The 235,391-nt window shown below is 36.6% G+C and overlaps 13 protein-coding genes and 1 long non-coding RNA gene across 28 annotated transcripts; 7 read left to right on the top strand and 7 right to left on the bottom strand.

The window, feature by feature from the left end:
- Nucleotides 1–3,443: 3,443 nt before the first annotated feature.
- On the top strand, nt 3,444–12,732 carry selenoo1 (selenoprotein O1). 4 transcript variants are annotated; one of them, XM_058752330.1, is made up of 11 exons: nt 3,446–3,611; nt 3,814–3,884; nt 4,025–4,513; nt 4,672–4,875; nt 5,402–5,579; nt 6,336–6,466; nt 8,276–8,553; nt 8,664–8,832; nt 10,688–10,873; nt 11,082–11,238; nt 11,782–12,732. In XM_058752330.1, exons 3-11 carry the CDS (start codon nt 4,044–4,046, stop codon nt 11,998–12,000), a joined length of 1,992 nt encoding a protein of 663 aa, XP_058608313.1. In that variant the 5' UTR covers nt 3,446–3,611; nt 3,814–3,884; nt 4,025–4,043; the 3' UTR covers nt 12,001–12,732. The 4 variants fall into 4 exon arrangements, 3 of the variants coding, with proteins under 3 accessions (XP_058608313.1, XP_058608312.1, XP_058608311.1); XM_058752329.1 differs by having other exon boundaries at nt 3,814–3,889; XR_009267102.1 differs by having other exon boundaries at nt 3,444–3,611; nt 3,814–4,513; nt 11,086–11,238; nt 11,782–11,920.
- Nucleotides 12,733–14,001: 1,269 nt separating this feature from the next.
- On the top strand, nt 14,002–19,604 carry mapk12a (mitogen-activated protein kinase 12a). 2 transcript variants are annotated; one of them, XM_058752166.1, is made up of 12 exons: nt 14,002–14,466; nt 15,732–15,861; nt 15,982–16,040; nt 16,119–16,230; nt 16,309–16,338; nt 16,427–16,474; nt 16,567–16,681; nt 16,904–16,975; nt 17,120–17,199; nt 17,294–17,372; nt 17,963–18,136; nt 18,918–19,604. In XM_058752166.1, the coding sequence occupies exons 1-12, from the start codon at nt 14,348–14,350 to the stop codon at nt 18,989–18,991; spliced, it is 1,092 nt and encodes a 363-aa protein (XP_058608149.1). In that variant the 5' UTR covers nt 14,002–14,347; the 3' UTR covers nt 18,992–19,604. The 2 variants fall into 2 exon arrangements, with proteins under 2 accessions (XP_058608149.1, XP_058608150.1); XM_058752167.1 differs by having other exon boundaries at nt 14,004–14,437.
- Nucleotides 19,605–25,248: 5,644 nt separating this feature from the next.
- On the top strand, nt 25,249–54,322 carry mtss1la (MTSS I-BAR domain containing 2a). Of its 2 annotated transcripts, XM_058751815.1 has the most exons (15): nt 25,249–25,789; nt 30,217–30,278; nt 30,692–30,765; nt 45,923–46,007; nt 47,163–47,254; nt 47,350–47,424; nt 48,973–49,130; nt 49,362–49,469; nt 49,561–49,658; nt 49,821–49,953; nt 50,056–50,130; nt 50,553–50,702; nt 50,971–51,132; nt 51,770–51,938; nt 53,000–54,322. In XM_058751815.1, exons 1-15 carry the CDS (start codon nt 25,718–25,720, stop codon nt 53,776–53,778), a joined length of 2,292 nt encoding a protein of 763 aa, XP_058607798.1. In that variant the 5' UTR covers nt 25,249–25,717; the 3' UTR covers nt 53,779–54,322. The 2 variants fall into 2 exon arrangements, with proteins under 2 accessions (XP_058607798.1, XP_058607799.1); XM_058751816.1 differs by lacking the exon at nt 50,553–50,702.
- A 4,224-nt stretch (nt 54,323–58,546) lies between these two features.
- LOC131523997 (uncharacterized) lies at nt 58,547–61,792 on the top strand. Its single transcript, XR_009266900.1, has 3 exons — nt 58,547–58,680; nt 59,296–59,601; nt 61,675–61,792. It is a non-coding gene; the product is annotated as an uncharacterized LOC131523997 (long non-coding RNA).
- A 2,730-nt stretch (nt 61,793–64,522) lies between these two features.
- On the top strand, nt 64,523–76,735 carry tshz3a (teashirt zinc finger homeobox 3a). Its single transcript, XM_058752279.1, has 2 exons — nt 64,523–65,195; nt 72,656–76,735. Exons 1-2 carry the CDS (start codon nt 65,156–65,158, stop codon nt 75,685–75,687), a joined length of 3,072 nt encoding a protein of 1,023 aa, XP_058608262.1. The 5' UTR covers nt 64,523–65,155; the 3' UTR covers nt 75,688–76,735.
- A 12,304-nt stretch (nt 76,736–89,039) lies between these two features.
- uri1 (URI1 prefoldin like chaperone) lies at nt 89,040–101,392 on the bottom strand. 3 transcript variants are annotated; one of them, XM_058752018.1, is made up of 11 exons: nt 100,842–101,392; nt 99,635–99,669; nt 99,212–99,290; nt 98,588–98,723; nt 98,414–98,505; nt 98,241–98,301; nt 97,968–98,154; nt 97,122–97,374; nt 96,434–96,585; nt 96,090–96,333; nt 89,040–90,105 (listed from the first exon to the last, which is right to left on the bottom strand). In XM_058752018.1, exons 1-11 carry the CDS (start codon nt 100,938–100,940, stop codon nt 89,923–89,925), a joined length of 1,521 nt encoding a protein of 506 aa, XP_058608001.1. In that variant the 5' UTR covers nt 100,941–101,392; the 3' UTR covers nt 89,040–89,922. The 3 variants fall into 3 exon arrangements, with proteins under 3 accessions (XP_058608001.1, XP_058608003.1, XP_058608002.1); XM_058752020.1 differs by having other exon boundaries at nt 100,117–101,391; XM_058752019.1 differs by having other exon boundaries at nt 100,121–101,391.
- Nucleotides 101,393–101,743: 351 nt separating this feature from the next.
- On the top strand, nt 101,744–103,328 carry pdf (peptide deformylase, mitochondrial). 2 transcript variants are annotated; one of them, XM_058751808.1, is made up of 3 exons: nt 101,744–102,002; nt 102,271–102,883; nt 103,039–103,328. In XM_058751808.1, the coding sequence occupies exons 2-3, from the start codon at nt 102,298–102,300 to the stop codon at nt 103,194–103,196; spliced, it is 744 nt and encodes a 247-aa protein (XP_058607791.1). In that variant the 5' UTR covers nt 101,744–102,002; nt 102,271–102,297; the 3' UTR covers nt 103,197–103,328. The 2 variants fall into 2 exon arrangements, with proteins under 2 accessions (XP_058607791.1, XP_058607790.1); XM_058751807.1 differs by having other exon boundaries at nt 101,745–101,956.
- Nucleotides 103,329–103,750: 422 nt separating this feature from the next.
- On the bottom strand, nt 103,751–106,716 carry spata2l (spermatogenesis associated 2-like). Its single transcript, XM_058751517.1, has 3 exons — nt 106,625–106,716; nt 105,669–106,005; nt 103,751–105,562 (listed from the first exon to the last, which is right to left on the bottom strand). The coding sequence occupies exons 2-3, from the start codon at nt 106,002–106,004 to the stop codon at nt 104,240–104,242; spliced, it is 1,659 nt and encodes a 552-aa protein (XP_058607500.1). The 5' UTR covers nt 106,005; nt 106,625–106,716; the 3' UTR covers nt 103,751–104,239.
- Nucleotides 106,717–107,345: 629 nt separating this feature from the next.
- Nucleotides 107,346–111,947, top strand: si:dkey-238o13.4 (uncharacterized protein LOC560780 homolog). Its single transcript, XM_058751835.1, has 6 exons — nt 107,346–107,492; nt 107,915–108,022; nt 108,137–108,276; nt 108,480–108,576; nt 110,556–110,680; nt 110,821–111,947. Exons 1-6 carry the CDS (start codon nt 107,408–107,410, stop codon nt 110,995–110,997), a joined length of 732 nt encoding a protein of 243 aa, XP_058607818.1. The 5' UTR covers nt 107,346–107,407; the 3' UTR covers nt 110,998–111,947.
- Nucleotides 111,948–112,971: 1,024 nt separating this feature from the next.
- Nucleotides 112,972–133,464, bottom strand: vps9d1 (VPS9 domain containing 1). Of its 2 annotated transcripts, none has more exons than XM_058751833.1 (16): nt 133,338–133,464; nt 132,718–132,790; nt 132,060–132,251; nt 131,040–131,199; nt 129,599–129,710; nt 128,122–128,184; nt 127,365–127,417; nt 127,051–127,138; nt 126,501–126,586; nt 125,885–126,414; nt 125,491–125,620; nt 123,262–123,467; nt 121,468–121,552; nt 118,244–118,348; nt 115,496–115,612; nt 112,972–114,192 (listed from the first exon to the last, which is right to left on the bottom strand). In XM_058751833.1, exons 1-15 carry the CDS (start codon nt 133,434–133,436, stop codon nt 115,501–115,503), a joined length of 2,094 nt encoding a protein of 697 aa, XP_058607816.1. In that variant the 5' UTR covers nt 133,437–133,464; the 3' UTR covers nt 112,972–114,192; nt 115,496–115,500. The 2 variants fall into 2 exon arrangements, with proteins under 2 accessions (XP_058607816.1, XP_058607817.1); XM_058751834.1 differs by having other exon boundaries at nt 115,500–115,612.
- An 892-nt stretch (nt 133,465–134,356) lies between these two features.
- Nucleotides 134,357–143,385, bottom strand: utp4 (UTP4 small subunit processome component). The gene is made up of 17 exons (XM_058752436.1): nt 143,258–143,385; nt 142,759–142,931; nt 142,428–142,616; nt 141,877–141,961; nt 141,693–141,782; nt 141,375–141,586; nt 140,550–140,721; nt 140,350–140,441; nt 140,174–140,270; nt 136,636–136,700; nt 136,350–136,472; nt 136,036–136,192; nt 135,540–135,646; nt 135,357–135,452; nt 135,070–135,255; nt 134,844–134,954; nt 134,357–134,756 (listed from the first exon to the last, which is right to left on the bottom strand). Exons 2-17 carry the CDS (start codon nt 142,915–142,917, stop codon nt 134,640–134,642), a joined length of 2,058 nt encoding a protein of 685 aa, XP_058608419.1. The 5' UTR covers nt 142,918–142,931; nt 143,258–143,385; the 3' UTR covers nt 134,357–134,639.
- Nucleotides 143,386–144,049: 664 nt separating this feature from the next.
- On the bottom strand, nt 144,050–155,240 carry wfdc1 (WAP four-disulfide core domain 1). 3 transcript variants are annotated; one of them, XM_058751596.1, is made up of 7 exons: nt 154,827–155,240; nt 147,859–148,054; nt 147,565–147,648; nt 145,363–145,503; nt 145,098–145,148; nt 144,929–144,992; nt 144,050–144,852 (listed from the first exon to the last, which is right to left on the bottom strand). In XM_058751596.1, exons 1-6 carry the CDS (start codon nt 154,944–154,946, stop codon nt 144,934–144,936), a joined length of 651 nt encoding a protein of 216 aa, XP_058607579.1. In that variant the 5' UTR covers nt 154,947–155,240; the 3' UTR covers nt 144,050–144,852; nt 144,929–144,933. The 3 variants fall into 3 exon arrangements, with proteins under 3 accessions (XP_058607579.1, XP_058607580.1, XP_058607581.1); XM_058751597.1 differs by lacking the exon at nt 145,098–145,148; XM_058751598.1 differs by lacking the exon at nt 147,565–147,648.
- Nucleotides 155,241–162,072: 6,832 nt separating this feature from the next.
- si:dkey-246g23.4 (uncharacterized protein LOC559426 homolog) lies at nt 162,073–180,457 on the bottom strand. Of its 4 annotated transcripts, none has more exons than XM_058750596.1 (6): nt 180,112–180,457; nt 171,903–171,993; nt 169,519–169,780; nt 168,209–168,352; nt 166,334–167,179; nt 162,073–163,445 (listed from the first exon to the last, which is right to left on the bottom strand). In XM_058750596.1, the coding sequence occupies exons 3-6, from the start codon at nt 169,739–169,741 to the stop codon at nt 163,249–163,251; spliced, it is 1,410 nt and encodes a 469-aa protein (XP_058606579.1). In that variant the 5' UTR covers nt 169,742–169,780; nt 171,903–171,993; nt 180,112–180,457; the 3' UTR covers nt 162,073–163,248. The 4 variants fall into 4 exon arrangements, with proteins under 4 accessions (XP_058606579.1, XP_058606580.1, XP_058606581.1 ...); XM_058750597.1 differs by lacking the exon at nt 180,112–180,457 and adding an exon at nt 172,162–172,282; XM_058750598.1 differs by lacking the exon at nt 180,112–180,457 and adding an exon at nt 172,234–172,252.
- Nucleotides 180,458–187,894: 7,437 nt separating this feature from the next.
- Nucleotides 187,895–216,110, bottom strand: kcng4a (potassium voltage-gated channel, subfamily G, member 4a). Its single transcript, XM_058751699.1, has 3 exons — nt 215,605–216,110; nt 212,994–213,916; nt 187,895–189,345 (listed from the first exon to the last, which is right to left on the bottom strand). The coding sequence occupies exons 2-3, from the start codon at nt 213,741–213,743 to the stop codon at nt 188,479–188,481; spliced, it is 1,617 nt and encodes a 538-aa protein (XP_058607682.1). The 5' UTR covers nt 213,744–213,916; nt 215,605–216,110; the 3' UTR covers nt 187,895–188,478.
- Nucleotides 216,111–235,391: the final 19,281 nt, after the last annotated feature.

Genomic DNA, 235,391 nt, shown 5'->3' with positions numbered 1-235,391 from the left:
TTCTGTGATAATTATATGTAGGCCTAACGTGTTATTTAAAAATATTTAAGAAAGTGCAAAATGAAGAATTACTATATTAACCCATACTGCACATACCATGCAGGCCAATATAGCCTAATATTCTTCCTTTCTTTATTATTATTAGTAGTAGTGTTAGTATTATCATAGCCTATATCCAAAATAAAATTAAGGCAGCAGCTATTTGCAGCGATAGATGCTATTTACACTACGTGAATCCGTAACACTCAGTGAGCATATCAAAGCTTGGCATGGGTCTAATACGGTAGGCTATAGGCAGTGTAGCCTAACTGTAAACTTTTAATTCGATTAAACCAGGGGTGGCCAAAGTCAGTCCTGGAGAGCCACAGTAACTTCAGCTCCATCCCTAATCAAACACACTTGAACAAGCCAATCAAGATCTAGGGTTAAAGCCAGGCAGGTGAGTTTTTAATGTTGGAGCTAAACTCTACAGGACTGTGGGCTCTCCAGGACCGGTTAAATGGTTTAAAAAGTCATTGGTTATTTTTAAGGAATAGCCTAAGTCAGTGGTTCTCAAACCTCTCCATGAAGTACCCCCAGCACTGCACATTTTTTATGTCTCCCTAAAAAAAAAAAACAATAGAAGCCCAATAGAAACCATCACAGAAATTCCAGTGGTTTCCATTAAAATACCATTATGAACCATTAGCTTTTTCCAGTAAATCCATTACAAAATTCCTTTTTGTAGTGTGTTTTGGGCATTTTTCCAATAGGATTTAACATCCCACCAATAGAATCCATCACATACCAGTAGACACCATTATAGTTTCCATTAAAACAATACAATTCCCATTATAACCATTAAATCCATTACATTTTCTATTGTGTTTTGGGCAGGGTTCTATTGCTTTTTTCAGCAGGGTTTTGTTTGACCTAATTCTGGATATTTCCAGCCTAAAACGTGTGATTAATCCGTATCTAAAGCCGTGTCCACACCAAGAGAATCCATTATAATCAGTTGATTCGGTGACTGTCCACACAGGAAGTCGCGCGAGGCGACAAATCTTCTACAGTAACTGATGCCTCCTTCTATTCCCAATCTTGGAAACATGCGTTGTATGCTTTCAAAGTGAAACCTAAAAAAACCTGCTCGCATAAGGAAGCGATTGCACGCTTTCTCGAGCTTCAGCAAATGGCTGATCACAGATCGCATGCTTCCCAGCCGAAACAACCCCCCACGTGAAACTGAAATAATAACCTGTGATGTAAGATTTTGGTCATATTGCCCATCTAAGTTAGTGGTTTTCAATCCTGTTCCTCGGGACCCACTGCTCTGCACATTTTGCATTTTGTCTCCCTTATCTGACACACTCATTTGAGTTCATGGAGCTCTTTCCTAATGAGCTGATGATCTGAATCAGGTGTGTAAATGTGCAGAGCTGTGGGTCCCCAGGAACAAGTCTGAAGACAACTGATTTTAGTCATTTCACTTCGTGTACTTCGTTTGGGCACCACAAGGTGTCACTGTGGCCTCAAAGCTTACCCCTCGACTACTCTGGCTCGATTGCTATTCCTGAGGTAAAACACGCCCTCCTCATTACCCTACGCACAAAGAAATGTATAAATAAATAAATGTGAAAATAAATAAATGTATAAATAAATAAATGTGGAAATAAGTAAAGAAAGAAATACGTAAATAAATACATAAATGTAAAAATAAATAAAAGTGGAAATAAATAAATGTATAAATAAAATAAACAAAAAATACATAAGGAAATAAAATTATAAATAATTATTTATTTTTGCTTTTTTAATTTTCTTTTTATATTTATTTATTTATTTGTGCTTTTTTACCTTTCTTTGTACATTTATTTATTTATTTATAATTATGGCAGGATTGGCATTCCATAGGCAGTACTAGCATAAATTATTTTTCAAGATAACAGATTCTTAAACACAAGAATCAGATTAAAAGTTGCAATGAATGATCCACGCTACAAACTGGAAATAGAGAAGATATCGTTTGTTTATGTTTATGAATTTAATAAACTCAAGTTATAATTATCCTGGCAGCCTTCAGTAAAATCAAGTGTCTAAAATGATTAAACATGAATATTATTTTTTTATATTTTTAATTCACACTGACAGAAATCTTTTCCAATAAGTTTAAACTGATTTTTATATTTTATGGGCATTTTTATGTTTATAAAGCCATTTTTTCTAAAATTGTCCATTATCTTTTGAGTCAAATTCTTACATTTTACAGTCTATGATTTAATCAGTGAATTAGAATAATAAGACATTTGGGCTGTTACCAAGCAAAGCAAATCAAATAATGAGTGTATGAGCTTAGATTTTTAAGTGTTTTTATACCTATAAATTCTATCAACTCTATAAACTAACTTTACAACATTTACTTGCACTTATATGGTAAGATGTTTTCTTTAAGTTTTCCTCTTTCATGGATAGATCGTTTCATGATCGTGCTGTGTAAATGTGTTTAAATTCTTCATATTGTTCAATCTTTTAATCTCCGCACTGACTCTCTCATAAGAAGTGAATCATAGTTTTAAGGCATGTGATTGGCTGCTCATTACTGATGTCACACTTTCATGTGCACACGCTCCATTAACTCAGGACCAAGCCTGAGTTGACAGAGAAAGTTGATGAGCTTCATGGTACCAATAAAGCCGGATTGGACTGGTTTGGTTTTGTCAACTCAAAACTAATCCTGTAACCCTGAGTTTGTTCAACCACCATCATGGTACAGGCCCCTACTCGGGAGCAGGTTTATTTCATGTAAACAGGATTAGATTGCATCTATTTAAGCAGAACTGATACTTAAAATATGTCCCAGCCACCGCTACTTTATTATAAGAGTACCCTACTGATCCAGGGACAATCATTTAAAATAATAATAATTTAAAAATAAATTTGAAAATAATATAACAATGTTGTGTAGTCTATAATACTATAGACACAGCCAGTTTTACTCATTGAAAGATTTATTAGTGATGAAATAATTACTTTATAATTGTATTGGAGTCTACACACATGCTATACAGTTAATCTGAGCCGTGCATTAATTGGGAGTGGCTTGATGGAGCGCAGGAGATGCAGATAATTTAAGAAAATAATTAATGCTGTCACGTAACAAATCTGTTTCAAAGATAAAATTAAATGAATTGCTAATTACAACATTGAAATAAAATGTAAAGCCTGTACAAATACTAGAAATCGTGAATATAAATAATTGGAAATCATGCAATAAAATAAAATAAAAACAGTGCACATTTCATTTATCTATTATAACATTTGTGTAGTTTTATTCGTTCGTCTGTTTCCTTATAAAAGTCCACAAGTTTTTCGTCAGGTGTCTTTTTTTAATTATATGATGTCATTACGTTGCTGTCTTGCCGCCAGCCAATCACTGCATTGCTGATCGTGGTTTCGAGGATCGATACATCTGCCCTCTTCGGGGAACACGGGAACGCGCAGTAATCTTAGACAACTTAATCCAGATATTTTAATCAAATCCACAAATTCGTTTGAAGAACCAAATTAGCCAGAGATCAGTTATCAGGATTAGAAGATCTGGCATATTTCAAATCATCTCAGATGTATTAAGCGAGGTACGAAAAAGTTAGTTGCTTGAGAAGTGTTTTCCCCCAAAATTCAGAAGCATGGTTTGCAAATTTATTTAAATGACATCTACATGACCATTCTATTTTGTGAATATATTCAAAGCTAAATGCTATATATATATTCACTTTTCGGTGAAAGTAAATGGGGACTGAGTAAACGTCTGTTCGAATCCTGTGTGTTTGTTTCTAGGGGGAACAAAAACAACGACGGACCAGATTTCCGTGGTCAGATGAGAACAGCTTGGTGGTTCTTTCTTTGCAGTTACGTAAGGATGACTGTCACTTTTTCCTAGTCGCCTTAACTAACAAGCTTTGTTAGACATCAGTACGATGTGAATGGCTTCTGCTGGAGCGCGTTTAGCGCGGCTTTATATATCATGTTCTGGTGTTATTTTGCGTAGATCGCTATCTCATGCTGGGATGGACGACATGGGCATAAACACAAGCCGCTCTTGTCTTGAGCGACTGGAGTTTGACAATGTTGCTCTTAAAAAGCTTCCACTGGACCCATCCACCGAACCAGGGGTCCGACAAGTCCGGGGGGCCTGCTTCTCTAGAGTCCAACCCACCCCTCTGAAGAACCCAAAGTTTGTGGCTGTCTCAGGTCCAGCTCTGGCACTGCTGGGTCTTGATGCTGATGAGGTTCTGGAAGATCCACTGGGCCCAGAGTATCTCAGTGGTTCTAAAGTGATGCCAGGATCAGAGGCTGCTGCCCATTGCTACTGTGGACACCAGTTTGGACAGTTTGCAGGACAGCTTGGGGATGGAGCTGCGTGTTATCTGGGAGAAGTGAAAGCCCCGGTGGATCAGAGCCCTGAGTTACTGCATGAGAATCCCACTGGACGCTGGGAGATCCAGGTGAAGGGTGCTGGACTGACACCATACTCTAGGTAGACCTGCTACTGCATTTCCACTGCTACATTTTATGTGCCACATCATGTGATATTCTCATTGACTGCTCACATTTAAAATGATCATTCTGGAGATGCCAATCCACTTTTCTTTCCTTAAGATCGTTGTCCAATTTTTATCCTTTGTGTTTTTTTAGGCAGGCAGATGGGCGAAAGGTTTTGCGGTCCAGCATACGTGAGTTCCTCTGCAGCGAAGCAGTTTTTGCCTTGGGAGTCCCGACCACGAGAGCTGGATTGGTAGTGACGTCAGATTCACGAGTCATGAGGGATATCTACTATGATGGCAATCCACGCATGGAAAGATGCTCTGTGGTCTTGCGCATTGCTCCCAGCTTTATAAGGTAGCCTTATGTTGTTTTTTGTTCCTAAATGCTTTCTCAAGTAAGTGTTAGTTTAGTATTATTTATGTACTATTATAGTTTCTATTAATATTTTGAATTGCATTTATTTAGTTTAATTTTTATTATTTGAAGGTTTTAGTAATTTTATGTGCTTTTGTTATTTTCGTTTAAAAAAAATGAAATTTAAAATTTCTATTTAGCTTTTTTTTTATTTTAGTTTTAGTAATTTTAGTTCTTCGACTTATTTTTAGTTAGTATTAAAGGAAAATTTTCTAACTTTCATTTAAGGTTTTTAATAAAATATTCATGTTTTAGTTCATTTCAGCTTGCTTTTCAGTTTTACTTTTTTAATTAAATGACTGAAAAAAAAAAAGTTTTAGCTAACATTAACAAGTCTCAACTATCTCTTTTTGACCTTGATTTGTACTTCAGTATTTATATCTATCAGTGAAATAATGTTACTTGTAAAGGTCTTTTAGGTCTTGCTGTTCTAGATGTTAATATGTTGACCTGATTCTTGATGTAGGTTTGGATCATTTGAGATCTTCAAACGAGCTGATGAGTTCACTGGCCGCCAAGGTCCCAGCTATGGCCACGATGAGATCAGAACCCAAATGCTGGATTATGTCATTGAGACCTTCTACCCAGAGATCCATCAGAATCACTCCGACCGCATTGAGAGGAATACTGCTTTCTTCAGAGAGGTAGACTGAGATCTATTCATTGCTTTTAACAATACCAGTGCTGCGGCTGTGGTATTGATCCATTGAAACACCAGACCATTTTTTTTTTATTTTTAGTTCCTGCAGTTGCTTGTTGGTCTTCAATCATCATCTTATCCTCAATGACCTTATTTACCAGAGTGACTTTCGCAGGCTACCATCATCAGATTTAGCTTCTTATCCACTGAGACTATATTAGAGCACGTTAGCGCTGTGCAGTGATTAAATTAGCTAATATAAATAAAAAAAATACATTTTCTTTAAATAGAACTATTCTACATTTACATTTATTTGTGACTTACTAATGAGGATAAATACTAACACAATATTTAAATTCTTATTGCATTTTCTACTAAAATATTTATTTATTTATTGCAGTTTTGACAGGATATAATGGGAACAGATGTGTGCCCTTGTTCTGACTAATTGTTTGATTGGTAATATTCCTTACCAATGCATCTTAATTCTGCTTTTCTATATGTACTTGAATGTCATTTTTTGGTTACACTTTATTTTATGGTGTCCTTGTTACAGTGTAATTATACATTTAAGTACTGAATAATATTAATTAACTACTTCTACTTACTATATGGTTAGGGTTAGAGTTGGGGTTTGATTTGGGGTTACTTGCATGTAATTATGCATAATTTATTGTTATTATAATAATAAGTACATGTAAGGTGTAACAAGGACACCTTAAAATAAAATGTTACCCCCTTTTTTTTTTATTATTACTAGGTGACACTACGAACAGCGAGGCTGGTGGCTCAGTGGCAGTGTGTGGGTTTCTGTCATGGAGTCCTCAATACTGACAACATGAGCATCTTGGGCCTGACTTTGGACTATGGGCCTTTCGGCTTCATGGACCGGTAAAGTCTGACACAAACCTCAAATGTTATTCCGACTGTTCAGTAGTCATTTGCATTAACAGGGATTAAAGTTCTCCGTCGCTAGACGGATTTCCGTTAATTGCAGCGAGTCTACGACGGATTTCCGTCAATTGGAAAAAAATGAGGGGAAAAGAAACATGTAGCGCGTTGTTGTTGTTGTTCTGCCGGCACACCAAAAATCATCCCCGCCACGGCTGCTGCTTCTCACTGACAACATAGTAACGCCGCTCCCATCATTCACAGTCGGGTTATTATCAGAGAACAGAGCAGAACTTGATTTCGGCGCGAGATTGCGGCTATTATCTACTCATTCCCGCAGGTTCCGACGGAATGTATCACATTTGCACCTGCTTTTAAGTCTTGAGAACTCACTCGCGCGCTCTCATTATCTGTGCGCATATAGATCGCGATAAGGAGAGTGACAGCTTTTAATTATTATTAAGGGAGTTTGCAAATGTGATACTGATTTAATACAACAGATCAACAAACAAGTACTGCATGATTTTGCTCTATATCATCAACGAGAATAGTTCTAAATAAAGTAACAACACAGCGGTGTTTCATTCATGAATGAAAGTGCGTTTTTGAAGGAATCTAGTGAGTCAGTGATTCATGATTAACCATTCATAAAGACAGTCACTTGCTTCGTTTCTGAATGAATCAGCAGTTCGAACGAATCAATTGAATAAATGATTCAGTGCTAAAATCAGTGACTTGCCGCCACCTGCTGGCGGTTTCAGTTTCATTTTTAGCGTATAATTTCAGTTATTTAAATAATTTAATATTTCTGTATTCAAAATTATATATATAAAACATTAATGTCCACATGAATCTATGAATTTAATTGCACTCATGCCACCTCTGAGCCTCATTAAACGTCTGAAAATGAAAGCCACTTTTGTTAATTAATTTTTGTATTAATACTAATTTCATATGATTGGTAAATTTTAAAAAGCTTAACCATACATTTTTGAATTTGACAAAGATGAAAATGATGCCATTGCAAAGGTAAAAGGAAAATACGACGTAAGTAAGTCACTTTAAGGAATGAAATGTCTCATATTAGGAAGGCTAATTTTTGATCAGAATTTTTGATTATTGATCAGAAGGTGCTCCTAAATTTTTTACATTTGGAGGACAAGTGCTCCTAAAAAGAAAAGGAAGCATAGAGCCATGTGTAACATATTAGATCCATGCATGAGGTCTTGAAGAGACAGCAGCCTAATGCTGTCTTTCATTATACAGTGAAGACTATCCAGTGTTATTTTACAGTTGAATTATAATTAGACCTAACTGAAAAGAATGGTTGGTTGGTTGGTTGTGGGGGTGAAAGAATGGATGAAACGCATTTGTCTGTGACTCCATCTCGACTCGCGCTCACAGAAAGCGCTCAAGAAACATTATCTCTTCCGCTGCTCGATACGCTCGCTTTTTTTTTTTTTTTTGTCTCGAGCAAGTGACTGTACATGATTTGACTGATTTTTATGTAGAGAGGGTGACAGCGCACCGCATTAAAAGAAATGATCATTCATGTTTTCATAACCGCTGGCCAAACTCAAAAACGAAACTAAAATTAAAACATCTTTGATAGCAAGGGCCCCCTGGTGTTTTGGGGGCCCTACGCAGCTTGCATATTCTGCATATAGGGAGGATCGGCTCTGGACAGGTATGGCTGTGGAATAGGGTTTGGCCAAGGAAAAATGTTCAGTCAAACGTTTTTTTTGCTTTAACCCCTGTATTAATGAACAATCGTTCATTAGCATTCATTTCCTTTTTTTTTCTTTCTAGTTTTGACCCAGATTTCATCTGTAATGCCTCCGATACTTCAGGGCGGTATTCTTACCAAGCCCAGCCAGCCATCTGCCGCTGGAATTTAGCTCGGCTCGCTGAAGCCCTGGTACCTGATCTACCTCCGGACAGGGCCGAGCAGGTGCTGGATGAGTATCTGCCTCTTTACAATGGCTTCTATCTGAGCAACATGAGGAAGAAACTGGGTCTGCTGAGGATGGAGGAACCAGAGGACGAGATGCTCATCACAGAACTTATGCAGACCATGCATAACACTGGTATGAAGATAGTGTAGAAAAGGGGGATAATTGCAGGACAGTAGATGCTTATTCTCTCAGATGATAGATGATTATACCTCTGATTTCTCTTTATCTTTTCCTTCTCCTAGGCGCAGATTTTACCAACACTTTCCGCAGCTTGAGTCAGATTTCCTGCCCAACACAGCAGGAGGGGGAAGATGAAAGTGAGGCTATAAAACAAGCCGCAGAGCTTCTCCTGCAGCAGTGTGCCTCTCTAGAGGAGCTCAAAGCTGCAAACAGACCCACCATGGATCCACGGTAACACCTCAGTGTATATTCTCATGTACACTACCATTCAAAATTTTGTGGTCAGAAAGAATTGTAAATGCATGGCTTAAAGTAGTCCGGCCGGGGGACGGATTTCCGGCTTGAGGGCAGGTCCGGCCTCCGGCGCAGACAAAATGTATTTATCAGGCTGCAAATTACAGTCGGAGGCACTTTCGGTGCAGACGCGCTTGGAAAAAACGAGCGCGTTGCTTCCATTATGAGCGCGCATACCGCGCGGCTACATTTGAAATAACGAACTTGAGCGCGCAAATGACGCAATATGTCAACAGGCACTAATCTGACTTGAATAACATACCGGTCCCCTTCAACCTATCACCTTGATTCAAGAGTCAGCGCGCACAGCTGTCACAGCCAATGGGAGCATGATATTAGGTTGTCTTAGCCAATTGCTAGAGAGGAGGGCGGGTTTTATGCTCTCTAACTAATACAAATTTCTATTTAAGTTGGCAAAGTTTTCTGTTTTGGTAAAAGCACCTAAGAATGTTTGCTTATTTCAGAGTGAGCAATGTTGAGTGCACTTTATGCTGTTTGCACATTACAAAGAAACCAATGGTAAATGCACTTTATGTCATTAACATGTTTCAAAGCTAGCAATTCAATAAATTTTGGCACAAACATTCATGTTATGTTATTTTCTTGACACAGTAAGCCTAGTACTGCAAAAGTTTCAATTATTTTGGCACAATAGTTGTTAATGCGTTGAAAATATGACTGTGCTGTTGCTCATAGAATTGGTTAATAGAAAAAACTGGCTTGGTAAAAGTCCTGGTTGAGCCACAGAAAGTTCAGGCTCAGGATTTTTTTTCACTTTAAGCCCTGTAAATGTTTTTAAAACGCATCTCTAATGCTCTCCAAGGCTGCATTTATTTGATCAAAAATACAATAAGAGCAGTTATATTGTGAAATGTATTACAATGTAAAATTATATTTTAAAATGTAATTTATTCCTGTGATGGCAAAGCTGGATTTTAATCATTACTCCAGTCCTCAGTGTCGCATGATCCTTCAGAAATCATTGTAATATGCAGATTTGGTGCTCAAGAAACATTTATTATGATCATTAATGCTGAATGCTGAAAACACTGTCACTTTTGATCAGTTTAATGCATCCTTGCTGAAAAATAGTATTCATTTTGTTTAAATAAAAATAACTGACCCCAGACCTTTGAATAGTAGTCTATATGTTTAGAAATGTATAACATTGACAGCAAAAATGTATTAATGGTGTATGATGATCAAAGTTGTGCATAGTTTACTATGTAGAAAGCCCAGATGAACTATTTCCTCTAGCTCTTAAAAAAATCAATTTACCACCCACTGACTAAATATCACACAGTTTCCACTGTCTACTTTGAGATGGGAATAGATTTTTGGACTGCTGCTGAGAGCAAGAAGTATTGGGCAGGCTTTCAAATTTGCCAGTGAAATAATCAGTGTTGTTATTATTAACTAAAAGTATTTCATTCTTTTACAGTTTCTTTTTAAAGTATTTGTTAATTGAAATTAAGCTCAAATAAAATATAAGTATTGAATATTTGACTTGTCAAATGTAGCCTTGACAACTAAATGAAATACAAAAATGAAAAAACTAGAAATAGAAATAATTTAAAAGAATAAAAACTAAATCACTAAGTAACAAAAGCACATAAAATTAGCAAAACGTAAACTAAAATTAAAGTGAAGACTGAAAAAAAACAACTAAAAGTGAATTTGAAAATATGAATAAATACTGTTATAGTATAACTAAAATAATATGAAAAATAAATGGTTAAATATGTTTATTTGCATATTTCTGTTCAGTGATGTTTTCTTTCCTTCAATATAGTGAACTTGCAATGCTACTGTCCATGGCTCAGAGTAACCCTGCACTGTTCCAGATGATTTCGGACAGGAAGACGGTCGCCCGGCAGCTGGAAAGGCTCTCAAGGTTGAAGGAGCTGATGGACACCACTGCAGAACAACTGAGCGCCAAACAGACTGAAGACTGGTCCCGCTGGATCAAAAAATACAGGTACAGAAAGGACACTTTGAATTCTTTTGATTGAATTGCATTCATTTCCTGTTGGCAGTGAAAAATATATTGTAAAGCATTGTTATTTGAAACCAAAAAACCTAAAGAGGACGTGGAGAAGTAGTTGTTTTAATAATTTAAGATCTGTGTAAATGATTTTTTTTAGCTACTATGTACTTTTGCATATATTGTCAATCCAATTCCCAAGGCAGCGGCTTGCTCGTGAGTCTGAGTCAGGGGTTGATGTGACAGATCTGCAGAAGGAGAGAGTACATGTGATGAACAACAACAACCCATATGTGGTACTCAGAAACTACATCGCCCAGAATGCAATAGAGGCAGCTGAAAATGGTGACTTCTCAGAGGTGGGGCTATTACTAGCTTTGTTATATCTTTTTGACATACACTATCATTTAAAAGTTTGGAGTCAGTAAGTTTTTTTTATTATTATTTTTTTTTTAATTCAGCAAGGACACATTCAGTTGATCAACAGTGACAGTTTTACAAGACTTTTACCAAAAAATCTATTTTAAATAAATATTTTTATATTCATCAGAGAAAAATAAAAAAAAATATATACCACAGTTTTTACAAAAATATTGAGCAGCACAACCTTTTGAAAATAAGAGATAAGCATATTTGAATGAAACGATCATGTGACACTGAAGACTGGAGTAATGGCTGCTGATGTAAAATGTAAAAGTTGTTTTAAATTGTAATTTTTTTTTACTTATTTAAAAAAAAACAATTATAGACCCCAAACTTTTGAAAAGTTATGTTATTATTGAACAGTTGTTATAAATGTTATGATGTTCTTAATAGTTCATGTTTTTTTTATTTATGATCTTTATAATTTCTCTTTATAAAAATCTGCATTTAAGACTTTGTCGTCTTCTCAAATCCATCAGGTCCAGAGAGTTCTGAAAGTGTTGGAAAAGCCGTTCTCTGTGCAGGAAGGTCTTGAAAAGCCAGGCTGGGTGGGAAGAGGAGGAGTGGCGGATTCAGGAGAAAGAGATGAGACCGGAGAAGAAGGGAATACTTCAGGAGCAGAGGCTCGAGTACTTGTCCCATATGACAGCAAGCCCCCCATATGGGCCAATGAGATCTGTGTCACCTGATCATCATAAAACCTTCATGACAACTAACCTGCTCATTTAAGTGGAATAATCCTGCAGAAGCTGGTTAGGTGTCAGTGAAGGTATTAAATGAGGCATTAAACTCCTGTCCACCAGTTAAAAACATGCAGTAAGATAATGTGTTGTGGGCTAAATGAAAATCCAGCAGGTTTATCGCTGTATATTTGACTGGTTGCAAATGATGACTTAGACCACCAGTCTAACCATGACCGGTCTCAAGTCTGAAAGATGGAAGTTATGCCTTTATATAAAATGACTGTTACTTTCAAGTGAAACGCACAAGCCCTTGATCAACCAAGCTCCAAAGCCTAAACGCACAAACAGATGTAATCGTTTACCTAAAGGTTCTCACTTTAAATCATGTAGTTATAAGTACGTAGAATTGATTTAACACATAATCCATGTGTAGCTGAAATAGTCTATTAATCAGCAACTACATTTACTTGTAAATAGTAACTTGACTGAACGTATTTTATTTTCAGTTAAGTGCTTTAAGTTTCCTTACCACACCGCTTCACCCAATTCATTTTTAAAGTGTAATTGGAACATGCATAAATCATTTTACATTTAACACTTGAAATGCCATTTTGATTTTGTTCAAAATGTAATTAACAGAATTTTAATGTCTTTCAGCATAGTTTCAACAACTGTGAAGAAATTTTCAGACATTATTTATAAAATTTTTAAGATAAAGTACTAATTTAATAAACATAACAAATAGCATGTCTGTGTTCTAATTTTGTACACTAGGATTATGTCTGTGAAAATGAGGTTTTGCATTTGTAAAAGACATTTAGGACCTTTTCAGTGAGAGTGTGTGGGGAAGCGGCTTCCATTGTTTTCATTTAGGGAGGAATGTCTGTGCCTGGGGCCTAATACTTTGGTAACATGTTAACACAGGTTCAGATGTGCACCTAAAAATATTAAGGCAGATTTCAACAGTGTCAAGTACTTGCAGACAGAAAAAAATATCCCTGTAATGTATTGCATATAACAGGGGAACACGCATTCTTCTTCTTTGTTCATATTGTAAAAGACCAAAATCCATGGGACTCCCAAAGCTCTCGTTTTAATGCTTTTCAAGGCTGTAGAAGAACAAACATGCACATTCTCACATTCATTGAAGGACGATCATGTTCTTGGGCAACTAATGTATGGAAAGCTGTTTTGACATTTATTAAACCAACTAGTTGTAACACTGTGTATATTTATGTATACATAAATATACACACATACAGTATATATTTTGAAAATATTTACATGTATATAATCATATAATTTATATATAAATATATTTAATACATAAACAGAACAAAAAGGTTTAAATTAGATTATATTCCAGTTTTAAATGTGCATCTGATTACAGATACGTGGGATTACACAAGTTTTGTATTTTAAAGAGAACCAGTTCTAAGGAAGAATAATTTGCTTTTTGGGTTAAAAGAATTTCTTTATATGAAATTAGAGTGGTATGACAATTAGAGATTAGACTGTACAGAAACTGAAATCTACATGTAATGCTACATACATGTAGTCACGCAATTCTGATATTGCTAACATGAACAATTTGAGAAAGTATAAAACAAGTATAACTAATAATAATTTGCACGGTTTGATGTAATATGAGATAAACGGTCGTTAGATTTAATCACCATTGTAGCACGATTTATTGTAATGCTTTTTTCCTCAGTTGATCAGAACAAAAGTGGCAGACTTGTTGCTTACTGAGCGTATGACAGTATCTGGTGAACATTCTTATTTGGGTCATATATTCCTAGACGTAGGCTAGAATCTGTGATTCCTAAGTAGGCTGCAGTACCCACACCGGTGCAGTGACTGACAGCCACACATACTCCTCAAAACATTAGATTCATCTGTGCTGGAGTCATGCCAGTGCACAACCCAACCCACGCAAGGAAGATAATTCCGCTTATAACTGCAATTGCAGGTTTCAAACAGAGATGGGGACAAAGAGGTGAAACTGCCGCTTTGTGAATAGACAGTTTTCTGGGATAGACTGAATACTACTTGAATCATAGTTACGTAGTTAGAATAGTTACTAGTGGAATTGGAAAAGATAGGTCACTATTTGGTTACTTGCTAACATATTTTGAAAGTATTAGTAACATTACAATAGGTATTACTACTTAGGTTTACACAACAGCTTTATGTTAAAGCGGCTTGCCATACACACGGCCACGGTGGAGAGGGAGCGGCTACGCGGGCACACACAGTCTATGAACGCGCACAGGTAGATTTCTATGATCAGTGTTCAGGTAAACCTGAAAATCACGGCCGCTCGACTCGAGGTGGCACATTTAAAGGGGTATTCACCAACATGTCAGCCCGATCAAGACCTGGCTATCATCGCCTGGAGGTGAATAAAACCGTTTGGGAGGTGCCGGAGAGATACAGAGATCTGAAACAGGTGGGGACGGGGGCATATGGTACAGTATGGTGAGTGTACTCTCATTTTCTGTACTTCCTGGAAAGAATCATGCTTTACATTTTAAGAACACGTAATGCATTGTCATTGTAGCAGATCCATGTATCCGGCGTCTATTCAAAACAAAAGATGTGGACGGAGTTAGTCAAGCACAAGTGAAAGATTACTTTATGATTAGATGCCTAGGAGTGGGTTGATAGAAATTCAGTTATATAGTGTGTTTGAGAGTAAGACTATATGTTTTCTCATTGCGTCTTTATAGAGATAATTAAGATAAACAAAAACAGAAAATGAGAGTTCCAAATGAGAAATCCAGTGCCTGCAGAACTACGTTGCCCACAACTCATTGCATTACTATGAGGTTAATAATTGTAAGATGGCAGCTGTTGACGAACACTGCCTGGGGTCAGGTGGTGATGGTTTATTGCATGTCCTTAACTTTCTAGACTTGGTTTTAAAGGCCCAGAGTAATATACCACTATTGAGACACATCCCACACCTTAATATGTCATTAGAAAATCCACTTTGAAATTATACTGTGGGTTATTACCATTTACTATCCCTAAACCACTCGTCCTCAGGCCAATCCTTCATATAATTAAAATACATCACTTAAGAAAAACAGAAATATTATGTATCTTTAAAAAAGACATTACTTCTTTTAAAAATAATTATTTGAGCTTAGAATTTTCTTTTGAGATGGCAAGCTTTTGTTGTAAATTCTACTGTATTTATGTACACTAGTTTGCAATTTGTGTACATAATAGTATTTACTTCTTTGGTACTAGTCACTATTCCAATAGTCAGTGACAAGTACTTTCAATTTTACTGGTAACACATTTTATTGCCATCTAATTCTATGGAACCTGTTTCAGATATCAACTATTCATTATTGAATGTTGTATGTTTTCCAGTCGTTGCTTTTACCTATTGCAGTTTTACTTGTAACCTTTGAAATAGTTACTATCTATTCTAGTTGTCCTAGTACTTAAGTGTAGTTGAAGGAGAGATTGAATAAATATTACTTAGTAATGGAATCATTACTAGTATCTAAAGCATAGTTACAGTGACTTTGAAAAATATTATTTTATTAGTTATTATTTGATTGCTTCCTAGGTTAAAAAAGCATTAGTAACATTAAAATAGATATTAGTGTGGCTTATACAATAGCTGTTAAAATGGCCCATAGAACTCAATGGCAATAAAATTTATATTTATGTACTCTAGTTTTAAATGCATGCATGCTTGCATTTACAACTGGTGATTTATTCCTCAGCTATGCATTTGACCGGAGGGCAGGGGCAAAGGTGGCCATCAAGAAACTCCATCGTCCCTTCCAGTCTGACCTGTTTGCCAAAAGAGCTTATCGGGAGCTCAGGCTACTCAAACACATGAAACATGATAATGTAAGACATCAAAAATTGACACTCCATGATGAGAGTTTATCATCTGCCCTGTCATAAATGAATGGATTTGCAGGCTTCATGCTGTGCTGTATTTAAAAATCACTGGTTGAACCATTACAGGTTATTGGACTCTTGGATGTTTTCACTGCAGACCTTTCTCTAGACCGATTCCATGACTTGTGAGTATTTTTTTATTTTTTGATATAGGGATTCTTGAATTCATGATCATCATCTAATTCTCCCTGTCTTTTGCACAGTTACTTGGTCATGCCTTTCATGGATACTGATCTAGGAAAGTTAATGAAAATGGAGAGACTTTCAGAGGACAGGGTCCAGTATCTGGTCTACCAGATGTTGAGCGGACTCAAAGTGAGTATTGTAAGTTCTTAGTAGCCTAATGCTTACTTGCTCTCAAATATATTGCCATAAATCTCTTTGTGTTCACAGTATATCCATGCTGCTGGAATCATTCACAGGGTGAGTAAGGTGGTTTTAGTCTTAAACACATATATACACATGTATTTCTCACTTCAAAACCACTGACTTCATCTGTTAAAATCTGCAGGATCTTAAACCAGGCAATCTGGCGATAAATGAGGAGTGTGAGCTTAAGGTATGTCACCATGTGTGCATGTATGAAGTGGTATTTGCATATTCATGCTGTATGCCTCTTGTCAATATAAAGCCTGGTGTCTTATATTAAAGATCCTGGATTTTGGTCTAGCACGACAAGCAGACAGTGAAATGACCGGCTATGTTGTGACACGTTGGTACAGAGCACCTGAGGTCATTCTTAGCTGGATGCATTACACACAGACTGGTTAGTACAATGTTGCATGCAATAATCTTAATATATTTATCCATACTATCTATACTGTGATTAAAAGCATATGTTAATACTAAATAAAGATCAGTGTTAGTCTATTTTATTGCTTTCATAAAGGTAATAGAAATTCCTGATTAATGAGATATAACACAATTGCTATTTAAACTGATGATTATACAGAGACATGTTTGTGTTTGATTAAATATTTCCCATCAGTGGACATCTGGTCAGTCGGATGCATCATGGCAGAGATGCTGCTAGGGAAACCACTGTTCAAAGGAAATGACCGTATCCTTCCTCGCAGAAAAGCTGTGGTTTTTATGTACAAATTTAGGAGAATTTCTGTCATTGTATTTTTGATGTGGTGATTACTTCCCACATGTGGTGAGTCTCATCCCCAGTATATTTGAAACCTTGACCATTTTCCACCAGACCTGGATCAGCTGATGGAGATCATGAAGATTACAGGGACGCCCACAAAAGAGTTCACGGCCAAACTACAGTCTGAAGATGTGTGTTTCAGTTATATTTTCATACTAAGACTAGTTTGCAGACCTCTCACCTGATATATTATGAGATGTGAAAATCTAAACCACTTTTTTCTAGGCTAGACACTACGTAGCAAAGTTACCAAAACTTAAAAAGAAAGATCTTCGGACATTGTTACCATATGCTAACCCACAAGGTAAGAGTGTGTCTGTCTTGCTCAATGCAAAAAGGGGATGAATGTGTATTTTTCATATATTATATAGTGGACATATCATAATTATGACTACTCCATGTAAAAGTATTTTATAAAGCATTTTGCTTATTGTTTTATTATTTCTATGCATTTATTTTCATTCAATATGCATTCAGTTTTAATTACATCATATTAATTGAGATTGCACTGAATATTTGTTCTTTTAAAAATCCATTTAACCACCATAACCACATAACTTGTGAAGTAAAGAAGTGAAAAATCATGTTATCAACTATAAAGAAAAACATACATACACATACATAAAAATTTTAACCTAAAATTTTGATGTCATAAATAAAATGTCCATAGCTTTTTATCAACTTCATTTACATTTACGAATTTGACAGATGTTTTATTCAAATCAACTTTTATTGCATTCAAGGTATACCATGACCAAACTGTATAACAAACCAGTTTGTTGCAAGGAATGCATGAACTACTATTTAATCTAAGCACATCTTTCATGAATGCATTTGATGAAGACAAGTTTGAATGTCACGTAATTGTTTGTCACTGACTGATTTCCCTGTCAGCGATTCATGTGTTAGACAGCATGCTGCTCCTGGACCCTGAAAGTAGAATAACGGCGGCAGAGGGACTGCTTCTTCCTTTCTTCTATGATTTGCGTGAACCGCAGGAGGAGCCCGAGGCCCCACCGTATGATCATTCTCTGGATGAGGCAGAGCAGTCAGTGGAGCAGTGGAAAAGTAGGTTTAAATGACTTTAAATTCACAGCAATGGTGTAATGGATTAGGCAACCAATTATATCATGTATCGTGATATAAACAAGCAATCACGGAATAAGTCACTCCAAAATGAATATCTGCTGAGAATTTACTCACCCCCAGACCATTGAAGATGAGTTTGTTTCTTCATTGGAACAGATTTGGAGAAACTTAGCATTACATCACTTGCTCACCAATGTATCCTCTTCAGTGAATGGGTGCCGTCAGAATGAAAGTTCAAACAGTTGATTAAAAACACAATAAACCACAAGTAATACACATGACTTTAGTCCAACAATTAACATCTTGTGAAAAGCTGTGTTTGTTTTGTTGAATTACTCTGAATCAGGAGAGAAATATGCACAGATCAAGCATGGTTTACAAGTGAAAACAGTTCTTGATAAATATGTTGGTGGATTTTGATGTGAGAGGACAGCAGGGGATGGACTTTTTCCACTGGTGTTATGGATTATGGACTCTAATAAAGTTGATTAAAGTTGAAACACCTTAATGATGGATTTGTTTTTTACAAAAACGCAGCTGTTCACTTTACGAGACGTTAATAGTGAATTACTTGTGGATTATTATGATGTTTTTATCAGCTGTTTGAGCTCTTATTCTGATGGCATCATTTTTGGATGAACCATTCCATTAATTAGTTAGTATTTTACTCATACATGTGGTATAGTTTATTCTGAAGAGTTAAGAAATAACCAGTTTTTTTTTCTCTGTTCTGTTCCTTCTATTCCCTCTTTGACCCCAGAACTCACCTTCACTGAAATTCTGACCTTCCATCCAGCACCAGCGGTGGCAGAATCGAAAGAGACCGCTCTCTGAGAGTGCTTATTTTTACATCATCAAGGCTTTACATTTTCTTTGTACCATGTCATATATAGACCTTGAACTATTTTTGTGAGTGAGTGTACGGTTTAGTTTTAGCTAATCAGCCTGTTGTGTGCTAATGTTTGGCACTATTGGCAGACCAGCACCATTCTGCAATATATTGACTTGAAAATTTGAGTATAAATCTTTGCAACTATGTGATTTTTTTTCAAGCAAAGCACATCACTAGCCAGCATTAATGCTGACACATAATTACACTGGAGATAATTTCACTGACATACTGCTGTATAAATATCTGTGTGTTTTATATGGTTTACATTTAATCCTGAAATAGAAAAAAAACAAAAAAACTCTTTTCAGGTTTTTGCCAAACTCCACAGCCAAATACTTCAGTATCTGCAAGAGTATTAATTTTACCTTTTAATACAGTTTTCTAACCTGGCCACAGTCATAAAAAAGAGTCCAGAAAAATCATGTTTTTATGCAAAGGAAAATAATGTACAATATGCATGTTTTTAATTAATTACATTACATTTTTGTTGTATATTTTTAATTCAGGTTTACAACAGAAGAAAAAAAGTAGGATTAAAAGGATTAATTTTTCTGATTTTGAGGTTTCTTTCTAATTCTTATCCTCTCTCTCTGTGTGTGTGTGTGTGTGTGTGTGTGTGTGTGTGTGTTTTAAGTATTCCAAGGTGTTTCCATGACACTTGAACTTGTTTGGAAGTCAGCTGAACTGAATTTCTCATGATATCCAATAGAGGGCGACATGTACACTTTCTTTGCTAACATTTCACAGTTATACTTTTTAGCTGCATTATTACACTAGAAGCTCCATTTAGACTTTAGGTCCCATGCCCAGTCTCTGTTTTTATATATTTTATTAAAGGTTTTCTAATGCAGTTGATTAAGTAGTGAGCATTGCTGTTAAATGCCAATACTGTGCTGTAGTTTCCTATGAAGATTTATAGTCATTTTAGCTTTAAGTGCTCAGTTGACCTTTGAACTTCTAGTTTAGGGACACAATTCCCTTTCCCACGAGAGTCCTTCTCTGTTCCTGTAGCCTGTCTTTGATACCTGCCCTTTTTTGGCCTCCGTTTAGAGTCGTTGTGTGGTTCATGTGGTCAGAGAGTGTTCTGCCCGAAGGAAAACAGAGGAGGGGGAAAATACATTTTTCATCCTGCTTACTTCTTGGCAGCCAGATGTAATGACACAGATTGAAAGAGGAAGATAGCAAGCAAAGCCAGCAAATTTTCTTTTCTCACTGCTTTATTTAAAGAACTTCTCTGATTCGTTGACGCAAATACCTTTCTGTGTTTCTTAGAAATAGCGGTTGCACCACAAAGGTGTCTGTAAAAAGTCACTTAAGTTTAAAGCTGGTTCAAGATGTATGTACTGTTAAATCTAACACCAAATTTTGTGCAAAAGCTTTTAAAGGACTAGTTCTCCCAAAATTTTTCATTTGCTGAAAATTTTCTCAGTGTCAGGCCATCCAACATGTAGATGAGTTTGTTTCTTCATTGAAACAGATGTAAAGAAATTTAGCATTGCATCACTTGCTCATCAATTGGTCCTCTGAAGTGAATGGGTGCCGTCAGAATGAGAGTCCAAATAGCTGATAAAAACATCACAATAATCGATTAACGTTTTGTGAAGCAAAAAACCTGCATGTTTGTAAGAAACAAATCCATCATTAAGGTGTATTAACTTTAAACCTTCGCTTCTGGCCAAAATACCTGTCCATAATTCATTATAACACTTCCTCCAGTGAAAAAGTCCATCCCCTGTTGTCTTCTCACATGAAAATTCACCAACATTTTTATTTAGAACTGACGCCACTCATTCGCTACAGAGGATCCATTGGTGAGTAAATGATGTAATGTTAAATTTCTCCAAATCTTTAAACATTTTAAGTGACTAAAGTGTTCCAAATACTTACTGAGGCTACTGTATGTTTATATATACAGTATGTTTATATATACAGTATGCAATTTCACAGATAACTCTTTAAACTGAGAACACTGTGTCCTGTGAATAAACGATGGTGCACTGTCCCTGTCAAACATCCTGTCTTGTGCAACACTCTTGAATTGGGATAAACATAATATTTAATCGTTTGCTTATGTTTGCATAGTTTAGAACTATTGCATAAGTGACTTTAGCTTGGTTTTCTCAGCATATACTTAAAGTTTCTAATACTCACCAAGGCTGCATTTATTTGATCAAAAATATAGTGATAAAAATATCACAATTAAAAACAACTCCAGTCTTAAGAGTCACATGATCCTTCAGAAATCTAATCTAATATGCTGATTTGGTGCAAAAGAAACATTTATGTTTATTATTATTATTATAAATTCTGAAAAGAGTTGTGCTGCCTAATATTTTTTGTGAACCATGCATAATACATTTTTTTTTTCAGGATTCATAATGAACGGAAAGATTAACAGCATTTATTTGAAATAGAAATCTCTTCTATCATTATAAATGTTTTTACTGTCAATTTTGCTCAACTTATTGTATCCTTGCTGAATACAAGTATTAATTTCTTTAAAAAACTAAAAATTATACTAAACCGTTTCAAATTTGAACCGTTTTAACGGAAGTGTATCTCAAACTGCCTGAAAATATTAAATATAAACACCAATATATGTATTTGCTCTTGGAAAGTAGATTCATGCAAGAACTACAGTCAAAATAAAATAATTAAGGCATGTTTTCAGTAAATTAAAAAATTAAGAATGATATGCAGTTTTTTTTTTTCATTTAAATACATTTATATTCTTAACAGCTATATTCATCAATTTATAGAGTTTAAAATCTAAAATCTTTTGTAACATTATGAATGTCTTTCCTGTCACTTTTAAGAAATGTAATGTATCTAAATAAAAGTCTTAGTTTTAAAATCTGACTGATCCCAAACCTTTGAATAGTCAAGTAGATTTTTTAATATTTCTGCATTTAATAATCTTCCTCTCATAAGCAGTCTTGGTTGCACTGGGAAACACTGTCTATCTTACTGTCCTGCTTCATGCTCTCTGCATGTTTTACTGTTTACTTTCTCCCTCTGTCTCTTTCACAAGCACAGGGAGATGCACGTGCCTCCTCACTGTTTAGCTGATCCTGAGGAATCCTTTGGCTTAGCGGGCTGCGCAAGAGGAAATTCCACCGGCTCAAATGTTCTCAGTAAAGGCCCCAGCATGGATCAAGGACCCGGAATCCCTGCAACCCATTGACTCTGCAGGGACAGCGAGGGGCCTGGAGGAATGAACGTGACGGTACCACAGATGGTTCTCCTCCAGTCAGCAGACAGACTATGGTTAGAATGGTATTTTAAATATCACCATGCTCATAAAAATAACTGCTACCCAAAACATATGTGCGTGATCTTAAGAAGTTTGTACTTGTTTTCATTCCACATCATAATTCTGTTGATGAAGGATAATAAAGAAAGGGTGAGAGCACTCATATCGCAGATTATAATGCATCAAGACTGTTTTCAGAAAAGATTTAGTGTAGAATGAGCTATCTTTTTCATCTGTGAGTGTTCTCTGATGGTCTTTATGTGTGGTATCATCCAAAAGGCCCTAGAGAGCCATCATGACTGAAAAATATCCAGCTCCCATTCTGGCGCAACCAAACCTGTCAAATTTATAAGTTTTACAGCTGCCTAAATACTGTGAAAGTCAGAGGTGGTTCCCTGACTTTATCTTTTTGGAGGAATTCAGCCGTTTTAAAGAACAGAATGTTCCTGGTTGTAAGTGATGTAAGAAGAACACAGCAACATCCTCCTCCGTTGGAAAAGTTCTGGGGGGCTTTTAGATTTCTTTAGCAGTACTCCAGGAAATTGTGGTTGCGGTTTCATTGTGGTCAGTTATATGCAGTTGGCTCATATATTAAGTGTATATCAAAACAGCTTTTCAATGGTTCACTATTTGTTCATTTGTCAGGAGAGTACTTTGTTATTGCTGACATTCAGTTTTAGATTACATAAATGTGACCCTGGACGACAAAACCAGTCTTAAGTGTCAATAATATTTCTCTAAATCTGTTCCAAAGAAGAAAAGCTGAATAAATAAGCTTTCCATTGATGTATGGTTTGTTAGGATCGGACAATATTTGGGCGAGATACAACTATTTGAAAATCTGGAATCTGAGGGTGCAAAAAAATCTAAATATTGAGGAAATCGCCTTTAAAGTTGTCCAAATGAAGTTTACAAAATATCTTCATGGAACATGATCTTTACTTAATATGCTAATGATTTTTGGCATAAAAGAAAAATGTATAATTTTGACCCATACAATGTATTTTTGGCTATTGCTACAAATATACCCCAGTGACTTAAGACTGGTTTTGTGGTCCAGGGTCACAAATGCTGCTACTTGCTATTATTATTATTTTGTATTTTTGTATTTGTGGATTGTTGAACTAAAATCAAAAGCCAAAAGATCAATATACAAACATGAATGAGTATAAAAATGAACACTAAACTGTTAATATTTTATAATATTTATTTAATTTATAATATTTTATTTAAACTCAGCCTTTACACACCCAATACTGTTTTAAGGTTTGGGGTCAGTAAGGTTGTTTTAAATAAATACTTTATGCAAGTTTCAGTTAAATTGATCATAAGTGACAGCAAATTACAAAAGACTTCTTTTCCAAATAAATTCTGCTCTTTGGAACTTTGTATTCATCAAAGATTCCTAAATATGTAAATATTCTGATAATAATAATAAAAAAATGTTTCTTCAATGTCTATCTATCTATCTATCTATCTATCTATCTATCTATCTATCTATCTTGAACTTTAATGCTAAAGAAAGATGATATAAACAATATAATATAACATTATACAAACAACATAACCAGTCGCTTGCTAGTTATGAATAGTACATTAAAAATAGACAGGAGAATCTTATCATATTTTAAATGAAAGTTACATTTTGGAAATGTACTTTTGAAATTTTTATAAACCAATCATGCCGCAATCATATCCCGCTGCATTCTGTGGTCATGCTAATTGTAAACTATCTGGTTTGTGTATCCTGCATTAAGTGCTTTTGTAGAAGCTGTGATGGAAAACAGTGGCTCAAAGTCAGAAAGTGTTTATTTGATATGGGACCTCTCCTATTTCTCAACCTCAAGGTTATATAACTATAAGTACTTACATAACATCCTTTCCAGAATTTCGGGAGTGAAGGTACATTAGAATTTTATGGTCAAATAGCCATGTACCTGCATATGGTAACAGTATGTAGATATGCTTGTGCAGATGACAGGGCAAAAGCAGATGGATATATGATATGCTGTGCAAAAGAGGGATGTAATGAATCATTGTAGTCTCTTTGCTCATTTAGCTCTTGAGGGATAGTGTCCGGCAGCAAGGTCAAGGTTTAGGACACACACTTTGCTCAATACACATAGATCACAGTGCCCTGTTTAGGAATTCCATTAGAATTGCAAATTGTGCTGCTTTCTCTGCTTAGAACATTTTTTAAACCATTTGAAATTGAGTGCATTTAGCTGATTTGCTGTTTTCATGTTGCTGTTTTAGTTCCAAACGTTCCCACACCCGTCATAATTTCTCTCGGAATTACATCAGTGCATATTAAATGAAAGTTTAATGTGCAAGTTATGACTTCAAAAAGGTTTAGCAATATCTGGGACAACAGACTAGCGTTCATATATCTATATTATATTATTATATATTTAAAACTCTAATATTGTATAATTATTATACATGCAGTTTTTGTGACCTCACATTAATTGAGAGACCATTTAAATAAAACACTGATTAAAATGGTATAAAATGGATTTTAAAAAGTGTTTAAAAAAAGTGTCAATTTATATTTATGCATTTAACAGACACTTTTAACCACTTTTAAGTGACTTGCAAAAGCAGATGAACTTTTATTATTATTATTGTTGTTGTTACTGTTATTATTTTCATAATTATTAAAAGTTAGAATTGTTCAGAGTACTGTTATTTCACTAAGTAAAAACAGTTATTTGTTTTATATTTTTAAAATATATTTCTTGTCATGACCGTTAAAGGGTTAAAAAAGTGCACTGTCCATTTAATGGCCTGCAGTGGCAGCTGTGCTGTTAACTTTGTCCCTGCCACACAAAGACACGTTAATGCTACTTTAAAGGCCCACCATTCAATTGTCCTCTCCCTATATATACACACACACACACACAACACACCAACATGCCATATGTCTACCCGTAAGCCCCGCCCCCAGTCCCTAAGATCCCGCCCACCAACCTGGTGGATCGAATATCACGTACGTCTTTCGCCGCATCACTCGACTCCTTATTTCATCCAAAATCTCTGTTACAGCGGCACTGTTTAAGCTGAAACCTCTCGTCCACGCGGATTTGACAGCACAGATCGTTAGTATGATACCCAAACCGTCTTCTGTATCCTAAACCGGGGGTTGCGAGGGGAGAATCAGGTCTTTTGACCCCAGCCATCATTCCCTGGATAACGGGCACAGAGCCACCCGACAGCCTCAATTGTTGTTTCTTTTTGCCGACATCTGCTGCGTGTTGCTCACATTTGCATCCGAAACAACTAGAGGTCTGTATTAGGATGTAATGGACCACTTTCATCTCAATTCCTGAAGACGAAATCAGCTTATTTGGATCAGAACATTTCATCTGTTTTGTTTATTCATTGAGAGCATAATAACAATCAAGGGCTTGGTGACATGATGGAGAGTGTGGAGAAGGAGTGCGGCGCTCTGGGTGGATTGTTTCAGGCGATCGTCAACGATATGAAGGTACCACGACTGTTTTATTGATGCAGATATTTCGCAAAAAAAGATGGTTGTGTTTTACTGCCTTTGTTTTCATCAGGGGTCCAGCTGCCTGCACCACTGATGCTGTGATTAATGGCATGAGGGTCTCAGCATGGAGGGCTTTGTTGTGAAATGAGAATTGGACCCTTTTGTAGATGTTAGTAAAACGTGTTATATGTTAAAGCATTTTTCTGTGCATTTTATTTGCGGTAAACATAAGACTAATACAGTAGAAGACAGAGTAAAATGAGAGAAAATATTTTTTTTCCCACTGAATATAGTGCATATTAGTGGTTTAGAAATGTTCAAAATTATTTTTATCCAATTCGTTTTAGTTTTTATATGAAGCATGGGCACCACCCACTTTTCCAGGCTTAAATAGAAATATAAAATTATGTTTTGATAGTCAAATACATTCACTACCCCTACCGTCTGTCTGTCATTGCATGTTTAGAGAGGCTCATGTGCAGTTTGATTTTTACAAAAACCATATAATCCCATTTTAACCCAATTAATTTTACTTGAAATTTGAAAATGGTGCACTAAAAGTCTGCCTAGCTATTAGATGTCCAATGAGCAAAATACATCTACCTCTATTTTAGACTCCAGTCAGAATATCTCTCAGGCTGACCCTCTATCATATTGATGATTTTGAAAGCAATGTTAATGTGCAGGGATTAGGCATGGCTCATAAAGAGATAGAAATGCATCAGATTGAGCTTAAATGTGGAGCTTAACTAAACTCTCACTTGCTCAAAGCCTTGTTGTGATTTTAGTGAAGTAAAAAGAATCAAATACAGCTTTTAAATAGCTGTTTGTATAGAATACAGTATGTAAAATATTGGTATCCATGCATTTAGGAAAGCATAAGTAACGTTTATTTTTGACAGAAGAGAAAGTTTGTTTATTTGATAGTGAAACTCATTCTAACTATGGCAAATCTGGGGATTGATTGATTTAAATATCACAGTGGCTATTTTGTACAGTATAGCCTTACTAAAATATTATATAGGTATATTATTAACTGGCATGTAAATATTTCATATCTTTATTTGCACCATTTATTCTTATTTATTTATTTGCATTTTCTTTACCCACATATATTTAAGAAGAAATATTTGTAGTTAAATTCCTTACTAAAAAAAGCCAGAATCCAGAATGATATTGTGTAATGTCATCAAAAACACTCTTCTTAAAAATACTTTGTTAAATATTCATGATGAAGGATGTTGTTGTTGATGAATGATCCAAGGTCTTTGCACATTTGTGTCGATAAGTTGAATTCAATCTGTTCTCCTGTAACATTTAAAACTCTCATGGCCATCTCTCAGATATGATCTGCTTTTCCTACAGCTATTTGCAAATTTTTTAATTTTTTTTTTGGAGCGCTTTCCAGCCTGTTGCGTTGCTGGAGCAGAACCCTGTGGTTGCACGTACTGTTCCATAAATGGTTTCCATGTTCTCATGCGGCTCCAGTAGTGAATGTTATTGCTGAAAGTTGGCGTTTGAGTGAAGTTCAGTGGCCAGATGCCAGATCTGGAGTTCATATATTGTGAACGGCTCCAGACTTGGCTCGGGACCAACCCTGGCAACGTTCAGCTTGTTTGACATGCAGTATATCAACACTCGTAAAGAGGGTGAAGCCAGAGAGTGTCGTAATGTCAGAGATGATGTGCGTAGGTAGGGCAAACTCCTCTTCAAAAATTAGCATATTGTAGAATTTCTCTACTCTGTGATTTCACTTGGCAGACCAAGATCTATAAAAGAGTTTACAGCTGTGGCCAAAGGTTTAGGACAGCTATTTTTGCTAGAATAATATGAAATAAAACACACAAACATAGGCTGCTTTCACGTCAAAAATAAAATAGAATTCAACTAATAGCCTATTAAATTATATAAGAAATGATAATTATACTCATCTGTTTAAAACAGTTAATTTAATACTTTTATGTGCATATATTTTTTAAAATCCTTTGGTATAAAAAATTCTGTCTGTACAAAAACTTGAATAGCATTTTGAATTTCTTTTTCAGCAATGATGTTGCAAGCTTTTAACTGTGATAGCCTTAATGACTACAGATAAACTCAAGGGCTAATATGACAAACATCTTTAAGGTCGCAGTTTCATTCTTGAGTTGAAATGTTATGACTTTTTGTTATTTTGTTTAATGTGTTTATTGGACACAAGGACCGCACTACTGCCACAAACTAACATGGAGCCTAGGAAATAACCACAAAATTGGGCTTTTCTTCAAAGTCTTATCTGGGCTTTGTTGCCGATTCCAATCATAATACCAGAAAGGTTTGTTTTTTAAACAAAAATCAAGACATTTTAATGATATTTTAATGTTTTGCAGGAAAGACCTGTTTTTATCCTAGTTTCTACCTAACTAATTTCGATACGATCTGATTTGATATGTTTTATATTTATATTTTAAAGAAGATCAGATATATTAAATGTTTAAAACTGAGATGATGGAACAATACGGCCAATAAGTGAATTGATCTCAGCATCTGCAGACTGTTCTTAACCTGCAACAACCTTCTTTGTTCATCTGTTTCAGTCTCAATCTCCTCGTGTCCTTCTCATCCTTGTAACTTGAAAGCTAATTAACCACCTGTGGGTTTTAAATATACCAGGCTTTGACTGTTTAGAAGAGCTTCGTTTTTCTTATTGTATGATTTGTGTACAGTACCCATCATAAGTTTGGAGTCAGTAAGATTTATTTATTTATTTAAATTTTTTTAAAATAAATTTATACTTTTATCCAACAAGGACACTTTAAATTGATCAAGACTTTTACATTGTTAAGTAAATGACGTTGTTGTTTTTGTTTTCAATGTTTTTTCTGGTGTTTAACAGTTTGCATAAAAACATTAAGCAGCACAACTTTTTTCAACATTGATAATAATAAATAATAAAAATGTTTCTTGATGATGTCTGATGGATCATGTGACACTGAAGACAGGCTGTTGAAAATTCAGCATGGGATTAAATGACTTTGTAAAATATATTAAATAAAAACAGTTATTTAAATTTTTTTTAATTGTTTTTATTTTTGCTCAAATAAATGCAGCCTTGATGAGCATAAGGGACTTGTAGACCCTAAACTTTTGAATGGTAATATATTTCTGTGTGGACCTATGTTTTTTGTTTTGTTTTGATACTCTAGTGATATGTTTATGCTTTATACTGCATATACCACACAGACCTCTTAACAGAGTAAAGAGAGATTGTGTGTAAATAAAGGGTAGAATTTTAGCTGCACAGTGAGCTGCGGAGCTAAGCTGAGTTTTCTTCCAAAACAAAAGAAAACCTAGACTCCAACATCAACAAACAAAATAATCAGACACCCTTGCATTTATTTATTTATTTATGAAATAATAAGAAACAACTGTTTACTGTAGATATCTTAGGTTTTCTACCATATGCCTTGTGCCTCACTATTTAGTGGTTGTGTCAGCAAATTCGATGTCAGAATGCACTTAATAAGTGGTTTTTGACCAATTTTTTAACACAAATGTGTATAGAGATAAAGGATTTCCAAACAGATAAATGTCTTAACCTCTGAATGAAAGATCATTTGCTCATGGTCATCAGAGACCCATGCAATAACAACCTTATCCCAACCTCTCCAGTTTCTTAACAAGAGCTGTCAGCACAATTTAAAAAAGATTCTTCTCTCCTGTCCCTGGAAATTTCACTTTATCAAAGACAGACTTTCTCTTGAATTGATCCAATGTTTTGTATTTGATGCATCTTGGGGTGTGATAATAAATAATGAAAATTCTTAATGTTGTTTACAAAGGTTCTTCTTGACCAAAGAAGTGTTTCTGGTTAAGCTTGTTAAAGTGATAGTACAGCCAAAAATGAAACGTTTGTCATCATTTACCCATCCTCATGTCGTTCCAAACCTGTATGACTTAGGTATTCTGAAGAATGTTGGTAACCAAACAGTTTTGGAGCCCATTGACTGATGCTGATTATATGGACAAAAAACACTGAGACAAAATGTCTACAATTATGTTTCAAAGAAGAAAGTAAGCCATGCAGGTTTGGAACGATGTTTAAGAAGCCTATTGTGAAGACACCAGCATGCTATGTTGGCGAACAACATATGCTGGTCATTTCAACAGCATATAATGTCACGATGACAGACAGGGTCAGCACACCTGGACAAAATTTTGCTGGTGTTCCTGTAGAGAATGTTCTTCCAAAACAGATGGAAGTGTGTCATGACCGTTTGTATTTAGCGAGACATCTGGTCCTCATCTGAAGTGCTTTGCTCTCTTTGTGGTACATGGAGTTCTGAATGTGTCTGTGTTTTGGAGTACCTGTATGTGTGCAGTTTAGTGTTGATGTTTATGTCCTTACTAACTCTCTCATATGTCTCTCTTCATTCCTGTAGTACTCGTACCCAGTGTGGGAAGACTTCGTTGCAAAGGCCACGAAACTACACTCCCAGCTAAGGTAATTTAACACTTCAGACGTCTTTTATCAGTTATTTCTTTCATCTTTTCGGAGATATTGATATTCACCTTAGGCCCTGTTCCAAATGGCACCCTCAACCCATGCGGTCCACCTGTGCAGTCTACATTTTTCTGCATGGGCTGTTGGGTAATAGTCTGCTCCAGTGTGGGATTGACAAAATGGCAAATAAGCACTCTTCTGAATCATAAAATGACAAATGAGACACCCTCAGGTCTCATGGACTTCACAGCATCAAATTTACTTCAAGTTCAGATCAAGCGCTTCATTCGGGACAGGGCCTTAATCTGCATTCTCAAGATGTGAATCAGATTGATTTTCAGCAGTCATGTCGCTGTTCCTAATCAGCACTGGCGCTGATGACTATAAATGTTTTGCTGTTTACTCCCTCACAGAACCACAGTGTTGGCGGTCGCAGCGTTTCTTGATGCTTTTCAGAAGGTGGCAGACATGGCAACCAACACGAGAGGTACATTTAAAATGTTGAGATCGCAATGATCAACAGTTGTTGAGTTGCAGGTTGTTGACTGTTTTGGGTGGCTATAATAAATTTGTGCATATAGTCAAATTTTTTCATCCCTATATATGACATTGGACGGATGCATGATTTGGGGAAGAAAATGTGATTTTTCTGCTAAATTGCAATTGTGATTTAAAATGTGATAAAAAAATAAAAAATTCCAGGTTTGCTGCTTGTTTGAAGGGCTGCATGTTTTGGCCAAATTTTTGTGATTATAAATCAATATGGCTGTAACATAATAAAAATAATAATAATTATTATTATTACTACTGCTCACTAAAAAAATAAAAAATATTAAAATGTTAAATAAAAAATGAGTATTTAAGAAAAATAATATAATAATAATTTCAACTGTAAAATTATAATACAAATATAAAATGATTACACATATAATAGAAAAATTATATTTATCTTATTTTTTTCATTTTCAAACATTTCATTTTTTAAAACCGCAGGGAGCCCGGCTTCTCTTTTGATAAGTGCTTCTTATTACAAGTATGGAAAGATGGTTGGCACATGTTGCATTTCCAAACGCATGTTAAATCGACCCAAACTTGAGATGGAGTTTGTGTGGAGCAGCATTTACTGCAAACTGAGACGCTCTGAGATGCTTCAAACACTGGCAGATGATGAGTTGCTCACGTGAAAACACACAGTGTCGCGCTTTACTCTAAAACACAAAGCACATATATTTATTTAATTAAATCACAGCCTTTGTGACTTCGAAAAGCAAGCCGTGTTGTGATTTCAATTTTGTCTAGTTTTCTTTCATATGAATACATCAGAAAGGTCACTTTGAGTTTGTTCTGATAACTAGGATATGGCTTGAGAGTCATATTTCATCATAGTTCAATTCTGCTTCTAGCTGGCTGCTATTGAATCTCTGAAACCAAATCCTTCCTGTGCCATTAAAATCCTCTAGTTACTGCCTGCAGGGACCAGACAAGGCCAAACAAATCTAGTCTTCATCAAAACGGTTAAAGGATGTGGGTCAGGCATAGCTGTCGGCCTAGAGCTGAATTACTCATTTGTATCTGTCTTTTAAATTGCACCATATGTACACAAGCGCTGAATGCACTGGATCTTTATATCCCATGTAGTGTGCGTGGGTTTGTATGTATAAGCGCCGACCAGCCGCAGTAGACAAAGGGACCGGTTGCTATTGGCTACCAAAATCTGCAAGGTTACAGCACTTGCACAGGAACTACAGATACCTCAAAGAGACCAGACAGACATAAAAAGCTCTAGTTTTAAATATCTGCGTAGTGTGGGAGAGAAATTATGATGGAATAGTTTATTTGACACATCAGTTTATGAACTTTGATACTGGTTTGTGCTTGTTAGACAGGCTTAATCAGGGCTGTGATTCTCTCCAGTATCTATTTTTTAGATATATTTAAAAAAATCAATGATATTATTTTTTCAATATGTTTGTAATAACTTTTTTATTCAACAATTTAAATTTATGCCACCTACCCCCATTCTGGCGATACATATATATTGCTAGAATGTTTGCTGACACTACTAAAATATGTTGCCTAAAATAAAATTTTTATAAAAATACAATAATGTATTTTCTTACCCTTTTAAAGTACAAATTTTGCATTCAAAAGTGTTTAATTATTTTAACTTAGTTTCCGCCACATATTTAGCTTTTTATTATTATTATTATTTTTTTTTTTTAAGTTTGGCCAGAATAACATTATAGAATAGTGCATAACTTTTTTATCCTGCATAACTTTTAGCAGCTGGTTATATCAGCCAGTGTTGTTGGGGAAGGTTACTTTCAAAAGTAATGCATTACAAAATTGCGTTACTCCATAAAAAGTAACTAATTGCATTACTTAGTTGCTTTTTTATGTAAAGTATACAGTACGTTACTTTTGCATTTTACTTTTTGTCACATGGGCTGGGCTTGGCTTGCTTATTTGTTTTTTTCTTATAACAAAAAAGCCCAAAAGTTATATTCTTGGCAACTGTAAAGGCCCTTTCAGACCAAAAGTAAACTAATAAGCCTCAGGCTGAAGGAAGTGCCTCTGCCTCCGCACCTCACTCCCAATTTCTCACAACACGGGGACAGGAGAGATGTCAGTGAATAAAGGGGAAACTTGAGTTACTTATTTGAAAAAGTATCTCAGATATTTCATTGTAATTGCAAAAGTAATGCATTGCTTTACCGGTTACTTGGGGAAAGTAATCTGATTATGTACCTTGCGTTACTTATAATGCGTTACCCCCAACACTAATATCAGCACACTTGCAGTGATAAGAAATTTAGAGATAGATACAATATGGAGTAGAGTCTATAGAGACAGACTATATCACGTTTCATTTAGTATCAGTCCAGTAAAGGCTAATGCAAAGTCTTTACCCGAAACACAGCCACCTATCCACCTTCACCCTTCTGCCCAGTTCAGAATCATTACCAGATGCCAGTGAACCAGATTGATTCCATTTGTCCTGCGGGAGCGCTTTGTTCTGCTCCGGACTCCAAACATACAGCACTGCCATAAATTAGTTCAGTGAACTGTCAATACTTTTAGTGGATGGCTGTCACTGGAGCATTTTGACCTCTGACCCTGTCTGGCGGTTGCTTACGACTTTACGTCGATATGAAAGTTTCAAGTAATTACAATATACAAACTTTGGGTAATGTCCTATTTTTAAGAACAGAATTCATTACCAGAAACTTTATATATTTATTTTTTGTGATGCCCTTGTTTTTTGGTTTCCAGTAGCGCCACACTGAAATGATATCTACTCTACTCCAATGAGAGGGCAGCATATAATCCCTGGTATTAAGTGTCAGCAACAGTAGGCATGCGTTCTCTTTGAATTAGGGACAGGCTGGGGGCACTGGCACAGCTGGACATCTCACTAAAACATTGACATCAGACGGATTCTCGTCTCACCAGCTTCCAGTGACATACATTCTTCCCCCATCACCCCAGTCAACAGGCCCATAATCGCACACAGTCCAGACAGTCACATTAACTAACAAACACAGCCTTTCAGTGGCCTAAGCATTTAAAGTATTTGAATATAAGTGAATCGCAATCACTTTACAATAAGATTTACTTTGTTTGTAAATCTTCAGGTGTTCTGAAAAAAACAATCAACAACAATTGGTTCATGTTAATTAAAAAATATAAATTTCTATATTATATAATATATAACAAATCACATTGATAATTTTATAGTTAATTTAATAATATTGATAATATAAATCATGTTAGATTAAATTATAATAGAAATATTAATATACTGTTGTTCATTGTTAATTCATATTTTTCACAATACTTTAGTGTTTGTTAATTTATACAATTTAAAATATAAGTGAAAAGTTAACACTTTAGAGTAAAGTTATACAATGAAAATGCATTAGGAATCCTGAACTAACAAATACCAAGAATGTTTTTCATGTTCATAAAAATTATAGCATTTTAAAATAAATTATTATATAATATAATAATTACAGCATTTTAAAATCTAGAGTAATGCTATTTTAGTATATATTATGTATTATATTATATTATGTTTTAATATATTATTTTATATAAGTGTTATAATATATAAATGCTATAATAATAATATTAATAATACATTAAATTAGAATATATAATTCTAAATAAAATATTGTTCATTGTTACTTCATGTTTATTCATAATTAGTGCTGTCAAAATTAGCGCGTTAAAACAGGCGATTAATTTTTTCAGTTTAAAGGGGACCTATTATGCCCCTTTTTACAAGATGTAAAATAAGTCTCTGATGTCCCCAGAGTGGATATGTGAAGTTTTAGCTCAATATACCCCACTGATAAATTTTGATAGTTTGTTAAAATGGCCACTTTTAGGCCAAAACGTGCTGAATTTGAGTATTTTGCTTTAAATGCGAATGAGCTGTTGCTCCCGGAGAAGAGGGCGGAGCTTCAAGAGCTCAAGCTCTGGCATTAGCAGTACTAGCCTTTGCAAATCAACATTCCACTATTAGTACAAGCCTGTTATCTTTACAGAAAACGTACTCGGTTTTAAAGTCAGTCATCTGATTATACTGTGCATAATAAATTCGCGTTTATGAATTTCACAGACGGGGAGCATGGCGGGATAAAAATAACAATATAGCTGGTCTCATGCTATCACAAACTTTATAAGTCCCACTTCTGATTATGAGCTCGACAACTTCAACTCATATTGCTTTCATATGCAACTTTTAACTACCACATTCCTATTTACGATCATTCTGGTAGCACGTGAAGGCAGCAGCAGTGAAGTGCCAAGAAGCTCTTTCAGAAAGGCAATTTGGAAAACAAACGTGTAATACTAACTTTGTCTGGAGCTGACGTTCGCACACAAAGTGTTGGTATTGATTCCTAAACATATAGGGGATGTTACCGATTTTTTCCGGGATATTTCCTTCAAAAATGAAATTTAACCACAGTGTCCTTGGCTCATATGAGGGGAGATTATGGCGACTCCCATGTTCATTAGTGCATCCCAAAACACAACACTTTGAAAGCCTCTTTGGTGCTGACATTGTATATATCTCCAGTAATGGCGGACCGCAGCTTCTCACTCAGGGCTGTGTTTATGCTAATAGGGCAGAGAGCGTCACAAATGGGCGGGACTTTTTCCCCTCGGTGACGTGAACAGAGGGAGAATCTGAAACAGCTTGTTTGGAGAGACTGTTCATGATTTATTGGTTTTATAAAAAAAAATGAGTTGGTGGATTTTTAAGATTATAGGCTGGTTGTTTTCACACACTGCAGCCACACAACTGTGTTCAAACACCTTATAAAAGTGATTTTTGCATAATAGGTCCCCTTCAACACGTAAAAATTATTTAACACCGTGAACGGAGCAGAGCCTAGGGTTGGCCACCGCCCTCATAACTGCTGTATCTGTCTGTTTTTTGCTGACGGAAAGCACGGAAACCGGCGCACGCTATAGCCTATGTCAATTCTAATCAAAGCGCAAAATAAACTACATGCATGCAATGTCGTGGTTAGTTAAGGCATGAAGTTACCAAAAAGGCAATTAAAGCTGCCTTAAAACTGTGTGTGCATGTAATATGTTATATATGAGTTACATTAAGAACATGTCTCTGAAATGGTTTTCAAAAATGTCCTGGAGCATCCCTGCGCTGTCTCCCTCATCTAACACACCCGATTCAACTCGTCAGCTCATTAGTAGAGACTGAAATGGGTCAGAAAAGGTGATGAGAGTTGAGAGAAAATACGATGCATGTCAGATAGCTCAGCAGCAACATCTCTTAAAGAAATAGCAGCCAAAAACAACCTAATAACCAGCTGCTGTGATGTCTGTTCATCAAGAATAAAAGAAAAAAGAGGAAATCAGTGACTTTTATATAGCTGTAAGTATTTATCTGTATTTAGTTTAGAATTTAGTGTTTGATAACTTTATTCAATTTCTGTATATTTCTGCTGAGGGGCACAGGTAGCTAAATATAACATTTATTATAATGGGTTTATGTGAAGATTGTTTTAAGTTCACTTAAATTAGAAGTTATTTTTAAAGTCTAATAAATGTTAAAATTGATAGCTCTTAATTATAATGTAATGTTTAATGGCTATAGTCAATGGTTAAATATTAGGGGGAATTTTTTTTTATAGGGAAATCAGTATTACTTAGTATCAGTGATACTGGCCTCCAGTCATAAAAAAGATGACATTAAACAAATATTAAAAATATGTTGTTTGTCCATTCATTTGAAGATTGTATGTGAAATTATTGCAATATAAAAGTATATTTAAAACTTTAATGTTAGGTGGGATTAATCGCGATTCATTTCAGAAAAAAATGTTTTTTTTTTAATCGATTGACAGCACTATTCATAATATATTAGTTAATTTATACACCTTTAAATGACAGTACATGTATCACTATAGAAATTACCATTAATTAAGATTAATCAATGCTTTGATTGAACATTATGAACGTTAACCACTTCATGATTCATCTTGATGATTGCCTGAATGTCACAGTTTTGATCACTATTAAGGTTTCATCAAGTTTCATCTCAGTGGAGAAACTTATTTTTGAAGTATTTGTCAAGGAAAGGTCAGTTTAAGTTAAGTGTTAGTAGGCTTGAGAATATCAATACAGGGAACGTCAATATGAAAGGACATTATATAGCGTCTCTCTCTCTCTTTCTCTCCCTCTTTCTTATACCTTTCCCTTCTATTACGACTCCCTGCCTTTGATAGCAAAGGAGTCCAGCAGTCTGGCTTGTTTGTGATCTTTATAGTCATGGCGTCATGGTCAGTGTTTTTTATAGAGCAGATGTGGGCAGTCTATTAGTGCACGTGTTAGACAGGCGTGGAAGTGTTTGATGTCTGTGTTTGACTTGCATTTGGACGTCTGGCCTCTAAAAATAACAGCATTTGCTTACATTCACTTCCAGTGATGAATGCTAGAGGAGGGATGTTTACTGGAACACAAGTCAAATGTAATGATACATGCTTTGTTCATCTAGATCTTTATTAACACATCTAAGTCAATGTGTTCTTATGATGTCAGCCTTGCACTATGCATTGCACCACCCCATGGTGATTTAGTTGTGTAAGTGTATAGTTAGTCCCGCGGGTGATTTCTTATGTTGTGAGAGATGTGCCATGGGAGATGGACACAAACCTCTCTGTCATGGGATCGGGGTGAGGTGTGTTTTAATGATGGCTCTTGGGTCTGTATGTGTGTGTTTTCCATCCACGCTGATGACAGGCTCTTCTCAGCGTATGTATACTGTATGAGTGCTTATGTCTATACATGGAAGGAGCTTGGAAGCGATTTCGCCTGGCTTGCAGTGGCGAGGCAGAGATGTGTAATCCTCTTTACCTTGTTCTGACACACAGACTGAGTTTGTGCATGTTAGTGCGAGTGTGTGTCAGTGGGACGCAGTGGGCTGCTAATCTTCCCTGCCGCTCTGGACTGGCAGATGGCATGCATCCGTGCCAGCCATCTGGAGTGTGGGGCATGGGCAGGAATTGGCCTTACTTGGCACTAGAGATTATACCGTCAGATTCACACTTGCTACATTTCACCCTTTTCTGTTAACTTACCTTTTTATCAGGTCTGTGGGTCAACAAACAACTCCCAACTGATTTATTAACCACTTAGGAAGGTTATATGTGGCCATTACCTTTGCTTAAATTAGAGTTGCTACATTTATGTTGTATACTGGTGTAGATTTATTCTATGGCTATATATATATATATATATATATATATATATATAGTGTATAGTAAAATAATGCTGTGTACATATTAACAGTAAGTATAAAGATGGATTCTGAACCTTAGGTTTGCATAATTCGGTAACAATACGTACTGTGGATTTTGGACATGAAACTGACATGTTTTTGAACATGCACCATGGCAACATCAGGTTTTTTGGATATTTATCAATGGCTTAGCATGGATTTTTGTTTTTGGACATGTAACGTGCCAGTACTATGGTTTTGCAACATGGTGTCATGGTATTTGGTTATCTGAGACTGTAATACCATGGTTTTATGGAAATGATGATTCAGTAATATACCATGACAATGTTATTTTTGACAATATTATTTATCCATGATGGTATTATTTTTCATTACTGTGAAAAGGGGAAAGAGTAAAGCTATACAAAAATGTATCTTTAGTTAAAGCAAGCACTCATTATTATTTATAATTATTTAAAGATTTTAATTATATTTATTTAAATCATTTGATTATTAAGCAGTTACATTTATTTATTAATTATTTAATGTGTTTTGACATGACAATGGATATATTGTGCCAGTATGGTTTTGTTAACATGATGCTGTGGTACAACCATGGTTTTTGATGTCTGAGATGGTAATACTACGATTTTATTGACATGCATCATGGTCTATAAAAAGGTATTGGTAATGATTCAGTATACCATTAATGATGGTATTGTTTTTCAATTCTGCTGTGAGGGGAAGCTTTAAAGGGATAGTTAACCCAAAAATTTTGTATTTCCTCACCCTCATGTCGTTCCAAACCAATAGTTTCTTTCTTATGTTGAGCATAAAAGAAGATATTTTGAAGAACTGACTTCCATAGTATTTCTTTCCCAACTATAGAAGTCAATGGCGACGAACAACTGTTTGGTTCTTCAAAATTCTTCAGAATATCTTCTTTTGTGTTCAATATAAGAAAAAAACTTAGATGGGTTTGGAACAACATGAGGATGAGTAAATGATTACAAAATTTTGGGTGAACTATTCCTTTAAATTTATACAAATTGAATAACCAACAGCTGTTAAGCTAACCTCTGTCTTTCATTATTTGTCTTTAGTAAAAGCAAGCACACATTTTATATCCTTGAGTGCCTCTTGTAACAGTCTTTACCACAAATATTATTCACAATAGAGAGGAAACCTGGAGTGCATTTAGAATCTTCCAGAATCAACACATTTAGTGTGGAATCAGTTACGTTCAGCTGTTGAAGCCAAGCGCAGATGCTTGAAAACAATATAAAGTATTAAAAGAACAGAACACTATGTTCTACATCCTAATGAAAAGAGAATTGACACTAAAAAAGGAAAAATATCAAATACATAAAAAAAAATAAAAATAAGAAGAAGAAGAAGTGTTTCTTGAGCACCAAATCAGCATATTAGAATGATTTCTGATGCTCATTACCGTTAGGTTCAAAATCAAATTGTGTTCCAGTACCCTCAGACGTACCTCAGGAACACAACTCTGGCTGGGAATCAATGGTGTAAAGGAAAAGATGATGACGAACAGCAGACAGGGAAAAGTGATGATGTTATCTTGAACTCACGCCTGACTGAAATACTGTCACCCTTAATACAGAGACAGACAGAGAAGAGGGGTCACTATTATGTCTGTTTTAGTCAAATGTGTGAGTGTGTTTTTGCTGAAGCTATAATGTGAAGCACATCTGGTGAGGAGGACTGCGGAGTATTTTTAGCAGCAGTGCTCTATCCCCCAGACAGGAAGTCTTAGAGGCTGTAAACACACATGCACACACTCACACTAAGCCGTACACACATGGGCATCCTTAATGTCCCCTCCTCATGCCAGAGAGAGTCCTGGGAAGTCTGGAGTAATTGAGAACAGATAGAGGGAAGGCAGGGGGCCAAACGCAGCTTTGCTGTCACTGGTCTTCCTGTATCTGTCTCTGTCTGTCGTTTCATGTAACTCGTGCTAGACACTGAACGTGTGAGAGCGTCTTTGACATTGAGTCCTTCTGTTTATTAGTCTGCTGGTTTATTAGATCGTTATGTAACCCTCAGAAATGTTCTTCAGGCAGGCTTTCTTCAACAAAAACGTGATTTGTAGCTACAAACGTGAGAAGAGGGAAAGAGCAGTGGATGTTTTTGTTTTTACTCATGTGCATTTATGTTTGAGGTTGCGTGGAAGTGTTTACATGAAGAATTGAGTTGAATTGATTAAATATTTTAAATTAAAAAGCCAACCGAATAAACATTAATGCCTTTCACACTTTAAGTAAGTAAACTAAATTAATTAAACACTAAACAGACTAACAAATGTTTTAGTGTCATTTTAAGTAAAAAAAAAAAAAAAATTTGTATGGTGAAGGTAAGTTATATAAAATGACACTGACTTGCAATAAGTAATATTTTGGCTTACACTATAAAAAGTGAAAGTTGACTTAACTTGAAAAAATTGAGGAAATCCGTTGCCTTAAAATGTACATAATAATAAAAAAAAAAAAGTTAAGTGAACTTGACAATTCAAATAACTTATTTTTTTTAATTATCATTTACTTAAAAATGTTAAGGCAACGGGTTTCCTCAATTTTTTTAAGTTAAGTCAGCTTATCACTTTTTTCAGTGTATGTCTAAAGAAAATATGATTGAGTTTGGTCTTTATAATAAATCTTTTTATTTTTGTATGCATGTTTTTGTCTTTGGGAAAATAAATATTTTTTATAATATATATAAACCATAAATATAATTTTAGAAAAACAAATAAAATTGGCTGTAACAAATTACAGTATTTTTTAAGTTGGTCCAAAGTATCATTTTTTCAGAGTAAATAGCATTATTAGCACTGCTCAAGTGACATTAGTGGAAAATAAAAGTCTTTTCAGAGAAAAATCTAACTGTTGCAGTGCCAGCCATTCACAGGCTCTGTTAAGAGTGTCTGCCAACTACTTCTGCACCTGCACACATATTTATTCAGAAAGTGAAAGGGCACATCTGAGAGTCAGAGACCCATGGAAACTGCTTCTCCCTTCAGATGGATGCGAAGACTGTTCCCTCATCAGATGTTTTGACTGAAATAATGTTAAGGTCACGTTTAGTTTCTTTGTCAAGGTGACTAGAACCAAATATTTTATCACTTTTAATCACAAAACGATTACAGTAATGCAGTGAGCTTTTATTTTTAAAGTGAACATGGATTCAAATTCGACTCTATTCCCTTTCATAATGCACATTCTTGGTGTTATTGTGAACAATTAACATTTTAGTTGTGCTACAAGTTGCTCAACCTCATCTAGAACAATTTTTATTCTTAACTGAGGTCACCAAGATCAGGTTCAAAGTGAAAGTTTTGTTGTCATTTACTTCCATTGTATGGATGAAAATCTCTTCTTTTGTGTTCCATAGAAAGAAAGTCATACAGGTTTGGAACAACATCAGGTTGAGTAAATGGCAATGATAAAATGATCATATTTAGGTGCACTGTCCCTTTAAACAGCAGTTGATCACATGAGCTGTTCCTCAAGGGTTCACAGATCTGCTAAATAGCTTCTCAGTCGTGGGCAGGTGTTGGAGGCAGTGAGAGTTTGGCTGAATGGAGCATCTGAAGCCTCTGCGTCACGTGATGTGAAGGAAGGCTGTGGGAGTCGCGAGTGTCCGGTCAGGGTGGGAGGCCAGGGGACTCCTGGATACAGGAAGTCTGTGAACGCTTTCAGGATGGAGCTGTCAGCTGATCCCTCAAGGGAAGGGAAGAGGATGCTGGCAGGTGTGTGAGTGTGTTTGTGTAGCGTATCATCTCAAGTGTAGCAATGACGTCGAGAAGGTCTGTTTTTGAGATAGAAAAGCCTTCGCTTTTGAGCGAAAGTGCAGCTGTGAACTTTGCACTGAGCCATGCAAATGGATTGTGTGTGTGCACAGATCAACTCAGGAACAGCTCTGTTATGTCTCAACGCCAGTAGCGTTGAACTTGATTTGCCTTGCCAAAGACCTTTGAGAATAGGTTGTGAGACGTGCATGCTTTTGGACAAGCACGCTGTGTACTGAGAGTGGGCCTTTCTCTCAGACAGACACTATGGGATGGACCTGTGGGTCTGAGCCAAATGGTACACAGGGAATTTTCTTTTTGCCTTTTTTTTTTTTTTGCAATATCATTTCCTGACTACAGCCCTTTAGACCGAGGATTCAGATGGCTGATCTTTAACCTTCCTTTCCTCTAACTGTCACCTGGTTTGGCCACTGTTCAGTCTGTTAGTGTCCCACCCAATGAGACAAACTGTGAAAACTCCACTTTGAAAGAAGTAAAACAACTTGTCATTTGGGCACTGGTGCTTTGTATAGTGCTGATTTGATTGAAAATGCATAAATAAATATGACATATATCAAATAGAATTTAATTTAAAGCAGGGTTATTATCGTTACATAACTACAACTAAAAATAAAATCATATATATATATATATATATATATATATATATATATACAGTGAGGAAAATAAGTATTTGAACACCCTGCTATTTTGCAAGTTCTCCCACTTAGAAATCATGGAGGGTCTGAAATTGTCATCGTAGGTGCATGTCCACTGTGAGAGACATAATCTAAAAAAAATCCAGAAATCACAATGTATGATTTTTAACTATTTATTTGTATGATACAGCTGCAAATAAGTATTTGAACACCTGAGAAAATCAATGTTAATATTTGGTACAGTAGCCTTTGTTTGCAATTACAGAGGTCAAACGTTTCCTGTAGTTTTTCACCAGGTTTGCACACACTGCAGGAGGGATTTTGGCCCTCCTCCACACAGATCTTCTCTAGATCAGTCAGGTTTCTGGCCTGTCGCTGAGAAACACGGAGTTTGAGCTCCCTCAAAGATTCTCTATTGGGTTTAGGTCTGGAGACTGGCTAGGCCACGCCAGAACCTTGATATGCTTCTTACAGAGCCACTCCTTGGTTATCCTGGCTGTGTGCTTGGTCATTGTCATGTTGGAAGACCCAGCCTCGACCCATCTTCAATGCTCTAACTGAGGGAAGGAGGTTGTTCCCCAAAATCTCACAATACATGGCCCCGGTCATCCTCTCCTTAATACAGTGCAGTCGCCCTGTCCCATGTGCAGAAAAACACCCCAAAGCATGATGCTACCACCCCATGCTTCACAGTAGGGATGGTGTTCTTGGGATGGTACTCATCATTCTTCTTCCTCCAAACACGTTTAGTGGAATTATGACCAAAAGTTCTATTTTGGTCTCATCTGACCACATGACTTTCTCCCATGACTCCTCTGGATCATCCAAATGGTCATTGGCAAACTTAAGTCGGACCTGGACATGTGCTGGTTTAAGCAGGGGAACCTTCCGTGCCATGCATGATTTCAAACCATGACGTCTTAGTGTATTACCAACAGTAACCTTGGAAGCGGTGGTCCCAGCTCTTTTCAGGTCATTGACCAGCTCCTCCCGTGTAGTTCTGGGCTGATTTCTCACCTTTCTTAGGATCATTGAGACCCCACGGTGAGATCTTGCATGGAGCCCCAGTCCGAGGGAGATTGACAGTCATGTTTAGCTTCTTCCATTTTCTAATGATTGCTCCAACAGTGGACCTTTTTCACCAAGCTGCTTGGCAATTTCCCGTAGCCCTTTCCAGCCTTGTGGAGGTGTACAATTTTGTCTCTAGTGTCTTTGGACAGCTCTTTGGTCTTGGCCATGTTAGTAGTTGGATTCTTACTGATTGTATGGGGTGGACAGGTGTCTTTATGCAGCTAACGACCTCAAACAGGTGCATCTAATTTAGGATAATAAATGGAGTGGAGGTGGACATTTTAAAGGCAGACTAACAGGTCTTTGAGGGTCAGAATTCTAGCTGATAGACAGGTGTTCAAATACTTATTTGCAGCTGTATCATACAAATAAATAGTTAAAAATCATACATTGTGATTTCTGGATTTTTTTTAGATTATGTCTCTCACAGTGGACATGCACCTACGATGACAATTTCAGACCCTCCATGATTTCTAAGTGGGAGAACTTGCAAAATAGCAGGGTGTTCAAATACTTATTTTCCTCACTGTATATATATATATATATATATATATATATATATATATATATTATTTGAAATAAACATTTAGCCTACTAAAAAAACAACTTTATTTTATTTCAGCTAGTTACCAGGGAATATTTCTCATTTTTATTTAAAGCTGAAGTACATTTTTTTTAAGAAAGCTAATAATTTTTTTTTTTTAAATGCAACAAAATTACTAAAAAATTTACTGAAATCAAAATATAAAAAATATCATCTAATTCAAAATATTAACACAATTTATAATAGTGATACTAAAATAACAACACTGGTTTGAAGAACTTAAAAATCTTCAAATCTTTGTATTTGACTCATATTTGAAGTCTCAAAAGAACTGACGTGCCTCTTTGCTCATGTAGGAGGCTGCATGTTTTGAAGGTTTTCAGGTCTGGTGCTTCAGTAGCCATGTGTGTGTGTGTGTGTTTGTGTGGTTATAGGAGGGCAGGTTATTGCCGGCCTCTCCCATTCTCTCCTGTAATAATGGTGTTTAGGAAACATGAGCAGACAGGAAAGGCAGATACAGAGTGGAAGAATGGAGGGATATCCCTTTACCGGGTTCCCTCCTTTTCCCTTTGGACCTGGCTGGATGGAGAGATGGAGTGCTGTTCTTCTGGGCTGCTCCTATTTCTTATTGCACACACACAAATTTATATTTGATGTACAAAAACAGTAGGCCTATGACATAATTCATCTCTTTTAAAAGCTTGTGTAATTGACAGACAGTTTTCATATGTTTAGTTTTTTTAAAGATATTTGATGTTTGGTTCCATTAATGGTTCTCGCATTCTTCGACCATTGCGAATGAAATACTGCACTAAAATACTCTGATGGAGTTTGCTGCAATGCTTATTCAAAGTTACCACAAGTCTGTAGTCCAGTTCCCTAACAAATTACCCTAATGAGACTGTTCTTTTCTTGAATCAAAAACATAAAAATGTTTTTATATAGGCTATGTATAGTCACATTATGTATTTTGTCAGTAGTATTTTACAAATATTAATGAATGAAACATTTTTGTTTGTTTAGTATTGTTGTTCATGCAAACAGATCTTATTTAGATCTTATTTAAATAGATTTAAAAAAAAATGTATTTCATATCGAAATCATCTCATTATTTGGCAATGAATATGCATTGAAAGGATCATTAGAGGAACAGTTAAGGAAACAGAATCATTAAGTGGAACACTGTAAATACCAGAATTGTTTAGTTCTTTACATTTCCCATCCCTGGTTATTATAATCAGTCAGATGTTCCCTTATATCCACTGGCCCCTTGAACTCTGTAAGTGGAGACTTTGGCCCTTCTAGCCTGTGTAACCTACTGGCCCTCATACCAACAGAGTTAAATCTCATCAGATCTGGCTGTGAGATTGGGGGAAATCTTGGCTGAGCTGGCTGTGTTAAGGCCCAAGCAGGCTGGGTTTTATAGCTTAAGACCCCTTTTTAATTACACTTGGCTGGAGAGGAAAGTTAACACCGCTAAGTAATTGTGTTCAAGGTCATCCAGCGAGTGAGCACTTCTTGATGGATCAGAGCCATTCAGTTTGGGAAGTATTCTATTTGTGGTCTTTGAAGTTCTGTCTCCTGTGAATATGGTGCAATTATTTAGCATTTTCACTGAGTAAGCACATACTTTTCCTTTAATGGGCCTGCTTTTGTGTTTCTGATTAGTTTGCCCCCTTGTGGCCATTTTTATATGTGCGATCAAAATCTATACGTGGACAAATTTGTCTAACGTTTTCGAAAATATTGACTATCGACACTCAAAATGTTCTTATTTCATATTTATTTAACATTCATTTGTCTTGTTGTCAGGTGCCACCAGGGATATCGGCTCAGCTTTGACCCGGATGTGCATGCGACACCGCAGCATCGAGGCCAAACTACGCCACTTCACCAAGTGAGTGATCGACCCATCCATGGCGTGATTAGTTTCATGCCTTGCTCCCCGCCAGTCAGACGGCACAGACAGGATTTTATGTCTGTGCCAGGCATTGATTTTCCACTGCGGAGATAAGCAAACATTCATGGATCAATCAGCCTGCTCTAAGGCTTTAATGTGTTGTCTTCAGAGAGACCAAATTAGCTCACTGCTCACAGATTTCAAATGCTGACCTTAAAGGAATAGTTTCTCATCTCATACTCACCCTCATTTCATTCCAAACTACTCATATGATTTTCTTTATTCTGTGGAACACAAAAGGAGAAAATCTTCACACTGCTCATTTCCATATTTTGCATTCATACAGGAACCATATAATTATGTTTCATTTTTATTTATTTTTTTGTACATACTGTATATGTGTGTATACACCACGGGTCAAATTTTTCAGTAACAGACATATTTTATGTTTTTGAAATAAGTCTCTTATGCTCATCAAGGCTGCATTTATTTAATAATAAAATGCACTAAAACAGTAATGTTTTCTGTTTTAATTACTCTAGTCTTCAGTGTTATTCATCATTTTAATATGCTGATTTGATGCTCAAGAGACATTTTTTATTACCAATGTTGAAAACAGTTTTTGCTTGATACAGTACCATTCAAATGTTGGGTTGAGTTATTTCTATTTCAAATAAATGCTGTTCTTTTGAACTTTCAATTCATCAAAGAATCCTGAAAAAAATGTTTCATGGTTTCTGCAAAAATATTAAGCAGTAAAAACTATTTTCAGCACTGAAAATAAATATGAACCATTATTAATAATTGAGCACCAAATTATGCTTTGCCATAACAGAAATAAATTATATTTTAAACTATTAAACCATCATTCTAAATTGTTATATTATTTCACAATATTACATTTTTTTTGCTGGATTTATGATCAAATAAATGCATCACTGAGCATAAGAGCATTAAAAAAATGAATTATTCCAAAATTTGACCTATAGTATAATCATAATTCATATATATTTCCAATATAATCATAGAGTTCTGCCTGTTTCATTTTTTTTTTTTTCTTTAAATGACACTTGGATGATGTTGATGTTGGATGACCATTTTAAATACTGTATTATCTATATTGTTTAATCTACATTTTTAATTTATACTCAGTGCTCTAATGGAAAAAATGATCGCCCCACTTCAAGACAAGATAGAAGAGTGGAAGAAAACAGCTGCCCTGCTTGATAAAGACCATGCCAAAGGTGGGACTGACTCATCACAGTTGTTGATAAGCAAACCTGGTTATACTTAGTACACTATAACGTCTGTGAATTTACACCTTCCTTCTGTTCACTAGAGTACAAGCGCTCTAGGCAGGAGATCAAGAAGAAATCATCTGACACAATAAAGCTGCAGAAGAAAGCCAGAAAAGGTTGGTCTTTTTATTCTCTCTGTCAGGACAATGATTTCCGCTCTCGCTCACACTCTCTCTGTGCATTATTTTCAGAGTATTACTACATTTGGTATGTTAAATTATTTGTGAAATTGTCGTGCTGGGATATTTTCTAACTCAACCCACTCTCTTGCATGCTTACTTTTTTTCCGATGCCAAGATTAATTAGGTCAAAGACAGATTATAGAGTTCAAGAGTTGGGTCAAAAGTAACCCTATTAAATCAGATGATGGTGATCAGTAAACTGTACCTCCATCTAGCGGAGGAATGCTTCCATTGTGTTTGATTTTAAAGGGACAGTTCATCCAAAAATGAATATTCTGTAATTATTTACTCACTCTCATGTTGTTTCAAACCTGTATTACTTCCTTTCCTCTGTGGAACATAAGAGAAGGTATTTTGAAGAAAGTTGAGGGGGAAAATGTATAATTACGTCAGTGCAATGTATCATAAATGTTGTGAGGCAACAGACTCGCTTGCGATTGCATTCCTTTGCATTTTCTTCATGGCAATGCTATTTTTCTCTCTGTCTTTCATACTGTGATTGGCTTGGCTTCTGCTTATAAACTGTAGAACTACCAGGTATGTATTCAGGCAGTTCCATCATAGTTCATCACATTAAGCATGACTAACATTGATTTCATTTCATCCGAGGCATTTTGCGTGTGTTTTAATGAGAATGTTTTAGTGTCCTTTTCAAACACTAAATTCCATTGTTCGCAAAGCGTGCTCATCTCATTGTCACTGTTTCCATCAGACATAATAAGCATCTGTGTTGTGAAATCACAATGCACAATCATTTATTATTTTCATTATACGGTCATGAAGGTTTCCTTGCATGAAGCCTGACAATGCCTGGTTGCTGTGTTGACATTATCCACCCTAATCTGTCTTTGCTTGTGCTGACCCATGGGACATTTGTGTTGACATCTACATCAAACATTTCATGTGTTAAAAATCCTAAAATATGCATTTTCAGTGCATCTCAGCATACACTAAATGTTCAAAAGTTTGGGGTCTGTAAGATATGATCATGTTTTTAAAAGAATGATCTAATGCTCACCAAGGCTTTATTTGATCAAAAATACAGTAAAAACAGCAAAATTGCTATTTAAAATACTGTTTCTTATTTAATATATTTTAAAATGTAATTTATTCCTGTGATGGCAAGATTGTCGTTACTCCAGTCTTCAGTGTCACATGATCCTTCAGAAATCATTCTAACATGATGATTTGGTGCTCTAGAAACATTATTATCGATGCTGAAAACAGTTATGGTGTTTAATGTTTTATGGAAATCATGATACATTTTTTTTCAGGGTTTTATGATGAATAGAAAGTTCAAAAGAACAGCCTTTATTTTTGGTAACAAAAAAGTCTTTACTGTCACTTTTGATCAATTTACCCCAAATTAATTACCTTACTTACCCCAAATTTTGAAGAGTAGTGTAATTTTCCTTTCGTGGATTGTTTATCCACACACTGCTTTATTGCCTCTCACGGTATCTCTCTTTCTCTTCGTCTCAGGTCGAGGAGGACTGCAGCCACAGCTGGACAGTGCCATGCAGGATGTGAGTGACATGTACCTTCTGATGGAGGAGACTGAGAAGCAGGCCGTGCGCCGAGCCCTCCTGGAGGAAAGGGGGCGCTACTGCACCTTCATCAGCTTCCTGCAGCCTGTAGTGGTGAGAATGAAAGGCCCTGGGTCTGAAGTTACTTCAAGATAATATATAATAAAAATGTATTTACTTGTATAATTTATTGAATTAAAAACATCCATTTTATGTACTTATGAAAAAAAAAAAAAAACACATCAAGTGACAACATGCCCCGCTCTCCCCTATGTATGTATTTGAATGAAAGAGAGGAGTGCTTGCTGCTATTTACAATAAAGTGGCATTAACCTCTTTCCTCAGATCGGTGAAATCGCCATGCTGGGAGAGGCCACTCACCTCCAGGCCATTATTGAAGACCTCACTGTGTTGACCACTGACCCACATAAACTGCCAGAGGCCAGTGAACAGGTGCTTAAACACATATATGAAAATCATTTAATAAACATACACGCACATAAAATAATAATAATAAAAATATATTATTTTTGATTTCCACTAGGTGATTTTGGATCTTAAGGGGTCTGACTATAACTGGTCCTACCAGACCCCACCTTCTTCTCCTAGTAGTGTTGGATCTAGGAAGAGCAGCCTTTGCAGGTGCAATTAAGATTTTGCTTCATTTATAAGTTACTACTATTTTATAATGATATTAATAAGCCATATGTAGTCTCAATAATTCTCGGCTGCATTTGGATATCCTCATTTGGTTATTTGCTAGTTTTGAGAGTAACACTAATGATCTCCTTGTGTTCCTCTCAGTTTGGTGCATCTGCCACCAGGTGGCGCCCATCGCCTGAGCAGCGTCTCCTCCCATGATTCTGGATTTGTCTCTCAAGATGCCAATGTGCACTCCAAACCTCCCTCCCCCATGCCGTCTGACATCACTAGCCAGGTCTTTACCAGTTCATCTGCTGTTTTGTTTTTGTCTGTTTCGTTTAATGCTTATTTCCACATCTATTTCACTGACCTATCTTTAACTATCTTTGGTAAACAGAAGTCATCCAGTTCTGCATCCTCAGAGGCTTCAGAAACCTGTCAGTCAGTCAGTGAGTGCGGCTCTCCCACAATAGTAAGTATTAATTTCAATCAGGAAATGTCATTAATAAATCTTAAACTTTCATGATTGAGCTCTGTTACATTTTTTGTTAAATTGACAGAATTCTGTTGTCATCTTTTTTTTCTTTTTCATAATTTGCACTTAAGATATATATATATAGTATTTCTTTGATTTAACACTTAAGCACAATGTCCATATATTTGAGCTCAATAAAATTACATTAGAATTTAGTTCCTAATGCATAATTTTTTTCCCCATTACTAAGTAGAATTCCAAGGGTAATCCTTTATATATAAATATATATTGTGCATAAAAGGGTTAATTTAAATGATTTTAGTATATTATAACACTGTTATTTGGTGTGGGGTATTCACTGAAGCTTTTGTGATGTTTTCTGTATTTGATTGGGCCATCCTGTCATTCCGTTTCCACAGTTCGGCTCATCCTTTGCTACCTTTCGCCCTGCTCACTGTTTTAATGAATCCATCAGGCCTCACTCTTACATACTTCCTGCGTCCCCTTCCTATAATCAATCCCCAGGATCAAACTCCCCTTCACCCACATCAAAGATTTCTTACTGGAAGGTTTGTTTTTCATTTTGACCATTCGGTCAGCCTTTATTTGCTTTATTATCTTCTGTTACATAGTTTTAATTTGTATGTTTTTATCTCATCCCATTTTATTTTTTTATCATCCGCTTTTCACTATTAACCAACATCCTCAAAATTGCTGGTTATTGTTATTTTTTTAATTAAAATAAACATCTACTAAATAAACAGGTCCTGTCCTACTCTAGCAAAATTTCTATGACCTTTAAAAAACCCCCCCATAAAAAACAATTTCCTCTTGCAGCAGGACTGGTCAAAGGCAGGTCACTATGAGCAGACGGCTGTAACCGGGCAGCGCAGGACTGAGGCTGCAGAGCCCTCTAGTGGATTGGGAGGAAATGGAATTATTCACCCTGAGGATCCTTATAGGCTAGCTAGGATGAATTCTAAAGACCTCACTGCAAAGGTATTGAGAATTAATTTTTTAACATAAAATTTAAAATTTTAATAATTTTATTTGATTTTAATCATTAAGATTGTAAACACTACCAGTCAAAGGTTTGGAATAATTCAGTTTTTTTTTTTTTAATGGTTTTAAAACCAGGGCAACATTAATTTAATTAAAAATACAGGAAGAACTGTAATATTGTAAAATATTATTACAATTTAAAATAACTGTTTTCAATTTTAATATAATTTATTCCTGTGATGTTAAAGCTGAATTTTCTGCAGCCATTGCTCCAACCATAAGTGTCACATGATTCTTCAGAAATCATACTAGTATGCTGATTTGGTGCTTAGTTATGATCAATTTATTAAAAAAATAATTAAAAATACTTATTTTATGTATTAGAAATATTGTTAAAAATATTAAGCAATTGTTTTCAATGTAGACTGGAGTAATGATGCTGAACAATTAGTATTACCATCACAGGAATATATTACATCTTACAATGTATTAAAAAAGAAAACAGTTATCTTAAATGGTACTAAACTTTTACAGTATACAGTATTTTTGCAGAGCATGAGAAAAAAATTATTAAACCAGATTTTTGACAGGTAGTGTACATACATATCTATTATTTTCTCTCTTTTTCTCTTAGCATGGCAAGCCAATGTCATCCGCTGCTAGTGAGCTGGCTATGGTTCTGACTCGTGGGCTTAGTATAGAACCGCAGCAGAAGAGCAGCTGTGACTCTCTGCAGTACTCCAGTGGATACAGCACACAGAACACGACGCCTTCGTGTTCAGAGGACACTATCCCTTCACAGGGTAATATACACACACAAACATAAACACTTTAAATACAGGTGCACATTACGTACAGCATTTACAACACTTGTCCATTTCATATACGGTACATATTCACACACACAAAGATTGCCAACAGGCTCTTTTCCAAAAACTAAACAACAAAAGTGATTGGATTGCTATACAAACTCCATACAGCTTACAAATAATACCCCTCACTGGATACGAATGGTGGACTCAACACTAAACGATGCTCTAATAAACATAAAATGCATAACACACAAATAAAGTTATCATTAAAAATAAAATAACTATTTAAATACAGTACGTTTAACAGGTTCTGTTTATATTTTTCAGTATGAATGAACTATAACTACACTACCTTTTGAAAGTTTGGGATCAGTATGAATATTTATTATTATTATTATTTGAAAGAATTCATACTTTTATTCAGCAAGGATCAAAAGTAACAGCAAAGAAATGTATAATCTTACAAAATATTTCCATAACATTATAAATGCTGTTATTTTGAGCTTCATTTTGAAGAAAAGATTATTAGAATGATTTCTGAAGAATCATGTGATACTGAAGACTGGAGTAATGGCTGCTCAGTATTCAGCTTTGCCAACATTGGAATAAATTACATTTTAAAATAATAAAATGGAAAACAGCTTTTTTATTATTGTAAAATTTTACTGTATTTTACCATTTTACTGTATTTTGATCAGATAAATGCAGCCTTGATGAGAATAAGAGACTTCTTTTAAAAACATTATCGGTAGTGTATACAGCAACATTTCTGTTGCTTAATTTGCCAAGATTATTTTAATGCATTATGGGATAGATAGATGAACTGCTGCCTTAGAATTTCTTATCTTATCTTCTGGAACAGTTGCTGGGTTGGGAGTGTGATTGTGATTCCTTAAAATGCTGCCTAAATAGGAATCTCACTGTTTTTAAACAGCCACGTTTATTAAAACTGCTATCATTTTAATAAGAGACCTAAAACACACACAAATACAATCCACTGCATGAAGGCCGAGAGAATTGAGAATCTTCTCTTCCCATGTTTTTCTTTGCAGGATCTGAATACGATTGTTATTCCATGAATGGCGATGCTGATAACGACGCACAGACAGACTTCGACAAGTCCTGCACCGTCCCTCGCCATAGCAATCTGGCTCAGAACTACCGCCGTATGATCCAGACCAAGCGGCCCGCCAGCACCGCAGGGCTGCATGGAGCACTGGCTGCCCAGGGAGCCCCAACAACCAATGGCAAAGGAGGAGGAAGTAGTGTCATAGCCTCAGGAACAGCCACCATTCGTAGAACCCCTTCATCTAAAACAAACGTGAGGCGCACTCCATCCAGTGTGGGTCCGATCCCTATACGGCCACCTATTGTTCCTGTAAAGACCCCGACCGTCCCAGACTCACCTGGATTCCCCAGCCCTCCTCCTGAGCACAATGGAAGTGAAGAAAACCTGTACAATGACGAATCGTTAGAAATTCTGGACTACAAAGCTTCTCCCAAGCGAATGAGTCTGCCAACGTGGGGAGCTGGTGGTGGAAGTGTCTATGCCCAGCAAACTGGAGCTGCGGGATTCACTTCAGAAGAAGAGCAGATGCTTGCCGCCAATCGCCATAGTCTGGTGGAGAAGATTGGAGAGCTGGTCGCTAATGCTCACGCTCTCGGTGAAGGTCAGTTCCCATTTCCCACGGACCCTCAGGCCAGCCAGGGCCACCAGCAAGATCAAGGGCATGAGCTGGATGGAGAAGACATGTTGAAGACCATCCGTAGAGGAGTGCGTCTTAGAAAAGCGGCCTGCAATGACAGATCAGCACCGAAGATTTTGCGATAGTTTAGTGCTGCTTCTCCTGCCAAGTCTATTGCTACAGACTCTCCAAATGAAGAGGAACAATATATTATGTGAAAATATAAGAAAAAAAAAATTCAGTGTTAAAATTTCAAATCTGGCATCGAGTGTCAATGTTACATGTTTAGTGCGTATGGACACTATACTCATCTGGACTATTATTGTTGTAGTTATATTCGCCAGATTTGGACTAATATCTCTTTGACAGGCATATTATGATGGACAAATTGTGGCCTGAAGGATGAGAATGTAATTTTAAAATGTGTATTAACATACTAGATATGCCGGTTGTTCCTTTTTGGAGTTGCAATTTGTAATGACTATGTTCTTCATGTTACTTTTATGTAACTGTGATGTTTTTGAGACATTTCTGTTCCCACGTGTAACTATTGTAAAAAGCCAAAGTCTTGTTCTCAACTGAAAAGCTGCATAAAACTGCTTATACCGCAGCTCAGTCTCAGATGGACCACACGATCGAATCACTGCACATGCTGTAAACGGCCAAATAAAGCACATCAGTTGTACTAGACCAGAGAATTTTTTTGTTCTTGCTGAATGAATACTTGTGGATGAATTTAGAGGTGTCATAGAGTATATTTACGGTTCTATTTTAGAAATGTCCAGCAGGTGGTGTAAGTTGCTTAATTTATGCTGCATATGAATATGTCAGTCACACAATACTTTGGTATATATCAAAGTAACATTCTATTACCATGTTTTTTTATATGCAGTATCATGGTAATACTATGGTTTCCTGTCATGGAGCATCATGTTATGGAATACAATGTAAATACAACTGAATATCTCTATGACAATCAGATAGAGCTGCTATATCATTTAAATAAATAAAAAACAACAACACATAGTACCATAGTCCCATACAAAAATTAACCGTTGTTTTACTGTAGTAAAAGTGTAGTAACCATGGTTTTTGGCTTATTGATTACCATTTTTATAACCATAGTTTTACTACAAATACCATGGTTAAATTATAGTTAGTGTAGGAAAATCATGGTTAATGTGGATACCATGGGTTAAATAGTAACCATGTTTTTTTTTTTTGTTGTAAAAACCATGATTAAGTTTTAATAAGAGGTATTGAATATATCATAAAAATATACATACAGTACCATAGTATATATATTATAAAGGAAATACCATTTTGATAAGAATACCATGGTATTCGTTTTGGAATTCCATGTAATATCATTTGATATGAGTCTGTGGTTACACTTTATTTTACAGTGCCCTTGTTAGATACTAACAGATACTGCTAATATAAATTAAGATGTACTAGCCTATAAGGTTAGATTAGGGTTTGGTTTTGGGTTACTGCATCTAATTATGAATATTATTTTGTTATTACTACAGTAAGAACATGTAACAAAGACGCTGTAAAATAAAGTGTTAACAAATAGCTATGCTAAGCATATGCTGTAGCACATATTAATTAAAGTAGCCTACTATCTGAGACATACTTTACTATGATACTCCAGTATTTTGTTGTCAGGGTAGTGTATACTTAATAGCAATGCACTTTTTATGTTCAGAACTGCCCCAAGTATGGTAGGTGTGTGTTCTCATTTACTCTTTTACAGATCCTGATGGCTCTTTTGATGTTTTGTAGCCTACTTTTGTTCAGCAGGGCCCGAGATTACCCGCATGTGGGGTTTATGTGACCCATCCTTGCGATTAAATCTAATTGATGGGATAAAGAGCCGGACGTGGGCTGAAGGAGGCGTTTGATGTGGCAGCTGGAGATCGTGAGAATGAGGAGAGGCAAATGCCTCGGCTCCAGTCACTCATTCACTCACTCACTCATCACATCCCCGTCTCCGTCATCCCCCCCTTTCTGATGGACGGGACCCCCACACTCCGCTCCGGGCTACACATACAGGGATGTGACACTGGTGCGCATCCCGCCGTCAGTCGCGCAGCAAAGTGGCACGCGTGTCATTTTCACTGACAGACGCGCTCGTCTGCCTATCCACGCTCCTCCGCTGCAAATGCGAGACATGACTGTATACTGATGGAGCCATGTCGCAAACAAGACAGCGCAGCAGAAATAAACACATCTTGAGCAATGCGATCTGATCTGGAGGATAGGGGGGTGTTTAGAGAGGGACAGAGAGCACTTATGCACGGGGACACTTGGGTAACAGCTTGGTTTTTTCCCCCTTATCTGCAATACTGGACTTTTAGGATGAGATTTTATCTTTAGCTAGCCTATATGATTAACTAAATGGGAAAATGAGGGTTTTAGAAAAGTGCTGTGATTATCCAGGATGCCAATTATGGGGGATTTTTTTTTTAATAAAGTTAAATGTAGGCTACTTTTCAACCGCCCCACAACATGTCAGAGTGCGCTAAAATTTATAGATAAGATTTGGAAAATTATTCTTCATTAGCAAAACAGAAGTATTATCCTTTTAGTTATGTTATTATTGATTTGTACATTACAAATGTATGGCAAAGAAAAAAAAAAGTATTTTGTCGAAAACAAATGTTGAAAGTTAGCTAACTGCTCTTTTGGCGCCAAAAGATGCAGCTGAGATGCCAAACTGCACGTAGAAGAACCTCAAGAACGTTAATGTGTTTATATTTGGTTTTATATTTTTAGAGCTGGAATAACAGTACATGGAATGTCATATCAGTACACTATAAAAGTAATCCGTAAAATTTCCGGTAAAAAACTAGCAGCTGTGGTTGCCAAAATTTTACCATAAAAAATATGGTAGCAACATTTTAGGTTTTATGGATATTAAATTTACATGTAAAAACCATAATTTCATCAACTGATATAATGTTAATATACCAACCTATTGAAGTACTGAAATCTATTTTGTACCATTGTAATACACTGATAACCACCAAAAGCAGGTGGTGATGAGAGTCACATGACATACCAAGGCTCATCACAAGCAACATTTAAATACTAACATATATAGAAGGTGCACAGTGTCATTCACACACATGAAACTAAAATAATGCAATAAACATTAATATAACGACATTAGATGTAACATACAAACCTAATGTACACAACTGATGAGAAAAACTAAAAAGAAACTGTTATTTCAATGAAAAAATAAAACATCAAATGTGAAATGTAGCGCAGGCAATTCTGGGAATGTCAATTTACGGTTATTCACCGTAAATTATATGTTCTTTTTCACTTCCGAAAACTTTATATACTGTAAAACTACATGTAATGTCCAATACAGTTTTCACCGTATATAGTACAGGAACTTACCGTTAAACAATTCATAGGTTTTTACTGTAGTATTTTAACAGTCTTTTACCAATAAAATCAGTGTCATTGTGCCAGTAGCCTATATAAATTTTGTGATTTTTAAAATGATTTTAGAGCAGATATATTTGTCATTTCTATATAATCCTATTAAAACATGCATTTTAGATCTTAGAATATTAGTGTAATAATATGTTTATATTTATAATTGATTATTAGGGTTTTAGATCACGTATGGTTTTTTGTTGTCATTTTTATAGTGTGAGTAAGTAGTGTATTTAATACCCCAACTGGACATTGGCATCAGTGTATATATTTCTATAAATCTTTGATTATTAATAGGGGTTTAGAGCAGATCTGTTGTAGCATTTTTATGCTACACTGGACATAGACTACAATCTCATTCCATGGTTTTGCTACAGTTTGGCTATTGATTATTTTTCTAATTATTTTGTCAATATTGTGATCTTACAGGCCATTAGGTATGGATTTTTTTCTCCATTGCAGTTGGGGATATTTTTGGAGACACATAACACAGGCTATTTAAAAATAAGTGCTCTACTGATGAGAAATAATTCTTTTGTTCTTTTAAAAACACAGCCATTGACATAAGCTTGCTGACGGATGCTGATGCTTTCAATACCTCAGAGACCAATGATGAATTACTGCAGACACACAGCGCTGAGCATGCAAATATGTCCAGCTACTCTGATATTGCAGCAGGGGAGGACAATGTGCTTACATCTTAAAAAAAAGACACCCTGTTTGACTATCTCACTCTGCATTAATTTTGCTCATGATGATTAAAAATTTGTCTCATTAATGTTTAATTAATCATGTATATATATATATATATCTATCTATATATATATATATATATATATTATTTTCCTGTTTCTCGTTATCTTTCTTAAACCGTTTGCTTTTCTGTCTCTCGCCAGTGAATATAGTCTAGAACATAGTTTAAAAAGCACTTCATTTGAGAGACAGATTACATCTAACGAAGAGCACTTCCTCTATGTTTTTTCATTGCTGTTGCTCTAGGGCCATATGCAAAGCAAAACGGATCTACGTTTTTTCTCTAAAATGATTAATTCCATTTCAGAAGCATTTAGCAATAATTCTTTTGCAACAAACAGCTTAATGTTATTCCTTTACTTTTAACTTTCAACTAGAGTTAAAAAGTGGGATGAAGATTTATCTATATGCAGTATTATGTGTGTGTGTGTGTATCTATATATATATATATATATATATATTAATAGTAAAATTAAGCATCAGCATTTTGTTGTTTAGTATTGGGTTTGAGGATTTGTTAGACTAAGTTAGATGACAGTGAAAGAGAGATCAGAGTTTAGCTTATGCAACACCTCAAGGGATGAAAATGTTCTTTAGCCTCATGGTCTGTGTTTGTATGTGTCTATGTGGCTTCCAGATGGCAGGGAAGAAAACAGACTGTAGCTGCGGTGGATGGAATCCCTGATGATCTGGAGAGCTCTTTGCCGGCAGCGATGGTTGTTCAGGTCTTCGATGGCCAGTAGCCGAGTTCAGTGACGCGCTGGGCAGTTTTGACTACCCGCTGAAGGGCTTTCCGGTTTGAGGATGTGCAGCTGTCATAGCAGACTGTGATGCAGCAGGTCAGAAAGCTCTCAGGAAGTTCTCAAGAGCTGGGCGGGTAGATTGAGTTTGAGATGGGTATTATTTGAAGATGTGCAGTAAACGGTAACTTGAATCTTGCCTGTACTTTATTATATTATATTATACTGACAGACCCAATACACGAGTATCTAATGTATGATTGTGTACATTACACATAATCATATAATATGAGGTGCGTGCATGTCCTTGAATATGTTTTTTTAGGATTTACTAAACAGTGTGTGAGAAAATTATGTTTGTGATGTATTTGTTATTGAAGAATTGATACACATTTTGTCCTGTCCAGTAGCCACAAATCAAGTTAAATTACTCCATCAGCAAGGACACTTAATTGCAAAAATGCATTTATGTCACCGATGATCGATTTTTGTTAAAAAAAAAAAACAAATCCTCCAAATCTTAATAAGCACATCTTTCACCTCAATCAAAACACTCAACCTTGAGCCTTCACTCAATCTTCAGACTGGTTTGAAAGACACGCAATACCTTTCAGTATGCAAATTTCTAAAGCATAATGCCATAGCTCTTTTATAGTTACAGGAAGAATGAGACACACTTTCTCTCATTTTCTCTCCCTCCCTGAACTATCACAGAAAACGCAGGACAGGCCTACCTGAAGATGGAGTCGATGTGTCTCGGACGTCATGTCTCCTGTCAGATGTGTAAGCTGAGAGACAGGAATGGCATGGCCGGTGAAGCCCCAGTGAGCAGGAGGGGTCATCCTTCAGCTCAAAGACAGGCTGAGAGACAGCCACATGGCACACATCTCCAAATGACAGCCTGTCACTGGCAGGAGATCCACCATACGGCCCTGTCACCTCTCACCTGACTGAACTCGGCCCACTGTATTCTCGCACTGAGGGGAAACTGCGTCACTGTCAAACTAATGGTGGTTAAAGGTGAAAAATTTCCATTTTTGCCATAAGCCCCATCTGTACATTTATATTTTAAGATCAAGACTTAATTATCTATTCAGAGCGGCCTATGACCGTGCCTCTGCTGTCATCCTGGAGAGGAAGTTGGATTAGTGGAAATGTGAATATGGTGTGGTTATATTAATGAAACATTTCTCAGTGAAAACTGCATAAATGAAACGTCTTTTAACAGTGGAGACTGGGGCAAGTTGTCACAGTTATATAGAATATTTCATGCTGAATATTTAGTGAATATTTCTCAGGCTAGGTTTATTTAATTCACCATGGATGAAAATGATATAGTTTTTAAAATCTTACAAATTTATAGCACAGTTAACATTACAAAACATTGACAATCTGTCAGCATCCATCTTTTAAACTAAAGCGACAAACAAAACTGCAACGCTGTTTGGAATGTTATCGTGTTAATGCCAATGGTTATTGTTGTGAACGGACCTTAAATTATTGCCTTCCAAAAAGGTCCAAAAGAGCATTTTCATTGTTATTGCCTGAAAAAAACAAAAAAGTTCCAATATTTGGTCGAACAGTTCCCATTGGGAAACCATGCCGTTCCGTGTCGATCGAGGGCTTCTCCCAATGTGGTGCTAGAATGAGAATGTACGTAAATTCAGTGATGCACGGGTTTGTGACGGCGTGATACTGTAGGTGAACATTGGAGGGAGCACGGCACGCTATGTTGAAAAATAACATCATATAAAAAGGTAAAAGTTCCCCAACTAGCAACAAACTATTTTTATTGACATTTTAGCACGGTTTACTGTAGCTAACCATGTCGAGAAATACAGGCCAAGAATGCTTTGTAACCGTACCGTTCCAACCATGTTTAAGTGATGCAACTAGAATAAAGCAATAAGCCCCAAGAAGCCGTGGTTTACAGTGAATTTACAACAGTTAAGGGGCGTTGTTAGGCAAACCCCGTTAGCTAATATAAATTCACTGTAAACCACGGCTTCATGGGGCTTATTGCTTTTATAAAACAGTTAATCCATATACGTACCAAGGTTACACAAAATAAAACAAAGCAAATAAAATGTAATGATATTAATAAAAATATGTTTCTATATTATTCTAAAAATATTATCTGCCAAACAATGTAGTTCCTCGGAAATGGTTGTGGTTGCAACAAAGTGGTTGCTGAGCAACACACAGATGCAAAGAGGTGTATGTTTGTTTACCATAATTTACAGCTACAGCTTCGAACGTAGCTCAGCCAATCAGAATCAAGGACCGGAACTATCTGTTTTATAAGTGTTCTTTTACCGTGTTCAGTATGGTTCGCCCAGATGGTGGAAAAGCATTTAGTTGTCACATTATGGGGTAAGTTGTCACAAAGAGAACTGGCTACTTATCTAATTATTGGGCATTTAATGAGTTTTCAGCAAAATATAAACACTAAAATGATATAAAAGGCCAAAACAACATATTACGTACAAAACAATTGAACACATGTGACAACTTGCCCTAATATATATGCAATATGACCTGTTGGATAAAATCTGCAATCATGGTAAAAAAAAACAGTGTATCTGTTTTTTTTTATTTTTTATATAGGCTAGTGTGATTTTTTCACGTTTATTTTTCCCCCCGGCATGAGCTATAGCAAAAACATTATATTTTAATATAGAATTACCCAAACATTATTCAAATGCAGGGAAGGGATTTATGAACTATGTTATAAAACCAACAAAAATTTGTGACTTTGTGACAACTAGCCCAGTCTTCCCTGCTGCATAAATTGGCCACACAATTATGTTCCTAATGAAATGCAGGTTGTTGTATTGGAGGCAATACTTATTTCATTTTACAGCCTACTTCAATTACACTGAATTATTGCAGGGTTAAGAATAAACATCCTGATTGTGTCATTGATTAAGGAGTGATCAACACTTCCTAGAGGAAAGTCTTGTAATCTCTCTGCCTGATCAATACTGAGTCAGAATGAATTGCTAAAAGCAGTATTTGCAGATACTTTCTCCGGTTTGTTTTAATCAACATCATCGCCTTCTCTCTGTTTTTTAACATTTATAATACACCCAGGTGCTGCCATCCCCAACGCATTCACCTCACCATAGATCTCTTCAAAACAGATTTGTGAGTCTATCCGAGACAAATAACCGGAGTTGGAGAAGGTGAGCCATGCTGTTTTGACACACTGTTAGAACATGATGTTACAGAGTCAGACACCTGACTTGGGAAAAAGGTCATCTGTTCATCATAGATCAAAGTGGAGGACAGCACCTCTCAAAACAGTGGCGGAAAGCGGGCAGGAGGAGATAAAATGAAATCTTCACAACAGGACTGATGGACATGTGGCTCAAATACACCCTCCTGTGAGCTGTAGGGAGGGTGGGTGTCCTGCTGGCAGATGTCCCTTTTAGTTTCAGATGCTGCTTGACAAGATTGCTCTGAGGTGGGGAAGACCAAAGCGGTCTGGGTAATGAGACAGTTGCTTCCTTAATGTTTGCCCTGACATCGTTGCACAAGCACAAAAACGAGAAGACATATTTGACTAGTTACGGCCTTTTGAGTATTTTAAAGTGCTAAACAGAATAAACTTAACAAAGTAACAGACGTATTTCCAGAAATCAAACAATGAGCAATGAAATAACGTTTGCTGCATTTTAAAATGTACAACAACCATTACGTTTCATAATAACACCATTTTCTTTTTTGCTCGTTTGAAACTGTGTTGTGTTTAGTACACTGTAAAAAATGACTGTGATTTTAACGGTAAAAAACTGTGAATATGCTACAGTAAAAACCTGTTAAATGGTTAATGGTAAGTTCCTGTAAAATTTACAGGGAAAAACCGTAAACTGACGTTTTTTCTTATCAGTTATGTTTAATAGAGTTGTATGTTACATCTAATGTTGTTAAATAAATGTTTATCGCATATTTCAGTTTAATGAGTCTCACCATGATGGTGTTTAGTGTTTGTGTGAATGTCACTGTGCACCTTATGTATATATTATTATTTAAAAGCTGCTTGTGATGGGCTTTGGTTAATCATGTGACTTTCTCATCACCACCTGCATTTGGTGGTTATCAGTGTATTTCAAAGGTACAAAACAGATTTCAGTACTTTAATAGGTTGGTATATTAACATTATATCAGTTAATGAAATAACGGTATTTAACTGTAAATTTAAGTTAAAACCATACAAACTAAAATGTTGTTACCGTATTTTTTTACGGTAGAATTCCGGCAACCACAGCTGCTAGTTTTTTACCGTAAATTTTACGGATATTTTTTTACAGTGTATAACATATCCGTTTGCTCCAGACCTCAGTCAACAATCCCTCTCCATCCCATTCAGTGAGGACCAATACAAGGATGTCACTGGCAGACCTTGCCTTGCATTTGATTTATGTTGCTCTAAAAGTAAAAATCAAAGATCCTCTCTAATGCAGCTCTGTGGCAGTGGGATGATATATGATGCAGCCGAGCAGTTAAATGAGAGCACTATGTCTCTGCCTGCGTTTTAATGGCACGGTCAGAACTCTGACCCCACATCTGAATGACTTTACAGTACTTAAAAAGACATCCTCAGACAGTGCTGATTTGTAAAAGAAAATCCTCAGGGCAAGCTTGTTTGGCCATGCAGTTTTGATTACTCAAGAGACTGTTTGCAGGAAATACAACAGCACAACATACTTCTTATATTAGTTTTCAGTAGAAATTGTCATTAAGTTGCTTAGAATAGCAAAACATTGAGAAAGAAACGTACATTTTTAATTCCTGTAGGAAATGCTATTTTGTCGCTCATTGTTTGATTTCTGCAAACAAGTCTGTTACTGTTTAATACATTAAAATATTCAAAAGGCAGTAATGATTCAGATTTGTCTTTTCATTTTTTTCAAAACATTGAAAGAAATGTGTGATAAGCACTATTATATAAGGAATAATACAGATAATTATGTATCACTCTTACGAAAGTATAGTAGTATTTAGTAATATTAACCTTATACACAAAGTCTCAATCACAATTTTCGTTAACACTTTATAATAACTTTCAAGTCCTAAATGTAGGACTATAGGTCAGTTAATATACATTTAAATACACACCTCAGTTTTGTGACCTTTATAAATATGAATGAACATCACAGATACATTACTGTACGCAATTATTATTGAATAACGCATTTTTTACATGATCTTTTAGGAACTGACAAAAGGAGAAAAATAGTTCAATTACAGCTGAAAGTATAATCAGGAAAGGTTAATTAATCCTTTAACCACTTTTATAAAGTGTTAAGAGTTATGAAATCCAATTGAAAACTGTAGGCTCTGTAAAGCACAGACTGACTATCAGTGCAGCTTTGAAAAATATACTGTTTTCAAAAGCATCAAGATGTTAGCATATACTCGGACAGCATATAGAAGGAAAGCATTCTGATGTAATTTAGTTTCAGAGGGTTTGCTGAGCGGGATCCTTAACTACATAGCAAAAGCAAGAGGTTTTCTTCTGTTTTATGTTTTTAGTAAACATGCTTAACTAACATTTCAGATATCCATGGTAAAAGTGCACTTTCAAATCTGTAATATATAAGTGATTTCAACTGATATATATATTTTTAAGAATGTCATTTACATTCAGTCATTTCAATCTCTTACATATATATATATATATATACATATATATATATATATATATATATATATTACAGTGGTTTCAAATAGTGAGTAATAGTTTTAGTGTAATGATGAAGTCAATGCATAATAATAAAAAATGAACCATTAATTGAAATATCAACCATTTGATATATGCTTAAAGGATGTTATTGTCCCCCCCCCCAAAAAAAAACCTCTATTGTTTTTTTTTGAGGGGGTGTGTCCATTAAAGGGTTAAGTTACATCCTTCCTTCCTGTCAGTGTAAGCAGTCTTGTTAATGCGCTCTTAAGTGACATATTGGCAGTGTCTCAAAACCTTATGAGCAGCCTACCTAGACTGGATTTTGGCCATTATATGTGCGTGGGAGTGACCGATAGGAGCACAGCACCGTTTCGTCTGCTATTGTTGAATTTTTTTTTTCTCAATCCCCACTTTAATCGCTGCGTCGCGTCTCTCTGATGTTTCACCGTTTTGCGCCATCAGCGTTAAACGGCGTGTAACTTCTATTAACTTCTAATTTCGATTTAAAACCCTCACGTTCAGTGCCAATCCGTTGCTTTATATCTAGCTGTTTTGAACACCGCCAGACGTGTGAACGCCCCCTTACTTTCTGCGCTCTGAAGAATCAGTTGCCGCGGACTTTTGAGTGACGTGACGAACTCGTAGCGAGCGGCTAGGCGTTCCTGTCCTGCCGCGCAGTGTTCCTCATCTCTCCGGCAGACTGGCTTTAAACAAAGACTACCGCTGAACACGGAGCACCTGGCTTTCTCCTATGCCTAATGCGAAGTGTCGTAGCTTTTGTGACTGCGCCGTGCTGTTGTTAAATGGTGACACGTCAGGTTGGGAGCATATATTGTTGAATATCGTTTCAGGTTGCGTTTATAGTCACACAATCTGCGCGCAAGTATGCCGAGGAGAAAACAGCAGGCGCCCAAACGAGCGGCAGGTAAGTTTATTCGAACTGATTTCATTAGATGGGCTACTCCTGTACATCTGTCCTCTTGAGTTTTTTTTTTTTTTTTCTGTTAAAACCATTATAGGCTACATTTGGTTTACTGCCTTACATTTACAATCTACCATAAAGAACAATATCTGTGTATAATAGCGTTTAATTGTATGGATTTTTATTTTCGCGTATAACTCATATTCCCTATTTTGATTTAAGTCGTACATTTTGTCATGTTACTGGATACTTTTTTTCCAGTCCAATTCTATTCGTACAAAGATACTTGAATAGCTTTTGAATAACGATCATGCATTTAATATTTAATTAAAAGTCATTTTGAAGGAATTTATGTGGCTTCAAGATAATTCAAAATGGTCTAAGTGGTGTAACTGTCTGAATATTGTAAAAACAAACAAACAAACAAATAAACAAAAAAATTTAAAAAAAAAAAAGAAAGAAAAGAAAAAATATCTTTAAAAGGCAGAAATTCGTTAAGAGAGTGGTCTTGTTATAAGTAAATTGACATAATCATGTTTTTGATTACTATTCTTTCTTTCTTCCTTTTTTTTTTTTTTTTTTTTAAGGGGCGAAGCAGTTTTTAAGTATTAATATTTGAAAAACTTTGTGGCATAACAAATAGTCAGGAAGCCATTTTGTTGTCATGTGACAAGAAAACCATAAACTAGAAAGGACCCATTTAGACCCTCATCTGTATATCAAGGTCATTAAGTTGTTGTTGTTTGGATATTTTTTATGAAAAGGCTTGTTGTTTGTACAACAGGACAAATAGACCAACCCTAATGAAACTTGACATTTGTAACTCAAAATGCATGAAATGAACTTAGGCTAAATATAACAAATATAAATAAATATAGATTTTTTTAATTTTTTTTTTTATAATAGATATTATTTTTTCAAATAATAAATTAAATATGTACATTATATTCAGGGTGCAAGCAAAGTGTTTTAGTAAAAATTGGTATAAGTGTTTGTTTTTCAAAACTGTGTGAAACCATTAGTTGGCATTTTGAACCAGATTTCTTTTTTTATGTGTTACTTAAATGTGTGTTTTTATCAGCTCAGACCTTATGTCCTTATGAAACATTGACACATACATGGGATACACAAAATCATTTCATCCTATTTTAACTTCTCTGAAGAGGTGGGAACCACCGAAACCGCCTTAATGTAAACTAAAACATTATCTGTCTGCTTAATAGAATAGATCCTATCCTATTATTTAAAAGAGGAGGAGTTCTGGGGCATTTTTTATATTTATAGCTGAGCTCTTTGAAACAGAGATACAAAGCCATTATTATATAGCCTTCACTGTTTGTGTGTGTGTGTTTGAGGCAGAGATGATGTGGAGTTTAATGGAGGGGTATGGCTTGCTCTGTTAGACTGGCCTGTCAGAACAGCTTTGTCTCATGTTGGATTTAATTGTTATCCTTGTGACAGCCTCATCCATCAAAGGCTTTAATGGTCAATCAGAGCAAGGCCATGTGAGTGCTCTCCTTCTTTTTCCCATAAGCTTGCCTGGGCTTTTATTTCATCAGTATGCTCCTCCAAACTTCACTCATAGGCGCTGTGCAGAGTGGTGACCGTGTGGTTTACAAGTGTGAGTTTATGGTTTACAGGTATGAACACATTTAGTCACATACTGGGACACTGGAAGTACGACAGTTACCTTTAACTTATTGATTCTGATGCCTTGTTTTCTCTGTAGGTGATGTAATGCTCAATAGCAATCTTAATGAGAGTTTATAGAGAAATATACTCTTTCCCAATCACTCTCTCCCTCCTGCCCTAAAGGTTTGCATAGCTCTGTAAAAAGAAACATTTTGCTTTGCTTAATTTGAGCACACCTAATTAGCTGTAAACTTGATGGATTCCTGACAGGTGCGATGATTGGAGTTGACAAGCTATGCGTCTGTCACCAAGTCATATTAGGTTTGTGCTCCCTTGATGTAATCAAGTTGATATTAGCCACTCCTGCTGGCCTTTCCTATTGCCATAACCCAATTTAGCACCTTTATGTGACAAATGAGCTTTTTGGTGCCAGTCTGGAATCTAGACGATTCCGAACTGTTATGAGAAGACAAACATGTGGAAACACCTACAGTCCCTCTGAAATGAATGTTTTCATCTGTCTTTGAGCCTTATTTGGAATGACAGATTAGACATCAAATCTATTTTGAGAGTCGTACTTTGCTTCAACTCTGTTAGTTAGATCTCTCTCCGTCTGTGTGTGGGTTGATAATGTGAGTTAATCGGACACGCCTCCGCAAATCCCACGGGCCACCCTGGCCAAAAAGCTTCTCAGTTCTCAGGCTCTTTTGGGCGCGACTCCAGGCCCTGCCTTCTCCCTCTTTCTAAGGGTAAAATCAGTTGCTGTCAGATCTAAGGTGCAAGGCAGGTCATCCGGACAAGCAGCCATCAGTCATGCGTGGATGTGACGCAGGAGCTGGGCTTGATGGTGGCGGTGATGAAAGGGCAGGAAACCATAGAGGCCCACCATTCCCTAATCCCAACCAGTGTCAACATACCTCTCCAGCCAGGCATGCCTGTAATCACTGCCAACAGCTTCAAAACTGCTAGAACCCCATTGATTTATACAGCGGCTGAGACAAAAGATTAAAGTAATCTTACACATTCCTGGGTACACATTTCAGACATGCACACAGACGGTGTGTTCATAGGTTTAATGTGTTCATAACTGGTATTGATGCTTTAGTTGTGATGGACAGTTTACATTTTTCAGTTTAAAAGGATCATCACCAACCCACACTTTGGAAGTCATAGATAACTAGTAGATGTAGATGTAGATGTCTTTTACTAGTCAATGGTTTAAGAGCGTCCATGCTTTGTCATAAAAATATATGTAATTGTGATCTCCAGAGACTAATTGACCTTGACACAAAGTTGTGAAAGTCTGATGTTATAATTTTTAAACTGCAAAGGTTTCACAGATAAAAGTTTTTTTTGAATAAAATTTTTTTATTTTTCTAAGAAATAATAGTAAAATACACCACAATTGTTTTTAATGAGATTTTTTCATAATTGTGATATCATGACAGTTGTATCGCTCATTATTTCACTATATGCCCCCCACAAAAACATCACATTGACCTACTGTCCGAACTTTCATTTGAACTAGCAGTCTATTGTGGTTGTAAACTTATATGAATGTTACTTTGCTGTGTTGACAATGAAGACATCAATCTTCTGTTAAGAAGACAAGAATCCATCTCTTTTCTCATGGGAGGTGGCTTTTAGCTTGCGGTCCATTTTAGAAAAATGAGTCAGTCTGGTCCTCAGGGGTCCAGAAACCAAACCCTGGTGGAGAAGATCAGCACAATGCCAAACCGTCAATTACCCTTTCAACAGAGCCGTTAATCACGCTGCCACCCTTTACTTCTGGCATCCTGACACATGTCATCTATCACGCAGGCTTTCCGAGACGCCGAGGGAGGGAAGAAAGAAGAAATATTGTTGAGAATTAGACCGAAAAGGCTGGGGAGAAAGTCGGGAAGCCAGAGATACAGGTTAAATGTTTAAAAGCGAAACGGAGGCAGTGCTGTATAGGGTTTGTCATTAGACTAAAAGAAAGTGACACAGGTGAGAAAATTGAATAAATTGTCGCACTGCCGAGTTAAGCTGTTAAGTCATTAAGTCATTGAAAGGCCTGTTTGGGTAGAGACCTCAGCCGATGACAGACTGAGATATATTACGTGTTGAGCAAGTGAAACAACAAATGAGTTCTAATTTAGCTTAATGCATGATAATTTCTACTTTAACGAAAGGTGGGAAAGTCTTGCATTACACATTTCAAAATTTTCTCCTACCAAACCACATTTTAAATTAGTCAATCAGTCTGTCAATCATTGGCTTTGTCTGTCAAGAATGCACGTCTATGCGTGCATCCGTCTTAGTGTGTGGGTATTCACGTATCCGGACATTTGTACGTGTTCACGTCTGCGCATTCCCGTCCGAGCTTAAAATGACATGCATCACTCAAGCTCAGCTGGCCTGTAAATGAACTCTAGCGTTCTCTCCCACAGCTCTAGCCCTGCTCCATGATGGATGCTCCTTTAAAGAAAGAGATTAATGAGAGGTAGGCGGCTTAGAGGACCATTTATCACAGTGAATATTATTTGGACGGCTGTGTAAGCCTGTAACCTGAGAGTTAGAGAGGCATAGACAGAGCACAGGGTCTTAGATGTCCTCTCTATGATGGATAGCTTTGCTTTCTCTCTGTGTTTGTTACGAGACACCAGCTGTCCACCGGGTGGTCATTGCCGGATAAGATTGGGAGTTCGGTATTGCATTCCCAACGAACACTTCCAGTATTCTCAGTGAACTCAATTCCTAGTTATCGGAAGCTTATTAAAGGAGGGTAACTCGGGGACAAAGCCTTGCTTGAAAGGTTGGGGGTGGGTGGGTGATAGTCTGGGGGATTTTTTTTTTATGTTGGTTTTTGCCCCCAACCTCCCCCACCTTGTCCCTGCAGAGTAGAATTATGAGTGCCATCCATCTCACTGAGTTCTTTGATGCTGGGCCATCATCTCAGCAGCTGCTGGCTTAGATACACATAGAATTGTTGCCAATCACTCTTGGCAGCTGAGGCACATCAGACACACTGTTGTCAAGGGGGAAAAGGAATCAAAGGCACACAGAGTGATAATTAGAGAGATATCTCCCCTGAAAGGACGTTTGTGGTCGGTGGAATTCCAGTCAAGAGAGACTGTTTGCCTTCCTGCATTTACTGTAAATGGTCAGTTTTAAGTTTCTCCAGCAGAGAAAGAGAAACACTACAGAAAGGGCAAGACCCAGGACAACATTATGTGCCCACAATTCTTTTTCTGTCTTGATTTGACTTCCCACTTTGACTGACTAAAAAATTCACACATTTCTTTGCTTCATTTGTAGCACAGAACACGCTATTTTTGGCATGGGGGCATCTCAGCATGGTGCCTGAACGCTGCTTTATTTTGATCAAAGTGTCATGTGTTGCACATTAGCATGGCCTCAAGCATGTTACACAGTTAGCCTCAATCTGTATCTCACTATGAGGCTGTGAGTGAGTCATGTGAGCTCTGAGGATGAAAAGCTACAGTATTTACGGACAGAAAGCTTTGTTTAAATTGAGCAATCATCTTATTGGGTGTTATTGCAGAGTTGCCTAACAAGACCTGTGTACGGCATTAAATACAATGACGTCAAGATGAATGACCTCTGATGTACAAATTAGATGATCTTGACAGTTTAGGGGATCACATTAGATAGGATTAACAAAATATGCCTACTTTTAACAGTAATTATGTACAGTTTTAGAGTAAGCAATTATGCACTCACATTAACCAAAGGTTATTACGTATAGAACTTGATGTTCCAATTCAAATGTCATTGGTGCTGTTTTTGTCTGTAAGGTGGAGGGAAATAATGACTGATCATATGGAGACAAATGTAATAGTTACATAAATCAAACAAGGTGAGTGCCACTAAAGTCTCCTGGATTTTTGATCTGCTAGAACTCATTGCACACATCACATTTTATTAGCTTAATAAATCACCAGGCTGTCAATCAAGCCTTTTGAGAATAATTGGTTATCGTAGGTGCCTCCTGAGATGGATTATAAATCATTCAAGGTTAAAAATTGTGTTCAAATTTAGTGGGCTTGGGTCTTGATGCACACATACACATTTGTGAGAGTATATGTTTTCTTAGGTTATGTTAAGAGTATCTTCTGAACTTTTCCAGCCACTAAGTTTTGTATGAGGGCAGGTTTGTGTTTTGTACAGTAACAAAGTCAGTGGGTTAAAGCCAACTTATTCTGATTCACCTCAGGGTTATGGTATCTGTTTTATATTTTACTTGGTTTAAAATCCTTCCAAAAAAAAGTTACACTCTTGTAGTCTTTGGTATTTGTGAAAGAAAAAAGCAATTTGCCATTGTGGACCCTCAGTGTGTCACCGTAATTGTCTCAGGGATATGAGAGGGCAGGAAAATGATCATGTCATTGTAGTTACACCTGGTTCACCCTCTTTTCGAGCTGCTTTGGAGTTCATGCCAAATCAGGCTGTTCAAATGACATCTTTTGATCAAGGCTGTCGGGCACGATCAGAGGAGATTGGCAAGTAATGGATACCTAGTGACAATCCAAATCTACAGAGGGGATAAGACTGGCCTGCACCTGCCAGTTATCCTTTAGAGCCCCCATCCTGCGGGCCGCTTGGCTGACAGCCAGTGAGAGGCTAAATGAGAGAAGCGCAGGCTTGTGAGATTGTGTATTATCATTTGAAATGAGAGCTATTTGTGCTTTAACACTCTTGTCAGGACTGTGGTGGATCTTGTAAGAGAGAGAAAGAAGGAGAGACTGTTAGCGTGCCACAGTGCACTTGAATCACACATGTGGCAGCACACCATGTTAGCTTGTAATTCAAGGCCTGCTGTATTTCCAAACGTCTAACATGTCAAGCGTTTTCCTTTGACATGAGCAACATAATCACAAATGCACACAAACAAGAGTGAGTAGAGTGGAACAGAGACGGGGGGTTGGTATGGCTTTCAAGGGGGCATTTGTTCCACTTACGGAGTCAGAGTGACAGTGTCAAACTAGCAGGGGACAGGCTGTCAGGAGACGGGATCGTCAGTCCCAGAGGACGGTGGTGGATGGGCTCTTTTGAGGGTGTGAGGGCAGCTGGCAGAGAGAAGGGCGACCGTGTCCCCTTGGATCTGTCATCTGGAGGTGCTCGAGCAGACACCTTTCTCACAACACGTCACCTGTCCAAGGTGAACAGTCGTCAGGTGGGATTCAAAGTGACAGGTGGCTTATGTGCCGCCATCTTATGTCATTCCCCTTAACCTCTCAATCTATCTGTTCACCTTTTTCCTCTATCTATTTGTCTCTTCATATGTGCACAGGTGGGTCGAAATGTGGACATGTGGAGAGGTGGGCCGAATGGCAGCAGGTGCAGCCTCTTGTAAATAGCCTGATTATGTGCTTAACAGCAAACAATTATATAAAAATATTTGATGTTCACTTGACTAGACTATACCAGACTAGTTTAAAATCTCAGTTCTAGAAGAAATAAAGGTTATTTTTGGTCCTCTGTTATTTGTTTGTGGATGCTCCAGAGCTTATGTGCCATTCAGAATTTAATTAATACCTTTCAGATACTAATTCAATTCTTGAATTTGATTTGCATTTGAACTGAGGCAGACAACAGGATACAGAATTGCAATTCAAATTTGCACTTTGACTTTTGTTGGCCAGGGTGGAGGAATACTTTTCCCAGGATGATTTGCCTGTATTGCAGTTCAACATCTTGTGGGATGTTGCCCATTCATTTTAATTTCTAGAAGAATATGATTGATTAAATTATTGTTATGTTTACTTCATTCATTTAAACTTATATGGCATTAATTTAATTTTTTTTCTCTCTTTTTCTCCCACTAGCTTATGATTCAGAGAATGTTAAGGAGAACACCATACAGACCGAAGGCACTGGAAGTGATTGCTCAGTGACCAAGAAGAAACAACAGGGTGAAAGTGATTTGGGAGAAGACTTCAATAACCCAGAGGATGAACAAGATTCCCCTACTGCTGAGCTGTCAGGTCATGATGTTGACAGTGAATCTCACATAAGTGAATCTAGTGATCCCACGTCAGATGCAGACAGCACCCCAATCAAAAATAAGGAGGAGGCCACAACAGACTTTCTGAAAGACCGTTCTGAGGATTCAGTATGCATTACAGACAGTCTAGAACAGATGAAGGCTATTTACAAAAGCTTCCTTAATAACCCCTACTGGTCCTTTTTGAGCTTGAATTCCTCTCAGCCGCATGCAGATGAACAGCCTGCAAGTAGCAGCGGTAGCAGTAGTAGCAACAGCAGTCCTGGACGCAACAGCTATGACTGGCATCAGTCTGCTATCGCAAAGACACTCCAACAGGTCTCTCAGAAACAACCTGCTGCACTTGAACCAAGTATTTTCTCCACTGTCCAGCTCTACCGCCAAAGTACTAAACTCTATGGATCCATCTTTACTGGTGCTAGCAAGTTCCACTGCAAAAGCTGTAGCGCATCATATGACACGCTGCTTGATCTCACAGTTCACATGAATGAAACAGACCACTACCGTGATGATAACCTTGAAAGCGCTAGTAAGGGTGCCAAGTCTTGGTCCAAGCCCCGTAAGCGCTCTCTTTTGGAGATGGAGGGAAAGGAAGATGCCCAGAAAGTCCTGCGCTGTATGTACTGTGGACACTCTTTTGAATCCCTACAAGACCTCAGCGTGCACATGATAAAGACTAAGCATTACCAGAAGGTTCCTCTGAGAGAGCCAAGAACAGCAATTGCTGCTAAAGTTGTGTCTTCGTTCAGGAAGAGGGTTCCAGTGGAGCTGGATGTTGCAAAATCTTTGCACACCACAGAACAGACAAGAAGTCCCAACGGAGGCCAGGCCAGTGATATTTTTCAGATGTATTCTGAACAAACCAACAAAGAGGACTTGATAGATCAGAAGACAAGCCGTGGTGTGCAGTTCAAGTCTCAGAACCTCAAATGTATGGAGTGTGGGATTTCACATGACTCTTTGCAGCAGTTGAGTGCTCATATGATGTTGACCGGCCACTTTATCAAAGTCACCCAAACATTGCAAAAGACAGACAAGCCTCCTCACCCCAAAAGTAAGTCTGAGAAGTCTCAGTCAGGTACACCATGTTCTTCCCCTCTCTTAGCCACAGGAATCTTGGAGTCATCGTCCCTCCCATCTGTGGCAACTGGGGACAAAAACAAGACACAAGAAATGACTTCTCAGAAAGACAGTGATTGCAAGGAGTCTGCAAATATAAATGATGCTAAGCAGAAATTCAACGCATCACCTAAATCTGATTACCTAACTGAAGATGATCTAAAAGAGAGTCCTAAAATGGATTTTGATATTCTAAAATCACTGGAGAATACAGTTACATCGGCCATTAACAAAGCACAGAGGGGTTCCCCGAGTTGGGGCGGTTACCAGAGCATTCATGCAGCTTATCAGTTACGAAACCAACTGAAACCTGGTCTGAACAACTCAGGCTATATTTCTTCTTTAAAACAGTCAACCAGTAGTCAGGAAGGCCAGTCCATAGACAAAAGTCATTTGATCCCTCCAAGCACTCCACCAAGAGCTTCCTCTACCACAGTTAATGTCCAGGAGGTGGACAAACTGGAAAAGAAAGTAACAGAAAAGGCTGCTGAAGTTGACCGACAATTTAATGACTTGAATGGGCAAGGATCCCCGCATCGGCAATTGCTGAATTCTAAAGGGAAACTGCTAATGTGTAAATCTCCAAGTCATGAGAGCGCGTTTACACCTACAAGCAATGTCTCTGAGGGTAAGACAAACGAAAGGGAAATTCAGAAGCACACACAAGATTACAGAACTCACCCCACTTCAGATCTGTATGATGATGCTGGTCTACTCTCTGCCCACCCTGAGCCAAAACAACCCTCTGTCAGTCCTCTAAGTGCCCTTCAGTCTGTTATGAACCTTCATCTGGGTAAAGCTGCCAAACCGATCAGGCCTGTCCAGGACCCTATGAGCATGCTTCTCAGGATGAGCAACAGCATGGCTGAAAGGGCCGCTCTTGCCGGTCCATCTGGACACTCGGCGAAACTTAGCCAGTTGCATTCTGACTGCCATGAAATTTGCGGAGACCAACCGATAGACTTGTCCAAAGGCAAAAGTGAACAGTGTCTCAGAGCTGCTGCTCTACCAGGCAAAGCTTTGAGTTCCTCTGTGTCTGGTGTATCTGTGAGTGAATCAACTAGTTCCAAAGTCTTAACACCAGCGAGTCCTTTGTGTGAAAATGCCCTCTCTGACATATCAGACATGCTGCGCAATCTCTCAGATTCTCGAGTTTTGAAGTCCCCAACGCTTTTATGTAAACCGGAGCAGTCAGAAATCGAGGGTTCTCATACTTCAGATGAGGCAGAAGATACTTCCATGGTGCATAAACGTAAAGGTAGGCAATCGCACTGGAAACCCCAGCACTTGCTGATTTTGCAGGCTCAGTTTGCATCCTGCCTCAGGCAGACAACTGATGGAAAGTATGTGATATCAGACTTGAGTTCCCAGGAAAGGATGGTCATATCACATATAACAGGTCTATCTATGACAACCATCAGCCACTGGCTGGCCAATGTGAAATATCAGCTCAGACGAACAGGCAGAACGAAGTTCATAAAGAACGTTGACTCGGGACACCCGCTTTTCTACTGTAGTGAATGTGCAACACAGTTCCAAGTTCGTTCTACATACATCTGTCACCTTGAGTCACACCTTGGGTTTAAAATGAAAGACTTGGCAAAACTTACGTCTAAGGATGTGAACCAGAGGATTACAAAGCATTCTAAGAGCCCTCCCATAAAACCTGTGATTCCTGCTGTACTGCCAGCTAGAGGATGTCAAGAGCAATTGCCACCGGTGCCAGCGCTGTAATATACAAAAAACTTGTAAAACAATACAGTTAACACAGTATGCCAGGATATTTATTGTACTCTAATTTGAGAAAAGACAGTAAGATCATAATGTAAAGATTCATACACAGTTACTCGTATATAGTTGCATTAACAGTTGGCCTTGTAGGCTAAGCTTTTGTGTTCATGAATAATGAACTAATAATGGTAATTTAACTTTTTAAAACCTGTTTAAAGTTAAGGTAGCTAGCTACCACCAGTTTTACCAAGTAGAGTACCAAGTTTAAATGTCTTAAAGTTATGAACAGTCTTGAATGCTCATGATGACCAGCTTTTTGAGGGAAATTTCTGTTCTGATGGGAGAAGAATGTACATTTGTACATAGATGTTATGTTATGCATATTTTCCAAAATATGGCTCGATTTTTTTTTTTTTTTTTTTCTTTCGTTTTTGCCTGGGCTAATACTTTGTTTGTTTGTGCATAAGGAATCTGATTTATTTATAGATGTATAACTAAAGAACTGTATATAATACTTAAGTCTTTAACATTGTTGATATAAATTGCCTTGACTTGCTTTTTTACAGATGTTTTTGTTTTCTCCAAATATTTGTATCATCTGTTCATTTTTATTCTTGCCAGATTTGTTAATCAGAATATTTAACCAGACATTTTTGACTGTTTTTATTTACATAATTTTTGTTGAATGTTAATACATTGAATGGGGCATGCCATCTATATATGTAAATGTAAAAAAAAAAATCAGTAATCTTTTTAAAGAAAAAAGCAATTAGAAAAAACAAAGCCTTTTTGTCTTTTTTTCAAACACTTGACTTCACGTTTAATGTTTTTAAACTGCATAATTTCAAACTAATATCAGATTTCTAATTAGACATTCAAAGACCATTGTTTTTATTAGTCATTCTAAAGAGTCCAAAAAGCACTTTTTTCCCCAATAGAGCATCCTTATGCCTGACCGGTCATAGTTGGATGAAGGCTTTCTTTAAATTAAAAGATTGTATTGTATTTTTATTTTATTTTTTTTAATAAATAATCTCCCCGTTGTGCTGCAGTTACTTCCTCTTTAGTGCATATCTTTTAACTCTTACCATGCCAAGTCTTTGTCATCTTAGCTTGTTTCCCATCAAGTATTGGCAGAATTAAATTGACATTGTTGTGTCTTTTTGTTTTGTTCCTTTGGTACGGTGAATTCAGTGGGGGTAGTCACGCCTCAGTGGTAATAAAATAAGAGAGAGAAAGAGAGAGAAGTGCTCCCTGTCAGAGTCACATCAGCCTATGTCATCGCTCTAATGAATATCATCTAAATTGCTTTGTATATCTGAACAGTTTGGATGTCAATCTAATTTGAGCGCATGCACTGATGGGAAGGGGCCCAGACTAATGAGAAGAGAGCTACGTTTGACAGTGCAATAAGCTTCAACCTGATCAGACAAGTTTGAACAGGAATTCTGACACATGTGCCAATCCAAAAAAAAGTTGACGTGAAAACAGTAGTTTGGATTTGATGTGAAACGCTGTACAGACTGTACTGGCGTCATCCTTATTTCTTGTCTGACATCTTGTCTGAAGAAACTATAGCATATAGGCCAGTACCTGAAAAAAAATGATATCAAACATATGTTTTCATAAACATCTCAACATGTAACTTAAGCTCTGTTCTGGTTTGCAGTGTTGCTCCGAACATATTCATGCTTAACCTGAAAATAAATTGATCACTGAGCTAGCACAATCTTCATCTCATCATGGCCTCTTGGAAATCATGTTCACCCGCTACTTGTGTGTCAGTTCATATTGTGACCAGACCTGAGTTGACGTGACAGTTTATGACAGCTCCAGAGCACTCATGGGACAGAATCGAGGCAGCTGCCCACAGAGTCCACACATACTGAATTATTCTCAGCACAAGGGTACGGGTTAAGGTCATTTTCCTTTTCTTAAAGAATGGGAAAATTGTCATACTGCTGAAGTACAGTCAGTTTAAATCAAGTTGGACGATGTTTATGCTTAAATGTTTTAAATATTATTTAAACCTGATATTGATTTAGTCGTAGAAGGTTGAGTTCAAAAGTAAGCAGTATGAAGAACTATGGTGCATTACATCCACTTACATTGGCCCAATAAACTAACTCAAGAAAGTTGTGTGTAAGTCCAAAATATTTAACAGCTGGTCAGGGAATATTTTGAGCAGCTGAATTTCTATTCACTAGTATTTCCCCAGACAGCTGTCAAGAGTATTTTGGCATGATATCTGACAGATTTGCAAAAGACACTCGTTTCAGGGCATTACACCATACATTGTTAATTTAATGCATGATGACACGACCAATTATAGTGAGCTACATGCTCAAATAGCATGTCAAAAGCTGTGTATCAATCCGTTTGATCCTGTTTTCCAACACCTTAAGTGATACCTTAAGCAACATTTCTGACTGGGAGAGAAGTGCTGACCAAGAAAAACGCTTGAGAGGAACACACTGGCTGATCTAGCTACATTTGCAAGAAAAGGAAGGTCTAAAACAAGATCTGTTGGGGTATAAATAAGAGCATATATTTCATTTTTATACACTAGAGTGTACCAAACAACCCCCAAGAGAACTGAGCTGGATCTCTCACTGAGAACTAGTTTTAGTTTTGTCCAGTTTCTTTTTTTATTCCCTACCTCTCTTGACAGAATTTAGAAACAAGAATCTTTCTATTAATATGTTACACTTGGATGTGCCACCCTACAGAATCTTACTGAAATATGCCAAAAAAAAAAAAAAAAATTAATAATAATATAAAATATTACGAATGAAAAACTCCATATAAACATATAAAAATTCCTTATGTGTGTCCTGCGCCCAGTATTTCTGGTCAAATTTACTTTGTCAGATTATGTAAGGATGCATAATGGGGACAAAATAAAAATGTGGAATTAAAATAAATAAATAATGAAAATAAGAAATATTTATTTCATTACATGATTTGCAATGAAAACAATTAAAATAGGCTAATTGAAAATATAAGCAATTTCACTAGTAGACTTTTTGGTTCTCAAAATATTTTTATTATCTTTCAGCATATCAGATTTTGGTTAGATTTACTTGTTTTTTCATTGTCCATGTATGTATGGATTTGTATTTTTAAAAATACATTATTTTAATGTGGAAATAATGTAAAATAGAAGCATTAGTACTAGTAGTCTCAAACAAATGCTTTTTTGTCTATCTTGTTTCACTTGAAATGACCTCGTTTTGAGCAGAAATCTCAGACATGTCAAGATTTCAGAAAGAAGACGAACATTGTTGCATGCTAGCTCTCTACCACCGCCAGAGTTGTCTGACATGGTGGCATGACTTCTGACATTGTGTATTCAGAATGATCTGACAAGGCATCCACTCATGTTCTGTCAGGGCTCATTCGAAATGTGGTAATGGTCTCGTCCCTGTCCATCGTCCCTCTCTGCACGTCTCAGCCGTATGCATAGGTGCCGTTTAGATGCGACGTCCCAGAAATGCATGAGCTGAGCGCTTCACGCGACCTCCTGGGCCGCGCTAGCCATCAGGAGATGGCAGGGGACACGATTCAGTGTGACACTCCTGGTTGGAGCTGCCAAACTGCCACTTCCTGTCCTCTTTATTCACACATTGAGGGAGTTGAAATACAGTGTTTTGAAAATCACTGATCAGACATCTGTCTGCTTGTCTGGCCTTTCTGTTTGACTGTCATGATCATGTTTGGCCACCTCTCATTCAACGTCAGTGCCAACTCTGATCTGCATTACAGATCAGCAGATACCAGCCATGTGCTATTGCATTTAATGGCCAACTAAGCCATTTTCTATCCTATAAGAAAGTAATGGATAAAAATAAATTAATAAAATGAAAAGAACAAATAAACACATTAAGTTCCCTGCTGAAAAAACCAATAGAACCCTGCCCAAAACACAATAGAAAATGTAATGGTTTTAATGGTTATAATGGGAACTGTATTGGTTTTAATGGAAACTATAATGGTGTCTACTGGTATGTGATGGATTGTATTGGTGGGATGTTAAATCCTATTGTAAAAATGCCCAAAACACACTACAAAAAGGAATTTTGTAATGGGTTTTACTGGAAAAAGCTAATGGTTTATAATGGCATTTTAATGGAAACCATTAGAATTTCTGTGATGGTTTCTATTGGGCTTCTATTGTTTTGTTTTTTAGCAGGGTTCATTTCCCAGAGTCAAGGATTGTTGATTTATCTCTGAAAATCGGATGTAACATCAAGGTCTAATCTCGTAAAATAATTATTTAACACTATATAGTTTAGCTTCACACTATTTGTGCTGTTTAAATCTGTCTGAACCAGAACAACCTTGCTCTGAGTCAGGTAACAGGTTAGACGCCATATTGAGGGATGGATTTATAGGGCCGTTCACAGAGAATGTTTTTTCAAGCTGAAGTAAATTCAGCTTTTAAAAAACATAGCCTATGTTGAGGCGTTTTTCCTCATTTCACGTTTTTATCAACCCAAAAACGTGTTCTGTGTGACGTGTTTTTTTTTTTTCCTTTTTCAAAATTGAACTTATTGGTTGAAAGTTGAGAACAGCATTTTTAGAACGCCTTCCCAGAACGTGATAAGTCGCGCGCGAACGCAACGTTTCTTTACATAGATAAAACAATGGAAAAGTAGCGAAATGGAATGGAAAAACATGTTCTATGTGAACTCTTAAGTCTTTACAATGACACGCACTATATAAACGTCCTAGATCACAATTTTCAGAAAGACATTTCGTCATTTGAAAAATCGGTAAATTGTTAAAAAAAGAGTAGGCTATAATATGAATGCACAAATTCATTGTGTTCGTTCCTGTCAAAAAAATAAATGTGGCATCCTGACAAAGGTGTGACCAGAGCTGGGTAGTAACTGATTACATGTAATCTGGATTAGCCTACTTAATCAGATTCCAAAAATTAAGTAGGCCTACTTGTAGTTAGAGCAAGTTACATTTTAAAATACTCGTTACTTTTTTACTGATTGCATGATTATATGTTATTCATACAATAGCAATAAAATATTCATCATTTATTGATTCTCTCTAATTTCTCTTTTTTAGTTTTTAAATTTTCCTTTGTAAAATAGTCTACCGCTTATATACACTCAGAAAGTCTTCCAGTTTTGTGGATGAATATTCACACATAGACTAATCATTAGTCAGGTGCAACACAGCATTTGACCAATGGATTTACAAAAATCATTTCAGGTTTAAGAAGTGTTTCAACATTGCATCAACTACTGATGAACACATTCATTTTTATTTGAATTATCACTCACTAGGTTATTTAACCATGTATTATTATGTATTATTGAAAGGTTTTTGTCTTTCAAACTCATTAAAATGCACAAATTCTCGTTATTTCTTATTTGCAGACATTCTCAAACGTCTTTCACCTAATATATTTAGCCTACTTTAAAGGAGTGGTCAGTCAGCAATTCTGTAAAAGACAAGCTCTCCCTTTGCATTGAACTTTGAGCATCGTAACTTTGCAGATGTTGTTTTTGCTCAAACGAAAAGTGAAATCATAATCAATGACCCCTTTAAGTACCCCTGAGATTTTAAAATAAATATTTTAATAATTAAGTATCACATTTGCATGTTCACAGTTCTCTGACATTGGTTAATGGTCATATGGCGTGCAGGTACACAAAAAAATATTTCTTCTTTTTTAGTAAGTGAATTATTTTGATTGTTATTTTAAAATGATTTATTTTAATTTTAAGATTATCCTGTTTAAATCAATGTGATAAACGAGTTAGGTCAAAAGTAATCTAAAAGTAATCTGATTATATTACCTAAAATGTGTAATGTAATGGATTACGTTACTGACTACAATTTTTGTCATGTAATTTGGAATCAGTAACGGATTACAATTTGTGAGTAATCTACCCAGCTCTGGGTGTGACTGATAATTACTTCATCCAATCAATCATAAGTTATATTTTAGTTGTAGCTTTCTAATATGATTCAGACAGCATAAACATGAACACAAACCCACCCACAGTCTCTCAAGCTGCTGTCCCATACCTTCAACATGTCAGTCGAGTACAGAAGAATGACAGAGATGTGATAACGTGTTGGAGAACACACGCACGTACATCTTCGCATACAGACATCAAAGAGGTGCAGAATCTTGTCAAAGCTGTGAACATCAGCCTGTGTACTTGGCAGGGTGAGTCCTTCCCTCATGAAGAAATGCCCCAATAATAACATGAGCTGTAAGAAAGAGGTGTCGACTCTGTCCATCAACTTGGTTTCAGGATATTATGTTTTACCTAAGAAAGAATTCACAAAGGAAAACATCTGTGGTTATTTTTATAGATAATAACTAATTGTGCATTTACAAATGGCTAGAATGCTGTACAAATGAACCCTTCACTGTGCTGAAAATCCTTTATTTGGTGTTCCGGTCATTATCACCAAATCTAAGATTCATTCTGAATGATAACATTAACTAGCATTTTCAAGAAAAAGAAAATCCTCTCTGGGTCAAAATGACCAGAACACATTATTTTGATTAAATAGCATTTACGTCCATATATAAAACAGTATTGCAAATCTGAATAAAATTATTTCTCAGATATGCGTGTGCATGGATATTACATAAATGTGGAAAATGCATGAAATTTGTTACCTTTCATAAAAATGCACAAGAAGAATCTCACCTGGCCTTTGGTACCATAATATGACAGAACAGCTTATTTCAACTTTTGCCTTAAAATAGAGTAAAATCTTATTAAAAACTATTGGATAAAAATAATGTATATAATGATGTGAGTCTTACCATTTTCTGTTATTGTCTATTTTCCACAGAATTCATACTTTGATGTATTCACTAATATACCTATTTCAAAAACACAAACTCAAAAACAGTCTATTTAGTACAACATTCCAATATTTATAAATTTAATAATTTGTAATTTGATTTGTGATAAAAATACAAAAATGTAGACAGAGAAATATAGGCTTGTATAAAAACTAGATGGACAACATAATTGCAGAAAATTCTGTCTACTGTAGTTGCTAGTGTGAATTACCATGTACATATATAAAGTAAGATTAAATGTTGCTATGCAAATGGACATAGTAAAATTCCTCTCATCACTTTACATTTTCTGTTTATTATAAAGTATATGGTATAGTGTAACTATCTGAAAATGCATTTTACCTTTGTTGTTGCTTTACAAGCCAGCTAGTTACTACAACAAATGTATCCTGAAATAAACAAACACAAGCAGCAAGCGCAACATGCTTGACTCTGCCAATGTGATCTGACTTGACCCTGTGACAGGTGTACTTGTCAAGGACGAGCCTGTCCCTTCCGATTTCACGTCATGTAAATGCACAGGAGACATTTCTATTCACTGGACTTTTGCGTGGCAGGAATCAAATTTTTTTTTTTTTTTTTTTTTAAGTCAAACCTGTCTAAAGATTTGGGGGAGGGAAAGTGTAAACGTAAACTCTTTGGATGATTAGACAACAATTTGACAGCAAATATCATAGATCATGATTAATAATCCACTGCAGAGGAAACATGAAATGCAGACATCATTAACATTGACTCTAACTGTTGCAAAACCCATTGTGACAGTCTTCTGATTAATGTGAGCTGGCAGACATCAGCGTCAGCTTTAATCTGAAGGCGATGATAGGCTTTGAAATATGGCCAGGATATTGTAAACTCTTTAAACCTGCGAATGCCTCATCCAGACAGATTTAATAGAACCTTCCTCTCCTGCTCTGACCCAATCATGGGATTTCAAATGCGATATATAACAAAACGGAAGACAGTCATTAAATTGCATATGTCAATTTTCTGAGCATACTTTAATAGGCTGTTTGATTTCATCCTCAAGTTCTGTTGAGATTAACTTTCTTGTTGTCATGTTTAGAGTACAAGTGTAAAAACAATAATAACAAAATTTGATTTAACGTCTTATTTTCCTGTCAAGTTCCGCAAAAGCCAGCACAGGTCACATTATTGAAGCTTCTTAATGAATAGACATGCACTTTTTAGAAATGGGATTGGCATCCATTAAACTGACTTTGCTTCTATTTGAGATCAATTTGACTGGGTGCATAATCACACTTAAAAAAAAAAAATAAATAAATAAAAATAATAATAATAATAAAGAAATCTCAAAAGTAAGTCAAGCAGCAGTTCTCAACCAAGGGGCCGGGGCGCATTAGGGGGCCTAAACACTCTTCCGAGAGGGCCTTAAGATGACTTAAAATGTTTAAAATAAGACAGATATATTTTTTTATTTTAATTCAAACCCTTTATCAACTGTTTATCTTGAAAATCATAGATATATGAGGAAATCCAATTTTAAAAGTGTGATTTCTAAACCTGGAAAGTTATGTAAATTGCTAAACATTTCCATAGGAATTTCTATAATGAATATACTTTTTCTAATTATGTCAAGCTGTAAAGTATTTTATCAGGTGGAAACTATAGGCCTATATCTAATGTTAAGTATAATAGTGTCCACACCAATGCATAATAACATTCTGCTTCTAATATGCAAGTGCTGCAGTTTTGCCATCTGCCACTTTAAATGCTCAAGCTCTTCAAATCAGGATGGAGTCAGATGGTGTGGAGTCAAAATGGTTGAGAACCACTGCTGTACATTAGGCTTAGACTATATAGGTTTGAGAATTTTAGCATGTGAAAAGTCATTGCATTTATTTACATAGTATCTGGGGTGTCTGTGAACGCAAACATTATGTAACATTTTTTTTAGTTTTGTCAAAAGATCTGGAACATGCTGAAATTTTGAGGCTGACTAGCCTATATTTTGAGCTATTAAAAACCCCAAACAAAAGCATAAGTTGTATACTGTATTGAACCAATTACCACTTAAAGTTGAAGGTTTTACAAAAAGAGTGAATACATAAAACGTCTATCATTGTTCTAACTGAAGAAAAGTCTTATAAAATGTACATTGTTAACGGACAGCTATAAGTTATGAAACCTGGAGAACATACCCCACGTTTCATCTGGAGGTGGGGGTGACTGTTTATGCAAAGCTAGCCCCCAAACCACCACCTCTCACATCATCATTCAGAAGAAGTGTTGCTATGACAGCGGGATATTGACAGGTGTGACAGAACTTTGATTGCAGCGTCAGCCTCCGAGCTGCGGCTTGTCATCTGTCAGGTGTGAGCAAAGCTCTGCTGGGCTGATGACACTTACAAACATGGACGGAAGAAAGAGGGAATGTTTTAAAAAACCTATAATGCCTTAACTGTTGGTCCTGTTTCAGCCATCTACACCAAAGACTTCAAAAACGAGATTTGAGATTTCAAAAACGTGTAGGAAATTGACACAGCCTATAAACTTCAGTAAACCCACACAGTAAGCAACCAACAAATTATTCAAGTGCAAGAAATCACTTACCAATTATTATTTGGAGTAAAAACTGTTCAACAAATTCTTATAAACTCCCTCGCAATCTTCTCTCTAATTATGAACATTATTGAATGCGTGATTGTGTGAAGGCCTCCACAGGACAACGGCCACCAGGTAACAAATACAACATTTGATTGGCTGATAAATCTGTGGTAGGGTTGGAGCTCAGACTCAAAGACTATAGAATATGCACTTTATAGTAAGCAATTATATACATATTTTAATATTGTGTGTACAATGGTTCTCTGTTCCAAAACCGCTCAGGCTAGTTCAGTGCAATTCGTAAACGAACTATTAACCCATGCATCTCCATTCTAACATTACTGAAAATGAGCATTCAAACAACACTGAAAAGCAAATACAAGTAGCAATAACAAATAACGGAGTTTGAATGTTCTCCATTATTAAGTCCCCCAAAAACCCCACCTGTGTGCCAGGCATATAAATATGAATGTAAATGTAAATCTAAGAGGATATGACTCTGCCCAAATCTGACTTTTAAGAAGGCAGCAAGAGAAGACAATGTGAATGGAGGAAAAAGATGTTTCCCTGCCACCACAAGTGTTTGGAAGCTTTGACAGGCACATCTCACACAGGCTGACAGCTCTGTCAATAGCCCCAGGATGGCAGATCTGATTGACAGCTAGCAGGTGGTGGCTGAATGGAGTTGTCAGGGCAACTGTCAATCAGCAACATTGCCATGGAAACAAGGGAGGTAACACAGCTGCCCGTGGTGATCTATTGTTTTACCAGTCAAACACATGCATAGTGGAACACTTTCATTGCATATGTCCAAAATGAATGTAATTGCTTAACAATTTCCTCGCAGAGATTTGAAATAGGCTGTAAAATTAGACCAAGATAGAAAACATGCTTAGTAATACAAGGAACAAGGATCCATCGCAAGCATAAAATAAAAAAACAAAAAAACATCTCCCTCTTTTCAGCTTCATGCATACTGCTGCTAATTGCACCCAAGCAAAATCCAGGGCAGGTTTGTCATTTGAGTTTAAATTGATACTCCCCATCTGGCACCATTAGATGTGTTAACTACACAACTAATTGGTGTGTAATTGCCTTTAATAACTGTTGCTTTGAGATGAGTATCAGATGTTTCAATTATGGGGTGAAATGGCCACTCTGAGGCACTATGGTTTGGTATAGCTGAGTCTAATGATGACACATCCAGACTGAACTCAGTGGCTTCGGAGAGACTCTGACCCATAAATCAGTGGATCAGCATGAAAGACCAGCTGGACGTTATAGAGCCTATGGGCCCAGAAGCGATTATTAGTGCGATCCTTATCAGTGACAGTTTCAGTAACACAGATACCCCAAGCCCTTGAGACAGTGGCATAAAATAGAAGGCACCACAGTGACTCTACATTTATTATTTACTGACACACAAAATAATCTGAAAACACTGGCTCATGAATGAGAATTAAAGTAGTTCTTCCTAAAATGAACATTTTATCATCATTTACTCAACCTAATGTTGATCCAAACTTGTTCGACTGCATATCCTCTGTGGAACACAAAATGAGATGAGTAGTTGAATGTTCATGTTTCTCTTTTCAGTAAAATGGATGTGAATGGTGAACAGCAGTTGTTAAAAATGATTAGTGACAAGCTTTGTGTCCGACAGAAGAAAAAAAATCATACAGGCTAGGAACATCATGAGGGTGAGTAAATAGGTCTTGGTCAAGAGTAGCACCTCAAGGTCTATGGTGAGAGACCTTAAAGGGATAGTTTACTCAAAAATGAAAATTCTGTCATTAATTACTCACCCTCATGTAGTTCCAAATCTGTAAGACCTCACTCATCTTTGTAATGCAAATTAAGCTAATTTTTGATGAAATCCGAGAGTTTTCTGACCTTGCACAGACAGCAACGTAACTGGTTCAATCTTAATTTTACGATGCTGTGAGAATACTTTTTGTGCGCAAAGAAAACAAAAATAATGACTTTATTCAACAATTCTTTAGTCATTTAAGACTAATATTGATACAAGATGTTCATTTTGCCAATTTCACACAGAAACAGTCTTTCATTTATTCTGGACTTGTCATTATACTGAACAACTCTGGAAAAATATTAGCTCATTTATTAATGATAATATCCAGCAAGAAGTATCCATAACTTTCAGACATTATTTTAGGACATTATGAATCTGACTCCACTAAAAGCAATGCTTGTTTCATTGTAAATTTAGCAAAAAAGTTGAAATATTAAGAGAATTGCCTTTAAAGTTGTCCAAATGAAGTCCTTAGCAATGCATATTACTAATCAAAATTTAAGTTTTATATATTTACAGTAGGAAATTTACTAAATATCTTCATGGAACATGATCTTTACTTAATGTCCTAATGATTTTTGGCATAAAAGAAAAATGGATCATTTTGAGCCATACAATGTATTTTTGGCTATTGCTACAAATATACCCCAGCGACTTAAGACTGGTTTTGTGGTCCTGGGTCACATTTTATTGTAAACAAATAAGAAAGCAAGTAGAACGATTTAAATTTGCAATTACTTTAATTTTCATACTGTAATTGATGGTTAAATGACATATGTCAACTCTGTATTCTTTTCTTGCATTAATAAAAAAACAATAAAAAATGCTGCTGGTGTAGAACAAGCATGCACTGCGCCATATTTACGTGCAGAGGAATGTACACTCATGCTTCATAGTACTCTTATGATATTGGTGGAACACGTGATTTGGAGGAGAAGAATTGTTGAATAAAGTCATTATTTTTATTTTCTTTGAGCACAAAAAGTATTCTCGTAGCTTTGTAATATTTCAGTTGAACCACTGATGTCATGGACCTGGGAACATTTCAATAACATTGCTGTCTATGCACGGTCAGAAAGCTCTCGGATTTCATCAAATATATCTTAATTTATGTTGCGAAGATGAACAGGTCTTACGGGTTTGGAATGACATGAGGGTGAGTAATTAATAACAGAATTTTCATTTTAGGGTGAACTATCCCTTTAATACCAGCTATTTCTGTGTGAAAATCTCTTATGACTTTCACAGCAGCCCTGGTAAATAACATAAGAAATCAACTCCTAGCCATTTGAAGCATGAAGATCATGCTTGAAAAAAATTTGATTTGAGTTGATCATTCAGTCGTTCTAGACAGAAATTAATTGAATGGACTAAGCTGCGTTCAGCCCAGCTGCTGACTCAGAACCTGTCCACATCCAAATGTCAATGTGCTGATGGATAATTCTGCAGTCAAATACAAGTGACTGATACCGGTGCAAACAAAGGCACTGATGGAGGCAGTCCTCCTCAGAAGTACTCAATTCTTGCCTTTAAATGCCAGAAGTAATAATGGAGCACTCTGAGTCATCTTGTTTTTGGATTATTCTTACCCACTGTTTCCAAGAAGGCTGAACTGCTTTTACTGACTGCCACATTGCAAATAACTGTAGATATGTGCCTGGGATTAATGTGACATATCGCATCATTCAACACAAATATATAATCTAACATGGCCTTCAATTAAGTTAACAACTCAAAGGCACCCTGCAATATGTATGTAGGCCCAAAAATTATATTGAAAATAATTTAATCATTCAAAATTTTATAAACCTATTTTATTACATTACATGCTTATGTAAAAACACCAAATCTGACAAGCCTAAAAATAATAACATTTGCTTAACATTTGGAGCCCTAGATTCTGCTTTTTTTTTTATAGGCAGCAGCTGGTTTTTGCATTGGTTTGTAAAAAAAGTAAAAGGCTTTAGCGCCCTCTAATGGCTCTGATTGAACAACACCACGATGACAAAGGAATCGCCTCATCGCTAGAACCATGACTTGTTTCCTGCTCAGAAATTAATGCACAAATTTACATCCTGTGTAGAACTGAACCCAAACGACAAAAGTCATAACCATTTAAAACACTTGTACAGTCAAAATCATTTATTCTTTTTTTCCTTTTCAGTTACATCAACATTTTCCCAGATTTCACAAAAAAAGCTGATGTACAAAGCCAAAACTCTGTAAACAATACAAAACAAGATACAAAACGAGATAAGGGAGAGTCAGAGACGAAGTGCAGAAGGGATAAAAATTTTTTTTTTTTAAGCTGACAGAAATTGGCAGCTATTTCATGACCAACATAGGTCAAAGTTGCACATAAATGTCTTGAATTAACAAATTGATAAAGCATTTTCCAAAGACCAGATCACAACAATGACAGTAGTCATGATGTCGCTAACACTACTATTTTGTTTGTTTTGAAAACATTTTAGCATTTAAATTTTTCCATTCTATTTTTAACTATTATTTATCTAAACTAATACACACAAAAGTTACCAACATGTGCAACTTCTTCATAATTTAAAGGGATAGCTCACACAAAAGAGAAAATTCTGTCATCATTTAATCAACCTCATGACAATTCAAACCTGTATGTCTTTCTTCTGTGTGACAACAATTTCTAACTTCCTTCAAAATAGCTTCCTTTGTGTTCCAAAAAAGAAAAGAGACGAAAAGCGGTGAGGTGAGTAAATGACAGTTTTTTACATTTTCTGGTGAACTATCCTTTTAAACAAACCATCTGGCATTTTAAAAAAGCATACTTTAGGGAAATAATTTATAATCTCTATTAATTACTTAAAGAGGAAATAAAATGTTGAGGGTGCATGGCATGTCCCCCCAAAAAAAGGAAAGACAGACAGATGACAGTATAGCATGGAGGACAGAGGAAGAAGACAGCTAGTGAGAAAGTCAGTCAATAAGTGTTACTGTTAATTCAGAAGTTGTGTGCTGATGAGATGAACTCTCATTTCTGATGTAACCGTGTAGCTTTAAACTTGGACATCCTCTTGGGTGGCTCTTGAGGAGCTTCGGGGCCCACCTCCTCCAGCTTCCTCTCAGGAATTGTGGGTAAGGCAGGAGCAGCGATGGTCAGGTGTGGGATGGAGCAAGGCAGGGGATCCTTTTCAATCACTGTGCCTGTAAAAGCCTAAAACACAAAAGAAATTTAAATATTTACATTTAGTCACTTAGCAGATGGATTTATCCAAAGCGACTTACAAGTGAGGATATTTAATGAGAATATTGTTATAATATTGACAAAAAATATTACATTTAATATAAATTCTGGACTGAGAAGGAAATAAAAATACTTTCGGTCCCACTTTATACAGGTGCATCTCAAATTAGAATGTTGTATTTATTTCAGTAATTCAACTCAAATTGTGAAACTTGTGTATTAAATAAATTCAATGCACACAGACTGAAGTAGTTTAAGCCTTTGGTTCTTTTAATTGTGATGATTTAGGCTCACATTTAACAAAAACCCACCAATTCACTATCTCAACAAATTAGAATACTTCATAAGACCAATAAAAAAAACATTTTTAGTGAATTGCTGGCCTTCTGGAAAGTATGTTCATTTACTGTATATGTACTCAATACTTGGTAGGGGCTCCTTTTGCTTTAATTACTGCCTGAATTCAGCGTGGCATGAAGGTGATCAGTTTGTGGCACTGCTGAGGTGGTATGGAAGCCCAGGTTTCTTTGACAGTGGCCTTCAGCTCATCTGCATTTTTGGTCTCTTGTTTCTCATTTTCCTCTTGATAGATTCTCTATGGGGTTCAGGTCTGGTGAGTTTTCTGGCCAGTCATGCACACCAACACCATGGTCATTTAACCAACTTTTGGTGCTTTTGGCAGTGTGGGCAGGTGCCAAATCCTGCTGGAAAATGAAATCAGCATCTTTAAAAAGCTGGTCAGCAGAAGGAAGCATGAAGTGCTGCAAAATTTCTTGGTAAACGGGTGCAGTGACTTTGGTTTTCAAAAAACACAATGGACCAACACCAGCAGATGACATTGCACCCCAAATCATCAGAGACTGTGGAAACTTAACACTGGACTTCAAGCAACTTGGGCTATGAGCTTCTCCACCCTTCCTCCAGACTCTAGGACCTTGGTTTCCAAATGAAAGACAAAACTTGCTCTCATCTGAAAAGAGGACTTTGGACCACTGGGCAACAGTCCAGTTCTTCTTCTCCTTAGCCCAGGTAAGACGCCTCTGACGTTGTCTGTGGTTTAGGAGTGGCTTAACAAGAGGAATACAACAACTGTAGCCAAATTCCTTGACACGTCTGTGTGTGGTGGCTCTTGATGCCTTGACCCCAGCCTCAGTCCATTCCTTGTGAAGTTCACCCAAATTATTGAATCGATTTTGCTTGACAATCCTCATAAGGATGCGGTTCTCTCGTTTGGTTGTGCATCTTTTTCTTCCACACTTTTTCCTTCCACTCAACTTTCTGTTGACATGCTTGGATACAGCACTCTGTGAACAGCCAGCTTCTTTGGCAATGAATGTTTGTGGCTTACCCTCCTTGTGAAGGGTGTCGATGACTGTCTTCTGGACAACTGTCAGATCAGCAGTCTTCCCCATGATTGTGTAGCCTAGTGAACCAAACTGAGAGACCATTTTGAAGGCTCAGGAAACCTTTGCAGGTGTTTTGAGTTGATTAGCTGATTGGCATGTCACCATATTCTAAGGCTGTATCTGAAATCGCCCCTATATCCCTCAAATAGGGCACTATTTGAGTGAACAGCCATTTTTAGTGGTGTCCGAAACCATAGTGGACGTTCTCGAGTGCACTCATTCAATCCCACAATGCACAGAAAAAACGAGTGTACAACCGATGTACACTCAACGGCTAGAGATAACCCATAATGCACTGTGAGAGTCGCGAGCCAAATGAATTCCCGCGTCTCGCCAGAAGATGGCACCCGCAGCTGAATCATCCATTCATTTTAAAAGCGCTCGTCCATGGCATAATACAACACAGGTACAAAGTCATTGTAAATTGATTATTAAATTGTTTAACTATGGTTTACACATAATTTCCATGACAGAGTTCAAGATAAATCCTTTAATCTTACTACTGGAGCTGCCCATTTCAAATGATTATTAAACTAAGCAAAGTGGCAGTCCTTTCGGTGCACTCGGTGTCCGAATTCAATTCAATTCGATTCAATTCAGCTTTATTAGCATGACTGTGTAGCACAATGTTGCCAAAGCATTAACATATATATATATATATATATATATATATATATATATATATATATATATATATATATATATATATATATATATAAATAACAACAACATAAAAACAACATAAATAATAATAAATAAAATCCATCTAAATAAATGAAAAGATAAAATAAGTCAGTTTCAAGTTAATCACGTTTAACATCTAACATTGTGAATGGTTAATACATATTTAGCAGCGAGTGCAGCTGTGTTATCTTCTCCAAGTAAGAAGGGCATTTTCTCAGTATCACTAAGTTCAGTAAATTATATTTAGGACACATCAGCAGAAAGTGTTTCTCGTTCTCTATTTGCTGTAGATCACAGTGTCTACAGATCCTCTGCTCTTGCTCTGTCCATGTTTGTCTATGTCTTCCTCTCTCTATTTCTAAATCATGGTTACTTAATCTGTATTTGGAGAGGATTTCTTTCTTTAAATGGTTTAATCAATAAATAATTGGCAAATTTAGTGGTTCTGTTTAGGGTTGAGTAGCATTGGAGTTTATTTTGAAGGTCAAAGTGTATTTTTAGAGATTCATCATGAGTGTCTTCCAGATTTTTGCCAATTTCTTTAATAATGGCTTTGGGGTTGTAGCTGTAGTCGGTGAGGAGCTGGGTTTTATGGACTAGCTGAAGAGCGAGCGTGTTTAGAGGATGAGATTCTGCTGAGGTTTCATTGGCGAGGAGGGCTTTATATCTGACTCAGGGGTTAAAGCAAAAAAAAATCCTGAGCCTGAACTTTTTCCCGGGGGCGGGGGGAGGGGGCAGCACATGCAAAGCATGCAATGACTGTTGCAACTTAAACATTTGAAATGATACTATGGCAAAGTTATGGCTTTCCTTATTGGAACTGATTTTTTTTCATGAATATATGGTTGACCAGAAGAATGAAAGCTATATCATACACTTGGAAAATTATGAGCTATATCACCGCTTATCAACACTAGGGGTGTGACAATACACTTAGATCACGAGATAAGACAAAATACATATAATTGGTCCACTAGAACAAGACAATTTTAATCCTATTTTTAAGAAAGTTTCAATGACCAAATATTTGTCTTTTAATAACAAAAAGTAAAAATACAGTTTTATTTTGAAATATTTTAAATATTTGTAACTAATGATTATTTTGGTAATCAAGTAATCTACTGATTATTTTGACAATTGAGTAAACTGATATTTTTATTAACACAAACAGACCTAAGTGAATACCAGGCTGTAGTATGATTATTTAGATGTAAACTAACGTTGAGGCAATAACAATTGGCTCAAATAAAATATCAAAACCAAGTAATTACATGGTTATTACATGGTTTTTTTAACACCGTTAAAATACATAATGTAATATGCCTATACATAATATGAACATAACCAATTTAAGTAAATTATGTATTATAACAAATACCAGCAGAGGGCGACAACGGCCTGGTGACGTTTCGCTTTACAGCGTGATTAAACGATGTTTTAATCCAATACATTTTAATATTTGGCCAAATGCAGAAACGTTTATACTTTTATACAGAAATCGCGATGTACAACATGGCATTTAGACATAGGTTGACTTATTCTCCTTTGTTGGCAAAGGCTTATAAATGATTTACATTACAAATCTAGTAAGATAATGCACATTGTTTTCCCAGATGAACTTTAAGCAATTCTCACAGCATATACAGAGGAAGAGTTTAGCCCCTTTCACACATACAGTCTTTACTGGTAAATTACCATTAGATCATAAGTGAACAGGACCTTTTCAAAAAGCCCGGTAAATTTGTTCTGGCAATCATATTGTTCTTATGGAGATGACATGATTACTCTGAGCTGTTTACAAAGCTCCGCTGCTTTTTAATTAGTTTTTCCATGTAAATATGCGCTAGATGGACTTTGACCATCGCGCCTCGCAGCTTTTTGTCTCGCTTCTCCATTCATCAGGGCTGCGACTCTGCCTACTATTATGCGCGTCTCGTGTCTATAAGAGCAAAAAATTCTGATTGGCTAGTAATGTTAGTTTGGTTGAGAGTGAAAGCTGTGCTCCTCTCATACCACTGGTAGGCGAACTCATGAACTCCACAGTGATATCAACAAGTTTTTTTTAAATTTAGGATTTTTTTTTTTTTTTTTCACAGCCAAACGCTGCACGCCGGAGATCCGGCACGGTGCCGGAGAACTTTAAGCCCTGCGGACTGAATCAGGATCAGATCGATGGAGGTGATGCCAGAACTGAACACATCTCTTCTGGATCTCAATCTTCAGTGGGTATAAGCCTAATTCAGCTCTGCAGGCATCATTGGACGTACCTCTCTGGACCCCTAAAATGTTTTTGATAATTTCTAGTTGTAGTTTTTCTATTCATGTTTTATCCCAATTTTTAAAAAAATTATTATTGGTCCCCAAATTTCACTCCCATACAGTAGAATTTGTTTAATGATTGCGTGATATAATTTGATCCATGTTTTAATTGGTAGTTTTAATTGGCCAAACCGTGATTTGATGGCATAAAATGCCCTCCGGGCCTTCTCATTCAAGGCCTTCACAGCCAGACCGAAGCCCCCTGATGCAGAGATCTCGATGCCCAGGTGTAGCTGATGCTGTGCTCGAGGACTTTTCCTCCGTAACTGAACTGGTCCGAATTCACTCACTCGTTTTCATTCACTCCTTCAAGTGAACTGTATGAGTGGACTAACGTAGGGATTAGTGGATGAGGGTATAGGGGGCGATTTCGGATACAGCCCTATTTGTTGAGATAGTGAATTGGTGGGTTTTTGTTAAACATGAGCCAAAATCATCACAATTAAAAGAACCAAAGACTTAACCCCTTAACTGTCACTCACAGTTTTGAACATAGACATTAAAGTTCATTAAATTTTTATAATTCATGTATGAAAACATTCTGTAACATGATTTTGATGTACCATTTCCATGGTAATGCAATGTCTGATTTTAAAATGGGTTTCAAAGGATGAATTTTGAGATTTTAAGTTCTCAACTGATATATAATTTCTTATGATTTCTAAAGCGTGATAGAGAAAAAGGCACCTATGAAGACTTTCTGTGACAAAGGTCAAAACTCCTGTTATGATGTAGATTTTTCAGGTGTACTCTCGTCATAAATTAATCTATTACTTTTCCTACATAGATATTTTACCACTTTTTTTGTTATAAAATTATTTAGGAGTCGTAGACCTTTCCAACGATATATAGTTTGTCATGATTAGATTAGGATTTAATTGTTTAGTTGATTTAATTAGGCGTCCCACAGAGGGGACGGGTGACAGTTAAACTACTTCAGTCTGTGTGCATTGAATTTATTTAATACACGAGTTTCACATTTTGAGTTGAATTACTGAAATAAATGAACTTTTCCACGACATTCTAATTTATTGAGATGCACCTGTATTAGGTGGCCTTAACCAACTATGTACTTACATCAAAAATTAAGTACAATGTACTTATTGTGTTCATACTGTATTGCAAAACACTATTGCTGCTATTGAGGTGGGATACGGGTGAGGTTAGGGACAGGTTTGGTGGTATGGGTAGGTTTAAGGGTGGGTTAAGGTGTAAGGGATGGGTCAACACTGTAATTATAAATGTAATTACAGAAATCAATTACAGATGTAATTACATGCAGGTATCTTTTTTTTTTTTTTAGTGCATTGTATCAAATGATTAATTTAAATGTAAGTGCCTAGTAGTTAAGGCCACTTAATATAAAGTCAAGTACTTTCTCTGTCACAAGATAGTTTTTGAAGAAAATGTGTTTTTTAAAATCACATTGCACTACAGGTTGAATAAATCATTCACAATAAGATCATTAACATACAATTATAATATAGATTTGGGTGAATTTCCATTTCATGTTGACTTTATCAAACATCAACTAGTCTTCTGTACCTCAAAGCGTCCGTTAGTGCGGGGGCTCATTCCAGTGGGGCTTTCCTCCTCTGTAATGCCATCGCTGGTATCACTGTGTGTGGCGTCATCATGGCTCCACGAGCGTCCAAAAACAGCACGGCGCTCTTCGAAATCAGCTGTGCTGCTCTCGCTGGTGTCACTGCACACGCTGTTCTCGCGGCTGCGGGACTTCAAAATGGACTTGCGTGGTATTGGCTCTCCATTCACCAAGTCCACAAACACCCTACAAACAAACACTGAAACTGACTGAACCAATAAAGACAGACAAGCAGCGTAATACATCAATAAAAGTAGATGAATGATGTTTCCCATTAGGCTTTTACCTATAAATGTCTGCTGGGCTTGTGATCTTGTAACATTCATGAGGAGAATGGCCGTTGCTTTTGCCACTTTTCTTTTTTCGCTTGGCTTGCGCCTTTTGTTCATTTCTTTCGCTGAATTTTAGAGTGGTGTTCTTGCCTGTATTTATCCTGACCTTCACAGGGAAGAGGGAAGATGGAAAGAAAAAATTATGCAAAACTTTTTATTTTCAAGACAGACAGGACAAAGTAATTCAATGCAAAAAAATAAAATGTTAATATACACTACTGTTCAAAAGTTTGGGGTCGGTAATTTTTTTGTGTTTTTGAAACAAGCCTCTCAAGTTTACCAAGGCTGATTTAAAAAAAAATAATCAAAAATACAGTAAAAACAGCACTATTGTGAAATATCATTACGATTTAAAATAATTCTACTCTCCTTTCATATATTTAAAAATGTAATTTTTCCCTGTAATAACAACACTGAATTTTCAGCAGTCAGTGTCACATGCTCCATCAGAAATTATTCTATACTGATTTGCTGCTCAAGAAACTTTTATTTTATTTTATTAATGCTGCTTAATATTTTTGTGTGAAATTATACATTTTTTAGGATTCTTTGATGAATGAAAAGATTCAAAAGAGCAGCATTTATTTGAAATAGACATCTTTTGTAACATTAGCTAAAAGGGTTTTGTAGCACTTGACTAACCTTTTTGAATTCTGCAGTATGAGAAAAATAGATAGTTGGAAGACCATTGCCTGCTTCCTCATCACAATCTTCCTCCTCCTCATCCTCAGGGTGCGAGCCATTAGTGCCGTTCATCTGACTTGTGATAGATGACGGTACCCAGCCATTTTCGTTCTGATGGCCATTAACCTGGACACTGCTGCCACCATCTGCTTCCTTCTCTTCCTCTGAGGAGGAAGTGGTGTCTTCTCCATTAGTGTCTGTGCTGTCCAATCTAGTATAACAGGGGAAAAATAGACCAAATCTATAGCATACTATTAAAAAGTTTGTGCAACAGCTACTTTTTCTGTATGTTTAACTGCATTTTCAATTTGCCTAGAAATGCATGCATATGTGGTATGACAAACAGGGTTTCTACACTTTTAGATCAATAAATTCCCATGACCTTACTTTGAAATTTGTGATTACCAGATTAGATTACTGGGCATTTCTTTTTTTTTTAATTATATAATTGGGTTATCTGGGGTTGATTTCCATTTTAATGCTATGCACCAATACTTCATTGTTAACACTGGATGAAGTTTGAGGTTGGTAATTTCTTTTTACTGTTTTTGAAAGAAGTCTCTTATGCTCACCAAGGCTGCATTTACTCGATTTAAAAATACAGTGAAACCAGTAAAAGTGTGAAATATTATTATAATTTAAAATAACTGTTTTCTAATTTAACGTATTTTAAAATGTAATTTATTCCCGTCATGAATTATCAGCAGCCATTACGTCAGTCTTCGGTGTCACATGATCCTTCACAAATTAAAAGATAAAAACAGTTGTGCTGCTTAATATTTTTGTGGAAATTCTATATTTTACCGGTATCTCTCATCTTGAAGTTCCTCCTCACGTTCAAGTTCATCAAGTCGAGCCCACAGCTCCTCCTCTGACAGCACCCCTGTTGTTCTCTCTTCATCGCCTTCTTTCTTCTCCTCATCCTCTTCCAGCTCCAACAAATACTCCTGCTTAGGATTAGAGTGGGGTTTGTGGGCCAAACGATGTTTTCCTGTGGAAGAACAATAGGGGGTAAATGATCAACAGAAGACAAAACAACCTGGTACCACGAAAGCTAACCTGAAAAACTAGAATTACCTTTGGCAACTTCTTCCTCATTTATAACCTCTTCTCTAATGTCGACAAAATCTCCAGTATCCTGTTAAAAAAAAAAAAGAGCGGACATGATTGTTTCTTCCAAAGAAGAAAGCATCAGTATAAGCTTTCCATATAATGTCACACAGTAATGAGGTAATGGTTAGGACACTTACACCAGTCAGTTTTTCAATATCATCTGTAAAGTCTGCTCTGTTCTGAAAGTTCTTCATCACTTTCTGCAAGTCATCTAGCGTATTTTTGACATCTGGAAAAATAACACATATATCAGGTCAAGCTGTATGGATTATTCAAAATCGGAAAATATTAGTAGAAACAAATGAACTCACGTTTCTTTCTGTGTTCCACAAGAGCATCAGCTTGTTTGGCAGAACACTTTGCAAACCAGTTATCCCCGAGGAGCACTGTTAACTCATTAGTGTGAACCAGCTTTCCCGGCATGAAAGCCAAGGGTCCAAATGGTACCTATCATGTTAAAAAAAACATCCAAACAATCAGGGCTTAAAGTAATAGTGTCACTTTCATCATTTTTAAATCTGACAAGTAAAGGCCTGCTCACACCAAGAATGATAACTATAATGGCACCACATCAACACGTGCATTATAAGCGCACACTGCAATTATGCTGCCTGTCACTTTAAATGCTCAAGCTCTGATTGGCCGTTAATGTTTTTATTGTTCATCAGCTAGAAAAAATTGCTCAAAGTGATTCAAATGATATTGTTCCTCTATGTCACTATCGTTATAGTTGTGGTATGAACGTTCCTATACTCATAGAATAACAATGATTATTAAAACTTCATGGTTACAGTTATCATCCTTGATGTAAACAGGTCTAAAATGGTGTGAATAATACTCTGATGATAATTTAATATTCTGTTGCTCAGGCATAGAAAATGTTTGTGTATCTAGATTAATTTGGGTGCGTCAGTAATTGAAAAGTGACACAATACCGTAATATCATAAGACAACTTGTCAGGCAAAGTCCTGAGGCGATCTTGAAGAGATTCATAGTCATTTTCCACTTTTTTCCTGACAGTTAGAGAGAGAATGAATCATTTAAAAGGTAATTGTTGGTTTGTTGACATACGAGTTCTATTTTTGTTCTACTTACTGACAATCTTTTTAAAATACTGAAAAGGAATATAACAAAAGCCTGTCAAATCTTGTCATAACCATCAACATCTATACAGCGATTCACAGTATAAATAGCATTTCCATTCCAAATTTAAACCTTCAACAACCAATAAACAACCAATGACAAGCTTACATGCATCAATGAATAGTCACAGCCTGAGAAACACTGACATGATACATTGATAATAACGTTACGCATGTCTGAGATGAGAGATGTTCAATTGCACGAGGACACTTACCAGTGCTCAATTTGACTTCTGCAATCTTTCACCACCTGTTGTGGAAACAGACACAATTTGTCATTTCATAACCACTGAGATTCCCAAAATGCCACAACCAGTGACAATCACTGCTAAACTATCTGTATTTTTCTTGTAATGTGAATTGGCCATTATAGAGAGTGAACAATAGTCCAGAACGTTTCTCATGAGATATTGAGACAAGGTACCCCGTTACACATGTTTATGGCAATTGAAATGTCAAAAAGAGTCTGTAGACTCAACTAAAGAGTACTATTGGACAAAATTAAACCCTTTTTAGGTCCATTAGGATTATTTGCACTCATTCATTTTTATAATAATTCCCTCTATTATACATTGCATACCCTGTATTGTTTTTTGGAACTCCCTTTCATATATATATGTGTGTGCGTATACAGTTGTGGCCAAAATTATATTATTGAGGTGCAATAGGAGCCGGATATGTCCTTTAAGAGACTCACCCACCAATAAAACAACATGAAGCATGTCTACCAGCATGCACAGACATGCATTTTGTTGTTCTCATTTTCTCTCTTCTTAAAGACGTGTTGCTGAGGGCAGTGCAACACAGAACTTTCCAGATCTTCTAAACAAAACTCTTCCAGTCTTGTTGAAATGAAGCAGTACAAATGTATCTTTCATATCTGGCCAGTTGAGGTTTATCCTCCAATGTCAACACAAAGGTAAAAGACGCTGTTTGTTTGCCTTTCACCTACTCATATCACCCAAAATACCATGCAAATATAAATAGGTCAGTTAACCCTTACCTTCACATAGAGTCATTTCACAGCATGTAAACTACCTACTGTAACAGTACTGTAAGCTTCTGCTTGCTGTATGCATTTTGGCAGCGTGGACAACATGTGCTGGAACAAAGACTGTTTTCAAGCTACTGTACATTAATAATTTACTGTTAACATTACTTAGATACATTGCTTATAAATATGTACATGCATTTTATTGCAAAGTATCAGAGACACACATACACCAAGCTAGCCAACAGCAACACGTGATACACAAAGAACTTTCCAGAGAACGAAACGTGTAATACTGCGACTATACTCCAAAAACAACATAAACATACGACAAATGAATCGATGCTGAGGATTAATCACGTGCATGGACATTATGCTTTGATATCTGCAGGAATGCATTGGTGGTATATAAAATAAACGTTACTCTTGACCTTTCTGTGCTCCTCTTTTAACCTCTCAACGCCTTTGGGCAGATCATTATTCCGTTTTACTTTTCCAGTTGCAGCCATTTGGTCATGCAAGGACGCCATCCACAATAAAACAAGGCTTTTTTTTGTTGTTTAAATATCCAAACACTGAGTGCTCAGGGGTTTGAAGTCCTATAGAAATGTTTATGAATGCAATTGGATGTGTTGCACTCAATCTGTCGCCTCGTAGTCATCAATGAAGCAGAACAAGTGGTCCAGTATATCGGGATTGAGACCATTTCACACGTGCATGGTACGATGTCGATGTTATCCCAAAATTTCCGTTTGTTTACAGTCCACCGATGGCCTGCTTCCCCTGCGCCATGTTCATCTAATCACGGATGTAGTACGTACTCTGGATATCGCTCTCCCTACTACAACGATGTAAACACGTGATCGCCTACTGCTCTCATTTAATTTCACTTTCATTTATGAATAACAAATACAAATGTTAAGATAAAATAAATTTCCTAAACTATACATAGACTAAAAATAACTGTCAGCATAGAATTGCATAAATAAGACAACGCCTTCTGTTATCCTCCTGCCATAATGCAACATGAGTAATTACTTATGAGGAAAAAACGTATATATATATATATATATATATATATATATACATATTTCATATATTTTTCATAAAATGTTCTGTTAATGGTAAGATTTGTTTTAATTGAAAACGTAGATCGCTGATTGCCTTTACATGGCCGGAGGAGTGTCCTTTTAACGTACGTGTAAACAATCCTCACGCTGACTGTATATCACGTGACTTTTGAAATAGAAGGAAAAAGGAAGTTGTAAACGTTGAGGAAAAATGTAACTAAAATAAAAGACTTCGATTACATTTTTTGTCAGTGGTGTTTCAGTTTGAACGGTTTCAAGATATGAATGATCTAGGTGTCTCATCTCAGCTGCTTTATAATAGATCACATTATAATTAAATAATTCCCCCGGATATTTTATTTTCACCCGGATACTTTTATTTTAAAGAAAAGACAACGTCGTCGGTGTCAGTAACGTTTTCCGGAATGGTCTGTCCTCACATTGAAATGCTTCTATCTGCTTAAAGACATTTGCAGGTGAAATTCTAATTATTTATTAACATAAGGAATTATTAGAGTGCTGGTGAGTACTGACACTTGCTCATAAAAGTGACTGAGTTCTTTGTTGTTTTATCATGCCATTGGAAAAATATTAATATCAATAAATATATAGAGCTCACATTTGATCATTTATTTCACTCCTTCTATTTAATATAGCTACTTTCTAAAAATGCATTGCTATAAATAAATTTAAATGTGCATTCAGCTTATATAGTGACTAGTGACTTATTCACTAGTTGGCATGCATTACATTATTAATTATTTTGCATTTGGTGACATTTTTCCCCCAGGTGACGAGAGAAGCTTTTCAGTCAGTCATGTTCAGGCACTGCAGGACATTTTCACATTGTGTCTTAAAAAGTCAGACAAATTATGTACTTTCAAAACCAGTTAGGATTCTTTTGCCCTGGTCACCATTCACATGTACCGGATCCCCACGTACTCATTCTACCAATATCAAGATGCGTTCCTACTTACAGTACATGAAAAGGAAAGTCAAAGGTGCACCAGCTCCTCCATACGATCATGTGTGTCAGGTTGGAGATCCTGTGTTACGTTCACGGGCAGCAGCTGTGGAACCCGGAGCCATTCAGGGCCCAGAAGTGCAGAAGGTCATAAAGACCCTGGTCAAGGTGATGAGGAAGCTTGAGTGTGTCGGCCTGAGCGCACCCCAGATTGGTGTTCCTCTACAGATACTAGCCTTGGAGTATCCAAAGAAAATGCTGGAGGACAGCTCAGTCGCTTCTATTGAAGCTCGGGGTCTGGTGGCAGTGCCTCTTATGATTTTTGTAAACCCACAGTTACGTGTACTAGATGGACGCACTGTCATCTTCCAAGAGGCCTGTGAAAGCATCTGTGGGTTTTCAGCATCTGTTCCACGCTATGTGTCTGTAGAAGTCTCAGGTAAAAGTGCAATAAAATGTCAAAAACAAACAAACAAAAAAAATATGACTCAACATGTATTAAATTACTCATACCTTGACTTAAAACCGTTGTGGATTTACTTCCTGATGTTCTTAAAGTATCAAATCAAAACAATGTTTTTCTTCTTTCCAAAGGTCTTAATGAGAAAGCGGAGCCTGTCAGCTGGCAAGCGAGTGGATGGCCGGCCAGAGTATTGCAGCATGAAATGGATCACCTCAATGGAGTGTTATACATTGATCGCATGGACAGTAAAACCTTCATCAATGTAAAATGGGAAGCGTATAATGAATAAAGCTTGCAACCCTACCTTTGGAGCTCAGAGAAAATAGATGTTCTTGTTATTCCTGTTATCTAAAACAAGCATTTAATCACATTTCACACCCAGAAATGACTTCACACATTGGGCATTTACAAGAAAGCTAGATTAGACTTTGCCTTTGCAGATAGCCTATTGAAATAACAACTTCATCTGCAATAGTAGGACATTTTTTGTAATACAGGGTGACTGTATATCCTCTTTTTTTCTAAACTGTTTAGGTTTTGTCTTTGTTTTCATACTTTCTCAAGGTAATAACCGAAAAGTATTCTGAACATTAGCGTGCAGGCATTGTACATAATCGACCAATCATGGCACGTGAGAAGGTGGGATCTGCAGAGAACAGTCACAGCAATGCAAATACAAGCACATATGTACTGTAGAGAGCACAATAGGAGAAGAAAGCCAAAACCTGGGACATTTTAGGCAGTTTAGAATTCCTAGTCAGGACATATAAATATGAGAGTACATATGGTCACTATATGTAATAGTAATATTTAGAATTTGAATTATTTTAAGTACAAGCACACTTCTGTTTTTGGTTTCTTTATTTTTATATTAATTGCATTAGACAATCATAATAACATACATGCACATTGCATTTAATAATTATATGGCAGTATATCACTCTAAACCACAGTGATTGTTTGGAGTTGTTGCTAAGACCCAAAGCCATAATTTTCCAGAACACATCATACCGGTAACTATATCCATCAAATATTGGACTGGCCATCATATAATCTCACCAATAACAGACAGTTATGAGCCATGCTACTGTATGACATATAGATTAGCAAGAGATAGTCAGCTCTACAGTGAACTTTGTTACTTTCCTGTAATATTTGGCTCTTATCATATAAAGACATTGCTGATATCAAAAATCAAAAGTGTGACAGATTGTCATGTTTATATTACCCAGTATTTCAGACTTATTCTGCAATTAGCAAAATAATAACAGGCTTAATTTTGAGATTAAAAAGAGACTTCAACCAGACATGGTCAACACTGACACAGTTGTTTTAAACAGAAGAAGGGCTGAGGAAAGGCTGTCCACACATACACATCATGGTATTTTTATAGCAACACAGTTTGCAATACACGGCACTGCAATATCTGCATAAGGTGCCAAGTTCATCACTGAAGCAACTGATGCAGACTATTCCAACATTTTGTATGTTGTGTTTTTGAGAGCAGTGTCGTTGATCAGGACACCCAGAGAAATGAAATACTTTACAAGTGAGGCATACTGTTTCAGGCAAAGTTTGGTCACCTTTCCAACAATAATCGTGATATAGTATTGGTGTTTCTGAATCACCCGTTTCCTGGGAGTCCTGCTTATAATATGCAGCAGAAAGACATTTGTGCCTCTTCTGAGCATTCACTCTTTCTCCTTTAGGGAGTTGTAATTTTCCTGTTGGCTGCACATTGTGTTTTTGAATTGTGCATTTTTTAATAACATTACAGTTGTGGTCATGGATCAACTGGCAGTCATAGCACACCAAAAATGAATCAGAAGTAGAACCATTCATACAATAATGTGTTTTCAGGGAATCTTTTGAATTTTCCTTGGACAATCTAAGTTGGTCTTGAGTTGAATAAAGCTCATCAGCTTTATATGGGCACAGTGCTAAAGTATGTCCTCTTATTTCGCAGTCTTTATAATGGGAACACATGAAACTGCGAACATCTTGGCACTGTTCACACTCGTATATATAAAACAAATCTGGCTTGATACAGCTGCATATGTCTTTTGCTGCTGCATGTCTTTGGACTTCCCTTTCAGGTTGATCTTCACCATAGCTTTCCACTGGACCTGGACTGTTGAGTGGTCCTCCCTGCCTTGCATCCTCTTTATTTCCCATGTTTGACTTGCTTAGATCAGTCTCTTTTGGTGGCATATAAGAAGCGTGAGGTGGTGAACAAGAAGTGGATGTCATATGAGAGTCATCTGCCTGCCCTGTGTACAGATCCAGCTCAGCTTCCACGCCACCTGCCAGGATGGCGTCTGAAACACTAGAAGCGTCTGACTTTCTCTTGGTGTTCTCTAATGCTACCTGAAGACTGTGGCCTGCCTGCCTCTCCTTGACTAGCTGTAGAACCCACTCCACACCTCTGTCAACAGAGCCCAAAGCTAAACGTAGCAGCTGGCACTCCATCCGGGCAGTGAAGAAACAGCATGCAAGACTGAGTAAAACATCAGCAGGAACTAGTTTGGAGTTCAGCGCCAACTCTTCTTCTTCATTAGGACTTAAAGCACGGTATCCAAGCAAACCAAACAGCTCTTTAGCCTGATGAAGTGTCAGTGCAGGTTTGATCAAATGGGTGAACATGCCTGAAAACATCTTGTGAGAAGAAAGAGACTATTTTAAGGTAGTGAAAACAAACAAAACGTCATTGAGAATGTTAAAAATCGAGCTCTGTAGGTGGAGCACCAGTATTTCCACATACCTTCACCAGTCTGTACTCTCTTCTCCAGGGGTAGATGTAGAGGTTTAATGCTGCGAGCTCCAACACTTCAAAGGCCTTGGAAAGTTTCTCAAGCCCCATTTGGCCACTTTTAGAGGTAAATGCATGGAGAGATTTTTCCATCACTGCCAGAGAATCTAATCCATGTAGATTGTGTATCTTCTGGGAATTGCCATTGCAAAGGAGCATCTCAACTTCCTTACAAAAGCTTTCATCCCTGCATACCAAACTTCGATCCCCCTTCTCAATTCGTCTCTCCAAATTAGTCTGGTACCAATGGATGAGACCATCCGCTGTCTTTTTATGAGCAGAATTCATCCTAGAAGAAACAATATTGTACGTTTATTTATTGACCACCAAATTATAATCATTAAACATGACAATAATCACTTACAAAAGAGATACAAGCAAAGTAAACAAGCAAGTTTCTATTTTGCATTACGTGATTAACGTGGATACTCGAGTAAAGAGAACTAAAACTATATAAAAATGTCATCTAGAGATGATATATCCATATCAAATTCAATTCAATCTGACTAGTAATTGAATATATGTGGAAATTTAGACTATTAAAAACCATCTATAATGCTAACGTTACTTATAAATCAACAAAGTGAAAGTGATCTTCCAAGATCGAAAGCACAGTTCCGTCAGATTATCTAAAACCACCGTCTTACAACATTCTGTAGTTATTAAATATAGATTTTTAGACTTATATTTAATGTATAGCACATTGCTGAACAATAAATAACATAAACTACGCTAAATGTTTAAAGACTGGTGTGTATCTTGTGCCTTTCCCAATCAAAACCACCACCACTGATATTTTCTTCCCAACTGACTAACGTTAATTAAATTTAAATCAACAAAGCTCTTGACACACTAAAGCCGTTCACTTAGACGATAACGAATTAACTAAATAAACTAAATTTTGTTACCTGAACAACGTTCAACGTCCAACACAAACTGCTTCGAAGAACGTCGGTGTTTCCCTGTGGAGAAACTTTTTTGACATCACTTCCGTATTAGGCTCACGTGAAGATTTTTAGGGTTGCAGGGTCGTCAAACTTTATAAACTAATAAGTAAATAAAAATTAAATAAGTAAATATAAGAGTAAAAAAAATAAAATAAAAACGGTGTAAATTTGCATTTTTTTCATATATGAAAAGTATTTCACATCAGTCTTGAGATCCACATTCCTTATTCCAAGTCTAAACAGAGATTTCTCTCATTTTGTGAATAAAATAATTTATATCAATTTATTCGTAGTTTATACAACTCTCTATGTGCAGTTTGCAATGATTACTCCATTTAGTGTATATACCAGTGATAGTTCACAAGAGGGCGCTATAATATATGATAGAAACTGTTGGTAACATCGGTTCTGACCCTGGAATCAAACTTAATTATTAGAACCATTTCAATTGGCAAGATGATATTGAATATATTATATTTACGACAATATAAGGATTATAAAGATAAGGATTTTTTTTTTTTCAGTTCAAAATTTATACATTTCCTGTAAAACAGTTTCTGTGAAAGTGTAATTTATTTGTGATAAAGAATAAAGGAATGCATAATTCGGTGGGCGTGTCACTCCGAAGGGGGCGTGGTATTCTTGCTGCGGTTTGATTTAAAGATCTTGGGCAGCAGGAGACATGAAGCCCATAAAGCATAATCAATCTCAGACGTCTGCACTGCTGCAGCGGTTGTGTGCGCGATGTCAAACGGGGACAGGGTGGTTTTAGCGCTCGGTGGAGCAGGAACTGTCGGCTCCGGGATAGTGAAAGCTCTCCTGGACAGAGGTAAGTGCATATTAAATATTTACACTTAATATATATAATAGTAAGCATTATCTTTATTTTTAAAAATCTGAAATATTATTTATAATTATTTACAGAAACAGTAACTATTCATTATTATTATTATTATTATTAAACAAATGAGAAAACGCCCTCAACTGCCCAGCTCTGATTTTTCTAAACATATTGCTTTGTTTAAAATTAGATTCAGTGCAGTTATGATTAGGAAAATAAATATATATCCACCGCTATTAAATGTTTTTAGGTTAAATTCAGATCTTAATTTTGATTCCGTAATTTAATTCTAAATGCATTAAACTTTTTCTTTCTTTTACTTTAAATGATAAAAATAAATTTCTTTGCATAAATGTATTTTTTGAAAGTTCTGCATTGCATATGTGGTAACTATGCAAACACATATTTAGGTTTCAAGGTTGCGGTGATCTCCAGAGACAGCAGCAAGTTGGAGAAACTCAAGGGGTTTGTTTCGCCTAGCACAAAAAGTAACCTGACCACTTTAGTGGGGAATGTTGGTAAGTATCTTTTGCATGTTTTTTTTTTTTTTTATCTTTGCAACTCCAGACATTTTGAGGTCTCATTGATTTTGGATTGATTGTGACTGATGAAATACTCTCCTAATCTATCAGGCTCAGAAGAAGGAGTAGAGGAGGTGAAACAGGCCTTGCTCAAGTCTGTGGGTAAGATCACAGATGTGGTGTCCTCTCTGGGCTTCAGCTGGTGGCAGGGAGGTCCACCTCACACCCAACCCCTCAAAGAATTGCACTGGGTAAGAGAGAGCAGCTTTTACCCTCGAAACCCTCTACAATATTAATCCCGATATTGTTCCCTTTCAGCGATTCTTATACTTGCTTATATGATGCACAACATTTCCCCATTTCGGGTTCTAACTCAGCTTTCATCCTTGGGTCTGCTTCTCCAAATGATCCATCATCATTTGATTGCTCAAAACTCTTCGTCTCTGATCAACAGGTTATTGAGACTCTGCTTTTCAGCACCTTTGTGTCTTGGAAAGCGTTCTTTCCCCTGGTGAGAGATGATCCTAACTGCACCTACACGTTCATCACAGGTACATCACTATTTTCCTACCAAAACATATATTTAGTTAAAGTTATGTAGTTACATGTGGAAAATAATTGTGAGTGCATATAAATGAGCATTAAAAAATCTACTTGAGTCCGCATTCATCACTCAGCAAATTCAAAACACAAATCAATAAAAAAAAATCAATGGTCAGGTGGTTACATTTTTAGGAACGGCAAACATGGAAACCTTGTATTGCCCAACAGGATTGTTATAGTGGAAAAAGTTTAGTCAGGTTATTAAAATTTTTTAATAAAACAACCAAACAAAAAAAATTAAATAAAGAATAAAAACTTTTGTAACCTGAAGAACATTTATACTCCGTGATGGAACCTTTCCAATTGACATTTTTGAAAAAAAAATTTAAATAGTCGAAAAAAGTTTGTCTGGTTAAGACCTGTGGAAATAAATGGAAGAAAATGGAACAAATATATGTGACCCTGAACCACAAAACCAGTCATAAGGGTCAATTTTTGGAAATTGATATACATCATATGAGAGCTGGATAAATAAGCTTTCCATTGATGTATTTGTTATGATAGGACAATATTTGGCTGAGATACAACTATTTGAAAATCTGGAATCTGAGGGTGCAAAAAAAAATAAATCAAAAAATTCAAAATCAAAATCAAAATATTGAGAAAATTGCCTTTAAAGTTGTCCAGTAAATTTCTTAGCAATGCATATTACTAATCAAAAATTAAGTTTTGATATATTTACGGTAGGAAATTTAGAAAATATCTTCATGGAACATGAGCTTTCCTTAATATCATAATGATTTTTGGCATAAAAGAAAAATCGGTAATTTTGACCCATACAATGTACTGTTGGCTATTGCTACGAATATACCCGTGTGACTTATGACTGGTTTTGTGGTCCAGGGTCACATATTTAGTTATAGTTACTAGTTACTTCTCACAAATAGCAACTGAGTTAGTAACTGAGTTACATCATTAGAAAAGTAACTAATTACCAGGGAAAGTAACTATTGCGTTACTTTAAAAAAAATGTTCAAATGTAAAATAACTTTGGATGCCCCCAATATTAAATATGTTAAATTAATGAAATGGACACTAAAAATAATAAATTATTATTATAAAACATTGTACATTAATCTACACTATTTATCTACTGACACTTAGTATCAGTCAGTCAAGCATTATAATATAATATTATGATCATTTAATATTATATGATGATAGAACTTTAGTAATTAGAATAACCAAGTGAAGGCATATTTGTCATCAATATAAAACGCACTAAGGATTAATGAGCTCCTGGGTTCATGAATATTAATCACGTTGTCTGCGTTCGCTCGCATTGATTTGCTGAAATCAAAACAGGGACGATAATAGGTGAGCGCCAGCCAATGAGATTGTCGTTTGCGCATTAGTTCCGCCCACTACCAGAGAAACCAGCAGTTCTTAAAAGCTGAAGAATTCCAAAGGAACTCCGTTATTTTGACAGGACGTTTACATGTAGCGCGCCAATTCTGCATGTTATGAAAGACTCTCTTGCTCTGTATCTTTCTTTGCGCGTGTATGTGAGAGAAAGCGACGGCGAGTTGTGCGCTTCACACTAGAGTTTATGGTACGTCAAATACAGCTACACTGCGCATCCATTCAGATGAACTGAAAAATTTAATTCTAATAATATAATATAGTAACGTCACATTTTATTGTAAGTAACGGTAACGGCGTCGTAACGGGGGAAACAGTAATTCGTTTGATTACTCGTTACTGAAAAAAATAACGCCGTTATTCCCATCACTGGTCACATATGTACATATGAATATACATATTTTCTGAGAGAGATTTCTATAAGAAACAGATTTAGATGGCAAAACATTTCAAAATAAATTACTAATAATTAGTGCATTATTACACTAACCATTATGCAGGTGGATGTGGCAACAAAAAGTAAATAATTCCCCCTGCTTATCCAGATGTGTTGTGTGTTATACAGGAGGAGCTGGAGAGAAGTTGCTCATGCCGGGCACAGGGTTCCTGACCGTAGGGGCAGCCAGCTCTCTGGCCTTCTGTCAGGTTCTGCGTGAGGAGTACCCAGAGTTGCCATGCAAACTCAACCAGGTGTGTCTCATCAAACTCTCCTCAACACAACGACAAGCTCATGGGGTTATATTCCGGCCATGCCATGCACACTCACTGTAGATGTGCTTAATTAAATGTCAATAAAGTATTTCCTCATATTTGTCTTAATCTTCCATCAGGTGAAAATCAATACGGGTGTGGCGGCCCCAGACCGAATGGCCCCCGGGTACCTGAACCACTTGGATTTAGGGGAAGCCGTGGCTACGCTGATAGAGCGCCGCAACACGTCCCACACCGTCTTCCCCGTGAGCTGTCCTGCTGATCTAAAAACTGTTATCTTGGAGGGCAATCTGTAAGCAAGGCCCATCGGATTTTCCTCTGTATTCACTTTTTCCTGTTAGTATGCGTGTATTGTTTTATTGCATGTCAACAAAACATCTCTGTATTGAAAATCCCCAGCTTTGTCATAGTACAGTCATAGCCTTGAAATGCTCATTGTGCTCAAAACAAATCAATATAATAACCAATGGAATGGCACAGATGCTTTGGAGTGCAGCTGAGCGTAAACGCAGCCCCAGATATGTAAGCTTGACATTGAAGAAGAGAGACACGTGTGAGAACGGATGTAAAAACAAACTTGGTCTTTTCTGCGGTTAGAGAAAGGGAAAAAACATGGCAGGTTGTTGGCACACTTGCAGCCCCGTAGCGTGACTCCCTGCCCTCGTTCACTCAAAACTTATCAGGCTGTTGCTTCCACGGCTCCAATTATTCCCAGCCGTGTGGCCCATAATAAGCGTGTGAAGGGGGCAAGGGGTTTAGATATGGCTGGCCTTCAAACTGGAGGACATTGTTGTCTTTGTCTGCTGTTATCATGATATTTGCATAAACGCTTTAGCGATATGAATGTAAATTTGCTATTAAAAGAATCTGGATTCAGTGAAGAAAGGAAAAGGGGTGAGAAGGCTGTGGTTATGCTTTGCATTAGCTTATTAAAGAGATAGTTTGCTTAAAATGTAACATTTTTCACCTTCATGTCATTCCAAACACGCATGACTTACATTCTTCTGTGGAACAAAAAAGAATATTATTCTTGAAGAAGGAAAACCTTATAGGTTGGGAATGACATGAGGGTGGGCAAACTATCCCTTCAAATCTGAAGTACAGACCAAAAATTCTGTTCACACCACCAAAATATAGTCTCTGTTACTCGGTTTAGTACTTGTCTGAATGAAAACAATTCATGGGCGCATTTATATTGTGTGTCTGAGGAAGTTAAAATAATAATAATAAAAAAAAAGAGAAAATCTCCCAGACTCCTATGTTTCTTTGAAGTATAGTAACCAACGTGACCTGAGCCACAAAGCCTAGGGTGTGATATGACTTCAGTCGCCTGGATTTCATTAAAATCTGGCTTGGAGTACTTATTTCAAAAATAGTTTGGGAATTGAAAAGTTGAAAACAACGGAAAACAAAGTATCCACTTTGGCAACCAATGATGTCCCTTTTCGTGAGACGGTGCACTTTGAGTGCCAAAAAGACATTGTTTCTCATCAATATTTTCAAACTCAGGACTCCTACTTGAAGGGATAGTTCACCACAAAATGAAAACTATCATTATTCACTCTCATGTCATTCCAAACAGCATTTGTTTTTCTGCAGTGGAACGATATTTTGAACAACATGAGGTTGAGTTAATGACAATTTTCATTTTTGGGTGAATTCGTTAAAATTTTACGAACACTGTTAAAAAAAAGAAATCATCAGGGATGCAAAACCTCACAAAAAGTGAGACTGAATAGGTTATGATGAGCAACCAACTGGCTTTTATACGCAATTTTGCACAATTTAATCATCATCCATTTCTGATCAAATTAAATGCATACAGATCAAGGTTTGCAAACTTTCCCTAACCACTCTTGCTGTGTTTTGGTGTTTAACCTCAAGGCTTGTCACAGGTTATTTTGGGTGCCAGCTCCAAAACACAGACAGGAATTGGGGCATTTATGTAGAGGGACAAGACAAGTGGACTGGAAGAGATTTAAAAGGCCGCCCATAGACAAAGTCACACAGTGAAGCCATTAGAGTAATAGTCATCCACACAGAGGGTATTCTAGGACAGAGGTTAAGCCTCCTGATTCAGAGTGGCATGTTTTCTCCTTCGGCCCGGAAACTTTCGGAACAATCCAGCCATCTGCCCATCAGGGAACTCAGCCTCCCTCTGAGCAATCATTTCTCTCAGCGATTTCCTCACCCATCAAATTTTAACCAATCGATTAAAAGGTATTGAAAAGCATGGAAGAATTAAGAAAATAAAAGAAAAACACCCCCAAAAGTGTTACATATGTCTTTATTGTTAGAAAATTCACATGACATGCACTTTTAAACCATGCCATTGTGCATTATCCAATCCTAACGATCGGGTATGAAGAACTTGGGAAGGTTTTATAAAAAACAAAAGAAAAAACATGGCCGCTGTCTCTCAAGCAAAGAGATTCAGGCTACATTCACATTACACATCTTTAGCAACAAACACAATCACACATTCTGCTCAGACAAAACATAAATATATAAATGCATTTGCTCATACAATTTATTTTATTATGTCTATTTTCTATTCAATACCCTCAACCTCAGTAACTGAAGACAGACGGTTCAGCAGCATTAATGTTTCTTGCGAATCCAAACTTTTTTTTTTTTTCACATTGATTTCATTGCTTTGACTATTAGAGTGAAAAGCAATTAATTAACAAATTAAGACATTTAAAAAGAAATAGATAAAACCTATACTGCTTAACAACATGATGCCTGTCTACTAAGTGGTATATTTACTTGCAAGAGAAATGTACAGCTTGGAGTATAAACATAACAGAACTTGTTTTCACCATTTTTCTCCATTATGTCCTAACCAGTGCAACAAGCTCAAAATGGCTAAAATTCTGAGCTAAAATACAACAACAAAAAAACTCAATTAGTATCTCTTTTTATATGGTTTAATAAATAGGGTGTTACATGATGACAAATGCTAGTAGTGCTTTAGTTTTTCCATTTCCATTGATAAAATTATCTGAGAAATACATTTTGACCAAAAAATAAAAAATAAAAAAAAAAGTCAATGGGATTAGAACTAGAATTAGGATTTGTGTACATACATGCATACATACACATATATATACACATATATATATACATATATATATATATATATATATATATATATATATATAAAAAAAAAAAACATTTCAACTAACCTTTGCACAAATCCTTTCCTAACATCTGGCCCATTTAATCCCATTCAGCCTCATATAAATATTTTTTTTTTTGCTTTGGCTACAATACTGATCTTACTTCTAACCACATTCAGATGAACCTGCCCTGTAGCGCCCAAACACAGTGAATAATCTTCTCCAGTCACTTCAAAAGCAGTAGGTGGGGAAGTTCTGAATAGAACTGAAGTCTGGCCTGATTTGGGACTTGAACAGGCTGAGCAGAAGAGATACACCAACTCCTTAGGACTGTCAAACACGATGAGATCTTTCCGTCGGCTAAGGCACCTAGAAGCAAAACACAAACGGCTCCAATTAAACTGGATGACCAAGAACCATGTAAGGCAGCCAGCTACTTTAAGAGCAGAGAAGCAAAAGCAAATGAAAGTGTTCTGCATCATTCTGGCAGAGGCTGGAAGTTTGCTTGACGTTTTGGCATGTTTAACAGTCTCCATTGGGTAATCTAATTAGAATTTAAGCCACCGTAGACTATCATCATTTCAGTAACGTGACCTTAAATAGAAACTTCACCCTGTGGGCAAAAACAAACAGCAACATTTCACTTCAAGAAGTGAAGTTCAAAGTTCAGCAAGGTCAGTGTAATTTATCCATCAAGGTAAGAGCAACATATCTGGCTGTGGTCCAGGGGTACCGCCCAGCCCAGCCCCTCCCATTCTATTAGTTTCATTTAAGCTGTTCAGTGATGGATGACGAAAGAGGAACGCATTTCAACATGGGACGCCGTAGCGCAAGTGACAGCTGTACAGACACTGCGCTCTGCAAAGTTAAACGTTTGGATAAAATGGGATAACTGTGTCACAGGGAGTTCTGATGAGGCGGAACAACATTGTCTGATAGAGTTAGTGCTTTAGCTCATCTTTTCCTGACCCACCATATGACCAAGTCCTTACTCAAGTGAATGAGAACATTTGAAGGGAACAAATCCATTAAGGCAATAATAATAATAACAACAATTTAAAAATTTGGGGTCAGTAAGATTTTTTTTATGTTTTTTCTTTATGTTTTTTGAAAAATCTCTTATGCACACCAAGTCTGCATTTATTCGATCACAAATACAGTTAAAACAATATTGTAAAATATTAATTTAAGATAACTTTTCTATTTCAATAGATTTTTAATGCAAATTAACCCCGTTAAGGCAAAGCTGAAAGCTTAGCAGCCATTACTCTAGTCTTCAGTGTTACATGATCCTTTTAATTTCCTAGAAATTAATTCAGATATTTATATTAATTCAGACATTAATCAAATATGCTGGTTTGATGCTCAAGAAACATTTCACATCAAAAAATGCTGCTAAATATTTCAGAAAAAAACTGATATTTTTTGTTGATATTTTCAGATTAATAGAAAGTTGAAAAGAACAGCCTTTGAAATATATATAGTTTTTTTTGGGTGGAAAGGAAGGAAGGAAGAGAAAGAGAACAGACAGACAAATGTAATCTGTAAATGCAAGTTTCATGTAATTATGAATTGGGATGTAATCTATGTAGCCTGCATGTAGGTAGCTGACTTGGATTTGAGTTGGTGTTTATCAGAGAGGATAAACTTGAAATGATATGATTGGCTTTACCTACGTCAGGTGGGTTTGGCAGCCGGGGGTGGAGCCCCACCCAAGAGCAATGACTCAACGTAGGTCAGCGCGCTCTGCACTGACGTCAGGCAGTACCCTTCCTCTCCGATCAGATACCTGTAGACATAAACACTTCATTAGCGCTTCTGCTCACAAGGGAAAACAAGATCTCTTCCACTGAGGGTCAACTTCAATTGAACCCATCTGCTAATGAGACTAAGACACGAGATCAAGCTGAAGCCAAGAGCCAGTGTGTAACATGTTAGGGAATGTGATGAGAGAAGAAAGAAAAAAAAAAAAAAAAAAAAAAAGGGAGAAACCAGACAGTATGAGACAGATCTTTCCGTTCATTAAAGTTTGCTCCAACATAAAAATCATAATTTTGCACCCTCAAGTCATTTTAAACCCATGCCATCAAGTCATATTTGATTTGAGACCTGCCTGAGGTGCAGATTATCAATAAAAGGCTTAAGTTTGTATAAAGAACAAAAATATCTTGTGTGACTTAAAGCAATAGTTCACCTAAAAATGTACTCGCGCCCAAGCCATCTAAGATGTGGATATGTTTGTTTCCTTATCAGAACAGATTTGGAGAAATTCAGCATTACATCACTTGCTCACCAGTGCAGTGAATGGGTGCCGTCAGAATGAAAACTTTACAATAACCCACAAGACTCCAGTGTATCAATTAACATCTTGGGAAGTGAAAAGCTGTGCGTTTGAAAGAAACATACGTTAAGGTGTTTTAACTTTAAACTGTTGCTTCTGCTGCATGCGTGATCTGATATCTCCCTCCCGATTCAGATGAGATTACTTTTCACTGGAAAAAGCAATATTATGGATAAAGGACTCATTTATGCCAGCAGCAATGGTTTGAGCTGTTTGAGCTGAAATGTCTTGGATACACAGCTTTTCACAAGACATTAATTGATGGACTGGAGACATGTGGTTCACTTGTGGATTGTGATGTTTCTAATCGGCTGTTTGAAATCTCATTCTGACGGCACCCATTCGCCACAGAGGATCCATTGGTGAGCAAGTGATGCAATGCTGAATTTCTGTTTGAGATGAAGAAACAAATTTTTATATCTCAGATGGCCTGAGAGATGGACCATTGTTTTAAGTAGCTTTTGACACTTTTGAATCCTGCTACTACGAACAGTTGGTGAATAGGAGAAAAAAAAAAAAAAAAGTTTCCTTCTGTGTTCAATGTCAAAAACAACAGCAAGTTTAGAACGACATGAATGACGACAAAATTGTCTTTTTTTGGCCAAGCTATTCCTTTAAATCAGTCTAGGACACATGCATATAGTCCAAATTAAAGGAATCCTGTTAACTGTGCCTGAGAATGAGGACACTTCCTATCACAACTTTCCTCACACGCTGCAAAGAGTTCCACCCTCAGTTCCAAGCCACTGAGCAGCATAAACATCTAAAGAGATTTTATTTGTATTTTTATAGGGAGAGAAAAACCCAAACCAGAATATCCCCAACATTCCTTGTTAAGTGCCAATCTAACCAGCCTGTAAAAATGTCCAGTTTTATACTGATAAACAGAGCTCAGGGCTGTGGTCTGAGTAGACACGCAAGAGTACAGCGCAGGAGGGGTGACATGAATACCCATAACGCCGCTCAGGAAACAGGTCAAGCGGTCACCTAAACGAACAGATCTCGCTGTTGTGATATGCTCTGCTCAAAAAAAAAACAAACAAACATGAAAGATGGCATCAAGGTTGAACTCATATCACCAATAAGAACTGTAATATTTGCTTATGGGTTTATTCCAACATGATTCGACTGGAGGGTATTTTTATAGCTGACATATTTATGCACAAAATCTGAGACGGCGCAACAGATGACATTTCGATTATTGGAAACAAGTGAGGTCGTGTTCTGTCGATACTTGATACATGCCCAAATGATAGCGAGACTGGCACTTAAAAAGATATGACAAGCCAAATTTCCAAACAGCATCAACAACATTTTCAACAACTGATGCCAAAAATTTGACAGACTGTCGATGGGTTTTAGAGGCTGTCTGAGATATGCCATTTTCTATTGCGTAATATTTAGTCAGGCTGAATTGCAGATCTTTAACCCATTATAACAATACCATTTAACTCACAGCCATATTGGTATCTATTGGACAATCTTTTACAATTTTTGTTTGCACTTATTTATTTGATAGTTTCATGCTAAGTCTAAAGCTAAGAACTGGATATACATAAACTACCATTGAAAAGTATGTTAAGCGGCACAACATTTATAAGTAATGTTTATTGAATTCCAAATCAGCATGTTAGAATTATTTCTGAAAGATTATGTAGTAATGGCTGCTGAAAATTTAGATTTGCCATCACAGGACTAAATTACCTTTTAGAATACAGTAAAATATAGTTACTTTAAAATTGCAATATTTCACAATATTACTGTTTAACTGTATTTTTGATCAAATAAATGTAGTCTTCATGAGAGACTTCTTTTAAAAGCACTAAAAAATATATTTTGCCATTGACCCTTGACCCTGGTTATTTGCCACTGATAATCACATGCTAATGGTCAATTCATTCTTTATAACGTCTAGATGTAAAAATAGAGGACGTCACAAGACACGGCCTGGTGGGAGGCACATGCACAGTCAAAGTATGGGCCTTCTCTCACAATTCTACACAACTTCCCATGGGTCATTTTCAGTTCATACTTGCAGAGATTAGAAATATTACACAGCACTTTATATTGAAGACGCACCCCTCGTGAATGAACTCTTCCAATGCGGCACATTCAGACACCAGCTGAGGCGTTTCACTGCGTAAAGCCACGAACGTCAGGATGGGCAACAGGTCATCCGCACCTCTGAGAAAGACAAAATGGGAAAAAATTTAAAAATTAGATGAAGTAAACAAACAAATCCAACTACATTTATTAGCAGGATAAGCTATTCTCAGGAAGAACAGATAAACCCCATGATTTGTGCGTTGGAGGGACGTTTGCGTGAGAAAATATCTGGGTGTCTCCTTTCCTGCCGGACTGCAGGACACCTGATATGTTTCATACAGGTGAGAATACCTCTGCATACCATCATCATCTCTGTTCCAACACCGTTTCTGCTGCTATCAAAATAGCGCTCAAACACAAGGCGTGCTGGGATGACGCGGCAGTTAGCTTGTTCAAGCCTGTTTGTCAAATTATGGCAAAATCTGAGCATATGTTGAAGAGCTTTTTTTCAGCGAGGGCAAAATTTGACTCAGTTGAACAATGTGAACTTGAAGGGTGATGATGGTAATGAAATTTGTTGCAGCAAAAAAAAAATGAACAAGTGCATGAGCATTGTAAGAAACGAAAAAACAAAAGATGTATTATAGACCAATATGCCCCCTCTAGAGAAAAGACAAAAGAATAATACAAAGTTGGACAGACAGCAGGAAATGACTGCTGTGCAGAAGGAAAGAGCAATATAAATTTAAGTGCGAGTGAATGTAATCTAGAAAGGAGGAGAAGAAAGTGAGCGAGTGAGAAAGAGGAGAGACAATGGAACAGAACAACCGAGAAAAAGGGTGAGAATGGCTAAATTGTTCATGTTCATGCATGCATGAGGACATTCATTCTCCCTCACAACCAAACACAAACTTAAAAGCAAAACAAAGGCAGAATGCGCCTTGGCTGTGCTACCAGGGCAAAATCAGGACAAGTCTCACAATGACACATTTCCTTTCGGATCGCTGATGCCTTTATAGCATAATCATTTTTAAACCAAAGTTCAAGCACGAGACTGAAAACACCCAAATAATGCTAACGAACCAAAACCGTTGGATTTGGAAAGCAACTGTACATTGTTCTGGTAAGAATAAACAAACATACGAAAATTAGGGATGGGCAGTACGACCAAACCATCTAATTGCAAAAATCATAATTATATAATACAACGTTCCAAAAATAAAATTAAAAAGGAAGCTTTAACTAGATTATATTGATAATTAAATAACTGTATATTATTTCAATTAACAACAACAAATTAATAAATATTTAAAAAAAATATTGAAATATAATTTAACTATTTAACTGCAGAAATTAAGTAATTTTAAACAACAACAAATAATATTACTATTATTAAAATTCATTTTTAAAATTTGCGATTCACAGATTTTTCTTTTCAACTTCAATTTTGGCTTCCAACAATTAAAACAAGATAACTGAGGTAAACAATTGTGCAGCATTCACCTTCCTTCACAGCGGTGCACATTTGTTCCTCCTTAAAAGCCCAAACTTAATGTCAAAATCAGCTAATCAGTAATGGTTGTAGAAATGTAGTCAATACTGTATTCAATAATCATTTGAGGAATTTTTTACTTGCATTAATTAACCAAGTTTTTGCTGAAGTATCGAAAGTGGTACCAGTAACTACGAAATTTCACTGAAACCTATGACTCGTTGCAAAATAAGATTTTGATCATGGCGCCAGAAACAAATAGTTAAATGATTTCAATACTGACCAAAATAATCTCAACACACTTGACCCTCTAACAATTGCACTCTCTATTCTATCAAGACCCTCTAATCCTAGCATTCTCTATTCTCTTTCTGTTCTATCTGTTTTCTTTTTATTTATTATATAAAAAAAACAAAGAAAAATGTGTACTTCTTTGGACAAACTGAGACTCACGACAGAATTGATATTTTATTGCTCTTTTGTTGGTTTTGACTGCTTCTGTCCTCATTTGTAAGTCACTTTGGATAAAAGAGTCTGCTAAAATGATTAAATGTAAAAGTGATTTTTGCCATAGTTGAGCAAATATGATTGATTCAAAGCCGACACTAGTGACAAGACTGTCTGCACTGGAAGCTTCTGTCTGCAACAGCCTGCTTTGCCCCTGATTTTTAAATTACCTCACCACGGATATACTGAATAGTATAACAATCTGCACCAGTTGATACATTTCTACACATTTCACCTCAACTAAATGTTCTTTCTTAAGAGAAAAGCACAACTGTGAGTCATTTTACAAGTGTTGCAAGACAGTGCTCTAACAACAAGCATCTACATCAGTCATGGGGTACCAAACCGCTGAGCATGTGCGTCACCAGCGAGCCACCGCTCTACAAACTGTGATGCAAAGAGACATGTAGATATGAACGCAAGTGTTCATTCTACCCTTGCTTCCTAGAATGAAGCACGAAATCAAGAGAGAAAGATGAACAGTCAGCTTGTTTTGATGGGTGTGGTGGGGCCAAAAGGTTACAGACATCAGAACGGCCCACATAATCTCCAAGCGCAGATCTCTAGCGTGAGCTCTCACTTCAACCGTCAAGATCACAGCCGAGACGGGAGGAAAATTAAGATGTTTTCCAAAAGAGTGGAGCAGGCACTGAGGTCTGTGGGAGAATTACCACAGGGAATCTGAGCCAAGTACATTCACTCCGATAAACCTGAGTAAACCCACATATTTAAGAAAGTGTGTGTCATCGGGATTTTACTCTGGTGGGACACACCCATTCATGCTGTAAATCCAGAATTCAGGAGTTTTACAAATTAGAAGAGCTGGCCAGATGATCTCATTAACTAGAACATAAGCAGAGCCGCAAGTCTCTATCTGCAATAGATAAGGCTCACTTTTGGTTAGCATTACTGGATCAGTTTGACTTGAGCTAATCAGTTCTACACTCAGACCCTCTCTCAAAGTGCATCAAGGCCAAAGTCTGCTCCAGACAGGGCGACCCACTTAGAGAAAAAGTCAGCTCCGAGCGCCCCGCAGGGGCCAGAGGGTCAAGATAAAACCCCTGCTGAGCTTTGGCCTCCGTGAGGCCTGATGAAGTTTGACACAAGGCTAGCGGATAAGCAGGCGATTGTTCTAGAAGGACTCGGAACTCCAACATAAAGTTCCTTCATGACTTCTTGTACTTTTGACAGGGCAGCAAAAAGGATGGAGCTTCACAGGAGCATAACGGTTTTTATGTTTAGACTTGTGCATACTCACATCGCTGCTGATTTGGGTGGAGGATCATTTTCTTGCAGGAGGCGGTACTCTTCAGCACAGCCACAGATAATTCGTAGAGTTCTCACTGCAATGAAAAAACAACTGCAATCAAAAAACAATAAAAAAAAAAAAAAAAGAAAAAAAAAAAGGGTGTGACAGGACATAGGTCTATGTTCGAAACGTAAGGGTACATATTAGCATTGATAAGCACTCTTAAAGGGATAGTTCACGCAAAATTCTGTCATCACTTACTCAACTGTCTAGGGAGGGTCTGAAAGCTCTCGGATTTAAACAAAAATGCCTTAATTTGTGTTCCGAAGATGAACGAAGGTCTTACGAATTTGGAACAACATGAGGGTGAGTAATTGATGACAGAATTGTCATTTTTGGGTAAACTATCTCTTTAAGATTAAATGCACCCTTAGGGGTAGAAAAGGAATACATTTTCAAACAATGTCCAAAAGGTTACATTTATGAAGTATGGAACCACATTTCTTTCACACAAGTAATAATCATGACAATTCAAAATTATAAGATCAAGTCATAATATTATCTCATAAGTATGACTCAGTATATCAGTTCCAGCTTTCTCATAATTATAAGTTGAACTATGACATAAGTCATAATTATAACCAAAAATGTGAGGTCATAATTATGACATCTCAATTCCAACTGTCAAAACTATGATTTATCTTCATTTCAACTTTGCATTTATCAATTATTAAATCTCAATTTTCACTGTCATAATTTTGACTTTTCATCTCAATTATGATATAGGTCAAAATGATAACACTTTCTTTTTCACCTATACATCTAATAAATATGACTTAGACAAAATGGGAAACAAAATCTTATAGTCAAATTTACATACTTTTACAAAACTTAAATTCATAATTATGATTATCAAAGCATGATTTGTAGGAGGCAGAAATTATTTTCTAAAATGTTACAATACTTTCTCCTATCCCAACTTAATATACAGAGATAGCTATAAGTGAGCAATTTTTAGGCTGATTTCACTTCCAAAAAAAAAAAAAAAAAGGGAGTGTGGTAAACCGGTTTGAAAACATTTTATTTTTCCAATTCCGTTTGGACACCAAGGTCCTGTTTACACCTTAATGTGTTTTTAGTGATCGACTATCCATCCGATTTGTTAAAACGGTTCCATTTACACTTGGCCACATAAATGTGTCTCTGCAAAAAGGATATAAATCCAATCTTCAATTTATAAATCCGAACTGCAAAATTAACAGTTCACGTCAACGAAAACATATGCGCTGCATTGTATTCGTCATCAGTTAATTCCAAGATCAAAGACCGCAATAGGGGAGAGTACGGCATCAGCACTCATAAGATAATTTAGTCTCACTAATTTTAATGAAAATGATTGTGTTGAGCATCAACAAATTACTTTCAATTTCATTTGCAGAAGTTTGCACGTCGACTTACTGAAGAGATACTCAGCTATCTGCAGCGATGTGTGTTCCATTAGCACTGTTATATCATACATAGTAGCATATCATACATCATATAGCCTATAACACGCTTTCACACGTTTATTTTTTTTAATTTACACGTTTCAACAACCAGATGCATTTACACTTGTCCAGTTTCATCTGAAATGTGTCCCAAACCACCTCCTGAAGTGGTTTGAGTGATCGGATTTAAATCAGTCTTGAAAGCGTTTTGGAGGGCATAGCTATCCGATCAGAGAAAACACTTGAAGTGACCAGGTGTAAACAGGCCCTAAAGTGACACACTGAAAGGGTTTGTGGTTTCAATTTATGATCTTACCAATACACTCCAGTTTCTTCTGAGGACAATAGTCTCTACACAGAAGCTTCAGCTCCTGCACCGCTGATTCGTATGGATAGGAACCATGCAGCACAGCTGGGTCTCTTGGGAACAATTTAGATGAAACACCAACATCACCAGGTGAAAGATTACGATGAAGACGCATGCTGCTCTCAACAGCCAGCTCCCGTTCTTGATGCACCTTCCTGCAGCATCACAAAAACACAAGACATTTATATGCAATTTGCTGAACCATACAGCAGTGGTTTTCAAACTTTAAGAGCAACCCTATTTTTTTTCTTTTTAAATTGACGCGACTTTCTTTCTATAAAAATAAAGAAAGAAAGAAAACTGCGCTACAGACCGATCTCGTGTCCCACTGTAGAGCTCCAGAAGGATGCTCTGTTCCAAAATCAAATCACTGTTGGTGCTTTGCCTTCATGCACATCTATTCCGACATACTATATTTTGTCCAGTCCGTAGTTATGATTATCACAATGTCATTGCGATTTTGAGAGAATATGTGGATGTCACTTCCGAAAGTTTGTTGCAAGTACACCACATTGGTCCTCTTAGCAGCATGAAAAACTTTTATTCAAATTCTGAATGGAGAATAGGCTATATACAGCAAAGAAAACTTGGTTACACACATACATTTTTTAAGTCTCGCGACCCAGGGTTTGAAAACCACTGCCATACAGCATCTATAAAAGTGCTTTGATGACTAAGAGCTTTTTGCGAGCAGTTGTAAGGGAAGATGGTTATTTTCATCCATGCTCTAACTAAAGAATAATGCATATGATACAAATTGACTAGTTGAGTTGGGACTACTGAATTTTAGGTTAATAGTGCCATCTACTGCTCAGTGTCTAGACAACTCATATGATTCAACATGACTCAGCTAACTCTGCCATTCAAAGTAGTAATTTGAATATTCTATTTTTGAATATATTCTGAAAAAAAGAAAAGTAAATTACTTTGTATTATTTATTTAAAATATTGCATTTACTTCACATAAGCAAAATTGAAAAAAACCCCAAAAAAACCTTAAAAAATCTTTTAAATCCAAATATGTGCAACCGGGGATTAACCTAATTCTTGTCATATACTAGTCATTAAATAAAGTTTGAAATTAATATTTTTATTAAGGATGTATTAAACTGATCAAAAGTTACAGTAAAGACATTAATATTGTAACATCAGAATCTATTTCAAATAAATGCTATTCATTTCCACAAAAACATTAAGCAGCACAACTGTTTTTTTTTTTTTTTTTTAAAGAAATGTTTCCTGAGCACCAAATCACTATATTAGAAATGATCCTTTAGAAATCAGTGACACTGGAGTAATGGCTGCTGAAAATTCAGCTTTGCCATCACAGGAAAGAATTACATTTTAAAATATAAAAGTTTTTACAATTTTTATAGGACTTCACAATATTAATGTATTTAATCAAGTAAATCAGATTTGGTGAGACTTTTCAAAAAACATACATAAATGCATATATATACCGTATTGTCCCGAATATAAGACGATGTTTTTTTCTTGGAAATGCATCTGAAAAAACGCGGTCGTCTTATATTCGGGGTCTAGACTTTGGCATGTCAGTAATACACCCACAACAATAGGTGGCGCCAAAAACGCATATAAGGAGTGTGCCATGAAATATGTAATGTAATGTGTGTTGTAAAGATCGCGAATGAAAACAAATGAAAAAGAAAAGCTTACAGCGGCACGAGTCATGACTGTCATGTTAACCTGATGGAACCAAACTTCCTCTGTAAGTGATTTTAAAACATGACAGTACCCAGATTTGAAGACTACAATAAGATTTCACTTCTACTGATAATAAAATGTTGGTAGGCTACTATGTGATGGATAGCCTAAATGTTAGATAATTCAGATGGGCTACCTGTTATTTCAATGGTATATCAAAAAGTGTATATTTTTCAATGTCATTGTTGGTACATTTTACCAGTATTTACCATACTTTCAAAACAAAAATTAAAATAGGAAAAATATGCAATTTGAAAATAATTTAAGAAAAGAAATGTGTTTTACAGAGAGAAAAACAAACAAAAAAACAAGATTTGGTTTTCAAAAAGCCTTTTTCCAAAAGGTACATCTGGAAAAAGGGGGGTCGTCTTATAATCAGGGCCGTCTTATATTCGGGACAATACGGTACTTAAAAACAAAACTCAAACCTCCAACAATTATTTTGTGACTTACCTAAAAAGTGCCAAAAGAGGGGGCCAAATAGGGGTGAAGAAGACTTCCTCTATACTCGCCACACATTGGTCCTTAGAATTCGCAGTGTTGAGACATTCAAAAGAGAGAAGACACAGGGACAGCAGGCGATCTGTTTCACACAAAGATAAATCCATTTACCACAGACAATCAGCCAACTAGTCCATTTTATAAAAGGACCTTTTTACAAACACGTTATTGGTGGATTAAGATGCTCAGGCGTTGGTTACACCCTGATGCAGTGCGAACACATGATACAACCATACAGATCCCACTGGCTATAACAGGGGATTTCTAAAAATGCTCAACTCACATGTTGCACATATCTAGAGTCACAACTAAGATCTCATTCACACAAGAACAAACACTTATTTACCGATAGCATTGTGGATGTCTTTGACGATGGCCTTCAAATGTTCCTTCAAAGCACGCTCCTCAAGATGATTAATATGAGATTTGAGGTCTATGTGTGTTGTGTCAAAGGTCACATCATAGTCTGTATCATCACCACTGTGAGAAGGAACCCAGTCCAGCTGAGTAAGAAACTTCTCTAGATCCTCAAAAGAGTTCTCCCTATCTGTGGAGACCAGAGTTGAGCACTCATCCAGGTCGGTCTCTGACTTTGTGTCGTTGGCGTTGAGGTCGTGGGATGGGGAAAGGGAGATGGAGATGGAGGCATCAGATAAGCTGTGTGTCATAGCAGATTTGAGCGGGCTCTGCTGCTGCTGCGGAGAGATAAAACTGTCGGACAGGAACAGGCTTTGAGCGCTGCGGGAGGGCTTTAAGGGCAGGGAGTGACCAGGCACTGTGCTCAGAGGAACAAACTGGCACACTATAGGATACAATCTGTTATACACCCTATACTGAAGCCTCTTCAGCAACTTCATGACTGGATGGTCTGGGTAGCTGGGATTGGAAAAGAAAAGAACCAGATGACATAAGATACGGAAGATACTTTTAGGCTTACAGATGATCTGACAGCATGAACCTACCTGAGAAGACATGAGATGAGACCTGAAACCAGCGTTGGATCATTTGGATTCTTTTTCAGATTAGCTTTCCAAATTTTTGGCCATTCCTATGATTAAACCAATAAAATCATTATTTATATTGTGCACATACACTAATGTTCAGTCAGTATGATTTAAAAAAAAAAAAAAGAAACTAAGACTTATTCAGCAAGGATGCGTTACACTGATCAAAAGTGACAGTAAAGACATTTATAGTGTTACAAATGATTTCTGTTTTAAATAAATGCTGCTCTATCCATGAAAGAATACTGGAGGAAAAAAAGCGAAAAAGAGAAGTTTTCAAAAATAGTACTATAAAGAAGTCATTTTAAATTGTAAAAATATTTTATAACATTCATTTTATTACTGTATTTTTTAGTATTTATCAAATAATTGCAGCCTTGCTGAGCATGAGACTTTTAAACCAATCTTACCAAACCTAAACTTTTGAACAATAGTGCAGGTTTAGCAGTTACATTTGCAAAAATATACAAAGATATTGTTAAAAAAGCTACAATATACATAAACTTACATGATCTTGCTCATATTCAAGCACACTTGCATACAGAACCCGCTGCTCTTGTTCCTCAGGTGTCATGGTCCCACAGCTCGCAAACCTCCTGCAAAAACACAGTTGCATGAACCCAAATTAACACATAGTGTAATTCCAAAAACTAAGCGCAATATGCAGCTTAAATGGGTTTACATAATACCTTGTAATAGCAAAGGAATTATGTCATGCACAACACACAACAAATATGAAATAGGCAAAACTCATAATACTACATTTGCAAATAAATAGCCAGCTAAACATCTTCATATGGCCTATGGGTCAAAAAAGCTCACCTGTTGGCTTCTTCCTGCAGCCGGAGTCTCCTTTCCTCCATTTTTCTTTGAAGCTGCATGAGCTCAGGAAAATTCCCAAACGTGAACAATTACCACACTCAAAAAAAACTATCAGCAGAAGGCAAACCTTGTTCACAGCACACTGATTAAACATTTAAAGTTACACTTAAACACTTAAAGTTTGGTTTTTCACAAGATTTTAGTAAATTGTTGAAATTGGAGATTCTGAAAAGAATGAGTCATATTTCACTTAAGCTACATTAAATACTTTCCAAAAAAAAAAAAAAAAAAAAAGCCAAATAGTATGATTTAATGAAACTTGAAAATAAAACTTAAATGGAGCATTGAGAGTTTGAACAATAGACACCTCTGGTTTGCAGAGAAAGAGGTCACAGGGGTGTTGACCTTCCAACCCTAAACTTTTTTTTCCCCCAGACACTCGTCGTAACAAGCATCTCAAAGGTCAAACATTGACGAACTTAAAACAGACATCAAAAGCCCTTTGATAATCTTATGTAATAACCTCAACAACAGCACAACTAATTAACTGAAATTATTGATGGAAAGAAAATAGACATAACAGATACGATTAGAAGAACAATCCAATTACAGCCAGCAGATTCACAAACGACTACATTTTAACACCTGTCAAATTCCAGACTTATTTTGAAACAGAATCTTAATGCAATGCATTTAGGTGTGAAATCTGAAACCAGATCTTAACCAAAGCCACAGCTCAAGCAACTATTAAGGATACTGCATCTTGCCTGGCTTTGGCTATTTTCAGATTCTCCATCATCTGCCTCTGGAGTGAGAGAGTCTGTAATAAGAAAAAGAAAAAGACCAGTGTTATACAAATTATTATTTAAGTTTCAGTGGAAGAAAAAAAAAACTGAATAAAGTTACATTAAATAAACTGACAGCACACTAAATATTCAGAAAGCATCCACCCTATCCAACCACAAAAACTAAATTACTTCAACTGGCCACCAGTTCTTTCCTTAAATGTAAATCACACTTTTTGCCTAACTGATTTAAAATAATCAAGCAGTGTCAAATGAGCTAAAAGTCAAACATTCAAAAAGTAGTGTATGAATTAATATTAAGTTAAAAAGCAGCATGCATAATGCAGAACTAGTAAAAGCAGATTAGATGGGCCAGATCACCGCTTGCTTGACATTATCATCATTTTCAAACTTCAAATATTTTAATACACTGTTTCATATTACGCAATTGATTTTCAGATGACAAAGATTCATTGTAATTAACGGAAACATTTTTTATCATACCAAGTAACGTTACGTACAGTTTGCATTTAAATGTATACGATTTTCCCCCAAACCATAAAAGGATTTAATATGTAAATCGTTTGAGAAGCATCAGTTTTATATTACTGAGTCACCACGCAAATACATGTCAAAACGAACCTTCCAGAATGTCTTGATTTTTTTCCAGTATAAAAGGATATCCATTGGCATGTCTCTGCGTCTACGGATCATTCTCGAGAACTGGACAGCACCCACTGTTTGTGTCCCGCCGAACAACATAAAGTCTGACCCGCACCAAAACTTAAACGAAAGAGCTTACGGTATAAGTAAATGTGATATTGCTCATTAAAACGACGATAGTAGTGGTATAGCGACCTCAAATTATTAAATATGAATTGTCTTTTGTCTGCTTGCGGCCAAACTATCGCTCTGATCCCCTGACTGGCTCCCAAAACCACAGCATGCGTTGCAGCGGTCGCAACACATGGACATGTGAGTTTAGTGACTCGCGCAAAGCCATTTAAAACAGGAGGTGTGGCGTCAGATGTGTTCTACGCATGCGCGCAATAAGGTAACAGATCATGTGCGTAAACATCTGAAACTGGGTCAAAGAGTAAGTTCATTGTTTTCGGATTTTCCACACACATATACAATTTTATACATATTATGAAAAAGCAGGTGGAAATAATCACAAAGAGTATATTATTTTTCTTTCATTTTTTAATTTGTATTTTTTTTTGCAAATACTTTTTTCTTCATAATTTGTTAACAAATAAAAAATATGCTGAAAGATAAATAAAAACTACAATTATGGAGATAAATATACAAACTGGAAAAAGGGGAAATGTAAAAGAGTACAGCAGACTTTGGGGCTTCCCTTCCCTTTTATATATGCATGTATGCATTCATTGTTTAATTTCCCAGAGTAAGCATACATAAGCATACTAAATTTTTTTCCAGACTTACCAATGAGGTTTTTTGTGTGGCCTGACCAGGGGTAAGTCTTGCCAGCCGAGCCTCATAATTAGCCTTAAGTTTCTGGTTGAGACGTGATGCTTCCTCAATAGGCGTTAATTCCCTGTCATACACATACAAAACTTCTTATTGTGTACATACTGTGCATTAGGGACAGTGAGACTAGAAGAACATGATGTCCTATTAACTTCCTTCATATGGATACAGAATAGATTTGTTCTCTATCACAAAACTGATAGCCTTGAAAGATCAATTGTCGGGGTCAGCGGTCAGTGGAAGTGCATGTAACTAATTGTGTGAAACGTGGGGTGTCATGTGAACCATTATTTAAAAACAATATTACAACGATGAACAACCAAATATTAAAGGTTCAGGACTAGATTTCTAGTTTTATTTTTAAATAATAAATTATTTCCAATAGTTATTTAAATTTTAAAGCAAAAGCATCATCCAGATAAAAACAAACTTGTTGACATGATTGCTTTTTGCTTTCTTAAATAACTTTATTTGAATAACATCCATTAAAAATGAAACATCATATTCAGTTTTCAAGTATTTGACAGAGACTATTCTTATCTTGTTAAACCAAGAATCTAACTGAATAAAACAGGGGCATTCATTATGGAGGAAGTTAAAGTGAATTATAACACTTTTATTTAATGTAGAGCTCTGAGATGGTGAGACATAATTTATGAAACATTATTTATAAGTGTGGGATTACAAATTTAAGAATCTGTCTTAGATCTACTGATCCTATGTCCTTACATACAATCACCTGAAAAACTAAAGTGAAATTCATTGGATTTAGCATTCATGGTGAAGATGATGACATCAGATGAACGATTCTGTTAAACAAAGTTTGTAGCAAGAAGTTCCTGCCAGTTCCTGTTCTCTTATTGTAAGTCAAATGAGCCAGATGATGGAGACTCTCACCTTTCGTTTGTAATGGCTCTTGGTGCCCCTGCCCCAGTCTTTGGGTAGTTATGCTGATTGGATTAGGAGTTGTTAAATGGGGCATGTTGCAATACCTGAATACTTCATTTGCATGCCTTGTTTAAGGTCGTCACCCAGGTGCTTTGTCTCCATTCCTAAGCACTGCCCCCTAAATGTATATAAACTACAATGTATCACTGCCTTAGTTAGGCTTTTGATGACTGCAGCGCTTTCTCAATAAAGAACTCTGCTGAAGAGTCTCCTGGTCTTCACTTCTGAGTTTCCAACATAATAGAATTATATAACAGTGATATATCATTTTCAGTGTTATTTAATCTTGTTTTTGTTTGTTATCTTGTATGTTATTCTATATCTTTGAGAACCAGTTGTGAACGATCAATGGATATTGGGACTCTGTACCCATCATTATGTAGGTTCTCCCACATTCTGCTGTTATGTATACAGCGGTTATGAAACACTCGATATCTCACAGCCTTACTTTCTGTTGTCTTGTAATTCCATTGACTGAAGCTTCTGGAAGACTTCAGGTGGCAGGAAGGGGGAGTCGGTCTCCCCTCCCTCAGAGAGGACTCTGCGATGTCTGGTGGGCTGCTCTTTCCTTTGGGTCTCAGAAAGCAATGCAGCTGCATTAGATGTTTCTACAGAAAGAGGAGTTTTGAGTAAACTGAGATACACTACCATTCAAAAGTTGAAGAATTGAAAACTTAAAAATATTTTAATAATTAATCATTTTATCCTGCACTGTAAAAAAAAAAAAGTCGAGCCAACTTAAAATTTTAAGGCAACCAGCTTCAGCAGATTTTTGAGTTTTCTCAACTTGTCGTTTTAAGTTTATACAACAAAAATGTGAGAATCTCCCACAAAAATAAGTTGAGCAAACACAAAAATCTGCTGAAGCTGGTAAAAAATGTAAGCTTGCTCAACTTTTTTTTTTTTTTTTTTTACAGTGTGCAGGGATGCATTAAATTGTTCAAAACTGACAGCAAGACATTTATAACGTTACAAAATATTTATATTTAAAATAAATGCTATTCATCAAAGAATCCTGAAAAGAATTATCATGGTTTCCACAAAAATATTAAGCAATAAAAATGGTTTCCAACACTGATAATAAGAAGAACCATTATAATTAATCTCCAATTATTAATAATTAAGCATATTAGAATGATTTCTGAATGATCATGTGACACTGAAGACTGCTGAAAATTCAGCTTTGTCATCACAAGAATAAATAACATTTTAAAATCTACTAAAATAAAAACAGTTATTTTAAATTTAAATAATGTTTCACAACATTACAGTTTTTTTACTGTATTTTGATCAAATAAATGCAGCCTCGGTGAGCATAAGTGACTTCGTTCAAACCATTAAAAAAATCTTCTTTATTCCAAACTTTTGAATGGTAGTGTATAAAAAATATTGTTAAAGAAATACATACAAGTAGCAACTTCATAGTCACCCTTATTGAAAACCCTGAATAAAGAAAATAAAGGCTCACCTGTCATTTTGGGATGATTTGTCGCATTAATAGCTGGAAAGGTGGCCTGTTGGGAAGCGGACAGAGGAGTGGAGGAAATGACAGGTGTTGGGGACTCGTGCTTTCTTATGATGCATGATTTAACCCTCTCTAAACATTGCTCTATTAGTTTCACCATCTTCTCCAATTCCACCGACTCCATCTCTCCCTCCTCTGCAAGAAGAAGTGCATAAGAGTCATTTGTCTCATTCAGTCCATAAAAACAGAACTTCAAGGATACAATCTGACAGTGGAGTTACTCCTGCCTAATCAACCAGGCAGACTTTACATAAGCCTGAAGAGTTAATCATGAACAAAGGTGATATCTAGCCTTATCTTAATAGGGCTTTAATAATCATTTAATGCAATCTACAGGAGTTAAGATACATTTGAACTCTGTGTGTCTTGTCAATTAAATGAACTTTGATGTCATGATGAAGCACACAAATTTGTGACACATTAGCATACAATCTCTTCCCTAAAAGTTCTCTCTTGAAATAGGAAGCCAGTTTACACCACATGACAATGACTCAAGCAGAGGAAATAAATTGCATTGTGAAATAACCTTCACAAGATAAGAACTCATCACATTTGAATAGAAAGGTTGAAGTAATTTCTTAATTAAGTATGATTAACTTACGTTTAGATGTGACATCTTCAAGCAGAGCATGAGAGATGTAGTTAATACTTCTCAAATATTCACAGTACGCCTCCTATAAAAGGAAATAAATGGTCATAGTGGGTAGCAGGAAGATTTAATTGGATAGTTTTAGTTTATTTAGAGTTGTGTTGAAGTCTTTGCTAGATGTCCTGTTCTGGTGTATATTGAATTGCCACAACCATCCACAAAAACAAAACAAAAATGAGAAGCACAACATGATTTATCACCGAAATATTTCATCTAAATCTGCACTGAATCTGTGTTTTCACAACATGAACTCAAACTAGCCCTGATGAATCTTTAAACACACTCTAATACCAGACGATTAGGGTAATTACGTTTACTTAACATCAAAGGGTAAACACTCCATATGACCGTTGATATGATTTTATCAGGACGTTTATTGAATAAAGTTCACATTTTGGACGCGATCGACTGGAGCCTCAGTTTTGTGTTAAAATCATCGGGATGCTCATATGATCATCGGCTTTGATCAATGTTTACTCTGATAAGTTACGTCACTCTCGCACGCATTTATTGGATAAATATGACCTTATCTGGACTAAACGGGGCAGGTTTAAAGATTTAAACCTCAGTACCTTGTGTCTGTTGCCGGTATCCAGCTGAATGGCCACTTTTACAAGTCTCATGGCATTCTGCAGCGGTTTCTGACTGCTGTCACTGACAGAAGCGGCCATCCTGCCAAAACAATCGCGCGAGTCTGTCGGCAATCCGCAACAACCCCTAGTGACGTAATTACCGCGTTTTCAAAATAAAAGGAGATGACATAATCCGTTTAAATAAACTAAGTAAATATAACCTACATTTCAGAGTCATTGCTTTGAACTGACGCTTCAGGTATGGCTGTGTGAGCAAAAAAAAGAAAAGAAAAGTGAAAAGCCTGTTCAAAATGGTAACCACAGACCTTAATTATCATAAACGTAGCAATAAGGCAAATATTCAGAAACCAGGCTGATATAAAATTTTAATAAAATGTGGCTATATTGGCATACATATTAAATAATTGCAATATAAATATAAATGGTTAAATTTCTTATATCTGCTTTTATTATTTTTTCCCCTGCCATTGAATCTTTGAAATATCTTATATTATGTATTGTTACAATGTAATAAATACAATGACAGAAATAAGGTAATAATTTAGTACTGTCATATTGTCATCTTTTACATAGTGGTGAAATGAATGAAGTGCTGATGATACATGTAATACCTGAGATGTCATGCAGCGTTTAGTATTATTTATACTGATTTCATTATAGTATTTGTAAATATTTGCTTGTATTTTCATTTTAGTTTATTTTTTTGTAATGCACTTTTGTCACTTTCAATTGTTTTTAAATATTTATTTGAATCTAACTTTAATGTTTATTAGTTTTTAAAATAAGTAATTTTAGTACTTCAGCTTAAACTTGTTTCAGTAATTTTGTAAGTTTTTCTCTTTTCCTTTTTTTTCTTTCCATTTATTATTTCAGCTTTATTTTAATTACTAAAACTTCTTGTTTTATTAACTTTCTTATCATCAAGAATAACAACATCAGAAGAACATACCTCAAGATATCAAACTTAACTTATCTAGACAAAAGACCAACACAGCAGGTACAGTAAATATTTCTTTTTAATACTGTCACAGCAGTTTTTACATTGGGGGAAACAGGGAACAATTTGCAGTCTCTTAATAAAAACACACTTCCTCACTGAGGCCACACACACATACAGATACAAAGGTTTATACGGAGCCTCGCACATGACATGTAAGAAAAAAAATTGTAGGCTAAATCGTGTGCACGATTTACTATTTCGTTCCCTCGATTTATAAATTGTGCACACGATTTACTTATTTTTTTCTTGCGTGTCATGTGCAGGGCTCCGTAGATTTATCCTTATGTGGCAAATTTCTTTTGTTTGATGGGTGCAGGTAACTGAGCGGCGACGTCCTCTAGAGGGCGCTCAACCACCACCAGAGACTGATCCGACATCAGCTCAACACACAGGATATCCTAAATAACAGAAAGAGGGTAGTATAAAAAAAATTATCCAAAATTTTAGAAAATAAAAAAATAAACCTGTATGTGGCTCACACGCACCTTGAAGTTCTTGCAGAGTTTAAAAGCATGGCTGTGAGATTTCCTCTGCTCTTCTGGGAGGCTCTTCAGAGTCAGCTGATTGTAGAACTGAGTTTTATCATCAGGCAGTGGCTAGAAAAGGAACAAACATAAAATAAAACTAATACATTAAAAAAAAATAAATAAATTTAACTACCAACATTAGAAATATTAGCCTCTTAACCATGTAAACCAGTGTCTGTCTCACCAGGCTTTGGTCAATGATGCAGATCATGTATGTATCATGCAGGATAACATGGGATGGATTTTGTGGATTGAACATCACATTGAGACACGGTGTGTCTCTTTCCAACCAGAGGCGATGAAGGCCCTTCCTCTGCACCGTTCTGCTCCAATCCGTGTACTGTTTCTGCTCTATGGAATACTCACACATCTGTGGTGAACAAGAACACATGAGACCAAGAAATACAATCAAACCTACTTCGTCACCCTTACGCTATTCAATAGAGGTTGTGATAAAAGCTCAGTGATTACCTGTTGATCTGCATACATCATGAACAGACAGTTTGTTGTTGGGTGAATGCCCATGGCGGTGACAGCAGAACTGTATACAGGAACTGTGCAATGAGCCTGAAACATATGAGGTCGTTGTTAATCATCCATCTTCTGTCAAATGTTTACATAAGGTTATACAAACACTGTGGTCGTATAACACACCTTCCGTGTCTGCAGGTTGTAGATGTGAACATCGTGGTCACTGCTTGCAGAGGCCAACCATTTGCCATCCTCACTTGTAGCTAATAAGTGAATGGCCTGATGGGAACCTGGAGGAGGACAAATGATTTTTGGAAAGTTTTTGGAGGAACTCTCTTATACTTCTGCATTTACTTGATCAAAATACAGTAAAATAGTAATAATGTGAAATGTTGCTGCAATTTAAAATAACAGTTTTCTATTTTAATATCATTACTCCAGTTTATGAAAACAGTCGTGTTGCTTAATATTTTTGGAAATTGTGATTCTTATTTATTTTTCAGGATTCGTGAATGAATAAAAGTTCAAAAGAACAGCATTTATTTGAAATATAAATCTTTTGCAACATTACATGTAAATGCTTTTACTGGCATTTTCAATCAACTTAATGCAACCTTGGAAAATAAAGTATTAATTATAAAACTAACATTTTCACACCAAAACCCTATAGTCCTCTCACCTGACTTAGGTTTAAGGGTGCCCACAAACTTGCATCCTGCTTGGCTGAGAGAAACTAAGTGCACTGATGACTGTGTGGAGGCGGAAATCAAATGGGAGGAGTCTGAGGAGAAGCAAAGCTGATTGGCTGAGCTTAGTACCTTTGGAAGTTTGGATATCTGAAAGAAGAGAAAAAATTATGTTGGTCTACTATTTAATCAGTTTTCATCTGAGGTCATCAAATTCTTCAAATTCAACGAAAATCTACGCATTTCTTTAGCATGCATCAAAAGCATGTAATGTGTTTTCATGCAGCTCTGTGGAAATCTACAGTACCTTGGTGATGCTGATGTTGTTATTGTCACAGTGTAGCCTGTAGAGCCGTAGACTGCTGGCTGTGGAGTACACAATCCATTCTCCACAGGGAGACACGGCACTGCAGTGGATATGATCTTCACCCTACAGATAAACATCACAGCTCAATCATTTCATTCATTTCAGCACCACTATGGATGTCACAACTTCCAATTTTTACAGATTACTTTGATATATAGATATTCTGTGAAATTATTTTAATCAATTTTGATGTTTAAAATGACAATTTTCAAAACAAGCACTCTACCTTCACTTTCAAATGAAGCAGCTTCTCTGGATTTCTTTTTACAAATAAACTGCTTCCTGGTAGGCCTGACAACAGAAGAAACAATGGTTAACAACACAAAAGAAATCGGCATTTCATACAAAAGTCAACACGAGAAATTATGTGTTATCAGTCAAAAGTCTAAGAGTCTAAGACAAGACACTTGACTAAACTTGTTTCTCATCATTTTAAATATTTTCTCATTTAAAGACTTATGCTTTTCTGCTTGATATTAGTTTTATAAAACATTCCAACATGAGTTGGACCAGAAATAAAAAGTATGGGAATGTTGTATAAAAGCATTTCAGAATGAATGTCATGAAGACAAAGCTAAAAATGAACAAAGGCTGCTTTTATTTGATAAAATTACAGCAAAAACAGTAATAATATGAAATATTATTAAAATAAAATTTTCTATTTTAATATATTATAAAATGCCATTTGTTACATTTGTAACGTAATACAAAAATAGTTTTTCAGGATTCTTTTATTAATGTTCAGAAGAACAGCATTTATTTGAAATAAAAATCTTTTGTATCATTATAATTGTCTTGTAATAATTGTCTTGTAATAATAGTAATAATAATAATAAATAACTGTCAGTTTTGATCAATTTATTGCACCCTTGCTGAATAAAAGCATTACTTCTCTCAGGAAAAAAAAAGAACCTTACTAACCCAAAAGGTTTGAATGGTAGTTTAATTTCCTTATTTCCACTTATGCCATTTCATAGCTTTTACAGCGGGGGAAGAAATTATTTGATCCCCTGCTGATTTTGTCAAGTCAAGTCACCTTTATTTATATAGTGCTTTTAACAATACAGATTGTGTCAAAGCACTTAACAGTATCAAATTGGAGGATAGAGTGTCAGTAATGTATAATGATAAGATTAAACACTCAATTTTCAGTTAAAGGCATTTCATTATTGAATTCAGAGATGTCATTGTCTAGCTCAGTTTAGTTTAAATAGTATCTGTGCAATCAAATCGACGATAATCACTAGAAATTAAGTGTCCCCAACTGAGCAAGCCAGAGGCGACAGTGGCAAGGAACCAAAACTCCCTCTGTGACAGAAGGGAGAAACCAAGCTCAGTCGGGGGCCAGTTCTCCTCTGACCAGACGAAACCCGCAGTTCAATTCCAACCGCAGCCATGTCAGATTGTGTAAAGGGCTTATCTGATTCCCGTGGTCTTGTCCCGATGGGCAAACGTACAAAATGCTCCAATGACAAAGAAATGATCAGTCTATAAATTTTAAATGGTAGGTTTTTTTGAACAGTGAAAAACCAAAAAAATCCAGAAAAACACATTTCAAAAAAGTTATAAATTGATTTGCATTTTAATGAGTGAAATAAGTATTTGACCCCTTCGCAAAACATGACTTGGTGGCAAAACCCTTGTTGGCAATCACAAAGGTCAGACGTTTCTTGTAGTTGGCCACCAGGTTTGCACACATCTCAGGAGGGATTTTGTCCTTATGTCATTAAGGTTTCGAGGCTGACGTTTAGCAAATCGAACCTTCAGCTTCCTCCACAGATTTTCTATGGGATTATGACTAGGCCACTGCAGGACCTTAATGTGCTTCTTCTTGAGACACTCCTTTGTTGCCTTGGCCGTGTGTTTTGGGTCATTGTTATGCTGGAATACCCATCCACGACCCATTTTCAATGCCCTGGCCCTGACGGTACATCGTCCCTTTGATGCGGTGCAGTTGTCCTGTCCCCTTAGCAGAAAAACACTCCCAAAGCATAATGTTTCCACCTCCATGTTGTGACGAGTTCGTTTTGCACGAACCGCACATAAATGAACCAATCTTACCAATCACAAGAGAGATAAAATTGACGTCACAGAAACGTAAGTGAGGATCTGTGTATAAAAGAGGAAATAGAAATGAGGAGAGGGGGCTGGTATAAGAGGCCGAGTATAATGAGGTGCCATAAAAAAGACGGTTGTGGTCAAGAGTGAGTGGCGTTTGTTGAGTTAGTGGCATGAGAGTTTAACAGCGGCAAGCAAAACAAATACTTGCCGTACTTCGGATCCTTCCTGGTAGCCTACAGACTGCGGGGCTTGGCCGGTTCTTGGGGCAGAGCATTGCCGGTTCCTGTTCCTGGTGCGGACGAGGAGTTGTTAACCAGTTTGGTCTGACTCGCGGATCTGACGCTGACGCAGCCTGCGTGTGGTCGAATCTCATGGCGGGGTTTTTTCCCAATCCAAGGTGTGTTCCGTGTTTCCTGGACAAAGTCAGCGTATCCGCTGCACTTTCAGCTCTTCTCACTACACATGCTGATTTCAACAAAGACTCAGGTACTCTCTAAACTCACGTCCTCCTCTTCGACTTCCTACAAGTTTCCCTACGCAGCCGTTTGGTAGCGTTTTGCACACATACATTACACACGAACAACGCGCAAACATATACAAATTTGTTGTTGTTTTCTTTTGAAACTGATGATTTTGAACTCATGATTGGTGAATACTGTGATCATTGAAACTGAGAGTCCAATATTGATATGTTTCTATGAAGTTTCCTTCTGTGACAAACTTTCGATTCATGAACTAAATAAGTTGATGCTACATCTGAGGACTCTGTTTAAGTGTGACCGTGTTAATCATTGTGCAAACTGAATTGTTTTTGTGATAATTGAACAATATTCATTACAATTTCACCTCTACACCTTTGAATGTTATGATTCTTTTATTTTGTGTTGACATTTTCTTTCGGTGTGTGTAATTGGTGGTTTCAGTTATCCTGGTTTAAAGTTGGAAATTAATTCTAATTGGTAGGTTAAATTCTATCTGGCGCCCGAATCTAGAAGATAAACTGTAAAGGTTTAATCCAAGTTAAAATTCTTTGTTTTGGGTGGGCCACCGTTACAATGTTTGACGGTGAGGATGGTGTTCTTGGGGTCATAGGCAGCATTCCTCCTCCTCCAAACACAGCGAGTTGAGTTGATGCCAAAGAGCTGGATTTTGGTCTCATCTGACCATAACACTTTCACCCAGTTCTCCTCTGAATCACTGGCAAATTTCAGACGGGCTTGTATAATCCCTGACATCCTTGGACAGCTCTTTGGTCTTGGCCATGGTGGACAGTTTAGAATCTGATTGATTGATAGCTTCTGTGGACAGGTGCGTTTTCTACAGGTAACAAGCTGAGATTAGAAGACACTCCCTTTAAGAGTGTCCTCCTAACCTGTATAAAAGACACCTGGGAGCCAGAAATCTTGCTGATTGATAGGGGATCAAATACTTATTTCACTCATTAAAATGCAAATCAATCAGTTTTTCTGGATTGTTTTGTTGTTATTCTGTCTCTCACTGTTCAAATAAACCTACCACTAAAATTATAAACTGATAATTTCTTTGTCAGTGGGCAAACTGATCAGCAGGGGATCAAATAAACAATTTTCCCACTGTAATTACTTTACTATTTTTCTAAAATACTAATTGTAAAAAATGATTAGGAGTTTCCAAACTTTTAACTGGTATTCTATATCAAGGATCACATGGAATATCATTCTCACCTTTTCCTTCACTCTCCCCTAGTCTCCAAAGCTCGAGATGACCAGGGTACTGGAAAAGCATCAGGCCTGACTTCCTCGCACAGGACACCAGTCTCCTCTGCACAAAAAGTCCCTCCCATCAAGAATCAACTACAAACATGTTGCCTATGTGAAAGTCACAATTTCACAATACTCACATGTGGAAAGTGAATCTTCCTCAAAGCCGATGCAGCTGACCTCACTTCGATCTTGTCCAATAAAGGTCTCACGACCAGCTGTGCATCCATACCTGAGACGAGAATGCTCGTTTAAACTATTTTAAACAAAAATACTTCAGTCATATGATAATGTGTGTGATGGAGTGAGCTGTGTTTGAATCATCTAGGAATAAACTCACCTCCTGAAACCACAGCCGTCGTGATCTCCTCCACAGCTCTGATGTCATGCGTGTGGTTCTTAAAGGTTCTGGTTCTGACCCATTCTTTGTCATCCTTTCCCAAAACCACAGAGACGAACTGGAACTGTACCACAGTTCCTTCTGATGTCCCGGCAACAAGGCTGTCCTCATTCTGTCATTCAAGAGGTACAATAAGATAAGATGTTATCATGTTCGTATTATTAAAGTATGTCTTGTATTCTATTATGAGAAAGATTTCAGGTTTGGAAAAATTAATTTATTTTTAATTTTTTAAAATAAATTAACACTTTTATTCAACAAGGACACTTAAATCAAAGTTGGCAGTAAATATTTTTAATGTTAAAAAGCATTCCTATTTCTGCTTTTAAACACGTTATTAATCAAAGATTCAAGAACACGGTTTCCACAAAAATATTTAGCAGCGTAACTTTTTTTTAACATTGATAATAATAAGAAATGTTTCTAGAGTACTAAATCAGCATTTTAGAATGATTTCTGAAGGATCATGTGACACTGATGAGAATTCAGCTTTGCCATCACAGAAAATACATTACATTTTAAAGTATATTCAAAAGGAAAATTGTATAAACTGTAATATTTCACAGTTTTACTGTTTTTACAGTATTTTTGATCAAATAAATTCAGCCTCTGAGAGTAGATCGAAAGAGTTGATCAAATAAATACAGCCTCTCTTTCAAAAACCTTAAAAAATATCTTGACTTAATGAAGTTTTGAGCAGTAGTGAATAAAGTCATAAACGTGAAACTGTAACATTTGCTCGCAAACACGCAGCATTTTTCTCACCTGAGAGACTGATAATGCCAGCACATCACATTTTGTGACATTATGGCTTTTGATCAGTGTACCAGTTTGATCATCCCACAATTTGACCATTCCCACAGAGTCTCCACTGATGATTGTCCCATCCGAGAGGTAGACCACACCCCACACCACGCACTCCTTACTTTGGGATGTCCCGACCCCTCTGTCAGCCAGCATCCTGTGTATAGAGTGGCCTAGAAAACATATTAAACACTTGATTACATTAATATTTTCCAGTTCTACTACTAACTCTTCATAACTGACTACAGTAATGCATTCTGGAGGAATGACGCCGTTTACCTGTCTCTACATTAAATATCTGGATCATATCAATCATTCCAGCTGCAATTTTGGAGCCTGATGGGTGCCAGGACAGAGAGATGATGCGGCCTATAGAACAGGTAATCAGATGTTCAGTTTTTTAAAAATACAATAACAAATCATGACATTCATCTGAAAGTTTCAAATATGACCACAATCTTACTTTTTTGCCTATCCAGATTTCTCTCAAACTGTATTTTGTCTTCATTCACTTCAAACAGTTTCACAGTTCCGTCTTCACAACCAACCTACAAAAAGGTAAAAACACAAAAACTGAACAAGCTTCTTTTTCTGAAGTACACTTAAACTTACATTAAACAGTACTTACGACTGGAGTATAATTAACAAGAATGTAATATTTATTTACAATTAAATTGATTTTAAATGCAAACAACTGAAGTTGAAAAGTGATAATTAAGAGTGATTAATAAGAGAAAATGTACTCTCTTTAAATACCATTAAGTGGTGTTTTTATTTATATTATTTTATTTATAATATGCAAGTAAGGCTTTTTTACATATAATTTTTAGATTCGAAGTACACTACAAGTGCACATTCAATACAATTATGCATACGTCTTTATCACAAGTGTTTCCTTGCATTATCTTACCTTAAAATAAGCATTTGTTTTTAAATTGATTTCACTATCTAATGCAATGACATTCATACATTAACTGTGGCTGATTTTTGTTACTGTACACATAGTAAACATACCGCTAAGTGTGTTCCTTGTTGATTGCCTGTAATAGTCCAGATTGGCCCTCCATATGCATCTATGGTGTATTTCACTTTCTGGTTTGTCAGGTCATACTCGGTTATTCCACCGTTTAGTCCTGCACTGAACAGACGCTCCCCAACCCAGGACAGACCTTCAGTCCCACACTGCTCTCTGCCAGGGATGATCTGTGGACATTAGAAACATAATTAAGCATCTTTAACAAACTGTCTGCTGATCAAAAAACATTTTATCACAGTAGCTCTGGTCCCCAAAACTAAGACAGAGCTGTCTTATGAGCATCAATTTGATAAATATGACTGAACGTACCTTTTCTTGGAAAAATCTGTCTGAACAGTGGAAAACCTCCACTGATCCATCAATCCTCGCCACAGCCATCCTTTCAGTATCTCGATTGAAAGCCAAGGCTCTTATTCCCGACGGAATATAGTCAAAGAACCGAACGCGGTGAACTTTAAACTCCCCCATCGCTGATCTGAGACCTGTAGACATCATGAGAACATTGTTTTAATCAAAGAAGAGTCTGCTATTTTGATCAAATAGTTGAATCAGTGCATAACGTTACTGGTCACTACAGAGATCCCGAACAACATGAGGAGCCTAGATGTTTCTATAACTGCAAATGTAACGGTTTATATATCATAATTTGCTAATTTATTTGACAATTCGACTAAGCGCATCATGTTTTGGCTTGTCTCTGAAAATGTCTTTCTGAAGTTAGGTTAACTATTGATTTAGGTGGCACATACAAGCCGTATGACCCGAGAAAAACAGAATTCAAATTCAAAACGACAATCTCTTTCCTTACCTTCTTTACTTATTTATTACTTTCTTTCAGATGTTTTACCACTCAGAAGCAGCGCACACGTTGAGCTGCAAGATACACCACGTTGGTTACCCCTGACCCGGAAGGGAAGCTTCCTAAAAAAAAAAAAATAAAGGTCCCGCGAAAAAATAAAACAGACAGTATAATATTGTTTCGATATTATATTAGTGCATTATGGCAGTTAAAACTATAATTACAATGTAGCTACAATTTAATTACACAAATAAGCTTTAGAATCAAAGTTACGTGTGTGAGTGTAAAGATATAGAAACGTTAACTTTATTCAGTTTTTGTTAAATTGCAAATATTACACATATAAAATGTATAACAATATATGTTTTAACAATCCGTATGTATAATATATTTTAAACCACTTAACTTACAAACAGTCAAATCGAGGGTGAAAAAAAGAAAAAAAAATAACTACAAAAAATAATATAGCTACTATTACGTAAATCTTATACGTTAGTAAATCTTCTTCATGATAATCAGTGAAGTTTAAACGTAGCCTACTTCCCATAAAAGTGAGAAGGGTCTTAAACACTATATAGTTTACCCTAATTAATAAATGTATGACAACAAAATAACTGAATAAAGTTGGTTTCATGAGAGTTATTACAGAAGGTCCTATTTATATATTTACCTTTTTAAATTTATGTAAATAATGATTTGTAAATAAATTTAAAGGAGATTTCTTTCTTTAGCTGAGCTCAGACACCGCAGTACCACACCATGTATATACACATGAACATGACACAGATATATTTTGTCAAATGTTTTATTTGTAATTACAAGGCAGTATATGCAGCACCAGTTTCAAATAATTTGCTTTACTGAAAGCTGTATTGTGGTTTATCCCACTCGTCAGACTCGTATAGCTTATCAGAGAGCAGTAGAGTAAAACACAGACCTGCACAATGAGTAAACAACAACAACCACAGTTATTGATTGGAGCACCATATGAAAAACAAATAGCTTGCAGTGATAGAGCACAGCTGGAATTTAACTGTTTGCTTGGTTATGGTGAGCTAGTTGAGGCAAGCACCTAAACACATGAAACAAGGTTTTGAATTTTTTTTTTTTTTAACTTCAAAGGAGAAACATAGTTGTGTGATATGGAATTGAAGTCTTTATGGAGCACTTCTGTACCAAAATTTAAATCCACACAATAACTGAGAGTAGTAAGCATACATTAACTAGCTGTTTTTGGTATTTAAAGTGAAAAAAAGTTCAGACTCAGCAGCATAAAAAACACACAAAATATCTTCCTTTAACACAACTCACATAGTTAATTCTGCTTTTTACCCAAAGTAAGCATATGTAGAAGACATATTATTGTATAAGTTCTTTGATACTTTCTGTGGTCTGTTTTTGGCTTTTATAAGAGGTAGGAAATTTTAGCTTTGCATTTCTGTCACTCCACCTTAAGCACCTAAAAAAAAAAAGAGCACTAGATTTGAACCGATCTCTGGTTTACGCTGAAGAGAAAGGCTTGTGCAGTTCTGTTGGATTTGATGGTTGGGGTTCAGGTATAAGGGTTAGCGGTTACTGGTTACTTCAGTCCTCCAAAATGGAACCTAAATGAGAAAAAAGTGCCTCTTTAATACATTAAATCACAAAAAAGTTAGGATTCAGTGGTGAAATTCAACTCACCTGTCTCAGCCCAAATGCTTGTGCTGATTTTTCTCATAGCTCACTGCATTGTTGGAGTTACTTCCTGAAGAATAAAGATTAAATTCATTGTCATTCTATTAATAATGGCTGCTTTTATTCTTCCCTTTCCTACAGCTGAAACACAAAATAAATTGGTGGTCGTACTAACCTAAATAATCCTTGTAATCTTTGAAGGACTTGTGTCTCAGGCTACGTCCATCTAGAGGGAGAACAGTTAAATGTGTTTAATATTTTTATTTAAATATACTAATTATGCAATCTACTGTTGAATGTGTGAATGTAAGCTTATTTAGATGTTTTCTGAAACAATGTTTATAACCACCATACTATATAACCTACACAATGCATAACGTGTGAGTGGATGGAGTGATGGATGTATGAATGAAAGTTTGGATGAAGGAGCCCCTTCAGACCTGAGTTTCCACGCTGTTTGATGCACTGGCCTCGGTTTGGGATCCCAGCTGAGGGGTTTCCCGGGTTGATAATGTGGCACTCGTAACCAGTTGGGCAGAGCAAAGGTTCATCTCCATCCTCTGTGGTGCTGCAGGCCTCAGCTACACATAAAGACAAGTTACTGCTGTGTTCCACTATGTACATCTATGTTCAAGCAACTACCAGTGTGTTATGATACACAATATAATTTATTGGTTTAAGCACCAGAATGTTTTATTGCGGGCAAAGTGTTCATGTAAACCTTGTGTTTCATACTTGGTTCAGTAATAATAGTAAACCACCTACAGATGGCAGTGTTGGATTAATTTAACAATGTCCTTACTACCTTTCTGAACATGTCGGTTGTGTTGCTGTCTACGCAGGGTCAGAAAGCTCATGGATTTCATCAAAAATATCTTAATTTGTATTCCAAAGATGAACGAACATGAGGGTGAGTAATTAATGACAGAATTTTCATTTTTGGGTAAACTATCCCTTTAAGTAATAATAGTGAGGGGTCAAGGTTGTGCTGGTCAGCATAGGCCAGTTAGATCCTTCTGGATAGTTTTCTCCAGGTATTATACAGTCAAAACAAAATTTATTCAGACACCTTCTACATTTCTCACATTATCACAGTTTAGAAAATGGAAATACAATATGACAAGAACTCTTAGAACAAGAACTTAAGAACAGTTAAACTGTCAGAACAATTTCATCTTGATAATGTCAGATAGCTTTGATAGAAAGGTATGTAATGAATTAGATCAGCTGTTAAATTTAACTACACTATTAGATTATACCAATTTAGGTCAACCAATTACCAAGCAATGCTTAATTTTGTTCAGTCTGGTGTGTAAAAAGGTCGCATTAGCAATTAAAGAAAAAAAAAAAACACATGGTCAGGTCTCCAATTTTTTATCAGTTTTACTTCTAGTCCACTGTATGAAGAATGTTTGTATATAATATGTATAATATGTTTACTTTATTTTGCTATCCTCATTTACATAAATGAACTATAGTGCCCTGCACCCACTAGTAAAAAAAAAAAAAAAATATCAAAAATTATATCTGGTGTCTGAATAATTTTTGGTTTGACTGTATATATTTGTAAGTCCTTGAGAAGAAGGAAAGGAGTCAGCTGAAACCCCTTAACCCCTCAGATTTAAAATGAATATTTAAATAATTTAACAACATTTAAATAATTAACAGTCAGTTTCTGAACAGCAGTTCAGATTTCTCTGATGGAGGCTAATGGTCACATAACATGCAGATAAGCAAATAAAATGTTTATATATTCTAAAATACTTAATTTTTATTATTTTATTATTATATGTTTAATTTGGAATTGTTTATATTTTTCTTTGATTATGCATTATATTTTTATGATTTAAGTATTGATTTGCTTTTCATGAAACCTCCTGCAGTTCTCTCACAAACCCCCATTTGGAAACTTTAATACATTATAATATAATGAAATATTTTCGATTTGTCAGAATATGTGGCTACTTTTAACCTGCTGTCTATGAAGAAAGATACGTTTTGCTGTCAGATGTAGGTGTACTTACAACTTCTACTAGAAGGAGCCAAATGGATCTTGTTAACCAGCCAAACCTGGCAGGACAGTTGCTAATGAAGAGCCTGGGACTGTGCGCGCTCTTGTGGTGCCATCAGCCAATCAGCATTGTCATGAGGTGTCGGCATGCCAATGCGACTTACTATATACATCCTCAGTGCTAATTTAGACTGCTGACTGCAGAGATTAACTGTATAATAATTTCATGATAATTGCTTATTTTTTATAGATTTTTAGATATGAATAAGCCTCAGGGTAGTTGGGGTTGCTCCAAGTTGAATTTTTGATGGGAATGAAAACAACACTGTGAGGGATAGAAGTACAGTCTGTTCAATGGATTGAACATACCAATTCTATTAACTGCATTGAAGACTTTCAGTACACAAAACTCCAGAAAACAGCTTTGAAAGCTGTTCCATGTGATCTAGGACCTTTACACAGCACATGCCATCGTAAATACTGTAAGTCTATCCCTCAAAGCCTTGTTTTCATTTGTGGAAAAGTCAATATGGCGTCTACCGTGACTAAGGTCTATTAAGGGTTTTTATTATTGCTCCAAACTACATTTAATGGTGAGTCAGTATACAATCATTGATTAATTGATACCCACCCTGCAGAACTTCTTCTGGCCCATCTAAAAGCCAGCCGTTCCCTCCTAACCACCGCGGCTTGGGCTGCACCAACCAGTCCAGCACTGAGCAATAAGAAATCAATACACAATATCAGTATGGCTAAATGCACTCATGATTCACCGTATACACATCCAGCTGAGTAACTCGCGCCTCACGAGAGGATCAATTCATTTTAAAATCCATTAGCACTATGCCTTGTAGAAATGCTAAACCGGATATGTGTGTCTGTTGCATGTACTGATTTCAGAGCAGATCATGGTATGTTTTCTCACCGGGTGGAGGTTGCACTGACTCCAGGCAGGCGTAGATGCAGCCATTGTAACAGCACCGTTTGTGTCTCTCACACTCAGAATCGGACCGGCAGCCCGGCACCTCACAGGCTCGCTCGGGCAGCATCTGCGGTGGCGGAGGACAGCGGTCGTTCTTCTGGTGCTGAGCGGTCTGAGGATGGTTGGGGTACTCATAGTCCTGACAGATTGATAGATAACATATGTAAGGGTATATTATCACAATTTTTTTTATGTTTTTGAAAGAATAATAATATTGTGACAAATGATTACATCCTTTCTGAACACATGTTTAAATGTTAATTATTCCTGTGATGCAAAATAGAATTTTCAGCATTACTACTCCAGTCTTCAGTGTCACGTGATTCTTCAGAAATCATTCTAATATGCTGATTTGGTGCTCAAGAAACAGTTCTTATTTGAAAACAGTTTTGCTGCTTAATATGTTTTTCGAACACATGATATACTATGTTTAGTATACAATAATGTTATTCAGCAAGGATGCATTAAATTTATCAAAAGTAACTGAAAGCACATTTATATTGTTACAGGAAAACATATATTTCAAATAAATGTTGTTTAAAGAACTTCAGGAATCCTGTATTATGGCTTTCACAAAAACATTTCAGCAAAAACGGTTTTCAACATTGATAATAATAACAACTGTTATTAATAATTAAGCACCAAATCAGTATATTAGAATGATTTCTGAAGGATCATGTGACCTGAAGAGTACCTGGAGTAATGGCTGCTGAAAATTTGGTGTGTTCACACCTATCTTGTTTGGTTCGATTGAATCAAACTCAAGTTCGTTTCCCCCCTTTGGTGCTGATCTTTTGGGCAGGTGTGAACACAGCAATTGCACTCGAGTGCGGACCAAACAACCGTACCGAGACCCAGCTGAAGAGGTGGTCTCGGTCCGCTTCCAAATGAACTCTGGTACGGTTGAATGGATAAACCAATGAATGGATGACCTTGAGCACACGTGTGGTTTTGTTTACAGTTTCTGGTTCACTTGCAAAAAGGGCAGTGTGAAAGCGAACCGCACCAAACCAAAAAAAAAAAAATCAACATTGTATTTGGTCCGGACCAAGGCAAGTGAACTAGCGGACTTTCCTGGTGTGAACTTTGCCTTCACAGAAATAAATGTAATTTTAAAATATATTCAAACAAAAACTTATTTTAAATTGTAATAATATTTCACAATATTATTGTTTTACTGGGTTTTTGATCAAAAAATTGCAGCCTTGGTAAGCATAAAAGAAAACATTTAAAGATCTCAATTATTCCAAACTTTTGTCCACTCCTGTGTGTGTTATGTATATTATTTTAAAGCTTCCACCAAGAAAACAAAAAAAACTTGTACAAAACAATCGGCCTAATCGAGAACATTGGTTTCAAGTTGGAATATCTGTCTGATATACAGTTCCCATGGATGACATCTATAATAGCCTGTGACACAGTTTTCTCTTATTTAGCACTGTTAATATAACAGGTACACTGTTCAGGAACATAATACCTCTCACAGAGATGCTGGGTTAGAAAAAAAGGCTTTTCATCCAAGTCTGGGCCTTTCTACTCTGGTTTTCTTTCTCCCTTTCTTCCTCCCATGGGTTCTTCAATGGGCTCATAGATCTGCCTGAGCCAGGTTTCAGTTTGCACCAGAGGTACTGTTTAGGGGTGCATTTTGTTCTGAGAGACCTCCTCCATTCTCTCGCTCTTGGTTTTCTTTTTACGTTTCAACACTACTTAAGCTCATCAGTTCTCTTGCTACTCTGTTGAAACTCCAGAACAGAGCTGTTTAGAATGCAGACACGCATCAGCTGGTATTCAGCACTTCATTCTTCTCCACAGAGCCTTTTATTAGGGCCCAAGTCGAAATGTGGCTGTGATTTTGTTTACTAATTAAATTATGGGTTTGTGAACTGCATGCATCTTAAAAACTCAGCATGTTCACTTGGCAAGTCTGGAGCTTTGCTTTCGAACAAACTGTTAAAATAAAAGCAAATGTCTGGCATAAGCCCATTTGCCCCGTTGTTTTTGCAATTAGGCTAGATTCAATTTTATTTTCTTTTTACAATGTACAAGAAAAATGAAATGCAGTTATCATTTAATATATTCACTACCACTTAAAAGTTACTAAAATCTTACCAAAAATGAAGTTAGTAAGATTTTTGAAATAAGCCTCTTTTGCTCACACAAAGGCTGCATTTATTTGATCAAAAATACAGAAAAGAAAAGTAATATTGTGAAATATTATTACAATTCAAAATAATTGTTTTCTATTTTAATATATTTTAAAATGTAATTTATTCCTGTGATGAAAAAGCTTCATTACTCCAGTCTATAATGTCACATGGTCCTTCAGAAATCATTGTAATATGCTTATTTGCTGTATGTAGATATTTTGTAAATTTCCTAAAAATAAATAAATAATAATTATATATATATATATATATATATATATATATATATATATATATATATATATATATATATATATATATATATATATATATATATATATCAAAACTTAATTTTCAATTAGTAATATGCATTTCAAGGACTTAATTTGGACAACTTTAAAGGTGATTTTCTCAATATTTTGATTTATTTGCAGATTCAGATTCCAGATATTCAAATAGTTGTATATAGCGTCCTATTCTAACAAACCATAAATCAATGGAAAGCTTATTAATTCATTCAGCTTTTCGGTTTTGTGGTCCAAGGTCACATATATAAACCTGTCTTTCTTTGATACCTTCATGAATGTATCTGTTGCATAACAGAAATGCAACTCATGAAGTTTAGATCAATATTTTATGATTTATCACTGCCGTCAACATGACAGTAATTCAGCGTGCTGTTTTACCAGTGCTGACAATAAAAATATCAGTGACTGTTAAGATCAGTCTGCCTTTGCTTATCTAACATACAGATTATATTTTCCCAAGTGTCTCTGGATGAGGCCGAGAGGAAGTGGTAGTGTGCTCTTCCTGTCTGGAATAGGTCCCCTGATGCTGCGTAGTATATGACTTTCTGCTTATCTCTCCTAGATCCTCTGTTCCTGCATAGAAGATATCAGTAGCTTATATAACAGTTTCTTCCAGTCCTCTGATTGTTGATCAGGCAACAATACTGATACTTCTATTAACAGCACAGGAACTTTGTTCGTTTGATGCTGTGTTTTAACACACGTGTAAGCAACATACTGTAAAAGAGATCTATACAGAGTGTGGACCCAAAATCTATATTTTTTTCTCATTTTTTCTTTCATGTTTGGGGAAAAATGCCTGCACAGTTAACTAAGAGCAGCCTGGGTTAAGAACTGCAAAATTACACTCCCTCACCCTCCAAGGAGCCACAAAATATCCTTCATTTCCCATTTAAATGCTCCACCCTGTTACTGCTCTACATCCTTCAGGTTCACTGACTTGAGGCCCCTAGTATGGACAATAAGATTTGAACTAAATACATGTTGACATACTTAGCACTCTGTAGTGTGGTCTTCCAAGCAATCATTAAGATAATTACGAGAGGAAAACTAAAGAGCCCCCTTTCCTCTCTCTCTCTCCAAGTTCCACCAGTGAGCTGTGATTTAAGTCTAGACGTCTGCACGTTCATTTCCTGCCGAGTTCTGGGTATTTTACAGCTTCTTAGGTGCTTCGGTGACTTGGCTCAGTCTGAAGTGAGTGGAGTGAGTAGGACGGGACTTGTAGATGATTGACAGATCTAAAGATGGAAACAGAAAGCTTGATGAGGGGCAGGGTGAAGGTCACTCGTTTCAGTCTTTCACCTCTTTTCCTGATAAACCCTGATAAATTACAGTAATCCCTGAACTCTTTGAAGAAATGTAGCAGCCCCTTCATTCAGTAAACTATATTTGTTAGAAACATTATTTTCCTTCCCCTTAAATTAATTGTAATAGGCGTTGTTTAAATTAATGGTAAAGTGCATTATGTAGTGTCAATCAGACACAAATTGAATCTTTAGAAATAAGTCTTTAATGAAACATTCACGTATTTTATCTAAACATTACAAAATAAATGTGTTGTGTTGTTGAACGTGGTCTCCTCAGCTGACTGGGATTACTGTTGAACCCTCTCTGCAACAGAACTCATGACTGCTGTTCAACTGCTTTAGCCTGATCTCATGTTGGATATTAGCTAGATTTGAAACACCACAATGCTTCCCTAAGAACTTACACTATAACTTTTGGTAAAAACTCATATTTTTGGTCATATTTTATCACACCCGAAGCGTTACAGAAACCTCCCCATCTGCCCTGTCTCTCAAGTGCCACATAAATATTTCTCTGAATATAAAATATTTAATATCATATGATGCTAATACTTATATAAAGATATTGACTGCCTAAATGGCTTCCATGTAGTACATTTTTGTTATTAGCTTGTAGCTTGATAAACTACAGTTTCAAATGAGCTTCTTTAACACAGAATGATGAAGTTTCTCATAAGTTCCAGGGTGTTAATTGAATCATTTAAGCTGCAAAATAATGTTTAATATCTTACAAAAGTTCTGTACGGTTTAAAACATTAACACTATCCAGACTGAAATAACCTGCCATGAAAGCAGACACTGCAATCTTTGATTTAGAGTCTATGAGCAAATACAACCTGAAAGAGGATGACAGACACTTCACATCACCTCAGGAGGTTGTTGACAAGTAGCTCTAACACATCTGTCATCATTTCTGTCAGCTTTTAAAGCGTTCTCCCTTGGCCTGTTAGTCATCACTGTGCTCAGAGATTGATGGGGTTGTGAGGGTACAGCCGAGCTGAGATGACCCCCTCACATGCCTTTACATGTTCTGCAGAAAAAAAGCTTTTTGTGACGACTATCTTTACAAAGATCAATGAGAAATATTTAGCTTTATAACCATACCTTTGTACTTTAGCAACGCAAACCCTCATGGATTGACTACACTGTGATTCTGATTCTGAGGTATTCACGAAAGCCTGAAATGCTCAGCCACAAGCATTTTTACCAAACACAAATGCTTTGAAAGGATAAACAGTCCATGCTTCGCAGTCACGAGTGAGCTGGGAGCCAGTTGGACTGCTTCAGGCCCACCCAGAAAATCCAGCTCAGCAGAATGCTGGCTCAACCCCACTTTCTCTCTCCCACAACAATACTGTTACAAAACCCCGAAAGTGAGGCACAGCTCACCTACTTCTCTGACCCCTGTTATTGCTGTTTTTCTTAGAGAGAGGTCACATCAGTGGAATGATCTCAATTACCCTCAATGTGAACCTAATTATGATTTATTGCTATATCAGCACTGTACTGTGTGTCTATCCATGCACCATCAGTTCACAATGACTCCGCAGAAAGAGAGAGTGAGAAAGAGAGGACAGCTAGGGAAGGAAGCAGATCTTACTTGTCATAATGTCACACGGAAAGAAAAATGAATCAATTGAAAATGAGTATAAAAGGACTTTTAAGGACAAAACCAGAAAGAAGATGTATGATAATGTAACAGAGAGGTTACTTTGGGCACGGTCCATTTCCTGTGGCATGTGAATGGATTTGTTTGTAAATCTTGTCAATCTGTAATTTCACAGTAGAGCCGTAATCAGAATGACACTGGAACTCAGTCAGTTGGGAAGGGATATCCATCCGGTGCAAATTCCATCTTGCCATCCCTTGTTAATTGTTATCAATCAAACCTATGCTTATCAGGACTAATGAGCAGAGGCCCAGAAACTTCCCGCCTGAAATCCCTCTGCCTCTGTTGCGTGCACACACACAGACACACACACACACACACACACTACATACATCTGAGTATTCAGCCGTAACCACAGCAACTCCACTGGAGTCACAGAGACACAGTGTATTCATTACGTTTTTTTCACTGTATAATGGACCTAAAAACTCTTAAAGGCTCACAGATGCCAACTTCTGCCAACACTGCCTTCACTAACAACAAAGGGCCAAAGAGTGCCACGGTATGACCATTTTCCTGCTCAAGTGTACATCAGATATCAAACTAGAGTGCATATCTGCATGCTAAATTCTTTTCATAGCATATTTGCTGCATATGGTAATCTGAAAATAAAATCATGAAAATGCATAAAAACAAAAAAACATGTGAAATGGCACCATGGTAATGCAATGGTATTCTTTGAAGTACCATGATCAAAATATTATAGTACATGAATATAGCCAAACATGGTACCATGGTAGTATATAATAAAAAAATAATACTATACACTACAATTCAATGTTTTTTTTTTGTTTTGTTTTTTTTAATTAATACTTATATTCAACAAACATTCATTAAATTGATCAAAAGTGACAGCAAAGAGATTTATAATATTACAAAAGATTTCTATTTTAAATAAATGCTGTTATTTTAAACTTTCTATTCATTAATGAATCCTAAAGAAAAGTATATCATAGTTTTTATTTTATTTTAATTTTTTTTGTAAATTTTTTATTGCAATAATAATAAAGAATACAGTATAAAAGATAACAAAGTATATCATAGTTTCATCAACATTTTTAAGCAGCAAAACCGGACTGATAATAAAAATGAATGTTCTTGAGCAGCAAATTAGCATATTAAAATGATTTCAGAATAATCATGTGACACTAAAGACTGGAGAAATGATGCTGAAAATTGCTGAAAATTTTTTTTTTTTAAATTGTAATAATATTTCACAATATTACTATTATACTTTATTTCTGATCAAATAAATGCAGCCTTGGTGAGCATAAAAGGCTTCTTTCAAAAATATTAAAAAATGGTACCAACTCCACACTTTTGACCAGTAGTCTACATTTCTTCCACTTAAAGACATAAGATTTTAATTTCAAGAAAGTGACCGCTTATCAAATAAATGCAGCCTTGCTGAGCCTAAGAGGCCTCTGGTGTCCAACACATGTGCACACACACACACACACACACACACACACTGAATCCTTACCTTCTGGTTGAGCCCCCTCTTCCTGATCATGCGTGCATTCCCTGGACCAGATGCCAACAGCAGAAAGAAACAGACCAGCAGAACCGGCACAAACCCAGTCCGGATCTGACTGCCCGGCATGGTACCACTTTTTCAGCCTGATTGTCCTTCTTCTTCTCTCCCAACAATCCTCAGACTTTTGAAGTTGTTTCCGTTGGAAGAGCTTATGTTGTGGCTTCCTCCAGCATGTATGTGCTTAAGGTGTCTCTGTCCTGTTGCAGTTACATAAATTCCTCTACAGGAGAGTTTCCAGAGCCATAAAGAGGACAAAAGCTGCAGAAAAAAAACATATAAAGAACACTACAAAAGGAGAAGTGAGAGGAGGAGAAGTCAAAGAAAAAGAAAGAGAAAAAGAAAAAGAGACAGCTATCTATGCATCGGTTATTCTGAGGAGAGGGTTAAATGTGTCTACTGACACGAAAAGCACATGGTTACTCTGAGAGAGGGAGGGAGGGAATGAGAAGAGAGGGAGGGAAAGAGGAGGACGAAAAGACAAAGTTAGGGGAATGAGATTTTCTTACACTTCCTTTGGCCAGGCATCTTTATCAAGTAATTTTATGACAAACTTGTGTCTTCATCTGGAAAATACATCTGTGAAGTAGGCCTATGCAAAAAAAAAAAAAAAGAACAGCAGAAAATCTCATATTTCACATATTTGCTTGTGTCTTAAGAAAAAAGTTATTCCTAGCACAATTATCCTGAGGTTTCCCTGTAATCTGTGCGTGTGTGTGCTCATTTGCACGGGATAAAACAAACCGGGTGAACAAGCAGAAAGAATGAAAGCATGTGGTGAATTCTGAGGAAGGGGCCACCAGTCTTTGAAAATTCACGTTCCCTCCTAAAGTAGGACATCCCGCCTCCAGCCCCACACTCTCTGTACCCTTCTGCACCCCTGCTGCAGGGGCTGAAAAAAACTAAGGAATGCCAAGTCCATTTTAACCTTTAACACCACTACTTTTACTGGATGAAGACACCTGTGAAGATTTCAGGGTTTAGACGAAATAGGCTATATATTTACTGGGGAAAAAAAAAGATTCAGGAAATTTTATTATATCCCATAGGTAAATATATCTGTTTCTTAAAATTAAATAATAATAATAATAATAATAGTATCACAACATGTGTCTGTTTATCTCATATTTCAGATTTATGTTTTCTATTAAAATGAATGGAACAGTTACAAGTGATATTAATATAGTCAGGTATTTATGCAATTTACAGAATGTACATTTGTTACAAAGCAGTAATTTGGACTTGTAAAAACACCCAAAATGGTGTGCACAGATTTGCATTGGAAGTTTATGAGGCAATGTTCTGGACGGTTTAACAGCAGAAATGTGCAGTGTTTAGGGCTTTTCACACTGTGCATAAGCCTAGGTTATAGTCGTTCTAAATTTAACCCCGACTAAAGGTAAGCTTGTTAAAAGAGGTAATTGCAGCCTTTAATCTCACATTTCGGACTATTTCTTGCAATATTTAAATTTAAGGTGTTAGATTGTTGCTGCCAACATACAGCCAATCGCGAGCCTCATATTCACGTGCTTTGTTGAGTCACGGAAACACAGCGCTTTGTATGAACAGTCTTTTCAGTGTTTGAGGTGGAAAATGTCAAATGGTGACAGAAAACACGTAGATTGAACTTACCTTTATAGTCCACTGAAAAGTCCATTCAGGTAAAACTTGATAGTACAGTTTTGATGTGCAAGGCTACAGCCAGCCAATATGTACACACATATGCATTCGTCCAATCACTGGCACAGTTTAGAGTGACCCAGGGTTAACTGTTTCAAGTGTAATTTTTTGCCCTATTTATTAATTCTTTTAGACAATTTTTGTTAGTTAAGGATAGGTAACCCAAAAAAGAAAATTCTGTCATTATGTACCCTCATGTCATTCCAAACCTGCATGACCTTCATTCATTTACAATATATTTTTGATGAAATCCGAGTGTTTTCTGACCCTGCATTGACAGCAAGGCAACAGACATGTTCTAGGCCCAGAAAGGTAGTAAGTGGTTCAAACGTAATTTTAGGAAGCTTCGAGAATACATTTTGTGTGCAAAGAAAACAAAAATTATGACTTAATTCAACAATTCAACAACAACTTCTTATCTGTGTCAGTATTCGATGCGGTTTTTATGGGTTTGAAACAACATGAGGATGAGTAAATTAATGACAGAATTTTCATTTTTTTGGTGAACTATCCTTTTAAATTATAATGCTACTGAATTACTTCATTTTACCTTCAAATAATAATCAAATAGCCTACATAAACACTAAAAGCTAAACAGCATGCCAAAATTTTGTAGTCTATTGATAAAAGTGTTTTGAAATATTGCATTCGTAATTACTAGCTAGAGTACACAGTCCTGTTTTTTTCACTCAAATTCATAAAACTTGCAGGACAAATGAATAACAAATGTTAGAAAGAATGGCTAGAGAATAAATCTGCATAAAAAACACCTGTATGGCAGGACTGCAATAAATGAAGTGAATGCACATGTGTCATCTGATGCGCAGCTGCTCTAATTCCTTTGATCAATGATTTTTATGATTTTTGTGGAGCTCTGATACAATCAGTCTCCAACCTGCTGAGGATCTGCAAAGATCAGACCAGGAACACAGCCTCACAATGAAACGAACACTTTTACAGGTGCTGGTCATATAATTAGAATATCATCAAAAAGTTGATTTATTTCACTAATTTCATTCAAAAAGTGAAACTTGTATATTATATTCATTCATTACACACAGACTGATATATTTCAAATGTTTATTTCTTTTAATTTTGATGATTAGAGCTTACAGCTCATGAAAGTCAAAAATCAGTATCTCAAAATATTAGAATATTACTTAAGACCAATACAAAGAAAGGATTTTTAGAAATCTTGGCCAACTGAAAAGTATGAAAATGAAAAGTATGAGCATGTACAGCACTCAATACTTAGTTGGGGCTCCTTTTGCCTGAATTACTGCAGCAATGCGGCGTGGCATGGAGTCGATCAGTCTGTGGCACTGCTCAGGTGTTATGAGAGCCCAGGTTGCTCTGATAGTGGCCTTCAGCTCATCTGCATTGTTGGGTCTGGTGTCTCTCATCTTCCTCTTGACAATACCCCATAGATTCTCTATGGGGTTCAGGTCAGGCGAGTTTGCTGGCCAATCAAGCACAGTAACACCATGGTCATTGAACCAGCTTTTGGTACCTTTGGCAGTGTGGGCAGGTGCCAAGTCCTGCTGGAAAATGAAATCAGCATCTCCATAAAGCTTGTCAACAGAAGGAAGCATAAAGTGCTCTAAAATTTCCTGGTCGATGGCTGCGTTGACTGTGGACATCAGAAAACACAGTGGACCAACACCAGCAGATGACATGGCAGCCCAAATCATCTCTGACTGTGGAAACTTTTCCTGAAGACATCTGAGCGTGGTGACTCTTGATGCACTGACTCCAGCTTCAGTTCTCTCCTTGTGAAGCTCTCCCAAGTGTTTCAATCGGCTTTGCTTGACTGTATTCTCAAGCTTGCGGTCATCCCTGTTGCTTGTGCACCTTTTCCTACCCAAATTCTTCCTTCCAGTCAACTTTGCATTTAATATGCTTTGATACAGCACTCTGTAAACAGCCACACCTTTCAGTAATGACCTTCTGTGACTTACCCTCTTTGTGGAGGGTGTCAATGTTCGTCTTCTGGATCATTGCCAAGTCAAGTCAAGTCAAGTCACCTTTATTTATATAGCGCTTTTACAATACAGATTGTGTCAAAGCACTTAACAGTATCAAATTGGAGGATAGAGTGTCAGTAATGTATAATGATAAGATTAAACACTCAATTTTAAATTTTCAGTTAAATGTATTTCATTATTGAATTCAGAGATGTCATTGTCTAGCTCAGTTTAGTTTAAATAGTATCTGTGCAATCAAATCGGCGATAATCGCTAGAAATTAAGTGTCCCCAACTGAGCAAGCCAGAGGCGACAGCGGCAAGGAACCAAAACTCCCTCTGTGACAGAATGGAGAAAAAAAAACCTTGGGAGAAACCAGGCTCAGTCGGGGGGCCAGTTCTCCTCTGACCAGACGAAACCCGCAGTTCAAAAGTTTATATTTCTATTTTAATTTTGTTGCAATTTCTAACAATAGTAGTATTATGTAGTTAGGTATTTTATTATATTTTAGTTATTTTGTTATTTTTGGTTGATATATCTGGAGATATATCTCTGGGGGTCATCTGGGTGTCCTTGTCTCCACTGACGATCAGGGCTGTAGACATCATCTCTTGGTGCTGATCCACCATCTGATCGGATACGGACTGAGAAACAGACTAGGAAAGAAACAGACAAATATTAGCGTAGATGCCATTCAACTTACGATGTAACGAGTACATCGTGTGTTATGGGGAGTGTTCCCGGTTCCGGTTGATCTAATTAATGCAGCCTAACAATCCTTTAACGGATTTGAATAATAGAAGCGTATTAATGTGTTATGTGTAACAGTCTTCAGTGTGTAACAAGTCAGCAGTCTTCCCCATTACTGTGGTTTCAAAGAACAAGAGATACCCAGAATTTATACTGTAGGGATGGTCATTTATTCAAACTCAAATGTAAATATTCTAATATTTTGAGATACTGATTTTTGACTTTCATGAGCTGTAAGCTCTAATCATCAAATGAAAAGAAATAAACATTTGAAATGTATCAGTCTGTGTGTAATGAATGAATATAATATACAAGTTTCACTTTTTGAATGGAATTAGTGAAATAAATCAACTTTTTGATGATATTCTAATTATATGACCAGCACCTGTATAATGATCAGATAGAGCTTTCTCTGCATCTGCTGAGTAAGTGTGAACCATGTGACTGTAAAATTCAGTCTGATGTGTGAGAAAAACCTGAGCATGTTTCTGTGCTCTAATGTTGCTCATCTTGAAAATTGCCAGTGTTTGTGAGGTTGTTTCCTTTTATTATCTGTACAACATGATTGGTGTATTGTGGAAATAAGCTTTCTTGAATATAGGGGGCTGACCTTACTGTGCTCCGGAAAGAAATACAATATATTTGCAAGAAAAAATGCTAAAAAGTTCCATTCTCTCTTTTTATGTCTCTCCCTTTGAAACAGATACCTTTGATTCTTGCAAGTAGGCGCAGGTGATGTGGGCTTGAGTGTGCGTGTTGTCAGACACTTGAATGTTACACAACGGTCTGAATCTTTTAACCAATTCTAGCAGAATTATAATAATTTTCCTGCAGGTAAATATTTTTTCAAATACACCAAAAATTGAATTTCCATATTAGAGCCACAGCAGTCTGTATCAGTTCTCATAGGTTCATACCAACCTCTCCACAGCTGTTCCTATCAATTCTGTTCAGGACAACCCCTCTCATTTGACCCCATTAAGCCCACCCAAAACAGGGCAGAAAATGAGAAAAAGAGAGAGCGAGAGAGAGGTAAAAGGAGAAGAACTACACCTCTTGGGTTGTATCCAGTATAATCCCTCCAGCTTTCCAGATTTTTCTTCTCCAACTTTGATTCCTCGCTGCTTTGAAGTTCACTCTCTCTGTAAGCAGTATGTCTCCTTTGTCTGGCTCACTGCATAGTGCATCTTTTTCATTCATAATACATATCCCACTGATATAACTTTTTATGAAACATCAAACGCCGAAGGTTAAATGGCCATAAGGATGAATAATAGACACAGTGGCCTCAAAAGCTACACTTAAAGTAATAATTTGCCCAAAAATGAATACAAAATTTCTAAATCTGCTAAAAACCTTGGAACCAGTCTGGGTTTATTGGTTGAGGTGCCATTTGGTTTGATATTTTGTTATCTAATGAGGTTTACAAGTTTTTACCTCATTGTCTGCATAGAAAGAGCACAGCCTGTCCTTTCTGGTGCAATAATATCCAAGGCTACACTTCCTAAATGTATTGAGATTGTAGAAACCATTGGTTACGATGCTTTTGGGAAATGCAGCTTACGTCTGTCTGTGTTTGCCTGTCACTGCTGAAAGGTTATGTTTGCTGAGTCTGTACATTGTCTGTTCCTATTGTAGTTTCCTAGGTTTCCAAAGAGCTGGTCACATTAATCAGGTGTTCAGCCACTTTGTATTTTCTGTTCAGAGAGAAACATTTCCAATTTGTTGTCATTGCTGTTCAATTTCTTAGGTAGTTTTCCTTTTGTCTTTATTATTAGATTGAGTCTAAATCAGTTTTCATCTTGAGGCTTCACTGAATGTTACCATCATGCATCATTCTGACCGTCTGTTTCTGGGCTTACTGCCTAACCTGGACTAAACCAAGGTCAAAGTTAAGAGGCCCGGTTTTACGGGTGGAGGGAGATATGGCTGGAGAAACGGATCTGGGATCAGTTATTCAACTTAACCCCATCAACTGTTTCCAATTACAGACTTCAAAGGACTCATCGCCTCAGCCGTGTTTAAAAGAAAGGATGGCTCAGGTCAGAAGAAAACAGCGTGAGCCCTATTTTCTCTCATTACAGCATTATTTCTTTTCTCGTTGGGATTTACTGATGGGATCAAGTGTCAAAAACTATATGTAACGGCCTATGTTGAGTTTTTGCTTGAAATGATAACTTATTTTACAGTAAAATGTCAATTATAATAAAATTACATAAAAAACTAATATAAAATAATAATAAAAGTTAAAATGATAAGATCTGTTAACTAAAACTAAACTACTAAAAATACTGTATATATAAAACAAATATAAAATAATAATAAAAGATAAAATGATAAGATCTGTTAACTAAAACTAAACTACTACAAATAAAAAAAACTGCAGAAATATATATAGTTATATTTCTCATATAACTATAAGAAAATCAGAAATGAAACTAAATAAAAATAAGCCGAATTTAAAATACTACAATTCCTAAAACTGAAATAAAAATAAATTAAAGCTAAGTAAAAATATGAAAACTTAAAACAGGCAAAAACACATTATAAAATGATTAAAATATGAATAAATACTAGTATATAAATATACTACACTAAAAACTCAATACAGTGATGGCTTGTTTCCTTGTGTGCATGTGTTTGTGTTTAGTTTACTGTTAATACTTACATGTTAAAATAAAGGACAACAAGTTAAAAGATAATATAAGGGAAAGTCAAAACTGTGCATGTGAACAGACTAAAATGTGAAGAATTTTTCATTTGTATGCCTTATTGTCTAGCATAATGTTTGCTTTCTCAGATTCATGGGAAGTAACAAGCATATTGAATTTTATTTCTGTTATTTTCTTTTTTTTTTTTTCCAGTTTGAAAAGCCATTTATCTGTGATACACACAGACCAGCATGCATAAAACACATCAAAGTGCAGATGTTGGGAACAGATTATTGTGAAGAGACGAGAGATGAGAAATATGCTTTGATATCTTATAAAGATGGTTTGGCTTTGAACGGTTACCGTTTCATCACACAGTGTAAACAGGAAAGATCTAGACACTACTATCTATCGTGTGGTTTTCTTCAGCAGGATGTGCCTGTGTTTTTAGTCTATGCCTTCAGAAAGACGTTTATCTCCCACAGATCCAAGATCAAGCTATTGTAAGATGTTTTTTTGCAAAACAAAATGCATTTTAATACTTTTTTTCTTGATTTATGCTCTCTTAAATGTGCACTCAGTAACTTTTATGTTGCACTGACTGATGTGACAGTTGCTCCATGTAAAATAAACAGCGTTCATTAGGCTGTTTAAATCAAATATGAGTTTATACATAAAAAACATAGCTTATTTATAGTATGTATAAAACAAATAATGAGGAAAAAGTGAATTTAGAACAGTTTCACTGTGGCCATCAAACCTGCATTTCCCCTTTTTCACCTTTAGAGGGCAATAAGTGAGAATGTTTTCAGAACTGTGGGATTTAGATGACATCCAGACCTGGGGATGGCACTTTGGAAAAAAAAAAATAGTCATGTTTCAAACCCAAATTTGTATAATTTTGGACAGACAGACTAAAATACATTCTTAATGTCATACAAGAAATAGCAGCAGATATTGTTCTTGACTGCATGTGATCATCTTTGGCTGTAGCTAAACTGAGTCAGCTTCCATTAGTCCATTAAGTCACTGCCCATTTTCCAGAGCAATAGATCTGATGAAATATTGCTTGTAATGGCATCTCTGTAGGACTACACTAAGAAGACTTCCCAGAATCCATCAAATGCTTCATTTAGGTGGGAAATGTCTGTTCACTTATTGCCATTAAGAGTGAGAGTTTCCTTCAGGAATGGACAGACAGTGCACGTCAGCAGCATGAGGACATGTCAATTTACACCTTTCACTTATGACAGTCATCTCTAATTATAATCTTACATGGCTGCATTTGTGGTGAAACATTATACATTATGTTAGAGCCTCCTCTTACTAACTTTTTCTGAAATTGAAATTTCTGTGTTTCAGATCATGTTCTTTCCCGTTCTCCAAGTTGATGTCTTTTCCCTTTTCTGTCCCTTTTTTGTTCATCTGCTGTAACACAAGCAGAAAGAGGGCAGAGACGAGAAGAGCGACGCCCGCCATCAGAAAACCAGTGCCATAGTCATTCATTTTGTCTATGAAGATTCCTGTAGAAACAGTAGAAAATATTTAATAACAGTCAATTAAGTTTGAAATTGAATTTCCTCTTAAAACAATAGCTAAACATTTGCTGAATATTTACTGATCCTCAGGCCATCCAAGATGTTGATGAGTTTTGGAGAAAATCAGCATTACATCAGTTGCTCACCAATGGATCCTCTGCAGTGAATGGGTGCCGTCAGAATGAGAGCTGAAACAGCTGATAAAAAACATCACAATAATCCACAAGTAATCCACTCCAGTCCATCAGCTGATGTCTTGTGAAGTGAAAAGCGTGTTTGTAATAAATATCCATCAAGATGTTTTTAACTTCAAAATGTTGCTCTATTCTTAACATTGCTTTCTCCAGTGAAAATGTCATCGCGTCTGAATCAGGAGAGAAATATGCACAGATCAAGCACCGTTTACAAGCAAAAACAGTCCAAGACATTATGGACTCTTTGGTCAGATGTGATGGTTTAAAGTTAAAATGCCTTAATGGTGGATTTGTTTTTTACAAACACACATATTTTCACTGCACAATGTATTAATTGATGGACAGGCATCATGTGGATTACTTGTGGATTATTGTGATGTTTTTATCATCTGATCGAACTTTCATTCTGACGGCACCCATTCCCTGATGTACTGCTGAATTTCTCCAAAACTCATCTACATCTTGGATGGCCTGAGGGTAAGTAAAGTGTCAGCAAAATTTCATTTTTAGGTAAACTATTAATTTGACAAATCTCTAAAATGAAACCACAAACCACAAATCTCTTATGTGGTCAGATTTTCTATACAGTTATAAAATATGGTAGGTAGTATTTAATATTATGACAATGTTATTAGCATGCAATTAAAATGAAAATATTTACATTATCTGGGCAAAATGAGAGTGTGCTGCTTGAATGCAAAACTTGCTGCAACAATTCTAGGGTGTTGTAGGTGGTTGCAAGGGCATTTGTATGCAGTTGCAATAGGATGTTCTGGATGGTTGCGCGTGCATAACAGTGACGCTTGCCCAAGCACCACTAATTAGCCCGCAGTTGTTCGTGCATCTTCCCACCTCACGTTTTGGGCCAAGCTGCTTTCTGAATGCACATTTCCCTGTACATTTATTTTAAATGATCAATCAATTAAAGCACCGAGGAATAGAGCGCCTGTGAAGTCAGTGACGCAGTGATTATTTGAAATGCCTTTTATAATGCCACAGTAAAGGAGTTTTCCAACCCGATTAAAACTCACTGAGAAAAACTGCTGCAGAGCTAATTTATGGTGTAATTACACCGCCGGTTATGAAGCCCAGCAGACTACACTCGTAACCTGTAGTGCCTAAAATAAAGGCTCTCCTCTCCTCCCAAACATCAATCTGTGCACTATTTAATGGAATAAAACCCCAAGAGATTCATATTAAGTACATTAGTCTTTCAGAATACAGATATAGATCTAGTTTTGGCAGTCAATGCCTTTAAATGGACCGATGAGGTTTTTCGGGATGATTTAGTGTTGAACTGCCTCTGGTGTGGGAGAGGTCTTTGGCTGCTTGGGGTGAAAGCTCTTCCAACTTGTACCATGTTTTGGCAGATGTTTTTGAGAGAAAAAGTGTTAGGTAAGAGCAAAATGTCATTATTTCAACAATACAGAACTATCTATTTGAAGTTTCCCTATCAGAGCTTATTGTCTAGCAATCAATTACAGCTATTATATACATTGTTGTTCTTGGCTGGTTGTTTGTTTGTTGATTTGTTGGCCACTTTTGCAGAGCTCCGGATGATGTATTATCACACTACCGTTTGTGATGTGTTCTATACTGAGCAGCGGGCACAGAAAAATTACAGCCAATGAAACCAAATAAATGGTTTAAATTTGGTGAGGGCAGTCAAAGCGTGGCCTGCTATTGAAACAGGAAAAGCCATTTATGCAGTGACCAATAATCCATGAAATTAACACAATAGCCCAGTGCATTTCTCTGATAGGCAATGCATTATGGGAAGATAACATAGTATTACTGTGAATTGAATCCTGTAGGGCATTAATGAGGAACCTCATCAAAGAAATATGATGAGGAAAGGGTATGCATTAGGATGACTGATAAAGAGTTGAAGTTACTCTATAGTCTGACATTGTAAAGTAACAAGATGTAAAGCTCTTTTACATCTTGTTACTTTACAATGTTAGACTATAGAGTAACTTCAGCAAGCTATTTGTAACAACATTGCATGTTGAACTATGTAGCCCCTGGTGGTAGATTTCATAATTACACACAAACAAATAAACAAAGGAACAAATGAATCACAAAAACTGATTTATTTGTAAAGTGTGTAATTACACAATACGCAGCGACATCAAAATTATTATATTATATTAGTGATTTATTTGTTTAGCGTGTAATTTAAATAAATCCATAATGCAGTATAATATAATATAATATGATACAGTAGTCAACATTTGAAGTGGATCAAAAAATTCATCAAAGTTGCCCTAAGACAAGGACGCATTTTGGTTTTAGGACAACTTTGATGAAAAGTTTTATCCACTTCAACTATTGACTAGTGTATAATAGTGTATAATAGTGTATAATATAATATAATATAATATAATATAATATAATATAATATAATATAATATAATATAATATAATATAATATAATATAATATAATATAATAATGATTACAATTTATATATTTAATAAATTATTATATATATATATATATATATATATTATTACATAATTATACATAATAAAATGTATAAATTATATTGTATTATATTGTTAGTGATTTATTTAAATTACACACTCAACAAATAAATCAATCACAAATATAATATACTAATTTTGATGTCACTGCTTAGGACAGTCACTAGTGACCAAATTTATTTTAAACATCTCACCTGCCAAAGGTGGTCCAAGGAGACCACCGCTGCTGCGGATGAGCATGAAGAAGCCCAGAGCACTTCCCAGCCTCTCCACCCCCACCACTTCCGCGAGTACCGTGATGTGAATGGCCACAGTCGCTCCAAACACCAGTCCATAACCCGCACTGAACAGCGCTAGCTGGGTGAATGTGGTTGCAAGTGGGCAGAGCAGCAGAACAATGCCCAACAGGATCACTGTGACGATCAGCTGATGGACTGTCTTGACCAGCCGCAGATTAGCCAGCCACCCGAATAACACCCGGCCTAACAGGTCCAGCACCGCAGAGATGGACATGAGAGCGGCTGCCTGGTACTCCTCCACTCCTTGACTGCGGGCATACGGAACCAGAAAGAGAGATGGAGCGAAGAAGCCAAGAGCAGCGAAGACACCAAACATCGAGTAGACCATGAAGCGAGCATTAGCAATAAGAGTATAGTCCACGTAACGAATGATTTTGACCTTCAGTGGATCTGATTTTTTTGAGTCTGACCTATTATTTAAACTTCTAGAGTCTATGTGTGGCTGAGATAACAGCCCCAGCTCATGCTCTTTCTCCTCTATGAGCTCTTTCGGAGGAACGTGTCTGTTGAGGGGTCTCAGAAGAGCTCCGCACAAACACAAGTTGAGCTGCAGAGCTCCCAGGATCAGCATCGCTCCCCTCCAGGAATACTGATCCACCATGAACTGGAAGGATGGGGTGAGGATGAAGGTGAGGATGCACTCTCCTGTGCTGGCCAGAGCGTTGGCTACTGGCCGTCGCTTGTCAAAGTACCAGCCCAGCATGGTCACAGTAGGGGTCCAGGTCAGGGCATAGCCAAATCCTGCAGAGGACGAAACAAAAAGGACATTCAGAGCACAAAGCAGGCGGATATACCTGAGCAAGCATTTATTCCTCTGACAAGTCATTAATTTTTCAAGGGTAAAACATTGCTGAAATGACACTGGTTAAATGGATAACAGTATTGCAAGATTATGTGTATTATGAATACTGAATGTCTGTTTCAAACGTTTGGGGTCGATATGATTTTACTGTTTTTACTGTTGCTCACCAAGGCATTCATTTGATTAAAAATACGGTAAAAACAGCAATATTGTGAAATATTACAATCTAAACTAACTGTTATCTATTTCAATATATTTTAAAATGTAATTTATTCCTGTGATGCAAACCTGAATTTTCAGCATCATTACTCCAGTCGTCAGTGTCACATGATCCTTCAGAAATAATTCTAATATGCTGATTCTGTGCTTAAGAAATATTTCTTAATATTTTAAATGTTGTGCTGAGTGATATTTCTTTCTTTCCTTTAGTGTGCTATATTGGTTTGACAAAATTAGTACATTTTTAGAGTTTACGGCTTAGATTTTGTGCAAAATAATATTAGTGCAAAAGGATTAAACAAGTAAAATTAACAGATAATAGTAAAATAATAATATATAGATAAATAAATATGAAAATAAATATAACTAAAATAAAAATAAAATTGCAAAACAAAAATGAAGCAAAATGAAATAGTAAAATAAATTAAAAATAAGTTCACTAAGATACTAAGAAAGTGGCAATTAATGAATTAAACTACATAAACTAAATGCACCATTAGTTATAATGAACAAAATTTATTTTTCTTTCTTTCCCCCTAACATTTTCCTGTTTCATCATATTCTCTGTTCTTGAATCTGAGAGGTTCATGAATAAGATCCCATACAGCTGCTATAAATGGCTAATGACATTTTCAAGTTGTGAATCCTCATTGAAACATTGGAAACATACGGGTGTGTGTGTGTGTGTGTGTGTGTGTCCAGTAGCAAGTGAGTACAGCCATATGCTCCACTGCTGGCTGTGCTCTTACCTGTAAGGAACCCCACAGTGATGTACAGCTGTAGCAGATCCTGGGCATATGACCCGGCCACCATCCCAATGCTGCTCAGTAGACCCCCCACCGTGACCACTGGCCGATGGCCGAAGTACGTGCTCAGTGCAGAGCCTACGGGGGCTGAATCACAGACAAACACGAAGCACACAGTCATGACATACTGTACCGCCAGGAGCCAAGTGCTCCATCAGCCCAGTAATGCTATTATACTGGGAGACTGGAGGGTAGAACACAAACTCATATTTCTAGTCCCCTGTTAGATTTATTTCAGCCACACAATGTTTTAAAGTCTGATGGTGCCAGAGAACATGAGCGTGTCTCTAACAAATATTACAAGATTAAAGCGAGCTTGTGTGTTGGCATGCATCTTAATCACAAATAAGATCAGACAACAGTGAAGATCAAGTGTGACAAAGAGTTTTCAAGTGTTTTTCGCAAATCACATCTTCATGGTTAGCAGCTTAGATTTTGTGTGAAAACTGTGTAAAATAACATTAGGTTAAACAATGAATATTACCTAATAATATTTGAACAACAAAAAATATTAGTAATATAAATTATTCATACATGTAAAAAAAAAGAAAAAAAAGATGAGAGAACCTAAAGATTACAATGAGGTTGTGTGCATCGTAAATCACAAATAAGATCAGATAATGATGAAAATCAAGTGTTTGCAGCTTTGATTTTGTATTAAATTGAATTGTGAAAAATAACATTAGTGCAAATAGATTAAATAGGGGATATTAACAAATAATACTTAAATACTATATATAAACTGATAATAAATAAGAAAATAAATATACTAGAACATGAGTGTGTCTCTAACAAATATTAAAATATTAATGATCGTGTGTCAGTATGAGTCTTAATAATGAATAAGATCAGGCAATGATGACAATCAAGCATTTTTAAGTCTTTGCAGCTTAGATTTTGTGCAAACATTGCACAAAATATCATTAGTGCAAATAATTCTTATAGTGCACATAATACGTTTTAAAATATTTTAATGATATTAAATGAATTATAATATTAATATTTTATTAAATGAATTATAATATTAATATAATATTTGTTAAATTCATAAATAAGAAAATGAATTTTACAAGAGAACATATTAAAAGATTGCAACAAGCTTGTATGATCAAGTGTGACAATGAGTTTTTACCAAGTCACATTTTCATTTTGAAATTCATAAACATATCAGTCTCAGTCAGTGTATGTCAATAGGCAAAGGTGTGTCAGTGGAGTGTGCCCTCTGCTGGTTGAAACTTCAAATTGCCACATACCCCCAAAATGTACAGTTGCCACAGAGATAGATGTGATCCATGAGCTTGCAGTCGCTGTGGTTGCGAAGTACTGGTGGATTTCTACGAAGAACACACCGAAGGACTTGATTACACCGAATGTCAGCCCAAAGACAAGGAAGGTGGAAAGCACTATGAACCAGCCATAGCCTCCATCCAGGGGACCTGCAGGCTGAACTGTTCGGCTCTTCCTTTGTAGTTCCATTGGAAGCTCAGGAGAGAAATTCAAAGCATCATCTGCAATCTAAAAATGAGATACAGCATACATCAGACTATTTATATCAATGGAATGCATAAATCCACACTGCCTAGTCAGCACTGATGTTCTCTGAGCTCAGTAACACATGAGACGAAAGTGATATCATTCATCAATTATTATCTCTAAGTGTCAAAACAGCTGAAGAATGATTAACTACTACAAGCTGTAATCAGATATTATACAACACTGAACTTATGCTGTGTGCACGTGTGTTTATTAATGAGGGAATGAATGCGTAACCTATGTCAAGACCCCTACAAGAATTTAGGACACCCTGTAAACTTGTTTTCGCTTGGTCGTCTGTATAAGGCCAGCACACATAAACAGTGAGAAAACTAGTTATTTTTACCGCCAGAAGCAAATGTTAACAGTCAGCGCTGAATCAGTCAGTTGAACGCAGTTGGAGTTGATGGTGGTCTCTTTCATTATCCACATAGAGGTGTTTTCTAGAGCTGCTGACATGTTTCTCTGTCCTGTTTTATGTCCCATGTGTTTATGTATACAGTGTCTATAGAAAGTCTTCACACCCCTTCATTTTTTTCACATTTTGTTATGTTGTGTTAATATGTTAAACTGCTTTGAATTACTTTTTCCCCCCACAAAAATCTACACCTCACTCACCATAATGACAAAGCAAATACCAGATTTATCACAACTTAGCAAATTTATTAAATGACATTGCACAAGTCTTCATACCCCCACTGCGTGATGCTGCCGCCACAATGCTTCACCGCTGGGATGGTATTATGCAGGTGATAAGCGGTGCTTGGTTTCCCTCAGACATGAATAAGGAATTGAGGTTCATCAGACCAGATTTTTTTTTTTTCATAGTCTGAGAGTTATTTGGGTGTGTTTTTGTAAATTCCAGTCATGGTTTCATGTATCTTTACTGAGAAGCTTGAGTTTGGTCACTTTGCCATCAAGCCCAGATTGGTGGAGTGTCGCAGTGATGTTTGTCCTTCTGTAAGTTTCTCCCATCTCCATATAAGATCACGGAGCTCAACCAGAGCGACCATCAGTGTCTTGATCACCTCTCTATCCAAGACCCTTCTCCTTCAATTGCTCAGTTTGGCCAAGAGGCTAGATCTAGGAAGAGTCCCGATTGTTTCAAACTTCATCCATTAAGGATTATGGAGGCCAAATGCTCCTGTGAATCTTCAACACAGCAGAATTTTTTTTTTTTTTGTAGTCTTCCCCAGATCTGTCTCGACACGATCCTGTCTCTCAGCTCTGCAGGCCATTCTTTTGACCTCATGGCTTAGTTTTTGCTCTGACATCCATTTCAGCTGTTAAACTTTATATAGACAGGTGTGTGTGCCTTTCCAAATCATGTCCAATCAACTGAATTTGCCACAGGTTAACTCCAGTCGGAATACAGAAACATCTTAAAGACGATTCAGTGAAACTGGAATGCTCCTGATCGAAATTTCAAGTGTCAAAGTAAAGGGTATGAAGACTTGTGCAATGTAAGGTTTTCAGTGTTTCCTTTTTAATAAATTTGCAAAGTTGTGATAAATCTGTTTTTTGTTTTGTCATTATGGGGTGTAGATTTATGTGGGGGAAAAAAGGAATTTAAAGCAGTTTAAAATAAGAACGCAACATAACAAAATGTGAAAAAATGAAGGGGTATGAAGATTTTCTATAGGCACTGTAGGTGTGAAGAGCTAATAGCACGTCATGCATGATAGAAGTTATCAATTAGGACAGGTAAACACGTGATGACCTTTTATATCACTCCACACAACTTAGGAATGCCATGTAGGACAACACAGAAACCCATTTCAATAACCATCATATATATGATTTATTTTGCCATATAATTTTTTATATGTTTGCGCATTTTCTATATTAACTGCCATAGATAGAGGGGGACATTCATTCATGATAATGTTAGGATGTTTTTTGTGTGTAAAATACAGTACAGCTATTTAATCAATACCTATTTTCAATGTCAAATGTAAAGAAAAGTGGAACACCTTGCTATTTCATATAATATATTTTATCATGAAGCAATCATTTAAAATACAATAAGCATCTATATTCTGAATTTAATCACAGATGAAAGAGTTGCAGGGACATTGCATTTGCAATACAAACATGATCTTACCTCTCAAGGTGTCTGCCGGCTGAAAAAACTCCTCATTCCCACTTCCATGTTCTGCCTGGCTCATCTTCAGCGACACTACATATCCATGCTACTGTACACAGAAATACAAAGGTCAACACAGGGAACAAGTAGGAAGTGGGAGGTAACCTGCTATTTCATATTCACAAATTGCAGTATTATTATTTTAAAAATATAAAAAATATATATAATTTTACTGTATTTTCAACAACAAATATTACTTTATATTATATTATATTACATTAAAATTGGTGGTGCATTTTTCTGATAGTTCTCTATATTAGAGCATGTAAGAGAGTTTATCTTGTTATACTGCAGGAGTTGCACAACTACTCCGGCTGAGCCTCACTGGTCCAACACTCGAATGATCTCTGGACCTGAGCATAAATAAGCTGTTTTGTAAATGAATTACTCTGCACAGTAATGTGTACAGCACATCATTCTCTAGAGCATAATAACAAGATGTGCCGAAATTAATTTTATCACTTTATCACCGAAATCACTTTTATATCCCACCCTGCTAGGTTGAATATATCTTATAATACATTTCACCAACAGAAGCAAATGAACAGAGAAACACAGCATCTTTATATAATTAAAACATTTCCTTATGATAAAACTGATGAGCCCTCTGGTGCATTCAGCACTTTAAAACATGTTTTGTTAGATAAGCTAGAAATGTGCATCGTGTGATAGCATCTAAATGAACTGCTTTTATTCAAGTCAAACATGTAATTTATAACTGAATACATTAGCCAACACCAATGAAAATTATTTCTAAGGATCAGATATACTGTAAAAGAAATGTGTAAAAACTGCACTATAACTGACCAAGAAAAAGGAAATGTACAGACACCGGCTTTTTTGATAAACTCCAATACATATTTCCTTTTCATTCTTTTCATTCTCATTCCTTTTCACCCAGTAGCTCACAAAGTGCCTAGTATACAATAGTAGGATTTTGAAGATGAGATGGAGGGTTTTTGGATTTGATATGCTGTTTGTAATTTCAATACTCATGTTATCCTGCCTAATTGTGTTTCAAATTAGCATCGTCCAAGGTCATCGAAAATAGTTTGAAAAAACATTCAGAAAATCATTTTTATCCAGGTGCAAACCTGTAATCTTGAACTACTGACACTCTATTTCAACTAAAATTGATGCATAAACAGTACTCTACCCTGAGAACCAAAAGCAGTTCAGTAATAGCCTGAATCTCATCTCTCAGCCACTGCTCTGAGTTCATTGATTAGTGGAGGTCATTTAAGCTTCCTCTGATGTTTGATCTTCACTGCTTAGAGCAAAAAACCAAAGTGTTTTGAAAAACAAATTAAAAGGAAGGAAAATTAAATAAGCTTAGGGGCTAATAAAAAAACTTGTTTCATTGATGTTCTCCTTCTCCCTCTTTATGCAATGCAAAGTAGGAAGCGTTTCCTAAAAGGAAGGTTAAACTGTCAAATGTGCATAAAAATGGCCAGCTTCAGATTCATTCAGCTGTAATTTTTGGCTTCTGGACTGGCACTTACACACTATTCATTATGAAATAGATAGTGAGGAATATTACAGAGATGCTAAAATGAAGTTTGCATAAAAAAAAAAAAAAAAAAAAAAGTGGATAGTAAAAACTACACCAGACGTGTTCAGGTTCCAAACAGAAGAACCAAAAGAACACTGGTTGCACAACATGCATGTTAAATAATATGTTAATGTGACGCATACATGATAATACATTTATATAAAATCCTGGAGTGGCAGTACATTGGACAAAAAGATGAGAAGTCAGTTAGTATGACATTAACACCCATATTATTGTATATTATAGATAATACTTTAAATTGAATTTATAATAGATAACTGAAAAGGATATGTAGTGTCAAAGCATGCAAACTTGATAATGTGAATGATGAGTATATGTAAGTTTTATCACACATAGATAAAATAACTATTGGCTTACCTCTCTTTACTTTACAATGCCTTCATCTGCCATAGCTAAAGCTGATTTCAGCATTGAACGTCATAAAATATACAGGTATGTAGACATTCTCAGATATATTACTGAAACCGAAAGGTCATAATAAACTGCAATACGTCTGTCCAACTCTTTTCTGTCTGAGCGATACAGATCAACTTAATCATCAATTCATGAAAATTAATTTAGTGAGAAGCACTACATAATAATATGACATAAGCAGTCACTTTCAAGAAATATACACTATTCAATTTTTAGTAGTATTTTATGATTTTTTTGTAGTATTTTTATTTGTCAAAGCTGCATTTATTTGGGTAAAAATAAAAAATGATTAAAAATATTATTATTATGTAAAATAGCAGCAAGTCTTCACATGATCCTTCAGGAATCATTCTAATATGCTGATTTGATACTTAAGAAACATTTATTATTTTTATGTTAAAAACAGCTTATTATTTAAATATACAAAGAAAGTTCACAAAACAACATTAAAAAAAAAAACAGAAAACTTTTGTATCTTTTGTAACATCAATTTAATGCACTCTTTTGGCTCCAAACTGTTGAATGGTATTTCTTTAATATAGAGGCAGAAGCATAGCTAACTAACTAGAGAAACTGATCTTTTTCGTTAAACAGCACTGAAAGGTTAAAATAACATATATTATGCTCACATGATCAGCTGTAAAGTTAAATGTTGCATGTCCTGTTTAAAGCTTCATAGGCTGAATGTTCTCTGACTAATTGCTGGTCCAGTCTTGGATGAAATCCAATTAAAAAGAACTTTAATAACCAACCAACTGTCAGCTAGTTAGTTATCGAATATTGTGCAGTGCCTGATTATCTGTGATCTTTTACTCTCTGGACATGCATCAGACTACCCTTGGCCAACAGACCTTGGCATCTTGTTTAATGATTTCATATTCCAGGCATGAATTTCGACACGTCTCAAAGTAAAAACTGACAGTAGCTTAATCAGACTGATTTCCATGTTACTGGATATCACAGCAGGGATGAAATAACTTTCAGATTAATCTCTGTTTGGGTGCTGTGACCCGCACGGTGTTAAACAGAAGGTTAGCATTAGCTGAGCCGTGGATCATTCATCATAATAAGGTCTTTATGTTCAGGATCCCTCTGATATGATGAAAATGTGAAAAGACACTAATTAGATAACATGGACAAGATAAGTTAAGTATTAAGCCTCCAAATGGTTCAGAGCAATATAAGATGCATAGTGTGGGGTGGAATAACATGTTATGACGTTGAACTGTATGTTTTACATTGTCATTGCTAGAAGGGCATTCTCTTCTGGCAGTGCTTCCACTTCAGTGGCTTTCACCCAAAAAGCACAGGTGTCTCTGCACTTACCCAGATGGCTTTGCTGTTGATTACAAAACCTGCGTATCACAAAAAGATGAGAAGCCAGCAACGCAGGATCTCATTGGAACATAACGATCATCTAAATCACAATTCCACTGAAAATGCTCTGTTAGATTACTATCTCTGAAGCTTCTGTTACAAAGCATGTTCTTCCAGAATAAAGACAGAATGTACATTATTTTTTCTTGGATACAAAGTTGCCGGGCAATTCTGGAGATAAATCAAAGCAAATCAAAATGTGGTGTGGTTGTTTCTCTTTGTTTTTTTGGATTAGCTGTCCCACCAGAGGAGCAAGCTTATTATAAAATGTGAACACAATTCACATTTCTTATGTTGAACACAAAAGAAGAAATTTTGAAAAACCAAACAATTGACTTCCATTTCTTTCCCTACTCTGGAAGTCAATGGGGACCATCAACTGTTTGATTACCAGCATTCTTCAAAATATATTTTATGTTCAACATAAGCAAGAAACTCGTACAGGTTTGGAATGCCATGAGGGTGAGTAAATTATGACAATTTTTTTTGGGGGGGGGGCAGTTTTCTAGCTAAAACTACTGATTTAGAATAGTGGAAAACTGGTTTAGATAGACATAGATTCTAATATTATTAGAACATCTGTTATTGGCATCTTCAACATAATTTCTGTATTATTAGTATGTCAGGTTTCTGCACTTTCAAAATGAACTGGTAATTCAATTCAGTTCCTAATTTGAATTGAATGTAAACAGAAGTAACAAATAGAAAGCAAAATTTAAAGGAGAATTTTAATTGTATCTAATGTAAATTAACTTTGACATGCATTTATATCTCTGTTGAGCATGTTCCCAATTCAATTCCCAATTCCCAGTTCTTAAATTTAAAGTCTTTAGAAGGTACACTTTTCACATCTTCTAAAAAAACCCCAAAACAATAATAATATATAATAATAATAATAATAATAATAATAATAATAAATGGTGATGAAACTGAAGAGAGATCTGAAGAATGTTGAGTATTTCAGGGGTCAAAGCAAAAAAAAATTAAATCTTTTGACTGAAAAATTTTCCTCGGCCAAACCCCATTCCACAGCCATACCTGTCACACACCCAGTTTAAGAGCAGTGTTTTTCTTCTTGTAATTTAGAGCGCTTGTACTCCTAATTTACAAAAAGATTAGGAGCACCTTCTAATCAATAAAAAAAAATTTGCATCAAAAATTAGCCTTCTTAATAGGAGGTGACATTTGACTCAAAGTGATTTACAGGGGCATTTTCTTTTTACCTTTGTAAATGCATTTTTCTAATTTTATTAAATGTATGCAGTGTTTCCTCTAGGATTTTTTCCAGTTGTGGTGGCAGGACTATTTCACATGGACCACGCCCCCTCCCCACCCAACAATCACCTGCACTCAGAATTAAATTTATATTAACTAAAAAAGACAAGTAAATAGTAAATAATAAAATAAGAACAAATAAATTGGATTAAATTAAAACAAGATACAAATTAAATTATCAGTACTTAATATTTTTCAGTTAGGTCTAACTATAATCTATTCAACTGTAAAATAACACTGGATAGTCTTCACTGTATAATGAAAGACAGCAGCAGGTTTATTTAAGACCTCATGCATGGATCTGATATGTTACACATGGCTCTATGCTTACTTTTCTTTTTAGGAGCACTTGTCCTCCTAATTTAAAAAATTTAGGAGCACCTTCTGATCAATAATCAAAAATTCTGATCAAAAATTAGCCTTCCTAATATGAGGTGACATTTGACTCCTTATAGTGACTTACAGGGGTATTTTCTTTTTACCTTTGCAATGGCAATAGCATAATTTTCATATTTGTCAAATTAAAAAAATATATTTATAAGCTTTTAAAATGTTCTATTTAAAACAATATAATAAGAAGTAGAATAAGACAAATAAGTTACCAATCATATGAAATTAGTATTAATAAAAAAATTATTTGTACTACAGAGGTCCACAAAAGTGGTTTGTAGGTACATTTTCAGACGTTAAATGAGGCTCAGAGGTGGCATCAGTGCAATTAAATTCATAGATTCATGTGGCGATTGTTTTAAATAGAAAATTTTGAATACAGAAATATTAAATGATTTAAATAACTGAAATTATAAGCTAAAACTGAAACTGAAACCGCCAGCAGGTGGCGGCAAGTCACTGATTTTAGCACTGAATCATTTATTCAATTGATTCGTTCGAACGGCTGATTCATTCAGAAACGAAGCAAGTGACTGTCTTTATGAATGGTTAATCATGAATCACTGACTCACTAGATTCCTTCAAAAACGCACTTTCATTCATGAATGAAACACCGCTGTGTTTGCTTTTATGTGCAGCGGCTCAGCTGTTACTTTATTTAGAACTATTCTCGTTGATGATATAGAGCAAAATCATGCAGTACTTGTTTATTGATCTGTTGTATTAAATCAATGTCACATTTGCAAACTCCCTTAATAATTATTAAAAGCTGTCACTCTCCTTATCGCGATCTGTGCAGTGTGCACAGAAAATGAGAGCGCGCGAGTGATTTATCAAGATTTAAAAGCAGGTGCAAATGTGATACATTCCGTCGGAACCTGCGGGAATGAGTAGATAATAGCCGCAATCTCGCGCCGAAATTCTGCTCTGTTCTCTGATAATAACCCGACTGAATGATGCGAGCGGCGTTACTATGTTGTCAGTGAGAAGCTGCAGCCGTGGTGGGGATGATTTTTGGTGTGCCGGTGTTGTGCCCATTTTCGACCCCCTGCCAAATTATTACCCCTCTAGTTGAAATCGCTATATGATTGCCTAATCCTAACCCCTCCCCCACACCTAACACTAAACCTACCAATACTAGGGGGTTAATAATCTGGCAGGGGTCAGAATTGGGCACAACACCGGCAGAACAACAACAACAATACGCTACATGTTTCTTTTCCCCTGTTATCCCTAATAACTAATGGAGGGAACACGGAGCAGTTTTTCCATGAGCGGGAACAGAAAACCAGAACGCTTCGAGCGGAGAGAGGAACGTGGTTTCGCTCCACTCCAGGCTTTGACCACATTCCCCTCAGCAGGCTGAATATATTATTATTATTTAGGGAACTTTTAGGGAACGTTGCGCAAGGTTGCGAGAACGTCCCCTCCTACGTGGGTACCTCGTCTTTCCCTAATTTAAGACCTATTCAAGCTAAAATTAAGACATTTATTACACTATTTGAGAAATGTAATCCTATTTACGGCCTTAAAATTATGAAAAGTGAATTTAAGACATTAGGACAGGCGGGAACCCTGCAATTAACGGAAATCCGACGTATAGCGACGGAGAACTTTAATCCCTGGTATTTGGTAAAACAAACAACAACAACAACAACAACAAAAACAATTATGTTGCAACCCGTTCTCACACCCAACTCGTCACATATTGAAGCTTGGTCAGGACCACTCAAGGTACCCCTTTACCCCTTCATTTTTCGATTTGCAGGGTCCTCCATTGCTTTAAATAGGAAACCCTAGAGTCAATATTCCGACGCCATACTGGGAATTTTATCGTCATAATTAAATTATATATTGGGTAATTACATTGCCATTATTGCATATATGCTGGGGTGTGGTTTTTCAATGTAAACAGCCACAACAGTTTTATTTATATTACATTATTTACACATTTATGAGCACATAACCCAACCCCTGCCCCTAAACCTACCATTTGTCAATAAAACACAAAATATAACAGGCAGACACAACTACCGTCATAATTTATTAAAAAAAATATGAATATTCCAAGTCTTCCGAGGAAAAACGATTGATTTGTGAGAGGAATAGACGCTCGCAGTCTCCGTCCGCCTTAAACTCTTGTGTGTCTCGTGACCGATTGCGTTATGCTGCGGGAGATGTGATTAGGTGCGTTCGACTTTAAGCGGCGCTGCGCAGAATAGTCAGTGTATGACATCAAAGTACCGCGAGAGCCATTCGAAAGCATAAGGATCTGTCTGCTCTCTTATCGCTCTCGCGGTACTTCGATGTCATACACTGACCATTCTGCGCAGCGCCGCTTAAAGTCGAACGCGCCTAATGTGAGCACGTTAACAGAGAGCGGGATCATTTTCAGCAGTTAAAACCTTATGTTTTGCTCTCTTCTTCTCATAAAGACTTCGTATGGCTTCAGAAGACTTGGAATGCAACACGACTTGTTTGTAATGCTTTTATACTGCTTGTTTATGGTCAGTTTTTGCAATAAATACCTGTGACTGCACTTATATTTGCCTGTTACGTGTTTTATATTGTTCAGAAGTGGGTAGGTTTAGGGTAGGGTTGGGGTTAGGTGCTTCAATAAAAGTATAAATTTATATTTACAAATTAAATTATATATTTGTAAATTATATTATATATAATAAATTATATGTTTACAAATGCATGCAAACCATTAAACTAAGACAAACAACTGAAAACAACGGAGGACCCTGCAAGTCGAAAAATGACACTAAAGGGGTACACCTTGAGCGTCAAAAAGCGACGCCATGTGGTCCTGACCAAGCTTCAATATTGATTGAGTTGGGTGTGAGAATGGGTTGGTCTATACCACTAAGACTGATTCTATTCTGTTGTTTTCATCTGTATAAGGTGTGACACCACAAGTGCCCCCTGCTATAGTCATGGTTATGTTTTGGTGTCCATAGTGACCATCTGTGCACCTCAAGAGGATTTGGTGTCACAGCACCAAAAACATCCCTTCCCCCCTTATCCTCACACAGCTCAGCATCACACACTGATGGAAAACTAACAGACTTAAAGACAGGGCAAAGCTCTGTGCCAACATGTGATATATTCAGTAGAGGAAGCAAGAAGTCTTACCTGTTGCCATCAGGTATGTTGTAGCGCTAAACCTCTGGTCTGCTCTGATGATGTCAAAACTCCACAGGTTAAGCGAGATGATGAGGAAAAGGTGGAGCTTATGTAAATGAGACAGAAGACAGAAGGGTTATTATATCTGAGGTTTACTATGGCTGTATGTTTAGAATACTGCGTGATGTAGGAGTTTATTTTGCATGTGTGTTGCTTACGTTTCATCTGAAAATGTGTAATTCCATGCAGGCTTGAATTTGCCTGGGACATTTTCATTGTACTGTATAAATAACAACTAGAAGGTTTCTGCACATCTCAAATGTTTGATAGAAGAAAGTTATGAAGTGTATAAAACATACATGCATAAAACATTATACAGTAAAACAATAAGCTTGACAAGGCTATTCTCAATGAATTATGGAGGACCAAACATGCAAATATAATAATAATAATAAAAAAGATAAAAGTAAAAACTGAAAATAAATTAAGTAGGAAAAAATAATACATTACTAATATGATACCAAAAACAAAAACAAATATATATATATATATATATATATATATATATATCCAACTGAACTTTCTATTGTAACTTCTTGTTTTCTTTAAAAAAAGAGCCTCTAACACTAGCATTCTATATTCTTTTTCTATTTTATCTATTTTCTTTTTACTTATTATTAAAAAAAAAACGAGTCTCTAGCACTAGCATTCTCTATTCTTGTTCTATTCTTTTGACTTGTTTTATTTTTATTTTAAAAGAGTCCCCCTAACACTAGATTAACTGGCTAACCGAGTCTAGTCACAGCACTCTTTTGTTGTTTTTGATTGCTTCTGTTGTCCTCATTTGTAAGTCGCTTTGGATAATAGCATCTGCTAAATGACTAAATGTAAATGTAAAGTGACATTTAGGTGTCTTTACACAGACTGTTTAATACTTCTCAGATGTGAACAATATGTACAGTATTAAAAGAAGGAATTTTTCATATTGATTTTTTTTCCTGAATTGTGAATTTTGCACTGATGTCCTAACAGAAAATTACCATTTCATTTTTTTTGTTATTTATTTATTTTATTTTTACAAGGTAGATCATAAACATTTGATATTTTAAATTTAAATTTTATATTTGTTCGAGCACAAATCTACAGTTTTTTTAAGGGTGCTCTTTTTACCACAGCCCCTGCAGAGTGTTGCACTGATCTATATTTCGAACCCTTGATTCATCACTCAGGAGTTCAACCTCACCATCTGCCCAGCGTCACGAATAGCACTCAAAGCCCAAGGCATTCTAATTTACATGAGCACAGAGAGATTTAGTCAACAAAAAAACGTACTATACAGCCAATCAAAATGTCAGAGTGTGGACATGTGCACACGCATATGCATATATGCATGCACTGGGAAACTAACGCAAGATGATGGTTTTCTGTGCATTACCAACCGAGCGAAATGAAGGGTCCATCAGGGGCTTATTCACAGTCTGTGCTGATAGTTTGGATGATTACTCAATCCAGCCCTGCCACAGCTGAGAGGACACAAAGCCTTCTTCTACCGCTTTTCCCTATCTCGGGATTGATCACAAATTACACTGTATATCTAATATAGGAAGGAGGGAGGAGGGGAGGGTACAATTTTAATCCAACTGGACTACTTTCTTTTCTCCAACCATTGTTATGTTTGAAGATAAATGGGGCAGTCAAATTGGTGGCTTGATTGATTCTGTGGCATATGGAGATCCCTGTGGACAAGTTTTTTTTTTAATGTTTTTGTGGCATTCGATTTCTTGATTTTAGCCAAGCGAACATCTGGCAGTGATCCAGAGTGAGACTGATGATATAGTGATGATATCTGTGCTGGAGCTGCACAGGAGAGATGAGAGAAAGGAAATGAAACCCAGTTCTACAAGTATGGTATCAGACTAGTGACTAAAATTGAATGGAATGACAAGATAACTGTAAAACATTTTTTTCTGTGATGTATTGTAGTTTGTCATTGTAGTATTGTACAGAAAGTACCTACACATTATGAAGACATAATTCAAAATTCAACATTTGAATATAGAAAGACCTAAATTGTTATATATATATATATAAAGTAAATGATAATTATTATAATTATTCTATTTGTTCTGCTTTTTTGATCATTCCAAAATCACTGATTGTCAAGATTACATTTAAATAACATTTAAAGATAGATAGATAGATAGATAGATAGTTAGTAAATACAGCACAGCACAGCAGCCATATAGCATTTTTGGGTTTTTCCAGCCCAATCTCACGGCAATTTGTACATTTCGTTCATACGTATTTTACGATTTACACAATTCGTATGAATTGTGCACAATTTGCATGAATGACCTATACCTAACCCCGCCCCTAAACCTACCCGTCACTGGTGTCTAGACAAATCATACAAAATCGTACGAGTGAGGTCGTACGAATTTGTACGAATTAGCCACCTTGTAAAATACGTACGAATTGGTTGTGAGATAGCGTTGGTTTGTCCTATTCTTTGTTCTATGTGTGATTTTCTGCTCCACTGTACCTGCTGAAAAGAAAAGGTAGTTTGAGAATTTGTGCAGAGTGCAAGAACCCAGACCTGGGGAAAGGTGATTATAAATCATAAATGAAATCATTTGTCTGTGGACATTTTATGGATTCACCACCATCCTTCGTGAGGTCTGACGAAGCCCATTAATACATTACAGTCCCAGTCGCATAACTGATTCAGGGACATTTCTACATTCCCTGACATGACATCATTCTGGTCACCATGGCCTCTAGAATAGCTCGTCCCTGTCTGTGGGCTTTTTAGAGTGAGCTTTGATCGATTGGTTCTAGGATGTTAGAAGTTGGAACTAATTACCCATGGTGATGAGATGATTAACACTGCCCTTTAATCTGCCCTTAAAGACAGTAATCATCAGTGTCCTGTATCTGACTTCTTATCTCTAGATACCTGCTTCATCTCGGCCCTCCACCTGTCTCTCTGATCTCTCTTGTTCATGTATGATTCCAGCATCATCCGCTTCTGTAGAACATGTAGAACAAGTTTATATTATTACAGCAATTACAGCACTTCCAACAACCAGAACAGCTACTAATGGCATAATTTATGACTCTTAAAAATTTCTGCAGTATGCATATAGAATACGCCTGCATGAAATGAATAAATGCATGACTTAACTACTTTTACTAAAATGTGCAGTTTACAACATAACACACTGCAAGGAATATATATATGGAGTACAATGTAATGTATCACACAATGCAATGGACTCCACCTAACCTTCCATTTCCAGAATAACAAATGACCTAGAAGTACTATTAATATGATTTTTAACGTCTTTCTCATTATTTGATTGGATGTCAGAAAGTTTTAATATTTTTGCACAAAAGTTGGGTTAAAAACCACAAAACAACTAGTTCAGTACTAGTCCGGTATCCTGAAGTAAAAATTGTGACAATAGTGTACTACTGTTTAAAAAATGTTTATGCATTTCACATATTTACAAAAATGCTTTGAGTATGTATTGTGCAGTATGCAGTAAGCTTTTATTTCACTCTGAACACAGCCTTTGACATCCGATCTGTTTATGGGATGATATACAGAAATTCAATATCATAAAACACCCATTTTTAGGCATTTCAAGCACCAGAGATGAAATGCATAGCTTGCTAGCGATGTTGCAATGCAGTTAAACTATGACTTTGCAGTAATTATAAAGTCACTATTCTCTGTTTCATTTACCTTATCAAATTAGTATTTACTAGCATTATTCATAGACTCTCTTAATCTATTTCTGACTGAAACGTCAAACTACACCACTTTGGAGTAATGTAGCAGAACAGATGTTGGTTGCCGTCACCTAATAGCAGCCATATCACAGTATAAGCAGTCGTTTTCATTACAGTTTAAGAGACAAAGCATCATTTTTCACCACAAAATACTAAAAACATCATCTGCATTATATTAATTTGTCTATAAGATGGAAGGCTTGTTAACAGTTCCGAATCCGACACAGTTTGTTGTTGGTTTCTGAGGGACACAAAAAGACACTTTGTACCTGAGCAGAACATCAAGCAGACATCAGCAGAACACCCGCTACACAAGTGGCTCATTTGATGGCAGAAATAAGAGCCATCATGCACAAACACCTGCTTAAGAGCCTGAAAAACTGACTAAGAAAGAAAATGTAAAAAGCATCATCAGCCTCTATATAAATAGTATATAAACTGCACATTGCAGTTAGCCTTTTTTGTATACAGTGAAAAGTTGAAGGCCCATAGACTTCCACTATAATTCCATTATTGAAAACATGACGTTTGTTTTAACAAACTGATGGATGAGCAGAATTGAAATTCTATTGTAAATCGAAACTTCATTTAATATTTATTGTTTTACTCCACCATGCACCTTCTAGGTTAGCATCAGGATGATGAACAATGTTCCAACAAAACACGTTTACAGTGCTTTTCTCTATTTGAACAGAGAATGAGACTTATTCTAGGAGAGAGGGATGTTTATGAGCCAGATGCTGCAAATGAACAGATGAAATGACATCACATCATGAAATCCAGTTTATTAGCCGATAGCACATCATATCGCACTCTTTAAATGAACCCGACTAATTCTGCATATGAATGAGTGCTTGAACTGTCCCTCCTACTCTTTCGCTCAGCTTTGTGTGGTGTATAAATAATACATGGACACTCACTGTGAAGTAAGCCTGGAAAAAAAAAATGCTGAAAACACCTCCTCATAGAGCCTTTGATTCATTTTTAAAACTTTGCCTTTAAAGAAATACTAGGAATGGCTCCAATCACAGCTGTCTGTCAAAGACACTAAGGTCTCTAATGTTCAATACAACCTCCACCTAGACTAGAACTACTGCAATGAGGAAGAGGAAAGCTTTAACTTTCCAAGCGAGACCCTTTCCAGAATTTCATCGCCACGCTGTGGTACATCTATGGTCAAGCTGTCAGCTAAGATTAATGGGAAGCTTACTGCCCATTGAGGCTCTTACCATCATGACAGAGAGAAGAGAGAAAGAATGACACTGTGTCGTAGCTAGGAGCAATGCAATACGTTTACAACGTCAAGCTATTTGTCTGTCCACAGTGAAAGCAAAAAGCCGCAGGATGTGACAAGTCAAACAAAACACATTTAAAACGATGATATACAGCAGGATTTTATACCACTTTGAGCAAGATTTCACTTAATCTCACCATGCCTGGTTAGGACTGTTACATCACAAGAGACGCTTTCTTTAATCTATACTACCGACTGTGTATTTAAAAAAAGCAATGCTCGTGTTAAAAACGGCTTAAGATGAGATGAGATGAGATTAGGCAGTGCATTCTGGGTAATTCAATGTATGCTGTATATCTAGGTCACTATAATGTCAGCCAAAGTTCACAAGATCAAATCCATTTCCAAACAAACAAGTCAGACAGACTGACAAGCCAGTGCCCAATTATAACTGACATATCAGATCAAAACTGAACTGAATATTGAGAACTCTCTGTTCACTTCTAGTCTCTCTGCCAAGAGGAAGATAAATGCAGTGATTCAGCTTAATACAGTGATAAAAAGACACATTTGAGCCTGAAATATAGTATGATGACAACATCCCAAATATGCTAATGAAAGCATCCAGTCAGCACTGCAGAACTCATACCAATCATGAACAGTTTAAAGAATAATGTAATAGGAAATACAGTTTTCCTTGATCTTTTAAGAGGTGAAAAGTGCCATTTAATGAAACTATGCTGCAAAAACATCTTGATGTCTGACACCACCCACATTTAAACATCAATAACGTCAATTCAGCGTTCATAAACTGGGCTGCTCAGTCACGATCAAGTAATAAGGAGAAGGTAAGAAACATAAAAGATAACATTCTAAACACCATAAGAACTAATGATATCAATAAAATGAAAGTTCCAGGCTGTCGCTTTGCACATCCTGCCATTAAAAACAAGTACAGTTTTTGATCATTCTAGCCTGACCTTCACAGTTTATGCGTTATATTTCAGTGTTTTGAAAAATTTCACAATTTAAAGCAGGTTTTGCCAAGTGGCTGTTATTGAAAGATGTGTATAAGCCTGTTTAATTCTAAGGGTCAGAAAAAGGTTGAGAAATGGTGCTGAAAAACTAAATTATGACTCTTTTTTTGTGCAAAATGTGAATGTTTGCCTTCTGAGTCCTGGATGATAAATGAAGACCATGATCAGCTTTAAAAGTCATGGGTGAATGAGAGAGACTGCAATGGCCATCCATTCATCCATCCATGCATGGACTGCTTTGTACTTGTCACAAACACAAAACCATAACATTCAACCACTACTATACACTCTGAAATGTTAAAACACACACATACACATCATTGACCTATTGCTTAGATTGCATGGTAAAAGGGTTGACTTGCAGAGAGAACTAAATATTAGGTTTACTACACTTTGAAATCTAAAAAGCAACTTACCTACAGAATCAATCTCTCCATCAAGAAGATCTGATAGATTGCCTCTTAAACCCTTCTTGATGCTTTCTACATCAATCACTGATGCCAGCAGAAGACACTTGCCATCTAGATATGGCCTTCCTTGATAAATAATGGCATATGATACATCATTCAAGCCATCCTTCAACAAGATTTTTCAATAAGCACTGTGGCTAAAAGCATCTTTATAGCTGAGCTGATGGCATATCTCATGAAGCTTCCCCCCATTTAATGGTGTTAAATGGTGCAGATGGTTATTGGGTTCATATGAATTGTTACCGCAATAGAATACGTTTTATCAAAATGGATAAGAATGTGGTTTTCCCTTCCCGGTTATGTTACATAACAGTTTAAGTTCAGTGTAATGTGAACATGAATATAAGCACTAAACATTGAGATGCCAGTGACTCAATGATCTGCAACACAATTTCAGTTGTGCATTAAATATAGCTGGCATTTATCAATAACGTCACTGTAGAGAATAGCATGGTGCCATTTGTTGGCTTTATGAAGTATACTCTTATCCACCTTTTTTGACGAGAATGAACACATGATGACATTTCTAGTGTAATATAGTGATTCTGACAGAAATTGATGACTATCTGGTTACTTACGAGTGGATTGAGACACCCCTGGACCATCTGAGACCTGAACCTAGCCCTGCTTGTGTCTACCATGAAAGAAAAACAAGTGATAAACAGGTTTAACCTTTACATCAAGAAGAAGCTGATGTCAATTTAATGATTCAACCAGCTGGTTAATCTTGCGAAAAGCTACACATGTAATCTGATTGGTCCATCAAAGCCTCTTGGTTTCCTCTGTACCTTTTCCCGATCCATGGCTCAGTCTTCTTGGACTTTTGGTGCGGCATCAAGGCCATTTATGGAACATCCAATGCAACATGAATGAATAATTGGATTAGAGGTGCAAATTTGTGATTTGTTGACAAAGCAAAGTCCGTCACAGAGTCTGACTGCGGAAGGACTTTTTATCTCTATGAGTTTATTGCATGTTTAATCCCCAGCCTAATCAAGATTCTCCCCCCACCAGCTGGACCCTGCAAGCATTGGGCAGTGGGACAATTTTTTGACCTTATAGAGAAGCTCTTCACCTGGGGGCAACATACTCTCCTATGGGAATATCAGCAAGAAGATGACGAAAACTAGGTTGACCTTGTTGAGGTCACAGCATGGCTGAATCTCAACTCTAGCAGTGACAACTAAAACAATCACAGATTCATCACTATGTAACTGCTGCACGTCAGAGCTGGCAGATGGTAGGGGCACATAAGTGCTGTTTCGTAAAATGAAGAGAAGAGAACAGGGTGACTGTGTCTAATGATTGAGCGTTTCAAAGAAGCGGATTAGAGAATCCTTCTATGAACCCTAAAAAACAGGACAGGACATTGAGATTACTGCTGTTTTTATTTGGAGCTGTACAAGAGCATGTCTGTCCCAAACCGGTGCAGGACATTTCAAGTGCACATTCTCTGGAAGAGCAATTCTTGAACCTGAAGCAGTCAACAAAAAAAGCATATCTTTGGATTTGTTAAAAAAAAATGTAGACAGTTAATGTGAGGAACCTAAATTTCTCTGCTGTATGTCTAACTGTGTGGAACAAGGCTTTAAAGTTAAACTATCTAGCTTTATTTTTTACTTCTATTGCATGGATTTTCATGGAGTGCTAAATCTGACAAGTCCACAGTGTGAATATGAAGGAATTAGTACTTTAATGAGACATAATCAGCTTGTGGCTGATGGAAGACAAAATAGCTTCAAGGCCCTTTAACTTCACCCTGTCCACTGCAAGAGGGTTCATTATGAGGGCATGGAAGAACAAGTTTGATCTAGAGAAGAGTACAATGCGTGTGCATCACTTAAAAGGCTCCAGCTGGTAACGGGTGCTTGTTATTCCCAGAAGTCTCTCCACCATTCCCGAGAAGAGAAAGGTCTTCAAGGGAGCCAGGCGTTTCAGTGTCTGGAGTAAGAACTAGTCGGGGAGGAGGAAAGGCCACCCATCCTCCATCCTGTTCGTCATCGGGTCCTGTGGTAGCCGCTGCGGCTGCCGCACACTCCTCTTTAAAGAGCCTGTCGTGCTCCTGTTTCAGCTCTTGGTAGGAGCGGGAAAACATGTGGAAGATGGAAGTGGCTGGGAAGGCCATGATTAGGATCCCACTCAAGATGCTGCTGAGTGCCACCACCTGACCAGGTATGCTTCTAGGTACCATATCCCCATAACCCACTGTAGTCATGGAGATGATAGCCCACCAGTAAGAGGCGGGAATGCTGCTGAAATCCTGCACTCCGGTCAGCTCGCTTTCCGCCAGGTGCACCAGAGGTGAAAAGAGCGTCACGGCTACGCAGAGAAAGAGCAGCAGCAGGCCGAATTCGCGCGTGCTCCGCCGCACCGTCATCCCCAGCGTCTGCAAGCCCAGAGAGTGGCGGGCCAGCCGCATCACATACAGGATCCGAAGGGCACGCAGGATACGCAGGACCAGCCCGAGCTTGTCCAGGTAGCCCTTACCTCCAGAGGGTCGCTCATGTTCATTGGTGGGGCTCTCATCCACTACCAGAGACACGTAGTAGGGAAGGATGGCCATGACGTCGATGATGTTCAAGGGTCCTCGGAGGAACTCCAGCTTGCTGCGTGCCTGCATGAACCGTAGCAGAAACTCTAGGGAGAACCAGGCCACACAAACCGTCTCGACGATAAACATGTGGTAGCATTTCTGGGAACACACACCCTGCGGAGGGAGGGAGAGAGAGTGAGAAACTAATTTAATTCTCAATTCAATTATTTTCAGTAAAACGCTTTGCATCTAAATTTAAAATCAATGCATTAGGCTAAGCATATTAGAAGTTAAAGTAGAAAAATGTTTGCGAAAGGGAGGTTTAAAATATGTCAGAGAGTAAAACGTTGGTCAGTAACACAAAAAAAGAGGGAAGGAAACAAAATAAGATAAGGAGAGAGCATTTTCCAGAAAAACTCAGTGTTTACTTTAGTATTCAAGTCACACTAACCAATAAGTCAAGCTGTATCAGTTAATTAGCCAGAGTCAGAGGTCAAATTGAGGCGGTGGTGGAAGGAAGGCTAACAGAAAAGACAAACCAGACCACTTTGACCTTGAAATGTCTGAATTAAGCCCCGCTATACAAGCAACATGCTGGAAGTGACCCAAATTTGATTTTCTCTTTATGTGACATGCCTGTAGATGTGATCCTTGAAACTACACATATCTGATGCAGCCAGATCAGAAATAACACTTTTTGTTAACAAGTGCATACAGTATCGTCACACCGTTTTGTAATGTCGTTATCATTCAGCGCCAGTAAGCGCCTTTCTAAGATCTTGAAAACGAAAGGAGGAGCAAGCAGAATCAGTGGAAAGATGCTGTGATAGCAGATTTAATTAATATTTGGTGAGATGCATTAGTTCAAGCAAAACTCGAGGGAATGTATCATAGTCATGCCATGTTAGCAAATTAGCTGTTCAGTTTGCAGCTACTTGAAGGCCCTTGCAGATGTAACGGTTTTGTTGTTATGTGCATATACGCTGGTAAAATGTGTGACGTTATTGTTTCTGTACATGCTCACTCATAGGTACTTTAAGGTCAGCTGACTGTTCACAGTGATGCAGGTATGTGTCATTTATAAACACAAATGTGAACAGTCAAAGAAAAAAGATTACATCTCAGCAAATGTTCAGAACGTTATAATAAGATCTATGATCAATAAAACAGTCTCAGAGAAAAAATGTAAGGAATGATTGATGGTGGACTGTGTGTAGCACATGTACTGTACTGTACATGTCTTCATAATGTGTTTACCTCAAGACATTGTTTTAGTAGAGATCAATACTTAGTTTGACTGTTTTTTTTTTTTATTGAAATTGAAACCTTTCTGCTTCTTGCAAAGCTATTTTAACCATAACATTTAACAGTGAAAAAAGGAGGAATATAGGGCTATACAGTATAATAGGATAATAGCATAGGGTATATCTAATGCATGTATTTTATATTGTTGTTCTCTAATGAAACCATTTAAAATCTGCCTTTTGTTTATTGGACACTTAAATAAAAATAATCAAAACAACCTGTAAATCTCTAGTTGCAAGTACAAACTGTGAACTACTACATAGCAATGCAGAAACTAATGACCTTAAAACGAATTAAACCATGCCTTAATAAAACCTGAAATAGTGCAGACAGGTTTCCTCACTCTACAAACACCGTGCCTTCCCAAGAAGCTCACTCTGCCACACTTACATCTTTCAAAAAACTTTCAAAACTCATTCATGCTTTTTCTTGCCTGAAAAGTCTGAAAAGCCTTTGTAAATTCTCAAGATTTCACAGGAGCAACAGACTCGCAGTTAGAGAGGACGAATTATCAAACTGCAGCAGCTCTGAGGTGATTCATTGCTGTAAATTCAGCAATTTTATATGCTCAGCACATAATTTATCCCCCATACACTGTCCCCTTTCCCTCTCACTACCTTTCTGCCACTCTCCCCAGTTCTCAGTCATTCTCATTCCCTACTTCTACTCCAACACCTTCTTTTCATCTCATTTCTCTGACTTTTGCTCCTCATCTCCCTGCAGCGGGGTGAAGCGGTTGTGACTGCAGCTGCAGACATTATGCATGTTAAAGAAGGATAACAATTTGCAACTCGTCAGGCTGATTGTCAATTTCTCAGTGCTAATGCACTTAGGGTGACCTTATCTCTGCGCTGCCACTAGAAATGTCAATGACATCCCCCCTCCTTTGTGCCCAAAACCAATCAACCACAGCCCCCAGCATCTATACAGCCTGTATACATTTAGAAATCACCTACAGAGCTGATGAGCAGCTTACCATGAAGACATCGGGGCTTCTGAGATCAGCATACGTAGGCAATAGGGCTGCACAATTAATCAAAATAAAATTGAAATTTTTGCTTTAAGCCTTCAAATCTAAGCAACAGAAGGATGAGAAGTTAAATATTTAGGGGAATGTACTGTGATATCTGAAACTTTTTATAGTATTCAACTAAAGTGACTTGTCTAAGCAATTCAAAGCGCAATCAGAGCATGATTTTGTGACCTAACCATTCAGCCTTGAATAGCAGCACTTGCATATGGGATTCAGATGCATTCTGGGTGAATAGCAGAGTATAATGACAAATTAAAATCAATAGGATGGTTGGAATAGGTTTGGCTCAACTCAACTGCCGCAGTCCCAGAGCAAAACAGAGACATAAAACAACCAAACACAGAACTACCATCCTAGTCTTGCCAGGACATCGCAGTCTTTGTTAGCACTAAACAGGTTATACGAACTGACAGTCATCTTTCCGGTATGAGTCTCTGATTGAATGTTAGGTGGTCTGGCTGGCTGTTTGAATCTAGAGGGAGGGTCTGAGAATGCATAAATGGATGTATTGAAAACGAAATGCAGTCGGGATAATCCGATCTGTGAGCTGCTTGGTGAATGAGATATAGGGACCCGGGAATGGGGATGTCAGGAAGAGATGAGGGGTTGGACAGAGAGTTGAATAATTAAAAGAGTGCTACACACACACACACACACAGAGATTCTTTCATCTGACTGTACACTACTAGGATCTGATAAACAACACCAAATACATGTACAGAACTCAAAGCTTGTTATAGTGCGCATCTTGCTTTATACATGTAAACACACAGGAAACAAACCCCTGGGTTCAGCTGTTTCCTAAAATTCCAATTTGAACTCGGTCCTTCAAACATTTTACATTTTATAATTTCATGCAAATGCATCAGATATTCATCAAAAAATATTATTTATGAGGAATGAAACCGCAGCAGGAATTTAGCCCTAAATGCATAAGTATGGCACATATAGCTGCAGAAGGCATACTGGAAAACCATAAATTATATTACTTTCAACATCTAATATTCAAGCTTTTATAGAAAGACTCAAATTAAGTTGTGGAAAACACTTGCAACTAGGTTTCTACACTTTCAGATTTTAGTGCCCTATTTGGCCTTGGGAAAAGTCCTGTATTACTCAGGGCAACTGAATGATTGAATATTAAATGGTATAGAGAAGGAACACAAGACGAATTTTCAGAATATGTTAAGTTTAAAAAAAAAAAAAAAATCAAATCTCATCTTTAACATTTCTCAAATTCGTCAAATTTCAAACAATGAGGTACATATAGGATTCTTTTCCAAATGTCTTTACAGTATTTGTCCACTTTTTATTCTAACAAAACAAAAAGTAAAACAAATAAATAAAAATAAAACAAAATCAAATTTCCTAAATTACAACGTAATTTTGTAAAGAAATTGATACATGGGCACAACCATTTTCTACAAGATATTTTCCAATGGGTGGCGCAGAGCACAGACATAAAAAACCTACTGTTCAGTGAGTCATCCAAACTGATTCAATGAGACCAATTTACCAACTGATTCATATATATTCAAAGACATCTTATCTATGAATAATGTATGCTGTCAAATATATACAAATATTAGCCAATCATAGCAGTGACCATTTAAATCTGCAATCCTCCACGCCTATTCAAACAGAGCGTTCTGATGAGGGGGGTTAAAAACAGGACAGAAAATAGCTTATTACTTCTAAATTATGATGTTTTTTATATGTAAACTTACATTACAAGTGAAAAAATAACATTACAAGTGGACCTCGGAGAACAGTACAAAACAAAAAACAAAGGCAGTTCATAACCCCTTTAAAAACATGTAAACAAACTTACCTACCCCAAACTATTAAACAGTAGTGTGTATACAGCATGTGTGTGTAGTATATGTATACATCTGCACAAGGAAATTCAAGATAATTTTATGCACTTAAGCACAGTGAGAGAGAGAGAGAGAGAGAGAGAGATTGAAGTGAGGCTAGGAGGAAAGCAGATATCACAAAGCTTACAGAAAGCTCTACGACTGATGTCCTGTCTTTGATGTTTTTCGAGCTTGTGACTTTGTCAAACAAGTGATAAAATATGAGGCTGAGGACTCTCTCAGAACTCTTACAGGCAAGAGAAATGACTGAAGCCCAAAATACTTAAAATCAACAAAACAGGGGTAAAAGCATGTTTAATATGCTGCTGGACAGTAGCTGTATAGTGTGATGTGATGTAATGTGATTAAGTCTTGTCCACCGCACCGCTGCTGCTCATCGTGTCTTCCTGCTCTAACACATCAGACATGAGCCCAGACCAGCCTCTCTTTCCATACCTCTCTTCCATAATCTAAGTCCATTATTCATCCTGTCTCACTCTTTTTCACTTTCTCTTGGCAAAATAACTGTTGTTGAACATTTCCTGGCGCAGAGTCAATAATGCCACGTCATTCTGAGCTCCTAGAAAAAGAGCACAGGCAGGAAATTGTCGAGGTCAGCATATTGCTTTTATTTAAATGCTTTACTCTCACCTCCCCCGGCTGCTCTCTATTCAATATTCTGATTGAACGTTGTTTCAAAGACATAAAGGATAAAGTAAGCAAAAAAATCTGTAACAGCGTGCTCAATCTGTCATGTTGGGTATTTACCAGGTTGTGTTTGCTGATGAAGGCGTATGTCAAAATGACCTTGAGGTCATTGCCATGGATTGAGAGAGATGCAGAGACAGAGATGGAGTGATTGGGACATTGAAAGATCTCTGTGTGCTACATTGCGGTAACCCAGAAACCCTCACCCGTCTGCTGTGCACTAACACAGTCACAGAGCAGAGACAGACAGGAACATGACAGATGATCAGATATACTCACGTCTGGGTCTTTCTGGCAAATACTCCCTGGAAAATACAAACACACATACATACACATACATACATACACATACATACACATATACACACACACACACACACACACACACACTCCTAGAGAAAATAAAATTATAGGTCAGGAGACTTACGGATGAAGTGTGAGATTTCTCTATTGAAAAAACTTTCTCCTAGCCCAGTCTTTTGAGAGTTCAAAACTAGGAAAAATATTCAGAAGAGAAATGTCTATGACTTTTCAGTGACCTTTCAAGATTTCATGCTTTTTAAAATTTCTTGTTATTTCTAGGTTTTCCAGGACAGAGGGAGCCCTGAAAAGAGTTCTTGGTTGGGCGATATGACCAAAATCTTATTACACAAAATTTTTCAATACATTTCATGATAGTTTTATATATATATATATATATACAGTGCCCTCCAAAAGTATTGGAACAGTGAGGCCAATTCCTTTATTTTTGCTGTAGACTGAAAACATTTGGGTTTGACATCAAAAGATGAATATGAGAGATTAATATTTCAGCTTTTATTTACAGGTATTTTCATCTGGATCTGATACACAACTTACAAGATATCACCTTTTGTTTGAACCCACCCATTTTTCATGTTACCAAAAGTATTGGAACATGTGACTGACAGGTGTGTTTTGTTGCCCTGGTGTGTCCTATTAATTGATTATTCAAACAATAAATAGCACTGAATGTCTGCGCTCAGTTTCAGATCCATGCAGACTGCATTTATAGTTAGTTAGATGTGTAACCAACATGAAAACCAGAGAGGTGTTTATGGGTGAAAAACGAGCAATTGTGAAGCTGAGAGAAGATGAAAAATCAATCAAACCATTGCACAAACGCTGGCAATAGCACGCACAACCATTTGGAATCTCCTGAGGTAGAAAGAAACCACTGGTGTAAGTAACACACCTCGAACGGGTAGATCAAGGAAAACATCAGCAGTTGACGACAGAAACATTGTGACGACAGTTGTAAAGAAAGACCCTAAAACAACTGTTAGTGACATCAGCAACAACCTCCAGTGGGCAGGAGTCAAGGTATCACAATCTACTGTTCGCAGAAGACTTCATGAACAGAGCCTACACCAGAAGATGCAAACCACTCATTAGCGAGAAGAATAGGAGACGAGCCTCAAAAATTCTAGGACAAGGTTTTATGGACTGATTTTATGGACCAAAGTGATGGAAAGGCTAAAGTTTGGAGAAAGAAAGGATCTGCTCATGATCCCAAACAAACAAGCTCATCTGAAACACAATGTACAAAGGTGTACATTATAGTACACATTACACAGGTAATGTAATGGCTTGGGCTTTCATCGCTTCTTCTGGGACAGGCTCAATAATCTTCAATAATGATGTAACACATGACGGCAGCAGCAAAATTAACTCAGAAGTCTTCAGAAATATTTTGCCTGACAATTTACAGAAAGATGCAACCAAACTGATTGGGAGATCCTTCATCATGCAGCAAGATAATGACCCAAAACATAGTGCCAAAACAACAAAGGAGTTCATCAGGGCAAGAAGTGGAAGGTTTTAGACTGGCCAAGTCAATCTCAAATCACTTAAACCCTGTAGAGTATGCATTTTACCTGCTAAAGAAGAGACTGAAGGGAGTAACCCCCCAAAACTGAAAGAGGCTGCGGTGAAAGCCTGGAAAAGCATCACAAAAGAAGAATGCGAAAGTTTGGTGATGTCAATGGGTCACAGACTTGATGCAGTTATTGAAAGCAAAGGATTTGCAACTAAATATTAAGTCTTATTCACTTTAATCTAGTTTAAGTCTATCTGTTCCGATACTTTTGCTCACATGAAAAATGGGTGGGTTCAAACAAAAGGTGATATCTTCTAAGTTGTGTGCCAGATCCAGATATGAATACCTAGAAATAAAAGCTGAAATGCTGATCTCTCGTTCTAAGTTTTCAGGTACAGCAGGTCTAAAAGTAGCATAAACAATGTTTTGCTCTTCATTTAATCAGACTGCTGTCTGGGAGAAACAGCTGAGATAATGAAGTCAATATGAAGTTAAAAACTAAACCTATTTTCTTAATACATGTCACTGATCTTATTGTGCATCAGTACATGTTATTTCAAAGAAAAATATTTGTCTTCATAATCTTTAATCAAAACGCAAAGCTTGCTCTGTGTCTGAAACGACTTTGCTTTCGAGATTTACGTCACCTTAACTTCTTATTTTTAAAGTCTTTCTTTATCTCATCAAGTCTTTCTAACAACACACGGACATCCAGTTTTAGTCTGATGCTTTAATCTGTGTAATCCTCCAAAATGCACTCCACTCAATTTTTCCTCCTGCATAATAATTTGTCAAACAGCAAGACATTTCTCCCTCTTTCTCTGTCTCTATCCATCCCAGCCCAGAAAGCTGAAGTATAAAGCGCAGAGTGGGATGGTACGGCTCAGCTCTGCACTAGTTAAAGTACACAGTGAGACGATCTCAGAATCTTAAACACCTGCCTCTCCATCTCCCGCTTGCTAAGCACTCCGTATTTTTAACCTAGAACCACTCGTTCTCTTCTCCTCACCTTATGCTCCTATAATGGAGAGTAATGAAGGGATGGAAGAAGAGAGAGCGAGTTGGTAGGCACTATGAAATCGTTTTTATTTATCCCAAATTCTGCATTTTTCTTTTGAATTTTTTTCTGGATTCCGTTTTAATAGCTTAACTAAACTTTAATAATCAAAAAAGATGTCTAATCAATTAATTTAATAAAATTAACAATTTAATAATATAATAATAATAACAATTTTAAAATAATAGTGTCATATAAAGGGTTTTTATTTTTTTAAATTTATTAGTTTTCATTTTTTCTGGATTCAGTGTGTTATACTTTAATACAAATTTATTATCAAAAATGTTAGTAATCAAATGAATGATTAACAAACAAATTATAATTTGTAATTAAAAACAATTTAATTGACCTTTTACAAATATAAAACAATGAAATTTTAAAAATTTTTGGCAAACAAATTGCTGCACAATGGAAGTTTACTGTGATATTCATTAAAAACTATGCTCTAATAAACTGTATAAATATAAATATTATTATTATTATTTCTTTTAGAAGTACATTCTAATATATAACCTAAATAATATTTTATTTTGGCGGGTAGCAGTGAAGACCATTCAGTTTCTGTGTGTATCTGATTAAAGTTTTTAATCAAATGTAATGGTGACATGCTTGTGACATGTTGGAGATGAAGGTCACGTGAAGGTCGTGTGTAGTGAAAACACCACGAGAGTAGTGGTAGATAAAACTGGTGAGCCATGTAGATATTTTGTATATAAATAACATTTTTTTTTTTTTTTTGCAATTTAATATTCAGTCACTAATCCATATCACAATTTGTTATAAAAAGTAAATGGTGTAAATTTATTCATCCAAATTTACCAAATTCCGTTACATTCCTTATTACGCTCTAAATTCCATTTTTATGATTGGAGTCTGTGATTCTGGGCCCTGCATTGGGAAGATTTTGAGTGCCTTTCACACTCAATGTGTGTCTCAGTTCCCACTGAACTTGATTGTGATAATCTGTGTGTGTAGAAAGGCTGTGAAGAGTTGTCTGTTGAACGAGATCAGAGATCGACTCATCCACATATATCAGACACAAAAACAGATCCGCTTGCAAATACCTGTGACTGCACCCACATGACCTTTGGAGGCATTGGTCACACACCCACACCTTTCATCTAACTGCATTGCTCTCATTCTTTTCAGTCTCTTCAGTGTCCTCCTTCCCCCGTCCCCAGAGACGAACACTGCACTCGGTCCATTTGATCTGTCCTTTATGGCAGGTTACTGCAAATCCTGTCAAGCAAGGTTTACTACCGTAGTCCTGCACCAGCAGTTTTGTGGTCTCCAACTGCCAGAGCTTCTCTACATCAGACTGCAGAAATCAGAGTTGTAGCAACCATTATAACTTTCATAAATGTCTTAGCTCATTCCCTCGCTCAAGATTAATCAAGATTAGTCAATCAATTTTGCTTGGCTGCAGCTGAAAGAAAAAAAATGCAGCTGGCCACATATAAAACACTGACTTTCACACCAAAGTGACAGCTAGCTAGCTACCTGTTGGAGGTACTTGTTACCATTAAAGTAACATAATGCATGGAAAGTATGTACAATGGGACAGTCTGCTTCCACTGTTGGCCACGCATTCAAGTATGTTTCTGGCCTAAGTGTAAATGGCACTGTAACATCCTCTCCTTCCCTTTCGGAGCAGCATCTCTAGCTTTTAGTCAGGACCCAGGAGACATTGAACAGACATAGATACCTAACAGCCAGCCCATAAACATCTCAGTGGAAAAATAACCAAGAGGTCAACGGATAGATTTATACATCCTGCTAGTCTGTAAAGAGAAAGCAGGAAGGGTGCTTGTTGGAAATAAACAATGTCAAAAGGGATATTCCACCCAAAAATTAAAGTTAAGTCTATTTTTTCTCACCCTCTGGCCTTTCTATCTTCTGTGGAACACAAAAGATGATATTTTGAGAAATTTCTATTTTTTTGTCTATACAATGGCAGTCAGTGGGCACCAACATGGTTTGATTACCATTATTCTTCAACATATCTTCATTTGCATTCTCATTTCATTGAGTTACATTGAGTATATAGCTGAGAATTAGAGAAAAAGTATTTTATAATGTCAAGACATTTAAGTGAATTAATCTGAAATGAAAAGCTGAATTAACTGAATATTAAATCATTCACCTGGTACACATTGATTTATTGTAGTCAACCTATTCAGAGAGGAAATTTGACATGTAAAATTACCAACCACCATCAGATTTACCAGCCCCACATGGCGATTATGGACATGCAAATCTGAAACCAATGCTACCACAATATTAGACCCTAAAAACTCTTGAATGTCTCTAGAAAAAAACAAAAAAAACAAATGCTTTGACCCTAATGAACAATGGCAAATCCAAGTACTAATTCTTTCACTGAAGCATTATAGCAGCCAAGTAGTTTAAACGCTACTTTCCAGCAATAGAAATGAGTGGATTTCACCTTCTCTTGCCAATAAATTTATAATATGAGGCAATGACCTGAAAGAGAAAACTGATAGTAAATGAACAATGTTACATGCTAATGTTGCTATACTGCCCCTTGTGGCAACTCTGTGAATGCATTTTCATATAACAACACAAAACTGAGCATACACAGTTAGAAGAGTCTGCATTCATGGACTTGCATAGGCTACGATTCAGGCCTTTGAGTAAAGCATAGCGATGGCTGCATAATGCCATGCTTCTCCACAGCATGGGGAGAAAACTCAGAGAGACACCAAGAACAATGGATAAAGCTAAAACAAGAAAGTCCTTGGAGAAAACATGTTACAGTCCTCCACAGCACTGAGACTTCAAGGGTGATTCATCTTCAAACAAGACAGATACCTGAAGCATACAGAAAAATACACACTTAAAACAGTGATGTCCTGGAGAGAACCAGTCAGTTCAATTAAACAACTGTGAAATGACTTAAACACTGCAGTTTACAGTTCCTGCTTAACTTAATGAAGTCGCGGCATCAATTTCTTTTTAAAAGCATCACAAACATGTTCTTATTGCCTCATGACTCATTAAAACAATGTGGAAAAGTTCAAAACTGTGATTATTTTTGTAAAAAAAAGTGTTTGTATTGTATTTCTATGCATAAGAATGCAGTGAGAGAGAGAAAAGAACCCACAAAGTGTGACCTGCACAAGATGAGTTGTGTACATCTTGCAAATTTAATACAAGAAAATTATAGGGGAAGATAACAAGCAGGCGGGCATTAAAAATGCATCTTTAACTCTGGGATGAAGCTACTTGTGGAATGAATCTTCTGATGGATGGCACTATTTACACCATTTACTATCTCTGCATCTGCTGAATCAAAAATGAGTATGCAGCACAAGAGGAAAAATGATCAGACGTGCCCACATACATTAATGGCCTTACAGCACCACACTATGCATCCCATGCATCTTCTCATTGTCATTTCCTGTGGCTTCTCTTCTATTGCATTAAATTTAAAGCAAGAAGCCCATTAAATTATTTAAAAGAAAAACAAAACGAAACACTACATTTTCTGAATGGTAGTTTTTTTGTATTACAATGCAGTCTGGGCCTCTTTTAGCAACCTGGGTTTGAATGACTTGCCAATCTGACTCAGGTGATTAAAACCAGGAACCTTCCGGTTACCCTGAGCTTGTAAACACTTCACTATATCACCAACAAAGACAAGCACTACTGTATACGAGCAGCCACGTGTGTTTGTTTATACATACGCCTGTGAGACACTCCAGAGTATATTTTTTGAACCCTATAACCTTGGAACTGAAAAGATGTTGGTGTTCAGAATGATAAACAGCAGGCAGGCGTAAGAACCGCTCCCGTTCGTAACATTTTCTTTCAGGTCATGCTGCTCATTTCAGGAGTTAAAGCAAGTCAATTCGTTCAGGACCTCAGTTCCAGCTTTAACAAAGGTGATTCTGGTGCAGTAACACTTTTGACCTATACTGGCACTTTGTGGCTTGGAAACTCCTGCTGTTGAGTGTTATATAAAAACCTATTCTGTAACCTGCATGTGAGGGCAATCACCTCCCAGTTTCTCCTGCATCAATATTGGAACACCAAAATGAAATGTACCAAAATGAAAGTATGTAGATCTACAAAAAAGTAAATCCATTTGCTGTAGAAAGGCAGTCTGCATTCTTGTAAAATGGAGCAACTAAAACTCAACTCAATCAAAGCTATGGAATTAGTAATCGACCCTCCAACCCACTTAACCATTAGTCCACTGCTGAATTTCCTGCCCAACGGCAAAACAAATTTAGATTTTAGCTGAGAAGTAAGCTTGCAGTGTGAACTGATTGCAATGCAACAGAAAGAATAGGTCCTGTGAAATAATATATAGACAATACATATTTAATTTTTAAAAAAAGTACTGTGTTTTTCTCACTAGTTGCACATATACATACAGCATAACCATTTTCTAATTTACAAACAAATGAACTCTTGTGAACCACCTTATGAAAGGCTCTCCTCTGTTAATGAAACAGTCAAATTAATTCATGGTCTGACACAAAGTCATGATTTTAAGATATTTAGGAGAGTATAAATATTTTCTATCAATGACTTACTGAACTCTTTCCAACTTCTGTCAGTCATATGTGGTTTAGAATAAACCAGTGGTCCTCAGATAGGGACACAGGGCCCATTAAAAGGCCACAGAAAACTTCCAGGGAGCCTAAAGATGACATTTTTTTTTTTTAAATTGAAGAATAAGGACTCCCATGATCTTAATAACAAAATTTTAAAAGTGTGGTTATTAAACCTGGAAAAGTCATGTCAATTAATAAAATCTTAAAAGTCCACAGGCATTTTTATAAAGAATAGGGCTGCCCTCGACTAAGGATTTTTCTGGTCAACTAGTAGTCGTTCATTTGAAGCATTAGTCGACTAATTGCACGTTTATTAATAAACCATTTAAATCGTTATAATGAGCCTTTAATTGCCTACATAGCCTATACGCGCTCAAGCACACGCATAAAGCTTGTCACAGCGCACCGGCAGAAGTAATAATTATGAATGTGTTAGAGAAAAACAGTAAGGAGGCTGCATTAACATTTTAATAATTTGATAAACTAGTGCTTTATTTGTTTTCAGCTTCAGAGATGAAGTCGGCAACACTGACTCATCATCTCCGCAGTAGTGGACGTACCTGTATGAATGTTTCATACGGATTACATAACCTGAGAACATTTGGTTTCCATTTGAATTGGTTAATTTGAAAGTAGACATTTCACTATATATAGATATAATTTAATGTCTGTAAGGCAAATATATACACAGAGTTTCGTGCTCAAGTTTACAGAGACCGAGACGGCAGAAAGTGCATCCTGTTTGGTTTCATTATTTTTCAAAAGTGCTGTATTGTGAGTGCACACAAATAAACGTAGTGTCTTTACAGATTTGAAAGATGTATTACTGTTATATGTATGACCAAAAATGAGGGAGTATGTTAAGAGCAAATGACCGCACCGGTGCCTCCATCTGTCCTTCAGTGAGTGCGCTACTGTTCAGCTCCACACTCCGCACAGACACTGAATAGCGCACATTTCTCAAGGTTAACATTAGATTCAGCGGCCATGTAAAGTTGAGAATAATAATAATAATAATATTTATTTATATAGCGCCTTTCTAGCACTCAAGGTCACTTTACAAATCAGGCTTAATACCAAAAAAACAAAAAAACAAAATAAAACAAAAGCTAAGAGTAATATACAGAAACCACTTACAAGATTAGATTACATACAGAAAGAATGAAGATAAACATCCATAACAGGATACAGCTCACAGTCAATGACTTTAAGAGTAATGGTCAGAAAAAAAAGGGGTTTTAAGAGGTTTTTAAAGGAGAAAAGGGAGGATGCCTGACGGATGGTTTGGGGAAGAGCATTCCACAATCTGGGAGCAACAACACTGAAGGCCCTAGCTCCCATTGTCACCAGACGAAACTTAAGGGTGACTAACAATCCCTCACTAGAAGATCTTAATGAACGGGCAGGTACATATGGCAGAAGTAAATCAGATAAATAAGAAGGAGCAATGTTATGGTGGGCTTTATAAGTGATAATTAGTATCTTGAAGTTAATACGCAAGGAAACCGGGAGCCAATGAAGATGATAAAGGATAGGGGTAATGTGATCGTTCTTTCTTGTGTGAGTAATCAAGCGAGCAGCAGAGTTTTGAACATATACTTGAATACTTACATATTTCAGATGATAAGCCATATTTGAGGTCAATGAATGATAGGCGAGCGTTTGAATGTCTAACGATTCGTCGACTATTAGGGGGCAGCCCTAATAAAGAATTTTTTTTTTTCTTGTAAAGTCAAGCTCTAAAATATTTTATCGGGTTACATTTTTGAGTCAAAAAAATGTTTATAATACTCCAGTAAAATCACAACTGGAAAAGTCATTGGGCCTTTGAATATCACTGTGAACAATGGGGTGGGGGCCATGAAGTCAAAAACACTAAGAGACACAGAAATAAATCATCACTGTCTTATGCATATTTGGAAACCAATGTTAATAATACAGGTCTGTATTAGAACTTTCAAATAAATGCTAAGTTAATAAAACAACAATAAAAAATCCTACAAGTTCCAATTAGTTGGTGGAATTGCTTTGTTGTAAACTTTATTACTTAATTTAAATGGGTTAAAAAAACATGGCATTAGTGCACAGTGCAAGTGCGCCCAATCTTCATCTAGTGTTTCCTTTCTATTCTCTCACTTTGTCACTTTGGCCTTATCATGCTGGTTTTGGTAGCTATCATCCCACTCAAGAGGAAACCTGCAGCACATTGTCCAGATTGCGCCATGGATTGTTCACCTTCTCCTGCCTTATTGTAAGAACCCAGGCCAAGGAACAGTAGCTGAGATCATTGCTAACCCTGCATCAGCACCTGTTCCAGGAACTCCCCTTCTGGCAAATCATAGAGCCAAAATGCAAAACTGCAACACAACACCAAAACCACTCATGTCCTGCACCTGTACCGACACCATCTGGCCCTCTGTAATACTCTGTCCAACATAGCATGAACAGGACATGTAGAGCGTTAGCCGGTCTGTCATTGATGGGTGTGTGGAGACTACGATCGGTCAAGAGGAAAATGAAACTATCTTTGGTTTGAACTGCAGCACTGGCTAAATGTTCAAAGACCAGCTTCATGTTTCATGAATGTCACAGACGTTAAAGTGATGCAGAGCTGTAAAATGCTCTTTAAATATTCTCTCACTCTGTGTGCTTCAGCACAGTCAGGACCGATGATTAATTTACCTGTTCATTTTTTCAGCACTTTCATCTAGCATGTAGATAATGTGCTCAACTTTGTGGCTCAGAAGCAAGGCTGTTCATTATCTCTTAATGCATGTAATCAAGTGAATACACCTGCAATATAAAAGATTTTGATTGCTGTAGAGATAAGTACAGTGCCAGGTCAAGCGGGTTCTTTCAGAAGGTTTCCATCAAATCAAACTGATTATGTTGTCTTTTCTGTAGCAAACACAAATCTACTCATTGCTTGATGGATTGGCTGGAGACTTTTAGCCAAATTAAAAAGACTGAGTTCATGACATCATACTAAATCGCTTATTCTCCTCTACATTTTTCAATTCAGGCCAATTCAAACATGCATTAGGGTATAATTGTCTTGGCAGAACAGGTCCATTTCTTTTCTGGAGTCCAATACCAGCTATTTGCAGATCAATCCAGAATTTTGGCTCATATGGAGTAGTCATCTCAATAGTCAATTCTACAACTACAAGAAGTTCATTAGATTATTTCATTATGTATTTATTTTAACATTAATATTTTTTCCAGTGATTTAAATAGCATGCTGAGAGTGTGCTGTATTTTGTTAGACAATTCCTGCTCCTCCCTGTTTTACTCCATCTAGTTATTTTTGAGCGCAAGAACAAATCTTTTGTAGGTTAAACGTACCATATTAAGCTCACCAAAATCTACACTGAGACATTTAGTGCACAAGACATTGGTTTCAGTACAAAAAGTTATGTTAAAATAAGATATTAATCTCTCACACAAAAATATTTAATTTTATTTTAAATGACAAAAGCATTTCAATTATACAACAGCGTTTTAGTGCCACGTAAAAAAAATTAAAAAAATCGAAAAAAACTAAGATTACGAGATTAAATTTCGAGAATACAGTCGAAATTACGAGAATAAAGTCAAAATATTATGAGAATAAAGTCGAAATATTAAGAGAATAAAGTCGAAATACTACGAGAATAAAGTCAAAATGTTATGAGAATAAAGTCGAAATGTTTCGAGAATAAAGTAGAAATGTTTCGAGAATTTAAATCATAGAAATTAAAGTTATAATATTTGGAGAGTATAGCCTATATTGCGCATGCAAATGGCCAGCATTGAGAGCACCGGGAGAAGTTGCCAGGCCACCGGAATTGATTTGAATATTGTTCATCATCTTACTGGGATGTCAATTTTAAGGACTCGTGGAAACAGCTTAATATCAAGAATATCAAGAATAAGAATATAATATAACAGACTGAACAGGAACAACTGTTTATCTTAACATCAACTCACGCACTCAATCGACATTCCTTTGGGGGGCCGCTGTAGCTCTCTTATTTAACCCTTTTTTTAATACACTACAAATATATGTTTGTATTTCGCTATAAAACTGAAAACTTTGAAAACTGAGATTTGGAATATCTCCCGGTGCTCCCAATCCGGGCCATTTGCATGCGTAAAAGGCTAGAATAGCCTATCTCAAAATATTATAACTATAATCTTTATTCTCAAAACATTTCAACTTTATTCTCAAAAAATTTCGACTTTATTCCCGTAATATTTCGACTTTATTCTCGTAATATTTTGACTTTATTCTTGTAATATTTCGACTTTATTCTCGAAACATTTAGACTTTATTCTCGTAATTTTGACTTTATTTTCGAAATATTTTGACTTTATTCTCGTAGTGTTTCGACTTTATTCTCATAGTGTTTCTACTTTATTCTTGTAGTGTTTCGACTTTATTCTCGAAATATTACAACTTTAATCTCGTAATTTTAGATTTTTTAACGTGGCACTAAAACGCCGTTGTACAATTAAGATATACATCATTAAATTCAAAAAGTCCGGCTGTGCTTAATGGGTACATTTTTGTACCCTTTAAGCACACCCCTGTTCCCATTAAGCTCAAATCATGTTTTATTAAAAATTCTTGTTTATTTTAAGGAAAATGTTTAAAGAATAATTGTAAAAATATATATTTTCAATCACAAAAAAAGCAGAACACTAAAATCAAGCAACAAGGCATTCAATTTGATCAGTTATATATTCATGAAGTGTCATTTAAGCACATTGCAACATCTATACTAGTGCACGTTCAGCTAAGTAACACATATTCAAAAGTCAAATAAAACATTTAATTCATGGGGATGAACACAGAAACTAGCCTCATTATGAAACCTCTTTTTAAATGGATGTCAACTTATCTATAGTCTTTTATGGCTGGAATACACTACACGATTTTTGCCCCGATTTTCCACAGATTTACAGTCTGGAGAAGTTTTTCTGGAGAAGTTTTACTTTTTGTGCGACACCGTTTTACGTACCTTGCTGCACGGTTCGCCGCAGTTTCAAATAGAAATTGAAACACAGGTTCAATATGTGAACCCTGACATGTTTTTATTACGTAGATATTGGTACATATTGCTGTTTTTTTATTACGTTGCTTCAGATACATATTGCGGCGGCGGTTCAGAATTCAAATATCCAGGGACTGTCGCTAAAAGTTAATGCTCTATCGTGTTGGAAATATGCCCTACACCAAATCCAACCCTAAACCTACCCCATAGTGTTAACAAATGCAAAACTGATATAAAAAAGTATTAGCTGATGCAACTGTGTCATTTGACCTTTCTTTTACGCAGATTTTAACTGCTTTGTCGAACCGTAGTTACACGGGATTCGAACCGGTGCTTCTCATCTCCTAAGTCCGTCTCCGTACTCCGCGAGCTACCGAACAAACTTATCATCTATGAAAATCCATAGATATGAAGCTGGATGTGTGCGATGCTAACGTTCAAAAGCATCAGTTTTCAAATCTCCCAGCATATTAATATTGTTATCAAGTCATAGCATGATATTCTTTAAGTAATTGTGCGAAAATTACGCTTTATTAATCGCAACTCTGTAAATTTGTGTGAAAGTGTTCATTTATTTTGGAAACTGCAGTGATATGTACTTATTGGTATGTATTTCATGTCACGCTAAAAAGTGCACCCAGGTACGTAAATGCCATGAGACCAGGTAGCTTTAAGCTCACCTTACAATAATATGAAATCTTTAAAAATTACAGCACTGTAAAACGACAGACCAGCAATAAACTGTCAATTTATAATATTATGGATGTAAAAGTACAAGCCAGTAATGCCTGTGAAGTAATATGTTAGCGTAGCACACAATCTTATACAGCTAGTCAGCTAACTGTGTTCTGTAGCATCTGTGCTATGTTGCTAAAACTATCTTTTGGATCTAATGTAATTATTTCCCACATCCAAGTTCAAGGATATAATATGCAAAAGTCTGAACATTAATCTCTTAATTTTACAATAAGTAGTGAAACTTACCCAAAATAAAGGCTTAAACATATAAAAAACTCACTTTTAAGGGGCTCCTCTTTTAGTGAAAGTTTTTAGACAGCTTTCAAAATGGTCGCCAGACAGTGTGAACACATAGAGACTCATATCTCAGTGTGCAATGATCTGATTGACTTGAAATTATAGGAGGTATATAGTAACAAACAAATCAATTGGTTAAGACATCAAGTAGGATAATAAATTATTTTTTCTTTTTATAATCTGATCTCGAAAATGGAAGTGTGCTTAATGGGTACGTGAGCTTAATAGGTACGTTTACCCTAAATGCCCAACTCAAAACCATCTTAATTATTCAGGGATTTATTAAATGGGTAGTTCACCCAAAATGCAAATTACCATTATTTACTTTCCATCCTGTCATTTCAAACCTGTTTGACTTCTTTCATTGAACTACTTTTGAATGAAAGTCAATGGGGTCCAAAGACTGACTTATATATCTTATATTTTGTTCCACAGAAGAGAGAAAGCAAAGTCATAAAGTTTGGTATGACATGAGCAGAGGTGGGTAGAGTACCCAGAAACTGTACTCAATTAAAAGTAAAAGTACTTGAAGAAATATTTACTCAAGTAAAAGTAAAAGTAATAGTCTGAATAGTTACTTGAGTAAGAGTAAAAAAGTACCGGATAAAAAAACTACTCAAGTAGTTAGTTACTAGTTACTTTGGATCATATACTGAATATAGTATATTTTTATTTAGATATATAGATATTTAGATAAAATTTTATATACATACATACATATACACACAAACACACACACACACACACACACACACACACACACTGCCGTTCAAAATACTTTTGATGTTTTTTTTAATGTAATTTATTTCAGTGATGCAAATCAGAATTTTTATCAGCCTGATTTATTATCAATGCTGTTCTTTTTTAGCTTTCTATTCATAAAAGAACCCTGAACAAAATGTCAACTGTTCCCTGTTGAAAAACAGCATATGCTGGTATGGTATGTTTTGAAGCATGGGATGCTGGTTTGAGCTGATTTAAGCTGGTCCTTAGCTGGTTTAAGCTGGTCATGTGCTGGTCCTAAAATGGTCCGACCAGCTCAAGACCAGCACATGATCAGCATAAACCAGCATCCCAGCTTCAAAACATACCTAACCAGCATATGCTGTTTTTTTGTTTTTGTTTTTTTCAACAACACTGGTAATAAATCAATATATTTGAATGATTTCTGAAGGATCATATGACTCTGAAAACTGGAGTAACAGCTGATAAAAATTCAGATTTGCATCACTGAATTAAATAAAATTATTTTAAAGTATATTAATTATGTATAATAAATGTATATATGTATATAACCTCTGACACGGAGAAGAGTGAAAACTCCTCACATGACCGCTACAGAACATCTGAACATAACGAAAAAAATGCACATTGACGGATCTTCTTCCGTCTGTTCTGCAAAATGTAAACAAATGTAGCCTTTATTTCTGAAAGCGTAAATATTGTGAAAATATCAATATTAATTGTCTCTAGGCAAGGCATTCCTCCTGGAACTAACGCGGGTTTGGCGGGTGTTTATTTCATACTCTGTGACTCTGCTTATTTAATGAATAAATTATACATTGTATTTAATGTGTAAGGTACATGTACAACAAACTGGCAATGTCATAGTGGTATCATGTACTGCAATCGAATCTATACCTGTGGAACCGACAGCACACGCGGTGTTCATCTAATAAAGATCTTCATAACTAGCAAACCATAACCTTTGCAGATTTGCTTTCAACTGACTGTTGATCCAAAGCCACGTCTTCAACGCTCTCGATGTGTGAGAACCGCTTCAGACGACTCAGCGCGTGCGGCAGGGAACTGAACGAATCATTCAAACTGATTCGCGAACCGATTCACTGGTCTGCCAACTGGTTTGATCAAGCCTTCGAATAGAATTGACTCAAAATAATGAATCATTCGCAAACGGGCATCGCTCATTGCCCAGAAAAAAAAGTAGACGGCGCGCTTGGAATAAATTGAAGGATTTTTAACTTGTATTGCATTAAGATAAAGTAACGAGAGGAGCGTCGCCCACAGTAACGAAGTAAAAGTACAGTTTTTTCACTAAAAATGTACTTGAGTAAGAGTAAAAGTACCCATTTTTAAATATACTCTAAAAGTATTACCCAAAAAAATTACTCAAGTAAATGTAACGAAGTAAATGTAACTTGTTACTACCCACCTCTGGACATGAGGGTGAGAGAATTTACCTCAAAATTTTCATTTACGTAAATTTTTATCCTTAATATGATCAGTGATACAGCTTCACTTTTACAGGATACTGTGAATAAGTGTGTGCGTCACCAGCACTTGAGTGAGAGTTTGCAGGATGCTCATGGCATACAAACACCTTCAACTCTTAGTCCTTGCTGCTGTAGTTCAAACAAAGCAAAATTTACACCTGCAGCCCAGGGGAGGAGAAAAGGAGAGAGAGCAGAAGACAGCATGGGGGAAGGAAGGGGCAGAGAGTGGTAAACAAGAGTAAAGGTGAGAAAAAGCAGAGAAAATAAAACAGGGCAGAGAGAAAAGGAGACCAAAAGAAGAAAAGTAAAGGTAGAAATGAATATTTAAGAAAGCAGGGCTAGAGTGAATCTACTGCAGGACAAGAGGGGAAAAAAGTAAAAGATCCATAGACATATCCCATGGATGCTCAGATTCTCTTGACTGGCTGGTGCTTTATCCATAGCACCAGTAGAATAAAGGTTAGTTTAAAAATTGTATATATAATATATAATTAACTGTTGCAAAACTGCAGAAGGTACACCCATGATATAATTCTAGTAGCACTGCTTCCGACTTATCAAAGATAACGGGTATTAGGGCATATGAATCCAGATAAAAGTCATCTAATCACCTCACGAGAATGTATTTATTATCATCTAAACAAAAAACAAAAAGTTGCTGCTTGGGATTACGAGAAAACAGCCTGCTCTCAAACACACAACATAGTTAACCTCTCTGGATCGACTCCCAAGGTTGTCAGTTTAAATGAGTTCAGATTGTGCTCCATAAATGTTACTTACCTCTTATCTATTCATATCACACTTAAAATACCAAACACAAATTAAATTGTACCAGGGAGTTTAGGAATCATACATAATGCCTCAATGGCATTGTATAAATTAGGCTAGACCTTACTATAAAACTAGTTTTGATTTACTTTGCCAATGACTTTCAGCCTTAATGTGATTTTTAGTGTATGGATGAAGTCAGTTCCCCTCATGTTCACACAGGTGTAATTCATCACATTAAATATGGGCATTTTCCACTAACATTTGTCTACTAGAAAGTTTTCAAATACCCTTTGTCTTTATTTTAAACAGTATATCAAAATTTGTTTTAAGAAACATTCAGAAAAGTGCACTTTTCTGAAAATTATCTTTAAAATAAATGTCTCTTGGTTTGGTATGTTGTCATCTAATGCAATACCATTCATACATATTTATGGGTTGCTCAAGTGTCCAGATACTTTCTGTGGCTTCTGTATTTTCATATAGATTCATTTAGAGCTAAAACACTTGCTGCATAAGCTACAGGGGTCTGTTTAGGTCACATTGATGTCAAGTGTTGAGATAAGCCCGTGGGTTGTTGAATTTATTCCCTGCTTTTCTCTATCAGCTCATTGCGAGTTTTCTCACAGCGTCTTTCTCACTTCTGTTTGTGTTTCCTGTTTACTCGAGATTTGCTGCCTTGTCTTTCCGCATCTGATATTGAGCTCTGAGCTAAAATCGTGTTGTATGTAATTTATAGAGGCATAAAACTTCACAGAAAAGTTTTATGCTTGTAAACATACAAAACTGTGAAACATCAATCTGTACATTTTCACATTTGACTACACACAAAGAATTGAAAGTGCTGTGAGAGATAGAGGAGGTCAACTTGTTATCACTCAGTGTACACATGCACACACACTTATCTGTGCACACACACACATTTATGAGCAGAGATGAATGACTCCACGCTCAGGCCATTCCTTTTCTACTGTGCGGCTGACATTGACAAATGGCCCGGCAGTGTGAATTAAATATGACAGTCCTGCTGCTTCCAGCGGGACTCTGCCGGTTGGACGCTACATGTTGGTGTAACTGCCTAGACACCGCCAGACTCTTACCTTGACATAAACACAAGCACATCCTATCGCGCACGCACAGTATTCCGATGCAAACATGTGGAGTGAAACTTCAGGAAAATGAAGCTACAGCCAGCGGTCTACCACTTCCACTTTGGGCGGTGTGAGGTGCCTGCCTAAGGGCGATTAAAATGCAAAGTCATTTAACAGCAAAAAGGTCTAGTCTTCTCAAGCGGACCTCCCTGTGTGCCCGCTGACATTCCAGAGGTCTCTATGGAGCTGGTTCATTATTCTCTGTGTGTGTTTGCTGACATTGTGGAGGCATTGCTGGTCCAGTTCATTACTCTCTGGGTATTTACTGACATTGGGGAGCCCTGCTGAGGTGCATTCATTATTTCTCACTAGGAACAGCACGCACAGGTCTGCTTGAAGACCGGAAACACACCTCCTCTGACATGCTCACATTCTACCTGAGGAGAAGGGGGTCTACGTTATCAGTTGAACATGTTTTGGGCTTTTTCGGCTTACATCTTGAATTAACTCAAAGGTAAAGATGAACAGAAGTAAAATGTACCAAAGAGAGAATTGTTACACCTGAATTTACATATAAATCACTCGGTTTTCAGTGTGTTGGCTCGATGTGAGAGGATCAATGCATTTGAGAGCATAGAAATCTTTAAGATCAAATAGAAAGGGTTAGATCGCCCAAAAATGAAAATTCTGTCATCATTTAAATTAAATCTGTTCATCATCCCCGTTGAACAGCATATGCTGGTAAGAACTCCTGCTCAGGACCAGCTTAGGACCAGCACATGGCCAGCTTAAACTAGCTCATGACTAGCTAAGAACCAGCTTAAACCAGCTCAAACCAGCAGCCATGCTTCAAAACATACCTAACCAGCATATGCTGTTTTTTTTCAACAGGGATATAAAGTGATCGTATCTCTTCACAAAATTGAAACCACACGTTTCATAAGGATTCATTTTATAACGCCTTTATGGCATGATCTTCTAAGTTTTGGTTCTTTGATCTTGATCTTCCAAGTCTTGGTAACTTTCAATGCGGAGACTGAAACCACTCAAATTTCATTAAAATATCTTAGTTTGCATTTTAAAGCTTAACAAAGTCTTATGGGTTTGGAATGACATGAGGGTGTGTAAATTATGTCAGAATTTTTATTTTCTGGGTGAACTATATCCCTTTAAAATCCACTCACCTCACCCTTACCTCACACACCCATGACACAATGACTTTTCATTTTTTGGGTGAACCATCCGATTGATTAGGTTGAGACATTTTGTACGTACTCACCCTATTTTCTTCCTCTCTGAGGTCCGGCATGGTGCTGATGCACAGGCTGATCACTGTCACTGCCACCATCAACACAGACAAACAGGCGAACACCTTTCCCGGCATACCCGACTGAGGGTTCTCCACCATGTCCCTCAAACGGTTCATCAACTTTCGGTAACGTGTCTCCTCGACAGGAGGGCGCAGCTGCATTCTGTGTTGACGGCGCTCCTCCTCCCGCCGCTCGAGCTCGGCGACCTCCTCAATGCGAGTGTACATCTTGCGCTTGCAGCAGCGTTCCATGTAGGCCATCTCTACGCCCCAATAGTTGAGCTCCTCATGCAGCGAGAGCGCACACATCTCACGTAACAAACGTAGCTTTCCTGCTGCCAGGAAGTTGAGGATTACACGGAAAGCACTGGGGCTACGGTCAAAGAAAAATTCACGGCGTGTCTCATCGTAATCATCACAAACACAAGCGATCTCCTCGGGACTGCTGCAGGGTTTGAGACGTCCTAAACGCGTCAGGGGGAACTGCTCCAACGTACTCCAAGGGAAGGTGTAACGGTTGCCCCCCACATTGATGAGGGCCTGCACTCCGTGGTCCACCGAAAGCAGATCTTCCGGTCGGCGAATGAACTGAGCGCGCTGATAATACACTCCCTTGACGGTCTCAGTTTCCGGGATCTCTGTAAAAATGTGGTCCAAGCTGCTGTCATCACTGGCCGAGAGGTTGCTGAAGTCATGATTGGCGTTGCTGATGATTGGCATGATGGCATTGAAGAGGAAAGTTAATCAAAAGGGTTGGGCAAAGCTCAGGTCGTCTTAGCGTTAGTCTGATACCTTGGGTTTAGGGCATTGAGGTGTTTAATCAAAGGTAGATCCCATAGGATCTCATGCACAGTTCAGTGAAGACCCAGACATCCCACATCATTTGAACACTGCTGGAGACACAAAGACAACAAAACACAAAGAGGTTAAACAGTTGTTTTTATAAAACCACAAAGTTTGCAATAGTACTATAACTTTGTTAAAATGACATGGAACTTGTATAATATGCTCTTAGTATTTCAATAAAGAAGGACACTGTTGTTTGGCACATTCTCTGGTGGCTGGGTGTATTAGCAGAGACATCCAGACATGCCACAACTTCTAATAGAGATTGAATAATTTGCTGTTGTCAAGGTGTTCCATTATGCTAGGGTGGGAGCTAGAGTGATAAACTATTTATTAATAGAAGCATATTCCCGTTGGGAGCGAGGCTTGCTTTACTGTGTGGAAAGTTAATTGAGGGAAGTGTGTTGAGCAGCCCAGTGGCAGTGACTCTATCAAGAACATTCTCTCCAGTACAGGCTGATGAGCAGAAAGTGAGGGGAGCAAGATTCTTCATAATCACACATAAGCAGGTGTTAAAATAGAGTGGAAATTAGGAAGGATGTGAACCAAGCAGACAATGCATGATAATTGCAAATGTGTCTAAACAATGGTGAAATAATGGGCATACTTTTACAACAACAGAGAGCATGCAAGAAGTGTCAGGGGCCACTTCTATTGCCTTTAAAAAGCTTATTTAAAATCCACTGCATATCTGAGTGATTTATCGACTTTAGTAAATTTAAAAGATCATTGTACAGTAACTTTAACTCAGAGGGGGTTCCAAAAAACAAACAAAAAACACACACATTTCCATATTGTTCATGTCTGTCAACTGATTGCTTAGAGCATCGACAACCATTTAAAAATGTTTATTCCGACAAACCTTTTGCAAGCAACTTTCAAAATCACAAATAATTCAGTATATTATACAGTATATTATTCCTGAACAAAGAGTCAGTTCATTTTGGTGAGTCAGAAACCATTTTGAATCAGTCTGGGCAGTTACTGAATTCATCTAACTCCCTTACTGAATATCAATTAGTAATGCAAGTATTTTTATTCAATAGCCTACATTTAGGAACAATTTTATAGGACTGTATTTATTCCGCTGCTAAAAAGTCTTTTTTAAAAGTCTAACACATTTTGCAAAAACTGAATTAAATTTATCTCTGACTTGCTCTATGCACATGTTCTTTTGAAATCTGAAATGATCTGATCATTTGTCAACACAGTCCCGAGGCCAGCACAAAACTGCATTTTTTATATCCAAATATTTCTTCCTCAAAAGTACCAAAAGAATCGTTCTTGGATCCGTTAAGGAATCGGAATCGTTTAAGAAGTATCAGAATCGACTATATGAATCATTGCATTCCTTATCCCTATCCCATCACTGTCATGTATCACAAATATGTACTTAAACAGTGCTTAAACATTTATTAAAATAGCCGGCTCGTTCACAGACCACAACATAAAATGGTAAAATATAATAAGAATAGGTTCAAATACTGCTGAATTTAACTAATAGGCTCAAATAACATACAATATAGGCTACAATAGGCTATACAAAACTGTTCAAATAACATTCTGAATACATTATTATCAATCCACGAAAGAACAGACATCAAATAAAACTAAGCGAAACTGACAGTCTAAAAGTTGATAAACACGCAATAAATATATAAATACATACGTTAATGATTATATAAGTTATTAAATGAAATCTACAAGAGAATCAAAGTAGAAACTCCAAACTCACCCCTCGACACGACTCCGGTCCTCACTTTCTTCAGCAGAGGCATTTTCTCTCCACAATGCTCCATAACCGGTTAAAAGAACTCACTTTAGTATTTCATTAACGGTTCTTGCTGGAATGCCAACGTCAGGAGCGGTAAAATGATCAGAAGGCGAATAATCTCCGCTGACACATCATCACTGTCCCGCGCGCTCAGAGTCACTATCACTGCATAGATCCGAGCGTATGTGTGTGAGTGAACACCGGTCGGTTGCGCGCCCCTCTCGCGTCTTGAGAGAGGCACTGTAAGTTTAAAGCGAAGTCTAAATCATCGTTCTGCATGCAAACCCTGGTCACGTACCGCTCGCACTCCGACAATAAACCGTATAAACAGCAGATTACTTTATTACCTGCTCCTGTTTTAAGCGAGTTTGAGATGTGCACGTCATTGTGCGTCAACGCGACTGAGGCGTGATGAATTATTACACTCGCAATGGACACTTGAATTTCCATTTGAACCCTTTTTGTGGTCACAGTGGCGGTTTCAAGAATTTATTAACTGAATATGAAGAGCATAAGGCAAAACAGTCTGCATTCCCAACAGGACAATTGTCTCGTGAGGTTGTTTCAACCGCAATAGTTCCATTACGACAATTCATAAATCTACAGGTAAGCGCATCTAGTATCTGTGTTTGCTGCACAAACTGTAGAATTCATAATGCCATATTTACGCATTGCACACTGTGCAAACACCTCGGGACAGCCCAATTAGTTTGATTCAGTATTTGCATACATGCTTTCACCTGGCAGCACTATTATGGAGTCCAAAGCTTACAAACAGACACGTACAAAGTGTGCATACTGTGCTCATTAGGTTGCACATGCCTTGGGAAATGCTAAAATAACTAAGCAGTTTGCACTGGTCCTGGTGGCATATGAATGGAAAGTGAGACAGCTGGCATTGTGCACTCACACTCTCCATCACTGGATGCCAAGGGTCCACAGATATAAAACCCATGAATGATTGCACAAATATGCACCCCCACCCCCTCCTTATTGTCTCATTTTATTTGTACCCTTTCAATTATACACATTACACACCTCAATTTGCCAACATAATAAAGCTGTAAATTTCAGTGCATTTTTATTACTCTGTACACTGTACAAAAAATAGTAGGATTTTCACAATTTTCAGAAGTTTTGCTAATAAAATTCATAAATAATTACAAAGAAATTGCAAGTAACACATTGAATTATGCATTAAATTTTGAAGTAGAAAGATTATACTGTATGAAGTTTTTAAATATTTTCTTGTGAAACATACTTAATAATCTGTTTTATCTACAACTTAGAAAAAAAATATTTTTTATACAGTGTGATTTGATAATTAATGTTAAATGTTTCTTCCATCTAATTTCCTTCAAACAATGAAGTATGGCTTATAGTTAATTTATTAATTTAGTTTAACAATGAGAGCAACATTTAACTTTTAATCACTTGCTTTCTGTATTTATTTTTATTTTTTTCCAAAATGTAAAAGCATGAATATATAACAGAAAATCTAAAGTAAATGTGTTCTTTCATGCATAATCCTTTTTTAAAATTCTTTGATAGGCAGACAGATTCATCTGCCTATCAAAAGACTAATCATTATAGAAATATGTCTTTGATTATTTTCACTACATATGTTTTTGATTTCATCAATTAGTGGTCCCAACCCTACTCTATATGTGGTTTCAGGGCCATTTCTTGTATTCACAGTCCTGAAGACCAGTCATATCTTAGTGGACTCCCCTTGTTAAATGGCATGGGACAATGTTCCTGGAGGTCTCCCAGATGACAGCCTTTTGTGGTGTTTTCCCTCTTTATACACACAAGCATGTGGCCTCATCAAGGATACAGTGGTTGAAGCGATGGACCGAAAACATTTCAGAGAGAAAGATACTGTTTGAGAGTGAGGCTGAGGTGAAAAAGGACAGAAATCAGTTGGAGGATTAAACTGTAATCCCCAGGGACAGCGAGATGGGGTCCGACTGATGAGAGAATCGTGTTGGGAGACAGGACAGGGAACAGCTTCAGCAGCTGATGGGCAGTGGTGTGGCTCACTGACATCCGTTTGATCCAGTCAATGTTCAGATCAACGTAATTGCTCCTCAAGCAGATGTGTGAATATCTAGATTACTGCAGATCGGTGGCCTGCCAAGAAAAAGAGAGCGCATGGTGAAGAATGAGCTATAGAGCTGTGAGACTTTCTCAATCCCAATAACAGGTGTTTGATTAATTCCCTTCCCAACCAACTGAGTCAATATAACCAAAGACGTGATTTTCGTTGTGCGTGAAGCACTGTGACTAGGTATGATGGAGCAGGAAATGCTGGTTTGGACATAACCAGGCTCTGTTTTGTCATTCGGACGGCAATCCTAATCCAGGATGATTTTCATAACATTCAAATTTGTAATCAAATCCTGAAGGCAGCCAAGGGAAGCAGGTTAAATGAGATTTCTCCTGGGGGACGGCAGATGTCAGTCATCGGGAATTTGGGGCAGTAGTAGCGCTGGAGATTTTTGAAGCGAGAGATATGCAGTCTGAAGCCTTCGATGGTGTTCTGTATTAAACATTAATGCTGGAGGACGGGATGAGTGGACCTATCCCTTTATGCAGACATCAAACCTCCCTTTGAGTTTAAATTGGAATTTGAGAACAGCCAGGAACGTAGAACTCCCTCAGTCACACCACCTCTCTGCGTGTGTCTAGTGCATGTGTGTGTGCTTGTGAGAGAGCAAACTGCAGACCGGATATCCCCATACAGGAGGGCCAAAAATAGCATGGTCTTTATCATCTGCGCAGGGTGAAGCACATTTGAGCCTTTCCTGTATCAAAAGTGCTCCGTCAGCATTTCAAACAAATCTCATGTTCTATAGAATGAATCCATCTTCCTATCAATTAACTCTCGCATGCAACTCTAGAAGTGTCCACTTCTTGTCGACAACATCAAATGATATAGTTGACAAGGACACATGACATTGCCATAACTGCTGCCAGCAGTGAAACTAACAGGGGACCGTCCGTCTCAGTGAGGGACTTTCTGTGGTCTCTGCTGTGCGTGTTTTATTTCCTCATAATTGAGTCTATTTACATCAGCAGCCCTTACCCTGCTGCTCAGGTTACCTGTAATGACACACCTGGATAAGAACTTGAGAGCTCAACCCGATCATCTCACTTCCCTGATCTCTGATCAGTTTACAGACACCACGGCTCCATTTTCCGGTCCATCATGAATCAAATCAGAACACTGGAAAAAAACTTTTATTTCTGTCTGTCTGTCTGTTTCATTCTATAGAAAGAAAGATTTCAATGCCTCATCTCCTGTTAAAGTCAACACAAAACTGCTTTTCCAACCCATTTAACATTTGTAATGTGATTCACAAGTAAAACAGGGCGAGGAATAAATATGGAGTGGGGTTTGATTTTATCCATCAGAAATTGAATGAAAATTCAAGGTCAGGTTCACCCTTAAAATCCCAATGCAAAGTTTCTTTTTTCAAATCAATTGTCATTTTCTATTAGCAGTGACCTCTATTACATGAAATCCCTAAACCACAATGACTAAATATTTAGATATTGGTTAACATTAACCAAAAGACCAGGCCAACTGAAAAAACGCGCCTTTAGTTTAGCAAAACTGCAAAAACTTTTCTTATTACAAACATTTTACTGCCATTTCCAGCTGAAATGAACACTAGTGGCAGTAAAACACCAACAACTTTTATTCCTTTTCAAACTAATTATGATTTCAAGGGCAGATTAACAGTTAATGAACAGTTAATAAATTTTTTTTTTATATATTCTATATTATTATGATCATAAAACATTCTTACCATAGTGTATTATTTGTAAACTAATACATTTTGGTGGTTGCTTCACATAATCAGATCCATATGTATGGCTTCTCTGATATAGCAAACTTGCTCAGTAGCTCACCTGGTACAGCATTGAAATTATGATAAAGCGTTTCTTGTGAAACACAAATCCCACTAAAAGTGCACAAAAGCTTGTAAGAAAGCAAAAATGGCATGGTTGCTTCAGAAAATGTTTTTTTTTTTTATCTCACATTTGCTTTTGTGAACTCTATTGGTTAGGTTTAAGGTAGAATTTAGGTGGTACATTATTTTCAAATGCAATAAAGTATTAACCTTTAAGCGCTACTCACTGGAAAAATTATTTTTTCCGAACTGCCCCAAAATACATAGGCTACAACAAACAGCGAAATAAAACATTGACAGATTGAATCGATGACCCAACTTGGGTTATTTGGCAACGCAGCGCTGGGTTCGACTCCGGCCTAGATCGCATTTCTAGTGTGGTGTGACTGACTCCAAATCCTTCCCAAAAACAAACAGTACTGAAATTAGAGAACATATCTTAACATCAAATTAATTTACACTCAGTATTATAACGAATAAAATCCATTTATGTTATGCAAGGCAAAGGTGTTTCCAGCTCAAAATGACCGCTGACTGACGCAGCAGACTGCCATCTCGTCCTTATGTTGCGTTGCGTAAAATTATATAATTTACACCACATTAAAGACTTTATAAATGAAATAAAATATATACAAACCTTTATTTCCCTGAAAGAGTGCACCAAATCGGCGGTGGTGCCGCTGAGAACCGCTCTCACCTGTGGACTTAAAAAGCCCGTGCTCTCAGAGGCTGCGTTGTTGAGAAGTTTCATCGGAGACAGGGTCAACCCAGCGGTTAACCCAATAAAATGACCCAACAAGCTGAACCCAGCGTTTGGGTTAAAAAAAATAACCCAGCACCTGGGTAAAAATATTAAAAATAACCTAATAAAATGACCCAAACAGGCTGAACCCAGCATTTGGGTTAAAAAAATAACCCAACAATTTTTGGAATGAAGAAAATGTGTTAAGAAAAGTACTGTAAATATTGATTTCATGTTGACTTTGAAGACAGGAGGAAACCAATCAGAGCCTGAACTTTTCCCAAATACCCCGACCTGTCGACATGCTAGCGAAGAATGAAGAATAGACCAAGACAGGATGCGAGCGCAGTCATGGAGACAACCGCTTCCAGCAAAATACACAGTATATGAAGTCTCATATTTTTGTGTTGCAACTCACTTACCCAGCGGCTATATTGGTGCCTGTGGATTTAGGGACCACGCAATCCTGGGACAGATAAGTTAGCTATATCTGGCCTCCCTACAACACACAGACAGCCATCGAAATGGAATCTCCTTTCCTGCAAAGAATCATTAACTCATTACAATGTATCCCAGATTTAAAATTAAGTTTCTTCTACACATCAGGCAGCCATTGACACGCATCATAACAAAACCCCCAATAGACTGAATCAGTCAGCCTCTCTCCTCCACACCACTCCATGCCTAAGGGCAAGTAAAAGGGGGGAGAAATAAGTTTTCAATAATTAAAACCCGGCAGGAATGATCTATTTTAATTTCAGGGGAGAACTAACTCTGATAAGCAAACACATGCTGAGCTGTTACATTGCCTGGTCCAATTAATCATTACACTGCAACAGAATTCAATATTCTTGTCAGGAAGTATTTGCTAGCTAGCTGAGTTAATAGAGCTCTTTCTCATTTTTTTGCCGATACACTGTATACGGCGGGAATATTGACAGTATGTTAGCACACCACAGCATCAAACACGAGGAGCAATGCTAGTTCTGCCAGAGTAAGTATAAGTTGATTTATGTTTTAGCTTTATGTTGTTTTTGTATGATCATTTTAAAGGAATGTAATCATAACAAAGAAATAATTCTTATGGGTGATTTTAACTTGAACTGGGAGGACAAATTAAAGAGAAATAAACGGAAAACTATTGCAGATAAATATCTTTTAAATCAGATAATTAAAGGGCCCACAAGAATTGCTAAATCCTCTAAGACACAGCTAGACCTAATATTCACAAACAAACCTGAAAGGATAACCAAGAGTTACAATTTGATCACTGGGTTATCTGACCTGTTATTTAACCTTGGTTGCTCGGAAACTGACTAAAAACAGAGTTAAAAACAATGTGACAACTTCTAGTAATGTTTTCTGCTGTATACCTACAGGAGTGCTAGCAGAGTTCAATGAGGAAATAGCTAGTTTAAAGTGGGATGATATATTATCTTCTCAGGATGTAGAGTATGGCTGTAACATGCTCATCAATAGGGCTAACTTTTCAGGGACAAATTCACTATAAAAGTTCAGAAAAAAAATAAGTATAAAAATAATCTACCTTGGTTCAACGCTAACTATGGAAGCTGATGAAGAACAGGGACTCTGCATTAAAGACAGCTACTAAGTCAGGAAGGGACATCGACAGGCTTCGTTACAAAGGACTGCGGAATAAAGTTATTCGAGAGCTGAGAGTAGCTAAATCAATTTATTATCTTCACCAACTGAACGAGGCAAAAGGAAACAGTAAATTGATTTGGAAAAATGTTAACAGCCTTCTACAGAAAGAGACAAATTCTCCAGGAGATCTCAAGATAAACGTTCAGGGAAATTTAATTCTAGATGATTACTCCATTGCTACTACTTTTAATAATTTTTTAATTAACTCTGTTAATGAACTGGGAGAAAAATTAGCAAAAAAGGAAAGAAATATTCAACTGTCTGATGTTGATAGCCAAGGTTTTAACCTAGCCATGACTAACGAAACGCAGGTTAACAAAGTTATCAGTTCACTTAGAAATACTAAATGCAGAGATGTTCATCAGTTTGACACTAAGTTTCTCAAAACTCACAAAGATTCTTTAGCTCCTGTTAGTTCTCATTTAATTAATTTATCATTTGAACACAGTGTTTTTCCTACTGCTTGGAGGCAAGTTTGTTTCTCCTATTTTTAAATCTGGGGATTATTGTGAGGTTAGTAACTATAGACCTATTGCCAGTAGTCTCAAAGGTTGCAGAAAAGGTAGTTCTTGAACAACTGACATCTTATCTTAATACAGCTAAGGCTGGTTTACACTGTATGCAATCTGGTTTCAGAGTAAATCACTCCACTGAAACAGCTACTTTACACCTAACAGAGCAAATAAAATCTAAGCTTGACAAAGGTGGAACAGTTGGTGCTATATTTTTAGATTTGCGTAAAGCCTTTGACACGGTCAATCACAATGTTCTTCTTTCTAAATGATCTAAGTTCCAACTTTCACCTGGGGCTTTAGCATGGATCTCCTCATATTTATCAAACAGACAGCAATGTGTAAAAATGAAAGGGGTTCATTCTAATACCTTAAATTCTACAATGGGCGTACCTCAAGGATCAATACTAGACCCTTTATTATTTAGTTTACACATCAATGATCTCCCACAGCAGTGCGAAGGGATACAAGTGCAAATGTATGCTGACGATACTGTTATTTTTACACACTCGAGAACTGCAGAGTTAGCTGCTGAAAAGCTAAATGTTGCTATGGAAAGGATTACACGGTGGTTAGATCAACCGTGTCTTACCTTGAACACTGGTAAAACAAAAGGGATGTTTTTTTCAAAAATGAAGGCGTGTTCTTCCAATGCAGATATTTTTATAAATGGTGAGAAGATAGAAATTGTTTAATTATCTAGGTTTAACGCTGGATTCAAACCTTAGTTTTAAAAAACATGTAAAGAAATTGGTGAGGACTATAAAATATAGTTTGATAAACTTCAGACAAATTAGACAATGTCTACCTACTGATGTAGCTAAGACTTTGCATGCTACAATTTTTTTTCTCATCTGTCACATTGTCTGACATGCTGGGGTCAAGCAGGAGAAACTGTTAATAAACCTTTAAAATCGCTTTACAAACAGACTCTAAAAACTTTGGACAAAAAGTCTAACCAATATCACCATTGTAGGGTTTGGAGAAATACAATTTTCTGAGCTTTGACAACTTTAGAGTTTTCTCAAATTTATGTATGGTTTGTAAAATTGTGAATGTTTTTTTTGAGCACTTTCGTTTCTACAGTATCTGTAAAATTTACTAGATCATCATCCACTAGTGATTGTGTTGTTCCATTTCGTCACTCTGCCTTTGGATTATCGTCTTTCTCAGTGAAAGCTATTACTCATTGGAACACTCTACCAGAAGACATAAGGATGTGCACATCTATTGACATTTTTAAATTGAAACTAAAATCTTACTTAAAATCAACTCAACTCTGTAAACACTGACATGGTTATGGTGTGGCTCTGATATGATGTGTATAAGTATTACTGTACGTTTTTGTTTTTATGTTTAATTGTGATTATGATTACCTGCCAAGGGACCGCAGATGAAAACTGACCATCGGCTAAATTCGGTACAATGCATGAAATGGAAACATTTATGTTAAAATTGTACATGGTCCCTTTTCAAATAAATTTTAATAATAATAATAATTTTGATTAAAAAAGCCATGATATTTAAAGCGATGCTTCATCCAAAAATGAAATTTTTTAATTGTTAACTCACTTTCATGCCATTCCAAACCTGTTTGATTGCTATACTTCCATGGGACAAAAAAAACGTTTACCAGAATGTTTGATGTAAACAGTGACAGTAAATTTATCGAACTTTAAAAAAAGTTTTCATTGCATGGAAAAGATAATATACAAGTTACAGAAATAAAAAATATTCTGCTAAGATTCTTAAGACTATTTTCAGTTAATAAAAGCTTAAGTGTCTGCTTTAAGCACAGCGTCGTTACTGCTAACTAAAAATAAAACTTTAAATTGTTAAGTGAAGTGAAATAAAACAAATGAAAATGAGAAATTTTGCCTTGCTAAATAAAATAAAGACAATTTTTAAAGAAAATCTAATAAAAATGATAAAACATTTAAAAAATACTAAAAGTAAAACTAAAAATGAAAAATGTTAATACAGTGGGGCAAAAAAGTATTTAGTCAGCCACCAATTGAGCAAGTTCTCCCACTTAAAAAGATGAGAGAGGCCTGTAATTTTCATCATAGGTATACCTCAACTATGAGAGACAAAATGAGAAAAAAAAAAAAATCCAGAAAATCACATTGTAGGATTTTTAAAGAATTAATTTGCAAATTATGGTGGAAAATAAGTATTTGGTCAATAACAAAATTTCATCAATACTTTGTTATATACCCTTTGTTGGCAATGACAGAGGTCAAACGTTTTCTGTAAGTCTTCACAAGGTTTTCACACACTGTTGCTGGTATTTTGGCCCATTTCTCTATGCAGATCTCCTCTAGAGCAGTAATGTTTTGGGGCTGTCGCTGGGCAACACGGATTTTCGATGGGGTTGAGATCTGGAGACTGGCTGCCATTCCAGGACCTTGAAATGCTTCTTCTGAAGCCACTCCTTCGTTGCCGGGCGGTGTGTTTGGGATCATTGTCATGCTGAAAGGCCCAGCCACGTTTCATCTTCAATGCCCTTGCTGATGGAAGGAGGTTTTCACTCAAAATCTCACGATACATGGCCCCATTCATTCTTTCGTTTACACGGATCAGTCGTCCTGGTCCCTTTGCAGAAAAACAGCCCCAAAGCATGATGTTTCCACCCCCATGCTTCACAGTAGGTATGGTGTTCTTTGGATGCAACTCAGCATTCTTTCTCCTCCAAACACGACAAGTTGAGTTTTTACCAAAAAGTTCTATTTTGGTTTCATCTGACCATATGACATTCTCCCAATCCTCTTCTGGATCATCCAAATGCTCTCTAGCAAACTTCAGACGGGCCGGACATGTACTGGCTTAAGCAGGGGGATACATCTGGCACTGCAGGATTTGAGTCCCTGGCGGCGCAGTGTGTTACTGATGGTAGCCTTTGTTACTTTGGTCCCAGCTCTCTGCAGATCATTCACTAGGTCCCCCGTGTGGTTCTGGGATTTTTGCTCACAGTTCTTGTGATCATTTTGACCCCATGGGGTGAGATTTTGCGTGGAGCCCCAGATCGAGGGAGATTATCAGTGGTCTTGTATGTCTTCCATTTTCTAATAATTGCTCCCACAGTTGATTTCTTCACACCAAGCTGCTTACCTATTGCAGATTCAGTCTTCCCAGCCTGGTGCAGGTCTACAATTTTGTTTCTGGTGTCCTTTGACAGCTCTTTGGTCTTGGCCATGGTGGAGTTTGGAGTTGGACTGTTTGAGGTTGTGGACAGGTGTCTTTTATACTGATAACGAGTTCAAACAGATGCCATTAATACAGGTAACGAGTGGAGGACAGAGGAGCCTCTTAAAGAAGAAGTTACAGGTCTGTGAGAGCCAGCAATCTTGCTTGTTTGTAGGTGACCAAATACTTATTTTCCCGAGGAATTTACCAATTAATTCTTTAAAAATCCTACAATGTGATTTTCTGCATTTTTTTTTCTCATTTTGTCTCTCGTAGTTGAGGTATACCTACGATGACAATTACAGGCCTCTCTCATCTTTTTAAGTGGGAGAACTTGCACAATTGGTGGCTGACTGAATACTTTTTTGCCCCACTGTACTACAATAGTATATAAATTAAAAAAATTCTAAAATAACATTGCTAAAATGTCTGTATATATATATAGTATATAGTACCTTTCAGTAGACTTTGAACATGTGCTTAATTAATTAATTAATTAGCTAAACTGCCTCAGACCTATTATAAAAAAAAACGAGTGCTTTGGACCTTCTTTTTTTCATGGGAGAAGTAGGTTTCCATGGAAGTAGGAGGTTTGGAACACCAGGTTTAGTGAGGAAATAGGTCTTTGTGTTCCTTTGTCACCGGTACATACAGTCCATTCTGAATGCCACAGGACTGCCATAGCCTAAGGAGACAAGTTCAAGACAAACAGAGCAAGGTTAATGAATGACCTCTAAAGTACATGACAAAGCTTCAGACCTCATTTAAAAAACATGTGCCATTGGCTGGGCCTGAGTCATGTTCTCTTGTGACAGCAATGTACAGTACAGCCATCGGTGATCAAATGGAAGAGGAATGGCCGGTCTGATCATAAAGAGAGAATGGATCAGTGCCTCCAGTCTTGCCTGCTGAATATGGAGCAGCTGCCTCTGACTAGAAATGTAATGGACTCTGCTGAAATGAATCCTGTGATACATATTTATACAACAAAAAATATGAACATAAACCAAGGTCTTTAACCCTCACGCTCTGACATAGCTATTTTTTTATTTTTATTTTTTTTGTAAGTTTGAGGTAGATACCTAATCAAAACCAAGAAGAAAGACATTACTGAAGATTTTTCCTCTATTTTTCCACATAAAAAGCAAGAACTTTTTAGAAATGTGACTGCTATCCATTCTAGTAACATCGTTCGCTTTTGGGTTAAAAAAAAGATCAGAAGCAGAAATAAACATTAAAAAACTTAAATGAACACAGATGAAGCATGTTATCAAGTCATTATATCTTCAAAAGCTTTGTTACAGAAGGTTCAGAGATTGGTAACAATTCCAGAATTGCTAACTGTGATTCTCTCATTAAGCAAAAATATTTATTCGAGGCAAAGAAATGTTGATAATTTTCTGATTAAAAATGCTACTAGTGCCGAATTTAAAAAGCCTCTTATGTGAGCATAAAGGGATCCTTGGTAACATTTCAAAACATCTCAGCTATGATTAACTGATGTAATATAGCGGTGTTGTAAAACATGTTTAGGATGACAGTAAATGATAATGTCTTTCATTTGAGGTTTACTCTGGAGTGTAGCAGGCAGATTAAAATGCTGATACAGACACAGAAAGACACACACCCCTCTAGGGTACAGAACTCAGCAGCAAGCTCTCGGCATTCTTCCTAATCAAATACAGGTCAGCCTCCCTATTCTCATTTCACCATGGGCCGTTCTTGCCTCCTTTGCTTTTAATCTCACACGCACCCACATACACACTTGTTAAAGGAACAGTTCATCCAGAAAAAAAAAATTGTCATTATTTACTCACCCTCATGACGAAACAAGCTCCACACAATTTATTTCCTCAGTAGAATCCATAGTGTGACTTTCTGAAGAATAACTTGGTCATTTGATATACGTCACGACTTAACTTAATATAATGAAAGTGGATGAGGACGTGCTGTCATAAAATATATGCATCTAGAAATATGCACATGAGTAATATGTGTATTAAAATATGCACTTTGAAAAATGTGTTTTTAAAAATCACATTACAAACATAGCACATTTAAAAAAAATGATTAATCTGAAACTAAATTATGAATTCTTGATTGTACAGATTGTTGATTGAACAGAGACCCACATTCCTTTCCAGAAGAAATTCATAGAACAAAATTTTATTTCAATGGTTCTCACTCTGATTGCTGGTTGATAACATTGTTCAATGAAACCAGTTCTGCTCTTTTCATTCTAATCTATATTGCTCTGAAATCAGATCTAACAGTGACCAAGTGATAAAATAATGGCACAATGTATACTTTTTAAAGGTGAACTATCCCTTTAAAACTCCAGACATACATTCCAAATTAGAAGCAGAATTTAAGCGCATTAAAGTCAGTAAATCTCTCAGGATGGATCGTATTTTAATTCTGTGTCACCTTTTGGCCACAGTTAGGTTCATTAATATTATATAGGTTAAATTTAGCACTTCCTACAAAATGCAAATCTAGCAGTTATATCTTTGCTCATAAAAAAAGAACAAAAGTCTGCTACCATCCCATTTAAATAAGCAAAAAGTAACTCAAAAGACCCATTTACTGCTCTTTATAGCAATTTGGAATTTTATTTGATATGTATAGTAGGTTAAAAACATAAAGAATATTTTTTTGTTGACCATACAGCAGACTAAGAAAAAGAGAAAGTACCATTTGATCTCCCATTTCACTGATCACACTACACAGACCAAGACTATAAGCACTACCGATGATTGAATTAAATTCTGTCTGAGCAAATAAATGCTGCTTTCCCATCAGGTGGGATGCTGCAGTATCATTACCCAATAGATATTTCAAACGTGTTACTGTGCTGTACATCACAACCATAGACACCGAAGGCAGTTCTTTTTGTTCTGATTGGCTCATTTACAGCAGTCTTTGTGTTTCTATGGGTGGAAACTGCTCTGGTAGTGGAGCATGAAGTAAACTCTGTAAATGGAAAATAACTTGAATCCACAGCTCTGGGTCTCAAAGGGCAGAACTGGAGAGCTTTTCCTAATCCATTGCTGATATGGTTATGGTGCATTCACCTCCACTCTCAACATAATTACCAATATCAAATGTAAAGCTGGCCCATTTTGACGTCACAGCAGGGAGACATAATGTATAGCGGACAGAAATGAGAGCAACACATATGGTGAGAAGAGTAGATTCGCCGACAGATATTAAAGGGTGTAAACAAAGACACATATGGATGGTCAGAAACCGTGTGATATCCAGCTGTTGTCATGAGGCTATTAAAAAAATGGAAAATCTTGGAGGTGTGAGATATAATGGAGAGAAAATAGCAAACAGAGAGAGAAAGATGGAGGGCTTTTAATGAGATCTTTCATTTCAAAAGCTCATTTTCTCCTGGTCTCATATTAATCCCTTCATTGGTATTCACAAAACAAACCAACAAATATAAAGAAACAAGGTTTATGAAAACAGTTGGTTATACTCTATATTCTTTTACTTTTCTATGTAGTGTTGTAGGAATAAAAACAACCTATTTTACTTATTTTATTTTAAAAAAATTTTTTTAACAGTCTGTTTATTGAGATGTAATGATATACAACAGTAATACAATAACATTGTAGTTACATCTTTTAACATATGACAGCCAGGGAAAAACAAAAACAAACAACAACGAAAAACAACAAAAAGGAAGAAGAAAAATAAAACTAAACAAAATAAATTGGCACAGGTTAATTCAGATAGTGACATGATATGGGAATTTGAGAATACAAAACATGCATGCACGCAGGCATACAACAAATGTATCAACAATGGTTAATTCATGCACATCTATGAAGGGGGATTGATGCAATAGGTCAGGTTATTTTACTTATTATTAACTCTCAGTTATACATGACTCTGATTGGTTTGAGCAGTCAGTAGCCTATTTTTTGTATAATGATCTCTATATTGTTTTTGCACAAATATTTGTATCTTAATCTTCTGTTTATTAATCCTCAGCCTCTTTCCTCTCAAACAATAGCATGATTTCAGTTTAAATCAATAATTCATGTGCATTTATTATTTGATAAGTGGCCATGGAATAATTCATATAATGTACACTCAGACAACAAAATAGATCCCTTCAGGATGATGCCAGACCCTGTTGGAGTTTATTTTGTGATAATGACTGTCTGACTGAACATTATACCTTACTTACAAACACACATCACGATTCTACATGTTCAAAATGGAATACAACACACTTAGGAGTATTTAGAATATACATTTACTTCTTACTTACTTTCGTTGGTTATAAGTGACCACCTGTTGGACTCACTTGTGATCTTTCAGCAGTTACAAACAGCGACCGCAGCACTGTTCAGGTGTAGAATGGAGGGTCTGAATGCTTTCTCACATCCCACTGCTAAAAAAAAAGCAAAGAAAGAGGAAAAATCAGGGATAGGACTTTGAAAGGTCACAACTTCAAAGGCTTTATGTTGGCGGTCCCATCAATCTCCCCTTAGGTGCAGGAGAGCTTGAGTGTCAGCATAGGTCAGCCTGTGATAAATCACTGGGTTTGTTTAATGCGTTTTCAGTGTTCACACTGCACTATCAGGGTCAGGGACAGGTGAGAGGAAGTGGAAGACACAGAAGCCGCCCATCCCGTGATCAATTTCAGGAAGTGAGGAGAGTGCTCCTGGTTTTTATGATCATCTCTGGGCATTTATAAAAAAAGTTTGTTATTACTGAAGTCCCACTGCTCTGTCCATCATTACAACGTAGTAAATAACTCTGTAACTTCCTGACAGAACAGTTTTTAAACAGGCAATAAAACCCGCTATGGTGTATCACACTGTCTGTGAGGGAGGAAGAGAGAAATGACAGATAGATGTAGGTACATACGTATATAATATAATGCATATTATATTTATTTATATTCATATTTATATTCATTTATATGCATAAAAATAAATAATACTTTTATTGAGCAATGATGCATTAAAAAAAACACTGAGTAACAGCTGCTGAAAATGAATCTTTACATCATAGGAATACATTACAATATATTCAAATGGAATTTTTTAAATTGTAGTAATATTTCACAACATTACTGTTTTTACTGTATTGTGCTTTGGTGAGCATATATAGAGACCTTTCAAAAACCCTTACATCGTACATGAGGCTCTGAATATTTCAGCACAATATTACAGAGTAGTATGACGTCTTTAAAACGCTTTCGCTCTCCAAAAATTTTTACTTTTCGTCTGCCAACCTGACCAGTGCTTAAAACTACACGGAAACTTAACCCAAAATTCTCAGGATCCTTTTCAATGATCTCAGTCTTTCCCAAGCTCAGATTCTCTTACACAGGACATTCATTATTTAAAATAAAAACGGGGAGGGAGAAAGATGAAGAAAAAGAAGAAAGAGTGAGCAAACCACTAAAGATTTCATCCAATGTCAACGAAAGCAGAAGACTAAACCTAAAGAACAATCTGCAAGTCAGGTCCACTGAGTGAACTAGTTAGCATCAACCACTCAGTGAATTTTTCATGAGGTGTCCTGTTGATGGAATAGAAAATGAGTAAATGTAAGTCCTCTGAAAACTGTTTGGATCTGCTCCAATGTCTGTAGGGCAAAAGGGGTTAAATTTCCATTTAATCTTGGCAAGATTTTCACCTTCTCCGAAGAACTCTCATCTCCTGTCTGGCCCAAGGAGGTCTACAATAACTGTCGAAAACTATCTGTTAGCAGCATTCCTATTCATCTCAATGGCAGTTTGCAGTCAGCACCAGCAAGAATGTACAGCTACGTCTGAAAGGCTGTCAATGGAAAACAGGCTTTTTGCCTGCATAAAACCCTACCTGGACTGGTGAACACGTCAGCTGAGAAGAGTGTAAGAAGGGTGAAAATATAATCAAACGAAGAAATTATGCTCATTTTTTTTTTCTGTCTAAATGAAGACCACTGCAGTATCCAGCGTTTTGAAACAGAAAAATCCCCAAATGCTAGTAATTCTGCTATGCCTGCCAGAGTTGGATTTGTTGGAATTAATTGAAACCTAACTTTGTAGAAACGGTCTTGGTTTCTCATGATTGCATTTCTTTTCATTACTACATTGAATGAACTTGTTCATAATGAGCAAAGTGCTTCGACTGAGGGCCTGTTTAAGGGTTCTGACTATTCTGAGCTTTTTACATGCTTCTTTGAATCTATTTCTGCTTAATGATGCATATATTTTGTTTTAGAGACCACCAAAACTAGCCTTAGGTCTGAGTTCGCACAAGAGCCCTGCTGAAACAAAAGTGATGAATACTATACCATGTAATGTGAATCCATTTCTATTTGAGATGGCAACATGAGAAGCAGTGAATATCAATGCTATGGAGAGAATGAAAGATAAAGCACCTCATAAGATATAAATAACTAAATATACAGGAACAAGCAGTGCTATATAAAAGATTATACATTTTGTAACTTTATATCTTCTTGCTGAAATGTACACTAGCATCAAAGGAATTAAACAAAGCTACCTGCGTCATGAGGTGCTCATGGTCACCTTCAGCAGTGACAAGGAGGGTCCCATACTATGTTCTGTAATGGTTTTGACCCTGTTTAATTAGTCTGCGTGGGATTACTGCCCAGGGGATGGGCAATAATAATCGCCAGGGGGTAGGTGGTTGGAGCAGGCCACGAGATAGACCAGGATGCCCTTGACGTCCCTTGCCATGGAATGAGAGTCATGCCTAACAAAAGTGGTCCACCCTGGGGGACACCATGTATAGCGATGTATGGCAAGGACACATTCAGGAAGCTATTCACCAAAGAGATGGATTTGAAATGAGGGGGCATAAGGAACAGGCATGGTAGAGGTGAGAGAGACGGGAGCGGTGATTGAAGGAGATACAGCTCAGCAAGTGTGGATAGAAATAAAGATTAGCCTCAGAGCTACATATATTTGCATTTCACAGAGGCTGTGGGCTATAGCACGAGTGCAGTGTCAATGCAGGCAAATGCAGGGGGCTTCAAGGACACTGGATTAATGCTGTAACATTCAGATGGAGAGGATACGAACAACGTCAGAACAATAAATGTGTGGCTGCGGTCCAGTTCTAATAAATGTAAGGAAGTAGAACTAAAATGAACTGAAATTCAAAGAAATTCATATAATTGTAATTTGTATCTAAAAAAATAAATAAATAAATAGACGGTCGGACAGACAGACAGATAGATAGATAAATAGATAGATAAAAAAGAATGATAGATAGAGCAATAGAATGATAGATAGATATGGAAGAACAAGAGGGACAAGAGGGACATACAGATAGATAGAACGATATGGATACAGAATGATAGATAGATAGATAGATAGATGATAGATAGATAGATAGATAGATAGATAGATAGATAGATAGATAGATAGATAGATAGATAGATAGATAGATAGATAGATAGATAGATAGATAGAATAGAATGATTCTATTATCTTTTCATTGTCATTATTATATTTTTGCACTTATATTCCAAACTTTGGCAATATTGTATTTTTTTACAGTCATGCCAATAAAGCAATTTTGAATTTGATAGATAGATAGACGATATATGGACAGACATAATGACAGAACGATAGATAGAACTATATAACGATAGAACAATAGATAGAACGATAGAACGATATAACGATATAACAATATAACGATAGATAGATAGATAGATAGATAGATAGATAGATAGATAGATAGATAGATAGATAGATAGATAGATAGATAGATAGATAGATAGATAGATAGATAGATAGATAGAACGATAGAACAAAGATGGATGGATAGATAGCAGACAGGTTAGTCATTATTCACATGCTCAACTAATTAAATCTAAATTTCACACTCTATTTAATGCAGCGGTGCGAGAAGCTGTAATCACAGGCAACTTCTCTGATTGGACTGAAATATCATTGGTTTAATAAAATCCCTGCACTCGTTCGTGTCTTTATATAAGCTTGCCTGGGAGCCGTTTGGAAATAGAGTGCTTGGTTCTGTTCCTGAAATCTCATTTTCTGTGATGTGAGGGAGGACACAGAGACACATGGGCCATTTCTGAAGCTGGGAAACACCATGTCAGTTTGACTCATAATGTCTCCTCGGCTCTCTGAACACTCTTCATGGCAGGTTAAGAGAGGTTGCGCTTACCTGAAAAAGGTGTTAGCTAAAAGTATTACCAACATCTATAAAAATAGACGCTGGTAAAAAATACATAAAGAAAATAAATAAATTATGGTTGATACTTCAGTTTAGATTATAGCACACAAAGAGCAGCAAATAAATTCTGCAAAATATCTATCTTGAAGATGAATGATGACAGAGCCTTCCATTTGGAGTGAACTGTCACTTTAAAAGCAAGGGGAGGGGTGTGGCCATGCACAAAAGTGATATTCCTCTGTCATAATCTCTCACAGATGCCTTTTTACCATAGTTACGCTCCATTGCCAAAGCCTTTGCATGACTTTTTGCAATTCCCCAGTTGAACATTTTCTCCGGTGTGCCTATAGCATGGAAGAGAAGACAATGACAGTTATGATCTATATCAGTCATACTAATGTATGTCTCATCATAATGCTAAAAACCTAAATCGATATTCCCTGTTATTAAATGGAGGAATGTAAGGGAAAGGTTGTGCGCACCATAAACTTACAGTATAAATTAACACGGCTCATAAGAACCTGAACTGAAAATAGCTCCACTGCCAAAGGCCCGATTAGTGATTGTTTCATTTGAATCACCAGTAATGAGAAAAAAGTTGTAATTGGTGGGAGAGAAACTGATATTGATTTAAATATGGTGTAGCACAGTGATTCCGGCTGAGATGGAGACTGCCCTCAATCAGATTGAGGGCTAATTGCTCGGGTAAAGGAGCCCGGGGGCATTCAGAGGAAGTCATTCAGGGAAGTCCACGAGTGCAGCCACTCTGCTAATCATTTGGAGCAGCAGTAGCAGTGCTCAGTATCAGCCGCAGTGACTGAGTCAGTTTGTTGACTACCGTCGGTGCTGCAGTTTGTCTGCAAGGCTGTGCGAGCTGACAGTCTGACCTTACACAGAAAAGAAAGAATGAAAGAAAGAAAAATCCAGAGGGAAGCAAAAATAACAAATAGCATGGCTAAAGCACTAGAAAAAATGTTAGCAATTTTAACAGAAACAGAAAGAGAAAGAAAAAATGCTTCAGGTCTGTTTAACTGTTATCATAGAATATAGGGTAAAATATATTGTTTTATGCTTTATATACCTTATATAAGGCTATATTTAATTTAATAGGAAAATACAATTACATTTTCTACAGTTAAAAGTATCAATATTATAAGGAAAAGTACAATTTAAATTAAACATTTCAATGAAATTATACACATTCAGAAAGCAAATTTCAAATAAATGCTGTTATTTTGTTCTTTTCAACATTGATAATATTAAGTAATATTATTTATTGAGCACTGTTTTTACAGTTTTTTAGCACTTCTGTCAAAAACATTTATCTTAAGGATTCCAAACTTTTGACAAAATAATATTTTATTATAATTATATTATTACAATTTCATTTTAATTTTAAAATAAAAAATATAACTTAATGAAGTACATGGCTATGGCAAAAAGGTTCAATTTCAATGAAATTATATTTACACATATATACACACACATTCAGAAAGGATGCATTAAATTTATCAAAAGTTACAGGGATTAATAATGTTTA

Source organism: Onychostoma macrolepis, chromosome 18 (assembly GCF_012432095.1).
Source record: "Onychostoma macrolepis isolate SWU-2019 chromosome 18, ASM1243209v1, whole genome shotgun sequence".
Taxonomy (NCBI): Eukaryota; Metazoa; Chordata; class Actinopteri; order Cypriniformes; family Cyprinidae; genus Onychostoma; species Onychostoma macrolepis.
Note: the sequence above shows the minus strand (reverse complement) of the source record. Positions and strands in the feature narration are given on the sequence as shown.

Excerpts from the sequence above, each read along its gene's own strand:
- mapk12a (XM_058752166.1), top strand. The coding sequence starts at position 14,348 with ATGTCAGCCCGATCAAGACCTGGCTATCATCGCCTGGAGGTGAATAAA. Across the intron at positions 16,339-16,426 it reads CTGCTGGAATCATTCACAGG|GATCTTAAACCAGGCAATCT; the intron begins GTGAGTAAGGTG and ends TAAAATCTGCAG. Across the intron at positions 17,200-17,293 it reads CCAAACTACAGTCTGAAGAT|GCTAGACACTACGTAGCAAA; the intron begins GTGTGTTTCAGT and ends ACTTTTTTCTAG.
- mtss1la (XM_058751815.1), top strand. The coding sequence starts at position 25,718 with ATGATGGAGAGTGTGGAGAAGGAGTGCGGCGCTCTGGGTGGATTGTTT. Across the intron at positions 25,790-30,216 it reads CGATCGTCAACGATATGAAG|TACTCGTACCCAGTGTGGGA; the intron begins GTACCACGACTG and ends TCATTCCTGTAG. Across the intron at positions 50,703-50,970 it reads CAAAGATTTCTTACTGGAAG|CAGGACTGGTCAAAGGCAGG; the intron begins GTTTGTTTTTCA and ends TTCCTCTTGCAG.
- tshz3a (XM_058752279.1), top strand. The coding sequence starts at position 65,156 with ATGCCGAGGAGAAAACAGCAGGCGCCCAAACGAGCGGCAG. Across the intron at positions 65,196-72,655 it reads GGCGCCCAAACGAGCGGCAG|CTTATGATTCAGAGAATGTT; the intron begins GTAAGTTTATTC and ends TTCTCCCACTAG.
- uri1 (XM_058752018.1), bottom strand. The coding sequence starts at position 100,940 with ATGGCGTCCTTGCATGACCAAATGGCTGCAACTGGAAAAGTAAAACGG. Across the intron at positions 96,586-97,121 it reads ATACTGCAGAATTCAAAAAG|GTCAGGATAAATACAGGCAA; the intron begins GTTAGTCAAGTG and ends TTCCCTGTGAAG. Across the intron at positions 90,106-96,089 it reads GCACTAACGGACGCTTTGAG|GCTTTTACAGGCACAGTGAT; the intron begins GTACAGAAGACT and ends TTTGTGTTTTAG.
- pdf (XM_058751808.1), top strand. The coding sequence starts at position 102,298 with ATGTTCAGGCACTGCAGGACATTTTCACATTGTGTCTTAAAAAGTCAG. Across the intron at positions 102,884-103,038 it reads TGTGTCTGTAGAAGTCTCAG|GTCTTAATGAGAAAGCGGAG; the intron begins GTAAAAGTGCAA and ends TTCTTTCCAAAG.
- spata2l (XM_058751517.1), bottom strand. The coding sequence starts at position 106,004 with ATGAATTCTGCTCATAAAAAGACAGCGGATGGTCTCATCCATTGGTAC. Across the intron at positions 105,563-105,668 it reads GAGAGTACAGACTGGTGAAG|ATGTTTTCAGGCATGTTCAC; the intron begins GTATGTGGAAAT and ends TCTTCTCACAAG.
- si:dkey-238o13.4 (XM_058751835.1), top strand. The coding sequence starts at position 107,408 with ATGTCAAACGGGGACAGGGTGGTTTTAGCGCTCGGTGGAGCAGGAACT. Across the intron at positions 108,023-108,136 it reads CACTTTAGTGGGGAATGTTG|GCTCAGAAGAAGGAGTAGAG; the intron begins GTAAGTATCTTT and ends CTAATCTATCAG. Across the intron at positions 108,577-110,555 it reads CACCTACACGTTCATCACAG|GAGGAGCTGGAGAGAAGTTG; the intron begins GTACATCACTAT and ends TGTGTTATACAG.
- vps9d1 (XM_058751833.1), bottom strand. The coding sequence starts at position 133,436 with ATGGCCGCTTCTGTCAGTGACAGCAGTCAGAAACCGCTGCAGAATGCC. Across the intron at positions 129,711-131,039 it reads GAATTACAAGACAACAGAAA|GGAATTAACGCCTATTGAGG; the intron begins GTAAGGCTGTGA and ends TGTGTATGACAG. Across the intron at positions 127,418-128,121 it reads CCAAAGCCAGGCAAGATGCA|CTTCAAAGAAAAATGGAGGA; the intron begins GTATCCTTAATA and ends GAGCTCATGCAG.
- utp4 (XM_058752436.1), bottom strand. The coding sequence starts at position 142,917 with ATGGGGGAGTTTAAAGTTCACCGCGTTCGGTTCTTTGACTATATTCCG. Across the intron at positions 141,587-141,692 it reads GATATTTAATGTAGAGACAG|GCCACTCTATACACAGGATG; the intron begins GTAAACGGCGTC and ends TATGTTTTCTAG. Across the intron at positions 140,271-140,349 it reads GGAAGATTCACTTTCCACAT|AGGAGACTGGTGTCCTGTGC; the intron begins GTGAGTATTGTG and ends CTTTTTGTGCAG.
- wfdc1 (XM_058751596.1), bottom strand. The coding sequence starts at position 154,946 with ATGCCGGGCAGTCAGATCCGGACTGGGTTTGTGCCGGTTCTGCTGGTC. Across the intron at positions 148,055-154,826 it reads AGAGGGGGCTCAACCAGAAG|GACTATGAGTACCCCAACCA; the intron begins GTAAGGATTCAG and ends TCAATCTGTCAG. Across the intron at positions 144,993-145,097 it reads AGATTACAAGGATTATTTAG|GAAGTAACTCCAACAATGCA; the intron begins GTTAGTACGACC and ends TTTATTCTTCAG.
- si:dkey-246g23.4 (XM_058750596.1), bottom strand. The coding sequence starts at position 169,741 with ATGGAACTACAAAGGAAGAGCCGAACAGTTCAGCCTGCAGGTCCCCTG. Across the intron at positions 168,353-169,518 it reads GGCAACTGTACATTTTGGGG|CCCCCGTAGGCTCTGCACTG; the intron begins GTATGTGGCAAT and ends TCTGTGATTCAG. Across the intron at positions 167,180-168,208 it reads CACTGTGGGGTTCCTTACAG|GATTTGGCTATGCCCTGACC; the intron begins GTAAGAGCACAG and ends CGTCCTCTGCAG.
- kcng4a (XM_058751699.1), bottom strand. The coding sequence starts at position 213,743 with ATGCCAATCATCAGCAACGCCAATCATGACTTCAGCAACCTCTCGGCC. Across the intron at positions 189,346-212,993 it reads TCAGAGAGGAAGAAAATAGG|GGTGTGTGTTCCCAGAAATG; the intron begins GTGAGTACGTAC and ends CTCCCTCCGCAG.